The sequence below is a fragment of the Zootoca vivipara genome, chromosome 4, assembly GCF_965207765.1.
Source record: "Zootoca vivipara chromosome 4, rZooViv2.hap1.1, whole genome shotgun sequence".
NCBI lineage: Eukaryota > Metazoa > Chordata > Lepidosauria > Squamata > Lacertidae > Zootoca > Zootoca vivipara.
The window spans coordinates 51,739,207-51,965,622 of NC_142587.1; the positions used below are offsets into that span (position 1 = coordinate 51,739,207).

The 226,416-nt window shown below is 42.7% G+C and overlaps 7 protein-coding genes and 2 long non-coding RNA genes across 22 annotated transcripts; 6 read left to right on the top strand and 3 right to left on the bottom strand.

Annotated features, from left to right (window-relative positions):
• Positions 1 to 12,728: 12,728 nt before the first annotated feature.
• Positions 12,729 to 19,279, top strand: LOC148685947 (uncharacterized). Its single transcript, XM_088668985.1, has 5 exons — positions 12,729 to 12,855; positions 13,443 to 13,574; positions 15,986 to 16,020; positions 17,657 to 17,807; positions 19,055 to 19,279. Exons 1-5 carry the CDS (start codon positions 12,747 to 12,749, stop codon positions 19,087 to 19,089), a joined length of 462 nt encoding a protein of 153 aa, XP_088525111.1. The 5' UTR covers positions 12,729 to 12,746; the 3' UTR covers positions 19,090 to 19,279.
• Positions 19,280 to 20,615: 1,336 nt separating this feature from the next.
• Positions 20,616 to 146,625, bottom strand: CLIC6 (CLIC family member 6). Of its 3 annotated transcripts, none has more exons than XM_088668756.1 (7): positions 145,143 to 146,625; positions 132,482 to 132,569; positions 28,673 to 28,782; positions 27,532 to 27,657; positions 27,189 to 27,295; positions 23,957 to 24,138; positions 20,616 to 23,150 (listed from the first exon to the last, which is right to left on the bottom strand). In XM_088668756.1, exons 1-7 carry the CDS (start codon positions 145,274 to 145,276, stop codon positions 22,989 to 22,991), a joined length of 909 nt encoding a protein of 302 aa, XP_088524882.1. In that variant the 5' UTR covers positions 145,277 to 146,625; the 3' UTR covers positions 20,616 to 22,988. The 3 variants fall into 3 exon arrangements, with proteins under 3 accessions (XP_088524882.1, XP_088524883.1, XP_034972575.3); XM_088668757.1 differs by lacking the exon at positions 145,143 to 146,625 and adding an exon at positions 133,176 to 136,313; XM_035116684.3 differs by lacking the exons at positions 132,482 to 132,569; positions 145,143 to 146,625 and adding an exon at positions 41,231 to 43,950.
• Positions 53,756 to 86,623, top strand: RCAN1 (regulator of calcineurin 1). 2 transcript variants are annotated; one of them, XM_035115805.3, is made up of 4 exons: positions 53,756 to 54,783; positions 78,935 to 79,108; positions 80,897 to 81,056; positions 82,468 to 86,623. In XM_035115805.3, exons 1-4 carry the CDS (start codon positions 54,466 to 54,468, stop codon positions 82,644 to 82,646), a joined length of 831 nt encoding a protein of 276 aa, XP_034971696.1. In that variant the 5' UTR covers positions 53,756 to 54,465; the 3' UTR covers positions 82,647 to 86,623. The 2 variants fall into 2 exon arrangements, with proteins under 2 accessions (XP_034971696.1, XP_034971697.1); XM_035115806.3 differs by lacking the exon at positions 53,756 to 54,783 and adding an exon at positions 76,707 to 76,861.
• KCNE1 (potassium voltage-gated channel subfamily E regulatory subunit 1) lies at positions 103,222 to 118,274 on the top strand. 4 transcript variants are annotated; one of them, XM_088668760.1, is made up of 4 exons: positions 103,222 to 103,326; positions 104,355 to 104,460; positions 106,623 to 106,808; positions 115,506 to 118,274. In XM_088668760.1, the coding sequence occupies exons 3-4, from the start codon at positions 106,647 to 106,649 to the stop codon at positions 115,920 to 115,922; spliced, it is 579 nt and encodes a 192-aa protein (XP_088524886.1). In that variant the 5' UTR covers positions 103,222 to 103,326; positions 104,355 to 104,460; positions 106,623 to 106,646; the 3' UTR covers positions 115,923 to 118,274. The 4 variants fall into 4 exon arrangements, with proteins under 4 accessions (XP_088524886.1, XP_088524888.1, XP_088524887.1 ...); XM_088668762.1 differs by lacking the exons at positions 103,222 to 103,326; positions 104,355 to 104,460; positions 106,623 to 106,808 and adding an exon at positions 107,033 to 107,188; XM_088668761.1 differs by lacking the exons at positions 103,222 to 103,326; positions 104,355 to 104,460; positions 106,623 to 106,808 and adding an exon at positions 107,041 to 107,203.
• On the top strand, positions 143,050 to 147,484 carry LOC148685948 (uncharacterized). The gene is made up of 3 exons (XR_015949783.1): positions 143,050 to 143,205; positions 143,727 to 143,823; positions 146,624 to 147,484. It is a non-coding gene; the product is annotated as an uncharacterized LOC148685948 (long non-coding RNA).
• Positions 147,485 to 151,555: 4,071 nt separating this feature from the next.
• Positions 151,556 to 153,990, top strand: C4H21orf140 (chromosome 4 C21orf140 homolog). Its single transcript, XM_035115807.3, has one exon. It carries the CDS (start codon positions 151,863 to 151,865, stop codon positions 152,619 to 152,621), a length of 759 nt encoding a protein of 252 aa, XP_034971698.3. The 5' UTR covers positions 151,556 to 151,862; the 3' UTR covers positions 152,622 to 153,990.
• Positions 153,991 to 158,240: 4,250 nt separating this feature from the next.
• SMIM11 (small integral membrane protein 11) lies at positions 158,241 to 166,096 on the bottom strand. Of its 8 annotated transcripts, none has more exons than XM_035115811.3 (5): positions 166,070 to 166,096; positions 163,723 to 163,790; positions 160,941 to 161,047; positions 160,096 to 160,273; positions 158,241 to 158,451 (listed from the first exon to the last, which is right to left on the bottom strand). In XM_035115811.3, the coding sequence occupies exons 3-4, from the start codon at positions 160,959 to 160,961 to the stop codon at positions 160,109 to 160,111; spliced, it is 186 nt and encodes a 61-aa protein (XP_034971702.1). In that variant the 5' UTR covers positions 160,962 to 161,047; positions 163,723 to 163,790; positions 166,070 to 166,096; the 3' UTR covers positions 158,241 to 158,451; positions 160,096 to 160,108. The 8 variants fall into 8 exon arrangements, with proteins under 8 accessions (XP_034971702.1, XP_060129572.1, XP_088524893.1 ...); XM_060273589.2 differs by having other exon boundaries at positions 163,694 to 163,790; XM_088668767.1 differs by having other exon boundaries at positions 163,562 to 163,790.
• LOC148685949 (uncharacterized) lies at positions 161,369 to 174,249 on the top strand. Its single transcript, XR_015949784.1, has 3 exons — positions 161,369 to 161,545; positions 173,186 to 173,308; positions 173,941 to 174,249. It is a non-coding gene; the product is annotated as an uncharacterized LOC148685949 (long non-coding RNA).
• Positions 167,430 to 171,520, bottom strand: KCNE2 (potassium voltage-gated channel subfamily E regulatory subunit 2). Its single transcript, XM_035115740.3, has 2 exons — positions 171,362 to 171,520; positions 167,430 to 168,627 (listed from the first exon to the last, which is right to left on the bottom strand). The coding sequence occupies exon 2, from the start codon at positions 168,613 to 168,615 to the stop codon at positions 168,238 to 168,240; it is 378 nt and encodes a 125-aa protein (XP_034971631.3). The 5' UTR covers positions 168,616 to 168,627; positions 171,362 to 171,520; the 3' UTR covers positions 167,430 to 168,237.
• Positions 174,250 to 226,416: the final 52,167 nt, after the last annotated feature.

Consider the following 226,416-nt stretch of genomic DNA (forward strand, 5'->3'; position numbering starts at 1 on the left):
TCCCTCCATAAAGTGGGGTACATAGCCATTCTACTCTGCTGTACAGAGAATTCTGAGAAGGAATATCTCCTTGTATGCTAGACAATGTGCAGCAAGTGTTTCCTAGAAAGAAATCTGAAGCTGCCACTGGCCATTCAGCAATTCTCTGGACCGCTGTTCGCACAGTACCTTGTTGATGAAAACACACCAAGGATGCAAATGGGAAAAGACTATGCCCCCCACATTGGTGGTTTTTAAATGATAAAGCACTGATTTAAGCACCTGTGTATCCATCACAGCTGGCATTATATCTTGTATCTGCGGCCAAATACAAAGCAGCGTGAGAATTTGTCTAAATTTGCAGACAGACATTAGTAGACTGTGGCCCATGAAAGTTTATGCCGTAATAAACATGTTAAGTCTTTAAGGTGCCACAAGATGCATAACTGCAACTTAAACATGGAGGATACAGTCCAGCCCTATCTTTTTTTTAAGTTCCTTTTTATCCAATGTACTTTACTCTGACATGTTTCACTCTCTCATTGAATACAGTTGAAATAAAAGTGCTTAGCTGTAGCTGGATCTTGCCGTGAAACCCAAATCCATAGATCTTCACAGAGATAACAACTGACTTAAGATAGGGCTGCCATACAAAAAAAGCTCAACAATTTTGGGGTGTCCTGTTCCTTACATTTTGAAACATGGCACCACCACTTAAGTGTCAGGAAAAGGCCTACAGGTACTTACGAGTAGGACCCTGGCAGAGACACATGCCCGGCTGGCATGTTCTCCCCCTCCTGGGCGATCGGGAGCTTCATAAGCATTCTCCAGCCCAAACATCACAGCGACTGGTGTCAGATGAACACCAGCACACTTCACAGATACACAGAGGTTTGCGCAGTTGTGTAACAGACCACAGCTAGTTTATTTACACAAATGCACGGAGCACTGTAACATGGCTCCCCCCTCTCTAGCATCACACAGCAAAGAGAAAGAACAAAGGAACAACAGTCCCACTTAGGAACACAGTAAGACAAACATCCTGTCTACGTCACTTCCACTCTGTGGAATGAAAACACATACAGTCATGTGACAGACAGGAAACCTATGACTGTGCACGGGGAATGAATCTCCCAACATTAAGACCCATCTAGTCAGCTAAAGACCCATCTAGTCCAGCATCCCGTTTTCACAGTGGCCAATCAGGTGCCTATCACAAGCCCACAAGCTGGGCTTGAATGCGACCTCACAAGTTGTGAGTCTCAGCAACTGGTGTACAGAGGTATACTGCCTGGAGCAGTGAAGACAAACTTCAGGAGTTTGCTCTCTGGTTTGAAATTGCTGGGGCACCTGAAAGTTTCCCAGACTACTATTACTACGAGTCATTGTCTGGGAATTGTTTGGGTTTGGGATCAAATGATAAACTAAATTAAGAAGAAAATCTAATACACAGGCATTCATATGAAGCTTTCTGTCCTACATAGAATAAATAATGTTTGGCCTCAAACTTTTAAAAGCATGGAATCATATGTCTGATATGCAGTAAAGCCCATCTTTTTTCAACAGGCCTTGTCAACATTTTTTCCTTTTTTTTTTTTAAAGCTAGATTTCCTGTAGAGGTTTAATTTCAGTCTTGCAAAGAAGAGAATGTTAACTAATTTTTTTCCATATTGATAATGTTTTATATTGCTGCAAATTAATTACTGTTGTGTTTTAGCCTGAGTAATATGCAAGGGTTTGTAGCTAAAAGCACTTTGGAATTAAGATCAGTTAATACTGATTTAAGAATGGCTCAGATGCTTCCATGTGGTTAGAGGATCCACTACCATGCTCACAGTGTTACATGTGGCATTGATGCTTTGCATGGATGGTCTTATTTGTAGAGTGTCAAATCTTGCAATCTTTCACTGCTTTTGTGATGAGCAAGTATTTCACAGTGCAGGGTTCTGCATATACAAACACCCACCTAGAGAACTCCAGTCACAGCATAGAAATGGGATCCTCAGCCCAGAAGATTGTCTGTTTAGGTCTCTTGAATTTCAGTATTTGAAATTTGGCTGCCTAGATCCAGCTTTGGGGCAAATGTTCTTGGGTGAGTCAGTCTCAGCAGAGATTTAAAACCACAAACATGCTGCAAAGTAAAGTGTGGAAATATTGGCTGATAGACCTTTAAAATACCCCCTTCTAAGTTTCTTCCAAAGCTTTCCACTTCCTTTAGCATAGAAATAGACTACACCTTTAGTAAGCTAAAAATGGTTTACTTATAAACTCTTCAAATATTAGATTCATTTGCTTTTCCATACAACAGCAAGAAAAGACAGGCAGCAAAACTTAGGTTAGTTCCAAAGTGGTAAATTATTTTGTCTAAATTATTTGTATAGAAACACAAAGATGGCTTGCTAAAGCCATGCCACCGAAGCCTAGAACATCTAGTTTAGACCTCTGTAAAAGGTAAAGGACCCCTGGACAGTTAAGACCTCTGTACTGGTTGGTTCACATGCATAACAAGGAGTTTGGTAACCCTTCCCCCCCCAGAAGAGGGGGTGCAACCTAGCTAAGCCGGGCAGGACAGCTTACTCTATGGTCTTAACCCCTTCATGCAGTAATTAGTGTTAATCATGTTGGTTATGAGGCTGGCTATATCCCACAATAGGGAGTGGGTGGCGCTGAGCCTCTTGGGCTTGCCTATCAGCAATTCAAGTCACACAACAGGGTGAGTTCCCATTGCTCTGTTCCAGCTCCTCCCAACCTAGCAAGAGCATACCAGCACAAGTAGATAAATAGGTACCACTGCAGTGGGAAGGTAAACTGGCCATGGTGTCCCATTGTGCCAGAAGCAGTTTAGTCATGGTGGCCACATGACCCGGAAAGCTGTCTGCAGACAAACCACCCCCCTCAGCCTGAAGCAAGAGGAGTGCCACACCCCATAGTCAAGTTTGACTGGACTAAACCGTCCAGGCATCCTTTATCTATATCCCACAATGCGCAGGCACTTTGAATCAGCAACAGGGCAGCCGCCAGCCTGTCAGAATACACAAGCATATATTTTCTATCCACTGGTATACATCAATCAACAACTGAGCAGCCTTGTGTTATATTACATCACGGGTGTCAAACACAAGGCCCGGGGGCCAAATCCGGCCCGCCAGACCTCGTCATGTGGCTCGCCGAGCGCCCCAGCCAGTGGGACCCAGCAGTGGGACCTTGCTGCTGAAGCGCCGCGCCAACAAAGTGCCGACAAACAGCTGGGGCCGGGGAAATGCTTTTTGCCCCTGGGTCCCTTCGCGCTCTTTTCTGACGCTGAATCAAGGCGGCGACCCCCCCTTCCCTTTCTTTCTTCCTCTCTCTCGTTCTTATTCTTTCTTTCCCTCTCCTTCCTTCCTTCTTTATCTCTGTCTTCTCTCCCTCTTTCTTTTTCTTTCCTTCTTTATTCCTTCTTTCCTACTCTTCTTTCTCTCACCTCTTTCCTTCCTCTCTCCCTCCTGCTCCCTCTTTTCTTCCTTCCTTCCTTCCTTCCTTCCTTCCTTCCTTCCTTCCTTCCCAACGTTCTTCCTCTCCCTCATTCTTATTCTTTCTTTCCCTCTACTTCCTTCCTTCTTTCTCCCTTTCCGTCTTCTCTCCCTCTTTCTTTTTCTTTCCTTCTTTATTCTCTTCCTTATTTCCTACTCTTCTTTCTCTCCCCTCTTTCCTTCCTTCCTTCCTTCCTTCCTTCCTCTCTCCCTCCCACTCCCTCCCTCCTTCCTTCCTCTCTCCCTCCCCTCCCTCTCCCTCTCCCTCTCCCTCTCCTCAGAAACATAGGATTCTGCTTTATACTTCTGGCCCTTAAACCCTGGAACCAGGAGAGCAGCTCCAGTGAGTCAACCTCAGCCAGTCCCTTTGGTGAAGGGTGGTGGCTCACTGGCAGAACATCTGTCCTGCATGCAGAAGGACCCCAGCATCTCCAGGTACTAGTAGCTCTGCAAAGGTCCTGCATGAAACCCTAGCGAGCCTTCACCACCCAGTGCAGTTACCAAAAATCATTTTTCAATAAATTGTACAATAATTGTACATTTGAATATCTACTTGCCATTATTCTGACTATGTTTCTGCTTTCATAGCTAGTTATTACTTACATTATTACAAAAAAACAGTAATAATTGAATGCAGTGACAATAATTTATGATAATAAAGAGTGGACACATAGTCCTACAGATACAACCGGCCCTTTGAGGGTGACCAAACTGCTGATGCGGCCCCCGATGAATTTGAGTTTGACACCCCTGTATTACATGATTTGGAGAAGCAAAGCAGTTGGGGTTATGTGCCAAATCCTGTAGAACTCTACTAATCTCTACAGGACTCCAAACTGCTCACGTTTCTTTATGAGATTCGCAGAACTCAGCCTGCAGAAGCTAACACATGCCTCAGAGTTCACAAGCTCAGTGAGTGTGCATCATATAAGTGCTGGCAATTTATACCTTACTAGCTCTGTCATAAATCCAGAGTTGTCATAAATTCCCTCGTCAGCTGAAATATTAGTACACCGAGTGCAGCGTTCTGTGAGAGCTTCTAGCTCTTTGTTCTGTAGAATGCACCTTCCACACATCTGGGAGCACAGATGTGAGCACATTATGAGAGCACAAGATGCCACGGGACATATCTGCATGTTTGTAATCGAGTGAGCACGCCTGCGTGCACACATACACGCAGGCGCGCGCGCGCGCACACACACACACACACACACACACACACACACACACACCCCTACTGACAGGTTTAAAGACAATTAAGTGGGTCGGTTCAGTTAATTTTAATCATGCTGATTATCAGGGGCATATTGGGGGTTGGCAAGGCTGCCCCCCACCAAGCACTGGCGGAGGAAGAGGGGGGTGGGGCGAGCGCACCGCCCCTGGCACCATGATCCTGGTGGGGTGCTATCATGGCTGCCCTCCCCCTTCTGGGCACCATGCCCCCAGGACATGCGCCATGCCTCTGCGTGCTCCATGCCCCCAGTGCTGGAGCATGAAGCTCCTCCACTGCCACCAAGGGCGCACAAAAATTACTCTGTTGCTTGTCACTTTCCTTACTGCAAAAAGAATGAATAGTCACTGTGGCCCTTTTTTGTGATCCATCAGGGCCGCTCTCGTTTCCTTACAAATCCACTAAATCAAACCAAAAACTCTTAATCTGGGTGTGTCATAAAGAGCTATGGGTTAGCCCCTGACATCAAATTTAAACACATTTGTTTGAAAATTTCAGCCTTGTTGAATCACTACTACTTATTTTACAGCATTGAAATTGAAATGAGGTAAATGAAACGTGGAAGAATAAATGGAAGAATAGATCCAAAAAATGAAGAATTAGAAACGGCAGATGACTGGAAGGTTGCTGTCAAAGATTGGCTAGATCAGGCATCCCCAAACTTTGGCCCTCCAGATGTTTTAGACTACAATTCCCATCATCCCTGACCACTGGTCCTCTTAGCTAGGGATCATGGGAGTTGTAGGCCAAAACATCTGGAGGGCCGCAGTTTTTGAGGATGCCTGGGCTAGATAGTTGGCAAGCTTTTTGGCCTTGTAGCATCCCACCCAACCCTTCATGTATTCATTTAGGGCAAGAAAAAGCTCTTTGATGTCTGAAGAAACCAAGCAGAGCAGCAGAATATACAGAGAAGTGGCACCTGCTTAGGTGAACTGAAGAAGAGAGCTTCTTCCAAGTTGCTGTGAATTAAGAAGCATTAACTTTCCCCTTGGTAAGAGTTTCCACAAAAATTGTAAGGAACCATATCTATTTGTAGAGCAGTCTTTGTTTTTTGCATTTTCTAGGGATGTTATTTATCCCTCTCATTTTAATGATTTTAATGCGAATTTACACACATTTTACTTACCAAGCAAAACTTTGAATTCCCAAGCCATGTTGCAACTCTTAAGCACCCCTCAGTTTGGGAAGTTGAAAAATTCAACACACCCTACTAGTGGAGTAGTGTCTGTCTCCTCTGCTAAAGCGGACTGAGCCCCTTGAACTGAAGAGGCTCCTCTTGGGCAAGGCACTTCCTATTTGAGGCTCATCCTGGGGAGGACTGCTGTTGGGGGGGGGGAATAACATCTGAGAGTTGCTCTTATGAAGTCTCTAGCATGTGTCCTGCATGGAGACTGCTTTGCCTCCATACTGCTGAGACTGTCACTCAAAACAGAAGAGGATAGTCATCTCAGTCAAGGTTGTGAGCAGCCAGTCCTGGTGTCCAGGCATCGTTGTCTTTAGCTGCTAGCTCTTGCAAGTTGGCCTGTGCTTTCGAGTTGGCCTACTTCACTTTGCGGCAAACTCCATTGGACCAAAATTTGAAAACAGATCACAGACCTGTCATTTCCTCTGTACATCTTTTTTTAAAAAAAATATATAAATTTTATTAGTTTCTCTCTTTATAAACATAAACCAGGCATCCCCAAACTGCGGCCCTCCAGATGTTTTGGCCTACAACTCCCATGATCCCTAGCTAACAGGACCAGTGGTCGGGGAAGATGGGAATTGTAGTCCAAAACATCTGGGGGGGCGAAGTTTGGGGATGCCTGACATAAACACTCAACATATATGTACACTATTACAGACAAAAAAAACCACACTCTAAAGATCTATTCATACAACCAAAAAAGCAATCACAAAAAAGAACAAAAGTTAAGAATAAAAAACCATTCATTTATATCTTCTTTATACTGACTTCCAATTATTCTCTCTGTAATCTATGTATGTTAGCCTTATTGTATTGCACAATTCTTCTATTCCATTTACATATTATCTTCCCTTAAATTCAATTTAGGTTCAACCTTAATCTGCCGTTAGGATTTTTGATATACCATTATTCTTTATATACTCATCAAATATCCTCCATTCCTTTTTCATTTTTTGTTTCGTTTGTCCTCTGATCCTTCCAGTAAATTTTGCTAGCTGTGAATATTCTTTCATTAAAACTTGCCAATCTGTTGTACTGGGTAGGTTTTTGTTTTTCCAATTACTTGCAATCAGAACTCTTGCTGCTACAGTTCCATACATCAACAGTATTCTATTTGGGGTTTTAATGTCTTCTGGTATTTTATTTCATAAAAACATTTCTGGTCTTTTTTTATTGTACATTTTAACATTTTCTTAAGTTCTTCATAAATGTTATTCCAGAACCTCACTGGCCCTGCTGTGCACTCATTGTTTCTGATTGGCTGGAATGTGCCCTTGAAATCTGGCCATGCCTCTTGCAAGTGTGCAGGGAGGATAGAGAGGGGTGTGTCACTGTGTGTACAAATTAGCCTTCTGTGTAACAGTGACATTGCGTGGCTCCGCCCATTTTTGCCTCTTGCCTCACCCACCACTGGCATATGAACCTTGGAAGGTTGCCCAGAAATGAGTGGCCCCTGGCCTGAAAAAAGGTCCCCTCCTGAAAATTGTGAGGCCAAATGTTGTTATTTTTCTGGTGCCCTCTCCACACTGACTGGAAACAGGATGAAAGAGTCCAACTTCAAAAGTCTCTACAGTCTATTGGCACATGGAGTTAAGAATATAGACTAGATGTCACACACAGACGCAGTGAAGCCTCTTCGCTTACATAATGAAAGCCTTTTCAAAATGCCTGGCCTGCTTCATTTTCCTCTCAAGCAGTACTTTATTCTTTGTAGCCTATGATTTGTTTGTATGTAAAACAGCTATTAAGTTTACTAGCTGCTTTGAAAGGGAATCTAGAGTTTGGGTTGACATTATCCTCGTTTCTCCTGACACATCTGGGATTTCTTTTCCTTCCTGGTTCTTGCTAAGTGGTAGATTGCAGTTGTACCACTAGAGGACACCCTTGACCAACACTGCAACACAAACTAACCTAAAATGTTCCTGCGGTTTAAATGTGTTTAATGGATTCCTGCGCTCGAGTACTCACACACACACACAGTATTAATATATAGTTAAAAAGGTGTGCAAAATGTTTTGTGGGAAATGATGGCTGATGCAAAAGCAAATGGGGCATTTTGCCAAACAGAGAGTTATTGTCAACAGTCTAAGCCTATGATTGCATTTTAATTGGCAACGAACAAATCACGGTTTGTGCAGTGCCAACAAAAGCACCCCACCTTATTCAGCACATCCAACCTCTGCTATGCATAGCACTGGGGAAACTACATTTTTCTCCAACAAGACTCCATTGCCTTTTTTACACACATTAACAAGCTCAAATACGACAAGTGAAGCTTCTTACCGACATGAAGTAGTGAAAGAAATTTCACCTGATGAAATTAACTACTGTATGTACTTATTGTTTGAATTTGTACCCTGCCCATAAGATATAGTATGGGCCATAAGATATAGTAAAATGTTTTTAAAGTCAACACAACTTTTGAAATGTTGGTTATCAAAAAATGAAAAGCTGATAAAACCAATCAAGGACAGAAACAAACGTCATAGCAAAACATTAAGGTAAGCCATAGGTTTTTTAAAGTCAGTTTAGCAGGTGAAAGGCCTAAATATAATGTTTTTGCTGGATGCTAGGACGACATCAAAGATGGGGTTTAAACCTCTCTGGGGAGGGATTTTACCACCAAGAATTTCTGGGTGCCATGTAGCTGTTAGAATAAAAAAAAATGATGGCAATTCCACCAAGCACCTTCCAAGCACAGAAATTGCTGTTTTATGCAGCTTTGAGTTACCTTTTATATTAAAAAGCTAATACTGTAATAATAATATAAAATAAATAATGTGAGCATCCTCTGTTGCTTTCCTTAATTTTTTTAGTCTTGCTAAATGTACTGGCATACCTTTTTTAAAAAAATAAATAAGCAAAACAAAACACAATCCCACTTAAAACACTGATTTACATGTTGTAAATCAGCTTTATTTGTGATCTAACTTTGATGTCTCTCCTGGCTGACCAAGAAGCCAAGGAATTATTCCCCCTCCTGCTTCTTGTAATATCCTTGCAATAAGCCTCTCTGCTGCCTATTTTTATGGTCAGGTGCACATCTTCTGGTGTCTTTCCTATTCTGATTTTGTCATGAGAATACACCCTTTGCCATACTTTGCCACCCAATGCCATACCAATACTTTGTAAGCCATCAACCCACAACCACCTGACTCCATCATCTTGGCCACATTCACAAGAGACATTGAAAATACTAGTGTCCTGACCCCCTGGCCTACCTGGCAGCAGGTCAGGTTGCCAAGTCCAAGGTTCAAGGGTTAATCCACACAAGCAAAGTCCAAAGTTCAGGAAACAAGGTTCAGGGTCAATCCAAGTACAGTAGTGAAGTCTGAAGTCCAGCAATCAGGATACAATCCAGAGTCAAACCCAAAGCACATTTCCATGGTACTCCAGGAGCATCCAAGCCAAGGTCCTCAACATGGGGAGTTGAGCAGAAACAGCGCCACAGCTGTGTTTTTATACTTTGCATGCTGATTTGCAGCACCTGGGCTTGACGAGTCATGTGACCCTCACCTGTTCTGAGTCTACTCCAGCTGAGGAATCACACACCTCTTCCCAGAGCTAAGGAGCCCCACCTGGCCAGCTAGGGAGCTGTGGGTCCTTGGCTGCCTCAGCCTCCTGGAACACCACTCCTACTGCTCCCTACATCTCAGAGTCCACTGTGTTCATGGAGACAGGGGCCCCTCTGGCTCTGGTGATGGGTTCCCCCATCCCCTCCTCATCCTCCATCCCCCTGTGAGTACTTCCTGCACCGACCTCTCCTTCTCCATCCCCCAGCTTGCTCCCGGTGTGTCCCGGTCCCAGATATACCCTTTGCCAGGAACCTCTTCCTCCTTCCCATTGTCATGACAACTAGAATGTCGCTTGGAACAGCCATGTCTTCCTGCAAAAATATCTGGGAGCTATAGTTTGTTAAGGGTGCTGGTTGTTGTTAGGGCACTCCTATTCCCCACCCAGAGCTTCATTTTCCACAGTGGAGTACAAGCAACTCCTCTTCACAGGAAACACTGAGAACTGTAGTTCTCGGGGGGGGGGGGGATAAGGGTCTCCTAACAGCAGCAGAAGGGCTTTGTTTCAGGTGGGTGCTATGCCATTATAAGAGAACAAGGGAGGTGTTCATTGTGACTTCCGGCACTTCTTCTTCTAGAAAAATAGAACTGTTCAGCACCTTTAAGAACGTACAGCTCCCAGAATTCTTTGGGGGAACCCATGAATGTGTAAAGTGGCGTCAGAGTGCTTTAAATGTAAGGTGAAAAGACGTCCTTATCATGGAAGTTCATATGATTTGGGGGCAAGTACATCTCAAATTCTTAAATTCTTATGCTATTTTTTCCACATGTTTTTAGATTAATCACAGGTGACAGAAGATGCTGCTGACTTTACAAAAGCAACCATTACAAAATGAAAGTGATATAAATAGCTTTTGCTGCTCAGATGCTAAATCTGAAACTCAGGGTGGGGGGGGGGAGAGAGAGAGAAGCTCAGCAGCCAAAACAGACCTGAGCTATTTGCTGTTGGATCCTAATGCTGTTTGGCATGCTGGTAAATCAATATGGCTTTGAAAAAGAGTTTGAAAAGTCTGCTTAATCGTCTGTGAACTCGGCAGATATTTTCCGGGTTCACATGGAACTACTTTGCTCGGTTTAAGTTGAAGAGGTCATTGTATGTGCCAAGATGTGGGGACAGTAGAAAAGCAGAGCCTTGTGCTCCTAATTAACTTTCCAACCTTTTGCCATGAGGCAAGACTTGTCTTGTTGCGGTTCCGGAGCATATTCCCCATAAATTTTGTGAACTTTAGGGAAACCGGGAGTATAGTCTAGGTTCATTTTTAATCCTCGAATAATATCTGAAAGGGGCTAGAGATACGTATCCAAGGCCCCTATCTCTGCCACCTGCAGACAGTTCTACATCATACAATGGAAACACATTCCGTGTACATGAGTTCCCCCCAAATAATATTGGGAACTGTAGTTTCCCTCTCACATAGCTACAATTCCCAGCACCCTTAACAACCCACACCTCCCATGATTCTTTGGGGGAATTCACACCCTTTAAAGGTGTGTTGAATCATAGAATTGTAGCATTGGAAGGTGCACCCAGGGGTCATCTAGTCCAACCCCCTGCAATGCAGGAATCTCAACTAAAGCATCCATGACAGATGGCCATCCAACCTCTGCTTAAAAGCCTCCAAGGAAGGAGAGTCCACCGCCTCCCGAGGGAGTCCATTCCACTGTTGAGCCGTTCTTACTATCAGGAAGTTCTTCCTGATATTTAGACGGAATCTCCTTTCTTGTAACTTCAATCCACGTGCTTTAAATGTGTGGTGTGGATTATTATCTCCTGTAAACTGTTAAAGTTCTCATGCAGACAGCTGGGATACTGTATCTTCAGAACAGGATTTGAGGCATCTCTGTATAAAAATCAATGTTCCAGCAGCAGCTGACTGGGAAGGTTGCCATTAACTTCTTCTTCTTTGGCGATCACTTGTAGCCGAGTAAGATTGTCTTCCATAAACATGATATTAACAATGGGTCTGTAAGTAACTGTGGAGGCCAATTCTGGATCCACACGTCCTTCCACAGTGGGGACATTGGTTTCCAGGCGGGAGTTGATCATGGTGTGGATTTGCCAAGCGTGCCTTCCTCTTAGCATGTTTCTCCCTTGCGTCCTGAGTTTGAGTGTCTTCAAAGCCCATGACACCTTTGGTAAAGGCTGTTCTCCAACTGGAGCGCTCGCAGGCCAGTGTTTCCCAGTTGTCGGTGTTTATACTACATTTTTTAAGATTTGCCTTGAGAAAGTCTTTAAACCTCTTTTGTTGACCACCAGCATTACGCTTTCCATTTTTAAGTTCGGAATAGAGTAGTTGTTTTGGAAGACGATCATCAGGCATCCGCACAACATGACCAGTCCAACGAAGTTGATGTTGAAGAATCATTGCTTCAACACTGGTGATCTTTGCTTCTTCCAGTACACTGATTCGCCTGTCTTCCCAAGTGATGTGTAGAAATTTTCGGAGACACCGAAAAATTAACTACACCTCCAATGTCATATAACATTCAGGAAACGGGAGGACTTTTTGGTTTAAGAAACCTATTGTGACCTCCAAATGCCTCTGAAGCATGCTAAGGGAGATCTCTTAGCCATTAGAAAAGGTGAAGTGGTGTTGGGTTCGGATATTTATTGAGTTGGACACACTTCCGACAAGTCCTTCTCGGCTGACTTTATCATCCTACATTTATCTTCTCCTCGCTCCTTTTAGTACCAGTCTCCATGCAGCTCACTTTTGAGTCTTTGTCTCTCGGATGTTTGCTAGATTGACCGCTGGCGTCATCACCAGCATGTTTCGAATCGTACCTTTTAAATGAGCATCCTCATTAAAAATCAGAATGGAGACAATGTAAAGCATAAGGTTATTTTCCGTCTCCAATGGCTGACCTTCCACCGTCACTCCCCCCCCCCCCAGGTCCGGTTACTTTATCCCAAAGTTTGCGTACACATTTTGGAGGTTGTCCTGTTCAAGCAGTGATAACACAAAGTTAATGTGTTTGCTTAAGAAGAGAAAAGAGCTCTGACGTTGGAGACTATCACTAGAAGGGCACAAAGCAAACCTCAGGAAACAGAAAGACGGGTCGCCAAATGTCAAAATGCAGGTTAGCAAAGTGGAATTTGAGTGGGAATTTATTTTCTGGCTAACGAAAGGAAAGAAGGGTTTAAAAGTCCATAGCTAGTGCCATGTACTTGACCAGACAGAAAACTTGGACAAAGAGTCTTGACCGACCCTTGGCTAACAGAGTACAGACCTAGGAGCAGAACACAATCCCTCCCTTTTTTCTTTGCAATGGAAACCCGGATCTTGTTATTTAGTCTCTTGATCATTGTTGCCTTTTCTTCAACAGTTCAGACAATGTCTCCTCCAATGATGCTTGACAAACTTCAACATCAAGAAGGTAAGTTAAAATTCTGTTCCCATACTACTGGTTCTGTTAATGCCTTCGTTGCACAGTGTGGCCATTTTAAGCAGAGTTTTGAATGAAAAGTTTTGCTAAAAAAAAAAGGAGGGGGGGGGAGACTTGTGCTGCATTATTGCAGAAAGCAACATTTAACAGAGATGAGTTCTAAGGAACTCCACCAACTGTATTTCATACCACTAGACTTTGTACAAGACAGATTTGTTTCCAGGTACTGGGCATTTGCATGTGAATTACATCAAAAGCATGGGTTTGACTATATGAGTTGGCAGAACATGAGACTCTTAATCACAGGGTTGTGGGTTCAAGCCCCACCTTGGGCAAAAAACTTCCTGGATTGCAGGGGGTTGGACTAGATGACCCATGTGGTCCCTTCCAACTACACAATTATATGATATATGAAGCTGGCCCATAGCTGCCAAGTTATCCCTTATTTTAAGGGATTTTCCCTTATGCTGAATAGGCTTCCTCGCGAGAAAAGGGAAAACTTGGCAGCTATGAGCTGGCCATTTCCCTGATATCAACATGCTACAAGAAATGAGACCATAGGTCTTTTTTCTTTTCAGGTAAAAGCCAAAGAGCCATGGAAGAGTCTGCATCTAATCAGCAGAGGAAGATCTTGGGATTTTTATCAGCATATGATGACATACAGAAAAGTACCAAACCTAGATTAGATCCTAAGACCACAGGACTTCAAGGTAATTCATTCACCTTTGCCTACCATCAACTGTATGGATGCTTTAAGCCATAATGGATTGTTTGCAATAAATTTAATGGCATGTAACTAATTCATTATTTTAAATGGTTTATTTAATAAAATGTATACACCCCAAAGCAGTTTGCAAAACAATAAAACAATAAAATTGAGGGGGGAAATCACATCCATACTTAATACTTACAAAAGTTAAAATAATGAAACAGATTAAAATTGCCTCAACTTCCTAAGCATCTGAGTTGGCTCGTCTAAACAAGGATGCTTTTAGCAGGTGCTGGAATGAATACAGTGAAGGTGTCTGCTTGATCTCAATAGGCAGGGAGTTCCAAAGTGCAGGCACTGCCACACTAAACGACTGAGTTCTTACAAATGTGGAACCTGTAGCAGTACCTGTAGAACCTATTATGTGGCACCTGTAGCAGTGCCAGTTTTGCCACTCAAAGTGGTCAAGTGGGCACATGTGGGGTAAAGCAGTCTCATAGGAAAACGGGGGCCAAGTTGAAAAGGTTCGGTTCAGACACTTAATTTCACAATTACTGCATGAATGTGTTTAGAAATGAACTACACTACAATAGAAATAATTAAATTCATAATATTACTCTAAATAATAAACCATTTGAAAAGGGTTAGAGACAATGTCGAGTTTTGGACACATGTGCAGAGCAATCCTATGCAAGTTTACTTGGAAGTAAGCCCCGCTGCTAGACTGAAGTCTAGCAAAGCAATTGTGCTCAGAACTGTGCTCCATTTCATTCAGTGGGGCTTATACCCAGGTAAATAGCAATCTTATGCATGCAGACTTGGGATTACCGGTAAGTCCTCCTGAGTTAAATGAGCCTTACTTCTGGGTAAGTGTAACTATGGAGGATTGCAGCATAATGGAACTGATTCACCTGAGCAAAAAGCACTGGGACAAAGAGGATTGCATATTTTTTAAATGTATCAATTGCAAAAATATATGCATGAAACTAATAAGGTCAATGATTGCTGATCTGTCTCAGTGCCATATGAGAAACAAACTAATCCACCAGTTTGATCATTAGAGTGTAAGTGAGAAAAACTGGACATTAGGTTTTTGAGGGAAAGGCTCTTTTCTTCAAGTTCAGAGATGTTTACATTTTGAGTCTCCAGGGTCTATGCAGTATTTCTCAGAGCTGTATCATTCAGAGTTTGATACTCTGCTAGTGATCAAAATGGATCTGCCAAATGCCAGTGCCTCTCATTATATTTTCGTGTGATCTTTTTAAAATGAAGCATTGGTCTTAATTGTCTTCCATCTATGCCTCTGTTATTTATGGTCCTTGCAAAGCAAATTGGTTTGATATATTCTGTCTTCAATTCTTACAATGATATTGTGTGTTCCAAATAACTGCAATGCTTCATGCTTTGAAATATTTGGATACTGGCAACATTCAAAGAACACCTAACCTTTAAATAATGCTTTTCTGACCATTGATATGTGTGCTATATCTTTAAAAAGAAGAAGGAGAGTTAAAACATTGCAGAATTGCACTTCTTTTGTCCAGAACGTAGCGCACAGGTCCAAACGAAAAGGAACATTAAAATGGAAAATCTTTGAGGTTTTTGGGGGAGGGTTACTCCTACGGTATGTATGGATGTTTTACAGCAAATACAACAGGTTAATAATAGTGCTAATACTAAAAAAGTAGCCATAAAATATCGGGAACAAAAAATAATGAGCCTGAAATAGGCAACAAGCTACCCACTCCTTCCCTAGACTGCTTGGCGTACATAATTTGAGAAAACATGTATGCCATGTTTAAGACTACACAGAATAAAAGTATGCTTCTTCAATAAAACTACTCCATGCAGCATAAAACAAGAAATGCCCAAGCTCTCTTAATTGGGGGACAGAAAGTGTCCAAACAGAAAAGCCAGTGTGCAGATTTATTTGAAGAGGTGAACGTAACTCTATTGCTGAGATACTGGATGCCTTTAAAGGAAGAATGCAGCTCTGTGTGCACTGACCACTGTTCTAAATCACCCTGAATTTAGGGGCTGGCATGGGAAGCAGCTATAAATGCTACATATCTGCAGCGGGTATAAAGTCAAGGCAACGAAGCCATTCAGGGAAACATCAGGCTAAAGGAGGGTGGGGTTGGGAGAGAAATGGTTGGCATTGTTAGGCTGAACCTAGATGAGGTCAGAGGGCCAGAGCCTCATTAGTTTCAAGTGGCATGATCTGAAGGGCATCATGCGGGTGGTCTAAGGGATACAATTTCTGAAACTTCTCCCCAGTTCTTGGAAGGTAGTGCCTCCCCAAATTTCAGCACAAGCCCACAAGTGTCCCTCTGCATTATATGGTGGTGGTGGTGGCATGCTTTCACTCTGCTTAAAGTATCTGCTAAATAGTTTTCCCAATTTGCATTTCAGCTTATGCCAAAAAGTTTGGAAAGACAATCAGAAAGGTAAGAAATTGCCAGCTTTTTAAACACCTCCTACCAAAGTTTTCAGTATTCAGAATAATTGTTCTCTTTTGCCAGGGATATACTTAGATCAGGGGTGTCAAACTCAAATTCATCGGGGGCCGCATCAGCAGTTTGGTCACCCTCAAAGGGCCGGTTGTATCTGTAGGACTATGTGTCCACTCTTTATTATCATAAATTATTGTCACTGCATTCAATTATTACTGTTTTTTGTAATAATGTAAGTAATAACTAGCTCTGAAAGCAGAAACATAGTCAGAATAATGGCAAGTAGATATTCAAATGTACAATTATTGTACAATTTATTGAAAAATGATTTGTGGTAACTGCACTGGGTAGTGGAGGCTCGCTAGGGTTTCATGCAGGACCTTTGCAGAGCTACTAGTACCTGGAGATGCTGGGGTCCTTCTGCATGCAGGACAGATGTTCTGCCAGTGAGCCACCACTCTTCACCAAAGGGACTGGCTGAGGTTGACTCACTGAAGCTGCTCTCCTGGTTCCAGGGTTTAAGGGCCAGAAGTATAAAGCAGCATCCTATGTTTCTGAGGAGAGGGAGAGGGAGGGGAGGGGAGGGGAGGGGAGGGGAGGGGAGGGGAGGGGAGGGGAGGGGAGGAAGGAAGGAAGGAAGGAAGGAAGGAAGGAAGGAAGGAAGGAAGGAGGGAGTGGGAGGGAGAGAGGAAGGAAGGAAGGAAAGAGGGGAGAGAAAAAAGAGTAGGAAATAAGGAAGAGAATAAAGAAGGAAAGAAAAAGAAAGAGGGAGAGAAGACGGAAAGGGAGAAAGAAGGAAGGAAGTAGAGGGAAAGAAAGAATAAGAATGAGGGAGAGGAAGAAAGTTGGGAAGGACGGAAGGAAGGAAGGAAGGAAGGAAGGAAGGAAGGAAGGAAGGAAGGAAGGAAGGAAGGAAGGAAGGAAGGAAGGAAGGAAGGAAGAAAGAAAAGAGGGAGCAGGAGGGAGAGAGGAAGGAAAGAAAGAGGTGAGAGAAAGAAGAGTAGGAAAGAAGGAATAAAGAAGGAAAGAAAAAGAAAGAGGGAGAGAAGACAGAGATAAAGAAGGAAGGAGAGGGAAAGAAAGAATAAGAACGAGAGAGAGGAAGAAAGGAAGGGAAGGGGGGGTCGCCGCCTTGATTCAGCGCCAGAAAAGAGCGCAAAGGGACCCAGGGGCAAAAAGCATTTCCCCGGCCCCAGCTGTTTGTCGGCGCTTTGTTGGCGCAGCGCTTCAGCAGCAAGGTCCCACTGCTGAGTCCCGCTGGCTGGGGCGCTCGGCGGGCCACATGACGAGGTCTGGCGGGCCGGATTTGGCCCCCGGGCCTTGTGTTTGACACCCGTGACTTAGATATTGATTCCTGAAGCTTATCTCCCTGTGAGTTCCCCAGTGTGCCTGGAGTAGCTGCAAATAAGGGCTATTTAATTACAGGCTAACTAACCTTAAGTATGCAAATGGAACTGTCCCTTCCATTGAACTGAATGGATCAGACCTTGTAAGAGTGAAAATATCAATGCACACACTGAAAATGACTGAATCAAGAATTATTATTTTTATAATTCTCATTTCAGGTTTACATTTATGCTCTTAAACTGTAATTTTTAAAACCTTTTCTCTGGACTTTTTTTCTGGACAGGATATTTTAGATGAACCTCAGGCCAGTCGTTCTTTCTCGCAACAAGATGATGTTACTGAATCAAGGAAGGATCACCTGAGAAAATCTCCTTTAATTGGGAAAAACTTCAGGAAAGCCGCACCATCATCTTCTAAGAAAGCGAAGAAAAGAGGTGTGTTTTCCAGCAAGAAAATCAGGTTCCTTTCTGTTTGATTGCCCAAAACTCCGAAGAGTTGAATAAAAGTCAGTTGGGTCATGAAACAGCTCTCTGTTAAAAAGCTAAAGCTAGTTATGTAGGAGAAAGTACATATAAACTTTATTGTGGCGTGTAATTCTAGGGTTAGACACATACCTCTAGGGTTAATTTAGGGCTAACTTGCCTCACAAAATTGTGTGACGGTAAAATGGAATAGGGAGAACTATGTAAGCTGCCTTGAGCTCCTTGGAGGAAAGTCAAGATACCGGTAATTATAAACATAGTAAATATGTCATATCTCTCTAAGCATACTAGATAGTGGGCACCACTCCACATAACATACCACCCAACCTGGGTTTTGAGTTTGGCTGGGTGGGCGGGGGTTCTCATTATCCCACCATCAGCTAAACCAAGTGAGGCTAGCCAATGGAGCTCAAATCCTCAGGGAGTTAGCATGTGAAGACAGGCTCTGGTGGACTGAGTGATGAGACCAATAGTAGGTCCAATGTGGTTTCTGCACATGCTGTAGAGAGAAGTAAGGGGCAGATGGGGCTTGTCAAACTGGGAAGGTAGCTCTTCCAAGAGAAGGAAAACTCTGGTCCTAAACCTCTTCTGCCTTGTGGGGTATCTTCAGTAGAGGAAAAGGCTTAAGGAGTAAACTCTATACAAATCTGGAGTCCATAAGATGGTTGGATGCTGTCCTGTATGCCTCCTTCCAGCAACTCCTGCAGCCAAGCTGGTGTCAAATGTTTTGCTCTTCCTTCCTTTGGACCCCATCAGATCTTGTTGTACAGACAGCCTAGGGAGGTGCTAACACAGCAGTTTGACTTCACCTCTGGAGGCACACTCCATTGTCTCTTGAGACAGATGGATGCCAACAATGGTAACTGAAAGCTAAGCTATTCAAATCTTAGGATGTGTTGAGCCCCTGCTTTTATCTGTGATGGTATCGTAATAATTCAATGGTAACTTCAGTTCTTTGTTTTCTATGTATTATATTTTGGTTTTACAGTATTTTGGAAACCACTCTGTCGGCCTGTTGTACTGCTGAGCAGCTTAGAAGTTTGTTAATAATCAAACAGGCATATGGAAATGGGGGAGTAGAGGGGGGTTAGATAGCGGTGAACTGAACCTCAGGTATGCCCAGAATAAGCAAAGCTCCAGGTGGGAGACACACCCATATGAACCATGTTTTAACAAGAGGCTATTTTGTTCTTTTCCAGCTTGTTTTTGGAAATACTGTGTGCAAAGCAAGTAGGTTTTTTGAGCACATCAAATCAACGAACCTTTGTGGCGATTAAGGAATCCAGTTCTGACAATGAAATCTTCAAAATCTGAAAACATTCTTTTCAACAGAGAAGATTCAGCAGATATTAGTATAAATAACTGTTTGACCATATTTGCCTTGTGCGCATATGTATTTGAAAGACTCATGTCAGTATTTAAGATTCATGTCAAGTATTTTTATTTTCAATGATAATATAATAAAATAATTTTTATACAAGCAATGTGACATAAACGGACTCCACAGTAAGAAGCAGAGGAATGTTTGTGGCTGGTTTTATAACTCTCAAACTATATTTTGGGGGATTACTGTAAACATGAAGGGTTAATGGTAAACAAGCCTGTTTCTCTAATTCGGGGAGGGAGGCTGGATCAAGCCAGAGCAGGAAACTTTCGACAGGTGGGCAGAGCCCCACACCTGTCAATCACCTGATATCATATGACATCAGGTGATTCAAGGGAGAACTGTGAGTCCATAAAGTCATTTGATGTTCTTCCTTTGCAGCCCTGGTTTGAATTCAAGCCACAGCTGTAAATAATCCTACTGTATGCAGACTCATCTCTCTGTGGGCATGGCTGGGAGAAAATAGAACCCCTGTCAGGCTTAATTTGGCCCATGGGCTGGAAGTTCTGTATGCCTGCTCTAATTATACATAAATAGGTGTCCTTGATACTTTTTCAAATTTGGACTTGCCTATAGCTGATGCTGGGAAACTCTCTTTAGCATGTCCATTCACTCCTATGGAAAATATTAATGTATCAGATGCCTTATTATGTACATACAGTACTTGGAACATCACCGTTACTTGCTCTTCCTTTGATTCATGGACCACTTGTAGAGGATACTGCAAAGAAGAAATCTAAGAGTAAATAGTACCAACACTAGAGCAATAGATTTGGTGGCCTATGCAAGTATTTTAGAATGAACAAATGAGAGTGCAGAAGCTTATGCAAGTCATCTTCCAGCAAAACTCTTTAAAAGGTACCTCTTTGCATCAAATGCTAAAGAATGAGCTCCGGTGATCAAAACACAATATGCAGTGTTCTGTGGCATGCCAGTGACAAATGCATAAGTCTTTATAAGTGAATGAGTCTCTTTAAGCCATTCAAAAGACAGGCAAAAGCTACTTGCTCTTTGTGGGACTATACTACGCACAGTCTTAATGTTGTGTGCGTTTTCCTCACATATCAAATTCCATGGAAGTAACAGCCAAAGGTTTCCTTTCATTTCCTTGCCTCTCTGGTTTCACATCATGGAATAATTTAATATCCTCTCTATTTGCTTCACAGAAAAGGTGAATCCTTACTGGAAATCAAAGGTGCAAAGAGTTTCTAATATTTTAAAAGACTGAGCACAATGCAGCTACAGCAAAGCACTTTCCACTTAGGCAATTGGGCAGAGTTATGCTCCAGATTTTTCTATTCCATTCCATTCCTTTATCTCAAAATGCAAACTAGTGTCAGTATGTTCTTAAACGAAAATAAGCACAGTACAACATATTTAAGTCAGAATTAGTGTATTTTCTTTTCAGCTTTGTAAGGCATATTAAACAACTACAATGATTTTTTTGTGCGGTTTAAATTATATAGATGTCTGAAGATGAGGGGGGGAACAGTAATATTTCTTTCATGGATACGAAAAAAATCAAACCCAGCATTTAATCTTGGTATTGTAAAATAGTTTTAAACAGGTTCACTCTATAGATTGAAAAAAAATATATGCAGGATTTAACACTGTTTACATTAATCACAAAGAATGTGAAGCATGCTACACAAAGTACACTTTCATGATTATACAGTACAGAAGTAACATATCTTTAAAATAGAAAATCCACACTGTTGTAAAATTGGTAAGAAAAGTAGTCATCTTCTTGAGATGAAATATTTTCCTATTCTAAAAAAAGTTCAGCTTATCAAATATACATTTTAACCAATCTTATATGGGGATAACTATACAGAGGAACTGATAGCTGCTACATTTAGTGGAGAGAATTCCTAGTAGCCACAGTATAATCCAGTAGGTTTTGTCTGCTGTTGTGGCTCTTTTGTTCCTTTACACTTTGAACTTTCAGAAACACAACAGTAATAAAACATGTTTTCTGCTAATCAATGTATATTTTTCAAAGACATCCAAATGAATCCTGTTCCAAAAACAAGGAGAAAGGGACCACCTCTTCCTCAAAATTGAATAGCATTTGTGAATTTTATAAAATAATGGGGAGAGTAGGAAGAGGCCCCATTTCAATAGCCTGAGGAAATGTTTTTATTTAGGCCATGTTTACCCATGCCTGTTCATCACTTGATGATTGCAGCATGTACTAATGAGCCATCTCAGAGCAATACCATGATGGAGGTTCCACTTTGTCTGAAGACAAGAGATTTTTTTTAATGCATTCAGTTCACAAACTGGGTTTTAAATTTTCAAGTGTTGATTAGTCAAGCAATGTCCATCCACTTCTTACTAAGACCTTAACCACTGGTTTTCAGAGTGCCTTACTAAGGAAAGACATCATTAACTTCAAGTAAGCTTGAACACTTCAAGCCTTGGAGCAGCAGGGTGAAATAACAGCTATGAATTGCACAGTCCCTGTAGAAGCAAATCTGGTACAGCACACAGAATTTGCCCACAGCTTTGTAGCTGAGAGTTGGAACTTCAGGAAGATGGAATGTATTTTTTAACAACATTTGACCCAGCCCTTTTATTTGTATTCATATGATATAATCTGTTTCTTTCTATTATTTACACAGGTGAGTACAGTTTGTACACATGTTGTGTTGTATTTTTGTCACATGGATCTTGTGAGACAGAATCAACCTATTTCTGCTTAAAAAATACTTAAGTTGCTGAATATATTTGGCAATAGCTTAGAAATAAAATAAAAATTGTGACACTGACACCTGTGAGAAGCGGAAATCAGAGGTGGGAGATCAGCAACTTGTGTGGTAGGCATAGAAAAGGGGTTTAAGGCTCCTGAATCTGTACAGGGTATCACAGGGAACCTGTGATAAGCCCTTCTGAGTATCCAGTCTGACTTCCTTTCACTAATAAATGACCATCACCACACACAGCACCTGAAATTAGATGTAGGAGCTTTGAGGACAGTATTGGCTCATGGATAGCTTTGAGCTATGGCATAGCTGTTTTTAGATGTTGTAATGTTGCTACAATGGAATGTTTTCTGACATTGCAGTGCCATTGTTCATTTGTACATATGTCCCAGCCTAAGTAGTAAGAAGCTGATGCAACAAAGCTTAGGGCTGTAAGCAACACAACATGTAAACAAGTCATTTGCAGCATGCCAACCATAATGTTGAAGGGGGTCTAGAAGCGTATGATAACCACAAGCCCATGGTTTAAGGGCAGAGGTACAAGAAATGGCACATGGTAGACTAGATACACTGCAAATTCCCCTGAGGTGACTGCCCCTCAAAACAGTACAATCCACATTTCTTAAAATCCATAGGTGTTCTCCCATTGACCAACAAAAAAATGGACTTCATCTAATTCTCTCTGTCCTGATAGGGTGATCAATGCTTACAGAAATACCTTTAACTATTGTTTAGAAATTTTAAAGCTGCAATTACTATGTAATCTAGATTCTAATATTGCTGCAAATGTTTTGAGTTTGTTCTATTGCAAAAAAAATAATACATATATTTGTATGTGCGTTTGCGCATATCTGCAATGCAACAAATATACAATTATACTATACTTGAATTAGTAGATCAATAAAATAATTACTTCACAAGGATTGGCCAGTTTCATAACTTGAAACTTTGCAGTTAAGCAGGCTCTTCATTTTATTCTCGAGGTTTTCCTTCTTTTTAAAAATCAAGCTCACTGAAGATATATAGAAACATAAGATTCTTGATTTATTTCATTCTTTTTGCAACATCCAAATAGGCGAACTCTATTTCCCGATCTGCAGGACAAGTATTTGTGAACTCGTCTCTCACATATGCATTGTTCAAATATCTCCAGATTCCAGTCATTTCAGATGGAAATTCAAAATTTCTGTATTTCTTTGCCACAACCTAACAGAGAGAAAAGGAAATCATCATATACATAGTAGCAGTAGAAATTGGAGTTCTTGGGAAAGTCCCGAAATAAACGATAAATTGCAAGAACTCAGGCCAAAAGAAGATTATAGCCTACTCCAATGTATTGATAGTTTATAGCTTATAGCTTACTCCAATGTATTGATGTCAGATTAAAAGGCTCTAAATGGCTTGGGAACCAAGGACCTGTTTGAGCAAGCTTCCCATTATGTGTCAGCACAGCAACAAAGATTTGTAGAGGGGGCCCTCCTCACAAAGGTAAAGTAAAGGCAAAGGACCCCTGGACAGTTAAGTCAGTCAAAGTCAACTATGGGATGCGGTGCTCATCTCGCTTTTCAGGCTGAGGGAGCCTGAGCAGTGTTCAGGATAGCAACCCATGCAAGGGCCTTCTTCATTGTGAAACTCCCTTCCTCTGGGGATACATCAGACATCTTCTCGATATTAGTTATCTAGATTGTTTAAGATGGACCTTTTCACATAGATCAGGCATCCCCAAACTTCGGCCCTCCAGATGTTTTGGACTACAATTCCCATCTTCCCCGACCATTGGTCCTGTTAGCTAGGTTGTAGGCCAAAACATCTGGAGGGCCGCAGTTTGAAGGATGCCTGACATAGATCTTCAGATCCTTGTGAGAGTGTGAACAAATTAATTTACTGAACAGTCCATTCGAAATATTGTGTTGCTGTCATTGGTGCTAAGGACTTTGATACCTTATTCCATACATTTTATTGCCTTCTGGTTCAAGGGTAAACAAGCACAGTACAGAAAGGAAAATCCAGACCTTGATGATATGTAGTTTTGGCAAGAGATTGCAGTCTGCTAGTGTGAGTTCATCTCCATCTAGGAATTTCCTTGTGGAAACAGTGAGTTCTTCAGTGCTATAGGCATCAATTTCTTCAGGCAAGGGGGCATTTAAGTAGTTATTCAGTTTCCTCAAAGCCTTCAGCAATGATTTTTCCAAATCTAGAATCAAAGAAGAATAGAATAGAATAGAATTCCTATTTGGAAGAGGGTCTGTCTGGCTGTCTGGCTGTCTGGCTGGCTAGCTAGCTAGCTGGAACCATAAACAAAAGCACTCCATACTGTGACATTTTGTTGCAGGTCTAACTTTTACTATTTAAAAAAATGCCTTAACACAAAAAGTCATTTTGATACAACAAAGAGACACAAATAAACATCAAACATATCCAAACAGTGCAGTCCTTGAGTAAGCTTCTTTCATTCATCTTAGTTAGGATACATGCAATAATGTTTTACATGTACACATGGAGCAAACGTATTTGATATAGCTATCTGCAACAAGGAGATAGGTCAGTGGAAAAACTGTTTGCTATTATACAGTGAAGACATCGTTCACTTGTATCTGCATATGTGCAAACAGTTGTCATTTAAACAGGCAGTGAACTGCGACACTATTTTGGAAAGTTGGCATTCACAGGCAAATTCATTTGCAGAACAAATTATGTGTGTTCACTCATTGCACGCTCATAGAAATCGGCAGTTCATTTGGTTACAAAGCCACTTTTTTTGTTTTGTCTCAATCAGTTGTCTAACCATATCCCTCCTATAGTTTAAAAACTATAGAGTCCAATTCCCATCAGCCCTAGCCAGCATGGACAATGGTCAGAAATTATGGGAGCTTCAGTTCAACACCTAGAGGGCATTGGGTCAGCCATCTCTGGTCTAGAACACTAGAACAGTGGTTTTTACCATTCAGAATAAAGCTTGCAGTCGACAAGGCTCAATACTTACTCGATAAAGACATGTTAGAGTAAATGCCACAAACTTGCTATATATTATACTACCAACATTACCGTATTGGCCTGAATATAAGCTGCACTTCCCCCCCCCCTCCCCAATTCTGACTACGAACAGTTAAAGTGCAACTTATAATTGCGACCTTACAAAAAGCCTGATATCACTTCTGAAACAGACATACAGTGAAAACCCCCCTTAACTTTTTAACTTCTGCTGGAGCCCTGGCAAGCACACCAGGCAGTGGGATGGAGAGTGCCAGGGGGGCTGCTGCAGTGGTGGCACCAAGCAACCCCCCTCTGCTGTGTGCTCCACACAGAATGTCTCTTCTTGCCCAGCCAGCCCCCACTGCTGTTAGGGAGCAGGAGGGGCAGCCGGTGGTGGGTTGCAGGTGCCTGGGCAGGCTGCCACCTCTGCCACCGCCCTACGCAAACCTCCCCACAACTGCACTGTATAGGGCTGGTGCTTCGGCAGCCCCCCATCATTTCCCAGTGAGTCGTGTGGATCCTCTAGGACTGCAATTTTTTGCTCGGACCACATGGGTGCCACCAATTTTAAGGGAGCAGCTTATATTCGGGTATTGTCTTTTTTTCTCTTGAATTTTATATTTTTATATTTTATATTCGGGTGAGGCTTATATTTGGGCCAGTATAGTAGTATGTCTACTAAAATGATACTGGACAGCAAAATATAGCACAAAATGGCTTACGATATGATATAGATCACTTATGAAATACTAATTATTCCCTAACAGCTGGTGCTTCGGCAGCCCCCCATCATTTCGCAGTGAGTCGTGTGGGTCCTCTAGGACTGCAATTTTTTGCTCGGACCACATGGGTGCAACCAATTTTAAGGGAGCAGCTTATATTCGGGTACAGTGGAACCTCGGTTTATGAACACCTCGGTTTATGAATTTTCGGTTTATGAACGCTGCGGACCCATCTGGAACGGATTAATTCATTTTCCATTACTTTCAATGGGAAAGTTTGCTTCAGTTTATGAACGCTTACTCTGCGGACCGTCTGGAACGGATTAATTCACTTTCCATTACTTTCAATGGGAAAGTTCGCTTCAGTTTATGAACGCTTCAGTTTATGAACAGACTTCCGGAACCAATTGTGTTCATAAACCGAGGTACCACTGTATTGTCTTTTTTCTCTCTTGAATTTTATATTTTTATATTTTATATTCGGGTGAGGCTTATATTTGGGCCAGTACAGCTTTTGAATTATGGTGCTGGAGGAGACTCTTGAGAGTCCCATGGACTGCAAGAAGATCAAACCTATCCATTCTTAAGGAAATCAGCCCTGAGTGCTCATTGGAAGGACAGATCAGGCCCGGCTCTAGGTAGACCCCCGGTGGCGCAGGGCACCATGGCGCCGGCCCGCCAGAAAGGCGCCGCGAGCTGCGCCCGCTGGCCGGCCGATCCGCCGGTCCGCCGCGCAGCTGCGCCCACCGCGCTGGGAAACGGGGCGGGAGGGCGCCAGAGAGATCGCGCTGTGCCTGCCCACCCGCCCGCTGCTGCGCCCACCCGCCCACCGCGCTGGGAAACGGGGCGGGAGGGCGGCGGAGAGATCCGGCGCACCACAGCGGCAGGGGCGTTTAAGACGGCCCTGGGACAGATCGTGAAGCTGAGGTTCCAATACTTTGGCCACCTCATGAGAAGAGAAGAATCCTTGGAAAAGACCCTGATGTTGGGAAAGATTGAGGGCACTAGGAGAAGGGGACGGCAGAGGACGAGATGGTTGGACAGTGTTCTCAAAGCTACGAACATGAGTTTGACCAAACTGCGGGAGGCAGTGCAAGACAGGAGTGCCTGGCGTGCTATGGTCCATGGGGTCACGAAGAGTCGGACACGACTAAACGACTAAACAACAACAACAACAACAACAATTATTCTAATAAATTTCTATAATAATGCCAGTGAAAGCTGCCTGTTTTTTCCTCTGGAACTGCTTTGACAGTATTAGCAAAGTGCTGTACTATTGGAAAAAGGAGAGGGAAAAGAAGGTAACATCTATGAACTATAGGAGTATATAATGGATTCCCCCAATTTAGAGATCCACCAGTACCATTATGACTGCAACAGTCACAGCACCAATCACCACTGTCAGCTCAGACATGTTTACATGCTTAGCAACAAAAATAAGGCAAGAAACACCGACCTTTGACAAATGGCCGAAAATGAATGTAGGCATACAGAGATGAGAGCCAAAGGCGTTTGTTCACAGTAACAATACAAAGGTTTTAATACTTACTTTCATTGGCATCTTTCCTTGTATTTTTAATGAACGCAGAAAATTTAGCAAACACATCATTTCCTGCAGAGTAAGATTCCAGATGATTTGGTGCAAGTTTGGGATATCTGAAAAATTTAAGACATAATAATTTAATCCTAACTCGGCGCTTCTCAACAATTTACTTAGGAGGTTCCTGATTGGGCTCATATTTCAATAAGACTCAGGTGTGACAATCATATATCTTAATCATATGTTAACTACCTTAATTTTTGCATTCCATGGTCTATGAAACTTATTGATCTAAAACAACAGCCAACACATATTCTGCTTCCATTGAATCCAGCATACCCAAGTACAATACCTTGGAGGTGCTAATTTTTCTTCTAGGAATTCCTCGATTTTATTCACATCTATTTTCACATCTCCATCAAAAGTCATAAATGGAGGATTTGTTCCTGGAGCTAACTTCTGTAAGTCTGCAGGCTTCCTAAAATGAGACAAACATTCTTTTTTAGAAGAAAGCTGTCCTGCTAGATAAACCTTGCTTTTTAAAGTTAGCTATCTGATTTGGCATTAAAAATATTGATTTCTGAGGCTGCACTCCTATGCAGGAATAATTTCTATTGACCTAACCAGGGCTTACTTCTGAGAATATATGTATAGAAGTGCTCTGAACGTCATACTACTTAAAGATACGTTTTGCAGGATGGAATAATCAGATTTAGCAATCTGGAGACAATAGTGTGCTTAAATTCAGTTGAATTTAATATGCATATAATATTTACTGAGAACTTAAATTCCATTGCTTTAAATTGGCCTTTTCTGCTCCATTTTCTTTTACTGTATTCTGCATGAGAGTGGGGAATAAATTTTTGTCTCATGCTCTTGTTACTTTCGATCTGTAAAACAAGGATGTAGCCAATGTTATAAGATTTTCATCAACAAATGTTGCAAGAAGAACAGGTGCTTTAGTCAAACTGAGCTGTGAATGTGAGCTACACAATTCTGAGAATAAAAGTTGCTGGGATCCAAATAAAAGCTAACAGTGCATTTCATCCTCAGAACTGCTTACCCTACATTCCTAGCTTATTTCGAAGGGAAATCAAAAGAAAATGTCCAAGTCAACTCCCCAATATCCAGGATACCCCCAGGATTTGGTGTCAATTTTATACATCAGTTTAGTTTTCAGTACACCACTCTGATATTTTATAATGGTTCATATATCCAGTGCTTTTTTTCTTTAAAAAAATGTTTAGGGCTACTCTCATTTTCCTACTCATATTGAAATACTGCCCCTCAATGAGGCCAAACGTAGATTCACAAAATATTTAGGGGTATGCATACCCCTGCATCCTCCCCCAGAAAAAAGCACTGTGTATATCTAAATAATAAATATAAATAAATAAGTGTCTCTCAGAGTAATTAGAGATGAGTGCTCCTAATGTAAGGCTTTGAAAGACTTTTGGTTTTTATTTTAAAAATGAAAATAAAATATAACTTACCGTTTCAAATCCACAGTGGTAACATTAAATATGACACCCTTTAACCAGAGAATCATGAAGAGGCGCTGAGAAAATGGACAGTTTCCAATACTCTCGCCATCACTACCAGCCTAAAACAAATAACACTATTTTTAATTAAACAATGACATTGGTAATTGTTGAGAAAATGCAAAATTCAAGCCCTGCAATAAGCAATTACAATCTAACTGAAATAATTATTCTCAAGTATTTCAGGATGGTTTCTTTCCACCTTTCCTTCAGTCATGCAGTGATGAAACCGCAGTTGCAAACCCGTTCCAACACAAACTCCTGCATTCCTTTGCATCTAAATAGAAAGCAGAAATCCAAATATGTTTTATACTGTTTTGCATTTTTTGTACCTTAAAAGCTGTAATTGATTAACTTCAGTCCTACATGGATGTCCTTGCCAGGAAAACTTGGCAACCCCAGAAGATTTTCTTTAAAGAATTCCTCTTCCAGTTAATTGCCATTTCATATTTACTTATGTCAGAAACAAAAAACGTAAAACCCCATTGCTTAGGACTTCTTAGGTGTTAATGTCTTCTGAATTGCAACCTATTATCAATAAACACTTTTAATAATGAAGGGGCAGCCGATGTAGTATTCCTTAGGTAACAGAATAGTCTTCTCAAAAGAAAGACTACTGTATTCAGATTTTAAAGCTTTACAATGAAATTTAATAGATTAAAGAACTTCACAGTTAAGATCCTGTTTCCATTAAATATAAAGGTTTAAAGCTTGGCTTCCTCTAACAATTTGTTTCCCCCAAAAGTTAAATCATTATTGCCAAAGTGCTAGCTTGATTTTTCTCTAGTCACCTTGGAGACTGTAAATTTTAGAGAGTCGCAATCATCAATCTCTACTTTCCAGGCCAGATACACAGATGAAGAATGTGTTAGCATGAGAATTGCAGAAACAAAGCAGCCAATGGGTTCATGAATTCATTTCTAAATTAAAAAGACAAATAATGTACAGCCTAGTTACTGATACTCAGCATCACTTGGCAATAAGATATCTTGTCTTAAGAAAGAGATGCTTGGGTGCATTCTGCAGTGCTATAGCATGGACTTCAAAAATGTACTCAGACCTGCCTCACCCTTGCACAGCAAAGAATTTCAGACTTTTTTTAAGCATTGAATTTCCACAGCAAAGTTTCTCCATTTTGATTTCTTGATTTAATACAATACAACATGTAAGTGAATTATATTTGTGTCTCAGCAGAAAGGGATCTAAATGAAATAGGCAGGTTGGGTCAAACAAGTTTTGGACTTTGAAATGAACCCTTATGCTATTTCAACTTTCAAATGCATTTGTATGTACCTTACATACACTACAATTTATGAATTAAACTGTGATTAATCAAATCATGCATTTTTATTAATCAAACACTCAAAGTTTATTAAATGAGAAATGAAAATCCTCAAGGTTTCTTGAATCAAAAAAGAAAATATCAATATGTGCATAAACAGCTTCATTCACTTTCCTTTTTAGCACTCATGTCAGGAGTAGGGAACAATTTTCTTCCTGTCAAATCACTTGATACCACAATGACATCGGTGATATGCCAGAACTTTAAAAAGTCCTCCACAGTGCCTTGCAAAAACCCTCCTACACTGCTGATCACAGGCTAGAAGTCACCACCTGTCAGGTGATGAACAATGACTTCAAGCCAGGTTTGCTTAGTGATCAGCTGTGCAGTTGAGTTCTCCATAGGAACTCAGCCACACAGCCAATCCCTGCAAAAAGGAGGCTTGAAGTCTTTCCACAGGAAACTCTGCTGTGCAGCTGTTCCAGCCACATCTGACATCACATATGACATGGGTATGGTCTGGGGAAAACAGCCTTCTGGGACAAATTGGGCCTGCCCAAATATGCTCACAGACTGGAGGTTCCCCCACACACACATGCTGTATGCTCTTACCATGGTTCCATGACTGGCTATGCACATAATTGGTACATTGCCCCATAGAGGTGGAATTCAGTGCATGGAAATTGGTACAGGATGTACTGTGTGGGGGGGTAAACAAGAGAACCAGCGTAGATGGCTGCATGTGAAGTCAATTGTTTATCCTTCCTTTGAGCCACTAATTACTATCTGCTTCTGGATCCTACTGTGACTGTGCAGTCCCATCAAATTACCATGTGTGGAACTAGTCATATACAACCCCCTTTGGTATGTGGGTGTCTCATTCAAGACTGATCAATGCAGCATCTATGGGTATAATTATGGAATAGAGGTAGGCAAATGGTCCCAGGAAAACAACCATTATTAAACTGCAGCCTGCAACTATTTATTTCATTAGGGTGCCACGAGCAGCTACATTAATTCACTTCTGTAATGAGTTTAAGTGGATCATTGATAGGTCTTTTATAACAGTGTGTTATTAAAAAGCAATCCAGCCAAAGTTAAGCACATCCATCTGACCGGTTTCAATGGAAGAATTAAATGCAAAATCAATTCCCCCTCCCCACTGAAGTAAACTGGATTTAAATCTGCTAGCCTCATGTGTATTGTGCACAAAAGTTTTCTGTGTCGTAAAACAGAACTTTAGCCTTTGCCGTTCTTGAAAATAGTGTCTTCATTGAGTGATGCAAACCCGGATAACACCTGGATTTTACAAAAGTGTGCCACCTAGTGGTGCTGTAATATCTAGAATGTGCTGTGTAGTAATAACTTTTACAAGCACCTTTCACTGTGGAGAGAAACATATTGAGACATAATGCATCCTGTGTAAAAGTATCAGGGTTATGTCTGGAACTCATACCTTGGACCTAACATTGATGTTAGTTAATAATGTTTTAATTTTTTTGTTTTTGTTATTCATAATGTTCTTTTCTGTGGAGGATTTATTTGGTCATCAAGTTAACAACCTTGAGCACTTTTTAATGTAAAGGTGGTATACAAATGAAATAATTAACCTGCACTCTCTCTATCTATCTATCTATCTATCTATCATCTATCTATCTATCTATCTGCTAGACCACTCCACAGGTTTTTATTTAAATTTAAATGAACCAAAACTTTTTACCTTATTAATAGGCCCTTGAATGGCACAGTTTGAGAACTGTGGCAAAAGAGCAGCAGGGGAGAGAAACTCCTCTTCCTTTTCTTGACTTGCATAAGCCACATGCCCCTAATGTAACCTGTATCTGCCCCTTCCGCTTGTGAGGTAAAAATCCCCCTCAGCCCTCCATGGCTCAATTAGCCTTAATCACTAGCTAAATATACACACCCAATGGAAAACAGAGGTATATTTCTACTACAAACCTCGCAGCATTTTTTTCAGAATTAGTTTCATATGTATTTTTATAGTTTCAGCCGTGAAAAAAAGAAATTAGAAACAGTCAAAAGCCTGATACAGAATGGTGTGTTGTTTGATGTAGCTGGCTACTTTGCATATTCCTTTACAGGTCACTGGATTAAAGGGGTGATATTCTTAGCCTACACAGATCAAAACTGAATTGTTCTTCCTCGTAAATTCTGCTGAAAGATCCAGTTCCTTCTGCACTTTCCCCCTTAAACTGAGTAGAATGAGGTCAGAAGTACACAAGCAACGAATCAAATTCTATTTGCTATTTATCCTTTTGCAAGAATCATGGTTTCAAGGTGCCAATGCTATTTCTAATCCGCATTTAATAACATGGCAGGAGACCAGCTGAACACTGTACATCAATAAGTAGGGGGAGAACTTTATAGCCTTGTTAAATTCTTAAAGGGAATTATTTTAACAAAAGAGCATTATATTCTGGAACACATTATAGGGCTGGGAAAAACAGATTAACTGGTACTTTAATTACATATCCTGTTTTATAGTTTAACATATGATACTTCACATTTCGTATATTTCTTACTCCTCTAAATGGAGGACACATTTAAATAAAAAAATCTATAATGTACCATGAACAAATACTTTTTAAAACATGAGAGGGTGTTGGGAAAGCTTGGCAGGGATTAGATGGAGAAGGAAGCAATCTAGCAGTGATAATCCTAATTCCTGTTTGGGGGCCAAATGGTGAAGTTAAAACATGAAAAGGATTGTTCTCTCCTTTGTGGGCAGGATTTGTTTATTTTTAAGTTAAAGGTGGAAAATACCTTGGGTGCATGTTGTGAATAAAGGACTTGAATAAGTGGGGGTGACCACCTTTCGCCATGAGAAACTTAAAACCTTGGTAAAAGTTTGCAAAGTGGAACCAATGAGAACAGCAGTAGAGGAGTGCACAGAATAACATTGCACTGGCTTAACACCACTGCTTGTTAGTGGGGCTAAAAATGGGCAGTGGTGAAGGCATGTCAAGAGAGCAGCAGGACTTGTCTTATGTGAAATTCAAATCTTCCTCAGATTTTCTCCCAGACCCTGTTGCAAGCAGCACTCAATCTAATGGCAAACTAAGGTGGTGAGTATTGACAGAAATGGAACCAAAAATGGGGCAACTGAGAAACAAAAATGTTCTAGAATGCTCTGGGAAACTCCGGGGTTTGTAGAAGTACCCCCCAACAAACTCCCACAAAATATTAAAAGCTCTAAGGGGAAGGGGAACCCAAAAACAACTGTGGAATGTTGAGTATGCAGCTTGGGACCCTCGTACCTACGGGATCGTACCTCCTGGTATGCCCCGCGGAGGACCTGAAGGTCCACAAACAACAATATTCTGGAGATCCCGAGCCATAAGGTGGCTAGATTGGCCTCTACTAGGGCCAGGGCCTTTTCAGTATTGGCCCCAACTTGGTGGAACACTCTTTCACAGGAGACCAGGGCCCTGCGGGATTTGTCATCTTTCCGCAGGGCCTGCAAGACACAGCTGTTCCGACTGGCCTTTGGATCGGATTCAGTCTGACCCCTGTGTTTTCCTCTCTCATGGTTTGGATTTATGGACTACTTAAAATGAGGCTGCATTTTAAATTTTAAGATTGTATTTTAATCTGTATTTTAATTAATTGTTTTCTTTTCTTTCATGTCTTATTGTAATTTTATTGGTGTTAGCCGCCCTGAGCCCGGTTTTGACTGGGGAGGGCAGGGTATAAATATTATTATTATTATTATTATTATTATTATTATTATTATTATTAAAAGAAAAATGCATAGCCAGGCTGGGAATGGCCTGCTGGAGGGTATGGCTTGTTGGCTTGAACTCGGAACAGCAACAATTAAAGGAAATTAGAATGCCATGCAACATTTTTGCAATATTATACAAACAAAAGTGGTGGACTCAATGGAGAGCCAAACATACTGCCCTGCTTTCTCCACTCCATTCCGCCATGGCATCCAATTAACCCTGAACTCAACCACAGCACCTCTACATAAGCATATAAATTACAAAGCACTTGGCATGGGTTCTTCCTCTTCTTCTTCTTCTTCTTCTTCTGCCTCATGCACTTAGCACAGTGGTGTCAACTGTGCTCTTGAAAACCATGGTGAAATGGTCATGGTGAAAAGAGTGACCACTTTGCATAAAGAGCCAGGCCAAGCACAAATATAGCAGACTGCCAACACCTCTCTTCTCAGAACCATTACAGCAGGTAGCCCACCACACAGCGTTGGTGTCAGAACCCAGCATACTTTGTCTTTTCCTGGTCTTCATGAGCCCTAGCAGGGTCCACCAGGGTTGGAAGGTGGTGCACTCTCCTTCATTAGAAGTTTTAAGGCAGAGGTTGGGTGGCCATCTGTCATGGATGCTTCAGCTGAGGTTCCTGCGTTGCAGGGGGTTGGACTGAATGAACCCTTGGGTCGCTTCTAGCACTATAATTATATGATTCTATGGATGTCCCCAAAACAACCTAATGACACTTCACACAGTTTCTTTATCATTCCCTGATCATTCTCCTATGAAAAAAATGATGAGGTGTTGTTACAATCCTAATCCACTAACATTGGCCGGTATAGTAAATAAATAGTAAATATAGTTGGCAAAACTCAATGCATTTCTGGGGCATTTTATGCCACATGTGATTTTTTTTTTTGTTTGTTTCCAGAAGGAAAACAGTAACTACTAACTGGCTGAAATTTGCGGGCATGGTAGAAGCGACATTTATCAGATTATTACCCTCTGTCTGTATTTTCATAGGGGAAGGCTCTTCTTCATTGTTACTGAATATAGTCTAGAGGTGGGTCCTCACATTCATAAGAGTCTTCCTGCCTATACTGTATTCTTGGCTGTTTCTTGGATGTCAAGTCACAGCAGAAGACAGCTTCCTATATAGCAGCACTAATGTCTTGTGCAGCACCTGTCGTAGGGCGGGACCCAAGCTCTGTTGGAAAGATACAACTGTGACTTTGAATTGGAGCAATTATTATTCCCAGGACCACCGCATAAGAAAAACAAGCTTACTAGCAGCTGAAATGATCATTTGGCAATCTATTGGCACATAATCTCTTCACTCTTTCATCAGTCCAGAAACAAACATTAGCAAATGGAAATGTATACAGTACTTTATCGCATCATGGGATATTATTATCAGCACTAAAATCAGATAACCTTCACATGCTATAACACAACTCAAAATAACTTGGTTCTAAGAACAAGAGCTGTGTGATTCCCTCAGATAACCAGACATTAGTGGCTGGAATAGGGCTGCATGGTTCTATAGTGATGGCCTACTGCTCTCAACCTCTCCACCCCCACCCCATATCTCTCTGGCCACTCCCTACTGTGGAGCTGGTAGCCCCTCTCCCCTGGGATCAACAGTGGAAGTTCAGTTCAGTGGAAGGAATGCTGTGATGGAAGAAGTGATAGTGTGTGGCATCATGAAGGCAACCAAGGGAGCTGAAAGGACAGAGCAGATTTTGAAGATGTGCAGAAGGCTGCAAGGAGAAGGCGAGGAAGGAGGCAGTCATATTACATGAGCAGATGTCTTTCCACTCAAACAGTTGCAGCACTGGACACCAACCAACCAACCAACCAACCAACCAACCAAATAAAGCAAGCAAGCAAGCTATAGGAACCAGCTACAGGGGCTTAATAACACAATCACTTGAAGAGTTATGAAAGGAATTCATAATTCCAGCTTTTCCTAAGCTGCATTATAGAACCATATGTTTTCTGCCTTCTCTATTTAAAAAGCTGCTAAAAAGATAAGGTCAGTAATAAAGAAAGCTTTTTTATATGTTTTCCACACAAAAAAAATCATGAACTCCATTCCAAGTTCTAAATATAATACTTTTGAGTAATTTAAGAAATTATGGTGATCAACATAATTTTTCCAAGATCCAAAGTAAATTCATAGTAATCTGGATACATTGAATGTGTCTGTATACCAAGTGAGACCATTTGTCCCTCCATTTCGGTATCAGCGACACTGACTGGTTGTAGCTCTCCAGGATTTTGGACTCAGGACTTTCCCAGCTCTACCTGAAGATGCCATGGATTGAACCTACGTCATTTTTCCTGTCGGACAAGTGCTCCACTACTATGACCCTTCCACAAACAGACGAGTTTTCTTTACATTTTATTCATAGCTGCCAAGTGCTCCCTTTTTTTAAGGGAAATTCCATTATGCTGAATAGGCTTCCTCGCGAGAAAAGGGAAAACTTGGCAGCTATGATTTTATTCTACTTCCATTTAAAATAACAAGGGATGCAATCCCAGTTCTACTTATCTGGGAGTAAGCATCTGAGTAGATATCATTAGGGCTGCAGTGCAACCCTTCCTTAATAAATGACAAGCAAGGGTCATTAGTGTAGTGCCAGCAGAAGCAATGCTGCATATGAAGCCTCTGGCTGACCCCACCACTCACTGCCCCCTTTGTTCATGTGATGGTGAATGTGATTACCCTTTTCTTCTTCGAAAAGTACATAGAGCTGAAGCAGGAAGTTGAATCAGGGACACTCTTTCCCGCTTCATCATTCAGCTCTTTGTGCTTTTAAAAGCTCAGATTCATTCTACTAGATCTGTTAACCAGTTCACTTGGAAAAGGGATGTTTCTGTACACATGCTTTCTTTCTCTCAGGTTGGGGCTGATTCAGGGGAGGGGGATGCCCACAGCACTCACTCAAAAATTAAAAAGATGCCCAATGGCCTAGAAAGATTGGTGATTCCATCAATAAAGCAAGCAGGCAAAGAGTACTTGCAAATTAAATTCCATAGATATAAAGCACTAGAGAATAAACTGCCAATAGACTAAGCCACTTGAAACATTTTATTGTAGTTCAGTTCTGGTTAAAGGAGTTATTTATGAGTTTCTGCCATTTCCCTACAAACAGAGGCTGCAAGCAACCTTCTTCCCAAGCTGACAAAGTATATGTCTCAATCCCTATGGCTTAAAATCAACTGCAGTCTGTTGCCACAGTCTCACAGTGGAGAAGATGGGTTTCCCCTGCTCTCAGAGCATTAGCAAATGTTCTGCTGCTCCCATACTGGTGTCCTGGTTTTGCATTTTAAAAAAATCCATTTACCTTAAACAAACCTCAGAGGATCTGCTTTGCTATGGATAAGCATGCAAGCTTATCTGAACTTCCCTGAACTTCTTTAGTAGCAAAGGGACTTTCTCATTTCACTTAAGAAAACACTTGCATAATAAGACAGTGCATCGACTTTTTAAAAAACCTATATGAAATGTTAGTGCTGTAACAGATGAAAATGAAAAACAACAGTTTGATAGAGCTATTTTCCCCCAGAGAGGAGGAGAACCAGGGAAATTATATTTGTAGGCAGGGAGAGAGTAAAGTTCATCAGGTTTAAAAAGGCTGTGGGCACACTAGAAGATGACTTGGTGGTATAGCTCAGTTGGTAAAGCATGAGACTCTTAATCTCAGGGTTGTGGGTTCAAGCTCCATGTTGGGCAAAAAGATTCCTGTACTGCATGTAGTTGGACTAGATGCCCCTCATGAATGCTATGATTAATTAACTTAGGCTGAAAAATCAAAGAGTTTCTATTATTAGCATTGTAATACATTGAAATAATGGTTCAGTCCCAATAGGAAACTTTATTATATTTGCCCCTAATCTCCATATTTAGAATTGCTTACAATTTCTCATATTGATCTGTTAGAAACAGATCAAGTATTTGGAATACAATATATAATCCTGTTTAAAACATTCTCCTGAGAAGAGGAAAAGCCTCCCTCTGGCCTTGAGGGCCTAACCTTGCATTATCTTTTCACCTGAGCCATACTTTTATCTCATTTGGGTTTAACCATTCTTCTAAAGCAAAGTATTTGGTCATCTACATTTATAAGTTGTTCGCTAATAAAGTTGGAGGTCAATTTACATGAAAGTTTGGATTGGATATGAGTTTTAATAGATGATGAGCCCAGAACAATAATCTCACTAGAGCAATTTAAGAGGCAAAGGACTTCACCGGTTTTAAAACTGTTTTGGATAGCTGTATAAAGGATAGGATATTGGGTTATCTTCTTCTTTGGGAGATACCCATACCTAAAAAAATAAAATGAGGCAGAGTGAAATTGGCCCATTTTTTAAAATGTTGTGGCTGGATTTTTCTTACACTCTTATTCTTTTCTCAGAAATATTTCTGCTGATCACGGTTGCATAAAAAGAATTGCTACCCAAAAACCTGAACATCAAGTGCAAATAACCAAAGCCAAAATAAACCAAAGAATCCTAATGATCAGTAGCAATGCTTAGCAGGCACCCATGAGTTTAGGCAAGTTACTCCACTCATAAATCAACAAATCTTCGTACAAACTTCTTACATTTACCGTAGTGACTCTGTATACATTTTCCTATTACCTGCAGTCTCCTTTAATGGCATGAGTGTGCGAGTGTGCATATTTACAAGATTCCCTGCAGAAGCATATATCTGCCAGTTTATTTTAACCTTTCATAAGCAGTCTATTCATATTTTCAGGGATGCAGAATGTGGAACAGGGGTGGCGAACATCAGGCCCAGCGGCCAAATTGCAACTCTCCAAACCTGTCTTTCTGGACTTCAGTTCTCAGGCTGCATATGCCCTCTCCCTAGGCTACATCCTTCCCCAGCCTTTCTCCACACCTTCTGCAAGTGCTTTTGCCTGGCTGCAGCTGGAGGAATTCCTTGGACTGTGGCCTGGAGGGAAGTGTGTATAGAAACATCTGACTTGTGTGACCCTGGAATGCCACTTGCTATACAAAAGTAGATGCAGCTATTGTTCCACCCACTTTTGCCCCAGAGCCCCATCCACTTTTGCTTCTGGGCCTCACTCATCTTTGGCATCCAGCCCTCATAGGTTTTCCCACAAAGGAATGTGGCCTTTGAGCTGGAAAAGGTTCCCTTTGTAGTCCTGAACCTCCTTTTTTATGCCTATCTTTTTCCAGATCTGGGATGACAGTAAGCACCACCACAGGGCTGCCAAGATATTGTGCTGCCTGAAATGTGGAACAAATAGCACCCCAGCTGCTATTCTACATACAGTAGCCAAACAGACTGACAGTTGAATCTTATACCCACACTGATAATAGGACAGACCCATCCACTGCATCTGAGGCAGGATGCTACGGTACGGTACTATTCAACTTCCAGCAAATAAACAAATAATAAAATCTTGGAGCTGCTACCTCCCTGCATCTTATACCTGAGTTAGCCCTGCACCACCCATTTGAATTTTGCTGAAAACCTTAAAGGCCTAATGATAGGTTAATACATAAGGAAACCCTCTGTTGGGAAATTGGGAGGGGGGGAGTAATATTGAGCAGAGAAGCAGTGGGTGAGGAAAGAGTTAGGCACACTTATCCCCACAGTTTCACTGCTTTAATTTCTCTGCTCTAGCCATTTATTTGTTTTATTGCCCCTTGAATATGGGTTTAATGTATAGTGCTACCCCATGTCACATAGGAGGAAGAAAAAGAAACAGACAAATATTGCAAATTGTAAATTACAAATTATATTGTAAATCCCTATCCCTACCCCTCCTTATTGCTCTAAATTAATGTACAGTCCCTGGGTTTTATTTTCATGTTTATTTATGTTTTGGGTTTTGCTATATTCAATTTTGTTGTTTTAATTAGATATATTGTAAACAAGCCTGGGATCTTAATTGATGAAGGGTGGTTTTAAAATGAAATAAATAGTTTACACAATCATAACCAGAAATCTGCATGCTTTTTCAGTCACTTGAATGCTTTGTGTGGCTCTAAGATGTAACATGGCAAACTCTAAACTTGACTTGTTTTGTTTGCAACGTCTGTACTGTCCATACCAGGATAACTAAAATTTCAAGTTGTCATGCATGTACAGGCCCCAGAACTTTGGGGGGCATCATTTATTTGCAGGTAAATAGATGAATGCAATGAGTGATTTTTCAGTTGTCTGTAGTGGATCTTATTATTCGTGATCTGATTTCCCCATACATATGTCATACATACTGTACATACCGGTATATACCAGTATGTCTCAACAGCTTCTGAAAGTATACCCTATTGTACTTCAAAAAAGATGCACTTGTCCTAACTCTGGAAAATGCAAGGGACTTAGATACTACAACTGCAGTATCAGCAAAAGCCATAAAGTTCAGTACACAAATGGTATACCCCAAACCTGAATGCCTTTTCACTTTAAAAACCCCCAACACATTCAGAGTGAGGTGAGGAAAGTTCAAAGTACAGTCATACCTTGGGTTAATTACTCTTCAGGTTGAGTACTTTCAAGTTAAGTATTCCACAGACCCGTCTGGAACAGATTAATCCACTTTCCATTACTTTTAATGGGAAAGTTCGCTTCAGGTTAAGTATGCTTCAGGTTAAGTATGGACTTCCAGAACCAATTAAGTACTTAACCTGAGGTACCACTGTACCGGTATGTGTAATGTATCTTATTACTGTACTCTTCTACTTCTTGCTGGCAGTGTGATACATATCATTTGTCAATTCTACAGTTTGTAAGGAAAGCATTACTTTTTTGAGCATGATGCAGCTTCATAGCATGTCCCTATTTAATCATGAAGTCAAAAGTAGATTTATCTCCGACTTTAATACCCAAATCATCTTAGTAAAACTGGATTTTCATCTGGCTGATTTAAAAGGCACTAGCTTAGCCAATGTACTTTATAATAACAAGAGGATCTATGTAGCTTATATCTGCAATGAAATCTTGTATACAATATGTCGAGGCAATTTACCATATGTAGTGGCAACCTCTGGGAAACCCATAGGCTTTTAAAAGTCAATTCTGTTGGCGGGAAAGTTTGTGAGCGCTCTTAGGAAGATACAGAGCTCTGCCAAGCTCACCAAGAGAAATTGTTCCAAAATGTTTGCTTTCTCCTACTTTCCTCTTCTTGATCAGGAGCAGCGATGGAAGCAATACTCCGGGTTCACTTCAGAAATGATGATTTAACTTACTGTAAAACACCCTGTTGCACTTGCAAAAAATAAATTTTCCAGTGCATGTGTAGTGGGATTCTAAGCCATGCTCACCAACATGAGTAGGGAGCTAGGGAACAGCGGGTGCGAAGCCCAAAGCTTTAGATTTGTGCGCAAAGTCTTGAACTCCATTTCAAAGCAACTATTGGAAATCCTGCCTTAACTATCCCTATTCAGGAGGCGACCCTGCCGTTAAGCGCACTTCGCCTCACAACCAGCTCGCTTTCCAGGCGAATGTGCCCTTACCTTTACGAAGAGGGAAATGTCATGCTCTTGCGCCTCTTCCACCGGCGTGGCGAGTGGAATCTGCTCTTCTGCCGCCGCTTCCTCCTCGTCTTCCTCCTCGTCTTCCTTTCCTTGCATGCCATTCACCCCGAGCGCATCCCCGGCGTCCGCGGCCCCTTCGGCGGCTCCCTCCGCAGAATCGTCCTGCAGGTGGTTGACGCCTTCATCAGCATCCTCTCGCGGCGGCTCCATCGCTCCAGAGGCCGGGAGAACATCCTCCTCCTCCTCGGCGCCCGCCTCGAGGTTTCCCGGGGCTTCGCTTTCCTCTGCGCGGGCATCTTCTTCATCATCTACCGGGGTTTCCTCGCTCGCGTCTCCCCCTCCAGCAGCTAGTTCCCCCTCAGCGAGAATTTCTCCGCTTGGGGCTTCCCTCAGAGCGTATTCTTCTCCCGCGGGAGCCTCCGGAGGTTCCCGGTGCTCTCCCAACTCGGTCCCGCCGACCTCGGCCTCAGCATCTCCGTCGAGCTTTTCCTTTTCGCGCGCTTCTTCGCTCGCCTCTTCTCTTTCATCTCCGCCGCGCTTTTCCTCTTCCTGCTCGCTCTCTCCTGTCACAGACTCCCCTCCCTCTCCGACCACCGGCTGCTCCTCACTTGCGCCCCGACTCTCGCCCGGCTCCCCCTCTTGTTGTGGGGGCCCGTCTCCTTCAGAGCTCCCGTCGACCGGCCCTTCTTCACTCGGCCCCCTGGTGTAGACCGACTCCCCTTCTTGTTGTGGGGGCTCCTCTCCGTCACGGGTCTCTTCTCCGTCGACCAGCTTCTCTTCGCTCGCCCCCCGAGTCTCCCCCGGCTGCTCCCCCTCTTGTTCTGGCGACGCCTCTCCTTCAGGACTCCTTTCCTCATTCACTGGTGGCGCCCCCCGACTCTCGCCCTGCTCCGCCTCTTGTGGGGGCTCTTCTCCCTCAGGACTCCTTTCTCCGTCCACGGGCTCCTCTTCACTCGCCCCCGGCTCCCCATCTTCTTGCGGCGGCGACGCGGGAACTGCCGCCTCATCAGCGTCTCTGCCCCCCTCAGTCTTTTCCTCGCCGGCGGCGCCCTGGGTGCCCTCAGCCGCCCGCGTTTCGTCGCGCTCTGCAGGGCGTCCCGTCGGACTCGCCTCCCGCTCCTTCTCTCCCTCAGGACTGGGGCTTTGTTGGCTGCTGAGGCTGCTTTCTCCTGTCTCGTGGCTTTCGCCTTCCTCTTCGCGGGCTTTCTCCTCAGGCGTTACGCGTGGAGCTTCGTCCTCCGCGGAGGTGGAGGCCGGGGGCTCCTCCGTCTCCTCCTCTTCCCTCTCATCCTCCTCCACTGCTCCGTTCTCGTTCCCGCCTTTCTGCCGCGCTTCTTCGGCATCCGGGGCCAGAGCTGCCTCGAGCTGCCCCTGCGCCTCGGCCATGCCGACCTCCTCAGGGAAAGGGCGTTCTTGATTGCAGGTGACAGGTGCGCGTCCTTGCGGACCAAGGGCGCCTCGGCTCTCAGGCAGCTCCCGCTCCCGCTATGGCGACTGTGCCCTCCCTGCGCTCACACAGTCGGATTAAGTCTGGGACTTGGCCAGCGACAAGGGTCACATTCTCGACTCCCCATCAGGGAGCACGCCGGAGCGGTGCGCGCATGCTCGAGCGCAACAGTTGAAGCTGGCCGTGCCCTCACCTTTCTTGCCTCGCCTGCCAAGAGGGTTTTGCTCCCCGGACTAAGAGGAATTAGGAGGACGATAGGAGTAACAGGGTCGGCCTGGACATCTAAGGGGAAGCTACCAGCGGTGCAAAGTGTAGGGGAATTCAGAGTAGGACATCGGACAATACTGAGAGAAAAGAGGCCAAAAGGGAGAGACAGGAGAACAGGTGGCAAGAGGCTAAGAACAAAAGGAAGCAGATGGGCAAAACTGGGACAGGGGCTCAGGGATGCCGCCGCAGCTCCTCATCCTGGGCTTTGCTACAGAGAGCTCCATCTACACTCTTGCTACTTCTTTTGCTTTGTTGTTATTTCTCCGTGTCTAGTTGATTTTGTAAAGCCCCCCCCCAAACTGTTAAAGGTGGGGTTTTACCCTATTAAAAATAGATTAGAGATTACTTGGCATGTTCTGAAGGCTGTAGAAATTGGAGTTCTTGGTGAAGTCCAGAAATAAACAGTAAACTGAAAGAACTCGGGCCAGGAGTTCTTGCAATTTACTGTTTATGTTCTGAAGGCTGGCTGGACAGCGCTTGCATGGGTATATGAATTTCAGTGCATACTCAACACGCAATGCAGTGTGCACTTCACTGTGCCGCTGGCTAGCCCAACCCATGCTGGGCAGTTTTGTGACAGTGTTGCAAGTACACGCAACTCAACCCACTGTCACTGTTGGTCAGTTTCTGAAATGCCTTATGGTTCAAAGCGGACAGGAGTTTACAAAGCAGGACCAACACACACTAGCAGTAAAATGGAATAACATGTTCAGAATTTCCAGTTCTCTGTGCATGCAGTTTCTCACAGCAAACCAGTTGGGTCATTGCAAAGTGCCTTTTACAGTGGTACTTCAGGTTGAGTACTTAATTGGTTCCGGAAGTCCGTACTTAACCTGAAGCATACTTAACCTGAAGTGAACTTTCCCATTGAAAGTAATGGAAAGCGGATTAATCTGTTCCAGACGATAAACAACACCCCCTAAAACAACAATTTAACACAAATTTCACTGTCTAACGAGATCATTGATCCATAAAATGAAGGCAATAATCAATGTACTGTACTATAAAATAAATAAGACAGTATTGTAGATGAAAAAAATAACATTTACAGTGGTACCTCAGGTTAAGTACTTAATTGGTTCCGGGGTGCCATTTGCACCCCCAAAAGTACTTACCCCGAGCGGCGATAGCACACGTGCGCGACCCCGATAGAGTGCTTCTGCGCATGCACGAAGTGCACAGATCACTTCTGTGCATATGCACGCGGCGGAACCCGGAAGTAAACACTTCTGGGTCCGCAGAGTACTTAACCTGAAAGTACTTAACCTGAGGTATGACTACACTGTGATGGTGGTTCTGGCTGTGTTAGTGATGGCGACATCCAGATTGTGAATGAACTTGGGATCAACTAAGCAATGTTCATATGTACCCACTTTGGCACATCAGAAACTAATTTACTGCCTAGGATTCTTCACATTATTTACTGTGTCACTCAGGTGAACATGGGCCTAGTGGCAATCTTTTTTACCTTTTTTGGTGAAGCCCTTACAGTGCAGTTCTAGATACACATACTCAGACGGGAAAGGGACCAGGATAGATCACATAACTGGCATGCAGAAGGTCTATTTCAACCCCTGGCATCTCCAGGTTTGTTCTTTGTTCACCAATCAGATGGCAAGTGATGGGCAAGACCATGGGTAGGCAAACTAAGGCCCAGGGGCCGGATTCGGCCCAATCGCCTTCTAAATCTGGCCCGCGGATGGTCCGGGAATCAGCATGTTTTTACATGAGTAGAATGTGTCCTTTTATTTTAAAATGCATCTTTGGGTTATTTGTGGGGCATTGGAATTTGTTTGTTTGTTTTTTTTTTCAAAATATAGTCCGGCCCCCCACAAGGTCTGAGGGACAGTGGACGGGCCCCCTGCTGAAAAAGTTTTCTGACCCCTGGGCAAGACTTTTGCCTTAGGCTCCAGAGAGCTGGTGAATCAAAATAGAACAGACAATTCTGGGCTAGGTAGACTAATGATTTGATCTGGTATAAGGCAGCATTTTATGTTACATTGAGGATGTTCCATTTTTATGTTCCCTAAAAATGTGTTTAGGGACCCAGGTGGCGCTGTGGGTTAAACCACTGAGCCTAGGGCTTGCTGATCAGAAGGTCGTCGGTTCGAATCCCTGTGACGGGGTGAGCTCCCGTTGCTTGGTCCCAGCTCCTGCCAACCTAGCAGTTCGAAAGCACGTCAAAATGCAAGTAGATAAATAGGAACCGCTACAGCGGGAAGGTAAACGGCGTTTCCATGTGCTGCTCTGGTTTGCCAGAAGCGGCTTTGTCATGCTGGCCACATGACCTGGAAGCTATACGCCGGCTCCCTCGGCCAATAATGCGAGATGAGCGCGCAACCCCAGAGTCGGTCACGACTGGACCTAATGGTCAGGGGTCCCTTTACCCTTTAAAAATGTGTTTACACTCACCTTATACTCCTTATACTCACCAAGGAGTAAGCTCCACTGAATTCAATGGGATATACTTCTAAGTAAATATGTCTAGGATTATGCTGTCAGACTTCTGTTTTATTGCTATCGCCATAAGCAAAAGAACTCAAGTTCCGACATACAAAATACTCCTTTGCTTTAGCCCTTTAATCACTACAACTCTGATTTTGTGGGCATGGAACCTATCCAAATACTCAGGTGATATTTTGGCAGTAAAGACTGCACCTAACCTTTGATGTGTTGATTTACAGCAGTTTGGGGTTAAAGGGATTACTACTATTCCCAATACCAGGGATCTGAAATAGAGTCTCCCTTCCCCCCTCGGAATGTGAAGGTTTATAAGGTTTACAATGTGAGAAACAATGAGAAACATAAAACCTACTGTCAGGGTAAATAAATCATATGAAAGGAAACTTTGAATTGTCTGTGTGAAAGGAAACTTCATATTGTTTGAGGGCCACTTTCTCAGTGTATCACTGAGCAGGGTTTTTAGCCACTGAAATTCTGGGGTGCTGGACATGTTCTAGGGATGGGCACACTTATTTCTAGCTTGAATTTGACATACTTCATATTCCTTCCACCTTTCCCCCATCCAATTCCCTGCTCTCCTTGGCAATAAAAATGGAGTCTAGAGGCACCTTTTGTAAAGTATAGCTTTACATAGTGTAACATCTGGTGATGGTAGCAGTTGCAACCACAGTGCTGATGTTTCCCAGCTCTTCCTCCAAAGAGCCCTGTTGGATCAGGCCAACGGTCCATCTTGTACAGCACCCTGTTATCACAGTGGTCAACCAGATGCCTGGCAACATCCACACTGCCATGTGGGGAATCTCTTGCAGATGACCACAGTGCCTGAAGACAGGCCAGTCGTGTCATGTTTTCATAGCAGTGGCCAGAGGAGAAATGACTGCTGGGAGGAATGCAGAGAAAAGAACACCATGGTACATCTGCAGCAGCACAAATGGATGCCTTCATCTGCCCCAGTTGCAACAAAGTATGCCTCTCCCACAGCCACAGCAGGCGCTGTAAACTTCCTACAGCTTGACCTTACCCCCAAAGGCACACACCTCCATCGTTTCCCGAGACAGATGGGTGCCAACAGACCAGAATGGTACCATGGCATTGCTGAGCAACAAAATTAAAGTTGTGACATGCACACAACATAGTGATCATTACCTGCATGTTTATTAACAGTGTGATATGTAAAATCCTGTTTTTGACTATTCTGTTATCTGAGTACCGTACCTCACACTACTCTTGTCAATAATATCGACAGGGAACATGAAAAGCCACAAACTTGACCTCACTGCCTTATAAGTGATTCCCAGGATATTAATACAGCTACTTAAATGCAAGGAATTCATAACTGGTCCAAAATCAAACATAGCACATAAAACCCCAACTGTTCCATGCCTCTAGAAACATGAGACAGTTGTAACCAGCAGATAAGTAGGCATCAAATGAGAGGGGATTTCAAGGGCAAACTCACACAATCTTGCACTGATTAACAGTATTTGCTTATGAAGTTCAGTCCCCGTCCCCCCCATGAAACAATAGATTAGCTTTACAAATACTTGTTAAGAGTCAGCCAGAGTGATATTTGAAAGCAGTTTAAAAATTACCTTTGTACCAAGGAGAAGAATGTAGGACATTGATACTGACATCAGTTTCGTAGAGGTCAGTTAATGACTTCTCACAGGGGTGATTTGGGTTTCATAATCCAGTCAAAGTTAAGAATTTTAAAGTCCCACTTATTTGAGCAAGAAGTTAAGCATGTTTTTAACTATCTCCTGTGGAAACCAGTGGGGCTTTAAAGTGCTTCACTTTAAGGTGGAGAGAGAGCAGAGCAAGATACTATTGCAGGAGATACACACGACTTTCCTCTAGGCTGATCTGCTGCTGTTGGCAACCCGGTATTCTGACAGCAGGATAAAAGTAATGAAAGGAATGCAACTTGTATAGCTCCACTGTTGCTACTGAGGTTCTGTGTGTAAAAGATTGTAGCTTTGGCAGATCATGTGCATTGTATGCAGAAATGCCCTGTGTTCAATCCATGATACAGTACATCCACATAGAGCTGGGAAATCTTGAGAAGTGGACAATACTGAGCTACATGAAATCATGTTATGACTGAGGATCAGCCAGCCTTTAATTAATTAAATTTAAATTAATCGCATATTTATAACCTGCACTTTTATTTTTTTTTAAAAATCAAGTTGCTGTACAACATATGAGGGGGGAAACAAACAAGAGCATCCACGGGTGCATCATTAATATATCAATAAATCATAAATAAAAGGCTTAAAAAATAAAATTAGTATTACAAAGGCCTGTCTAAACAGTATTGTTTTCAAAAGACACCTGACAAAAGGGAGGGTCCCTAGTAAAGGCCAACCAAATCACAGGAGCATGAAGAACCACCAGAAGAGCACCATTAGAGGATCTTTGTGAATGAGGTGGAGCAACAGATGGTCTTTAAGGTACTTTGGTCCTAAGTTGTTTTGGGCTTGGTGAATTCATCCCAGTACCTTGAATCTGGCCTGGCAGCAAATTGGCAGCCAGTAATCTGTTCCTGTGAGCAGACTGGCTGCTGTGTTCCGCACTAGTTGAAGCTTCCAGACCAGAAACAAGGGCAGCTCCACATAAAGTACATTACAGTAATCAACCCTTGAGATTACAAATGTATTAGCATTGACACCTACAATGTGGAAGCATTTTAGTATTTCTGGATAAAAAGGAAAGCATATTCATTTTACCATTTGAGCCTTTCGGAGCATAACTGGATAAATGATATCAGGAAATGACTTTAATTAGGTTACAAAAGCAACAAACAGTTTTAAAGACTAGCAACACCTTAAAGACAGACATACTTATTGTGGTCTAAGTTAACAAGGATTGGAATAGACTTCATCAGATGCATCACATTGCATCCTCAGTCAACAGATGCACACATATACAGAAAGAAATGTAAACTTTGGGGGTCAAAAAGCCACGAAAGGCAAGTAGTGCAGTCGCAGCTATTTCTATGCAAAGCTAAAATGTGTACAAGATAAGCAGGGTTAACTGCTGATAATGCTATCTTCTAAGCTTTGGAATGCTAATTTAATGCATGTAATGGGACAAGGAAACAGCACTGGTTTTGGCTGAGTCCTAAACAAATGCAATCAAGCCTGCTGATAAATTCTAGTTGACCTGTTTCATATGGAAGTATCTCTTTGAACTTTCTTTTGTTGCAGAAGTCTGACTTTCCATAGCAGAGATACCTAAGAGACTGAGATGTCCCTTGCACCCCCCCCCCCGCTTCAGAATATTGCAATTTTTTTAAAATGCAGATTCAAGTTTGTCTGTTCTTGTGTAGGCAGCATGACTTACACAGGCATTAAATTGGCATAGTAAAGCTAGAAAGATTGTCCAGGGTGGGTGGGTGAGATGTAAGAATAAATACAAATAAAGATATGAAATTCTTTGGAGATTTTTACATGTATTTCCTTGGTCATAGGGCTGTTGGGTAGGATAAGGAACCACATATTTTTAACGGGCCATTCTTATTTAGTATTCTCTATAGGTCTGATCCATTGCACTGCCAGCACAGCACCCACACATGGAAAAATCTCGGTGGGCCATATTTTCCCCTGAAATAGGCATCCATAGGGTATGTATGCAGGTACCACATCCAGTCAGTATGGGGAATGGGGTGCCTGTGACCCCACTTCATATAATGGACTGGTCCAATGATTGTGTGTGTACAGTGAGAAAGGGGAGTGAAAACTGAGCTACTGCACCCTATGAGGATCCCCCTAGGCATTGCGTCCACAAAGGACTGGATCCTTAAAAATTCAGTCTGTTTGGTACTGTATTCCACCAGGCTGTGATTGGTTACTTACTATCTAGTTTGACTGAACTAAACCTAGAAATCTTAGGGGGGTGGGACTGGAGCAAGGCAAAAAAGAAAGCCACCTGGGTATAATGTTTTCAGCTCCCCCTCAGTAAGCTGATTAGGGACAATCAGCTCCCTTCACAGCTGCTTAAATTCATCCCACTGAGGAGGAACAAGCATCAGGAGAAGGAAGAAAGGCATTTGTATGAGCAGAAAGTGGAACTACCGTGTTTCTCATATTATAAGACACGTCTTATATTTATTTTTTCCTCAAAAAAACACACTATGGCTTATTTTCAAGGGATGTCTCATTTTTTTCCTCCTCCTCTTCCTGCCGCGGCCGGCATTGCTGCTGCGCCTATCACCATGTCTTATTTTCGGGGTATGGCTAATATTCCTTGAATGCTTAAAAATCCTGCTATGGCTTATTTTATGGGTATGTCTTAAAATATGAGAAACAGGGTAGCTGGAGGAGAAAGAGGGAAAAACAGGGAACGCCACAACATTTCAAGCACATTTGGTATAATTTGGTGTTAACATTATAATTATTTAAATGGCTTTTTACTTATCAGCACAAATCTAAACCGTTCAAGAGATTTTGCATTTGTATACCAAGGCAGAGAAAGCTGCCTTCTTCTGGTGAAAGGCTCTGAGAACACTCAACCATTATTTGTTACATTTTGTATGGAGCCTCCCCCCCCCCCCCAGTGATGCTCAAGATGGCTAACAGCAAAGTAAAATACAAAATAGCAATCAAAAACATAAAATCAGGGCTGGTAAAAGATGCTGACCAAAGTGTCACTCAAAAAGCCCATAGGCCATATTCCAACCAGGCAAAAGTACGAACTCAAGGAAGGGACAGAGCAGAGCCTGGGAAAGGTGTGGTGTAGCCTTGGGAGATTTGATCATCTATCTAAGATAGTGAGAAACAATGTTGAACAGAATGGATGCCTAGGATGGCAGATTCTGGGAAAAGGATAGTAGCTGCAAGGTGCTGGAGGACAGAACAGTGTGTGCCATGTCTCCAGGGCGCAAGCCTGGGCAGGTTACTCAGACAAAAATCCTCTTGGTCTCAATGATATGTTCCAAAGGAGTTTAGCACCAGCTTGGATGCAAGGGTTGCAGAAAGGAGGCATACAAGACACCATCCAACCATCTTAAGGACACCACTCAGGGTTTGTGTAGGCGGTTACATCCTTGCTTTTCATCGTACAGTATACAGTATGTAAATGCACAATGCCACTGGAAATCAAAGTCACTTTTCATGTAATTGCCCTAACTTGGTAAATGAATGGTTACAGGTAGGTAGCCGTGTTGGTCTGGGTCGAAGTAAAATAAAAAAATTCCTTCAGTAGCACCTTAAAGACCAACTAAGTTTTTATTTTGGTATGAGCTTTCATGTGCATGCACACTTCTTCAGATACAGTGAAATAGAAGTCCCCAGGCACTTATGTAGAGAAGGGGTGGGGATGGGGAGGGGAGGGGGGATCACTCAGAAGGGTGGTGGAAGTGGGTGATTGACTGACAGATAGCTGTTGATGACCGAAAACGACTGCAAATGGTTTTGCATGAAAAAGCAAGGGTTGAGATGGCTGAAGATCGCTTATCATGTATAATGAGATAAGAATCCGATATCTCTGTTCAAACCAGGTCCCTCCATGGTTTTGAGCTTGGTGATAAGTTGTAATTCAGCAACTTCTGAACTTGGTAAATGAAATGTGTATGCAGGAAACCTGGAACAAATTTTCTATTGTGGGCCCACTTAATCCAGGAGGGAGAAAAAGTGAGGAAGGGGAAAGTCGGGTATGTCACTTAAGCTCCTTGGAGGAAAAAGTGGGATATAAATGCAACAAATAAATTTTAAAACAAAACAGAATGCTGCTGTATTGTAAACTCTTTCTGTTTCTCCTTCACCAGCAACCACTAGATGGTAGTGTTTGGTCATCTCTTTGAGATACTGAGAAACAATAATGTTCACTGGTTACTATTTTGGACTAGCCAGTTTCCTTTTATTATAGGGCAGTTCAGTTGTCTGCCAATTTTTCTTTGTGCATGTGACCTTCAATAACTCCAGAATTATCTGAATTTTGTTTATCAGTCTTAAGCTGCAATCCTAAATATGAGCACTTGTAAGCATTCCTCTTGAAGTCAGTAGGACTTGCTTCCAACAGCGTGCTTAGGATCACATGATTGCACCTTGATTAAATGTGTATGCTTACCTAGGCCCTTCTAGACGGGAGTGGGCTGCTTTAAGGCACATAAATTTATGTTTTTGAGGTCAATGTTTACTTCAGGGCAAATCTTTCTGTATCTCAGACAGAATTCAATTTGTTGGTCCAGATCCTTCATATTTATGAAAGGCTGGGAGAATATTTTTATTATATAAATCCTTATAGAGGTCCAGAAGGGGAATCTCTGCACAACAATACCTAAGGATTTCGCCATACATGTTACTAAAAGTTGTAGCATGCTCTAAATGTGCCAACTCTCTCTGGGGCCCTGTTCAGTGGCGGAGCTAGCTGCTCCGGCACCCAGAGCAGCGTGCACCCAGGGGGTGGGGCTAGCATCCCAAGGGGCACAGCGCGTGTCCCAGGGGTGTGCCACCCGTACCGAGCATCTGGGGGGGGGGCGCTGCCCATAGTGAGCATCTCAGGGGCAGGGGGGATGTCTCACTCTCCCCAGGATGACACCTGGGGCAGGCTGCACCCACCACATCCACCTTCCTCTGCCTCTGGCCCTGGGTGCCCAACACCCACAAAACTGCCCATGAAGTGGCCAGGCACCCACAAATTTTGGTGCCAGGACCATGCATGACACCCATGGCCACAGGGCCAAACTGGCACTCCTGGCATGCTCAATCCACATTTTGTGGTTCCACACATTATAATTTTTCACATCAATGTTTTATACTTCTACAATCTTGGGATTGCTACAAGTCTACTAATGCCCCTCTCTTGTGCTCTGGCATTTTGGCTCCATAATTAGAAATAAGAAGGAATTGTTATTATTTCCCATAATACAGTACCTTCAGACTAGCACAATGTTGTTTCACAAACCTTTGATTTCTGTCATTATGTGATATTATGTTCACATTGCAGTGATGATATCCATTTGCTTTTTGGAAATATTGAAATGGATCTGGGCTTCTAGTTACTGAAAGCTATGTGGCTATTAAATATAATTATATTCAAGACACTATATGACATTAAATAAAGCCTGGAATGCAAACAGAGATGTATCTTTGAACTGCTGATCATTCACAATTTTCCCCCATTCCCCCCTCCCAATACCAAACTGATTTTGAAAGTCAAGGGAGCTTCAAAGCAAGATGAAGTTTCCTTTAGTTTCAAAACCAGTTTGGTATGAGGGGGAGGGGAAGGGAACCAAACCTGAAAACGTACGACACATATATGTCTGAGTAGGCCTGCTGAAATAATTTTTTAAAATTAAAGGTTTTGGCAGGCATCTAAAACAGTATAATGAGGGTTCCTGCTTAGTGATAACAGGCAGGGTGTTTCACAGCAAAATAGACTCAATCCCAGTCTCACAGATCCAGAACCTTGTAAAAGTGCTTGTTCCATAGACCTTGCAGTTGAGCAGGCATGTATGGGACATGACAATCTTCAAGGAAACTTTCATTGGCAGTAAAAGCCAAGGAGTAGTCCTGTGATTGTTGGCATAAACACTGCAAATATTTTAGTATAAATTATTAAGTTGGATATTACAGTAATTTAAGGTCAGGTGTTTTTCTCTCTGCAAAATTCATTTCCCTGCAGTCAGGTGTAGTTGTACTAATGCTGCAGGCTGAGAAAGGGGTACTCACAGAAACAAATAGCTGGCCTTTCTATGTTTTGAAAGTATAAATAATTTATTTAGGGAATCTGGGCTTTAGCTTTGATTTATACATTTTTGTTGTATTTTGCATTAATATACATCACATTTGTATTTATGCCTATATGATAAGGTTTCTGCTGTAGTTCTCAACTAGCAGCTTTCAGGATTGTTGAGAGAATCTCATGTACGCCACCGTGAACTCCTTGGAGAAAGGGTGAGATGCAAATTCAATCTACAAACTAATTATAACAAACAAGTGACCATCCAAAAAGCACTCCTTCTGATATACTGGAAGGAATAAGTCTAAACCAGTCTTCCCTAACCAGGTATCTTTCAGCTATTTTGGACTGCACCTCCCATTAGTCCCTGCCAGTGCAAGTATGCTGGCTGGGGCTGATGGGAGTTGTAGTCCAAAACACCTGGAGGCTGGAGGACATAAGTTTGGGGGAGGCTAGCCTAACCATGGGGGCTAATTTGTGACCCTCAGATGTTGGTGGACTACAACTCCTATCACCCCTGGCTATTAGCCATGCTGATTGAGGCTGATGGGAGTTGGAGTCCAACAAATATCTACCAGGTCACAGGTTAGCTATTCCAGCATAAACATTATATTGAAAGAAAACAACAAGCTGTTATGATCAGTTAAATATACAGCAGTGGAAGGTTTTATTTTATGGAGGGGAGGGCTCTCAGGCAGTGGTCCCTGCTGTGAGAATACAGCATTGCAAGTACCCAAATAAGTACTGTACCCATTTATCATCTGTGGGATATTTTGGAAGGACTGCCCTGGAATCAAATCAATGACCCATGTCAATCCCTGTGATTAAAAACGTGCCCTGTGAAGGCTGGAATCTCAGGTGTTGTTACGATTCCTTGAAAAGGTGATCCTTTGAGGATTAAAAGAGAATTATGCTGCTTTTCCCTTCCAAGGCGGTTCTTTAATTGCTTCTTTGCAAGCGCAGGCACCACGTCGAATAAATTATACCCGTGCTCCTCCTGCCAAGAGGCGAAGTAGGCACTTTGAGATTTACCGTAACGGGGGAGAAGGAACGCGAAGCAGGGGAGAGGTAATGTGGGCATTGCCCTAACCCAAGATGGCTGCCGCAGCGCCACGGCACTTCAAGACGGGTCACCTGTTGAAGTAGAAGCCCGGGTGTTTCATTGGCTCCGCTGGGCCGGGCCCTGAGCCGTTGACCGTCGCCAATCTATCCCCCTGGGGCTGAGGGGGGAAAGGGTTAACTGTAGGGCCGGAGTGGCGGCAAGCTGGTCGGCGTCGCTCCCTCGGACTCTCCGCCTCAGCCAGGCCCGAGCCCGGCGGGCTTCGTCCCCGCCCCCGGCTCCTCTCCTCAACTCGGCATGGAGGTCCGGGGGGGCGGCGGCCGCCGCAGGGAGAGACCGCGAGCCGGAGAAGCGGAAGAAGGCGAGCAGCCGGCAGAGACCGCGGCAGGAGAGGAGGAGGAGGAGAAGGCAGCGGCGGGAGTGACCGTGACGATTACGGAGCCAGAAGGCGGCGAGGACGACGACGACGACGAGGAGGACGAAGGCGAGGCTGAGGAGCGGGACACGGAGTGGAGCTTCGTCGACATGGAGACGGTGTCCCTGCGCGACCTGCCCACGGCGCTCATCGCCTGCAACCTGCCCCTGCCCGTCTTCTTTCCCGATGGCCCCAGCAAGGTGGGTGAGGCGGGGGCGAAGGGGGCTCCCGGAAGCCGGCCGGGGGGGGGGAGAGAGGAGAGGAGAGTTTGAAAGTGGGGAGGAAGGGCCCCTGAAAGTGCAGGCCCCGCCCGCTACCGGCCAGCGCCACCCGCGACCGGCAGGGGCTCTCGGTTGGGGATGGCAGGCGAACACGGCTAATAAACAAACCGAGCGCGCGTGAAATAAGGCACAGCGACGCCGGGGTCTCTCGTGGGGGGTGGGAATGTGAGACAGAGGGGTGTTCTGCAAGAAGGCGCCCCCAGCCCGCTCCAATGAGTTGTCGTTCATTAGGCAAACGTTTTATTTAGCAGGATGTCTTGCGGCCTGTGCTTGCGCTTCCTGGAAGGCAGAAGCTATGCCCTGCTGCCCCTGAGGCGAATCTAAAGGGCAGCTGCCCATGCAGGGATCCCTAGGATTCACATCCGTGCTTTTTTTCAGGGCCGGCCCTAGCATTGGGTAGAAGGAGGCAGTTGCCTCAGGTGGTGGATGCTGTGGGCCGTTGTGGTGTGGAGCGTGCTATCAGATTGCCCGTTTTGAAGTAAGATTCAGTTTCTGGGCTAGTCAGATTCCATATATAGAATGGAGATGGGACACCATCTTGTCCCCGGAGAGCAAAAGGTCTTGGGCTGGCCCTGTAGAAAAGGGAATGGCCAAGGGAGCAGAAAGGACTGTGATTCCCTCCCTGCTTGTATTGTAGGGTTGCAGTGATACACCTGCTACCCGTTAAGTACCGGTACTGGTAGGACCTGACCTTGTGCAGACATGTGTTTAGTTTTTGTCCTGAGTTGTACTGGCCCAAGGATTACTGAATATTGCCAGCAAGTATATCAGACAGCTCTGAGCCCTTGCTTTTATAAAGGCTTAACATGATTTGTACAAAACCACGACTGTAGGCCTTTGGGGATGTTAATGAGGAAATCTGCAACAAAATGTTGTAATGTACCCTTGGCCTGAGCCCCATAGCACACTCCATTTGAGGGCTACTTGGACCAGTCTGCTGCTGTGCTGTGATGCAATTGAACTATTGGTAGCAGAAGCTCCAAGCAGGAACAGTGTATTGGACTAGAACCACTGATCTGTTATTGGATGCCAAGGGTTATCATGACAGTTCTTGGTCTACCTATGAGGGATTCCTGTTCTTGGTCTACCTATGTTTTTTTTTGGGGGGGGGGAGTATTTTCCTGCCTACTTAACTATGCAGATACCCCCTTTTGATATCTGTTGGTTGGCATAGAAGCACTTGCTTGGTTATTTTATTTCTAAAATTGATCCTCTGCATTTTTAGTGCCAATTCCCACATCATTCTTTGAGGAAATTATTGTCTCCAGTTGTTGCCTTTGATTCATTGGTCCATATAGAGAGCTTTATTGCCATCTCCCACATGTGACTTAAATTTTGATATTTCGAGGTAGTTCAAAGAGCCAAGCAGGTGAATTGTAATGTATCAACCCACATTTGAAAGACGCAAATTGACCCTCACATTTTTAGTAATGAAAGGTTGTAACCATGGCTGGCCTTCGAAATGACATGTTGCTATTTTTAAATGCCATACTGCTGTATAAATATTGCGGGAGGAGAAGAATAGGAAACATAAGTGCCCCTGCCTGCTTCCTGTTTCCATATACCATCATATGCAAAGTGTAACTCTAGCATCTCTGCCTACAGTCAGATGTTTGGCAGGAACAAGCATAATGTTTGGCTTTATCTCTCTTCCCTACTTAGTCCCTTCCATCAGCTAAAGCTATACCTTTTCCTGAGATGCATGAGGGGAAAATCATATGGAATGTAATTCATTGGTTTTTGTTACATGGTGCTCAAAAGAATGAAGAACTAAAAGCAAAAAAAAATTTTTTAATGTTCAGGCTCTTGCTCTGACAACAATAACAAAAAGCTTACTAACTGATAATTTGTTTATTTATAAAACTGCTGTATTTTTCTTCTAGGACTAAGATGTGTTTTTGTAAGATCTAAATTTATAGTCCTTTTAAATAACCTTAATAGTTGCTATAGCTACTTACATACTCGACAGCTTCTTAGGTACACTTAAGAAATGCAAACTTGTATTTTCAAATATATATTCTGTGCTGTTCTACTTTTTAAATGTTACATTTCAAATGATTCCAATGTGAGTCCAAGCTTTAGGCAACTTCAAGACTTCAGAAAGACATGGAAATAGGTATATGTGCTAGGGTAGCCTTCTTGAGTATAGTGCATAAGAGTGTTAACCAACCAATCCTCGGTTCATATCTAAAAGGTAAAGGTACCCCGACCATTAGGTCCAGTCGTGGCGCTCATCTCGCTCTATAGGCCGAGGGAGCTGGCGTTTGTCCGCAGACAGCTTCCGGGTCATGTGGCCAGCATGACTAAGCCGCTTCTGGCGAAGCAGAGCAGCGCACGGAAACGCTGTTTACCTTCCCGCTAGAGCGGTACCTATTTATCTACTTGCACTTTGACGTGCTTTGACCCCCATATTATCATACACCTGCTTTTTAAACAGTCTGCCATATAGATTGGAGGCTTACTGTTTTGAGAATTGCTATAAAATTCCTGTGAGCTTACAGAACTAGTTTCATGGTTCTTTACATCCTGACTAATGCAACGCATTCGGAGCACTTGAGACGTATCATATGAATGCTATCCTTTATTCTTGTTAAGGTAAAGGTAAAGGGACCCCTGAACATTAAGTCTAGTCGTGACCAACTCTGGGGTTGCGGCACTCATCTCGCGTTATTGGCCGAGGGAGCCGGTGTACAGCTTCCAGGTCATGTGGCCAGCATGACAAAGCCGCTTCTGGCGAACCAAAGCAGCGCACGGAAACGCTGTTTACCTTCCCGCTTGGAGCAGTACCTATTTCTCTACTTGCACTTTGAGGTGCTTTCAAACTGCTAGGTTGGCAGGAGCAGGGACCGAACAATGGGAGCTCACCCCGTCGCAGGGATTCGAACCACCAACCTTCTGATCAGCAAGCCCTAGGCTCAGTGGTTTGTTAGCAGTTACTTAATTTCATTTCCAAATCCTGAAAATAATGCTTGGATCAGCCACAAGGGGGTGAAGCAACACCACTTATTTGCAAAGTTTGTCTGAAAGAGAGTGCTTGTGCTTTTAAAACTCTGTTTCTGCTGGTGTGTATAATTTGTCAGATATATTCCAGATAAATTATACATCTGACTAACCTCTCCTGCCAAATAGCCACAGCAGTTACTAGCCTTCAGACCTCTAGTAGGTTAACTTGCTATTCACACCTATATTAGCCATATGTATCCACGGCCTCTTTGCCTAGAGTGCTTTCAGACAAAGGGCTTAAATTTATTGCAAAACTGTTGCCACCCAATCCCCACCCTGCCCACAGTCTTCTTGCTGCTTAGTAGTAGTAGTAGTAGTAGTTTTTTGGATCGCTTGTTTGCCCTGCAATAAAGGCATGCATTCCTCTGATTTGTAACATTGAAATGAAACATGTGGATGGCAGGCAGTGGGGTTCTATCAATAATAGAGGCCTCTTGACTTTTGTCCCCAAAGTTCCGATACGATGAAACTACTTCTCACACCCTTAAAAAACTACAGTACCCTGCTTGGGCTTTGCCTGTGTGTTTTTGTCACATGTCATTGGAAGGTTCTCACCAGCAGAGGGCACTGCACATGCAGTAATCCAGGGCCTGCTCCAGAGGGAGATGTCTTGGCTGAGGGGTAGCAAGCACAGCTTACTTGTTCTTGGCCAATCCAAGGAACATCTGGGTGCCTATGTGGAGGCTGTCACTATATTCCAAGAGCTCTTAGAATGTTGAGCTTATTCCTTTTGAACCTCCACTGCCAGTGGGGAGAGTACAGTCACACTCAGGTCCTGCTTGTGAGTTTCCCATAGGCATCTAGTTGACCACTAAGAAGAGAATGATCGACTAGATCTAGCAGGACTCCTATGTTATATTATATATGTGCAGAGGAGTTGGGAATCGCCCTTGACAGCTTTGAAAATAACTTACTTCATTATAGTTATAGTGCTCTCCCACAAGAAGCTCAGAAAGAAATACTCCATAAAATGGACACTCTGCCTGACAAAAGTGATGAAGGAACAGCTGAGACTACCCAAACAAAACATGCCTGACTGTGTTTCAGATTCTGCTCCATTCTTATACCAACAAGAGCTGGACCTGTGGGTTGGGAAGGCACCCACCCCTTCCAGCCAACAGGTTGTTGCTGAGATGAACCCACTCTTCCATAATCTGGAGGTGAAAACCTCTCCACCAGACTCATGCACCTCATTTCTTATTTTAAAACACTGCTTTAAAAATATTTCAGTAATCATTTTAAAAGAGAAGTTATTTCATGAGGGTGCCAGTTTCTCCCAAACTTCATATGTTTCCATTTTAGGGAAGGTAGCATGGAAAGATTTCTCCTTAACTTTCCTGTCCCATCCTTCATGTTTCTGTTCATGTTTTAAGATTTATTATGTTTTCAGAGTGACCAAATAAACAGCCTATTCTACACTTTCACATTTAAATCTTATGTTACTAATGTGGTCTGGCAAATTCTGGAGCTTACTACTGTTTCCAAACCACATTAGTATGGAACAATGTGTTTTCAGCACCTCACAAGATGGATTTTTCCTCTAAATTTGTATATGCTCAACCAACTTCCCCAGTTGCAAGAAATGTAGGAGTGATTAACAGTTTGGGAAAGTTAAAAAATTGTATTTTTCTGCATTACTAGTTACTTCCACATGTCTTAGTCCTCTTGCATGGAGTTAGATGGATATAATGTAAGGGGAAAGGGGATGTAATAGGAAAGTTGAGGAAATTGACCCATGAATCATGAACATATCTTGGAATTTTTTTCTTTGTGTGAGGAAAACAATTATTTATAGCTTTGCAATTTGCATGATTCTAAGTTTCCATTTGATGCTTTAAGAAGATTATTCCACTTAATCCTTTGTTACTGTGTACTTAACCAGCTAGTTTGTAGCAGCCTAGCCTTAAGGTATCATATGACAACTTATGTTAAAGGTCAGTTGTGTATTGGGAGGCTCTGATCTCTGGGGAGAAACTCCTTTAATAGCATTTCTAGTAGATATTGCAAGTATGGTATACTGTTTATTGAAAGAGTAGATGCAATAACCAGTTTTTCTAGCCTGGATAGGCAAATAGAGCAGAAAATTCGCAGACCACCAAAAGGGGTCATAATGATCTGGCATAAAACCAATGAACAGAAAATTTTATTGTATGCACATAAACATAGCTTTCACTCTGCATTCCATTTGCTAATGAAATAGGTCCAATTATTTTCTAGCTTACATTGCCTGCTTGTAGTTTTGGAAGGGAATACCTGTATGATCCCACTGCTCACTTTCTTCAAATCCCTCCTCAAAACCTGCCTTTTCCATGAAGCCTTGGGTCCAACCCCTATTCACCTAAGCCTCAGTCTAGCCAAATCTAAGCATATGCAAGTGAAACAACTGCATATTCTTCCTTGTTTTCTTTTGCCCCTGTTTCCTTCCCCCTGCTTTCCCTGTGTCGAATTTTAGATCACAACTTCTTCAGAGCAGGAATTCTGCAAAGTGTATTCTGCAAAGTGCCAGGCACATCAATAGTGCTATTTACATATATGTTTTTTAAAGCCCACCACTTTAAGCCAATCATGCTCTTTCGCCCACTGTTCCAGGGTATGCAGATGATGTGAGAAAAATAATGGATTCGATTATAGGTTAAATCTGAACATAAGCAGCCAGAGAAATGAGCAGTTAGTATATATGAGTTAGCTAGGGAGATTGTGCAGTTTCCTTTTCTTGCTTGCTTGGATAATTAATTAATTAATTAATTAACTACCTTTATATTCTAAGGATCTTAAGGTTGTGTGCATAGTTCTCCCCCCATTTCCTCCTCACAACAACCCTGTGAGGTACGTTAGACTAAGAGATGGTGACTGGCCCAAGATCACCCAGTGAGCTTCATGGCTGAGTGGGGATTTGAACCCTTGATCTCCCAGATCCTAGTCCAGGCATAGACAACCTTCGGTCCTCCAGATGTTTTGGACTACAATTCCCATCATTCCCGACCACTGGTCCTGTTAGCTAGGGATCATGGGAGTTGTAGGCCAAAACATCTGGAGGGCCGAAGGTTGCCTATGCCTGTCCTAGTCCAACTCTCAAATCATTACATCACACTGGCTCCCCTGTCATAAAGTGGGTATTGTAGCTAATACATCTTTATCCAGAAGAATCCATCAATATTGCTTCATAAGTTACAGTAATAAAAATCTATTATCTATGTCAATGGTTCCCAGTTGGTGGTCTGTGGACCCCAGGGGGTCTACATAATGCACCCAGGTGGTCCGTGGCACCATTCACATAACAAAAACTACCATAGAGGTATCAAAAAAAATTAAAGTAGGGGTTCCATGGCTTGCTTTTTGAAAGCAGGGGTATGCTGTACTTAGCTAATTGGGAACCACTGATCTAGGCAGTATGCACAGTGGTGTTGAGGGAAAACTGTTTTGATGATAAGATCCTTGGGGCAGTAGTTGGGTGTTGATTCTAGTTGTTGTTGTTGTTTAGTCGTTCAGTCGTGTCCAACTCTCCGTGACCCCATAGACCAGAGCACGCCAGGCACTCCTGTCTTCCACTGCCTCCCGCAGTTTGGTCAGACTCATGTTGGAGGCTTCGAGAACACTATCCAACCATCTTGTCCTCTGTTGTCCCCTTCTCCTTGTGCCCTCCATCTTTCCCAACATCAGGGTCTTATCCAGGGAGTCTTCTCTTCTCATGAGGTGGCCAAAGTATTGGAGCCTCAGCTTCAGGATCTGTCCTTCCAGTGAGGACAAGTAGCATAAGTTTCAAATTTGGATGTTAATTCAGTACTTAAAAAACTCTCACTTATAGAAGAATTTGCTTGCCATTTTCTAAAATAGCTACTCATCCACAGGAAAAGATAAAGTACTGTTTCAAAGCTCATAAATTACAGCACAATCCTAACAATCTCTGCTCAGAAATAGGTCCTTCAATGGGGTTAGAATTGAGGTCTTAGATTCAGTCATTTGATAATGGTTTAGTCACTACTTGCGGAAGTGGGCAGTATCATAGTTATGTAGGTAGCTGATCCTGTGCTTCATAAAACCAAGCTATACACTGTCGTTTGGAACTAATTTAGTAATTCTGTGAATGTCCCTTGGGAGCTCAAAACCTTGGTCATTATTTTGTGACAATTAAGCTGGTTCTAGTAAAGGTATTGCCCAACTGTGGATTTTAGAGTTTTTCTTATAGAAAACTTTATTTTTTAATGTTGCTTTTGGTAGTTGCCTTTTCAAAGTTTGATTATAAGCTAGGAATTGTTTGGGGGAAAACATTTCAACATTTAATTTCACTTGTATCCATGTATTCTGTTGCTAGATAAATATGTGGAAATAATCAGCAGTTACAAAACACTGGTTTGTTTGTTTTTTAAAAAATAAACTTCCATGTAAATACACTTCCATGTAAAAAGGGATCTAAAGCAGCAATTACAATGTTTAACTATATTTTTCAGGAAACCACAATATCTGATACTATTCCTAGATCTTTCAAATGTACTTTCCATTAGGTTAGTGAAAGAAGGACAGGAAGAGCAGTTTCAACAAGAACTGTGGTTTTTTTTATATAGAACTGAATAAGAAAGAAAACCAGTTAATTTAAGTCACTCAGATTAATTAACCAACTACATCCATAAATGTACTTGGGGAAAAAAATAGGTGAAATTTACAGTTGAGATCCTGAAGTTCTTGTGAGTTGCTGCATGAAGTTAACTGTCAGTTGCTTTAAAGATTATTGCCTGATTGCCTTAGTAATATTGCATAGTGGCTGATCTGCACTACATGTCAGCACTGAACTGAATATACTTTTACGTTTCCAATAACTGAACTGAAGGCAGCTACAGTATACAGAAAAAAGTAATGAATATGTGTAGGTACCAATTGCAGTTTTTGTAGTTTTAAGATATGTCAGTTTGAAGAGGAGCTAATATTTAAGAACTGGGTAATTCTGGTACAGTATCCTAGTTTATTTTCATTCATTCTGCTTTGTGCAAAAGATGGTTCCATTCCAAAAAGCCCTGGTATGAGATGAAAAAAGAGTTACAATTTTTGTAAACTTGCCCAACTTTCAGTGATATTTCTTTGTCAGAAAATATATTTATATATTTTCAGAAAATGTCAGAAGGTGTGTGTGTGTTATTTTGTTCAATGGGTTTTTTTAACTGCCTTATTTTTACAATGAAAGGTGGTCTCTAAATTATTTTAAGTAAATTTAAATGCCAAGATTCCAAATTATTCTTGAAGCAGCTCCCATAAACAGAAAACAAATCAAGATATAATTGAACATTCGTGAGTTAGTCAGGCCTATGTATGATTAAACCCAGTTATAGCAGTAGCAATAAAGATGTCTTGTCAAAGCATTGTAGTTTTCTGTTTTAAACAGAAGAATCATTATTGTTGAACCGTATCTCATTTAATGCAACCAAGGAGTCAGAAGCAGTCCCTCTCATTTACTCAACTGTTGCATAATAGATAACTCATGGTGTTAGGCAGGAGAGGGGCAATGCTCAGGGACAGCTCTAAGGCAAGGCTGGGTGGCGCAGGGTGCCAGGGCGCCGCTGCGTGGCTGCGCCCACCAGACAGCCGTGGTGGGAAACGGGGCCGGGGGGGCGCGCCAGAGCGACCTTCGCACCACGGCGCCAGGGCACCCGATATGCTTAAAACGGCCCTGGCAATGCTCCTATAGACTTTTAAGTTATTGATGTTTCCAGACAACACAGGCATGGTATCCCATAAGTGCAACTGCACAATGGACAGTCGTAAGAATAGCCATTACAACTCAGTGCAGCACTGCTTTACATGGCTTGGGAAGCCTTCTGAATAGAATGGAATAGAAATAGTAATATCTTTTGAATATTACCCTCTAGTTTAGAATTAGTTTATTCCATTATAGCTTAATTGTGTTCTAGTTAGATTGATTCAGTGCTTGTCATGAATCTTGGGATCATTAAAGAACAATTTTTAAAAACACCTCTGACTTGATGACCTTTGCCTAGTGGATGGTGGAAAGAATTTTTAAGTTTCATTCATGACTTGTGGAGCACTTTGGGACACTTTTCAGCTGTGATGCTTACAGAAGGTCGAGTGCTATGCTTTTTCCATGGAAATTTTCCATTCTGAGAAACATTGCTCGTAAACATTTAATTCATAATGCTAAAGCATAGTCGAACCCTGGGACCTTGAGAACTCTCTCTTCTCCTTTTTCGGGCACAGCCTTAAATAGGAGATCAAAAGCTATTGCTGTGCATTTACTATGTTAACAGCTTTACTGCATTCACATTTAAAAAATAAAAACAATGAAAGTGAAGCAAGGGAGGAAGAGCTCCATTGGCTATGTCGCCTCGCAGGGCTGAGGCCGATGGAGCTCGTTCCTCCATGTGCCAGGCACTGGCGGTGGAAGGAGTCCCTCCGTAACCAGCGCGCCAAGGGAAAAACAAGCTGCATTGGCTTGCTCCACCCTTGGATGCATTGATACATCACCCAAACCTAATCAGATGACATTGGTATAATACTGCAAGGTTGCTCTTTTTTGCGTATCTTAAGTTGGAGGTTCTGAAATGCAGAAAAGTCAGGGTTGGCGCACCCATGAGGCAGGGTGAAGCAGCTGCCGCTAGTTGTTTTGGTGCCAGTTTCCCTCACCAAAATTTCACCAGAACCTGCTGTTATCACCTTTGCTTTATGCCACCGTACAACCTTGGCAAGGGATGCTTTGGAGGGGTGCTTCCTATTTTGCCTCAAGCAGTGAAATGGGATGCACCACTCCAGAGAAAAATCATTAGGTGGTCCACAAAGACCCTAAGCAATTTTCAAGTGGTCCATGGGATAAAAAGTTTGGGAACCATTGTCTGAAGAATGAAACTCACTTCCCTGAAGTCTCCAGAGGCAGTGATTGAATCTGTGAATAATTTTACCAAAAGACTAATTTAATTTTGTGAGGTACACTGATCTATACCTGGGGATAGCTTTATTTCTTTAAATGCTCATGACTTTTAAAAAAATCTGGTTTAAGTTCTATAGGAACTACTTCACCTATGAATTAGAAGAAAATTCAGTAAGCAGTCTTGGATCTGATTCTCCCTTGTGCTTGGTAAGCGTAGCAATTCTGAAAGGAGGCGATTATGCCTAGAATCGGTGGAAAGTCAGTAAATTGCTAGGTACTGTATACTGTGATGGCAGCAATAACTTAGTGAATAGGAGGATTTGACCTATGTTCCCATCTCAAGCTGCATTTATAGCAGATATAAACATGACTACATGTTCTTAAAGGTTTCCTGTGTTTTCCATCCAAAAGGGAGCAGTCTATGTGAAATGTTTTTCCAGCTTGTCTGGAAACTGGAATATAGCTGTGAATCACTTACGGAAAATGCTATGCATTTTTTATATTTTTTTGTTATCTGGAAACATTGTGACTTTCCATAGTTTTATAATGTAGTACATGTGGTTTAATAAGAAAGGGCTGCAGGAAGTTATTGGCCAGCTCTTCAAATTAGTTCATAATCTCCCACCCAAGCACTCTTGGTTGCAACTTCCCATGCTTAATTCTTTCCTCAAATGGGAAACTTTTTTGAACGTAAAGAAAAACACTTGAAGATTTTTTTTTAAAGCCTAGGAAAATAACGTGCAAACTATTTTTAAGAAGGTTGGGGGGAGACTTCTGAAGATAAGCATCTTATAAGCATTTTATAAGCATCTAAAGGTACGGTATCTTAATTGTCTAGTCCAGGAATCCCCAAACTTCGGCCCTCCAGATGTTCTGGACTACAATTCCCATCTTCCCCGACCACTGGTCCTGTTAGCTAGGGATCATGGGAGTTGTAGGCCAAAACATCTGGAGGGCCGCAGTTTGGGGATGCCTGGTCTAGTCCATTAACTGCTCTCAAACAAGCTCTCTTAAAAAAAACAAAAAACTTAAATATGCAGCTTTAAAAAAAATGTATCTTTCACCACCCTTCCTGCCCCAGATTTGCCACTAAAGCAGAAAAATACTCACCAAGATATCACCAGGTAGGGTGTGTGTGTATGCATACTTTATGGGTTTAGTGTTAGCTTTGGCAAACTTCAATCTGTGTTATATGTTTTGGACTGCTTAACATTTTAATGTTTTAAGGTCACATTTGAAAACTAAGTTTTTTGAATATGTACATCAAAAAACACAAGGCTTCCCCCAAAGAATCCAGCGAACTGTAGTTAAGGGTGCTAGGAATTATAGTTATTTGGGGCGTAAACTGCAGATCTCAGGATTCTTTGGGGTAATCCATGTGCTTTTATGATATTATGTGGGTGACTTAAGATGAAAACTGTAATTGTACTCCTCCTTGAATAACCTACAAATTTAAGTAGGTAAAAGGTGAAGGACCCCTGGATGGTAAAGTCCAGTCAAAGGCGACTATGGGGTTGCAGCGCTCTTTTCGCTTTCAGGCTGAGGGAGCCAGCGTTTGTCCACAGACAGCTTTCCGGGTCATGACTAAACCACTTCTGGTGCAACGGAACACCGTGACTGAAACCAGAGCGCACGGAAACAACCTATTTATCTACTTGCACTGGCATGCTTTTGAACTGCTGGGTTGGCAGGAGCTGGGACAGCAATGGGAGCTCACCCTATTGCGGGGATTTGAACCGCCGACCTTCTGATCGGCAAGCCCAAGAGGCTCAGTGGTTTAGACCACAGTGCCACCCATGTCCCTTTAGATTTAAATACCAGTGTTTAATTTGTTCATTGGTTACATTTGAAAAAGCACATCTAAGGGTTATGTAGAACAGGTATCTTCAACTTTTTCAGACCCAGGTTTTTTTTACCCAAACATGCATATGGAGGACCAATTTCTTAATCTTTTAAGTTTAACCTCATACAGTATTTGCATGATAGTAGTGCTTCTATTGTGACCCACCTTGGACCAGGCTGCGAACCACTAGTTGGTCCCAACCCACATGTTGAAGGCCAGTGGTGTAGGAGATAGTATATGTCTACATTCATGAAGTTTTTCCAAAGAAGGCATACTGAGTAAATGTTGTACAAGGCCTCTTCTGTATCCTTACTCTACTCCTTGGGTTGCATTCCTATTATTACCTTCCATTGGTATCTAGTGTCCACTCAACAGTAAATCCATGGCTCCTAATGGTCCTGAGCCCCAGTGAAGGAATCAAACCCATAAGTAACTGGCAGGTTTGCCGCTGTTCGTGGATGCGCAGGAGTGGCGATCACCGTCCGTGTACGCGCAGAAGCAGGCAATCACTGCCCGCGCCTGCGCACAACATCACCTCTCCCAGTGACCTGTTTCAACATAAGGACGGGCCTCTGGAACGGATTGTGGTCATGAGTAGAGGTTCCACTGTGTGTGTGTGTGTGTGTGTGTGTGCGCGCACACACACACACACACCCGTTTTCATACCTCTTCTCAAAGGAGTTGATATATAAAAATAAAATGCAGTTTAACTGGGTAGGTGAAACAGAGCTTGTTTAGTAGATAAAAGTGAGATGTGACAGCCTGGCTTACAGATGAAAAGAACGGATAAAGCTGTGTGTGTTGAATACTTCTGTTCTGTTAGCTACTTTAAGAATATAAGAAGAGCCCTGCAGGATCAGGTCAAAAGTCAACCAGATGCTTTCATTGTTTTGGAAAAATTAAGTTTTGCATTCTTTTTAAAATTGAAAATATGTAATTACTCATTTGCACATGCTTTGCTGTGAAAAGAGAAGATGTGGAAACTTAACAGTAACTTGACTGTCATTACTGTGACTTCATTAGATTAGTATGTACTTAAGCTATATAATTGTCTTTCAAAAATCTGCTTAAATCTACTGATAAGGTGTGAGGCATCCTTTTCTGACAAAGCCATGTATGATAGCAATTGTTAGAAGTCCTAGAACATCTGGCAGGAAAGCCCTCCAGTGGGTTTGTTTGCTTTTGTTCTTTTGCCATGACTTTCCTCTGGGAATTTGTTTGTGGTTCCACAGGGCTATGTATTGATCAGGAATGCTGTTTAATGTCTATATAAAGCTTTTGGTGCTCAGTAGACTATGTTTAACAAAGAAGCAACTATCTCTGTCCTGAACCAGTGTTTGGATGAGGTCAAGTGGCTGAGGGGGAAGTATGTTTAAATTTAATCCAGACAAGACGGGGTGATGCTGATAGGCAGTGCTTGTGATTTGAAGCAGGGTGGATTGCTGTAAATCAGGGGTGTCAAACTCAAATTCATCGGGGGCCGCATCAGCAGTTTGGTCACCCTCAAAGGGCCGGTTGTGTCTGACTATGTGTCCACTCTTTATTATCATAAATTATTGTCACTGCATTCAATTATTACTGTTTTTTTGTAATAATGTAAGCTCATTCCCACCCCCACGCGGATCACATTCCTGCGTCGTGGCACGTGTGTGGGAGGGCATGTAAACTAGGGAAATTTGAACAAAAGGTGGGGATCGATGGCTTCCGGGGGGGGGGGCTCAACTAAACCTTCGGCAGGAAGGAGAAAGCCACTGCTGGGATTAAAAACCTGCAGATGGAAAGAGGGCTTCCCTCTCCCGTCCTGCGCACACCCAAACCCCGCTAGGCAGGATGCCACACGCTGCAACCCACCCCATGCTTTGGAGAGGGGCAGGAACATGCGGTGCAGCGCCAACTCCCTGCTTTGCTTTTGCATCCTCCCTCCTCAGCGCCAGAGTCCCTTCCCCTCGCGCTGAGGGAGGGCAGCGGATTTCCCGAGGAGGAAGGCGGCGGCAGCCCCAGCGGACGTGCATCTTCGCCTCAGAGCTGCTCTTCCCCCCACCGGGACTGCAGGCAGAGGAGGCTTGAAAACCTCCCCCCCCCAAAAAAATTTCCCCTCCCACCTACTCAAACCGCGAGGCGACTCCATCTGGAGCCCTACATCACGAGGGGCTGAGAGGAGGCGGTGGCAGAGCGGGAAGAGCAGGAACCCGTGCCGTCGCCGCCGCCTCCCTCCCGGCCGCCCCCCGGGGAGCAGCTCCGCCAGAACTGAGAAGCCAAAGGGCAGCTCGGGGGTGGGGGGCAGAGCAAAAGCCAGGCACCCTCCTGAGTGTCTATGAGGAGAAAACGGGGAGAGGGAAGAGAAACCCGGCTCCATCAAGAGAGCGGCTGTTGCGCTTCGCCTACTTCCCCCTCAGGCTCACTCCGCGTCCCTTTCGCCCGCCCACCTCCCGGATGCAGCCGAGGAGAGGAAGGGAAGCGGCAGGCGGTGGCTCCCCAGTGCCGCCTCACTCGCTCTCGGAGACAACAGCAAAGCCCGCCAAAAAAAAATCCAGCGCTGCTCCGTCCCGGCACCAACTTTGCCGGCGGCGTCTGTAGGGCTTTCCTACCTCCTCGGCGGGCTTCCTCCTCCTCCTGCTGCATCTCACTTCCCCGTCTGGCCGCTGTGCCACCGCCTCCCTCAGCCTCATTCGAAATTGAAATTCCCTGGCCAAGGCCGTCAGCGCGGCTCCAGCGCCCCGGCCTCCGCCTGCAGCCCCGCCCCTGGTTTTGACCCTCGGCCAATCGCAGGCTCCAGAACTACTGTCAGCGGCTAATGGCGGCGGCTACGCGGGCCACATGACGAGGTCTGGCGGGCCGGATTAGGCCCCCGGGCCTTGTGTTTGACACCCATGCTGTAAATCAAGACTGTTTTAATTGTTTTTTTCTCTACCCACCCTAAATTTGAGCAGATTAGGGGGCCTGTGATCAATGCAGTTTCTGTAACCTTAAAAGCAGTCCTAGATCTGGATCTGCTTTTTAAAGAAGCAGACCAGATTTGTTGTTACGGGTCCCTATTTCCATTGTTGACTCATTTAGGAGACTTTTACTTTATTGGATATGTCATTTAGGAGGCTTCCATTTAGGACTTATTTAGGAGGCTTTTACTTTATTGGATATGTCAGACCGTCAGTTGTTTTAATCCAGGGGTAGGCAGCCTAAGGCCCATGGGCCACAAGTGGCCCATGGGGGTCATTTAACTGGCCCCCGAACCGCCCCCGAACCGAGCCACCTGCTTAGAGAGTCTCCGCACGCTGCACTAAACTAGCGGGGCATGGGGACTCGCTTCTGCAGTGCCAGAAATCGTATCTGTGCATGCTCAAGACACCAAAAATCGCATCGACGCAGATGCCGGAAATCGTGTCTGGGGTGACACAGACACTGGAAATAGTGGTCACATGCGCGTGCGCAATCTAGCCCACGGAGGGATCTCCGCTGGAGTGAACTGGCCCAGGCGAGGTAAACCTTGCCGACCCCTGTTTTAATCTCTCTCTTCCCCCTCCTCCCAGTCATTGAACCAGTATCTTCTATTGCCCATACCTAGTTTGCAGATTAGTTACTGTTTTCAGCCCAGATTTCCAATGGTTGGCTTGTATTTCAAGGCAAACCACTGCTAATCACGTTCCCCACAATTTTCCCTAGAATTGATATTTCAACAATACATAGTAAAACGTCAGACTGGTTTCACCCTAGTTGTATCAGTGGAGAGAATACCTCATGATCTTCTTTTTTAATACTCCAATCAATTAATCTAGAAGTTTTATAATATGTCTTTTGAATATCTTGGAGAAAGCTTACTTTTACTTTCTCACTCTCTTTCTCACTCTTGCAAGCGATTTTCAGTTCAAAATTTTACAGGTCTGTTCTCCGGATGGCTTAAAAAAATGTTTTGTTTTGTTGTTAAACTACTGGCTGTGAAAGAGTTAACTGTTTTTCTTTTTAAATGGTATTCAAAGTTCAGCCCTCACATCTGGAGGTCTGCCTCACCTCTATGAGTTCACCAACTTACAGCCTACACAGTTTCATTTTTTTGTGTCCAGCCTAAAGGTAAAGGTAAAGGAACCCCTGACCATTAGGTCCAGTCGTGACTGACTCTGGGGTTGCGGCACTCATCTCGCATTATTGGCCGAGGGAGCCGGTGTACAGCTTCCAGGTCATGTGGCCAGCATGACAAAGCCGCTTCTGGCGAACCAGAGCAGCACACGGAAACACCGTTTACCTTCCCCCTGCATAATGAGATAATAATCCAATGTCTTTGTTCATCCCAAAACATTGGATTCTTATCTCATTATGCATGATCTAGCTTTCTTTAGCGCCTCTGCCCTTGCTTTTCCCCCGCAGGATCAATTTCAGTCATCAGCAGTCGTTAACAGCCATCTACAGGTTTACCACTCCCATCAGCCCATCACCTATTCCCACCACCCCCCTCTGTATATACATAAGGGACTGACTTCTGTTTCAAGTGTATCTGAAGAAGTGTGCATGCACACGAAAGCTCATACCAAAATAAAAACTTAGTTGGTCTTTAAGGTGCTACTGAAGGATTTTTTAAATTTTTGCTTCGACTCAGACCAACACGGCTACCTACCTGTAACTAGGGTTCATTGTAACTTAATCAGAGAATGTTTCCCAATAGAGGATTGTGTTCCAGAATATGTGAACAAAGTGTCCCTAAGCATATGCATCATTTTTTCTTTCTGCCACTGAATCCTCCCAACACTCCTGTTCAGAGGATATAATAATGTGGCCTTCACACAGAGCTGAGCCCAGAACCTTTCCTTTAGAAGTTGAACACACACACACACACACACACACACACACACACACACACACATTTTACTAGCATACCATGCAATCAGAAATGCATTCATCTTTATAGAAATCCCCCCACTTTTACCATAGTGCCTCCCCCCCAGGCTCCTGCCACTTCTTCTTCCCCAGCAAGTTATCCATTCTCTGCCCTGATCCAGTCATACCACTTCTTTCCTTTCCAGCTACAGCTGCAGAGTTGTCCCCCACCCATTGAGAAGGCAAGAGCTGTTAAGTATGCACTTGGATCGCCACCCCTGTTGTCTCTGCCCAGAGACTGAAGGAGGAAGGCTAGCAGTGGTGGTTCTTTATCTTTGAGCCAAGGAGGATGATAACTCTGAAGTGGCCTCCTTTTAGAAATGATGCTGCCACACATCTTACTCTGCCTTGACCCAGTTAACTAGCCAAGAGCATTCATCTCCAAAATGCACACAATTTGTATGTTTTGGAGAATGCAAAATTTTGCCACCCTGGAGAGGATTTCAGATCTGAAAGAAATGCCTTTGCTTCGCTTAGGAAAATTGCATGCCCTCTAACCACTAGGTTGTAGTACTGACCTGTACTTCCAATGAATATTTACTTAGCATACCTCATAAAATTCATCTTCTTTAAGGGCTGCCACATTACTTCTATATTTTGAAAAAGGAAACGGTCTTGGTGTTTCATTTGTCCCAGTAGCTCTTGATGCAACCTGAAGTCTGTTTTGCACCCAGCGGAATCTAATGTACAGTCATACCTCGTGTTACGTCCGCTTCATGTTGCATCTTTTCGCGTTATGTCCCGCGGCAACCCGGAAGTACCGGAACAGGTTACTTGAGGGTTTTGCCGCCCACACATGCACAGAAGCATTAAATCGCGCCGTACGTGTGTGAAGACCTGGCACTTCTGGATGCAAACACTTCAAGTTGTGGACGTGCTTCCGGGACGGATTACGTCTGCAACTCGAGGTTCCACTACATGACACATACAGCACTCCATCTTAAAACTGTTGCAAATTTTAGTCTTGAGCTTCTCCATAGCCTCTTGCTTTGTCTGCCCCTTCTCCCCCACCCTCTGTTTTTCAGTTTTAAAAAAACCCAGCCTAGAGTTCTGGGGAATTCACAATCTTGCTCAATATTTGGATGCTTTAGTTGGGATCTCTGTCCCTAGCTTTAACTGTCTTGTGTCCTCTTCAAATACTGCTCTTTCTCTCTGCAGTGGAGCAGGAAACGGTAGAAAATTGCAATACCAGCTTCTGGTTTCTTAATGTCTTCAGTGACACATTGTTTCACCAGGAAACAAATGTTACTCCTTGCATACTGTTTCATCATTATTGCATATAAAACTACTTGCTGCTACAAATTCTATTGCTATTAAATTAACTTTTCATAGGTATTTTTCCTGAAAATTCGGAACAAACATAAACAAAGTATAAAATGTTTTTTTAAAAAATTTCCTTACTAAATAAACTTAGTAAGTAGCAGAATAATTTTATTAATTAAAATTGGTTGCTTTTCTCTTACACATAAAAAGCATGTAGCAGTGATGACCTATTAGAAAGAAATTCACAAGGGTATTAAGTTATATTATTACTGGGGCCAAATGATGTTCACAATTCAGTGAGTGAGATTTCAAGGTACCCCCAACTCTTGCTCAGGGTGAATATTGAAGGAAACAAGAAAGGGAAAGATATTTCGAGAACATAATGTAGTCTTTAAGTCATGTCCACTGTTTGTTTTAGTCTTTAAATGGTAATAGGAAGCCTATACAGACTCTGTACGGTTATCTCATTGATAGCAGTGAGAAATTCCCATTTTAGTATGACTTCTTGTTCTCCTGTTCAGTACACTTGATCAAGTGCATTTTGATTGTGATCGTCATTTAACAAAGTAAAAGTTGAAGTTACTTGAGGAAGAAGAACAGGAATGAGAAATGTTTTGTGAAAAGCATGGATTACCAGGTGATGAGAGTATATAGGTGTCAAGTGACAGCTTTGAGGCTGAATGACAGAAGTGAAGGGGGATAAAAGTAAATTATGAAAATCTGATTTTACCACTTTTAGGATAAAGGCTTGATTTCTCCTTCCTATACCATACCTTCATGTTAGTACCTTACCATTTTGCAATACTCCAAGCTTGCATAAGTTGGAAAGTTTATGATGGGGAGGATGGAAGGGAAGGAATTTCAAAGGGCACTCTTTTTTTTTATCTATTCAGGTTTCTGCTTTGTACTCATGAACTGTGATGTGTAGGCTTGCCTATCTAAAGTGGATCTATTTGCCTCCAGAGTCAACAAGAAACCTGTTTTTCAATAGGCACGAGGATCTATTGGCATTTGGAGTGGATGTTTTAGGAATTGCCCAGGAGCCTCATGTCTGTCCACTGCTCCTGGGCACACGTGATCAAGATAAGAAAGCTTTGGGTAATCTTAACCTTCCCATAGTGCCCTAGCAGGTTATGGTTTTCCAAGCTGATAGACATGAGAATTGTTTTCCCTTTAAGACCACAGTTCACTGTAGATACTCTGCAACAAGACCCAGTTCATATATATGACTTAGTGTAAGAGTATTGGGTACAGTGGTACCTTGGTAGTCGAGTAAATAGGCTCCCGAATGTCACAAACCCAGAAGTGAGTGTTTCGGTTTGCGAATGTTTTTTGGAAGCCAAACACCCAACGCAGCTTCTGCGGCTTCCAGTTGAGTGCAGGAAGTTCCTGCAGCCAATCGGAAGCCGCGTCTTCGTTTTTGAACCATTCCAGGAGTCGAATGGCCTCCCGGAACCGATTAAATTCGAGAACCAAGGTACCACTGTACTTGGCTCAGAAGCAGTTTTAGGGTAGTGTGACCAGTGCAGTTACACTGGGCACTGGGTTGTAGGACATGTCAAAACAATGCTGTAGAATGGAGTGCAAGAAGTTTGGGGGGGGGGGGTTAGCTTTGCACAGGATGCCACTGAAATTGTTAATGGCTCAGGATCCTATTTTCGATTCAGAGTAGAATACAGCATAGGTGCCAACTCCCAGATTGAAAAATCCGGGATCGGCAGCAGCTCGGCACCGGAAGTCGTGCTGCGGCCATTTTGGAACTGGGCAGAGCAGCACCAGAAGTTGCTTCTACACATGCTCTGCCCATTTCCAAAATGGCCGCAGCACCAGAAATCGCTTCTGCACATGTCCAGAGACTCCGGACATGCGCAGAAGGAGCCTCCCCAGGCCGGTAAGAATCCAGGGGATTTACGGGGGGGGTTAAATCCGGGCTGCCAGCGGGAAATAGCTGGAAAACCAGGGGTTTCCCAGGGAATACGGGAGACTTGGCAGCTATGGAATACAGATAACTCACAATTGCTTGAGAGCAGTACACGTGAAAAGGATCTAGGAGTCTTGGTAGACCACAAACTTGACATGAGTCAACAGTGTGATGCAGCCGCTAAAAAAGCCAATGCAATTCTGGGCTGCATCAATAGGAGAATAGCATCTAGATCAGGGTCCCCAAACTACGGCCCCCGGGCCGGATGCGGCCCAATTGGCCTCCCAATCCGGCCCGCGACGACCCCCGCTGCCGCCGCCCGCTCTTACGGCGCACGGCGACGATCTTAAAAATCGCCGAAAATCCTTTGTGCACATGCGTATGGGCCTCTCCTGACCCAGAAGAGGTCATTTCCGATGCACTTCCGGGTCGGGGGAGGCCCATACGCATGCGCACAAGCAATTTTCGGAGATTTTTTCCCGACCGTGTGCGTGTGCGCATGCGCACGGGCGCGCACTCCCCCGCCCTCCGGCCCGCTGCGCGCGCACTCCCCTGCCCTCCAGCCCGCTGCGCGGTAAGTCTGGGGACCCCTGATCTAGATCAAGGGAAGTAATAGTACCACTGTATTCTGCGCTGGTCAGACCTCACCTGGAGTACTGTGTCCAGTTCTGGGCACCATAGTTCAAGAAGGATATTGACAAGCTGGAACGTGTCCAGAAGAAGGCAACCAAAATGGTCAAAGGCCTGGAAATGATGCCTTATGAGGAACGGCTTAGGGAGCTGGGTATGTTTAGCCTGGAGAAGAGAAGGTTAAGGGGTGATATGATAGCCATGTTCAAATATATAAAAGGATGTCATATAGAGGAGGGAGAAAGGTTGTTTTCTGCTGCTCCAGAGAAGTGGACACGGAGCAATGGATTCAAACTACAAGAAAGAAGATTCCATCTAAACATTAGGAAGAACTTCCTGACAGTAAGAGCTGTTCGGCAGTGGAATTTGCTACCAAGGAGTGTGGTGGAGTCTCCTTCTTTGGAGGTCTTTAAGCAGAGGCTTGACAGGCATATGGCAAGAATGCTTTGATGGTGTTTCCTGCTTGGCAGGGGGTTGGACTGGATGGCCCTTGTGGTCTCTTCCAACTCTATGATTCTATGATACACACAATTATCTCATGCACATTCAGCTAGAGAGAGAGAAAGAGAATATCCACACTGGCAATCCCACCCACCATTGACCCCAATGTGTTTTGATTATACATAGATTTTGGCTTTTTGTGCTATCCCTGGAACATAACCCCTGTGTAAGCTGAGAGTCACCTGCATTTGCAAAATAAATTAGTAAACAGTGCTTAAAAATCACACTATTTTCCTTTGAGGGTTGTTTTTGGAAAGGAGAAGTGGAAGAACATAACAGACTTAAAAGGGAAATGGATTCTTCCAGCGTTTGAAACATTTTGTGTGAAACAGGGACACTTCAAAAGAGGCTTTATTCAGCCTTCATTAAAGAATTAAGTTAACTCTGGAAAGTACAAGCCTGAAGTCCTATACACACTTGGGAGTAAGTCCCATTAAGTCCAGTGGGACGTGGTTCTGGGTAAACATCGGGAGGATTGAGTTTCACCGTGACTAAGATTTAGTAAGCTTTCCAAAACTTTGCAATGTTTTCTGCCAGCTAATTGCTGTTTATTGCACTAAACCTTGGTCCTCAAACAGTAACTTTTTCCATCTTAAAGTGGGTTGTCCCATTCAAGTGAAGAGCATGTTGTCTGAGTGCTAAATGGAATTACTACCCATGGAAACTATGCTGCAAGAGGAGTTGATAAAGCAGCTGCCTATGCAAACCTCAGCTGTTTTTTCCATTCTCCAGAGCAAAGTTAATTAGCATAGGGAAACTGAATAATGTGCTTACGTCACCTCTTTCCAGTTGAAGCTTATATTTTGTCCCTGACTGCCTGAAAGCATGCGGCAGGACTTTGTTCAGGAATTTGCTGTCGCATACAGGATGCTCTGAAAACTTTTTTTTTTTTGAGGGGCTGGACTTGGTCCTTTTTATAAACTCTCACTCTACAGTACAAAACTGCTTTTTCAAAAAAGTACTTTTGGGTGATCTTGTACTGAGCTCTTAGCGTTCTTTAAGAGAGCAGAAGATGCATTTTAGAAACTTTGATTACATTTTTGGCTCCTTAATTGCTTGCGTTGCTGACAACAAGGTTTTCAATCAACCAGAAATTAGGGTAAGGCTTTGTGGATTTTTGTTTCTGGTGAGGAATATAGTTACTGAAATGTTCAAATGACTGACTAGGTTAGGTTTTGATATGGCAATGTTAAAATAATCCCAAACTGCAGAAGCTGGTGTCCATTTGTGTTTCTGTATGCTTTATAAATTCTTACAATAATGCCTTAATATTATGGTAGGGTTGTAGCTCAGTCTCAGAGTGCATGCTTGGCATTCAAATGCTCCCGGGCTCAATCACCAGCATCTCAAGGTAAAGACAGGAGAGACCTCTGTCTGAACCAGTGGAGAGCTGTTGCCAGCCAGTGCTGAAAATACTGGGCTAGCTGGACTAATGAGCTGATTTAGGCAACTTCCTATTTCTTGTGGGGTAATTTGTATGATCCTTTAAGTACTTTTGTGTTAACTGTCTGCAAATTCTGACTGTAAGTGTGAACTTTTGAATATTCTTCCAGTTTGAATAATTTAGCTTTTCTGTTTACAATTTCATCCAGCTTTTTATTTGTGAAAGCAAGGTGGAGTGGAAGCAGCAGGGGGTGGGATCTGGGTTCGAAACTTTGAACAGGGCTCACTGTAACTTGTTCAAAATTGCAGTGCCTGCCCCCCCTTTTAAGACTATACCAAAACTTCAAAATGCTAATAACAAAAGCCTAGTTATAGGTAGAATGAAAACACATTCTCTGTACACTTTAAGAGAAGTAGCTCAGTTTGGGGCTGACAACTTTCTGTACAAAGTTGTATAGTATTCCCATGTGATACATACTTGTTTGAAAGTGTAAAGAAATAATGTTTTGTTATCTCCTTCATGCAAAACCTGTTATAGAGTTGTGACTTAACTGAACCCAGCAAGTTCAGTATTCTGTGATTTCCATACAAGTTAGTCAAGTTATAATAGGCAAAAGAAACTGTAGTCAGTTCCTGTTAATAGCTTGTGAAACAGGAAATTATAACATACCGGTACATAAATGCTCAGCTAATGTGATTAAGAACTATTGTCTCCTCCTCAAACTCCACTCCTAGTTTCTTTATTCTCAATATTAAATGGCAGACGCCTCTGTGAATGATGCATAAATAAATTTGAGTTGGTTAGTTGCCTGAAAGTTTCAGTAACACATGTGCTAAGCATGCAGCACTACAGTATGGAGTTGTCAGCTGTTGGTGGATTTGCCACACCTGAAGTTCCACAGATTAACATTGATGTTATTTGGGGTCAGAAGCAATTGTCTTTTTTCAGACTTTCAGGGTTGTTGTTTTTTTTTAAAAAAATGCAAACTAGGTAACCACCACATATGTATCCCCACTATTTCTTCATCCAGCCACAGCCTTCCCCCTGGTTCTGTATGTTTCTTAAATTTTGAAACACTCTGGTTGGAACCGTGTGCTCTATAGCATCTATGCATTCACACTTGCTAAATAGGGTCACACATTGTTTTTTTTAGCAGCTGCATGGTAGATTCAGCTATTGTAGATTTTCCTAGCATCATGGTGAAAAAGAAGGCCAGCACATTCACTTCATGTACATTGTTAAACATACAGAACCAGTCAGGAGAAAGACTGTATTGAAAGGCATGATTCCTATTAATACATACCAATTGATACTGATTCTCATCAATCTAGCAAAGGGTTTGTGTTTGGTTTATTGCATGGTAAAGTGATGACTTGTTGCTTAAAGCCATTAGGGCTTACCTCTTGAATTCTACCTTTTGGTTATCATGCTGATTGCACATCTCCTTTAGTGAAATAGCTGGAATGGAAACATTTTAACCGACATAACTGAATTGCAGTTTGAGTATCAAGTTCCCTGTTAAATAGAGAGATGGCACTGGCAGAAGAGAAAAAGATATACAATACACGTACAGTATCTCCACCGGAGCCCAAAAGTTGCAAAAAAAAAGTTCCCTTGTGTTTTGTTTAGGTAAGGTGTGTCCAGGGACACACATTCCCTCCAAGGAGGGGAGGGATAATATTTACAAGTACTTGGTTGTAGTTTTGCAAGCAAGTCTGTAGGCCACTGAAATAATGGTTTATGCAATACAAGATAGCTTTTTAACAAAATATTCCATTTGTCTTTCAGGCAAGATTTGAAGCACTCTTTAGAACATACGACAAAGATGTCACATTTCAATATTTTAAAAGTTTTAAAAGAGTACGGATAAACTTCAGCGACCCTTTGTCAGCAGCCGACGTTAAAATTCAGTTACACAAGAAAGAATTTCTTGGAAAGGAATTGAAATTGTATTTTGCTCAGGTAAGACAAAGAAACCTACTTGGTTAACAATTAATACCCGTTTCATTTCACATCCTTCCTCCAGTGAACTCTTGAGTACAGCATTCTCACCACCCAACAACCCTGTGCAGTAGGGTGGGTTGAATGAAAGTGATCTACCTATTGAGCTTCAGAGCTCAGCAGGGCTGTGGACCTAGGTTTCAGTGATGCAAACTCAAAAATTACAATATGTTACAGAATCTTTTCATAAACCACCTGTCTTTCATAGAACTACTTTGCAGTGATTTGAGCAGCTGAATTGTGACGCCTGCTATTTTTGATGTGTTCTTAAAGTACCACTTCCGAGAAATGATGACGTCACACATTCCAGTACCATTTTCATTTTCACTAAGGCTCTAACGATACGGATTTGCTCAGGCAGTTTTCTGATCACCACTTTACAGCTAAGCTGTTTGGAGATCTGGCATTTGCTCTACTTCTTTAATGGTATTGAAGTGTTCTGTTATAAGACACAGTCCTTAAGGATTACTTCTTTTGATCATGTCACTAACAGACACTGTGGAACCTCAGGAAAGGAGATATGAGGAATAATACATAAAATATAATGTATGATTTCCCAAATACTTTGTATTGAAAGAAGACATGCTTTTATTTTCTATCTTGTGTTATTTGACAGTGCAACCAGATAAGCTTTCTCAGAGATTTCTAGAGAAAATCATGGAAGCTGAAGTGGGATTAATCTGAGTGTCCATTTCAGACACATTTTATTATTATTATTATGTATATATATTTTAAAAACCTCAACAAAAAGAGAGTGAGATCATTGAGCAGTTTAGTTAGTTATGGAATTTGTTATCTAGGTGGCATACAACAAATTTGTAATGACAATTTCTAAACAAAATAAAATATAAAAACTTTAGAAAGTGCATGAATACAATAAGATATCAGTAAGAGAAAAGTTGTGAATTGTGAAGGACACATACAATCTAGAAATTGTGACTTTTTCTTTTTAAAATATATGTAAGCTATAACTAGAAGAGGATTACTAGGTATCTGCAAGTATCTAGAAGTATCTAGAAAGAAGAGAATCTGATCTATACATGTGTATACTCACCATAATAGTACATCTGTCTTGTGATAGTCTGTTAAGTACAAAATGCTTCATGTAGTGTAGTGGCTCCTGCCCTGTGGAACACCCTCCCACAAGATGTCAAAGGAAAAAAACAATTACCAGACGTTTAGGAGACATCTGAAGGCAGCCCTGTTAGGGAAGCTTTTAATATCTGAAGGACTATTGTATTTTAATATTTTGTTGGAAGCCGCCCAGAGTGGCTGGGGAAACCCAGCCAGATGGGTGGGGTATAAATAATAAATAAATTATTATTATTATTATTATTATTATTATTATTATTATTATTAATATCATTAGAAGCAGCCTTTATTCTCCTCTTGACTTGTTCTTCTAGTTAAGACAGCCTTGTAAATGAGCTCACAAAAGTTTCTAGTCTCCCATTTGTTTTACTAGCCTACATTTCCACACTGGCTATAAGGGAAGATTTTTAAAGTTCCCTGCAGCCAGGATGGAAATGCAGCAGGCTGAGGGACAGAGTGATCCATCCTCCCAGGAATCATAAGATTATATCTTAAAAACTAAGATGTCTTGGTGTCAAACTTCAGTATCATTTAATTTTTTTATCTTATGGGTTGTTTAAAATGTTCTATCATTATCTCTATATAATGATCTCTATCTGTGCATGTGATTTAAAAAAACCAAAGTAACAAATAAAAATCTGTGTTTCATCTCTCCAGACTTTGCATATTGGAAGTTCACGCTTAGCACCACCAGATCCAGAAAAACAGTTTCTGATTTCACCTCCATCTTCTCCCCCTGTTGGCTGGACTCAGTCTGATGATGCTACACCTGCCATTAACTATGATCTTTTATATGCGATCTCCAAACTAGGACCAGGTAAGAGGCATATATGCCTAAAGTGTAATGGCTCAAGTTATTTTCTTTTTATTAAAATAAAAAAATTCCTTCAGTAGCACCTTAAAGACCAACTAAGTTTTTATTTTGGTATGAGCTTTCGTGTGCATGCACACTTCTTCAGATCTTTTTATTGTTGATTTACTGTAATGGGTGTGGCTGCATAATAACACCTGTGATCTGAATTGAGAAGACCTCTATTGTCTTCACAGAATTAGTTTTCAGAAATGTTTCACAATTAATTCCTCTTCACAGAAAGCTCTGGGATTGTAGCTCTGTGAGGGGAAAAGCTGTATTCTGACAACTCTCAGCACTCTTAACAAACTACAGCTCTCAAGATCCTTTGGCGGAAGGCATGACTGTTTAAAGTGGCATCATAGTCCTTTAAGTGTATGGTGTGAATGTGGCCTTCACTCCTTCAGCAGCCCACTTAGTTTCTGCAGTAGGTACAAACATAACACATGGAATGCTTCATCCCTCTTCCACCAGCCCCCACACTCACTTGCATAGAATTCCCTCTTGCCTATGGTTACCAGGCAAGTGTTTTAATGCAAGGCTGATCTTGCAGAGAGGCTTAGTAAGAACAGTTGCACAGCCTCTAGTATAGTCACCTTAAAGTACAATTAATGGACAAGTGTGGCCAGCAACAAAATGTTGCAGTGCAGATTGTCCCCATACAGAGTTCCAGCCAGCCATTCCCTCTCCCCACATTTTCTATTTCCCTTACCCATGAAACATGCAGTATTCTATGACTACTCTGCATGTCTCAGTCCTTATTGGATTATGTGGTGTTTTTTGAACCTTCAGGATTTTTTCTCTCTCTCTCAAGATCTTTGTAATTCTGCAAATGTCAGGGTTCCCCTGAGTCTGGCCACACACTTTCTGTGTGAGTGCTGCCATTTTGACCACATAGACATTGTCACTCATCTCTGAACATTGCAGATAGAGGGGATGATACTGGGGGAATCTAAACCAGCTGAAGTTTATAAATGTCCTGATAGTATATATGTTGATTCTGCATTACATTTGCTCGTTAATCATAACTTTCACCTGCTGAAGAAGCAAAATTTGAAAAGGAGAATAAAACTTCCCATAGCTCCCCAGGATGTGAGAAACTATTGCTGATTTCTGAGTTCATAACTGGAAGTTGAGGGGTAGCAATCAGGATTAAAAAAGGGTGATCCATGATCATGTTATCCCACTGTTTAAAAATAAACAATGAGCTGCTCCATGCAACTGCTTTGAAGATCTGGGAAGAGGAACAGGGAAAGGAGCTCTAATGCCTCCCTTTCCTCACCCCAACACAGAGCTATTAGTTCTACTGGGAAAAATGTACAAGTATTTTATATCTACAGTTGTCTTACCACTGTTGCTATTTTTAAAAACATTTTAGGGGACCAGTATGAACTTCATGCTGCAACAGAAACTACTCCCAGTGTTGTTGTCCACGTGTGTGACACGAATGAAGAACGTGAGGCAGACGCAGAGAAAAAAGAAGCCAAGAATGCAAAACCTAAACCAAAAATTATTCAGACCAGGAGGCCAGACTATACTCCTTCTTACCAAAGTTGAACTACGTAGAGCTTTGAAATGTTCCAAACTTGCATGCTCAAGGGAGACATTGAGGAAATGACGTCATAAATCTGATGACATTAGAGGTGGAAGCAGCAATTCTAACGTACAGATGTTTTAAGAAAGGGAATGTCTTCATTTGTTTGTTTTAATGCTGCACGTTGGCTGACAAGACCAATCCCAAAATGAACTTCTGAATGGTTGTCCTGGAGAATGATTAAATAGTGGCATTGGGGCAAAAAGCATGTACTGTTGTGCTTTAGGGCTATTTTCAGATACTCCAGACTTCTGTTACAAAGCAGCTGAGGATGCCTCCTCTATTTATGTATGCCCCTGATAAAGTCCTCCAATTCATAAGTTAGCATGGCTGCCATTCTAAAATACACTCACTGATAAATACACTCCATTGGAATCAGTAGGGCATACAAGTACGTATGTTAGAGATTGCAGCTTGTATATGACTTACGGTGGTAAAGAGATGGTTTTAATGCAAAAGGGTGATGTCCAGCATTAGTAATGAGTTGACCCATTGAAATCAGTGGACTCAATGTGTCTACTCTGAGTATGACTAACATTGAATATTAACCACAGTAAGATATATTTAATCATTTTTCCTATTAGATTTTGTGCATGCCTGTAAAACTTGAGAAGTTTAACTTCCTCTGCATTTTCCAGTTTTACATTATCCCAAATACTGATTTCTCGGTTTTCCTTCTGAATTATGTTTGTATTGGCATTCATTTTTCAGTGGGGACAAATTTTTAGTGAAGTTTGGTGCAATATCCCCTTTTAATGTTAACTGCCAATGCATGGTTTATCTAGGAAACCTATAAAAAAACTTGTGCACATTTAAAGTGGGTTGACAGTTTTTAATTATTCTAAATGAGATTATTTAATATTGATTTAAAGCACCTTGACTTCTTTACTGATCAGAAGTACAAAAAACCTGCAGATAAAGCTGATACTGTGTTGTTACAGTTCACAACTGAGAGAGAAATATAAGTTTGCCCTAGCCACAAACTTGTACATTTATAACTGTTGGTGTTTAAATGTTATTAATGGTGCTTGAGCACATCTAGTGTGAAAACAAATGTGAAATGTGGCATTTGCGAAGGTTGGAGTGCCTTTTTCTCATGAATTCCTGGGAGGATTGTTGCACTAGCTGTAAGATTATTTAATTTTTTAATTGGCATTAGATATTTGATATAACTATTTTCTGCTAAAGCATCATCAAGTAAGGTGTGTTATTATATTTCCCATTGTTTGATGCAGAGCCACAATGCTTCTTCTTCTTCTCTTTTTAGTGCTTTGTGTCTGAGCAGCAATTTATTAGCTACTGCTAAAAGTCTAGCGGTAAATGGTGTTCAAGCTTTTTTTGTACCATATTTACAAGCAAAATTTACTGCACAGTGACATCCCACTTCAAGTATTTCTAGGAGTTTTCTTTTAGAATGGATTATTGAAATGAATTTTAAAAGGCTTTTAAAAATAAACATTTCACAATTTGTGATGTCTAAGCAAAGGTGTTTTCTCTGTTTTTCCTCCCTAATATGAGGGATTCCATGCTGCTTGTACATTTCTAGAAACTATAAGAAGCTGGATATTTCCATACAGATGTCAGTGGGAGCTCTGTTTTAAGAGAACCTGTTCTGTCATAGAAATTTTAATGAGAGGTTTTTCACTATGAGGTGTACCATCCTTCTTGGAACAGATGTAGCCAGGATAGTATAAATAGCTCGATTAAGTCAGCAGTACAGAGTGTACTTTATTTGTAATATTCCAGCTTTGCCCAAGATGTGTGTTTTTAAAAACTATGAAGCCCATTCAATACAAGTACAAATGAAACAACAGTGTGTATTTGTTTTCTTTCAAAGGGCAACCAAAAAGCTCCAGGGTGTCATGCTGCAGATCTTGATTGTATTACCACCTTTTTCTTACACTGTATAAGCTGCTCCTATATTTGTAAATGTTTTAAATACCCACTCTACAGACTAGTTAAGATGGATGACTATTTAAGGTTATTTAAACTTACAAGTAAATGCTGTTGAGGTCATTAGGACTTACCGTACTTTTCTTTAAGTTGCAATCCTGCAAATAGGGCTCCTTCAGTGCCATTGATCTCAAAGATTTAAGCTGTCTAACTATGTAGGGAGAGCTGTAGTCCTTGGTCCCATTGAACCCAAATGGGACTAAATCAGGTATGTCAGCTGCACTGCTTTATGAAGTTTACCTACACCAGGCATGGCCAAACGTGGCCCTCCAGATGTTTTGGGACTACAGTTCCCATCATCCCTGACCACTGGTCCTGTTAGCTAGGGATGATGGGAGTTGTAGTCCCAAAACAGCTGGAGGGCCAAGTTTGGCCATGCCTGATCCTGCACTGGTGAGCTACTACCTAATTGTCATGTATTAAACACAGAATGTAAACAAGACAAACACAATATGCTATCTGCTTATAAAACCAGTCCTTATGACATGCAGCCCTTGGAAAATATTTCACTGTGGCAAGATGTGATTTTGTACATTGCAACCAGAGAGGAATGGCAGGAGGGGAGAATGCTCTTGTACTCAAGTTCTGCTTCTGGGTATCCCACAGGCGTCTGGTTGGCCACTGTGGGAACAGGATGCTAGACTAGAGGGGCCACTGGCCTGATCCAACAGGCTCATCTTATGTGTTAGTCAATGCCCCATTCATCCTGTCTCATGTCAGTTCATTCAGCTGGTGTACAGGGCTTGCTATTGAAAGAAGGCAAGGCTCTGTGGTTTGCTGTAGCCTTACTCACTTTAGATAACCCAGGATGGACCAGAGCAACAGCTGAGCTTACTGTAGTGCATTCTTTATAAGTATCCACCACAGGGATAGGGAATCTGTGGCCCTCCAGCTGTTGTTGGATGACAGCTCCCATCATTCCTCGCCACTGGCTAAGCTGGCTGATGGGAAGACCACCTCTTCCCCAGGCCTGACCTGTTACTACCATGCCTGCACATGGCAAAACTTTCTGATGGTCCTTCCTCTTTTCGCTGTACATGGATACAGCTTTTGATTGGAATTTTGTAATCGAATAATACTTCTGAACCTAGCAGGGCTCCTTTGCATCACACCTAATTTTCTTTAATGATAATGAGAAAACACATAGAGGTGTGATTTCTAGTGTTACGTCTAAGATGCTGCATGAAGCAAATGGACATTTGGAGGCTTGGTGAACTTAAGTAGGCTGAAATATTACACAAGCTTAGTTGGTGTGTAAATGAGCAGTATTGAACAGAAGTGCTCCTGGGTCATAGAGAGTGGGGACTAGGAGTTCCAGGAATTGCCCGTGCTTGCATCTTAACTTAATTACTACTTACTTATTATTATGAACACACCTTTTTAGCACAAATTTATTATTTGCAGTACTTTTTTATGACAGCATTTTTTAAAAATGTGCACAATTTTGTCCATATTTAAATAGACGTATTTTATATCAAATTTAATAAATTCAAAAGGAATGATGGTATGAATTGGTTGCAGCTCGTAGAAATAGGGCACATGTCCATAGTCATGTAAAATTTAAAATATCTGCACCCCAATTTTCTAGTTTACAAGTAAAATATTTGATATGTTAGCAGTGAAGTCCTTGCATTTGAGTGGAACAGTCCAGTCCTTGCCTTTTCATTTCAGATCCTTTCCTTGCTTGTTTCATTTGCATTGATAAAAAGGTTATAAAGGGAGTTCATGATTCTTGCAAAACAAATGCTCAGAGTATATATTATCTTTCCAGATTTTTTGGTTTGTTTGTGTTTAAACAGTGGAGCAGGAAACTCAGCACTCACAGAAATAACCATATAAAATGCCAGGTATGCATAGAAATCCAACCTAGCCTATTTATTATTATTGCTCCTGTGAGATAGCCAATGTTATATGTTTTGTTCAATTGTTATGGGCAAATGTGCATAGAGACTTTCATACTTTATAATATAAATTCTACAAAAAGGCATGTTTTTGTGTTGTGTTTATTAGTAAATCTCTTGAAGCAGAAACCGGAGAGAGAGAAAACACCTAGATGCTTAACTTGCAGATTCTTCTATTCAAAATGGCCAGTCTGAAAACTTGTTAGTAGAGATACTTCCCTTGTCCTGAAGGTGGAGCTAAATATCCAAGAATATAACACTGATTTTTATTTTTTGATGAAGATGGTGGTGCTGATGGTGATGATAAGCTAGAGGCTCTGTCCCGCCCAGAATATTTAATAAGAACCTGATCAAGAGCAGCTTGTTTTGTCAATACCCTTTAAAAATGTTACCTCTATAGCAACAACAACAAAGCTGAAAAACACTACAAATATTCAAGTTGTCCCAGAATATTGCTTCAGTTCCTCAGAAAGAAGGGGTGTGATGTGGGTTGTTGGCACTCAGGGTGCGGCCAGTGCTGAACTGGACAGTGGTCAGCCCCTTCACTGGCCAGCGTCTAATCAAGGGAGTCTCTTCTTGCAAACTAGCCCAAACCTGGGAGCAGAGATAAGGCAGAGAAATGTGAAGCCAGGAGCGCCTCTGTGTCACCTCTTTCTCCTGTCCTTGTGGCAAGGCATTCTGGGCAATGCATATGGCCACCACCCTCTCTCTCCTTCCCTCCGCATTGGGCGGCACAGCTGCTGCTCTCTTGCTTCCTCCCTCTCGGGTAACCCAGGGGCAGGGCACACGTGGACATCCCTTTGCCAGCCCCAAGGAGAAGGAGGCGGTGCCAGCCTTGAAGGCCCAACCTGGTCTCGGCCTGCCTCCCTGCAGCTCTGGCCTCAATGAGGGAGCCTGGTCACACCCACTCAGAAATTTGCACCCAGGGCCACAGCACCCCTAGCCCTCCTTTGCTACGCCACTGCTATTGACCTATCTAGCCCAGTCTTATTTTTATACTGACTGGCAGTAGCTCTCCAGGGTTTCAGACATTCCCAGACCTGCCAGGAAGTCAATCAGGAACCTTCTGCATGCAAAGCAGATGCTCTGTCACTGAGCTATGTAGGGCCCTTCCCCTGGTTGAAATATCGCCTCAGCCATGAGCTTTACCAGGTTACCAAGGGGCAAGTACCATTCAGTCAGATTTAGCCTGCCCTTCGTCCTTCCATCTTCGATATAGAGCTAATAAAGAACTGCAATAATGACTGAGAACGTATATTGAGGGTTGCCAATGTAGTGCCCCTTGGAACATGGTTGGCACAGAAGCTTTTTGTTCTCCCAGCTGAAATTAGGCTTAGAAAAGCATTCTATTATATCCAATAGACCAGGTTGCACTGCATGCCTGGCTAGTCTGGTGTACCTGACAGGTTTTCTGGTTTGCAAATGTACCAACAGAACCCAAAAAAGGTTGTTGACTACTTCTACGAAGCAAGAAGCAGTTGCCTGGGAATCAGGGGTGCCAACCTGAATAAAATAGGGGGGGAGGGCAGGTAAGATCCACCCTGCATAATCGATCACATTATACAGTGCATTCACGCCATTTGAATGGCAATGCCCGTCAACTGGGGGGACTCGACCCCCTCAAATATTTTATGGGAGGTGGGCTGAAGCCCCCTTGGCTCCTAGGAGTTGACTCCTATGCTGGGAATAGGAAGGAAACTGGCTGAGATCACCAAGTTTTAGTGGCCCTACTCCAAAACTTCAGCCCACAGGAAATTTACCCAGTGAAGCTTGTTCTGCCACTTCTCGCCAGAATTTTACCTGCTTACTTTCTGTGCATGTCACATAGCTGTTAAAAGCACAGAAACAGCACCAGTTGAAAAAACAGTTAGTAACCCCATGGAGGGAGAAGATTGAAAGGGTCAGTCACTAGGTGAATTTATGAGGTTTTGGGGAGAACTCACCTCTAATAGTCAGGGCCTTGCTAAACTTTTGCAATACATGACCTGGGCAAATCAGTTGGTAAACTCCATGACTCTGAAGTGGCACAATTAAGCCGTTTTAGACTCTGGGCTAAATGGACATATGGAAGCTCCCCTCTTTTGTTGATTCTGCAACCACGGCTTTTTTTAAAAGCAGGAACTCACCAGAACTCAGTTCCGGCACCTCTCAGGTGGACGCCATTGCCATTATAAGAGAACAAGGAAGGTGTTCGTGGTGAGTTCCAGCACCTCTTTTTCTAGAAAAATAGCACTGCATGCAGCTACAGTTACTTCAAAATGTGCTAAGCCTGCTTTTCTACATTTGGAGTCCTCCCTGCCCATTCTGCTAAGTGAAGCCCTGGATTTCTCCTCCAGTGTCCTGTTGTGATGACACCATGGGTGAATTTACTATATTGCACCCTGTGAAGATTCTTGAGAGGCATAATAAAAGGAGAATGGTGATAACAGCCATAGGGTCAGTATAAATAAAGCTGCAAGCTAAGCAAATTCCCCAAACATAAAGGGAAAGGGACCCAGGTGGCGCTGTGGTTAAACCACTGAGCCTAGGGCTTGCTGATCAGAAGGTCGGCGGTTCGAATCCCTGTGACGGGGTGAGCTCCCGTTGATTGGTCCCAGCTCCTGCCAACCTAGCAGTTCGAAAGCACGTCAAAATGCAAGTAGATAAATAGGAACCGCTACAGCTGGAAGGTAAACGGCGTTTCCATGTGCTGCTCTGGTTTGCCAGAAGCGGCTTTGTCATGCTGGCCACATGACCTGGAAGCTATACGCCAGCTCCCTTGGCCAATAATGTGAGATGAGCGCACAACCCCAGAGTCGGTCACGACTGGACCTAATGGTCAGGGGTCCCTTTACCTTTTTACCATTTTAGTCAAAACTGACAAAAATAAAAACGCATAACTACAAAGTGGGAAACATATTGGTTAAAAGGATTGGCAAAGCCCATGAACTGGCTGCACTCCAGCAAAATAAATTATTGTGGCTTATGCTTTTCCAGAGTCCCCCACCCAATGTTTTGTTCAAGTTGGCACTTATGTCTTAATGGTCTGTTGTCTCTCGGTCTATTTGTTGTCTTCAATGTCACAAAAGTCCATGATTTGTGAGGTGTGGCTGGAAATAGGCTGTACGTGTACACGAAACATGAGGATAAAAAGCTCCAAAACAAAAATTCACTTGTATGGTGCTAGAGAAGACTAACATATTTTATTCAGAGGCAGAAGTATCTCACATTTACTGCCATTTGTCCTATTTTCCTTTAATAGTTTTTATTAAACAAGGTATTTTACAGCATAACACAATGCCAGCCTAAAGTTAAACAACTCTGTCAGAAAATCAGATAAAAACACTCTTGCCAACAGATCTCAGCCACAATTAGCTGAGACCTCATTACTCTTCAAAGCCCATCCAAACAAACATAATTTTGCCTGCCTTCACAATCGTGCCAAAGGAGCAATGCACCCATGCTTGCTTGCCTAGACATGCAATTATCATAACAGCCAAATTCACCACTAATTTACTGAAATGCTGATGTAGTTACTTTGCAGCATTGCACCTCTATGGAATAATGACTTTATCTTGTTCTAAGCACATCTATTTGAATAAGAAAAGAAAGGTATAAACAACTTGTTCCATTTAATATGTGGAAACATCCATACAAACTCTTTTTCCCTTCCAAGGCTGAAGGAGAGTGGGGACTGGGCTCCCATTTCACTTGAGGCAAGGCAGGATGGGAACTAAAGGTGCTTCCAGATGACCTGTTTATGGAGCTTTCATCCTGATTTCTTTGCAGGGAAATGAGATGATGTTGACCATTGATTGAGCGTTCGTTCAGATTTGTTCATGGGGAGATTAGATGACATTGCATCAAAGTAAGTGTCAGCCCATGCTTTCCAGCACATTTTCTCATCACTTTCTTCATTGCAAAAAATAAAAAATCTGATTGTTGGAGGGAGCTGGCTGGTTGTGCAAGACCTCACAATCAACAATAAACGCACAACCTGAATTTACTGGTATGTGATTGAATCCCACCCTAAAATAGGAACAGTCTGAAAGTACCCTAAGTCCCTTCTCCTCCTCTGCCTCTTACTCCTAGAAAGAGAGTTCTTAGCTCAAAAGCTTCTGTATTCAAATACAGTTGAGCCCCAAACTCTCTCCCCCCCACCCCTGCCTTGCAATTTTATACAGTGTCCACTGGTATAACTGAGCCCTCAAACCCAGCCCTTTAGAGGTTCATCAACCACCATCAGCACCGGTACATAACAATCCTGCATTTCTCTAACAAAGTGTTGCACATGGAAACATTGATGCAACTTTTAATTATAGCCTTCCACTACTAGTACAGTTGCAGTATGTAGGTCAGTAAATCTCCCCTCATAATTCTTTGGTCTCGTGTTGCTGTGTACAGTAATCTGTGCAGAATGGCTGCTGTGTCTGCTTACTTTAATGAAGCACATATTATTTTACAAGCGAGCCTTTGTAGCTGATGTAATGCATCCCTTATCCACGTTGCAATACAGCTTCATCCATCAGTATGCAGACAAAAAGTTCAAAAGCAAGGAGTGCGGTGCAAGACAGCACAAACTTCTTATTATTCGGAAGAAGAAGTTATTCATCAAGGCACAAATAATAGTAGATTTGTTTTGAAGGGAAGTTCATTTTGAAATGTTTGTGTTTCTTTTCTTTCTTTTTTCAAAGACTCGTGTCCTCGACTCCCTCCAACTTGTCTCAATCCAGCACAACTTAATTTGCCTATCTATGGCCTGGGGTTGCGCCTCTGAGAATGCTAACTATGCTAATGAGGAAAAACAGATGTGCCTCTTTCAACAGCTTATTGGCTTGTTCCTCGCCCACATCAGCACCTTTCAGGATCTCAGCGGATGTGGGGGCTGTACGTAGGAGTGTTTAGCAGAGGAAGAGGAGTCACCTAAGTTAAAAGCTGTTCTCATTATGCAAAGACAGTCATCCCACATCAGGTGCACCAAACATGCCAGCTTTGTTCTCCTAGTGAAGGAAGGAAGCCAAGGGCATTGTCACAGACCACAAAATCAAAGCCCTGGATTATAAAGCAGGATGAGACGCCTCTGGCGCAACTGTTTGCTCTAAGGCAGTGTTTCCCAACCAGTGTGCCTCCAGATGTTTTGGGACTACAACTCCCATAATCCCTAGCTAGCAAGACCAGTGGTCAGGAATGATGGGAGTTGTAGTCCCAAAACACCTGGAGGCACACTGGTTGGGAAACACTGCTCTAAGGCAGGAGCCACGGTAGCTGTGGCCTGACTAACATGGATCCACTGTTGGTCACTTTATGATATATATTTACAGTTTACTCCTTGATAAACAGGAAGCAAGCTGCTTGATGAACTCCATTTAAGTTGCTCCAGAAAAATGCGGCTTAACTAGCCAGGAAAACTGCTTCATGTTTATCCAGGGGCAAATGATTTGGGGATGAACATGACTGCAAAGAACTAAAAACACTTCTAATTGTGAAGAGAAGTACTTTTTTAAAGGAAGCAATTCAGTAAAAGCTAAGATGTGGCAAACTACTTGTGAGTAGGTGCCATGCACAGGATCTCTCTGCATCATCCCCAGTGATTTAGAGCAGTGCTTTTCAAACTGAGCTGTGGGGATCTGTGGGTTTCATCAATGCTAAGCTCGGGAATGATGGCCAAATTTGACTGAAAGACAACCTGCCCAGATGGTTTGGTGTCAGTGGTGACCTATGAAGAAAGAGACGGGCCCAGTGTGGTGCCTCCTTTCAGGCTGATTAAACTTATTCCAGAAGGCAACATAGAACTTCCATATATACAGCTAAAAAGAACACAGAAGCAGCCCAATGGCCCGATGCGTGTGAATTCTAATGCACTTCCTAATGGAAAAGCTCAATGGTCGGGGGGAGAGACCGAATGATTGGGGCATTGCATTTCTCCCAGGGTGGCTTGCCTAGCCCCTTGCACCATCAACCACAGGCATGCAGACTCCTTTACACAGACATCCTGTGGCAGCTCCACAGAAATTCCTAATAAGTCACATCAATTTTATGAGTTGGTGGGTGCCAGACTCCTATAATTCCTGGATCCAGTAAGTGTTGGGATTTAATCAAGGTTTTGGGTGTTAAACTGGATGCCGGACATCTAATCCCTGTTAAAAGCTAACCAGGCCAGGCTAGCTTCCTAGGAGACCAAATGGGAGATGCAAATGGGAGCCCCTCCCTCAACTCACAGATAGTGGGAAGGAATAAAGCCAGAGTAGCAGATAAATGGTTGAATCCAAAGTTGTGGCTATGGGAGAAGCAAGAGTTTTGGGAGTGCTGACACTGTAAAACCCCTCTATTGTAGGCTCAGGTTGTATATATTTGTAAATAAACCATATATCAGAAAAACACATCTCTACTGTGCTTCATTCCCAAAAGGAAACATGGAAACATTGAGGTGGCATGCAACAGTATGTTCGTTTGATTTACAGATGTGGACAATTCAAATTATAGTGTTAGTCATTTCTGTAATGTTTCCACAGCATTGAATGCCTTCAGAAATTGGGTAATAACTCCCAACTACCAGTTTGGTTTTGGTGGCTAACTATTTTATTCTCTTCTAATAGTTCAGTCCTTTAACTAGTCCACTAAAACTTACTGAGTTCAGATGGATCTGAGTTAGGATATTGGCCATCTCTACACAACGTCTGAATTTCTTTGCAGTGGAAAGGGCAAAAAGTTGTGCACACCTCGCCCAACAACCATACTAAGTCAAAACGGCCGTGTGTCTAAGCTTATTTACTTGCATTACTTAATGCTCACTCAGCAATATGTTTTGGCCAGTGCCAGAATGACAGTGCATCTTGGTATAAATCACTGGCAGCTTGACATTATGGATGACATAAAAGCTTGGCTGACCTGGATTCCTCCAAATAACTGCTGATGTGTTTCAGCTTACAACAGCGTCATCCCTGTATATAAGATTACCCAAGATACAGAGCAGCAAAGATTGTGCCAAGCTTAAGCTTAGATCTTGGAACGTGAGATTGCAGAAAAACAAAATTAAAAAAAAAAACATTTCAAATTCTCTTAGACATAAATGCACTCATATTGCCCTCTTAATGTTGGTTTGGTGGTTCCAGAGAGCAATGAATTTGTCCCCACACTCCACCCACCCCCCTTTCAGTCTTCCTATTAGACCTACCTCCGTTTGTTTTCATCTTTGTTGAATAATATAATCAAGATTTTTCTGTATGTAGGTAGAGCCAGCATGCTGGACATGAAGGGTGGTATCCAGCTGAACAGTTCCACTAATGCAGGCGCTTTTGCCTACCAAAGAACACCCTCTCTTTCTCTTTCTTCTCCCTCCACACTGCCTGTTATGGCCTTCCCCTCACTCCTTAAAGAGCTAGCAAAACTGTTTAGAAACTGAGCTAGCAAAACTGTTTAGATGGACACTGCCCTCTACTCTCGCTTATTGTAGAGTACTCACATGCGTTCTTTAAAAAGATGGCACTGAATTCCAAAAATTAAGTGTTGTATGAAGAAATACATTAACTGTCTGCCAATTAAATTCATTAGCATTATGGGAGACAGAAAAAAAAAACTATCTACTTTGTCCATGCTATGAATAATTTTATAAACGTCTAATGTCCCTCCTAAGGCATCTTTTCCCCGATTGGCTTTTTAAACTGCTGTCATACCACGAGGAGTGTGAACTGATGCTCCTCACCCATGATCCCAAGAACTCACTGAACTATTTACCCACTAAACCAAGATATATCTTTGCCAGTTCAGCACCACCAGTTCAAACACCATCAGTTTAAATGTGTTTTGGATATTATTATTATATTTATTTTTCCCCAGTGCATATTACCTTCCACTTAATTCAGTGGTGGCAGCAGCCCACTGGGCAGAAGGTAGGTGGAGTCAGACTCAGTGACAGATAGGGTCACCCCCTGAATGGTTGCAAGTAAGGAGGCAGGCTGGCGGGGGCTGGTTAATGGCAAACTAAAGTTCATAGGGAAATGCACTATATTACATCGAACCTCATTTGCCATTTTCCTACCCAGTTTGGTGAGATCCATTCAGAGCTATTCACAGTACTCTGGGGATTTCACCATCCTGATACCTTCCACATTTACACTGCTTATATTTGGTGGAACTATGGTCCTTCTGTCCTTCAGGTCAGTAGTGATATGGAATGAAACCCCAGGGTCTTGATTTATCACTGATTCATGTTTTTGCCCTAAGCCACACTTCAGGATAGTCACCTGTCTTGAGGACAGGATCCTGGCAGTACAATACTGCAGAAAGCAAATGTATGGTAATCAAGTCAGTTTATTGGTTTCTCAAATGAATTGCTCTGTTTTTATGATACTGCCTCTAGCTTTGACTTTCATACCTGCTATATAAAGCAAATGGGTCATTTATGTCAACACACTTAATTGATTTACCCATAAGAATTATTAAATTTTATGAAGAATGAGATAAACCTACATGTGATGACAATCTAAGTTTCCAGATCTGTTACAAGCGCACAGAAGGCTGTACAGAAGGAACTGTTAAATATAACTATGGTAACTTATTGTGTATTTTGCTTCTAATATCTCCCCCCCCCAACACCTAATCTTTGATAAAGTTAACTGTCAAGGTTAATTGAACAATAGCTATAAAAGACTGTCATTTTATATAACAAAAATGAATGACACTTCTTGTGATAGGCAACTTGGATGAAGTAAATTACACTTAACATTATGCAATTCTTCTGTGGATATACAGTCCCCACCCCTAAGATTAAAAGAACATGATTGATCAAGAATAGCACTAGTTCCAAAGGCAAATTATTACAATTAAGAACTAAGTTATTATAATAATATACTTTGCTGCACCATGTAATTTCATTTCCCCCAGCCCCAGCTTTCATTCCTCAAACCGAATACAATCTAGAGCACCAATAGTTCCATTAGAGGGTTGGTCTATCTTTCAATGTTCTCTGGCATGAATCCCAGGAACAGAATGTACACCAGCGCCAATTTGTTTGTCTTACAGTTATGGTTTAGGCTGTTTGTATCTTCTGTTTTTGACCAAATGTTCTGATTCCTTACTGTATTTACTATTATGAAATAGCTGAATTCCCTGAGGTTTCTACTTGCCAAGGCAAAGGACAATTATGTTGGGACAAAATGGATACTGAGCTCAGGCTCAAGGCAGGCGGGGAAATCTGATTATCTTTGTATCCTCTAATAAGTAGTATTTCAGGACCAGCTATCAGTTTTTTTCCACATTATTTTATTTATATACTGCTCTTCCTCCAAGGAATGTAGAATATTGTACATACACATAAACACACTCCGCAACAGCCATGTGAGCTAGATTACACTGAGGGAAGGTGACTGACCCAAGGACACTCAGTTGTTGGAGTGTCATTTTGAACCTGAGTCTTCCCAGTCCTAGTTTGACACTCAATGGTCTAATCCCAGGGCAGTCAATTGTTTTTCAGTTACATTCTAGGGCTGGCATGAAAAATGGTCAGAGCTAGGGTTGAAAATGGGTTAGAGCCAAAGGTGGGGGCAACCCCTTTTTTTGCTGACACCTCCCTTTTTATCTCTCTTTCTCCCACCCCTTTTCTTTCCCTTGCAACCAGGAGTGCTAACTTGGCCTCACGACTGTGGGTGCCCAGGGCTGGTGATGCCATGAAGCGTACATGGCCCTGGCACTGAAATTTGTGGGTGCCCAGCCCCTTCATGGGGAATTTTGTGGGTGCAAGGCCCCAATGAGTTGGTGCCTATGCTTGCAACCCACATAAAATTAGGTCAATCATCACATGAAATTAGACCACAGATTGCCCACTCCTGCTCTCTCCACTAAACCACACTGTGTTTGTTTGTTTGTTTGTTTGTTTGTTTGTTTGTTTGTTTGTTTGTTTGCTTTTTTCTGATGTAACTAAATCTTATGTGGTAGCTAATGTAGAATAATGGCTAGGAGTGTTTGCTATGCACACAAAAAAAATCCTTGGTTTGAATTTCACTATGATCTGATGAATTGTCCTTAGGAAGTTGCAGTTCTTAACTCAAGATTATTTATGAACATGCTCATGAACAAGTTTAAGAGCAGGTCCTCACATCAATGTTTGGGGGACTTCAACTTCAACATCCCTCCAGTGGGATGACTGTTCATTTACTCCTCCTTCCTGCACCCCTTAAACTAGCCTGCTGCTTTGAGGTGTAGTGGAATCTTGAAGTAAGCAGTCTTGACGTAAGATTCAACTGTTGACTTCTGGTTTAAAGACGCTCTCAAGGCAAATCTTTAAAAAATCTAGCATGACCGCTGATAGCTAGGAAACACTGGCCTCTGAGCGCTCCAACTGGAGGACAGCCTTTACCAAAGGTGTCATGGACTTCAAAGAAGCACGAACTCAGAGCAAAAAGGAGAAACGAGCTAAGAGAAAGGCACGTTTGACAAACCCTCACCATGCTCAACTCCCACCTGGAAACCTATGTCCCCACTGTGGAAGGACATGTGGATCCAGAATTGGCCTCCACAGTCACTTACAGATTCACTGTTAAGACCGTATTCATGGAAGACAATCTTACTCGACTATGAGTGATCGCAGAAGAAGAAGAAGAAGAAGAAGAAGAAGAAGAAGAAGAAGAAGAAGAAGAAGAAGAAGAAGAAGAAGAAGAAGAGAAGAAGAAAGATACATGAAATGGGGGGGGACTTTCCTTCTGGCAGCAAAATGTATTGAACTGGCCCTTGCCCCAGATAAATTTATCTCTTCTCTTCCTGGTAGTATGTTAGTCCTTTTCCCCACATATACTCAGCTCCTTTGTTATAGACATTCTCCTCCCTCCCTGCATATACTGAGACTAACCCCAAGGATTAGGGCCCAGGTATCAATAAGCAGGGGAAGACAGAGGACGAGATGGTTGGACAGTGTTCTCGAAGCTACGAACATGAGTTTGACCAAACTGCGGGAGGCAGTGCAAGACAGGAGTGCCTGGCGTGCTATGGTCCATGGGGTCACGAAGAGTCGGACACGACTAAACGACTAAACAACAACAACATCAATAAGCACTTATGTTATTGTCATTTCAGTTTCTTCCTCCTCAGGCAAAGATAATATCTGGGGAGAATACCCCCCCTCCACTCAAGGTAAGTTCTGTGTCATAAGCTACCTCCTGTGGCTCAGTGGGCAGCACTGTAAACCACTTCTCCTCCGGAAAATGCTTTGGAAATGCACAGCGGCTGCATTCCTCAGAAGTCTTCCTTTCTCACCTCAGTCATCAGTGACCCCAGGCACATTCATAGTCTTTCATATCTAGATTGACAAGAGTGTGGGATTCCTTCCCTTTTCGATCTCTTCACCCTTCTGCTGCCTTTGAAAAAGGAAAAAAAGAAAAACCTCCACAGCACAACCCCCTTCCAGGTTGCAGCTCTCAGCCATGTAATAAATAGCACACAATCCTATGCTGGGCTACAGTAACACATCATTTGTGCTGCTTTGGAATCATATTATGCCATGTGCTTTGCAAACTGTGCAGAAAAGGAGAACATCATCAATCAGTTTAGTGGCAAGTGAAGTTTATCTGACAAGCATGTAATTGTGTTACATAAAAAAACAACTGGGCAGGAAGACTCTCCCACTGTTCGGTCCCAGCTCCTGCGCACCTAGCAGTTCAAAAGCATGTCAAAGTGCAAGAAGATAATTAGGTACCGCTCCGGCGGGAAGGTAAACAGCATTTCTGTGCGCTGCTCTGGTTCGCCAGAAGCAGCTTAGTCATGCTGGCCACATGATCAGGAAGCTGTACGCCGGCTCCCTCAGCCTATAAAGCGAGATGAGTGCCGCAACCCCAGAGTCATCCATGACTGGACCTAACGGTCAGAGGTACCTTTACCTTAAACCACTATTGAGTCACATTAAATTAAGAAGGTATGTTCACATGTTATTCAAGAGACATATAACTCGGATTGATGATGCTGGGCCTGATCCAGAAGTGTTTCAATGCAACAAAACAAATCAAAACCCTGCTGTTTCAGGGATCAATTGTGTGTTTAGAGGCTATCCCATAAACGCTGGATTCAGAATGATGCCGTTTGCCTTCAGAAGGCCAGTGGTAAGTCTGGGCTGATAGAATTCGCCTCTCTGACTTATCTGCATGCGGAGGATGTTGTGTGCCAAACATGTGCCATTTAATGAACACTTTGAAGGGTGATGTGGTAGATCTTATCTTAAAAGGCTTTTTTTCTAGAATGTGTGAGTTGAGTAAACACACGAGTGATGTCAGGTATAGTTTAGCCCCAAATCCTTTGAATAAAAATCCCTCAACGTATACTATACCTTTAAAGCACAGACATAGCACATCGCTTTCTCAAATAATTCTAGGCACTGTAGTTTAAGAATTGCTACAAACTGTAACTGTGTGAACTAGCCTGGGGTGCTTTTCCAATGTGACCATGAACACTGTCTCATCAAACCATATACAGCCTTTCTACACTTAAAAAAAAAAGGTTGGAAAATTCACTACCCTCTGCCTTGAATCCACATTCGGCATGAGGGTCAGAGGAAGATGAAATGTGCTCCAGTACCTTCTCTTATCCTTCTCTGCTCTTGAACCTGGCCCCTCTTTGTTTTCAGAGGGTGAATTGCTGGAAACAGACTGTCCTTTAACAACTTGAGAGCTTCCTTCAGGAGGGAAGAGGCATTGCACGGGCTACTATCCGTGATAGTCTGGCCACTCGGTGTCAGAGTTGGTGAGCAGATTATTTATCTAGTACATTGTTGCCCACAGGAATGAACGACATCCATTTAGCTGAAGGGGAGAAAGTCAAGATGCGTGTCAGGGACATCCTTGGGATGGGCAGAACACCCCCATGTAGTTCAGAACATCAAATTCCTTCTAGTTCAGTGACTATGTAAGAATAAAATGCGGAACTGTAAGCCCTGGCGTATTGTTGTATTGTTTGCAATGTGCAACAGTGTGAATGAGCATCTGAAAACTGTTCTTATTTTTTTGAGAAGTTTGCCCAAGGGGAAAAGGGCACATTGTCCTTTAAATAGGACAATATGCACAGTTTCTATGAAATAAAGGCATGATTGTACTTCAATGGCAGGGCAGCTCTTGCCCTGAAAAGAACATTAAGAGCTTAGAGGTTCACAGCTCAGGTCAGTGTGACCTAGGGCTGCCACGTCAGGAGCATCCAAGACCCTGTGATTTCAGGGCCCAAACCTGAGACCCAGGGCTTTTTTTCAGCTGGAACTCACCCGAATTGACATGCTGAGGTAGGCCAAAGTCTAGCATCATCCACTCCACCCCATTTTAGATTACGCGGCCATTTTGCTAAACGTAGGAAAGATTTTTGAGGCATTGCAATTTTAAGATATGCAAGTTTGAAGCAACAATTTCCAAGTGACACAAAGGACCTGCTTATTCTGGCTTAAATGCAGTCACTGCTTTTGTTCATTGTTCTTCAAGATATCAGATCGTGCATTGTATGTTGCCGGCGCTGGATCTATTCCCACTGTGAAATACCAGGTTGGAACTGCAGCCATAATTACAGATGAAGTTAGGTAGATTGTAGTTTCCATTCTTATTAGTTCATTGTTGTTGAATGAGCCATGACATCAAACTTTCCAGTTTCTACATGGGCTAAGGTCAAACTAGACATGATGTGGGAGATATGAGACTGGGCCTCCCAGGGCCTTTTGTCAAGACTTAAAAGTAGCTATGGGGTGGTCCAAATTGGACCAGGGTTGCAGTGCTACGGGAGGTCTTTAACACTTTCCCTTCATGCAGTTTCCCTAATAAATTGCTTCTAATCGATGGGACTAAAGACTGGTGCAATATAGATACCTGTTCTTTTTAGGCTTCCATGGGAAATAGGCTATAGTAGTTTTAGGGGCAGAATCACTGAAGATGGGGAAATGGCATGGAAAGAGTTAATCCCTTTCCCTCTGTCAAATATAGCCTCTGCCCTCAGCCAGTTTTAAATCTTAAAAAAAGAAGACATTGGGAGAACCAATTACAGATTCCCTATATCACACCTAGGCTGACTTTAAGTGTCACGTGTGTGTTGTATATTTGTGACAATTTCACCAACATGTGCCACACCATACTGAAATGCATAGGATGGAGATGGCAAACAAAGTCTTGGATAGTTCCAATTGATTGTCCCATTGATGTTGGTTGAAAACCACATACTCGGATTGTGTCCATTTGAGGGTTAGATCATTTGAATTCGAAGATTTTATATTGTGCAAATATTTGCGCTAGTTTAAGGAATGGTATTTTTAGGGTGTGGCTTCTAATTTTAAGCCTTTCTGGTAAATGTATCAGGTGTGGCTTTGTTGTGTTGACTCTGAAATAATCCATTGTTTTGGCAGTGATTTGGATTACTCCTTATTTTGGTAACTAGATAAAGATATTTGTATATGATATCATGTATACCAGGCATCCCCAAACTTCGGCCCCCCAGATGTTTTGGACTACAATTCCCATCTTCCCCGACCACTGGTCCTGTTAGCTAGGGATCATGGGAGACCAAAACATCTGGAGGGCCACAGTTTGGGGATGCCTGATGTACACTATATGCAGACATAGACTTGCACCAGCTGTGGAATGGTAGGACATTCACAGTTCCTCTTACAGCATAGAACACTTCCCTTTGACAATCCTGACATAGGACTGTTAGGCTCTGTCTATTCATGCATCTGCTCAAGAAAATTCTCAGTGCTGATTTTCAGATATGCAAATTCAATAGACATGGAATTTTGAATGGTTGGCGTCCTTGTCTTTTGAAAAGATTGAGAATAAGCTTGTGTTCCTCACTAACCACATTGGTTAGTGCCACTGTCAAAAGGCCTTCACTGGTTTTTGCATCAGTCACTAAGTGTGTCACATTTTAAAATATAGGTAGCTTTGCTGCAGCCTCAATGTAAGGAAAAATACCGTACCATTCATATATACACTCAGGACTGAGGTGAGATTTGAACCTGGGACTTCAACAGCACATTCTCTTAGCCATTACACAACACTATAGCATGTGGCTTGACAGTCAAACACACCTAACCAGGATACGTAACTTGAACTGAAAAACAAACGAAACCCACACACTTCCATCTGGAAGAGCCCTAAAAAAAAAGTCAAATCTGAATATTCAGGCTGCATACACACTATACTTTTCCCATTGAAAGTAATGGAAAGTGGATTAATCTGTTCCAGACAATGAAAAGCACCCCCTAAAACAGCAATTTAACATGAATTTTACTGTCTAACAAGACCATTGATCCATAAAATGAAGGCAATAATCAATGTACTATACTATAAAAGAAATAAGACAGTATTGTAGATGAGAAAAATTAAGATTTACACTGGTACCTCGGGTTAAGTACTTAATTGGTTCCGGGGTGCCATTCGCACCCTGAAAAGTACTTAACCAGAGTGGCGATAGCGCGTGCGCGCAAAGCGCCAATAGAGTACTTCTGCACATGCGTGAAGCGCACAGATTGCTTCTGCGCATGTGCGTGTGGCGGAGCCTGGAAGTAAACACTTCCGGGTCCGTGGAGTACTTAACCTGAAAGTACCCAACCTGAAGCGTATTTAACCCGAGGTATGACTGTAGTGCATATGCTGTCTCATATGGTTTTAAATTTTCTTCCTGGAACAGCTGGAGCCCAGGTCAAATGACTCAAGTTCTACTAACTCAGCATGAGTAAATCCAGGAAGCCATTTAGAGTGCTCACCTGGTTCCACTGCTTCTTGGCCAATTGTTATGAGTCTGTCATTGTCACATAAAAGTGTATAACGATGCACCCAGAGAAGCTCTATGTAAACAGTTTTCTAGTTTTTCCGAGAAGAGTATGCGCTCTTAGTCCAATAGTCTACAAATTTTCCTCTCGATCTCTCTGTGTTCAGAGAGAAATGTGTGTCTGTGGTTTCAGTAAGGATTTGGGGAAAATTCAGTTCAGTTCATGTTTACAGGTAAACCTACCTAACCTGCAGATTTTCTGAAAACATCTGTGAACCGAAATGCTGCCAAGCATCCAAATTTGCCCTTCTCTGAATTTTGCAATGCAGTTATCCAGCCGAGTAATGTGTACAAAAATGCATGTACCGGGATAAAGTCTGCATAAAAATGCATGCAGTCGTACCTTGGAAGCCGAATGCCTTGGCACTCATAAATTTTGGCTCCCGGGCTCCGCAAACCCGGAAGTGAGTGTTCCAGTTTGTGAACATTCTTTGGAAGCCGAACATCCGCTGTGGCTTCCACGGCTTCCGGTTGCGTGCAGGAAGCTCCTGCAGCTAATCAGAAGCCGTGCCTTGGTTGCTGAACATTTTGGAAGTCAAACGGACTTCTTGAATGGATTCCATTCGGCTTCCAAGGTAGGACTGTATATTGGTAAAAATCACATTGCATTAAATGCATTACATTCAGAAACGTTGTTTTGCAAAAAAGTGCACATTAGGCAACATTGCACACAAGCATGCATATATCAGGAGAAATCTGCTGATGAATTTTCATGAGGACTTTAAAAAAAAACACAGATGTGGAAATGTGAAGAACTGAACTGAAAATTGGAAAAATACTGGGAGAACTTAAAATGGACAGTTTGGCCCACATCTAGTTTTCAGTTGCCAACATAGTCACTTCTTCCAAGGCAGGCAGCTCAGAACTGAGAATTCTGGTCCATCCTACAGAGATATTTCCTCAGAGAAGATTTGTCACCATAGGTGAACCAAGTTGCTGGGGAAGAGGAAAGACTCCACAGGAAGAGCTGCTGTGGTTCCTAAACAGTTCATGCACTTCCATTCAAAAAGGAAGGCTATCAATTCTTTACCAAGTAAGACTTCTTTTCCACCATTGCTCTCAGACCCTCAGCGAGGCCGCTTTTAACAGTGTTGTAATTGTTGTCATTCTTATTCACCCCCTTCACCCCAAGGTCAGGTTACACAAATTAAAACACACTAGAAACAGTTTAAAACAACTTACATTCAGAGTGATTGCTGTTTGCTCTGCCTTTGCTGATCTCAACTGGGATACTTTAAATCTTAAATTCAATGTATTTTACATGTGCTTTATATAAATTGCTCTTATGAGAATTGTTTTTAAATGTATTAAGCTAGTATGGTTACATTTTATGCTAGTTTGGTTCCATGCACCATCACATTCCAGGCTATTCCCCTGGAAAAGTGCAGTAGAAATATAAAATAAATAAACAGATGAGGCAGGAAAATGTAGAGCAAATGAAGAAGACTAGTGAATCTTATTTTATTTTCATTTATTTATTGGTGAGATTACTTCACCAGTAACTGTCCAGTTCCTCACCATCACCACCAGTCTTCCCGCTTGTTCAGTTGTGTGGGTTTTATCAGACTCATCAGTACTTTTCTGCCACAACTGTGCCTAATTTGGGCAACTGCTCTGGGACTCGGGGACAGCACAAATAGGAAATGTGATTGTCAGGGAGACACCATTTACACAATTCAATACAGGAATTATCTGAGGGAGAGAGTTTTTGTTTGGAGGTCATACTCATTGAACTTGTCTGAAATGTTTTTTCAGCCATAAACACATTAATCATCACTGGATATTTTAATGTCAGGCTGCAAATTAGGCTCCACCTCCAGTTCCCAATAACCGTGAGCAGGCTAGTCGCATGTGGTTATCTAGTCACATGCACAAACAAACACCTGAATTTAATGCATACGCTTGAGGCAGATACAGAACTTTGCCTTTGCATGCCCAATTTGGAAGAACTGGTTCTCTTTGTATGTGTCCCCCACCTCACATATGCCCTAAGCCACATAGTGTTGAATCACTCAACAGTGAACTAGTATATAGATATATTTATACTTTGTGTGATTTCAGTGCTCATGAAAACTGCACCAGTGCATTTCCTGTGCCATGAATCACCAGCCTGCCGTTTTCCTACACTACAGATCTCCAGTCAAAATAATCCCTTTACTCATCCCAAGTAAGTGGACGCAGCCCAGTCACGGGTGGCAAACATTATTTTTTCTTGTAATGAAAGGAAGTGAGTAGTTCTACCTGCATTCACCTGCTTGAATGTAGAAGCAGTTTCTGGAAACTGTTTTCTCTTTAATAAAAGTCACCAAATATGAGCACATGCTTTAACATGATATCAAAGGAGTCGCTTTATTTACTGTGCTTAGACTCATTTGAGGGCAACCTTTCTGTTACATGCAAATGCATATATTTAAAAGCCAACAGCTAGTCCTTGTGGTAAAAAGCAAGGTTTTTTTGCTAAATGTTTTAAATTAATTTCCAATTACTAAAATCCAGTAACAGCCACATTATCAGTATCAAATTACCATTCATATCCAAATATGTATCAGTTATAAAGCCAATTATACAATTTGTGTGACTTCCCGTGTGCTGGGTTCCGGGGTCCAAAGTTCTTCTTTCTTCCTGCTTCCAAAATCTTGATTAATCCAATTACTTTCAGTCCTGATCTTAGTCCTTTATCAACAGCTACAGAGTTCTTGACTTCCATTCATATTTTTGTTGGTAAAAAGCAGTTGAGGAATGAACAGTGAATCAGCTTGTAGAAAATGGGGTTCTTTAACCATTATCCCTCATTGTTTCTCATTTTCTGCCGCAAACCTTTCCCCCATTTATTTCCCCACCCTTGTTGGGCTCCTGAGGAGCATTCACCCTAAATAGACACAATCTCTTTCCTTGTTCCTTGTAAGAAGGCAAGTGTGATTACAGGAAAGGAGAAATGATTAAGAGTCAGTGTGCAAGTTCATTGTGGGTGCTTATAACAATGCCCCAAGCGTACGAGAAAAGCAGCTTTGGAGAGGACAATATTCAGCTGAAGAACAGCAGTTGAGAGGGGATGCTTAATTTTTCCCATACAGTCTTTTCCCAACTCCAGGGGATAAATTGATGAGGTACAATGTGGAACTGCTGAGTAAATGTGGATGAGCCCCAAATCACCTCTGAAGCTGTCCTCCCTGCTGGAGGTCCATATATTTGTTTACCCTTTTATGTTTACTTTATTCTCTGCTCAAAATCCATACAGACACACATCACACACACAGTTGCTTGTTCTTTAAAAAAAAAGGCTTGTAGTTTTCCAGTTAGAACAGAGGCAGGAAACCTTTGGCCCTTTGGAGCCTGAATAGCTCAGTTGGTTAGACTGTGGTGCTGATAATGCCAGGGTCACAGGTTCAATCCCCCTTTGGATGTTTTTGGACTGCAGCTCCCATCAGCCTTCACTTAAGGCCATGTGCAACTACAGTGGTACCTCGGTTTATGAACACAATTGGTTCCGGAAGTCTGTTCATAAACTGAAACGTTCATAAACTGAAGCGAACTTTCCCATTGAAAGTAATGGAAAGTGAATTAATCCGTTCCAGACGGTCCGTGGAGTAAGCGTTCATAAACTGAAGCAAACTTTCCCATTGAAAGTAATGGAAAGTGGATTAATCCGTTCCAGACGGGTCCGCGGAGTACTTAAACTGAAGCGTTCATAAACTGAAGCATGGGTGTAATTGGTTCCGGAAGTCTGTTCATAAACTGAAGCGTTCATAAACTGAAGCAAACTTTCCCATTGAAAGTAATGGAAAATGAATTAATCCATTCCAGATGGGTCCGTGGCATTCATAAACCGAAAATTCATAAACCGAGGTGTTCATAAACCGAGGTTCCACTGTACCAGACTTTTAGAAGACATCTGAAGGCAGCCCTGTTTAGGGAAGCTTTAAATGTTTAATAGATTATTGTATTTTAATATTCTGTTGGAAGCAGCCCAGAGTGGCTGGGGAAACCCAGCCAGATGGATGGGGTATAAATAATATATTATTATTATTATTATTATTATTATTATTCTGCCATGTGCAAGGGGGCAAAGCACTTCAATAGCACCTGGAGGGCCAAGGCCTTAGAAGATTAATACAAAAGCTATTAAAATATAAAGGGGAGCTGAGAAAGGAGGGGGGAAAGATGGAGGCATTGTTTTATAAAGTGAGAAAGAAAGGGCTTATCTTGGTCCAAGGTGAATGTGTACTCGGTAGAACAGTATGCTGGGGGCAAAGAGCTTTCCCATGGTATTGCATCAAAATTTCAAGCACTCAAAGGTCTTTGCAATCCTTGTTTCATTCTCTGTTTTAGATCCTTAATGTTGCCAGTTTACAGATGGACAACTGTAGGCTGGGCGATAAGGACATGTCCAAACTTCGCAGGCTTCAGCTCTGGCACATTTGCCCATTTACATTTGTTCCCATTACTCTCTGCAGTGAAAGAAAGCAGCTTCACTTTGTAAGTACAACAGAGTCGGTGGTCTGGGCAAAGGAAAAGGTGAGCTGTTTTAATCTGTCCTGCCTTTGTATAATTTCATCGAAGTGGGGAGAAGAGTTCTTTGTACAGAATTGCTTTGTGTTGCATGTGCAGCAGACTCACCCTAGCACATGGCACACTTCCTTTCTTGTTTTGTTTGCTTGGAATCCTTTCTCCACCTGGAAATCTGTGTCTCTGTGTCACCTTCCTCTTCATGGAACTGCATTGCCACCTGGATATAAGCTCCTCCCCTGTGCACTCATAGTATGAGTTTGGCCACTTGTACCCAGACGACAGGTCCCTCCCAGCAAACACGGTGTGATGGTGTGGATTCCCAACACCCAGACCTCAGGCTTCTTCCCAGCCATGCTCACAGAGAGAGCCTGATTCACAGCATCCAGGTAGCACACAGCTTGGTGAGTTTGCATGTTTTCCTGTTTGCTTGTCAGCCTTTTTGTTCCTCCAGATAAGCTGCCGCCCTTGCTTAAAATCATCTTCTTGTTCAGACACATACATCTTTGCCTTCTGTGCTTCTGCATCTGGGGAAAAGGCTGGCACCTGCTCTGCTGTGTCCTTTTTTCCCTTAGGCAGTTTTATATTGTGAAACAAAATTCCCATCCGAAGCGGGAAGAGTGGGAAGAATCCTTGTTTCAAAGAACCTTACTACAGGTACCTGAAACAAGAAGTGGGTTACAAATAAATACATATCATTTCCATAGACTGCTTGGCATTTTACAATTTGAGTACTGAATGTCAGCTCAGTGTACCTCTAGACATAAAGGTAACATTGCCAGGAATTTTTGTTTTGTTTTGTTTTGTTTTGTTTTGTTTTGTTTCTAACTGGGATGCTCTGTGTGGGAACTGGAAAGATGACAAGCAAATATATTTTAAGACCAGTTTTGAACAGTACAGTAACTCACCTCTCAAAATTCCTATATACCCATTTGAAAACAAGTGTGTTTAAAAAATGGAATTATTTGGTATGAAAATATTAAAGTTTAACTTTTTCCTTTGTCTCCCGCCCCCCCCCCCCAAAAATCCAGCTTTAGAAATAGGTGTGGTACTTCTGTGTTATCATTGTGTTACTTGGAACACAGATCCAAATGCACCCATGGTTGGGGGGGGTAGGGAGTTGGAGACACAAGAGAGTTTGTTTGTGCCCTCAGGTTGTTGGGAAGCTGTTCAGCACCCCCTAAAAGTTCAATGTAGTTAATTTCCAGGAAACCAGACCATCTTCACAAAAGCAGATAAAATAACAACGGAGTTCATAATGTTACAATTAACAAGCTTTACAAGGGAGTGGTTGCAATGGCAACATGCAATGGATACTGTTAGATGTGGTAGTAGCACATATTTTTAATGAGATGCTGGTGGAAATTAAGTTGATGTAGCTAGCAGTTCCATGGGCTCCCTTGGGACTGAGCAAATCCCATTCACTCTCTATGGCAGGCTTCCTCAACCTTGGCCCTCCAGATGTTTTGAGACTACAATTCCCATCATTCCTAACCACTGGCCCTGCTAGCTAGGGATCATGGGAGTTGTAGGCCAAAAACATCTGGAGGGCCGAGGTTGAGGAAGCCTGCTCTACGGTCTTCTTGTTACAGAAGTCTGTTACATTCTCTCCTTGTCCTGTAAAGAGCAGATGCACACAGTTGAGAACATTCACAATTTACGTGTGGCTTAAACAAAGTAGCAAGTAACAAGCAGTATTTATGATCAATTTTATGTAAAAAATGCACACACTGATACCAAGAGTATGATGTGATCCTGGGGCTTGAACACAAAGGTACTCAGGTGAGCATATGGCACCTGCAATGTTGTTGAACTCAGTCAAAAACAAAAACCCATTTTCGACACTATGCACCCAGTCCAACCCTAGCATGACAAACACACATCCCAAGGAATGTGGGGTGCCTAATATTTAGAATAGCAGAAGTTGGGAATGGAAGCTGACAGATTAGAATGTGTAATAGCATGGCCGTTTCAAAGGAACTGCTGCCACAAACCTTCACCACCCTTCCCAACAGGGGCATGGCTAGCTGCTCCGGCACCCAGAGCGGCGGGGTCGGGGCAATCAGCGCACAGGGGTGGCATGGCAAGCTGCCCACGGAGTCCCCCGTTTCAGGCAGCGCGAGGCCCCGAGCCACCGCATCACTTCCAGGAGAGAGGCGTGGCTTGGGCACACTGCAGGCCAGGCCCCACGGTAAGTGCCACCCCCTGCGGTGTGACATTTTGTTACCCCCTCAGGGATGACACCTGGGGCGGCCTGCAGCTCCCACACACCCCTTCCTACACCTCTGCTTCCCAAATTCTCTACCCCCCTCCCAATTTACAGGAGTCTTTTTACTACTACAAAACACTGTATGCAGTAAAATGAAATAAAATACTCAGCTGCATTTGGTGAAGACAGCCCTACTCAAAACTTTCCCTAATGATATTTTCCATGCCACATTTTACACTAGTATAGTAAAAGCAGTCAACTGACTTGCCTTTGTTTCAGGATTTACTGATGAAACATTCAGCCTTTTCACATTCTGTATCGGCTTCTTGGTGCTCAATCATTGGTTACTTCCATCCCAGTTTTGATGGGTTTTTAAATATGCCCCCAAATTTAGATTTACATTTGCAGGTACTGTATTTTGTATTTATTATTCCCCTACAATATCATTTATTCCTATGTTTTTCATGCATTGCCCCTAAAATATGCATTTGGTATGGGGTTTTTTTTGCAAAAAGATGCTATTTTATGTGCATTTCTTTGAAATGAAAATATATTACATTATTTGGAAAAGTCATCATCTGATTGATAGCTGCATTCTGACACACATTTTTTTTTGTTATTTGAGGATTTATAAATCGCCTCCCAACAAATATTTCCAAAGGAGTATACAACACTAATATGAACCCCTTCAACATATATAGTAAAAATAAAATACAAATAAGAATTTAACAAAACCAGATAATCACAAAATGTCATATGGTACGTAGTATAAAAGGGCCAAGAAGCTGAGAGCCAGTGTGGTGTAGTGGTTAAGAGCGGTAGACTCATAATCTGGGGAACCGGGTTCGTGTCTCCGCTCCTCCACATGCAGCTGCTGGGTGACCTTGGGCTAGTCACACTTCTTTGAAGTCTCTCAGCCCCACCCACCTCACAGGGTGGTCTGTTGTGGGGGAGGAGGGGAAAGGAGATTGTTAGCCACTTTGAGACTCCTTCGGGTAGTGATAAAGCGGGATATCAAATCCAAACTCTTCTTCTTCTTCTCTTCAATGAAAGTACAGTCGTATCTTGGAAGTCGAACAGCCTCTGTTCCGGAAGTCCATTTGACTTCCAAAGTGTTCGAAAACCAAAGCACGGCTTCTGATTGGCTGCAGGAAGCTCCTGCAAGAAGCCCCGTCGGACATTCAGCTTCCCAAAGAACATTCGAATACTGGAACAGTCACTTCCGGGTTTTGATCGTTCTTTTGGGAGCCAAAACATTCGAGAACTAGGCTATTCGAAAACCAAGGCATGACTGTATTCTTAACAAGATAAGTTTTCAATTGTTTCCTAAAAGCAAAAATGCTAGGTCCTTGTCTGAGTTCAACTAGAAGCTGATTTCATAGAGCTGGAGCCTCAATACTAAAGATCCAGTTTCTTTTTGATATCAGCCATATCTTCAGGCTATACAGAATGTAACAGCCGGATGTGGCTGCATTATTCCCACAACAGAACACTTAGCAACTCCCCATAAAAGGGATGAAATTGTGAGTCAGACCAGAGGTCTATGGGGCAAGGTTCCAATGGGCTAATTAAATCAGTTCTCTTTAAAATGTGGACCAAATACCTGTACATTCCTCCTCCCATGAACTGGCTATCACTGGCCAAGACTAGTGTATTGAGAATGTCCTTAGCCTGCAGCCATACATCTGGAATAAGCCCCACCCTCTCTAATCTGGGAATGCTGCTAACAAGAGTGCCTAGACATGCCTACTTACTGGAGTCAATTTGTGTGTGTTTTCTGCTTGGAGTGGACTCAGATGCCATCTAACTTTCCAAATGATGAATATATTCCAAACTCAGTGCTGATTTCCTCTTTCCCCTTTACAATAGAGCTATGGAAACACATTCCATGTCCATCCCTTAACATTTAAATCAGGAAATTGTATGTGACAGAGTTACTCTGTGTTTCCATAATTATAAGCACATTAAGACCTGTCGGCTAGCTCATAGATTTCCCCACAATAAAGCCACATCAAACTTCAGGACATCTTTTGTTGCTGACAATAATAATAATAATAATAATAATAATAATAATAATAATAATAATAATAAATTATTTATACCCCGCCCATCTGGCCGGGTCTCCCCCGCCACTCTGGGCAGCTTCCAACACATCAAAATACATTAAGATATCACAGACTAAAAACTTCCCTAAACAAGGCTGCCTTTAGGTATTTTCTAAATGTCAGGTAGTTGTTTATCTCTCTGATAGGAGGGCATTCCACAGGGTGGGTGCCACTACCGAGAAGCCCTCTGCATGGTTCCCTGTAGCTTTGCTTCTCGCAGTGAGGGAACTGCCAGAAGGTCCTTGGCGCTGGATCTCAGTGTCCGGGCTGAACGATGGGGGTGGAGATGCTCCTTCAGGTATTCTGAAACTACTGTATACTAAAGCATGCCACTGTCAGTTGTTTGACACCCCAGCATTTTATAAATGAATGATTGGACTCATTAGTTGAAAAAGATTAATTACATAACTTGTAAAAAAAAAAGGTAAAGGACCCCTGGACAGCTAAGTCCAGTCAAAGGCGACTATGAGGTTGTGGCGCTCATCTGCTTTCAGGCCGAGGGAGCTGGCGTTTGTCCACAGACAGCTTTCCGGGTCATGTGGCCAGCATGACTAAACTGCTTCTGGCACAACTTGTATTATATCCCTGTTAACCTAAATCAGAGCAACATGGGAAATTGGTTTATACCAAGCCATTTTTAATAAACAGCTTAGAGGCAGAGCCGGCCCTACCATTAGGCAGAGTGCAACAGCTGCCTCAGGCAGCAGTTGCCAGACTATTCCCCCTCTGAAGAGGCTGGTCCTTTAGAGGAAATCTGGCATTGCTGCAGCAACCCCAGCCTGCCCATGACCAGCCCTCTTTTCCTAGCTTCTTACAAGCAGTCAGAGGGTGGCCATGCCTGTGGTGGGCTCTGGCTTCATCTTCTACTGTAGGGCTCCCTGTCTTCTACCCTACCAGTCCCAATGGGCACCAGTCTCCATGGTTCTTCCTGAGTCCCCTAAGCTATACTGCTGTGCACTTCAGAACCTAGCCTATGGTGAAGGATGCTGCCCCTTTGCTAGTGTTGAAGTAAAGTTCAATTGGCTGTCCTGTCAGAATCTGGGGGCGCCATCTTGGCTTTTGCCTCAGACATCAAAACAGCTTGGGCCAGCCCTCCTTAGAGATTTTATTAGAAATAAATAGAAATAAGTCACACCACTGGGCCACCTAGCTCAGTACTGGCACCAACCAGCAGCAGCTCTCCAAAGTTTTAGGCAAGAGTCTTTTTCATTCATACCTACAGATGCAGAAGCTGAGACTTTCTGCACACAAATCTTGTGCTTTACCACTTAGCAATGGATCCACTCAGACATGCCTCCCCTCCAAAAACCAACCTGTCAGAACAATTTCTTTTTAAAAAAAAAAACTTATTTCTTAATGGTCGTGTGATAAAGAGACATTGTGAAAGGGATTTCACAATTGCAACAGGGTGAGATTTCATTCTTCAAGCTACAATAACTTGAATCAGCACTCTTTCCACGTGATGAAGATTTCCCAGTGTAAAGGTCACTATATGGAACATTCTGCTATATGCAGTCCCATTATTGCCATTTTACAGTTTCAAATATGCATCCATGCAGGCTGCAGTTTGAATCAGAAGTGTAGCATGAAGGGAGAAGCACTTCTTAACCCTTTGCCCTGGAAATTCCTGCCAAAGATTACCCCAAACTGCTCCCCCCCCTTCAATAAGGGGAAATGGGCCAGTTTTCAGCAGGAAAACAGCAAGGTCGCTGAGAAGGGCCTCTCTCTGTGCCAATTTTTGTCTTAAAACTGCAGCCACAGCAGCGCTTGCCTTGTTTAAGAAGAAATAAAAGCATAGCCCTGTGTGGAATATTTTTTCTAGTATCTGTCAAGATAAGGGGGCTAGAAGCTGGACCCTCTCTCAAGAAAACCCTCACCAAAAGTAGAAAACATACAAAACTTGGTTTGGGCTAATTACACAGAAACTAAAATAAAACATCAACTAGGGTTTGGGCTTTGGAGCAAGATACACACAGAGACAAACTTTAAAGAAAACCTGCTACTTAGCTGACCCCCACCCCACCCCATGGAGGGGGGGCCGGAAGGTTTTATCATAGATCACCCTGTGACTTCTTGTCCGGTGTTGATCTCCTGACCTACAGGTGAAACTCAAGAGCCCAGCTACGTGCCAAAAGCCTGAGCAGAGAGCTAAGGAGAGTTGCTCTCAAGATAAGACCAAGGCCGCAACCATCTCCAGCTTCCTTAACCAGTTAAGCACCAAACTTTGACAATATCCATAGTAAGAAAATGGCAATGCCCTCTGCAGACGAAAGAAGTGTACTGTACATACAATTTAATCAAGGTTATCTGTCCCATAGGGGGTCTCTCTGTTGTGTTCCTTGGAAGTTTAATCTATTGATTTGTTCAACAAGCAATGCCTTATATGTCCTACTTCTCATTATTAACAACAGCACCCAAATCCCATCCTCTTTCTTCTGTAAACATACAGACAGTGGCGGAGCTGCATGCTCCGCTACCGGGGGTGGAGAGCAGGCGGGGGTGTGGCTGGCGCTCCCCGGGGGGCATGGCACACATCCGGGGGTGTGGTACGCCGCCCGCGAGGGCGTGGCACGCATTCTGGGGGAGTGATGTGCCGCAATGGCACCCTACCAGAATAGTGGTGCCGGGGGCGGTCCGCTCCCTCCACACTACCGTTCCTCCACCAGTGCATACAGAGGGTGTCAAAAGCTTGAGACCACACAATACTGTACATGGCATAGTGCTATAGATTATGGGGCTTGACTAAGTGCTCAGGGACTCAGAATTGACATTCTAAGGTTCCAGTGATTGTATAAGTGCTCGACTCCCTGGGCCAAAGTTAGCTAGCTCCTTGTGACATCAGAGCACCTACGCCAGTGACCTTCAGAAAGGCCTCCAATACCAAAGAGGTAATTGTGGCATCAAGAAATTGCATCATGTGGCAAGCAGAAATGACAGAGGTAGAGGAAGAAAATACAAAAGGAGGGATGGGGACAAGTTAATGCCAGTCAGGAGGGAGATCTTGGGTGTTTCCAGACAGGAGCTCTCTATTGCAAATTGGTCATACAGATTGTTATGTACTGAGCTGAATCATAGAACAATAGGATCCAGAATCAGCAGTCTGATTGGTCCACAGGAGCTACCCAATCCAACTCCAGGTGGAAGTGAATCCGCAACCTGATTGGCCTGCAGGAGCAGCCAATCAGGCTGCTAGCAGAAGCCAATCCACAAACTGATTGGCCCACAGTTGTAGCCCTGAAGTAGCCAATCACGCAAAGCCCATTGTGTAAATAATGTATATAAGCAGATGGTTTTGGGGAAAGGGCATTCTTCTTCTCTTCTTCTCCTTGATGACTGCGAGCTGAATAAAGAGCATGAAATTCACTCTCGACTCCGAGTATATTTCACAGATCCAGTTTTTCTCTGTGTGCAACTGGCACATTAATTTCCTCAGATTCAAACCCCCCCCCTCAAGCCATGGATTTTCATTACTATTCCATCGCTTGCCATACACGCCAGTGGGCAGAGCTCTGTGGAATGTATTTAAGCTTTGTTGTTTAGCTCCTCCCCTAAGTCACACCTCTCCTGCCCCGCACAAAGTTCTTTTTCCCCACTCTGGGCATGCCTTAGTAATTCCACATCTGTGCATGTGTGCCTTTTAACAAATCACTGGAAGTGCACAAGACTTAGCTGTCACGTTTCATAGTAGGCAAAATGGATGCTCGTGTTTTATTGGGGGTGCAGCAATATCCATGTCAATATGCTTTTAATTTTAATTTAATATTGAGGTCAAAAAACTCAAGAGAGAGAAGTCTGATATATGTATTGCAATTACAGCCTCTGGGATAATTCCCCACATTTACTGTGCAGAGATCTTGAGAGAATACTGTAGCTGCTCTGAACTGGGTTGTTAGAATTCAGATGTGCCTTCATCATGCAGCATCAATGGAAAGCTTCAAGTTATTATTAATTTATTAATTTATTATTCATACCCCGCCCATCTGGCTGTGTTTCCCCAGTTGTCACAAAGTAGAAGAGGCAGAGTTTTAGGCTGGTTGGAGAGCATCCGTGGATCTGTTATGTTCAGCAGAATACATATTGAGAAAGAAAAAAAGTGTATATGTTGAGGTTGTATTTGTCTTCCACTAAAAAGGGAATACTGGAAGCAATGCTTTTTAGTGCATTTTAGTGCAAATGGTATTTCATTCAGTAAAGGTAAGTATTTCATCTGTTCTTTGGTTCATGGAATTTCATTACGAAAAAGCCTCTGAGAATCAGCTCCTGATTTCTCATTCAAAATACAGCATAATGACATCTCTTTTTTACCACTAGAAAGTCAGTTTATATACTATTTATATATAATTTACATATTTTGTTTTTAACATGTTTCCCCTCCCAATTTTCTTCTTCTAGAAATCGGAATTTAAGGAAGGAGTTCTTCGCAGGACAATGGCACTGGTGTCCAACAACACAGCATTAAACTACCTCCTTTCAAAACTGTTAGAAGACTATGAAAGCAAACCCAGCCTCCCTACAGCTGCACCAGTCATTGCAACAAATGACCACCTGGAAGTCATCTACATACTCCTATTGCTTGGCTTCTTTGGCTTCTTCACGTTCGGAATAATGATGAGCTACATCCGTTCCAAAAAGCTTGAACATTCAAATGACCCATACAATGTGTACATTGCCACAGACATTTGGCGGAAGGAGGACAAGGCCAGCTTGAAAGCCAAGGTGATGGAAAATTATAAATCAAGCTTTGTCTTGGAAAACCGGCATGCTGTAGAACAGCCCACCAGTCACATTCCTGAAGTGAACTCTTCCTAGCAAATGGGCAGCTAATCTTACAGGCATCATACTGAATTTTCCAAAACTGTGAAAGTAAGCAGTTTGTGGCCTATATTTACCCTTTTTAAAAAGAAAAGTACATCCCCTGCCTCTTCAGAGCCAGTGTGGTGTAGTGGTTAGGAGCGGTAGACTCGTAATCTGGGGAACCGGGTTCGTGTCTCCGCTCCTCCACATGCAGCTGCTGGGTGACCTTGGGCTAGTCACACTTCTTTGAAGTCTCTCAGCCCCACCCACCTCACAGGGTGGTCTGTTGTGGGGGAGGAGGGGAAAGGAGATTGTTAGCCGCTTTGAGACTCCTTCGGGTAGTGATAAAGTGGGATATCAAATCCAAACTCTTCTTCTTCTTCTTCTTCTTCTTCTTCTTCTTCTTCTTCTTCTTCTTCTTCTTCTTCTTCTTCTTCTTCTTCGCCGGATTTAGGTTTGATGAGGCCCTAAGCTACTGAAGATAATGGGGCCTTTATATGTCCAGCTGTCCTTTGTCAACAACAAATTGTCACTGTTTTTTGTGTTGAATATATGCTATAGTGTATGGTTATTTATGGACCTAATAGGTATCAAAAGCCATTTACATAACAAACATCATAGGAGCCTACACGAGACAAAACACTGTTGCTGTATGTAGGTTTTATTTTATTTTTATCTTATATTTTGGAAATGTACATTCAGATTTCTTTCCTTAAAAAAATTTTTTGGGGCCCCCAAGAGAGTGGGGCCCTAAGCTATAGCTTGTTTAGCTTATATGTAAATCCAGCACTGCCTCTGTTCAACCCCCTTAGCATAATGAGAAAAGTGCATCAGCAGCATTTAGTAATCCAGTGCATTTTGGAAGACTATTCTGTACTGGCAGGTGGTGCTACCAGCTTGGGAATCAAGCTGCCGAAGGAGATATATGCTGACTATAATCTACTTACACCATAAGGAAGGAATCCGGCAAGGAATTTGGGCAAAGAAGAAGAAAGAAAGAATTAAGCCTCATTCCACAAACATATCCTTAACACCAACAGGAAAATTTAACTACAGACCAGAAATGTTGTTTTGATTTCACATGGGGTTAGGTATTTCCTTCCGACCTACTGTAAACAAGTTACTGGTCCTTATGGGATGGAAGATGACAAGTCAGGTCAATGTAATGCTAGGCACATTATTTCCTTGTGTGCAACAAGGCACCCCAAACTGGCTGGCTTTTAGCCACTGATGACTTGGGGAAGGTGTTTACTTTGGTGTAGCAATTAGAAATAGCTGCGAGTGACTGTGCCACTTCAAAGCAGGCAGCCGGGTGTGGAGGGGACACAAAGATACATTGCTAATGCTATGGTGTAGGTGGCCCCCTAGAGCAAATGAACCTATGTACAGGTATTCTGGAAGCCAGTGGCTCTACAAAGCATTTCTTTTCCATTCTCGAAGCTCTACTTTTTCCTTGCTTCTGTTTTTGAAAGCTTTTTACCATAAAGCCTCGTCTCTCTACATTTAATCGTTGCTTCTTGAAACTGAATTCTCCCCTGCTAACTTCTTTAGTATTGGTACTCCCCTCTGTTAAATTCTATCTGCATATGTGTGACATATGTTTAATTTCGATACTTTCTTTTCATTCCTTCAAAGAAACCATTCTGCATCCTAGTTCTAAAGTTGTGTCTCTCAAAATGCAATGTATTTAAGTTTAGAACCTAGACATTGTTGTGTTAAATCAGCTAGATAAATTACATAGTTCACATCCATTCAAATCAGTGAGAAACTTGCTGTGAAAATCCATAGAATGCAAATAGCAGAAAAAAGACCTACTACAAATCAGTGGGTTTTTCCCCAAATACATGACACTGATTCCCATTATTAATTTACACAGCTGCTTTTCTCAAATAATGTGTTTTCTCTTCAGTATTAATTATTTCCATTGAATGTGCCTGTAATTTCTGGTTATTATATAACTTTTGTATTATTTTAAACCAACGATTTCTTTTATTTTTTAAAAAGGAAGATTATACCTACAATTCCTCTATAGAGGAACACCTCATTGTAAGGAGGGGCAGTTAATGTTGTGGTATGGAGCTATATTATTAGTGTTGCAGGTGACCTGAAAAAATGGCCCAGACTGTTGTGCTTTTTGCCAGAGTATGATTTACAGAAAACAACAGGTAAACCTTACCTGATACAGAGGTAAATATGATCACCTTCCAATGACTAGAGATTAAAAATGCTATAAAAGGCACGACTGCTAAAAAATGGCACCTCTATGTGCCATAAGTTTAGAGTGTTTTCCATGCAATTGTAATTCTTCTTTATTAATGTGTAAATTTTCTTTATAAAATTTAATAAAGTGTTAATAACAAATATGTATCACAATTGTATCTTGATAATATTCCACATCATGGCAAAGCCATTCTGATTATCTAAAACTAAAGATTTTAGTGAACAAAATGCCTAGTTTTTGTTTTGTTATAAATCTATGGTTCAGACATCTGATTTTAATGCTTCTCCATTCAAAACATATTGTTTGTGCAATTAGTTTGCCAAAGAAATAGTATGCTTTTAGGTATTTGCTCCTTACTTGTACATGGCACGTAATGCAGCAAGTGTGGGGAAGGCGAGGATAAGAGGCCTTTTCTTTTACAAAAATTCAGTTTAAAATTATCAACATTGATCATACTTTGAGTTTGTTCAGGCCAAATATACATTATACAGGTAATGGAATAAAGAGATAAAGAGAGATAGGGGCAAGCCAAACCAAGCAGGGTGCTGTTGGTTGCCCATAATTACCTTTGCAATAATCTTACAATTTTTTCGAAGGCATCCAATCTGATTTTGGCATGTTTTGCTATTCATTATAGAATTGCTCACTAATCTTGTGTAGCAGAAGCCGTCCATTCTGTTTGTTTAACTATAGTAAAAAAAAACCTCACCAAGCAATGGTTCATCATTGATTTCCAGTAGAAGCTTTTTTGGGAGGACGGGGGGTTAAATTTGAATTTTACTGGCACTTTTACAGGAAATAAAATTTATATCTAGGTACCAAGAGAGTAATTTACAATCAAACTCACAGTGTGGTGTAACAGCTAGATGAATGGGTTTCAGGTAATTCAGATCCTGCTCAATTTTGAGGCTTAGCCTTATGGAAGTTATTGAACATGGGATACAAGCCTGAAGTGTATTGTAATGCAATGAGCCTTATGCTTTTGATGTGGAGTGTTTCCTGGCCACAAAACTCACCCTGCAAACATTTGCAGCTCAAAGTATTAGCAATGACATTAGCATTACTAACCTCAAAATTTCATTTCTTACACATAAACTTGGTTTTGAAAACATGAGTCATTATCATATCCGTGCTATTTTGTTCATTGCAATGCTATGCTAAGAGCTCTGTTTATCTCTCCAACCAGCCAGCCACACACAGTGAATGACAGCAGGGAAAAAGTAAACATAGAAAGAGTGTAAAGTGTTGGTTGACACTGAATGTATTTATAGTAGTGTTGACATGCCCAAAGTGTAGGGAAAATGACATTTGAGTCTAGCAATGTAGAATTCTCCGCAGGCAAACACATCTCTTCAGGTTTGTAATGTAAGGATTGGGCTTTAGTTTTGCAGGAGCACCACCTGGTGGTTACATGATGGACTAAGGGCTTCATATGACATCATCATAATCAACAAAATGTCCTAAGCCATTACTGTTGTAACAGGATGTGAGGCATAGGATGTGGACCACACTGCTTCTTGGTACTGTATTGGAGTCATAATGAATACATGCTAACCCCTTCCTATATTCATAGCTGCCAAGTTTTCCCTTTTCTCGCGAGGAAGCCTATTCAGCATAATGGAATTTCCCTTAAAAAAAGGGAGAACTTGGCAGCTATGCCTATATTACACCTGTGTTTTTATTATAGGCTGGGTGCACACTGTGCCTTGGTAAATGATGCAGAACGTTTTTAAAGATAAATATGACCAAATACTGTATGTTTCAGTAGTACTGCATTATCCAAAATGCTTTTTGAGAGAAAATGCAAGGCATAGCTAAATCAAGCTTGTAGTAGCATGACCGCAGATGGTATTTAACAATAAGAAAATGCTAATGGGAAAAGGTTGTTTCCATTTCACTTCATCAACATCTCCCAATGCAGCGTACATGAACACATGGACGGACACACAAGCGATCTTTGTTTTACAAGATGTCTTATATCAAAATTAGTTGCAGGGGACCTTCAAACATTTCAGAGGTTTGCTGTCAGATTCTAGGAGAGAAGCATGTGGAGGATGGACATAAACTTTAACACCGTCCTCTAATATTGGTGGACACAGGGAGAAAGCTAGAAAGAGAATTTGCAGTTTAATGAGTGAAACTAATCCTATACACACTTTCTTGGAAGTAGGAGTCTTTTACCCCAAGGGCTGGTATTCAACTGCAATATACACTAAAGCAGTATCATGCCATTTTAAATAGCAATGGCTTCCCCCAAAGCATCCTAGGGACCACAGTTTGAAGTGGTATGATGTTTTAAATGCACAGAGCAGATGCAGCTTAAGTTTTACTCAAAGTAGACCTATTGAAATTAATGGAACTAAGTTATGTTTCATAATTTCAATGTGCCTTCTCTGAATAAAACTTAGGTGAATGCTGGATGTGAGGGACAGGGGATATCGCGAAGTCCCTCCCCTCCTGAGTTCCAGCCCATCCCCGAGTGCAGGGGAAAGCAGGGAGAGCTCCGTCTCAAGTGGGGAAGCAGGAAGTGGGGTCCGAGGCTCAGACAGGGTAGCGGAGCCAGCGCCCCAGGTGAGACAGGAAGGGGAAAGCAAGGGGGGCAGACCTGTTCCCCCAACTCCGGAATTGCGCAGAAAACATAGGGGGAAGAGGATGGGTCTCCCCAAGTTGTTATGTTGGAGGAAAACGCGCCAAACGCCATTCGGAGGTTCTGATTCTAGCGGATAAGATGTGTCTCTGTAAATAGCACTGCCTTCAGCACTGTAAATACGCAGCACCAATAAAAAGATAAAATGCAGAGCGGTGTAGAGTCGTTACTCTGAAGTAGCCCACTCCGGCCACTGTGACACTACCCAATGGGACTTACCCCCAAGTAGAAATGCATAGGATTGCACTTCAAATTTTGGCTGTAAATATTCCCATCAGCCTCAACCAGCATGGCTAAAGGTCAGGGATGACGGGAGTTATAGTCTAGTGACATCTGGAGGGTCAACATTTCCCCACCTCTAAAATAAAACATCGGTGGAGGTATTCCTAGTACTACTGTGACACATTTCCAGAGAAAGATACTTTGTTCTCCAAGATGCGACTATCCTTAGCTCCAGTAGCAACCGGTGAGGTGGTGTGGGTGGGGCTTACCAAGAGGGAGGTGGCAGAGGCGAAACATGGGGAGCTCAGCCTGGTGTGGCGCATCTTGGCAGCAGCCTCCCATTGGCTCCGCTGCCATGTGTCACACCTTGCTGAGCTCCCTGCACCTCCCCTCTTGGTAAGCCCCAAGTTCATAGCTCTTTCTGTCCCTCTTCTCACCCAAAACTACAGTGTCTTCCCCACCACCATTCCATTTATTTATTTGGTGCCGTACTTGTGCATTGTGTTCTACAGAGGCCAGGAGTACAGGTCCTGCCACCAGCAGCTTACAATCTAAAATTTGGGAGAGAAGTAAAACAGGGGAGAGAAGTTGGGTGGCCGGATGCAAAGGAAGAGGGTGCTTTCTGCAGAAGATACTATGGTATCTTCCTGGGGATTTCAAAGTACATTTCTCCTTCTGCACAGCTATGAAATGTGCAGGAGCCCTGTCTTCTTTTGCATCTGGCCAACCTAGAGGAAGTGGAGTACGGGGGAAATGGGGGAACTAAATGTTACTGGTTTCAGTTGCATGAAGGGCTTTTTTCCCCAGCCAGAACTCGCTGGAACTTAGTTCTGGCACCTCTCAGGTGGGCGCCTTTGCGCCTCTTTGTAAGAGAACAAGGGAAGTGTTCATGGCGAGTTCTGGCACCTCTTAAGGTTTAGTTACAGGCTGAGTTACAGCCGTGTATAGGAGCATTCATACTTGTTTATTACTACTACTACTACTACTACTATTATTATTAGTACCCCGCCCATCTGGCTGAGTCTCCCCAGCCACTCTGGGTGGCTCCCAATCGAGTGTTAAAACAATACAGCATTAAATATTAAAAACTTCCCTAAACTACTACTAGTATTTATTGGCTCTCTTATCCACCCTTCACCATAAGGTCTCAGGATGGATTACAACAATGTAAGATTAAAATCAGTTAGAACAATTTGCAATTCAAACAATGGGGTGGGTCCTGAAATTATATGTCTCAGGTGCCAACGGTCAGGACAAAGAGGAGGTGTGCCTCCACATGATGAAAGCTACACAATGAAGGTGCCAGACACACTTCTGTGGGGAGGGAATTCCACAGCTCACATTAGTCCCTGCTTCTTAGAAGGGTGGGAGGGGAAAGGGTGTCTCCTTCAAGGTTATCTCCCATTAAAACAGTCTTTCCTAACTGGAAGCTTCCATTGCAAGTCATTCTGATGTCCAATTTGCAGCATGGTTAGCCAGAGCTGAAATGACCATTATCCATCACCGAGAGAAGTCAGCAGAGAAGGGTGAAGCATTTCTGAACCTCTCTCTCCGGTGAACTACAAAAACATGTCAACCTCCACCACACACACACACACACACACACACACACACACATGTGACATTTCTAGAGACTTTATAAGGGTTGACACTATTCTCTGGTATGACTTCTGTTTGTGTTTGTATGAAGAGCACAAAACAGCAAGTGACATTTCTCTGGCGTGGTACAAGAATATTTCTGACTTAACTGCATGTAGCTGTTCATCATGGGACTGTGCCCTTTGTATAAGAAACTTAATAGACTTCATTTTTAAAAATTTACATTTATATTGCTATTCCCAACATGACTGACTAGAAGAAAGCACATTAACAATAAAATGGTAAAACGACTGCCATTAAAGCAATGACATAAAAACAGTACAGAGAAGGGCATCCAGGTTCACATGAGAGAAAACATTCCTTCAAGTATCTAGGTCCCAGTCTCTGTAAAGGTAAAAGGACCCCTGGACGGTTAAGTCCTGTCAAAGGCAACTATAGGGTGCGGTGCTCATCTCGCTTTTCAGGCTGAGGGAGATGGCGTTTGTCCACAGACAGCTTTCCGGGTCATGTGGTCAATGGAACTTCTGGCGCAATGGAACACCATGACGGAAGCCAGAGCGCATGGAAATGCCATTTACCTTCCCGCCACAGCGGGAGCTATTTATCTATTTGCACTCCTGTGATTTCGAACTGCCGGGTTGGCAGGAGCTAGGACAGAGCAATGGGAGCTCACCCCATTGTGGGGATTCGAACCACCAACCTTATGATTGGCAAGCCCAAGAGGCTCAGTGGTTTAGACCACAGCGCCACCCACATCCCTCCAGTCTCTAGTACTGGCCGACTCCAGCCCTTGGAAATGGAGCAGCAACTAAAGAAGATGTTTCAAAATAGTAAGGGATGTTCCCATCAGCTGATGCTAGTGAGCAACCTAGCAGTTTTATTCTGAACTAACGGAAGTTTCCATCAGTCTTCAAAACATCCCCCTAAATAACACATTACTAAATTTTGATGTTATCAGAGTATGGAAGACTGTGGCCAGGCTATCCAGACGAGATTGCCATTGGTCACACTACATCTTTGGAGGCCTCTTAAGCCTTCAGTTAATAATGCAGACTCTATCAGCCACCACCAGAATGCACACCTGGTGTTTTGTTAGCAACCCCATCCAGAAAAGGTAGATGACAACCACCTCAGATAAACGGCCCCACCTATATTGTTTACATGCCAAAATGACATCTAAAGAGCTTGCAAATACAGAATCAATTATAAAATCCATACATCATGAAAATACACAATAGAACAAGTCCATCAAAGCATTAAGAATATACAACAAAGCATAACATTTAATGGACAATTAAAAACTATTAAAACAATTAGATCAGGAAGCTGAAGTTTAGGGGAATGCTTGTTTAAACAGGTGAGTCTTCAAGAGCTGCCAGAATGCCAATATTCATGTGGCCTTTCGTATTTCAGCCAGGAGGGAATTCCAGCATGTGGCCAAGATGGAACTCTGTGACACCCCATAGCGTAAGTGCTATGGGTATAAACGAAACAGTAAAACAGGAGCAGACAATAAATGGAGTCTCATCATCTGCTCTTCTCCCCAGTTCTGTCAGTGCCATATTAGTTTCCTACACACCCTAAAGAGGCAGCTAGTTAATACTAGATCCTAATTATTAAAACTTTTTAATCCAGGTTGAAAATGCCATCAGGTTTACAGCACGAGACATGACTAGATGATGCAGCCCGTCCTTTCCTAATAGAACTTTTCCCCAGCTGGATACTTAGTACCACTCCAGCATGGCTGAATCACAGTGGTTCCTCACTGTTTTCAGCTGTCATAGATGACCTATATTTAGTATATTTACCTACTGTTGGGGAATAGGGGACAGACTGGAGACTCTGCTGGAGTACTACTACCACTGCTGACTTAAGAGATCTGCTGGTATAGGGTGGTACAAATGTAATTAATGAATAACTATTAGTGTCCTTCGCGGGTGGCACTGTGGTCTAAACCACTGAGCCTCTTGGGCTTGCCGATCAGAAGGTCGGCAGTTAAAATCCCCGCGATGGGGTTAGCTCCCGATGCTTGGTCCCAGCTCCTGCCAACCTAGCAGTTCGAAAGCACTTCAAAGTGCAAGTAGATAAATAGGGACCGCTACAGAGGGAAGGTAAATGGCGTTTCCGTGTGCTGCTCTGGTTCTGGAGTTCTGTTGCACCAGAAGCAGTTTAGTCATGCTGGCCACATGACCGGAAAAACTGTCTGCGGACAAACGCCGGCTCCCTCCGCCTGTAAAGCAAAAGAAGCGCCGCAACCCCAGAGTCATCTGCGACTGGACTTAACTGTCAGGGGTCTTTTACCTTTACCTTTTAGTGTCCTTAAATGCAAGAGGGTTGTTCTTTGTTTCTACACAAATTTGCACAAAGATCTGTATGTGCTGCACTGTATGGCAGTCTGTATGTGCTGCACTGGGCCCCAACATTCCTGCACATGCCAGGTGTGCTTGTTCTAACCCTACCTTTCCTTCATTAAGCAGGAAGGGCAGGAACATTCTTCTAACAAAGTTTGGCTGAGCATGCTTAGATGCCTCCTTGTGATCAGGAACTCTGGCAACATATTCAGTGGGAAGGTCTGAGGCTGAGCTGATGGGCGCAGGGATATTAAAGGTGATGCCAACAGATGGATGCCCATTCAGTGTACAAACTTCATTCCAACACATGTTTATTTAAGTGTGTGAGAAGGACTTGTTTAAAGGCTTATTCTGTGGCAACGTTTGTGGTGAAGAAATACTTACCTGCCAGCATTACATCTGCAGAATGCTAACCATTTTGAGAGTCCATGTATCCTGCAGCAATTTGTCTCCTGGTGCAATTCGTTTGCAGAATGTTTTGCATATAGGATCACCCACAACCTCACTTGAGTTCCTATTACTAACAGAATCTGTGGCCTCCTTAGCCTCTTCTGGCTGCAGTTGCTTGAATGAGTTTTAGGGCACTGTCAGGAATGTGCCGCCCCCAGAGTAAGGGGATGAGTTAGACTCAGAGATTGAACTAGGGACCGACTCTGCAGATTAGCACCGCCTGCCAGAATTGAGAAAGGGCAGTTCCACCCCACTTTTTGGAGAAGACTCTATTAGCTCTCAAGGAGAGGAAGAGTTGGAAGGCAGCCAAGGCATTGCTAGGCAATCAGCAGATAAGCAGTGGTCTGAATCTGGGTTGAGTGAGAGTGAGGAGGAGGGGGGAAGTCAGCCTCTCAGTCTCCGATCCAGGCGTTTGGATAAAATCAGAAGGCAACAGAAGGGCAAGAGGGGAAAGGCAGGAGTCTGGCGTCCTTCCTGTTGTGGGAGGAGTGAAACTTCAGACTGATAAACAAACATAAATGAGAACAGCTGAGAAGCCGGGCTCTGGATGTGTCTTTTTGTAAATAAACCTACATAAAATCTGCTGGAGAGTCAATTACTTCTTATCAGAGCTTGCTTGCCTGCCAGAGATCATTACAGGCACATTGTAGATTTGCACCTGCCTGTTTCCCTGTTAAGGTAGGGGGCATCCGCATGATGCCCTCCTCATCTCAGTATTGTCCCAGACACCCCCACATCCTTTAAATGTAGAGTTTTTCAATCTTGGCAGTTTCACACTTCACAAGGATCAGAAATCCCCACTCAGGGGCCAAACTGAGATTGGTCTGCGGGCTATAAAGTTTATATCCAGAGATAACTGTGTCCCATTGGTTCTCTCCATTCCAGCAGGTCTCAGTTACACCCATTACATCAATGCTATTTACTAAAACCAAGCACTCAAAATTGCCCATTTTGCCTTGGAGGCCTCTGGCATTAGCCTATAAATACTTGTACAGTTTCTCTCTCCAAGTATCTCTGACACTCATGTTTTGACCTGCAATATTTTGTCCTCTCTGAATTGCTATCCCACGCCACGCCCTTGCTCTCACAATGCCTGTCTCTAATCATCTCCCTTTTAAATTATCATGATTTTCTTTTCACCTACATCTTCATTCCAGAGGCGAGTTGGTTCCAAACCGGCCCTATTCAGCACCTGTCAGCTTTCCCCCAAAATCAGTTTAAAAGCGGCTCTGCAGCCTTTTTTAGTTGAAGCATCAACATTCTGGTTCCATCCCAGTTCCAGTGGAGCCTAGCTTGTCCCAAAATATTCCCCATATTTTCGTGTCCCTCCTGACACGATCGTTTCAGTCATATATTCAGACTACACAGATACAGTATGCCTGTCTAGTTGGCCCTGCACATGGAAATTTGTTCACTGGCCATAAAATGCATGAAGACTGAAACACAACTGTAAATTTACCTGCCTTCACAGCCAACAGATGATTGGAAATCATGTGCACATGAATATGCACAAAGCCAGCAGGAATGTAGTTTAAAAGCATGTGTGAATTTGGTGCAACATTCTTATATTATACCACTGGTTGTGACCCAGTTAAAGTCTTAATTCGGCTAATTTAAACATTTATACTCCAGCTCTCCTTCAGAACCTTTAACAGGTTTATTGCAACAAAAATTTAAGTCAGAAAGCTTAAGGTAAAGCTTACAGGTAGAAAATAAGAAACTGCTTTCCTGGAATTATTGGGAGGAGGCAGCCACCAATTATGATAATTATTCGAATAAGCCGTTTTGAATGGTGAAGGAGCATGCCTGATGCCTCCAAGGTTTGGACTAGGTAAAGAGGCTAGGAAATTCCCACCTGGTGAAAGAGAGCTGAAAAATATTGATCTAATAAGAAGTCAAATCAACCAGGCATGGTTCTTCCGTGACCTATTTCTCTTCTGAAATTCAAAGTTCTAGTCATTCAGTACATGAATATATGTTTTCTTTCCCTTGTTTGCTTCCTTCTCTATTCCCAGCATCTCACCAGCCTTCAATGTTCAAGCAGCTTTCCTCACATTACTTTTCTTACATGAGGGCAGTGCTGTGTGTCTGAACTTACTCAATTTTGGTTGAGTAAGCCACACCAGTGACTATGATAACACAGAGAGTATGTTCTTAACAGGGACAGTTGGAATGGTGCCCTTTAGATAAAATCATATGAATTTCAGAACTTCCTTTTTGCTGGTCACTGGGTACTTCCAGCTGGCGTGTTGTTATTGAGCATATTATCCTGATTTGTTTGTGGGAAGGCTAGATGATGTTGCCTCAAAGGAAGTATTATCCCACACTTTCCAGTGCATTTTCCTATCAATTTCCTCACTGTGAAAAGCCTGGTCCTTTTGGGAAGTTGGTTTGTTATGCAAGACCTCCAAATCCACTATACTGTAATTGTGAAACCTGAATTTGCCAGTATGTGACTGAATCCTACCCCAAAACAGAGACAGTCTGGAAGCATCCAGAGCCCACAGTCAGTCTCCATCTTCAGGTGTTTAAAGGTAAAGGTAAAGGGACCCCTGACCTTTAGGTCCAGTCGCAGATGACTCTGGCGTTGCAGTGCTCATCTTGCTTTACTGGCCGAGGGAGCCAGCGTACATGTGGTCATGTGGCCAGCATGACTAAGCTGCTTCTGACAAACCAGAGCATCACACGGAAACGCCGTTTACCTTCCCGCCAGAGCGGTAACTATTTATCTACTTGCACTTTGTGCTTTCGAACTGCTAGGTTGGCAGGAGCAGGGACCGAGCAACGGGAGCTCACCCTGTCATGGGGATTCAAACCGCCAACCTTCCGATCCAAATTTAATTATGCCTGATTCATGCCAGTCTACACTACAGTCGGCCTTTGTAATATTTTCCCTTCTAAGATTTCACACCAATGGCAGTTATAGAGGTGTGCTGGTGTGGATTTAGTGTCAGGAGGCAAACGTACATACCCAGAAATAAATAATAATGGGACTTACTTCAATGCAATTATGGTTAAGTTTCATTTTCAGTTAGGCCAAGCTTGCACAACTTGTTAAGCCAACATGAGTGCAGCTCACCAGACTTGTATTATGACCTGCCAGGTATCTGAACTCCCAAGCAAGCGACAAAAATAGGAGGTTTATTAAATCTTTTGCAGGCCACCATACATGGACTGTGTACAATTTATGCCAGCTTGAATCAGGCTATCAAGGTGGAAACTCCAACCAGGTTGCTTGGAAGCCATTTTTGTTTATAAGATGACCCAAATTGATGTGAATGTGTCTATTCCCATCTTTCTATCTATTAACCTGTATTTCCTTGTGAATACTGGAATGGAACCCGGAAGCAAAAAATGAGGTCAGACAGCAAGAACAATGCAATGGATTCTTGCCATTTTAATTGCTAATCCTTTCCTTGGAAGGTGCTGTTTCCATGTCATTGTTCTATTATCCTGTTGTGACCCTCACATTACTGCCAAATTTGCCTTTGTCCTTTCATTCCTGTGCAAAGAGAATGGCAGCTGAGGTAATTTGACACAGAATCTATTAGGCAAGCACACACAGGTACACATTAATACGATTTCTTTTGAGGAACTATTTTCCCACTGTCTATAATTATCACCAACATAACAATCTTGGGCACTCTAGAAATAGACTAATGCTGTGGTTCCCAATGTAGGGCACACACCCCACAGAGGAGCAATTTGATTTTTAAGGGGGGAAATTCGAGAATGAGTTATTAACAGTTAATGGCCTTTTAGGCTTCCTCCACGTGAATAGGAGTTCACTTTTTGAATAATAAGACTTATAATGCCACCATTGCCATATACAGCCCTTTCTTTTAAAAGTGTGTGCTTCTATGCCTTGTCGGTTTTTGTCTCCCTTAAAGGGCTTCTTGCAAACCTCTAGTTCACTGGCTCTCAACTTTTTTTAAAAAAAATATTTAATCATCCTCCTTATTATCCAAATGGTCTTTGGATATTGAAATATAATTCAGATTCACGATTTTGATCATTCTTTCTTGTCAGTAACACAGCTCTGCTGCTATTTATAATATCAACACAAGTGCCATCCATTTTGATTGGTGTTCTGCGCCACAAATAGCCTCACTCAACATTCTTACTGGTCCCTCAGATGGTGCGATGGGTTAGTGCACCTGACTTTAACCAGAAAGTTGGTGGTTCAAGCCCACCCAGGGATTGCTGTGGGCAGGATTCCTGCTTTGCAGGGGGTTGGACTAGATGAACCTCGGGGTCCCTTCTAACTCTACCATTATGAAAAGCTGGAGGATTTTTTTACATAAACTAAGAACCATTATCTGGACTGCATTTCTATTTGAACAGAAAAGACCTAGCCTGCAATGTTGTTCGTGTCCCATTTTAAGTCAGGTGGCAGTTTCAAACATGGAGGTGTGATTCAGTTGAGTTAACTAGCTTTACTTCACTTCAACCACAGATTCACAAGAATGCCCTTGGGTTAGGTATTTAAAGTGGGGGGGGGCATTGTCCAGTGCCAGAGAAATAAGACACGCGTTCTGACAGTAAGTATGACAGAGCTAATTCTTATCGATTACTGTTGATTGATGGGCCTCATTATCACGTACACAAGAACCTAATCATTACTCAGGAACCAGTGATCATATACTGTAAATAAAAACTTACAAGAGGTGCTTAAAGCATGATTGCAATTAGAAAAGTTGCTCAGCAAGACAATGCTTACTGACTCAGCAGATCTACCGCCTGTGAAAATCCAATCCCATATGCTGAGGGGAAATATATGTTGCTTTTCTTCCAGTAACTTTACAATCAGCTTCCTGAGAGAGACCAAGACATTTCTAAGGAGGGAAGCAGACTACACCTTAACCTTTTGCATCATATCCTGACAATACAGAGGTGAAGAGTACCAGACCCCACCTTCCAAATTAGTGCAATACAAGAGGTGTGCACCCAATGCCAATCCCAGGTTGATTGTGGCAGCTAATTAGTCAGAAAACAAAACTGCCAATCTTTGCCATGGATCACAGGGTAAATTCATATCCTGTCATGTCTCCAAATGGAAAGCAGCTATTTAGCAGTGCTTTAAAAGATGGGTAGAGATGGGATTCTGAGGAGCCTAGTAGTGTATTTGCACCAGAAGCACTGCCAGGTTTGAGAGGACTTCTGATGAGGCGCCTTTGAAGCAGGGTTGGGGATGGGGGCCTATTGAGTGGCAGGACACTCAACCAATTGACACGCTTCTTTCTCCTGCTCGCCCACCTACTGTTGACACTCTTCTCCCACACAGACCCAATGGCCACCGCCATGGGAGGAACATGTAGGTAAAGGAGCAAACCTGCTTACCACAAACTAGGAAACAAAGCAATGTCCTGATAGCGACTGAGGCTTTGTAGTCATCCACCACAACTTTTAACTAACAATATTTCCCCTAAACAACAAGAGCGGCATTGAACTTAGCCAATCCGACACAACCTTTGGGGTTGTGAGGCCACAGAAAGTACTGGGGCAATAAGAGGTTGATCTAAGGTTGCTTGACCTGCTTCCTGCATGCTCCAATGCCCTCATTGGCCTAAAACTGGCTTCTGATTGGCTCCTCTCATTGCCACTCTCATTGCCTTGGGGGTATGTACCGTATTTTTCTGTGTATAAGACTAGGTTTTTTTAACAAAAAAAAAGGTTTAAAATTGGGGCTCGTCTCAGGTGGTGCTGTGGGTTAAACCACTGAGTCCAGGGCTTGCTGATCAGAAGGTCAGCGGTTCGAATCCCTGTGACGGGGTGAGCTCCCGTTGCTCGGTCCCAGCTCCTGCCCACCTAGCAGTTCGAAAGCACGTCAAAATGCAAGTAGCTAAATAGGAACCGCTACAGTGGGAAGGTAAATGGTGTTCCCATGTGCTGCTCTGGTTTGCCAGTAGCGGCTTTGTCATGCTGGCCACATGACCTGGAAGCTATACGCCGGCTTCCTCGGCCAATAATGTGAGATGAGCGCGCAACCCCAGAGTCGATCACGACTCGACCTAATGGTCAGGGGTCCCTTTACTTTTACCTTTACCTTATACATGGGTAGTGCTGAGGGGTGTTTTCTTAATTTGGAGTCCCCCCAGATAGGGGATGTCTTATACATGGGGGCGTCTTATTATGGAAAAATACGGTATATTAAATTGGTAGTGTGCACACTTTGCTTTCTAGCATGCTGTGGCTTGCCATCTTACGCACCACTGCCACCCTGGATTCATTGAGGGAGGCCTTCAGCCTAGGCCCCAAAGACCAATCCTAGTGGTGCCACTGAGAAGCACGAAGTAACTTTTAAGAATCCGTCTAGTCTAGTATTGCATCCTTTGATTACCTGTGGCTCCTTATGACTCTTGAAGATACCAAAGATTGAGCATGTGATCTTATACATGCAAAGCTGTACCAATGAGCTGTGGTCCATTTTCATACCGTGTTTCTCCGAAAATAAGCCATACCCCGAAAATAAGCCATACCCCGAAAATATGCCATACCCCGAAAATAACCCATAGTGATAGGCAGTTTAACCTTGTAGGTTAAACTGTACCATACTTAATATATATATATAAATAAGACATCCCCTGAAAATAAGCCACCGTGTGTTTTTTTTTGAGGAAAAATAAATATAAGACGGTGTCTTATTTTTGGAGAAACACGGTATATAGCAATTAAAATATTGTGGTTTACAAAGTCATCAAGGCAGATTACAAAATATAGGAAACAGCTTTGTACTACTTATAATCCTTGGAACCGAACTCCCACATAAGATGAAAGATTCATGTGCATCATTAAACTAGGCCATCTCATTTGGAAAATTAACAACAGGGTATTTTAAAGGATATCTATAGTTTATATTAACTCATTAAAGTCTTACAAAAAAAGCCAATACCTGTAAGCAGAAGATTCATATCAGTGTTCATTCTGCAGACATCATCCTGCTCTATGGGAATAAACTGAACTGACTTCTAAAGGCAATATGGTTAACAACATAAAAAAGGCCAGCAGGATATTTTAAGTTACAATTTTCTTACCATGAGCCACAGAAGAAGTAGAAGTACAGTGTACTAATGAATCATTTTACCTGGAAAGTCCTGGCTGATGGTGTGATGGCTTGGCTGATGGTAATTTTGAGAAGTTCGGGTCCCTGTAACAATTCATTATCGCTGTTTCTGAAAATAGCCAAGAGGAACATTTAAATAAACATATTATAGACTAACTGTACAATTGAGGAAATTTATTGGGGGAAACTGCAGGTGTTAATGCATTCAGCTTCATATAGAAAACAAATCAACATATTTTCAGAGAATCATACAAGTTTATTTTACCTGTGGAATTCCATCCCAACAGACTTACATTTAGCTCCATCTCTATCTATACCAGGAAGGAAGAGACACTAATATAAAAAAGGTAAAAAGAACCAAGTCTTTGTATCAGTAGGTCATTTTCTGATTTAAAAAATATCCAGAGGAAGAAATGAGAGCTGTCTATAGAAACTAGTCCACCAAATTCAGTCTGTGTCAACTTTTCCATGAGGCACAGTTGATGCTTTCTGATAGCACAGTCCAAATCATAGAAATGTCATAATTAATTTAGAGCATCAGATTATTGTGAAAATAAAGCATATGCAAGTGAGTCTGCACAATCTGTGACCCACTGGGCAAACAGCCTATCAGCCATGCATACAAGCTCATGAGAACCCTGTTAAACTGGCCTGTGTAGTTCTTACAAAATTTAGGATGGGGAGAGTCAAGCACCAGAATGGCCACAATACTTGCCTTGCAGATTTCATTCATTTGTTGATGAGTCACTAGACCTACAGACCTAATGTAAGGCTTTCAGGATATGGAGAGGGAAAATTTTCCACTCTGGAATTTTCTCAGTTTCTCCCAACAGATCCAAGGTACTTCTATCATGTGTTTCCTCAGTCTCTATGCCAAATGTTTGAAATTCTGCAGAAACGTGTGCAGATTTAGTAACTGAAATACGATCACCTTGGCACCAGTTCATGTGCATCAACAGGCATCAACAGGCATCGACGGGCATTTCAAAGACTGCATTGCCAGATGAACATTATTTCAGTTACTATTAAGAGACTATAGTACTCGCTTTGTTTATAGAGATTATGATGTTAGGAATCTTATTCTAAATAATACATTGTGGTTTTGCACCATGCTTTGTTGTTATGCTTTATGAATTTATGAATTTATGCCTTTATCATTCAATGGTCTACGTGTTGCCTCTTTTGTCACAAGTTTCGGAGTTTGCAACACAGGGTTTATTTGATTATTTGCTTATTATATTATTTGGCAAAAAAAACCCAGAAGTTCCACCTACAATCCATCTATAATATTTATAACAAGTGAAAATGTAAAGTTTGGTATTCGTTGATATAATATGGCTTTAAAAGTATAAACTGTGTGGAAATGAAAATATAATATAATTAAGACTTTGGATCTGTGATTTGCTTGGAAGAGGTTTAAAGATTCCCTTTTGTCAACATCAGACAGAAGCAGGTCTCACTAGCTGCTGGATTTTTGATAAAAAGTTTGGACGGCTTCCTGGAACCTTTATCAGTAGTGTCGCAGTTGAAAATTGGAAATCCGCCATGTTGGAAACAAACCGGGTTGCGGAATTATAAATAGTCATGGGGGAGGCGAGCCATTAATATATTGTTATATTTGTACCTCCAGTCTGATTCGGTAAATCTCCCCTGGAAAGACTAGGTTTGATGCAACTGGTTTGGGGAAATTATTGAGCAGACGCTTAGATTGGAATTCATCGGAACTGTGTGAAGATGGCTTCTGCTCGTAGTGGAAAGACCTTGACTGACTTGGCAGAAATACCAGCGTGAGGAGATACTGCGAACTTATCGAAGGGAATCATGGACATAAAATCCACACAGAAACATATTATTGCTTGTTTTAACTCGCTTGTGGGAACAATTCAGAGGCTGTGATGAAGGAAGGATAACAACAGAAAGAGAAATAAGAATTACCGGAAGATTATGAAATGCAGTAGGACTATGATGTTGATCAGAGCCCTCCGAAGTCTTGAAGCATGGGAAGTCCTTTATATATATATATGTAATTTGGCAGAATATTTGGATTATTTGATATGTACCTGTATAATGTGGAATATTTGATGTGATTTGATAGGAGTGTTAAAATGGAAAATTTAATAAAAATGATTTATTAAAAAAAGGCCTCATCTACCAACCAGCTACATGAATGTAGATCAACATGCAAACAGTTCTGAGAACTGCATAGAAGCGAAGTATTATGAAATATGTAGATAAGATATAGAGATGGATACCTTATTTCTACCTTATCCTAGTGTGTTATGGAGACCTTAATAAGCCAGCAGTTCCTGACATTTCAAGGAACTACATTGAGGCAGAAAATGTATGTACGGTAGCAATGGTTTAACACAGAGAATGGGGATATATTATAATGAGTGAACCCAGAAGAATATTGAGTAGGTATTTCATTGTACTAGCAGTGCAGCAGTTGCTACTTATCAAAGCCCACATTTTAGACTTGTTCACACATTGGTTTGTGGTAGGGATAACTGTTATCTCCAGAGAAATAATCCCTTCCAAGGCAGGTAACACATCTAATTCCAGACCACAGGAACCATGCATCCATACCACTTCTGCCTTATCAGGATTCAGCATCAGTTTATTGGTTCCCATCCAGTCCATCGCTGCTTGCAGACTTTGGTCCAACACCTTCACAGCCTCTCTGGATTCCCGTGAAACGGAGAAACAGAGCTGCAGATCATCAGCATACTGGCGACAGCATGCTACAAATCCCCAGACAGTAGCTCCCAACAGTTTCCTATAGATGTTAAACAGCATAAGAGACAGAATGGACCCAACAGTCCAAAAGCCATGGACCTGGTCAGCTACCGCCTGGTAACTCCTGGTAGTTTCAGAGCTAGCCCAATACATTTTGGCACTTGGACAAACCACAAAATGGTGCACCACCACCACCAGGGAAGAAGAGGTGAGTGAAGATCTACCTCGTGAACAAGGGTGGGAGGAGACCAGCAGCATATATACTCAGCCTTAGTATTTTTGCTAAGAGAGAGACAGAGAAATTGTGGTCACAGTGTGAGTCTTGGTCCTTTCTTAATAAGATATTTTATTATTTATTTATTTATTTATTTATTTATTTATTTATTTGCATTTCTTTTTTGTGAATGGGGGAGAGAACTGGGAGGAGAAATAACAAAATACCTCGGTATATGTTGTTGGATTTTTTGAATAGTCAAGTTATTTTAGAGCTGGTCTAATGTAAATACTGTCTGTTTAAGAGAAACAGGTGTCTGTGTTTCTGTTAATTGCTCACAGGCGTGGGCTCTGCTTCTTGTATATAAGGCTCTGCCAGAAAGCCTTCTGCATCTCTTAGTTAGATCTTTCAGTTTGATTCATCTCTAAGTAGATCACTCTCTCAGTTGTTCTCAGTTTAAGAGATTCCTCAGTTGAATCTTAGTATGAGAGTTGCTTAGTTATAATGCTAGTTTGCTGTTAATTCTTGGGAGGTTTGTGGGAGGTTTGGAATGTGGGAGAAAGCATTTATCTTTAGTTAAAAGTCTATTTAGAGTCAGTTTGTTTTTCAGTTAAAGAAACCCAACCGTTTGTATTTTCATCTGCATACTTTTACAAGTGTGAAGCTAGTAAGGGGTTTCACATAAGGGAGATAATTCCCTACGCTCTTGGTGGTGTTTTCTTAGCCAGCTCAACTTCTGACTGCATATACTCTGCGTGAAGCGTACTTTAAAGGGCCGCTGGAAACTGGGATATATGATTTAGGTTAAGCAAGTTTCAATACCCAGTTTTCTCCAATATTCTTATCATATATATATTATATTCCAGTGTGTGTGTGTGTGTGTGTGTGTGTGTGTTGCCTTGCACCACGGGAGGGAAAGAGTCCATGGCCTGGGGTTTCTTCCAGCTTTATCTCCCATGCACACCTTGAGTCCTAGGTCTCCATCCGTATGTGTCAGTCAACCACCCTTGACAGCCTGGGGATTTCTTCTCTCTCTCTCTCTCTCTCACACACACACACACACACACACACACACACACCAGTCCTCATCGTACCACTGTCTCCCACACAGGAAGGTCAAATCTGCTAGTCCAGCATCCACTGTGATCCTATGTAATGCATACTTAGCCTGTGAGTAAGTCCTATGCAAGTCAGTGGGCCTTCTGAGTAGAAGGATTGCACCATTCACACCACAAGCATTCCTACATGTGTTTTACTCAGATGTAAGTCTAAATGTAATGAGGGTTACTCCATAGTAAATGTGCTTAGGAGACAGCAGGAAGTTTGGGGTTGTGCGGGTGCACTGACAGAGCCAATCCAGTGCACCCACACAGTCCTGACCTCACCACTGCCCAGGACCAGCCCATAATGTTTTGCAGCTTGAGGCAAAAGAGAAAATGTTGCCACCCTGTACCTCATCCTCTGCTTAATAAAGGTAAAGGGACCCCTGACCATTAGGTCCAGTCGTGACAGACTCTGGGGTTGTGGTGCTCATCTCGCTTTATTGGCCGAGGGAGCCAGTGTATAGCTTCCAGGTCATGTGGCCAGCATGTCAAAGCCGCTTCTGGTGAACCAGAGCAGCACACAAAAACGCCTTTTACCTTTCCACTTTAGTGGTACCTATTTATCTAGTGAGAGAAGTGAGAGCTGGACCATAAAGAAGGCTGATCGCCGAAGAATTGATGCTTTTGAATTATGGTGCTGGAGGAGACTCTTGAGAGTCCCATGGACTGCTAGAAGATCAAACCTATCCATTCTTAAGGAAATCAGCCCTGAGTGCTCCCTGGAAGGACAGATCGTGAAGCTGAGGCTCCAATACTTTGGCCACCTCATGAGAAGAGAAGAATCCTTGGAAAAGACCCTGATGTTAGGAAAGATTGAGGGCACTAGGAGAAGGGGACGTCAGAGGACAAGATGGTTGGACAGTGTTCTCGAAGCTACGAACATGAGTTTGACCAAACTGCGGGAGGCAGTGCAAGACAGGAGTGCCTGGCGTGCTATGGTCCATGGGGTCACGAAGAGTCGGACACGACTAAACGACTAAACAACAACAACAACAATTTATCTACTTGCACTTTGACGTGCTTTCAAACTGCTAGGTTGGCAGAAGCTGGGACTGAGCAACGGGAGCTCACCCCGTCGCAGGGATTCGAACCACCAACCTTCTAATCAGCAAGCCCTAGGTTCTGTGGTTTAGCATTTTGAACAAATGTGCTTGGAACAACCCACATCTCTTTCTTTGGGAAACAGTAACGTTTCATGGGGGGGGCTGCAAATAGCACCTTCAGAGAGCATAGCTCCAAGGGGATTTTTTTTTGTGGGAAAATGGTGCAAAGAGAGTAGGGAAGAGGTAAAAGGGAAAAGGTAAAGGACCCCTGGATGGTTAAGTCCAGTCAAAGGTGACTATGGGGTTGCGGCACTCATCTCGCTTTCAGGCCGAGGGAGCCAGCATTTGTCCACAGACAGCTTTCTGAATCATGTGGCCAGCATGACTAAACCGCTCCTGGCACAACGGAACACTGTGACAGAAACCAGAGCACACGGAAACACCATTTACCTTCCCACCACAGTGGTACCTATTTATCTACTTGCGCTGGCGTGCTTTTGAACCGCTAGGTTTCCAGGAGCTGGGACAGAGCAATGGGAGCGCACCCCATCGCGGGGATTCGAATCGCCGATCATAGATCAGCAAGCACAAGAAGCTCAAAGGTTTTAGACCACAGCATCACCCGCATCCCTCTCATGCACTCCAGGATCACTAATCACAACTGTGTATGCGTACACACAGCTGCTTTTTCTAAGCACGTCAGTTAAAAGCTCTTTTAATATAACTTGCAGTTTGGCCCTTTGTAAACATAGAAAGCTTTGCAGCTCAGGGAGCAGAAATCTGTTCAGGGTCTGTGGGAAATAGGTCTAGTTTCAATAAATGTTGTAAACTGTGCTGTGAGTTAGTAATGAAATGGGTGTATAAACAAAGTGGTGTAATGTGCACTAATATGACACTTGAGGGATGTGGAAATTAAATCCATGCCCAGTGTGAGAAGCAGGAAAAGCTAACAACAGGAAGCAGTATCATGGAGTTACTTAATCTTAAAGAAGTATAACAATGCCCCTTTCTTCCTTTTCGGTGACTCTTTTGCCCTGAGGTAAAAGTAAGAATCATGAAAGTACTTGTTTACATGAGGGAGATAGAAACATCTACCACAAAAAGCTATGGCTCAATCATCTAATATTTTCCTTGTGATGAATTCCCATGTTAAGCAATGATCTACAGCTACAGTTCTGCATTGGGATGAAACATTTCCCATATGGAGGAAATGAAGTTGGATATTATGCCACTGATGAACGTATTTGTCTGATACCTATGGCAAGACCAAATAATTCAGTTTTATTATGGCTTCTGGTTTTGCAGCCCTAAAAACCAACAACAATCTTATGACATCTTGGTGGGGGGGAATTGTTTAAAATCTTGACAATGATTCCACCTCACAGATATTCACTGGACCTTCTTATGAGTAAGTGTGCTTGGGATTTCGACTTCCCTCACGTGGGCCACTTCCTTGAACATTTGCTCGTCATAAGGAAAAAGAGGCCACTCCTCTTCTTATATTCTCTACTCAGAGCCATCCTGGGCCTTGCATTAAATTTACCTCAGGGATGACAATGCTTCACATCTGATAGATAGGCATGACACGTAAGTACATTAATCAAATCTATATACTACAGTACTTTATATGCCTTGTTTTAAGTGGACTTTGCACTTGCCTCAGCTTTTAAAAAATACATGAGGGTACAATGTATTTATTTATTTATTATCTTTTTCTCCCCCCCCCCCCTCAAATCTCAGAGATCTTAAATTTTATGAAATTAGGTTGTACTTGTTTAGTCGTGTCCGACTCTTCGTGACCCCATGGACCATAGCACGCCAGGCACTCCTGTCTTCCACTGCCTCCCGCATTTTGGACAGACTCATGTTGGTGGCTTTGAGAACACTGTCCAACCATCTCATCCTCTGTTGTCCCCTTATCCTTGTGCCCTCAATTTTTCCCAACATCAGGGTCTTTTCCAGGGAGTCTTCTCTTCTCATGAGGTGGCCAAAGTATTGGAGCCTCAGCTTCACGGTCTGTCCTTCCAGTGAGCACTCAGGGCTGATTTCCTTCAGAATGGATAAGTTTGATCTTCTTGCAGTCCATGGGACTCTCAAGAGTCTCCTCCAGCACCATAATTCAAAAGCATCAATTCTTCAGCGATCAGCCTTCTTTATGGTCCAGCTCTCACTTCCATACATCACTACTGGGAAAACTGTAGCTTTAAATTATAGGGGACAGTTATATATGCATTTATATGCACCATTAATATGCGCCTACTCGCTTTCTCATATTTCTGGTTTATCAGAGCTAAATTCCTGACAGGTATTGGCTCTCTGTTGGAATTTGTGACAAAACCTAACAAGTGAGAGGAGGTAAAACTGTTTTCTCACCGAAACAAATTGAGTTACATGTGATGTTTCTCTTGCAGAAAAGACTTGAGATGCACCAAGCGCATTGCAGGTTCTCACACAAGATGCCGCACTGTGATTTTATGCTTCTTTTTAATCCAAGTGTGTTCAAACAAAATGCTCTTCTTGGTATGAAAAACTGCTCAGGTGGATATATGCATGTACCTTGAGGACTTCCAGTAGGGGAATGCATGAACTTCCATTGTAGAACATTTTGTGCTTGAAGCGATAAGAGAAACAGTACGTGCACTTTTGGGAATGAAATGCTATGAGTGTGCCAACAGCATGCAACTCTACCTCTCAATTACATAAACTGGTGAGGTGCTGAAGTCTGAACAGGTGTCTGGAACCAGTTGCTGAGGGCAAATTAGCTGACACTTAATCCAGACGAACCAAACCTGCTTTTGGTTGGGCTCTGTAGACCTTGGAGACAGTGTACAATCAGGTCCTAATGCTGAGTTTCACTTCCCCTTGAAGAATCAAGTGGTTTGAGGGTGCCTCTTGGACTCAGTATTGCCCCTTGCTATTAAGTGGCCAGGAGCACGTTTTATCAGCTTGGCCAACTGTCACCATACCTGGAGATACCTCCCTCCTCCTGGCAGTTAGTTGTGCAGCAATTACTTCCAGTCTGATTTACTGCAATGCTCTTCACACACGGTAGGCATTAAAGACAGTTTGGAAAACATAATTGGTACAAAATGCAGTTGCAAGAATGTTGTTGGATGGCAGCTAGGTTTTCCATAAGAACAGCAGCATCATAGCTGCCAAGTTTTCGCTTTTCTCGCGAGGAAGCCTATTCAGCATAAGGGAAAATCCCTGTAAAAAAGGGATAACTTGGCAGCTATGAGCAGCATATAAATACTCTTTTACTCTTAACAGTGCAATCTGCATTTATTCAGAAGTGCCAATGCCTTCAGTGGAGCTTTTTCCCTAGCAAGGGCATTTAGGATTGCATATTCAAATTTTGTATTAATCGCACATTAATGTTTATGAAGTGTGAAAGGAAACAGGAGATGAGTAAAATAAACATTGGCAGGCATATGGGGCAGGGAATTTTAAAAATCTCCATTATTTTTTTTGAACCCCAGGATAAGAAAATGCCGGATAAGAATCTACCCTATTCCCAGCTCCAAACTGCCAATTGCTTTTATTCCTCCCCCCTGTTTCTTTGATATTCACTTTTTCCTGCCCTCTTTTTCCAGGACATGTCCTCTTTTTCATGGGTAGGTAAAATGAGAGTCGTCATAGTGATCCATAGTTAAAAATAGAAGCCGGCAAATGTGTCCTGTTTTTTGCTCTTCAAAATATGGCAACCCTATCCAGACAGCTTCCTTCCCCAGGGTCCTTCCTCTCTATTCCGAATTGACCGCTAGTATCAGCTGATAAAAATTTCTCCACTTTCTAATTTCCATCAAAATTCTCTCTTGCCTTCCCACCCCACCAAGCTCCTGAAGTGATAAGAAAGTTGGACGCAAGTGAGCACAGTGGTGGCTGGTGCCCATTAGGACTCGTAGGGCGGGAGGCAGGGAAATTGACAGGAGGCGGAACCAAAGCCAATAACAGGCTGAGCCAACTGGTTCTAGTTTTATTGCCCTGCTTCCCCCTGCTGAGTTCTACAAGGACAACGCTAAGGCTAAGGAGGAGGATGTTGACAGGCAGAGGAGCCCCCTGACTGGTCATAAGTAAGAAGATCAGCAGGTGGGAGATGGCTAAGGGTTGTCAGGCTGGTGGGGCAGTGCCCCATTCATTCTAATGGATCAGCATCCACTCTGTGTGTGAGGGGGGGGGGTCAGGAGGCCCAGGAGGCCCAGCACAGTGGGATTCTCCAATTCTTTCCTTCAGCCCATTCATCCCTTTTACCTCCCTCCCTCCCTCCATTCAATTCTTTTTATTTTAAATTAATTTATTAAATTTGTAAATTGCTTTATCTTGCCCAAGGCAACCCAAAGCAACTTACAAGCAAACAAACAAAAACCCACATAGATACCTTATTTATTTCTCTTCCTTCCCTCACACATGGCTGGCGTATTCTCTCTTTCCTTCTATTCCCTCAAACTTTATTTTCCTCCCCTGCAGTTTTGCACGCTAGAGCCTCACTCTTGACTTTCTCCCACTCCTTTGCATGCCTGTTTAGGGAAGTTTTAATGTTTGATATTTTCTCATGTTTTAAATATGATTGTGAGCCACTCAAAGTGGCTGGGGAAACCCAGCCAAATGGATGGGGTATAAATTTATTATTATTATTATTATTATTATTACATCACCACCATCATCATCATTATTATTATGCACTGCATATTTGGGGAGCTGCTAAGCTGTTTGAGTGTGCAGTCCAATGAGCTGCTGTGCAAACAAAGCAGTAAACAATACCAGGGTGGAGTCTTCTAAACGGAATGCAAGGCTGGGCACATTCAAAACACATTTTCTCCTTTCAAAGAATTGTGGGCATTGTAGTTTGTTAGGGGTTCCTGGCAATGGAAGGTCTGTGAAGATTAACCTACAATGCATTGTATGCTTTAAAGGTGAACACAACTTAAAAGGAGCTGACAAGCCCAGACTAGGTGCTGGTCCACTCGTAATTAACATGACTGATTCTCTGAAATTACCCCTTGCTCAACATTATTATGCTGGATTTATGTTGGTCTCTTGGCTGGTTGTTCTATATAGCGTGAGGCACTTTGAGAAGAATTTTTTAATGTTTAAAAGCAGTGTACATATTTTAAAATAAACAAATGGCTCTCCAGTTTTTTTAACAGATTGTATCGCCTCACCATCACCTGCTATAATTTTACTGAGCAGGTTAAAAACAAAAACAAAGAGTGAATTGTAGAAGAGGACCCTGTAGCTCAGTGGCAGAGCACATGTCTTGCTTGCAGAAGGTCCCAGGTTCAATCCTCGGCACCTGCAGTTAGGGCTGGGAAAGACTCTGTCAGAAAAACTGGAGAGCCATTGTCCACCAGTCTACTGAGCTAGATGGACCAATGGTCTGGCTTGCTCTAAGGCAGTTCCTGTGTTCCTAGAGAAGGGCTAAAATGCCTCACATCCAAATTCATCCCCTTGCCTCCCACGGTCACGAGCTATGAAACATTTCAGTAATTTTGAGTTGGAATCCAAAGGACCAAGTTTCCACCTCAGGGGCACCAAGTGTTCCCATATCCCACAGCAGGTGGTGCTGCTGTTCCTTCCTATATGGATGAACTTAGAGTGAGGGAAGGAAGCATTTCTCAAGATAAAGCTTCAGAGTCAGGGCAGAAGAAGGTAAGTTGGAGGGTAGTGGTGGGGAAACAACACTTCTTGCTCAGCTCTAGGTACCGGTAATTGAAATATAATTACGCCTGTCTGGCTGTAAGCAATTGCTTGCAACTAAAACATGCTCTTACAAGCTCTATGCAGAAAATTAAGTCCCATTCCCCCCCCTCTTTCCACCAGCACAACAGACTTCCTGGGTACTGTATTGTAATGATGGTGAATTCAGTTTTGATTTCTCACCAGAGAATCTAGATTTAGTTAGCAGAGAGTCTGTGTAGCCTAGCAATCTGTCTTAAATGCTCAGGAATATTGTGAGAAGCATGTGGGATTGGCACCACTCTTGTTATGATGGTGTAATATTCAAGATCTCCACATGATAGCACAGCTTGGAGAAGGAATTGTGGCTCCTCCGTCTTAATATTGCTGAATGGGATTGGGATCGTTCGACAGAACAAGAATTAAAATCCTGTGGCTGTTTGTTGCACCTTGAGAGCATTCCTGATTTTCACAAACTGTATTCTACTTTTCAGCAAAAGAAAGCATTGAGAGGATTTGCACCACAATACATAATTGATTCCTGACAAAAGACCATTATCTCCATCCTTACAACAGTTCATCTAAGTCTAGGTGAGTGTTACTAAAATAGTAAGACGTGGATACTATTTTTTAGTATCTCATTTGAGATGCTATGCTTTTCAATGTTCTTTTATTTATTCTGCAACTAAATGCCTGAACCCGGCCTTTTGGCTGGCAAACGAATTTGTGCAGTATCTTTGTGCCTAACAACATACACAAATCAATGGATTGTGTAAGAAATGCCTTCTGCACATATTCACTCTGTTCTCTCTTTCTCTCTCACTTCCTTACATAATCCTGGCTCCAACCCCACCCCGTCCCCTTTCTAACCCCAAACCCCACTTCTCCTTCCATAGTCCTAACCCCCAGCCCCATTCTACCCTCCTTTCTAACCACCAACTCGACACTGATGAACTCGCTCTGTCCTGCCCTCCAAATCTTCCATCTCTCTCTTCTATATCTATATATCTTCCATATCTATATCTCTCTTCCACCTTCCCCGGCAAGTGTACACCGTTGTGGCAAGTCTTCACTTCCACTAGTGCAATGCCATGGATGAGTAGAAGATTATGGCAGGAGCAAGGTCTGGAGTGAGGCAGCTTCTAGTTTTATATTCTCTTGACAGGACGAGGGGTTTATTCTTGCTGCAGCTTATTGCAGCTACAGGGGAAATGTATACAGTACTGTATTGCCCATATTGGGTATGCCCAGCCTACCCAGACATAGAGTTGGAAGGGACTCAAAGGATCATCTAGTCCACCCCCCTGCAGTGCAGGACGACTCTGCAGCTGCCCATTATGGGAATCGAACCTGCAACCTTGGCATTCTCAGCACCATGCTCCAACCAGCCTAGCTATCCATGTAGAATGTTGCTGTGCCTTTAAATTTGTTTTTAGTTTATCACGGTTATTATTGTTTTTGAATGTTTTAAAGAGTTGTTTCTAAATTTTTAAACAAGTCATGTTATTTTGTTCTCTCTGTAAACCACTTTGAGAACTTTATTTTTTTTTACAATCAAGCGGTGTATAAATTTTAAGAAATAAATAAGTAAAATATCTGACATTCCATGGTAGTTGGCCCTTTAGGGCAAATGAGGTACTGCCCAACCAAACTCTGCCTGCCTCCACTACTTGCCTCTCTTCATACTTAGGGTTGCCAGACTCAATAGGCAGGACTTCTGTGCCTTTAATTGCCCTGCTCTCTTTTGAGTCTGGAAACCTTAAAGAGAAACCAGCAGACCTTTTGTTTAATTTCCAAGCAAAGGGTCTGCTGGTTTCTCTTTAAGATTTCCAGACTCAAAAGAGAGCAGGGCAATTAAAGGCACAGAAGTCCTGTCCTCTATTGAGTCTGGAAACCCTATTCATACTTACAGCCAGTCCAGGGCAGCAGCTTCCTCTTCCTTAGCAGGGACAGGGATGGATGCAAAACTAGAATTACTTCCACCTGAGACTGGCTCTGACTCCTCCTCCTGTCGGCCTCCTTGCCTGCCACTCCCCATGTGCATGATGTACCAGCCACCGCTGCTGCTGTTGCAATTCTATGACTGTTACTGTGAAATATCCCTAAAATGGAAATCTCACTCCTTCGACACATGGCTCACAGGGACCATTTGAATATTAATGGGTGCTGGGATTCCAGGTGGACCGGTCACAAGCCTTGTGGTAGAGTAAACAGTGCCATTAAAGCATAGTAATGCAAAAGGAGGAGGAGGAGGAAGGTGACTTGCCAGGAATAGAAGGCCTGAATCATCCAGGATGTTCCTGTACCGTAGCTTCACATGGCCAATGATCACTCACCTTAGGACTTCACACAAAAAAGAATTTAAAAAGGTGCATGGAAGGAAATGCCTTGCTGTCCACAGTCAAAAGCCAGCTCCAAAAGGGATTGAGGAGAACAGATGGTATAAAGCAGCTGCTACAGACCAGAGGGGAAGGCATTGTATATGGAATAGGTTAATATGGTTGAATGGAAGAGGAAGAAGCCTAGCTGGAGCTGCAATTTGCCTTGAGTTTGACAGCTCTTGCTGTCATCCAAAGGGAACTCATGGCTGATATTACTGTAAGTCCAATTTAATAATAATAATAATATCTTTTATGGGAACTGTACATTGTTTCCATGCTAAACCTGTGTATTATATAATGTTATTTAAATGATAGGTTTCACGTAGTTTGAAAACCGGCATGTTGGTTCTGAGTTATCAGTATGTATGGATCCACACTTAGTACAAACGGGGATATGACATAATTAATTTTGATGGTGTTAGATAAAAGGATGAGTAGAGGATTGGGATAACCTTTGTGCCTGAAAAGCAGGTGGTGATGAGAAATAAATATACCTTGGGTTGTTAGGAAAATTTCTTTATTAAAAAAAATAGCGAGAGGAGGTTAAGTATGGTGCTAAGGGACAAAGAAGGAAGCAGCTCATTCAACCACATTTCAATATGGAAAACTGGCATTGTAGAAAATAGCGGAATTTCTGCTTATGAATCAAAGATACTGCATCTGATTGATTTTCTGCTTTATTTTATTTCTGATGTCATATGTCACAGACAAATAATTATCATAAATCTATTATTGTGTTAGATACTGGACACAAAGGACAGAGGCAAACTGAAATAATCTAATGGTTTTCAACTGGCAGCAGCAGTTTGACAAGTGAATGGGATCCATGTTATTTTCATTATAGTTGCCACAGAAATAAAGCTGTATCTGCAGTTCAGCTCATTGAGGAAGGCTTTGAGAAAGAATGGTCTGCGAATAGTTGCTGCGCTTGTTTGATGCAATCGAGAAGCGTTCTAATGTCAGCCATGAGACTGAATGTTGTTGTGTTTTTTCCCCCTCTCCTTTTGCAGCCTGAGCTGGATAATAAAATGAATATCGACCCAACTGAAGTAAGGTATGTGATGAAGAAGTTGGTTTATACCTATATCACAGAAAGGAACAAAAGAGGGTGCTGTAACTTCACAAACCCATATGTTCAAGAACAGGAGGAGATTGCTGCTTCTCTCTTCATCCTGATTGTTGTTGGGTTTTTTGGCTTCCTCCTGTTTTCTATGATGCTCAGCAATATTGTACACAGGCCGCGGGAAAATTACATGGACTATATGTACCGCGACAACTTTCGGGGAAATGCAAAAAGACCTTCCTGCAAAACCACACTGCCAGCGGCGGTTGCTCACAAGGTCAAACCTGAGCCCAGGCCTCCTGGGCAGTGCCAAAAGACTGACAGCTGTACAATAGCAACTGAGCTCCCAAGTGCAAAATCGGTGGTGAGGATCGTATGAAAATGGACCTCATATGCAGCACAATAGCTTATTTTTAACCACTGGTGGTTCTGTTACTCACTGAAGCGTGGGACTAATTGAGCCTCTTCTTATACAAGCTTCTTGCTCACAGCGGATCTGTCTATTCCTGAGTGACACAACAGCTTTCCTACTCAGGCCCTGAACTTCAGATGAGGCACGGGAAATCAAGCTCAGACTTGTACGGCTCCTTTTATATTCCTTTTTGGCATGTCTCTCACAGAAGGAGAAAACCATATCCTTCCTCACGCTATTCATCGTGCCATTGTGAAGGCTTTTGTTCTTCTAGCTGTGGCCTGTGGGCACCCTTCGTTTTATGCTGTTGGCATTAAGATCCGTGGATTATTTATTTTTTAATGTATAGTGTGGATAATGTATAAAAAATTAAAAATTTAAAAAAGCTTGCCCTAGCATGAGGTCTCCCGTCTCACAGAATGAAGCAATGCCTAGAATCAGATTAAACTAGGACCCATGTTAATTTGAGAGCAGAACCACTTCCGCTTGTCCTGGTGAATTCCATCGGGGAAAACCCGCTCTTTACTGCTGAATTGGACCAGACAGCAATTGGGCTTTCCACAGACTGATGTTTGCTTTAGTTCAGCAGTGGAGAGCTGGTTTTCCTGGGGAAAATGGCAAAGTAAATGGAAAACCGCTCAGAAACACAGCACAAGTGGAAGTGTGGAAAAGCCCTAAACACTACCCGGAACACGGACTAGTCTCCTGTTCCCAGTTCCCAGTTATTGACTGCTGGAGGGAAGGCAGAGGAGGGAATTAACATCTGTGATATCAAGTCAGGAAGTGAGTAAAGTGGATCAGGGGTCGCCAAACTTTTCAGGCCCATGGGCACATTTGGATTTTTGAGCAAGTGCTGTGAGCTCTGCCACTCTGCTCACTTCTGTCACCCTTCCTCTGGATGAAACCCCTCGCCCCACGAGACAAAAAGAGTGAAAGTGTGCATGCACGCCCTTTTCTTTTTCCGAGGGATCAGGTAAAAAGAGCCTGTAGACTTAACGTAGGCCTTGAAAAACACATGGAGCTGAAAAGGGAAGTGGGAAAGAGCCTCACACTTCCAACTTTGTCTTTCAGCTCTATATGCTTTTCAAGGGAAGAAAGGGTAATAACACCTTCACCTTCTCATGATCAAAGCAGTGGAAAATAGCATGAAGTGCTTGCTATGTCAAATGAATGACAATGATTTCCCTTAGTACTTCTGGGAAAAGCCTTTATAATACCGGTAATTTCGACATGACCACCATCTCCTTCATATTATTTCATTCAAGAGCACAGCCTTTTGAGGCTGTTTTCTAGTAGTCAAAGGCAGGCTACACATAAAATATCTACTTTGACCTAAACGCTATGGTATGTAGTTGTGGGTTATACTTATTTGTGGGAGTCGCGTGGGATCTAAGAGCACATCATCCACCTAGTTGTTTTGAAGAGGACCAGGTGTACATACAGTTCACCTAATCCCTGAAATACATATGACTTGCCACCACTCCCAGCGCCTGCCTTCTACAGTCTGCACAACTAGAGTATTTGGAGTATAATGGTGGGGATAACTCAGCAGCAGAGCATCTGCTTTGCATACAGAAGTTCTCTAGTTAATTTGCTAGCATCTCCAGGTAGGGCCAGAACTCAGTGGGACTTACTGTTGAGTAGACATGTACAGTCCAATCTGCCTTAAAACGCTGCGATGATTTATACTTACTCTAAAGCATTGCATTTAAGTAGGTGTGGGAACTAAGTTCCCTATCTAAGACAGAGATCTCTGGAGCAATCAAATGCCTAGAAGACAAATTACTAAATCAATTCCTCCTCCTTTGGAACATAGTGTTTTTATGCCACCCCAATCTCTTGAGCAGCACAGGTTCTAGGGGCTTATCCAAGGGTTCATGTTTCCTTTTGGCACATCAGAGACTGTGGTACAGGGGTCGGCAAACTTTTTCAGCAGGGGGCCAGTCCACTGTCCCTCAGACCTTGTGGGAAGCCGGACTATATTTTGGAGGGGGGGAATGATGCAAGAGCACCACAAGCTGCTTACCTGTGTCTTGCGAGCGGCAGGGGCTGGCGGCAGCGGCGGAGGGACGATGAGCAGCGCGCAAAAGGGCTCCGGAGAGGGGCTGCTTAAAATGGCGGCCGCTCAAGCACTGCTGCTGCTGGCACCAACAAAGCCCAGCCCCCTTCCTCCTCTAGGCAGGGCGGGGAGAAGCCAGGAGGGAGGGAGGGAGGGAGGAGGAGATGCCACTGAGGGAGACGGAAAGAACGTGTACCCTGGCGATCCACACGGTGATTCCCAGACCACCTGTGGGCCGAATCCAGAAGGTAATTGGGCTTGATCCAGCCCGTGGGCCTTAGCTTTCCGACCCATGCTGTGGTATATTTAGGATATATGGTTTATTTACATATACACTTTATTTACATACACTCTGAGCCTACGATGGAGGGCTACACAGCATCAACAGCAAAAAAGGGTCTTGCATGTCCCATAGCCGCAGCCTTGGATTCAAACTGAACATTGGTCTCAAATGTTGCTCTGAGTCTCCTACTTCCCACTTTACTTCTAGGTCACATTACTCCTAACTCAACCTATCCATTGAGGGAGAGAGGCTCCTCCCAGTTATCATCTTACACCATGTTCTTTGATCCTTTATTGTCTTAATCACTCAGGCTATCACTTCAGGGAAAACTAGTCTGTCTTAATTATCTTTTAAGTCCTCCAGGGAATAGAAGTATGAGGCACACAATTTAGCACCCCAAGCCTTAATTAAATTGTAACATTTGTTGGGTCCAGAGATTATAGTGATCTGGCACCCAAAAACTCATAACCCTAGTATCTTCCAGTTTCCACCTCTTCAATAATAATCTTCAATTAATCCATATCCTTTGCAAGAAATAAACAAACAAAACATTGCAAATCCTTTCTGCCAACCAAGAATCTTCTTTGGCCTTATTAAGATCAGTACCTGTGGACACATTAATGAGATCGCTAAATGTCACAGGTAGCATCATCTGTGACAATAGCCATTTACACACATTCGGTGTTTGTGGGATATGTGAGTAGGCTGACTGTGGGGAGGGGAGCAGGCTCTGTGGACAAATATAGTCTTTGTACAGGCAACTGGCAGGGAACACAGGCGGTGCTGTGGGTTAAACCACAGAGCCTAGAGCTTGCCGATCAGAAGGTTGGCGGTTCGAATCCCCGCGACAGGGTGAGCTCCCGTTGCTCGGTCCCAGCTCCTGCCAACCTAGCAGTTCGAAAGCACGTCAAAGTGCAAGTAGGAAAGGTAAACAGCGTTTCCGTGTGTTGCTCTGATTCGCCAGAAGCGGCTTTGTCATGCTGGCCACATGACCTGGAAGCTGTACGCCGGCTCCCTCGGCCAGTAACGTGAGATGAGCGCCGCAACCCCAGAGTCGGTCATGACTGGACCTAATGGTCAGGGGTCCCTTTACCTTTACCTTACAGGCAACTGGCAGCAGGTGGCATCTGTACAGAGAAAGCCTAAACACATACAACCCATGCACATTTTTAATATGTGCAAAGGTCTGTTTTGTGATCCAATTAGTGTCTCCACATATACCAGTCTCAGTGAGGCCATGGGAAGCAAATTTCAGCACCTGTGCCACCTGAATCTTACAATCACATCACATTAATAAAATAATCCCATAATGTTGGAATAATCTACCCATGTCAATGGACACAGCTGAGAAGAAAATGATTAAAGGGGCTGATTTCTCACATTACCTGTTTTAGCTTTAATTGTTCATATTACTGTACTCTGATCCCAGAACTTTTCCAATAGGGATCAGTGAACAGCGAATGCACAACTCACACTTAGGCTTAGTTGCCTATAGCAGGCTGCATTTTTTAATTTCCAGGCTTATGGAAAACTCAATATTTTGATAAACATTTTCTACTGTGGGAAGGTATACAGTCACTTCAGTAATAAGACTCACATAGCTTGGCTAGTAATGAGCCAGCCAACTAGCCAGACAAATGGGGCAGAGGTAAGTAAATCAAATCAGGACCTTCAGTTTTTGAAGATCCAAGCAGAGATGAAAGATTCTTGAACTATCCGACACAGTGGACTGACAATTGTTTTTCCCAGTGTGCCAGAGACTGTGGTGGAGTCACCACGGACCAGCAACTGATGGCTCATGTGGACTGGCACAGGTCCATGGACCACAACTTTTAGTAGCACTGATCTATGCAATTTGTAATGCTTTCGTTACTGTTCATTTCATTGCTGTTGTTTCCAAGAATTCATGTGACATTTTTGTTTTTAGGTCGTTATTCATATTCATTTCCATCATTACCTTTCCCCCCTTTTCCCTACTGTAGAAAAACCAGAAGTGTTGAGCGAAACTGCCCCAATGTGGATGCTTTTGTGTGTGTGTGTGCAGAATTCCTCATTTAGTGGTGTGGTGGTGGGTGGGTGATTGATGACGTTTTCTTAGTGCCTTTTCCCCTTGACCATCTTTTTTTGACAAGAGACCTGAAATGGCAGATATTGCAGGAAACAGCAGTGGCTGGTCAAACCCGTAGTGGTTAATTTTGAAAATGAAAGAAGCAGCTAAACATTGTGTTCACTGTTAATAAAAACAATCAGGTTTTCATTTTGTTTTTCTCCATGATTTACCCAGGTAAAACATGTGAATGCATCATTCAGGCTGTGGGTTTTTTTTAGGATGCTATTGAATAACACATGCAATGAAATCCATTGTGAGATCATCATTGTCCTGGACACCATCAGAACTTTGTGTGTACTTCAATTTCACCTGAAGGTACAAGATGTTTCGCATTGTAAACCCACTTTTAAAGCACATCATCCACCGGACTTCTCTCGATGCTAGTACAAGGAAACAGTGCCTGCAATATTTAAAAACCCTAAGAGCATTGCAACTTACAGGCTACAACACCATCTTCTTAGGAGAAACTGATCTTTCAGAAAGTCTAATAACAGGGGAAAAGGTTCCTCACGAAGATGACTTCAACTGGCCTGTATGGACAGTCGTGCATGCCAGCAACAATCAAGGGTGGGTACCATGGAGATACAGAGTGTTTCTAAGGGATGACTTGCCCCTAGACAAGCCAGAAGATGTCTTTCAGGAACTCTGTGACTTCCTGTCGATAACCTATGGGAAGTGTGCCATTGTGGTCAAAGAAAAAAGACAGCCGAGAGTGAAAATTGATGAGTCCACTCAGGAGGTGGAGATAAGCGAACCCCAGTTTACACCTCTCCCTTTTTTCTCAAGCATCAAGTGTTGTCCTGAGGTCGCCAAGGCCACAGGCCACGAACTTCTCCCAGTGCCTTTCCCCTACAACCACCTCCACCCTATGGACGCGGCCTGGTCCTCTTTGAAATGGTTTATCATCAATAACAGAAAGGAGTTCTCCCTGATGACTTTGGAGAAGACCTATTCATACCAGTGCATCCTCTTCAGTGATCTGCTCGGGAAAGGAATTGAGAAGATGAGCCCAAACAAGTGGAAGATAGCAGTAAACAAAGTGCGCAGATGGGAAAACTACTACTTGGATAAGTTTTCTTAAACTTTTCTCCATCCATTTCTTCAAATGACTGAAAATTGGCTAGCTGATTTACTAAATGTGTACATCGATTCTCCTTCCGAGTTATAATTCTAAATTGACGGTAGCAATGGTGAATAAAAGCGAGAGTTTTAAGGCACCTTTAAGGAATACGGTGCTGGGTTTATGTCATTCGAATAAAGAGATTTCATTCAATCTAGGTATGAGGAGGGCATATCTGCAGAAACTCGAGAGAGAGAAAAGGTAGTGAATAAGATTAGCTGAACTGCAGAGGGAGGAGAGAGTGAAACTGGCCTTCACCCACAGAGTGAGACCAGAATCATACTTCCAACATGGAGTCCCCTGTTCCATCTGCCAAACATGCAGGTGGGCAGAAGTGGCACTAGAAGAATTCCCACTGGCTTTAGCCCAAAGAAATCCCCAAGGTGGGGCACTCCAGGGGTGGTGAGGGGCTGAAACAGCCTAGGATCCACTGGATCCTGAGACAGCCCCAATAATATGATGATAATAGTAATTTTATTATTTGTACCCTATCCATCTGGCTGGGTTTCCCCAGCCACTCTGGGCGGCTTACAGAATATATAAAACATAACAAATCACCAAACATTATTAACTTCCCGATACAGGGTCTGATTGCTACAGCACCTTTAAGGTGGTTTGTTAGGGTTCGGGACCACTCTGTTTACCAATCTCTCAATCTCAGACTGTAAGTATAATGTTGGGAGACATTGCAGGACCAATCTACAAGGTGCTGGAATGATTGCTAAAATAATGCACATGAGATACTTTCCAAGATTTTGGGAAACGCTTCATAATTTTGTATTTCTAATAACAGAATCATGCCAAGTAATATCTTTGATGTTCTGCCAGCAGAGCATATTGCACTTGAACAAGCTGGTGAAATTGCCATTCTTGTTGAATTAGCGGTGGTTTCATCTGAAAATCACCTACTGCCAATTGTCACAGTTTCCTCCAATCCTAGACACCCGTTTCTCAGGTTCCTTTCTAAAATACTCATCCCCAAATAGTTCACATGATTCTGAATGAAAATAGCAATCTAGATGAGATAGAAATGGATTATAATGAGCTGTCAAAAAAAATTAATCCAGGAACCATATCAATATTTTGAATGTGCAGCCTGTGTATCATCAGCTAGGAGCTGGATAAGTAAAGATGCTATCCCATTCAATGGCCAGCCCCTTTGGAGAGACCATCAAGTTTATGGCATATATTGGGGACTTAAGAGATTGGATTATTGAAATGCATTTGGAGTTTCCATTGTTCTTGATGTCGAATCTCTGAGTGTTTGGTTCCTAACAGTCAAGCAGTATATAAATTGTATGAAACAAATAAATACGTACCAGAAATAGAAGGCATGTTCACTGATGCTAGTTCTATATGTGTGAATGCACGTGTGTTTATTTTGCACCCCTCAAAATAAAAAAAAATCTGTGGTTGGTCATGGCTGCAGCACGGCTGACTGGCTACAATGCTGCGGATAGACTCTATCATGTGCTTCTTAATCCAAGGAGAAAAGCAATACAAACATAGTCATGTAGACATTGCTCCCATCTTTATTTGCACTTCTGATAGGCTTTGGCAGGCCTTAGATGGTTGGACTAGAAAAAAATATTTGGAATTCTCTTGGGGGCAGGAGCAGATAGGCAGATAGACTGGAAGGAGCACAAGAGGCCCACAGGTCTTCTGTAATCAGGGCTAACTTAGAAGTGCACCTGCCTGAGCTCAATGAGGTTTGCTGCCAGGCATTTATAGGGCTGCATTTGTAACTAATCATACTAATCATACTTGTCTCTGTTTAGCATGAATCATGCTATCCAGTCTTGCTGGTTATAGCAGTTCACCATATGTCCACAGGATGGCAGCATAGATAGATAGATTAGATCAGGGGTTCCCAACAAAATTTTCTCGAGGACCCCTCATCGAGCCGCTATTGTGACAAGGACCCCCATTAATTCCTAATCCTAAAATTAAAAAGTGAGAGCCAAATTAAGAGTCTTTTTATATTTTATATTTATACGTTTTTTACAGTTACAACAGAGTACTCCATCCAGGTTTCAAGCATTGCAGTGGGTTGGACTAGATGACCCTTGGGTACCTTCCAACTTTACAATTCTGAGATTTAATAAAAGGTCCTTACAACATAATGCTATTTAGTCCCATGTTATGCAATTATAAATAAATGAGTCCCCCCACCCTGAGAATAATGCACTCAGGTAAACTGGTTTGTGCAGATCTTTTTGGGTAAGATACTTTGGTCATAATAACAGGCTACATCCAACTAAATCCTACTTAGGGCAGATCCTTTTAAATTAATGTTTGGATTTTTAATTCATTTCAGTGAGTCTACTCTGAGTAGGACTAGCATCCAAGGCAACTGTGTTTGTGTGTTGTTGTTTTGTGTGTGAGGGAGGGAGAGATATGTAAAGTTACATAGTAGGAAGAGGGCAAATGAAGGCTGACAGCAAATGTAAAGAGGTGATCTCCAACAGGGTCCCATCCAACTCTACAATACTGGTATAATTATAGGGCAGTGATCTACCCAGTTGGAAGTGATTGCCCAGAGTTGTTGAGCCTTTTGGGGGGAGGATTGGCCAGTTTTTGAACATTTTTTTTAAGGGTGGAGTGCCAGCAGCTGACCTATTTATGGCAGGAATCAGCAAGAGTTTTTAAGCTTCTCTTAGGGGGAAAGAGCACAAAGTTGTTGGGTGGTGGGGAAATTGATTAAAAATGCTCACCCAACAGTACACAGCCCTCCCCACACAGCCGCAGACGCAGGGAATTGAGGCTTTCACAGCTGCAGAAATGGGACAAAGCACAGGGGCAGATCGAAATCAGGAGCAAACAGGGGGTCACTTTTTTTAACCCTGTAGGTTCCAGGGTTTGGGTCCTGAGTTGAGGGAGCTGTTGCTTCTCTACTTCCCTCCCCCCTCCTGGAGGCGTATGTGTTTGTGTATCTGAGGATTCAGGAGGTGAAAGTGCCCGTGCTGCTGGCCGGATTAAAAGCAAGCAGGAATCATCCTGAGAGCGTCTAGGAAGGGACAGGAGGCGAGTGGGGGGGGGGAGAGAACAGCTCACATGCTTTGTAACATCTCGGAGGAGAGAGGCAGGGAAAGGAAGCTTCACAACTACACGCCCGGCGAAGCTTCTCTTGCTTGTGTCCTCTGTCCTCAATCTCGTTGAGATTAATTATAAATAAATGAGTCCCCCCCACCCTGAGAGTTGCCATTTTGGGATCAAGAGGGAACAGAAGCATGTAAAAGTAAAAGAAAGCAGCTTTGGGAGGAGAAACCTTTGAATTTTTTTTTAAAAAAAAAAGGTTTGTGTTTGTTTTCTTTAAAGAAAGCCGGACGGGGGGTGGGGGTGGGCAACAGAAGCAGCTCCATTCAGAGAGAAAAGGCAGGAAATGTTACCGAACAAAAGATCCTCTTCCCCGACTCCCTCACCTCTCGCTCGCTTTTGCATAGCTGAGTGCCTGGGAGGCATGTCTCATCCCCCCCTTTCCTCGTGGTGCTTTTTTGTCCCTCTTCTCTCCCACCCACTCCCCGCTAGACACTTTTTTCTTCTTGCAAAGTTGAAGAGTTTTTGCAAACACCGATCGGATCGGACAGTCTCCGTGCAAACGGACACACACACACACACAAAAACCACCCGGTTCTCCACGAGGGCGCTCCGTTCTCTGTTCGCCCACGAAAACTGTCCTCCACCACCACCGCCCCCTTGTCCTGCCTGCGGTTTGCCTTTGAGTCTTCAGACTTTTCGCTTTTGCAAAAGAAAAAGGAGAACTCCAAAGTTTTGCTGAGAAAAAAGAAAGGGGGGGGAGGGCATATGCACCCCGAGCAACTTCCCAGAATTACTGTACTTTTCCTGGTCGGGTTCATTTTCTTCCTTGTAGCGTCTCCCACCCGTCCCTTTCAAGCTCCTGGCTCCGCTCCTGGAGGTGTTTCAATCCACGCCTTGGCGAGAAGGGAGCGTTTAGGCCCAAGCGGCTGAGGACTCCCCGCGCCCCCAGTGGCAGCTTCGGGCACTGCAGGGCTCTTTCCGAGCTCTGTTCAGCTCTCGGCTCTTTCCTGGAGTCCCGGACGGCTCCAGCTCAGCCCGGACTCCCAACCAGGCGCCCTCCCTAGAGCCGGCCCTGCATCTTGCGGACCCCTCTGGCATAGCTCGCGGACCCCTGGGGGTCCGCGGACCACCTGTTGGGAACCACTGGATTAGATAGATAGATAGATAGATAGATAGATGATAGATAGATAGATGATAGATAGATAGATAGATAGATAGATAGATAGATAGATAGATAGATAGATAGATAGATAGATAGATAGATAGATAGATAGATAGAGGCATCACACTACAGGTATTTGTGTACTAAAAATGATACTTCCTGTGTAGCTTCTATTGCCATTTCTTAAGGGTTTTGACTTTTTGTTTGTTTGTTTTTGTTTTTCAAAAAGAGTGAGGCCTCTCCAACCTGTTACCAAAACAAAATAAATTGTGTAGCAGGGATCCCTTTTCCCGCTTATAGTGACTGGGAGACAGTGCCTTCTGGCCAGTTGAAGACAGGCACAGCAATGGCAGAGCTGGTAAAACACAGATTTTTCCCTATCAGTTGCTCACACTTCTCACAGTTTTTACATCTGTCCTGCAGTTTACTAAGCAGAATTATAAATAGGCTCATCAAAGTTTTCCCATTTTCATGAAAGTAACTTTTTGCTACAGCATGGAACTTTCTCTAGACTTTGACACTGGGTTTGACTTTGACAAACCTGGCTCTGAACAGTGATGATAATAATAATAATAAACCAGTGGGTTTCTTACTAAAAAAAAATGGAATAAAACCCATTCCTAATACATCCAGGTTAAATCCACTATCTAGTACAGACATCCATTTAATTGTAATTACTCAAGCAACCTAATTTTTTTTTACTCTTTTAGCAAACCTTACAATTTATAAAGAAAACCTTAAGAACAGCTTCAGTTAAACACTTTAAAGTCCCACAGATGGCAACAGCAGTTCCACAAATGCTCAACTCTCCTGCAGAAATCAGGCATACAAACACACGCCTGTGCAAGTTTGTTCAGAAGTAAGTTTCACTGTGTCCAATGGGGCTTATTCCAAGCATGAGTGCACAGGACTGCAGCCTTACAGACCTACTCAGAAACCCAATAATTTAAATGGACTTTAGTCTCAGGTAAGGTATATGGGATTGCAGCCATAGCAAAAATCCAAGTAGCGCAGTGCAAAAGAAAGTTGTGAAAAGCAGATAGGTGGCAGCTGGATTTTCATACTTGAGTTTTCCAACCTGAGTTTGAAACACAATGTTGTGGGGGAGGGAAGTGATGCCTTTTAAACCAAATGTAAAATTCTAGTTTCCTGATTATTCTACTCCAAACAAAATTCCTTTTAGAACCAGTGCATCAGACATTCCTGATTGTTCTCAATGGGTTTCATACCCAAATTTAGCTAGAGCAGAACCTGTGGGAGGAAAATGCGGAAGGTTAGCAATTTAACTCATAAGTAAGTCTTGCTTTCAGGGAAAAGATTTCATTAGATAATCCCTTCTATCATAGCAACCGTACATGTTTCCTATGCACAACACTAAATCAGTTTTACAAACAGAGCTTTTATTATATAAATAGCTGACAGGATATTCTTCTTACTTATACCAGAAAAATAATAATATAAAAATCCAACACACTTGTTGTATGTTGCTCTTGGGGAATTAAGTTTCTCTGGCACAGAGCATTCGGTTTCAGTGAAGTCTTCAACTCTCCTAGGAAAGGAATCCAAGCAAGCTGCCAAACAGCTACAGATCTGCACAAACAAAACGGAGAGTTATATTTGCAGTAGTTGATTTTTTTAAAACAGCAGCAGTCTTCCCATGTGGATGCCTCGGGACATCTGTGGGAAGGGCCACAGCTCAGGGGCAGATCATCTGATTAGCACTCGGGTCACTCCAGGAAATTCTGGGAACACCTGGAGAGTCACTGTCAGCCAATGTAGACAATACAGAGACAGGTGTACTAATGGTCTGGCTCAATGCAAAGCAGCTTCCTATATTCCTGTTAGGACTGTGTGATTCACCAGGTCATAACACACCTTAGGATGGAACTCCATGTTCCACTGCCACTTCATATATTGGGATCCGCAAAGTGGTGCCAAGAGGATATGATCTGCAGATGAGAATCAGCCGGGGGAGGGAGGGGAGATGTTTGGGTCATACTTTAATTGGTATTCCCACCGGTACAGCTGCTTCTCAGCCAACTTGTCCCCTGCTAGGATTAATGATCCATTTTTTGAGATGGGCAGCCACAAAACGGAACTGCATATACCATGCACCGCTCTATCTTAGAATTGGTGGGTGGCCCCTAAGCTACAATCTTGCGCAAAAGAGTTTGTGAGAGGGCAGGCAAAAGGTGTATGCCCTTGAAAAAACTTTACATTTTAAGGAAAGCCTTATTCCCTTTTCACTGTAATTTTGCAAAGTTTTATATTTATTACATTTTTATTCCACCCTTCACCCGAGGATCACAGGGCAGTTCACAACATAAAAATACAAAATGAGTACACAAAATACATAATAAAACTAAAACAAACCAGTAACCCCCCTACAAACACATTTAAAAGGCCATAGAACAGGGTCCCCAGACTACGGCCCGCGGGCCGGATGCGGCCCAATTGGCCTCCCAATCCGGCCCGCGGCGCCCCCCGCCGCCTGCTGCCGCCGCCCGCTCTTGCGGCACGCTGCGTGGCGGCGCACTTCCAGATCTGAAAAAAAATCGCCGAAAATCGTTTCTGCGCATGTGTATGGGCCTCTCCCGACCCAGAAGAGGTCATTTCCGGTGCACTTCCGGGTCGGGGGAGGCCCATACGCATGCGCACAAACAATTTTCGGCGATTTTTCCGGCCTGGAAGCGCGCCACCGCGCCAGTAAATGGGTTTGCGCATGCGCACTGGCACGCACTCCCCCACCCTCCGGCCCACTGCGCGCGCACTCCCCCGCCCTCCGGCACCGGCCCGAAGGCGGGTAAGTCTGGGGACCCCTGCCATAGAATGTTCAATCAGCGAAAGGCCTGGTTATAGAGAAATGTTTTGCCTGGCATGTAATGAGCCTCCTTAGAGGAGCATTCCACAAATGGAGATGCAGCACAGAAAAAGCCCATTCTCTGCCCTCGGGGCCTCATGGAGGGACCACCTGAGGAAGGGCCTCAGATTATTACTGTATGTTCCAGGTTGGTTCAGAGTGTATGGCTCTCATAGTACTTCTTTGTTTTGTAGATGTACAGTTCCCAATTCTTACAACGCCATCAGTCCCAGCCAGCATTGGCTAGAGCTGATGGGAGTTGCAGTCTGAAATTTCTGGAGGGCACCAGGTTGGTGAAGGCTGCTTTACGCACATAGTGGTGGATGGAGTCAGACAAGAAATGACTTCAAGCATTCTTTCCAGTCAGACCATACCTCTTAAGACTTTTCAGTTTTCTTTTTTCTCTCCCCTTTTCAGCTTCTCCTCCTCTTCTTTTTTCATTTTTTCCTCAAGCCTTTTCCTCTGGTATATTTTTGCCCCAGCAAATGCTAAGCAAAGGATTAATGTTTTAGCTGCTAAAATGTACATTAGCAGCGGGAAATTTTCCAGTGCCTAAAATGGAAACAACAACAATAACACATACACACATTTTTTTAACTGTCATCTGCTATAGTTCAAGACATGTGAAATTCTTTTCTGGTAAGTGGCAAGGAGAGGCTCGCGTGCATCAAGCCCACAGGCATGCAGATATTATCTGTCTAATGGCAGGACTAGGAAAGGGCACAGACATAGAGCATAAGACCAGAGAGCCTAAAGCATCCATTCATCCGCTGAGACAAATTGTAGTCTATCAGCAGTTGAAAAAACAACATCAGTATCAAAACCTTTATTGGCATCAATAACAAAGCAAATAGGCCAGTACGATCTCATCACCATAGAAAGAACAAGATAATAGTAAGGGAACTTGGGTGCAAAACAAAAACAAAAAACCCAACAACATTGCATGCAGCAAATAATTGTATTTTTATTTTTACTGTTGATGAAAATAGTAAATTATAAGACTGTTAACTTGTTTCTCAACTGCTGACTGACTACACTTGCACAGCAATGAATTCACATAATAGAAAAATGCAGGTCTTTGTAAGTATATGTTCCTGTTAAACAGAGGATTTTTCTTTGACAGAGTCATCCATCCACACAAAACATACAGAACTATTTCTTCCTTAGCTCTTTGGTTTAGAAAGTAGCATGCAAGGTTTTACAAATTAAGGGTCCTCACCTTCCAGTTCATTAGCCACATTTTGATTCAGCAACAATGTCAAGGCTTGCAGAAGCGAACGGTGCTGGTCAGATTTATGAGAAACGAGTGGAGTTTTAAAAAGCCACCTGAAAAATAAGATATTCAGATAGTTTATTTGCGCCTCTGATATATATGAGAAACTACTGGAGGAAGGATCACTTGACAAAAATATCCAGCCAATCTGTCCTAAGATATAATAAAAAGTGTTGACCATATACAGTAAGTTGTGTAAGAAGTTCACGGCTCCTGCTTCTTAGACAGATACAGAACTTTCAAGAAAGCTCTCACAGTGTCTGAATGGGAGGTGTTTATCTGCTGAGTGACAGGAACAGCAACCAGTTGGAGTGTAATGAAAGCAGAGAATTGACTGGTTGGAGACAGGTGCCATAGCTGTACAGGGCAATCCCTTTCCACCTGTTGAAAATTCCAGAAACTATTCAGCTAAAAAAGCCACACTGGCTGCATTGTGAGCTTGTTAATTGTGACAAAGTCCTAATAAAAGCAATGGGAGTTAATAACAGCACAATCCTATACAAGTCTACTTAGAAGTAAATCCCACGATGTTTAACGGAGCTTTCTCCCAGGTAAGTGGGTCTATGAACGAACTTCAGGGGAAGGGCAACTGGTACCAACAGGAGGAAGTCATGACTAACTTTCGGGATCCAGGTCATGGTTTGGTAGTTTTCTGCGGAATGAATACATTAAAGTTCTAACAGTAGAAATTCAAGGTCTAAGAGTCAGCAAGGGGAAAACAACAAGTGTGGGTGATTGTGTGGTGGTGTATCTCATTCCCCTAGTGCAACAAACAGGAGAAAATGGACTGTCTATTGTTGGCATCTGTCTGAGAGGCAATTACGAGTGTGGAGAATTAGGTGTGGGAATGTTGTTGTTGTTGTTGTTGTTGTTGTTGTTGTTTAGTCGTTTAGTCATGTCCGACTCTTCATGACCCCATGGACCATAGCGCGCCAGGCACTACTGTCTTCCACTGCCTCCCGCAGTTTGGTCAAACTCATGTTCGTAGCTTCGAGAACACTGTCCAACCATCTCGTCCTCTGTTGTCCCCTTCTCCTTGTGCCCTCCATCTTTCCCAACACCAGGATCTTTTCCAGGGAGTCTTCTCTTCTCATGAGGTGGCCAAAGTACTGGAGCCTCAGCTTCACGATCTGTCCTTCCAGTGAGCACTCAGGGCTGATTTCCTTCAGAATGGAGAGGTTTGATCTTCTTGTGGGAATGAGGAACCCCTAAAAACCCAGCGCAAGGCTCTCAGAACTTGAACATTCATTACCAGAATTGATCCCTTTTTAATACTAAATGAATGAAAGTATTCCTTCCACATGAAACTATAACCCCAGATAAAACATAAGGAAACCAAGCCAGTTAAGATTCCACGGAAAGTTGACTGTATTTTATTTATTGCTACTGAAGGCAGAGTCAGTCTATACCGTATATTCAGCGTAAAGTATTCCAGTCAGCCTAGGAGTGTATTCATTCATTCAGATTGCAGCCAGGGTATTGTATATTTGAATGTCCTTCCTCTATGTATGAAGTGGGCATATTAAGAAAATCCTTGTGCAACCTTTGGGAGGTACAGTTCCCATGTATAGGAGGTATCTAATGTGGGGAAACATTCAAACATGTGGGTGCCCATATGTGCCCACTCAACTGCATAGATCCACAGAACTGGCACTTCTACAAGTGCTGCATAATGTTAGCTTTGCACTTGCAATAAATTGATCTTTTAGTGTGGAAGCATATACTATTTGGAACTCCCTGGCCTGGCCATTGATAAATAGGCAGACACCTTCACTGTGTTGTTTTTGGCACCTGCCAAAAACCTTTCTGTTCCAGCAAGTCTACCCAGGCATATGATTTAAGTGGGTATAATTTAAAATGACTGATTTGGCCCCAGTCCACTAGCTTGGCTAGATGGTGTACTAGAGGGTCTCCAGATTTGGCATATTAACCACCAAGATGCCCACAAGATGCCTGGGGGGCCAAAAACTGGGCTTCCCCATCGGTTTTAGTGGCTTGGCTGAATTTGTTTGGCTCCAACAGTGGAGGAGAGAAATGAAAGAGCAGCAGAAGAAGAAGTTAAAGGCTAGGGAATCCAAAACCACTCTGTGTGTATGGAACAAAATAGGAAAAATAAATAATGGAAGTTCGGGGAAAACAGAAAATAAGGCCCCAGAAGCAACATCCAGGCTATTAAACTTGAAAAGTGTTTCTGTCAGTGTTCCAGAGTCTTCATTTTTTAATGAGACCAGAAACACTTTCCTCTCATTGTTTACTTTTGTTTTGTTTTGTTCTGTTGTACAATGTACATTGTTTTGTGTTGATATCTTGATATGGGCCTATGGCCGTAATAAAGTACTGATTACTTTCCTCTCACACTTCCCCCAGCATGCATGATTTTTTCAAACCAGAGCAAAAAAATCAGCAGTGCTTTTATTAAAATAAAATGCCAGTAACAGGAGGGAAAAAATAATTTTCTCTTGACTTTTCTGATTTTTTTCAACAGTGAAGTCTTTTTATTTGACTCAGAACCTTTTCATGGACCTTACTCCCCCAAATTTCTATCCAATTTACAATTTGATGCTTACCACCTATTTGGAAGTACGTAACTCCTAGATTTCAATGGAATCTACTTCCAAGTTGTGTGCTTAGGACTACAGTTGCAGTATGAACATTTATTCTGAAATCACTTGTCTTGTATGTCTGTTTCAAGTACCCACTATGCAAGATGACTTTCAGTTTCCAGTACCTTCTCTCCCCAGCTTACACTGCTTCTTATACTGTTTTCACCATTGTTTGTATGTGTCAGCAAAAGCCCTAGGCAGAAAACAGAGGTGAAAAAATTGTATGTCCGATAAGCAAGATCCTCCACTTGATACGTTAACAGAAGTATGAATTCTTTACACTGATATCAGCAGCTTAAAGAGAAACCTTACATGTTCTGTGTTCAAGGTTAAGTACTATCTTGAAAGCCCTGGTATCGTGTTTGTTTCCCCACTAAAAAGTCAGATAAAGTGTAGACACAAGTAATCTGTACCCCATTATGGTTCATCGTTCCCAAGCTATACATACAGTCTCTCTCAGCAAAAGGAGACCAGGCTTAGTGTCTGGGCTTACTATAAAATCTGAGATTAAAATGCTGAATAATATAATAAATTATAACACTGCTGCTATATGTCTGCTTATCTGAAGCATATTGCAAGTGTTCTCTTCACATTGCATGCAGATGCATGTAGTTAACTTGAAATAAATAAAGGTGGGGAGGGGAGAGAGAACAGTTTTGGGAATAACAATTTAGGGTGTGTTCATATTATCACCTTGGGGAACAATGAAGTTGTTAGTTGTTTCTCCCAGTGCCATCTCAGAGCTCTTTCTCTCCTAGCTGTTCACATCAGCACAGCTTCATTAGTGTCAAATTTATTTGTTTGTGCACACACCAGCGATTGTCGACAGGGCAGGCCAAATCCTTATTTCCACAAGTCTACCTGTCAATCGCCTGGTGTCATTATGAGTTGACACACTTCAAAAAGAAGGCCATGACTTTAACTGCCTCCCACCTGATGTCAGGAGTGGGGTAGATCAGTGCGGTTTGGGGGGAAATAGCCTCACGGACCAAAGGTTCTCCACTGCTGCTATATGTCTGCTTATCTGAAGCATATTGCAAGTGTTCTCTTCACATTGACACCAACGCTAAAGTTGCAAATTGCTAACGTGGCACTGGGATGTGCCAGTGAGGTCCTCATGTCTGCTCAAGTATACCTTTACAATAACCAGTGGCAGAGTCTTCTTGGTTGTGGCATTGCATCTGTGGAATCACTTTCCCTCTGCTAGAAGATAGGCACTAACAGTGATATTACTGTAATTTTAATGAAATGTATTACGATGAAATACTATTATTGTTATGTATTACTATAAAATTACAGGGGACGACATAGGACGAGATGGTTGGACAGTGTTCTCGAAGCTACGAACATGAGTTTGACCAAACTGCGGGAGGCAGTGGAAGCATAGCTGCCAAGTTTTCCCTTTTCTTGCGAGGAAGCCTATTCAGCATAAGGGAATTTCCCTTAAAAAAAGGGAGAACTTGGCAACTATGAGTGGAAGACAGGAGTGCCTGGCGTGCTCTGGTCCATGGGGTCACGAAGAGTCGGACACGACTAAACGACTAAACAACAACAACAACAACAACAACTATAAAATTGCCTTCTGGTTTTTTTTAACGAGAGGCAGTATGAAAATATTTTAAATAAATAAAATACATAAGCATACAATACTTAAATAGATTGGGAAACCAATCAATTAACTGGTCATGTTCACAACTAGCCAACTAAATGCCCTTATGCAGATAGAAACTTTTTCAATAGCATCAGAGCACCATAGGATACCAAAGGCAGGAGTGAAGGTTTCTTCTCCCTAGCTCTGTAAATTCTGAGTGCAAAAAGATGCACTTCCTCGCCTGCATTATAGATAAGCATAGCTACATTTTAAAATGGGCCTTTGCATCTAATACAGAGCTAGTCTGCAGACCAAACCATGGCTTAGCATGAACACATGGACTCCCATAGAAGAGATTGTGGGTGCTTTGCTCTACTTAGACAAACCTCAAGCTGTAACTAAGGTTATGGCTTATCTGGAGGAGATAAACCTTAAATCTGAGTTAGGATGACACACTAGCAGCAGACCAACCGAGAAGCAAGGAAGCTGCAGTGTCCTGTCCCGGAACTCTCACGCTTGTGCAAATTATGCAACCAGAAAAAAGAGAATTTCAGTCACCTCGCTTTTAATGTGCGTTGTGCAATCTGACCCTATGCATGCTCGCCGAAGTAACGTGTCTCAGATTTCACCGGAGCTTACTTGCAAGTACCGTAAAAGTTCCGAGAATTAAAGGCTTCGCTGCTCAAAGGTGCAGAACGACTGTAAGCGTAATAGCCATCTGACGATCATGATTCTTTTAAGGTCAAAATATTGAAAGCAAGGCCCACAACGCCATCAACTTCCATGAGTTATTAAAGTTAACATTTAAAAGAAAATTATTACAAACAATCCTAGCAACGCCACGCATTTTGTGATTTAAAAGTCACACTACTGTACTGTACCTTACAATCAGCCATTTAAAACAGGAAAAGGCTACAAACTACAAGTCCCAGAAGCCTTTGCTGTCTGTAAATACGTCATACAGTGCGTCAATAATTTAAAACGAAATGTTAACCCTTTCATCCCTAGTCCTGCGGGGAGAAAGCAAGAAGTGCTCACAAGCGATGTAACTAGGAAAATTTCTCGCTATGAGAGGGAAGTATGTTAATGAATAAGTAATATATGAAAATACCCGTTTTACTGTTTTATTGGGAGTGACTATACAACTGTTAGATATGCAAGACAGCTTATTCGGAATCGGAGAGGAATTAGTACAATACTACCCTACATTACCCCCCCCCCGGTCCTTTTATATTATCTTAATTTATACATGTCTATAATTTCCTGGGGGACCCAGGTGGCGCTGTGGGTTAAACTACTGAGCCTAGGACTTGCTGATCAGCTGCTCGGTCCCAGCTCCTGCCAACCTAGCAGTTCAAAAGCACGTCAAAGTGCAAGTAGATAAATAGGTACCGCTCCGGCGGGAAGGTAAATGACGTTTCCGTGTGCTACTCTGGTTCACCAGAGTGGGTCACGACTGGACCTAATGGTCAGGGTCCCTTTACCTTTACCTTTAATTTCCTTATCTTTGATTATCTCCAAATTTAAAGGGAAGTCAAGGGATCTGAGTAATCCCAAAATGTGGATTTAATATTGCAGGAAAATGCTTTTTTCTTTCTTTCTTTTCTTTCTCTCTCTCTCTCTCTCTGTGTGTGTGTGGTTTATTCTTTTATAGGGTACTTATGTGATGATAATGCTTAATTGTGAAAATTAATTTTAAAAATATTTTTAAAACAGGAATTAGTACTTTCATTAATTCAAAATGTTGGGATACGCATTCTGATATAATAAAGCCAGTTCAAATATAAAATGAAAATGCTAAATGGCAAAGACCCTAGCAGGAGTAGGGCTGAAATCCAATTTACAGCATTTTGAACAAAGCTTAAGGGTAGCATGCAGAAAAGTGCATTTGTGCATTTTGCAGTTGGCCTAAGGCATCTATGGTCACCAGGAAAGTGACTGCAGCTAATTAGAATTTTTGGGATACTACAATCTTCAACATGAGTCTGACCAAACTGCGGGAGGCAGTGGAAGACAGGAGTGTCTGGCGTGCTCTGGTCCGTGGGGTCACGAAGAGTTGGGGTCACGACTAAACAACAACAATCTTCAGAATTATCCATGACAAATAGATGAGTCCACTGACCTGGACGTATGGGACAGAATCAGCATTGGTCACCCTAAAGGTTTAGAAATGCTAATAATAATGTTCATAATAATTGTTAGGAAAAGTAGGGAGCCCAAAACACTACTAAGAGGCAAGAATGAATAAATATCATTTGTTTATTTATGCAATTATTTCTGCCCTGCCTTTTGGCTTCTTAGCAGCTGACATAATCAATTTAAAACATAACATATAAACAAAACAATCAAATATGCAGAGTGCTGAAATAAACATGCACAGATTCATTAAAGAAGGCTAATATTGAGACAGAATCTTGCAGGTTTTGCTTCTGATGTTCATGATATAATGATGAGTGAAAGCGGCTACAATTCGTTTGCAAGCAAGTTTGTAGGATATCCTGGTCTTGTTATTATGATTGGGAAATACCAGACTCTGAATATGAAATACACAGTTCCATTTACAGTCCATTGTGCTAAGGTTGATGAGGGCTGTGCCACTTGGTTCAGCTTTTTATAAAAGTTGGGTAGGTGGTTGAAATAGATGAAAACGGGGAAGCTGGCTGAAAATATTATTGTACTGGTTGGATGTGCTCTCCCATCTTGTTTAGTAAAGCAGCAGCAACATTTTTGTAGTTTTTACTGAGTCATTCGGTCACTTAAAGAGTCTCAAATTTGCTGCTGCCTGCAACCTTAAAAACAAACAAGGTTCTTCCTCCATTAGTCATATAGACTTCAAAATACATAACACATTTGCCTGGAAGTATTTGCTGATGATGGAATTGCACTCTGCAATATCTAGAGAGCACCCTGTTTGGGAAGACTGGTTTCTGTACAATATGATATTGTTTAGCATTTATATTTTTTTAAAGGTAAAATGACTTAAGATAACAGAGAGAGAGAGAATTCTCCAGTACTACTTCATTCAGGTAGTGGCCATTTCTCCCGCAGATCAAGCAGTCTGGGTGCTTGCTTGAGCCTTTGCACCAGTATTTTCATGGATGGTGCATTTAAGGTCATGGTGGAGCAGCGTCTGATTTTTGAACTTGTTGCCCCAGTCATCCACAATGTATTGATGATAAGGGTCATCAGAATGCTCTCGTCTCTTTGATTTGACGGTGCTCACTAAGATCGTCACAACAATGAAGGAGAAAATCCCAATCATCACCATGAGATACATAATGACATAATTTAAGTTTTCATCATCAAGTTTTGCTTGCAACGCATTTTCTTCAACTGTGGTGTTTCTTCGCCAATTATTCATGTAATCAACGAATGTCTTCCTGAAAGTATCTTCCAGAGCCTTTGTGAAGTTCTGTAAAGTGGCCATATTTTCAGTGAACTGTCATTAAACACAAAAGCATGCATCAGTCATCTTCCTACAGGAGAATCATACATTTGCTACTCTCTTGGGAGAAGGGCACATGGGCGTACCCAGTGAGGGGCAGGGGGCAGCTGCCCCCCCAGAAGCAAAAAAAAATTACCGTATTTTACGGACCATAACCCGCACTTTTTCCCTCCGAAAACTGAAGGGGAAAAGTCACTGCGGGTTATGGAAATCAGACTGTTTTCGCCCCCTCCGCGGCTGCAGCCAGCGACAGGAATGTGGGAGGGGGGAGGAGCAGCCTGAGCTGGGGTAAGGGGCGGACGGGAGCTCCATCCTTCCTTCCTCCCATCCTTCCGTCCCCCCTCTTTCTTCCTTTTTTTTCTCTCTCTCCCTCCCTCCCTTCTCTCTCTCACCTCTTCCTTCCTTCCTTCCTTCCTTCCTTCCTTCCTTCTCTCTCTCTCTCTCTCTCTCTCTCTCTCATCCACCCCTTCCTTCCTTCTCTCTCTTCCCTCCCTCCCTCCCTCCCTCTTCCCCTCTCTTGCCCCCCCATAGTTTTGATCCTGGGTACGTCCCTGAGGGCATACTGGGGCATTGTTAAGGGGTGCCCCAAGTCCCTGGTCTTTTGTGGTGCAGCTCGTTGCTCTTGTCGCTTTCCCTTTCTTACACTTATTTTTTTTAATAAAAAAAACCTTTGCTGATAAGGTGGCTGCTGGGTATAGTGCTGCTGAAATGCCAGCTATACACCATCTTAATCTTCCAGAGGCATCTATATATAAAAATTAACATACGCAATTGTGTGTCATGGGTGTGTGGCCCAAGTCCTTTAAGCATCTAGCAACACCCCAGGGGCATATGAAATTCTCTTCAGCAGGCATAGGCAAACTCCGGCCCTCCAGATGTTTGGGACTACAATTCCCATCATCCCTAGCTAACAGAACCAGTGGTCAGGGATGATGGGAGTTGTAGTCCCAAACTTCTGGAGGGGCAGAGTTTGCCTATGCCTGCTCTTCAGTATGAGGAATCACAAAAGTGAAAATCTGTGTAGCTATGCTGATACTACGTATGGAACAGAAATTATGTAGTGAGGGGCAGACTAGAATCACTGGGATTCTGCTTTGTAAACTCAAACGCATTGGGCCACAGAATTAACAAGTTATGTTACATTAGGCATAAAGAGGCAGTTGTCTTTTAAAACTTTTAAAACTAATTAATTAGTTCCTTTTCATTCTTCTTGTACTTTGAACTTGAAATGCGCTTGTGATTTTAAAAAGTAAGAGTTAAAAAATTGTTGAATGCATAGGAAGAAAGACTTAGATAATCTTATTGCAAGCATTAGAGAGGATCAGTATTAAGTAGGAAGTTGGGGATTTGATTCATGCTGGGTTTGGTTATCAGTACATCAAATGTCTCAATACAAATATAGAAGATCAATTTACATAATAAAGTATATAATTATAGGGACAAAATAGGATTGATAAGATAGGCATGTATTAATGAATGATCCTGATGAACAAGACTCTGCTGAAATATTATGATTAAAAGATGACACAACTTTAGTTACGGGGATTTAGTTACAGGCTACATACACACTATGTATACCTTTAAAGCACATTTGAAGCGCTTTCTTTCCCACAAAGAATTCTGAGCACTGAAGTTTACCCCTCACAGATGGAACATTTCCCTGCAACCCTTAAGAAACTACAGTGCCCAGAATTCTTTGAGGGAATGTGGGGAATGTGCTTTTAAGGTATAGTGTGCCTGCTACCCTAGGCTATAAGGTAGCATCTCTGCTTCAAATTTCAACTCAGCCACTGGGTGGCCTTAAGCAACACGCTGCTGACAGATGTGCCAGTTTTTAAGGAGGCGGCCAAGTATCATTACTGCCATAATATACCGTAGACTTGGCTTCATTCTATCTTATGACCTTGTGTATATTAATCAGATTATATATGCATTTTAAGCTCTTGAAGAAAGTGTTTGATCCCAACACAAATCCCTTCCAGGCTTCTCAATCACCCCACATGACAAGAGATCTGCATGCCCCACTGGCACAGAGGGCCTGATGACCTGCATGCTTAGAAGTAACTCAACCTGTCCATTGAACAGTGGCACAGGGATGCCTTCTGGTGCCTGAACTACTTTATGCACACCCTATATCAGCACTGGGCATAGTGTCGGAATGTGGTGTTAATCATTGCCACCTATAGAAAATTGGCTTTAAAAATAGGTGTAAGCCAGGCAGATGGATTTTAAACTATAACATGTGTGAGTAGGGTGCTGCAATTTGTTCTGCCTGTCTTAACATGCAGAAGTTGTAGAATGTCAATCTTTCTTGCAGTAAAAGGGTTCTGCTATCTAGGAGGCTTTTTTTATAAAAAAAAAAAAGCCGTAAGCAACATAACATTGCATATTGCATTTTTCAAAATGTCCTTTGATCTAATTGTAGCTTAAAGATTTCTAGCGATTGTTGGTCAGAATTAGGGTACTGTTTCTGATTTAATCATTCTGTCCCCAGCCTATAACAATTTACTTTCCAGATATTTGATCTTATTATGCCTTCATTGGTACATATACTTTGCCTACATATACCAAAGTACTTCTACGTTTATTTTTAAGTTCTGTGCTTTTTCATCTTATGTATTCTGGCTTCACATCTCAAATCCATCAATTCCTTTCTATCTACTATTATTCCTGTTTAATTTTAAATCAAAGCTTTAAAGGAAATCGGTCATTGTTACCAGAAACTTACCTCCTCTGTGCTTCTGTATAAAGAAATTCACAGCAACAAAGATTATACGTGAATTGAATAGAACAGAGAAACCATCAGCTAGAAGAAAATGCCATCTTGTGCTGCTGAATAATTGCCTGGTACTGATCTAACTTTAAAGTAAATGTATTCTTACACCTAATCTCACTGGGAAGTTAAATATTGGCTGACACCCAACAGGTAACCTTCATGCTTGGTAGGGTACATAACAACCTTTTTCAACCTGTAAATCATTGTAATATAAAACTTTAAAGGAACAGTCATGGGTTTTGTGGGGGGGGGGTTTACAGGGGAGTTATTTTGTACTGAACATTATTCTCAGTAAAGGCTATAATGATGGTATGGTTTAAAAATTAATTTGTTGCTTCGTATAGCTTTAGTGGGAGTGAAGTAAAACTAGAAGTACTGTATCAAAAATAAAAATGGGAGGAATTGGAAATCACCACACAATTTCCTCCAAAATGCCCAAAGTCATGTCGTAAGGGGGGGGGCTTTATTTTCCCTTCCTAAATTCAATTATTTCTCATCAGAGTTTCCCCCCACTGGCATCTCCTGAACTTCACAAACCATGGTCATTTTGTCTCACATTACACAGAACAGCCACATCTCCTTTTGCGCAAACAAAGTACAGAATAGTTCCTGTCTGCTAAAAAGATTGAGAAATGAAATATACTCGGAGTTTAGTGTTGATTTCATTCTCTTTATTTCAGCTAATGGTAAACAGTGAGTGAATGCTTCCCCCCCCCCCCAAAAAAACCTCTGGCTATATATACATTATTTACACAATGGGTCCCATATGATTGGCTGGTTCAACTCCCCTCCTGGAGCCTGATTGCACTGTTCTTGCAGGCTAATCAGGTTGCTGATTCACTTCCTCCTGGGCGGCTCCTGAAGACCAATCAGGTTGCTGCCTTCTAGGATCCTACCTGCCTATTGCTCTAGGATCCAAGCTCAGTACATAACAAGAAATCTGTCTGTTGTTAACACCATGGCAGCCAAACTTCCCAAAGGTGTTAAACTGTCCCCTGGATGAACATGACTGACTTGTGACTGGCTTTCAGTCAGGACCCACAAGGCTTTCTCAGACATACACCCCACTGTGTTTAATTGTATCCCTGGTCGATCCTGTCTCCCTAAAAAAAAGCTCAACAACTTTGGTCAATCCAATTGGTAGATCACTGCCAGATTTTTTTTTAATAGTGGGAGTAGATCGCAGTCTCTTGGGAGCTGGACATACCTGCTGTAGACAATTGAAGCATGAGCAATGGCTGCTGAAATCTCAGAAGAGTAAACCTCTCACACCCTGTGGCTCAGATTCAGATTCAGGACCTCTACACTTGGGTTTTACTTTTTGAAAACCTTGATGTCAGTTCAAGTGATACATTAGTAGTTTAGATTTCTGTTACAGTAAATGAAGAAATAGTCTGAAACCATGAATACATTGTGAAAAACCCTCAAGTGGTTTGAAGGTGGAGCTTATAACCTGGCTATATATATAAGACCTTGGCAACAGGAAGTCCAGGGTCACATGTGTCTCTCTGAAGAGTAATGACTTGTCACCAGTTGCCAACCCCAAAACAAGAGACTATTGTAGCAAGAGGATTACGGTAACTAGCAGGCCTCTCTGGGATCATGGAGGGAAGCTTCATCCCCTCTCCAAAGTGGCCCTTCCATAAAACCAACTGTTGAACAGGCCTCTATTTCTGTTCACCCCATAGCTTCCAGTCACTTTCACCTAACAATACATGTCTATTTCTCACCATTTTTCTGTACCCTGTTACTCTTCCGGTGTATGACTTTTTGCAGGAAAAAGGGATTGTCCACAGAAGTTGAAATTCCAGACAGTTCAATGACAACAAGATTTTCACTCCCCGTGGTTTTTATTTATTCTTGGGACACATGAATTTGGAGTTAAGAAACAAGGAAGAGGTTTGTGATACGGCTTCTCTAGTAAAATTTATGTTGTATGTGATCTTCATTTTAATAGCCTTCTTGCCTTAGTACAATATTACAAAACCCATTGTTTGCATTTCCTTTTAACTTTGACTCATTTTAGGTGACTACATCATATAGTGAACATCAATTTTAGATATTTACTTTAGGTACAATATTTTTGTACATAACTGTGGGTTTAGAGGTGTAAAAAGTCTGGAACCCAATTTGTGGGTGAGATGGGAACACTGGCAAAATAATACTTTGCCAAGCTCTGGTTTTGGTTTTTGAAAGTCAGTTTCATTAAAAATCATTTGAATGTTTCAAATCAATTTGTTCAGTTTAGGAAATAAGGTACTTAATAATAATAATAATAATAATAATAATAATAATAATAATAATTTATTATTTATACCCCGCCCAGCTGGCTGGGTTTCCCCAGCCACTCTGGGTGGCTTCCAAAAGAAAAATAAAATAATAATCTATTAAACATTAAAAGCCTCCCTAAACAGGGCTGCCTACAGTTCCTATGGGCTCCTTCACTTTATTCTATTACAGTTTTATTTTTCCCACCTGCAAAGTGAAGAGCACTTACCTTCACATTTTCTTCCTCTTTTACTTTCCCTTAGATAAGCCCACCAAGAGACTACAGTTTTCAAGCCACTTCTGCTGCAGTTTATTCATTGGGACAATTCCAAAATAAATGCTGTGAGACTCTCAGGCCCTCTACATCCAGTAAACACTTCATCTGCATGTATTTATCACTACCTTCAACATCATTCTGTACATACCAGGATTTTCCCTGACTTGAATAGCTTATTAAATAAACTATTAATACATTTGGAACATTAAGTTCTCTTTATCCACAGTACAGATGATATAGGGTTCACAAGTAGGACCTAGTCTAGAAAACCATAGTGGGTTCTTCCACTTTAGACCTTCAGGTACAGAATGAAATTGGGGTGTAGGAACCTTTGTCAAACGGAAATATCTTCTACACCACGGGTGTCAAACACAAGGCCCGGGGGCCTAATCCGGCCCGCCAGACCTTGTCATGTGGCCCGCGTAGCCGCCGCCGACATTAGCCACTGACAGTAGTTCTGGAGCCTGCGATTGGCCAAGGGTCAAAACCGGGGGCGGGGCTGCAGGCAGAGGCCGGGGCTCTGGAGCCGCGCTGACGGCCTTGGCCAGGGAATTTCAATTTTGAATGAGGCTGAGGGAGGCGGTGGCACAGCGGCCAGACGGGGAAGTGAGATGCAGGAGGAGGAGGAGGAAGCCCGCCGAGGAGGTAGGAAAGCCCTACAGGCGCCGCCGGCAAAGTTGGTGCCGGGACGGAGCAGCGCTGGATTTTTTTTTTTTGGCGGGCTTTGCTGTTGTCTCCGAGAGCGAGTGAGGCGACACTGGGGAGCCGCCGCCCGCCGCTTCCCTTCCTCTCCTCGGCTGCATCCGGGAGGTGGGCGAGCGAGCGGGCGAAAGGGACGCGGAGTGAGCCTGAGGGGGAAGTAGGCGAAGCGCAACAGCCGCTCTCTTGATGGAGCCGGGTTTCTCTTCCCTCTTCCCCCGTTTTCTCCTCATAGACACTCGGGAGGGTGCCTGGCTTTTGCTCTGCCCCCCTACCCCGAGCCGCCCTTTGGCTTCTCAGTTCCGGCAGAGCTGCTCCCCGGGGGGCGGCCGGGAGGGAGGCGGTGGCGACGGCACGGGTTCCTGCTCTTCCCGCTCTGCCGCTGCCTCCTCTCAGCCCCTCGTGATGTAGGGCTCCAGATGGAGTCGCCTCACAGTTTGAGTAGGTGGGAGGTGATTTTTTTGGGGGGGGGGAGGTTTTCAAGCTTCCTCTGCCTGCAGTCCCGGTAGGGAGAGGCGGCGGCGAAGACGACAACAGCGCGGGTGGGGGGAAGGGCAGCTCTGAGGCTCTGTCCGCTGGGGCTGCCGCCGCCTTCCTCCTCGGGAAATCCGCTGCCCTCCCTCAGCATGAGGGGAAGGGACTCTGGCGCTGAGGAGGGAGGATGCAAAAGCAAAGCAGGGAGTTGGCGCTGCACCCCATGTTCCTACCCCTCTCCAAAGCATGGGGTGGGTTGCAGCGTGTGGCATCCTGCCTAGTGGGGTTTGGGTGTGCGCAGGGCGGGAGAGGGAAGCCCTCTTTCCATCTGCAGGTTTTTAATCCCAGCAGTGGCTTTCTCCTTCCTGCCGAAGGTTTAGTTGAGCACCCCCCCCCCCGGAAGCCGTCGATCCCCACCTTTTGTTCAAATTTCCCTCGTTTACATCCCCTCCCACACACGCGCCACGACGCAGGAATGTGATCCGCCTGGGGGCGGGAATGAGCTTACATTATTACAAAAAACAGTAATAATTGAATGCAGTGACAATAATTTATGATAATGAAGAGTGGACACATAGTCCTACAGACACAACCGGCCCTTTGAGGGTGACCAAACTGCTGATGCGGCCCCCAATGAATTTGAGTTTGACACCCCTGTTCTACACGCTGACCTTTTGGCTAGGGCTTCTAAGGGACCATGACCATAAGAGAAGACACCTTTCAGTACAAGATGTGAGAATTGCTTTCCATAGCCTAAGGGCATCCCAAACAAGAGGAAGGAAAAGAAGATCTTCTTAGTCTCATGAGACAGGCCGGTTGTGGGGTGGAGCTAATGTATAGTGCTCTGAGACATACTCCAAAGCAGAAAAGAGTCGTTCTACTACTTCCCTTGATCTGGTCACTGTGTTTCTCTTGATGCAGCCTAGAATAGCATTAGTAGCAGCAACTATGTAATTACTTGAAATTGATACACGAGAGCTCCCGGCTGCTTCTGTAATGACCTTCCCAGAGCAGGCAAAGTCCTTTGGCCCACAAACTGACTTGTAAATATGTTGAAATTGGATTTAAATGGTTGATTTTATTAATGCTTTACTTAGCTCGGGAAGACCTAGCTGTAACACAGTGAGTTTTATTCCAGTCTAAAGACTGCCAGCAATGCAGGATCAACCCAAGGCCTGAAGTGATAACGCCAAGGTCATAGGTTCGATTCCCCATATGGGCCACCTGCATATTCCTGCATTGCAGGGGGTTGGACTAGAGGACCCTTGGGATCCCTTCCAACTCTGCAGTTATATGATTCAAAGAATATTTCTTTTAAGCTAAGCAGTCACAGCTCTTGAAACAGTTGCCATTTGCTTAGATCTGTTTTTGTTCTTCCCTAAAGTCAGGAAACCCAAAATGGCTGTATTCTATATATACTCACAGAAAGTGGATATACTGGTTTTTAATATTGATACTGTCATTTTTGTCTTTGTAATGATTACCAGAGTGACACAGTTTCCCGGAACTACATAACTACATTCTGTAAAAAAAACAACCCACAGCATTTACGCATAGTGTTCCAGTCCAGTAAATTCTGAGACTATCACAGTTCACTCATTGTTTTTTTCTCTTGGAAACTTTAAAAGTGAACGTACCTAATTCACACTTTCCAAGAATTGAAACGCAGCCTTGCTTTGAAATCTGCACTTCTCCAAATTGTTCAATCAAATTCTCCAATCCATTAATTGTAGATACAAAAATGTATGCATTTGTACATACAAAAAACTAGTACTCTTTTTCTGGGGGTACTCGGGGGTATGTGATACGGGCACCTTTTATTCTAGAAGAAAAGCACTGCAAAAGTGAAAATAACACACAACAGTCATTGTTTTAGGGAGAATTGCTTTGCAAACATGTACATCTCTCAGTGTGGCTGCAACCACTTTGTTCCTCTCCAGTTCTTTTAGCTCAGCACAGCGTGGCAGCTAAGCTTAGCGCGTTGTCTATGGATCATGTTTAAGGAGAAGAGAGCTTAACCAAGATGCCAGGTTCAATGACATGGTAAGACTTGGCTTAGCTGCTGCTCTATCTATACTAAAGTAAAAGGATTGGAGCAGAGCAAAACAGCTGTCAGTTCCATTTGGGGACAACATGTTTGCATGGTCCTAGCAAGCTATAGTTTGGTCTACCTTGATGTGTTAAGTAAAGGTAAAGGGACCCCTGACCGTTAAGTCCAGTCGCGGATGACTCTGAGGTTGTGACGCTCATCTCACTTTACTGGTCGAGGGAACTGGCGTACAGCTTCCAGGTCATGTGGCCAGCATGACAAAGCCACTTCTGGCGAACCAGAGCAGCGCACGGAAACACCGTTTACCTTCCCGCCAGAGCGGTACCTATTATCTACTTGCACTTTGATGTGCTTTCGAACTGCTAGGTGGGCAGCAGCTGGGACTGAGCAACGGGAGCTCACCCCGTCACGGGGATTCGAACCGCCGACCTTCTGATCGGCAAGCCCTAGGCTCTGTGGTTTAGACCACAGCGCCACCCGCGCCCCTTGATGTGTGAAGTAGGTTCATTTTATTGCCCCCTTCAATTCTACCATCGCCTGACCGTACGTTGAAGTTCTGAACCAATGTTAAGTTTTGACATAGCTAGCTCTGGCAATAATACAAGCCCTGAGAATAATTCCACGGTGCTTATGCAACTTCATCGTGCTGTAAAAGATGTTATTAATTTGCATTTCAAATAAACTGCAGTGTCCCTGGTTGAAAGATACTATATAGATGTGATTCATCTTTTTTTATTAGTTCCTGACTCAGGCAAAAGATTCCTTAGACAGATTACACATTTCACAGAAACACATGTAACAAAGCCTCAACAAGGTTTTCATTTTGTTTTTTAAATGAGAAACAGCCTTATGAGGCTGCAATGTTGAGTGGAGGAGTGTCTTGCTTAACCCTTTTCCTGACACTTGTTTTTCCGCTCAAATTACTCCAAGCAGTTTTTCCACCCTGGAGCAATCTAGACAGGGGTTTATCTGGAAGCAGTGAGGGCGGAAGCCAGGTGTTTCTGCTTTTAGCCGAGTAATGGAGAGCTTGAAAGATTAACCACAGAAAACAAGCAACAACAACAAAGCATCTGTGGTGTGTTTGAGAAACTTATTTATCAAGGGGGGGGAATTCAGTGTTTTCACATTTCCTTCCCTTTTGTGTAGCGTTTTCATAACAGACAGATTGTGAAGCTGAGGCTCCAATACTTTGGCCACCTCATGAGAAGAGAAGACTCCCTGGAAAAGACCCTGATGTTGGGAAAGATGGAGGGCCCTAGGAGAAGGGGACGACAGAGGACGAGATGGTTGGACAGTGCTCTCGAAGCTACGAACATGAGTTTGACCAAACTGCGGGAGGCAGTGGAAGACAGGAGTGCCTGGCGTGCTCTGGCCCATGGGGTCACGAAGAGTCGGACACGACTAAACGACTAAACAACAACAACAACAATGAAGTGTGTGGAGATTGAGAGACAGAATGAGGAAAGGGGGCAAAATGTATGACTGAGGAAAGTGTGAAATAAGAATGAGGGCCATAATAGCAGAAAAACAGCTTCTTCTTGGCAGGTGGATCAGCTCAGGGAAAGCTCCATGTAGATTTTCTCCATGCTGATCACTTATTTTGATCCCAACTTATATGTATTGGTTTTAATGTTCCACACACACGATTGGCCAGATCTGTTGTTTTACAGTATTTTCAGAGCAGATTCCCTTTTAAAATACTTTACTGGGGAGAGGTTATGGACGATGAAGGAGAAATCATATTAATTTTCTCTACAAACGTAGAATGGATATCTCTTCTGGGACTAACAATCGTTTTCTCAAAGCAGCTTGGGAAACAATTTTCAGGTCCAAAACTTCTATAGAGAAGAGCCACCTGCTGGTAGAATAAGGACAACTGAGTTTTAGATTCTACCCTTATTATTATAATGCTCAGCCATCCCTTGACTTAAACACCTTGCCTTCAAAGAAAGATAATTTGATCATTTTGCATGACACCTTGATCAAAGAGTTAATTTCAGGACGCAATCCCCCTTAAAATTAGTATTAGAATCTTCTACTATTTATTTTGCAAAGTGGCTTGTTTGTCTGCTTTCTCTGCATTTGATATTGTAACCAAATTTTGTATGGTGGCTCCTGACATCAATAGGAAGGTTTTCATCTATGTTTGGATACAGCTGAATGCCATTTTGAATCAAGTTGGTGGACGGGACCTTTCAAAATAGCACTGATTCTTTTGTGTGTTTGTTTCTTAAAATTGCTGAGGAATGCTGAGTGCTGCTGGCAAACTTCCTGATTTAGAAAACATCATTAAATACTACTTTCCTACCAATAAAAGTCCAGAATGGCCGATAATGAAGCGCCAGTCTTCAAGAGGTTCAACTGGGAGCCAGTTCCTCCAAGCAGAATATTCCACTGCATCTTTCTTTATATGAGATAAAGCAAACTCCATCTTGTTCCAATATGACTGAGAATCAGACCAAAGCTCCACATTTTCAAAATGGGTTTTGTGGACAGAGAGCAAAGCCAGAATCCAAGATTCAGATATACAATTTCCATTCGTGTACCTTAGGGGAAAAGAAGAAGCAGCAAAATTATTTGGCACCATTTCAAAAGAGGATTATTGGAAATAAAGATCCCTGTCTTGGTCACATATCTCTAAACTCCACACAAGTATCACTTGAAGGAAGGTCTGTGTACATCTCGGAACCATCTGGGGATTTTATCTAGCCACTTAGGACAGGATGTGCTGACACACTGGGTAACATTCAAGAGATGATACTAACTTTGCTGGAGAAAACAACTGCTTTGTTTCTGAAGGACACTGAGACATTCCATCTTGGTTGCAAAAGGCTAACGTTCTAAATGCATTTAAAATCAGGCCTACTTCTTAGTGAGGTGGAAAGTAGTGTCTGGGTTGTAGCACATGACTGAATACTGTATGTCAGCGTTTCTCAACCGGTGTTCCACGGCACAGTAGTGTGCTGCGAGACACCGGCTGGTGTGCCGCGACGTACGGCGAGGAAAAGGGCGCTTTGCATTGCTGACAGACTTCCGGCGAGGCAAGATGGCGCGCGGCACGGCAGCGCGAAGCTCCTGAGAGCGACCAGCATGCCCGTGCCGCCAACCTAGCCTCCGGACCGCCGGAACCGCCGCCGCCGGTACGCGGGCGCCAAGTGAGCCCGGCGGATCGACCGGGGAGCCGCTGGAGGCCCCCCCGCGACACCGAAAGCGCCCGGCTGGAGGATCGGCGGACCCCTGGGCTCCGCGTGGGGGTCGGAATCGCCCGGCGGATCAAGCGGGGAGCCGCTAAAGCCCCCCAGCGAGCCCGCCTGCGGCCGGGAAGAGCTCCGAAGCCTGGGACCTCCCACCACGCGACGGTCCTGCCTCGTCGCCGCAGCCGTCGCCACCCCAGCCGCCCCAGGAGAAGAGGAAAAGGAGGGAGGCCCCCGCCAGGTGAGGGGAAAAGGGAAAGATAGGGAGGAGAGGGCCCCTCACCACCCCCCAACCCAGGTGAGAGCGCCTGGTGGGTCCGCCTGGCTACCGCGCAGCAGTTCTTCAGTGGCATGCTTTACGTCTCCCCTCCAAACTAAACTAAATATAGGGCGGCACAGAGTTGGTGTGCCGCGGGATTTTTTTTCATAGCAGGGGCGTAGCCAGGATCAAAACTAGGGGGGGGGCAAGCCATGGTCATTCAGGGGCGGGGCCACAAAGTGGGAACGTGGGCGGGGCTACAGGGCCAGCTGGCCTGACGACATCGTGGCGGCGGCTACCCTGCTTGGCTGGAGAGGACGGGAGGGTCGGGCAGGCGAGAGGGGGTGACAGGGTGGGCAAGGGCGAGGCAAGGCACGGCCGCAGTCACGACGGCTCCGAGGCGTTGCTGCATATCAGCATAATATTTCAACCATGTTGTGGGTTCAAGCCCCACCTTAGGAAAAAATTCCTGCATTGCAGGGGGTTGGACTAGATGACCCTTGTGGTCCCTTCCGACTACAATTCTATGATTCTATTGATATATTGCCATAGCATATGCATCATTCTGCTTTCTTGAATTGTCCCACTCCTAGGCATAGCAGCCAACTCCTAGAGGCCTAGGTGCCTCCCCCCCCCCAATTACTAGTAAATACCGTATTTGAAAGAGTCATCCCCCCATGTTGATGGGCTTTCTATGTGGGGCTTATCTCCCCCCCCCGTATTTTATTAAGAATGGAAGAGGGAGGGAAGGAAGGAAGAAATAGAGAGAGGGATAACTCATATTTGTGGGTGCCTCTGGATGACGCTGTGATGCTGGAACTCTGCAGCAAGAGGACGGGAGGGTCGGGCAGGCGAGAGGGGGTGGCAGGGCGGGTGAGGGCGAGGGAAGGCACGGCCGCAGTCACGACAGCTCCGAGGCGTTGCTGCATATCAGCATAATATTTCAACCATGTTGTGGGTTCAAGCCCCACCTTGGGGGGGGGGAATCCTGCATTGCAGGGGGTTGGACTAGATGACCCTTGTGGTACCTTCCGACTACAATTCCATGATTCTATTGATATATTACCATAGCATATGCATCATTCTGCTTACTGTATTTTAAAGAGTCATTTCCCCCCCCCATGTTGATGGGCTTTCTATGTGGGGCTTATCTGCCCCCCCCCAGTATTTTATTGAGGATGGAAGAGGGAGGAAAGGAAGGAAGAAATAGAGAGAGGGATAACTCACATTTGTGGGTACCTCTGGGTGACGCTGTGATGCTAGAACTCTGCAGCAAGAGGAAGATACCGGTACACCTGTACAGGAGCCTTGTAAGCAGCTTTCTCTCTGCTTAATTTACAGCAGGCACGTCCAACAGGTAGATTGTGATCTACCAGTAGATCACTGGATGTCTGTGGTAGATCACTGCTAGATCACTGGCACCCCTAAAAAAAGCTCACCCAAAATTTTCCTCCTCCCTAAAAAAAGCTGAACTATGACCTGAAGCCCTAAACAAAAATGGGCCTCCCTCCCTCCTAAAAGAAGCTCAACAAGTTTTACCTAAACCCCCCAAAACAGGGCTTCCCTTCCTTAAAAAAACTCAACAGCTTTGACCTGAACCCCCCAAAAGGGGGTAGATCACTCCCAGTTTTTAACTCTGTGAGTAGATCAGAGTCTCTTGGGAGGTGGCCACCCCTGATTTACAGTATACAGATGCAGGAGGAGGGGCAGACTGGAATACCACTGCTTTTTATAAACATCACTGTGTCTATGAAAGCTACAGCCCCCCCTTCTTATTCACTTCCTTTTAGCCTTGCAGGGCCACCTTAGTCAAATTGAATCCTCTGCACCCTCATTAAATCGCCAATAGAACTGTTAATGCGATCCCTGAATGCTCATTAACAACTCCCACTGAATAACAATAGGGTGAATAGGGTGAACCTTGCCTGAAGGGATATTCTGCTCCATTGTCTTAACTGCTTAAGTACCGGTAGCCACTTTGCTTTATTTATTTGATGTGTTTTTGTTACAGCTGTGTTCCCGCCCCCCCCTGCCCCCAGCAAGTGGAGAGCTGCTCTTGCTAAAGCAAAGCCCTTTCCACTTCAGTTTTTGGAGGGGCAAAGTGCTGGTTATGGTCTGTAAAATACAATAATTGTTTGCTTCTAGGGGGGGGCAGCTGCCCCCTCCTGCCCCCCCTGTCTACACCCATGTTTCATAGAGCAAGTGTGCCGTGGCCCAAAAAAGGTCGAGAAACACTGCTGTACGTCACCATTAAGGGATAGGAAATACACTGGATATAGAAAACTAGCATGTCAGGGAGAAGGCTAGGCTATAACCTTTACCTTGGTTCTCTATATGCAGGGATTTGTATGGAGGAGCATTCAGTCAACAACTGCAGTCTGAAGTGGTAGAGCTCAGACTCAAGTTGGCTACCACGGCGAGAACTAGGTCTAATTTTTTAAAATTGCTTTTATTGAAGATTTTCTTGGGTAACAAAAGTACAGAAAAGCCTCGTTGATTGCAGTGGAATTTGCTTTCAGGTGAAGACAGAACTGGACACTGTCAAGAAACATGGATCTTCCAACATGAGCAGTGCTATCATCTGCGGGGAATAAATGATTGCCCTGCTATTTTCTCCTGTGTCTGTTCATTGCTGTAGATTGTATTCTTTTGAACTGCCTGGATATTATTGATGAAGAGGGTTAAAGGAATGTTTTAAATAATAAAAGATAAAAGAAATTTAATACCTGCAAGGTATTAAACAAATATGACCTTAGATGTATCTTGGAAGCTAAGTTTTTTTTTCCTGGTGCAGTGTGCCACAGTTAATTCCTGAATGAAAGACTTTAGGAAATGAATGGGATATGCATGGGGACAGCAAAGGTGGAATCTTTCTCCAATGCACCTAGTTTTCTTTGTGGAGTGGAGGAACAGCCAGTAAGTTAAAGTTTCATGTTGCTACTTCCTTGCATTCATTTTCCCATTAAATATCCCATTGCTCTTTTACAGGAGAAGACCTGTACATATCCCAAAAGAAAGAGGAAATGCATCACTCAGAAAGAAGAAGGGGACTTCCATAAAATGTGCACCTGCTAATTTATATGTATAAATGCAAATTTATAAGTATTTTGTATAATTATGCAACACATCTCACCGGTGTGCAGAGCACTGTAGCTAGGTAACCTGTCTCAATAGAGAAAGGCAGTGAGTTTCCAGGGTTTCAGACGGTCTCTCCCAGACCTAACAGGAGATGCCAGAGGGTTGCATTTCAGTCCCTGTGCATGCAAAACACATGCTCTGCCACTGAGTTATGGCCCTTCTTTAACTTTAAACCCGACAACTGTTCAAACAGCAAATTCATTCAGAGGACTGCTCTCTACAGAGTTGGGCATGTGGTCACCCGAGAAGAACCTGGTAGGTAAGTTTGCGAAAGCTGCTTGCAATTTTCAAAATGGCCACACTGTGTCCTCATCATGCTACCCTGAACTGTTAAATTCACCACTGAAATTGTTTCTAACCAATGCGTAGAGATGGATGTGCGTAGATGGCAAATCTTGTTGTGTGTTATTATCAACAAGTAATGGCTGCCATGAATTCTAATTATTAATCCGTTTATTGGTGTTGTGCTTTATTTATCATCCCAACAAATCCTAGACTGTGATATCATTTTTACAGATGTGAAAATGAAAGATCAGAAAGTAAAAGCCCACCCAGGACAGAGATTATGGGTCTTAAAAGCCCCCCCCCCCATTTAGTACATTCTTTAAAGAGAAACTGTTATTGGAAATGGTGGAATGTTTTGTTCAGATGAAGCCTTTGGATAAAATTTATGGCATCTCCAGTTAAGCCATCACAGGGAAAAAGATCTCAGCAAGATAAATAATGAGCAATTCAATAGAAAGTAGTGCTTTAATGAGAACTTGAGGGAAGGCAATGGGAGACCTGGAGGCACAGATCCCAAGTCCACAAACTTTCAGGTACCTCAGCCACTTTTGACCAAACCAAAACTAAGGCAATGAGTTTTTTGAACATCACCTCACAGGATGGACAGCAACAGAGGTCTTTGCAGACGCTTCCCCTTATGAACCTCAACTGTTCAGTTCCCAGTTGACTGCATCTTTTGCCTCACACACTGAGTTTCATCACGGGATGCTTCTACCAAAGTCTCTATTATGTTGTGAAAATAGCAGAACACTCTGAGATGCTCCGGAGCTTAACTAATGGAGATGTTGCACCATTAGCAACTATCTGAAATATTCATGGCAAAAGTTAAAACCCTGTACAACACCAATTTCTTGCTGCAGCCTGTCTTTGGTGCCTGGCTTCACCAGTGTCCTTGATATGAAAGGAACAACTGAAAACATGACTAAATCATGGAGCTCCCAAACTGTTGTAGCACTGCTTAAACTCTGTAGTGCTAGAGCAGGCATCCCCAAACTCGGCCCTCCAGATGTTTTGGGACTACAACTCCCATCATCCCTAGCTAACAGGACCAGTGGTCAGGGATGGTGGAAAATTTAGTCCCAAAACATCTGGAGGGCCGAGTTTGGGGATGCCTGTGCTAGAGGGGCCATGCTGCAGTAAAGCACAACAATTGCTTTAAAATGCAATGATAGCAGCCTCTGTCTGCGCTGTCTTTAAGAAGGATAGCCAGATGCAAAAGAGGAAAGGGCTATTGCAGATTTAATAGTGTGTTAAAGAGGGAAGTTTAGCAGGCAGCTTGCTACAAAAGATGCAGGAGCCTTCTCTGCATGTGGCCACTCTACTGCTATATTTGTAAGTCAGCGTCCATGTTTAGGGTCCCATACACAGCAATCATTTAAAGCACATTGCTTCCCCACCAAGAGTCCTTGTAACTGTGCACCCTTAGCAAACTAGGATTTCAAGGATTGTTATGGGGGGGAGAGTCATGTGTTCTAAATGTATGGTGTGAATGCCTGTTTCCTCAATGAGACTCGGGTGGGACCTCTTTCTCAGAAGCCAGGCAGTGTGCTTCTACTCCGAGTGTACAATGTTCTTCCTGAGTTAGTCTTCCTTATGTCTGGAAGTAGCAGAGAAGCCTGTCGTAACCAGATTATCTTGTGTGCTACCTGGGACTCAGCTATACAGCTGCAAATAAAAAGTATGTTTTAAGTGCAATATAGAATGTGGCACTAGGTGGCGATGGTGACCCTTATGGAAAATTCAATTTATTTTTAAAAACGCTTTTAAATAATAATAATAATAATATTAATAATAATTTATATGTGTATAGATTCTACCCTAGAGAGTAAGGTGGCTTCTTATGTATTGTCAAAAAAGAAAGAAAGAAAATGCATCACCAAGCAAAAGGAGGCAAATTAGATTACTGTAAATTAAATAGAAGTGTAACACATCTCCCCATGGTGAGAAAGGCTGCCCAGATGCTATCTGCTGCTGATGGGCAACTTGAAGACCCCTTTGCACAAGGACTGTGATTTCACCTGGTGGAGGTGTTTGCATCCTGAGCTTTGAGTTAGGCTTTCCCCCTTTTCTACTTACACATGAGCACAAATTGCGGCCCATGTTTCTTCCTTCCCTTTGCCTCTGTGGCCTAATCCCTCCCTCCCTTGGTTCTCTAGCTAGAAAATTCAGGGGGAGGGTAGTACCACGTGTAAAAAGAATGCACGCAGCCAAGAGACATCGAATCTTGTCAGTGTACAATCCTATAACAAGCGCCTAATCTTTAGGAAACTACTTTTTTTAAAAAAGCAATTAGGTGCTTTTCTATTTAAAAAATGGATTTGGGATCCTTTTCGTCTTTCTAAAAAAAAGAAAGAAAGAATTGATTTGTTCCCATTTTTGAAATGCTATTGTATTGCTTCTCGGGAACAAATGATGCACTTTGTGGCCTGGTCATCTCATCCAGAGCAATGGGGACCAGATGAGTGTGGTGCTGTCAGGCTGCTCATCTGCAGAGCTGACAGGACTATTCCCATCCTTAGGTAAAGAGAGGCGGCTGCCCCAGGCAGCATGTGCTGAGGACCAGGAAACAGTGGGCAGTGTTGAGTAAGATTCAACTGTCAGTTTGTTCAGCTTCTGCAGATGGAAGAGAAGGGGGTGCCACATTTGTCTGTGCCTCGGGCATCAAAATGTCCAGCCCTGCGTTTGGGTGTGTGTGGAAAGGAAATGTGACTTCTGTATAACTGCACCGAAATTGGTGTACGCAGTGAACATTGGAGCTTAGCCACATATGCCCTGCGGAGCTTGCAAAGCTCATTTTTAAAAGGAACTAGTTCCAGCTCAAGATGCCACCAAAGGAACTAATCCCTGCCCACGCTTGTGCCTTTACGGAATGAAATACTTCCATTCGCTATTTAGTTCACAATAAGTGGCAGTTTTCCTGTCAACTTTGATGGGGAAGCGATTGCACCCCACATTCACATCTAAGGTTTCTATGGAGCCCACACCCTGTTAGGTCACTTCACCTTCTGTAGGCTTGGTTCCCTAGTATAGGATGGCAGTGCATGCGTTCTTTGGGGCAATCAGTGTTGACAAGTATCTCTGCACAGAATTACAACAGTCAGTTTTGCTGGTGTGTTTAAGCATACCAGTCCTTTAGGGACTTCAGTCAGAGACATCCCCAAGCTCTTTGGCAGACCTGTGCCCTAAATCATTAAGGTGCCACAGGTCTCATAGGTACATAAGAACCTGTCATATACAGAATCTGGCCCATTTGTTTTCTAGCTCACTATTGTCTACATTGACTAACAGCATCCATCCAGGTTTCGAGACAGGAGATGCTCCTAGCCCTACCTGGAGACGCCAGGGATTGAAGAAAGATGATGACCTACCTCATTGGTTCTAGTCCAACTAAAGATGTTAAGTCAACAGGTAAAGCAGTTGCTATTAACTCAAGCCTGACTGGCCCCAGCAGCATTTAAGGATGATTAACTTTATTTATTTCTTTAATGAGTTTATATGGTGCTCTTTGGGCAGCAGAAACTTCTCAGAGTGGCTACCAACAATAGGTTGGCTACCTGATCAATAGGTTGGCTATCAATTCTCCATTTGTGTTTTCTTTTTTTCTTTTTTTGAAAACACCATAATTTTAGATTTGCTGTAATTTATTGATAATTGTTCAGTTTTACAATAGTTAGCAAGGGATCTCAGGAGTTTCCTTAGACCAACACAGGAAAAATGTGTCGTCCGCATATAAGAGTACCGGGAGGGGCATACCTACCAATTTGGGGGTGGGTGGGCATTTTCTCTCACCATATTTTCTGCTAGAGAGTTAATATAAAAGTTAAATAATGTTGGTGCGAGGATGCACCCTTGTTTAACCCCATGATGAGTTTGAATTTCTTTGGTTAGGTGGCCCAAACGATCACATCTTACCGACCCTGGTGTTTTCATATAAACCACGAATAAGGCACAATAAGCGTTTATCTATGTTTGTGGCGCCAAGCTTTTCCCAAAGTCTGTCCCTTGGTATTAGATCAAAAGCAGATTTAAAATCTATAAAAGCTGCATATAGGGACCCCCCTTTTCTAGGGTATTTGTCCGCCAGGTGTTGGAGGATCAGGGCCTGGTCTATAGTTGAACGCTTTGCTCTGGAACCAGCTTGAACATGCGTGACTGACAGCCATACAAACCCAAGTAAAAATTGTCTTCAACAGCAGGCTCGATTCAGAGCCCCCTAAAACAAAGGACAGTATTTGCATAATACTGTATAAGAATCAAGGTGCCATCTAGTGAAATCCATAGTAAGAAAAAGATTTATTTGTCAAATGTGTTGTCATCCTGCGGAGCTCTTTAGCATAGATAATAGCAATGGTTATCATGTAAACTCATCCTGAGTGGCAGTTTATAAAGCTGGTTTATACTGAGCCATACTATTGGTCCATGTATCACCACTGATTGACAGTGGCTCTCCAAGAGGAGTCTTTACTAAACCTACCTGGTGATTCCAGGGAATGAACCTGAGACTTTCTGTGCATACAAACACCTGCTTTGCACACAGAGTAGTCGTTATTCCCTTCAACTATTAAGGGCAAAGTGAGGTTAATCTCTTGCGTGTGATAACGGTACTCTACCACCTTGTCTAATCCAAATGCACACAAGAAATGTAACTTTGCAGAAGACAATGAAGTTGTCTTAGTGAAGCCCAGGCTAAGCATATATCTAGTTCTAGTATACTGGATAAATCTGTGCCATCATCCCACACAGAATCTTAGCAGACAGAGTTTGAGCAGAAGAACATTTCCCCACTGAAAACCCCTAAACCGGTTCTCCCAAAGGAAAACAATATGAATACATAGTCAGTTGCCATTCCACGTGGAAAGGATTGCAAAAGCTTTTTATTCAGACCAGCAGGCTTCAGTTGCAATCCCAGAAACCACACATACCAGATCCACATGTGCACCCCAATTTTCTTTTTCTTACACTTCAATAATGCTTCTTACTGAATCACCTTAAAAAGAGAGAGAGAAAATATTCTGACTTATCTGGAGTGTAGATCAGGCTGTCTGCTTTTGAATCCCTGGATCAGGGTTGTATTTATTTATTTGGCTCACAGCGAGTTATATCTGTAAGCAATACATGACATTTTTATAGTCTGTTTGGCCTCTTCAATTGTTATGGCCTTGTTGTTCGATATTTGTACTGCAGAAGTGCCCAGAGGAATACGATTAGTTCCATTAAGCTGCCTTGCACTGATTCCCATACAGTGTACTTGTTTCCTTGAGAATTATCAATGGCTCAGTAATGCCTCATGCAATCCCCATGCCTCAGGAGTTCAACTCATGGTCTCGTCATTCAAGCAAATAATGTCTTTCAGAATCAAACTGACCGCACCTGTGTCAGCACTGTGCCACTTGCCGGCCCTGAACTCTCTCTGCCTTGCTTCTGCCTTCCCTACTCTGTTCTGTTATTTTTAAAAGAAAAATAAATGTAGAGTCTGACTTCTCTTTGGTTGTTTTTTTTAAAGCAATGCCTCATGCAAAGAACAAATACCTTCACCGGGAGGTTCCAAAGCCCGGATGTTACTGCACCCACTCCTCAGATCTCTTTGCTCTGTCTATTTTAAAAATCAAGAATGTTTTATCCATGAGTTCCTTATGAAGAGACATAATGAAGCACCACTTGCAGCCTTTTGAAATGCAGATTGGATTTCATACTCACAGAATTCTCAGTAGGAAAAATCCAAAGCAGTACTTGTGACCAAGCACATGAAAGTCCATAATGAGGTGACTCTGCTTATCTGGTGATCTTTAGGTTGCATCTGGGAGGGAAAGAGGGTCCTGAGGCAAAGATCTGGTCTAACAGCCATGGGATGCCATTGAATCATTCTATACATTGAGTGCAAAGTTTCCATTTCATGTCCCACATCCTAGTTATGCTAGAAAATTTACTTTTAAGATGATTTATCACCCAGCAACACCCCAAAGACCTGTGTGAGATTAGTTTATTCCAATGTGGATAATGTGACCTATTGATCCTGTTACCTGCTTATCATTATAAATACCATTCATTTTTTGGCACTTCCAGACTGTTTTGGATGAAAAGGAATGAAAAATAATGGGGTCACCATATTTTGAGATCAAAATTACAGTGAAAATCAGGTTCTTTATGCAAAGACATAGCAGTAAAAAAGAAACACAGCAGCCATATTGTATACAAAACCCACTTCTGTACTCCAGTTTGAGCTCAAGTGCTAAGGGCCCTCCAAAACAGTGTTCCATTGATGCTATTGACACAATAATAGCACATTAGAGGTGGATTCATTCTGCTTTAGCTTGTTCTGTGATGCTTCCCCAATGACATTTCAGTACTACTGTTGGGGGGGGGTGTCTATAGCACAAAAAGACAAAAGTAAACCTGAACTTTGGTGGTATGAAAAGTTACAGAATTCCAGCAGGGAGTTTTGGGATATGCACTGATGAGAAATGAAGCAGTGTGACCAGCTCAAAATATCTGCGGGCACAAACAGTATTGAAAGTAGGATTGCATGTGACTGCCCTGTTATCATCATGAGCACAAATCATCTTGAATGTGCAATAAAAAAAGATGTCTGAAGGAGCCATAAGTACTGCTTACAGAACAAGGGATTTCTATGGCCAGTGCTTTTTTTCTAAAAAAAAGTTTAGGGGTACTCTCATTTTCCTGTTGTTATTTAGTCGTTTAGTCATGTCCGACTTTGTGACCCCATGGACCAGAGCATGCCAGGCACTCCTGTCTTCCACTGCCTCCCACAGTTTCCACTGCCTCCCACAGCTTCGAGAACACTGTCCAACTATCTCGTCCTCTGTCGTCCCCTTCTCCTTGTGCCCTCTATCTTTCCCAACATCAGGGTCTTTTCCAGGGAGTCTTCTCTTCTCATGAGGTAGCCAAAGTATTGGAGCCTCAGCTTCAGGATCTGTCCTTCCAGTGAGCACTCAGGGCTGATTTCCTTCAGAACGGATAGGTTTGATCGTCTTGCAGTCCATGGGACTCTCAAGAGTCTCCTCCAGCACCATAATTCAATTCTTCAGCGATCAGCCTTCTTTATGGTCCAGCTCTCACTTCCATACATCACTACTGGAAAAACCATAGCTTTAACTATACGGAACTTTGTCGGCAAAGGTGATGTCTCTGCTTATTAAGATGCTGTCTAGGTTTGTCATTGGTTTTCTTCCAAGAAGCAAGCGTCTTTTAATTTCGTGATTGCTGTCACTATCTGCAGTGATCATGGAACCCAAGAAAGTGATTCATTTTCCTACTCATATTGAAATACTGCCCCTCAATGAGGCCAAACATAGATTCACAAAATGTTTAGGGGTATATGTACCCCTGCGTCCCCCCCCCCCAGAAAAAAGCACTGTCTATAGCCTTCTTGCTTCATAGATTCTTGGCTTCCCCTGGGTTAAATTAAGAGACAGATGATACTGATTTTTATACAGGACAGTGATGAAATTCCTATGGATCTGCAGTATAAGATTTAAACCTGGTGCCAGACCCTCCTAGACTATTCTCATCTCAATTTCATTTTACGATCTGTTGCTTTCTGGCTAGAATACAACCTTGCTCTTGTTACCAGAGAAGCTGAACTTCTGGGAATTTGTTTTTAACAGAAATGAACAACTGATGCAAAGTGCTGGGATGAGTGCTGTGGGTGATGAACTCTTCCTCCAAAACAGATGCATACACTTGATAGGAAGCCAAACCTCTCTGTGCTAATTAATATGCCAGTGTAACTCAGTCACGAACTGCAGCAGCATCCTTCTGTCTAAATTGGAAAATAAATCTTCTGAATCTGAAACTTCACGGAAGCTGAGATTGGTAGGATTATTGCAGCTGGCACCTGAAAACACCCTGAGTATCATATACATGGCAAAAACCCTTTTAACGGTTTGTCACTTACATGGCAATACAGCCTCCAATTATTATTAGCCTTAAAAAAAATGAAGTGATGTCTAAAAGTTAATATAAATAACCATTCTTTTTACAATCTGTGTAATTTAAGTCTGTTCTACCCCTGCATGAAAAGTTGTTTTGAAATCATTCTTCCCACGGGGAACAGGCAAAGTTTTCTTAAAACATTTTTAACATTTTTGAAGAGATGTAAAAGGTTTAACTTTCACACAGGCCCTTGTTTAAGCATATCCTGCTGTGTGGGGCATGCTTTGGCCTACAATGGTCTGTTTGGCTGGGATGTACGAAATATGTTGCTCATTTCTCAATGCCGGTCTATCATTTAGGACAACATACTTATGCAATATGAAAGCCTAAACTCAGATAACAATGAACTCCCTCAGTTGAAATTACTTACATATTTGTGTCCAGCAAATAATTCCTAAGAATTTTCACAAATCCCAAATGAGATAGGTAGAAAAATATGAAGCAGTGGGTTTTGTATAAGAACTCAAATGCTGAAATATCATTAGCTGTGTCTGTCAAATAGTTGCTCATTAGGTGTTACAATGAACAGAAGTTGCTAGAAAACTGAACATTAATTGAGCATTTCATCTTTTGTTTGAGTCATTTCTAAAATTATTCTGGGTTATTGTTATGTACTAAGCTTGGATCCTAGAACAATAGGCAAGTAGGATTCTAGAATGTAACAACTGATTGGCTTGCAGGAAAAGACCAATCAGGCTCCAGGAAGGAAGCAGAATCAGCCAATCAGACAGGACTCATTGTGTAAATAATATATATAAAAGCCTAAGGTTTGGGGGGCAATTCAATCACTGTTTTACAAGCTGCAATAAAGAGCATGAAGTCACTACAGGATTCTGAGTATATTTCAGTTATATTCTGGGTGGGAAACTGTTGGTTGTTGACTGTTTTGGACATTGCAACAAGTATTGATTTTCTGTGGACGACAGTTTCAGGAAACCATTATTTGTTTGCCTGTTCAAGGTTGCTTTTGCTCCTGGTCTCCAGGAAACAGAGGCAGAAATAAAGGCAACTTAAAAGATATTTGCTTGCTAGTTGAAGCTGTTGAGGTCAGAACCCTGATAGAGAAAAGGTGTTTACAAGTCTTTCTCATGCCAATTTTAGAGTAATTGAGCTTCCAGATGCAAAACACAACTGAATTAGAGATGGTGCATTGCTCATTATTAATTTTCTTCCTTTGTACGTGGACCACTTAGGGCCTGATTACATGGGTGAGCTTGAGCTTCATCTGTGCAAACCATCACTTGTACTAATGCAGCTACAGTAGTTGCAATTCTATTTCTGGAAACGGTGGATAAACCAACTAGTTTTGCCCTGTTTGCCAGAAATTCTTTGCAGGATGTCTGCAAAGGTTCAGCAAAGGTTGCTGCACAAACCCTGATTCTTGATCCCAAATGAGCAGCATAGCTGCTCTCATATAACACAGATATGCTGCAGCAAGAGCCAGACGACTGCTGAAATTGCTTCAGTTCTGGAGCCTGCTTTTGTGTGGGTCATATGGCTGAGTTGGAGCATAGGATGCTGACCATTGGTCCATCTAACTTAGTACTGTCTTCACTGACTGGCAGCAGCTCTCCAGGGTGTCAGGCAGGGCGTCTTTCCTAGCTCTATCTGAAAATGCCAGGCATGCAAAGCTGATTCTCGACCCCTGAGCTATAACCCTTCCCCAAAGGCTCCCAGCATAGGCTGGATGGGTACCAATTGTACATAGGGACTTGCAATAAAAATCTCTCTTGGATAGCTGCAAAGCCTTCCCTCTCCGTGTGTTCCCAAACCGAGGCAGCAGTTTAATTACACCTATGGTGATAGTTTTGCTTTAACATATGCAATATATTGTTTATAGGTCGCTCCAATCTCTCTCAAGTGGTAGCAAAATTACAGGGGTCCTGGCAGTTAACCAGTTTGTGTCTCCTTGGGAAATACGAGGCACGGCGGAAACGAGTGTCTTTATGAAATAAGCTTTATTTGCACTTATTTACACCTGGGTTTTATGGAGAGAGAGTTTTCACAGCATTGAAATCTATGGGGTGGGGCTTGTCCTTCCCAGCAGTGCAACACTGGATTCAGAGGCATCAAAACAACATCCCTGCTCTGCCAGGCAGCATGCGCCATGCTACTCCTTCCTAGCAGCACTTGCAGAAAATAACTCCTCCCCTTTTGCTTCTTGCATTGCCCTCCCATCACCCTGGCAACCTCTGTTTACAAGTGGGACAGCTCAGTCAGTAGAGCATGAGACTCTTAATCTTGGGTTGTGTGTTTGAGCCCCTCATGGGGCAAAAGATTCCTGCATTGCAGGGGGTTGGATTAGATGACCCTCGTGGTTCCCTTCCAACTCTACAATTCTATGATTCTGTGATTCTCAAGCCCGTTGCAAAAGGCATTTCCCCCCTATTGCTTACATCAGGCCAATGGTAATTCTATTCCAAAAAGCTACTGAGCAGAGAGTCTGATGTTTTGCCATGATTTACCATTATCAAAAGGGACCCAGGTGGCGCTGTGGGTTAAACCACTGAGCCTAGGGCTTGCTGATCAGAAGGTCAGCAGTTCGAATCCCTGTGACGGGGTGAGCCCTATTGGATTCTAATGGATTTTTGAATATTGCTTTATTTGATATAACTTGTTTATTTTAAAGTCATTGTGAATTTTTATATTGATCAGATTGTTACTATTCATGTTTGATGTTGTATTATTTTTATGTGTGTTGGAAGCCGCCCAGAGTGGCTTGGGTATAAATTTTAAAAAACAAAAAAACTTTTTGTGTGTGCATGCTTTTAAATTGTTTAAAGTATTTTCAGTGCTGTTTTCAATAGAGTTACTTCTTTAATTGGTTTTTAAAATATTTTATGTGTATTGTGTGTGTTTTAGTTGTATCTGAATTAATTTATGGTGTAAGCTGCTTTGGGTCCTGCAGTGGGAGAAAAACAGAACATAAAGCAAATGAATAAATGAATGAATGAATGTTTTATTTCTATTAATATCTTGAAAAATAGCAGTGCCTCTAATAGCAGTGCAGATGATGACAATTTGGGCATGTCTCCCACCACTAGTTACTCCGTAGTTTGTGAAGGGTTACTGGGAATTGGAACTGTGCCGGGTAAACTACAGTGCCCAGGATTCTTTGAGGGAAAGAGTGTGTTTCAAATGTGCTTTAAAGACATAGTGATATACACAGCCATTGTGTCTGTTAATTTCTAGCCTACCTTTCTCCATGACATGATATTTTCTATGTGCAGGGACTATTACGGTATGTATGGAGGAGTAGCCGATCATGTGAGTCCCCATCTGCGGCCTGAAAATGGCACAGACCACCAGGGGCAGGCCTGCCTTCTCTTCTGTTTTTGAGAACTAGGTCAGTTTGAACTGCACCATCTGCTTATTCTGCATGAACTTTTCACTGGCACACTGCGATCAAACAATAAAAAGCTGGGAAAAGAGACAGGGGCTGCAAGCCCACTTACGTATTAACTTCCCTGAGATCATTTACATTAAGCAAAAAAGCTTTGGCGTAGATGCCAGTCCCATATAAAATGTTTTTATTCCTGCATGTGGTTTTTTCCCCTCCCCCTTAGATGGCCATAATGAAAAATTAAACAGAAACCAATACAATAATTGCAACACATGGCACAGTTTTAATAAGACCGTCTTTTGCTAATAAATAATACAAGCTGTTATTCATGAGGCTCAGATATCAATCACTTCTTTTAAAAAGAAAAGAAAAAGACAATCCACAGAGCCAGCAATGTTTCTTACTTGCATTTAATTTCATTTTGTTTGACAAACAAGTCCAGCTGTTTAATGTCTTACGAAGAAAAAGAGAGAGATGAAATAAATTATTTGAAGCAAAACATCTAATTCAATTTGCTCTCATATGTGAAATATGAATAAGGACATGATGGGATTTTGTAGCTCATGATCTCTCAAACTGTTGACTTCCACTGTCATATCGTAGACTGAGTGTGGAAGTTGCCCATCTTCCTTGAGGCCAAGGCCATTCTGCAACAACTCAACTTACCGGTAATCTGCCACCACCACCCAGTTTACCTATCTCTCAAAGGAGAGTTGCAGGCTACGTTTCTATCCAGGAGGGGACAACTAGCAACTAGTACCTTCCACTATGGCTTGACATGATATAGCACAGGAGTACGAAACCTGTAGCAATCCCAGTGTTTTTTGGATTCCACTTCTAATCAGCCCCAGATAATGGCTGGATATGATTGGAGTTGGAGGCCAACAATATCTTGAGAAATTCCTTCCAGCAGCACCTTAAGGACCAACTAAGTTTTTATTTCGGTATGAGCTTTCGTGTGCATGCACACTTCTTCAGATACTTCTTCTTTGGTATCTGAAGAAGTGTGCATGCACACAAAAGCTCATACCAAAATAAAAACTTAGTTGGTCTTTAAGGTGCTGCTGGAAGGAATTTTTTTATTTTGTTTCGACTACATCAGATCAACACGCCTACCTACCTGTAACTAGAATATCTGGAGAACTTCAGGTTTCCAATCCCTGTGATACCAGATAGAATTTGCCTTAGACCAGGTCTGCAAAACCTGAAGTTCTCCCACCATTCCTGAATATTGGCAATACTGGTTGGGGACTATGGGAATTGGAGTCCTAGTAAGACATCTGGCTAGATAGGAGAGGGGGAGCACACACAGTCTTTGAATCACTGAGGAAGACTCACATGGCCCTCAGAAAAACTCAGATGATCTGTCTCCTCATGTGCAAAGGATAAAGGATGGGAATTAACAGCAGGATTACTGAAGGAGAAGGTTTATGCCCCCTCACCGTTTTATGTATCATATAAAGCTATGCTGTCGCTCAATGCTTTGTGCTTGCCTGTGAAATATTATTTCATGTTATATATCACTTAAACATTAATAATGATTAGTGTCAGTGCAGAGTGACAAAGAGAGAAGTTAGCACACTGGAAAAGAAAAGAAAGAAGCAGTGCCACCCATCGCATGGCCATACAAGTGCGTTTGATAAGATATTTCCAGAGGAAGAACAGTAAAGGTTAACTTCAAACCTTCAGGAGTCACTTTAGTTTCATCTTCAATGACTAGTTAATTTGCCCGTGTTGTGTGTCGTAGCTTTGGTTCAGTAGCAGGTGAAAGTCTAAACAACAAATTGCATGTGTTATTAAAACTAAGGGGTGGAGTACTTAGTCTAACCTTCCTACCCAGAATCTTCTCTTTGCTGTGTCCTAAAAGGTCTTCAGATTCATGCAAACCATGTATGGCTTCCTATCCAAAAGCTCCAAGAAAAAATGGATGTCAGAATCTACGATAAGTGAGAGAGCTAGTAACACTATCATCAAGCTGGGTCGTAAGTGATGCTAAGCCAAACGATGGCTTAGTATGAACATGTGAGTGTGAAGGCTCCCATAGAAGATGTTGTAGCTCTTCTGGTTTTGCTGCTGCAAAGCTGCTGTGAGCAACACCATGGTTTGGTACTAGTGTGTCATCCAAACCCAGACTTGTGGTTTCTCTCACTTAAGACAAACCATGAGCTGCAACCAAGGTTTGCCTGTGGCTTTTCTTGAGGCTTCAGCAAGGAATCATAGAATGATAGAAGAGTTGGAAGAGACCAAGAGGGTCATCTAGTCCAAACTCCTGCAATTCAGGAATCTTTCACCCAACATGGGTCTTGAACCCATGACCCTGAGATTAAGAGTCTCATGCTTTACCGACTGAGCTATCCCTAAGGGAGCAGCACTGTCCCATTTTGCCTCAAACCATGAAACATGATGAGCCATCCTTGTTCACCATGGTTTGCTGTCTCACTCAAACCAACAAACTGTGGTTAGTGTTAACTATGGTATCTTTGAGACTGGCCTCATCAGCAATGCTGTGAATACAAGTTTGTTGGTTTCTAATATTTAAAATTCCAGTGTTGCAGAACCCGAACACATTAGTAAGTTTAAATACAACCCCTAAAGCATGTTATGAATTATTTTCTTTTTACAGCGATCAGTGGTACATTATTCCTCTGCCAAACATATCTTTTCAATGGTACCGACTCAAATAGCTGGACATCTAAGTGACTAACTAAAGCATAGGGAAGTGTTTGTTGTAGTGAAAGAACTGTCTGGGAAGGCACACCACATGCACATAAACCTGAGAGCTGCAGGCTGTGTCATATGGTCTAGCAATGAATAGACATGGCATGAAGATATGTTATAAAAGTCTGTAACAAGACTTTTGTTGTGTATTGATAGCTTTGAAGTGTGAGGTGCATTTTGCAGAAAGCCAGGCAACATCATCAGAGAGAAGGAATGTCTTTGCATTAAATATATACCGGTATATATCCCAAAAGCCTATTACAGGATCCGAAGAACAAATTCACTTTTTCTTTTTCTTTTTTGCATTCTTGTTTTTCCCCCACTGTAAAATATCAGAAGATAAGAATAGCCCTGCTGAATCAGACCAAAGGTCCATCTAGTCCAGGGATAGGCAACCTAAGGCCCGGGGGCCGGATGCAGCCCAATCGCCTTCTCAATCCGGCCCGCAGGCGGTCCAGGAATCAGTGTGGTGAGATCCATCCAGGTGTTTTAAGTTGATCAGGAGTTTTGGGAAAGGTGCACTTTTGGCAAAGTGTGATGTGGAAGCTGCCTTCTGCTCACGTCCACATGTCTCACCACTCACTTTCTGTAATCAATAAAGTTGTGGTCTAAATTCTGCCAAAAACCAAAACTAAAATTTGAGTCAAGTGTGAAGTTATTTAGGGGGGAGATCTCTGGTTCTGAACACGCCTACTGCCTCTGACAGTGGTTACAGATACAGATATATTGAACTCCATCTCTTGGGGATGCAAGATCTGCAGAGCAAAAATAGAGCTCCCTCAACTCCCAAGGACACACTATTGACTGCAGTGTACCTAAGGAGCTCAGCTTCGGAAACTCATATGCACACTCTTAGGGAGTTATAGGGATGGAAGTCCCCCCAAAGGTGATGAAGCTGTTTATGTGTGTAGCAACTGCAGCTAGGATTCTCCATGCACAAAAATGGAAGGAAGAAGTTCCCAATAAAGAAGAATGGAAAATTAAGGGGGTGGTCTACGCAGAATTGGGAACGTTAACAGCCAAAATAAGAGAACCTAATGATTGATGTTTTGTGGAAGAATGGAAGTCTTTTTCAGATTAAAGAAATATTATAATATGATGAACTCATGAGCAGGATTTGAACAATGAGTAACAGAAGAAATTAGAAATTATAGTTGGCCCTCCGGATGTTTTGAGACTACAATTCCCATCATCCCTGACCACTGGTCCTGCTAGCTAGGGACAATGGGAGTTGTAAGCCAAAAACATCTGGAGGGCCGAGGTTGAGGAAGCCTAGTATAAGAGATAGAAGACAGGATGCAGCAGAGGGAGAGAAAAACACCATGGAAAATGGGGTGGGAAGTTGGCAAAACAAAAGAAAAAATTACTATGCATTGAAGTTTATATGGTAAACTTTGGTAAACTTATAAAATATATTATAAAAAAGAAAGCTCCTATGCACAAAAGCTCTTCGTGCAGTTCACATACCAGGCTATGGTCAAAAAGTCCTCATAAATCAGTCATCTTGGTTAAGAGCACAATGTGAAGTATTTAAAGTCAGTGGAACACTGAAGATGAAATGCTGACTCTGGGGGGGGAAATGACAACTTTTTTATTTTTTTTATTTATTATTCCTGTAAAGTTGAAACTATGGCTGTATTGTAGGCCAAAATTCTCAATGCTTCATCCAACAACTGAAAAGAATGCTGTAACTGATAAGTATCAAAACAAAGGTTCCAGTCAGTATTTATGTGCAGTCTGTGGTGCCCCCCTCTTTTTAGCCTCAAAGCCGCTAATAAAACATGATCTTTAAAACAAATAAAGAAAACCATTTTCACAACCAGATTATATAGTAGGAATTAAGATGCTATCCAAAACACCAAACAGCAACTACACTATTTGCTTCTATTAAAGAGGCATTTACAACCAACCATGTGCTGTTTGCATATGTTCCACAGTTATGTAAATTATTTTAAATTGTTACCGTGGTAGAGCAAATACTTTCAGTGCTGAAGGCTAAAGGATCTTGGTTTAAAATATATTAGAAAGATCCTTGCCTGAAATCTTGATGAGCCTACCTGAGCTGCCACCAGTTCTCTGAAGAGACCGTCCTGGGCAAGATGGGGCCATGAGACAATTCAGTATGTCACGGGTTGCAAAGGTGGGGTCCACAGGCACATATGTGCCCATGGGAGTCCCCTCCCTTCACTGAGATCAGGCCTGGAAGAAAGATTCCATCCTAGAATGGGTTGCAATGTGTTCTTGGTTGCAGGGGTGTGTATGCTGTCTACAACATTTTCCCAGGTTTGCAACTTGTGCTCTGTGGTTGGGTGGGTGTACACACAGAAAGAGTAAATTTTGAATAACAATTTTGTGATAACAATGGCAACATCTGTCCCCCCCCCCAATTTTGTCATTTTGTGACTCTCCCGCCCTAGCAACATGCTTCTGCTTTCCAGCCCTGAAACAGGTATATTTCTATTCCACTTTTCAGCAGCACAGCACATAGGGGCGAGGGGCGCTGCAGGGCCTCCAGAGTCTGCCTGCCTCCTCTCACTCAGCTGCCCTACAGCTGGGGAGGGGAGGCAGCGGGCGGACCATTTGGGCAGCAGGGAACCTTGTGCTTGCCCAAGCCACTGCGTCTCTCCCAGGAGGGATGTGTGGCTTGAGCGCGCTGCAGGCCCCGCAGTGAGTGCCGTCCGGCATTTTGTCACCCCCCTCAGTGGTGACACCCAGGGTAGCCCACACCCACTGCACCCCCCCCCCTTGTCCGCCCCTGGCTGGTGGCAGTTAGACACGACATTGTGCGTCACAATCATTTCTCCGTTGGGTGAAAGCCCTCCACAGAGTCAGAATCAGCAGAAAGGGCCACATGACGCAGTCCAGGGACTCTGATAATCAAATAATGCTTGATTACACCCTTCTCTGAAACTCCTGGTTTTCTTCTCCTTCTTAAAGAAAACTCTATCACTGATTCTTCCCAGTTATAATGATAAACATGAAAACAAACATTTCGTTCTGTCATGAGAGAGAGGGAGAGAGAGAGAGAGAGAGAGAGAGAGAAGAGAGAAGAGAGAGGGGTTGCTGGATTACTAAAGTTGCTGGAGCCTTCTGTTTGTCATTAGAATGTGGCATTTGAAAGCAGGCCCATTACTTTTGGCATGGGAGAAGTCTATCACAGAGTTACTCTCTGTTTAGTACTGAAAACCCAGGAATTTAATCCAGCCTTGGCACCAATGAGGAACTTTCTTTCTTTCTTTCTTTCTTTCTTTCTTTCTTTCTTTCTTTCGTTCTTTCTTTCCTTCTTTCTTTCCTTCTTTCTTTCGTTCTTTCTTTTGTCTTGTAGCTGCATGGCAAGCCATTATTCGGGGGGGGGGGAGCACCATGGCTCGGAGAGCAAAGTAGTAAACTTCCCCTCCCCATGTACTACAATCCCAGTAATAATTGCCCCCTGAAGCTGTAATTAAATTAAGAGGAGCAAGGTGGCTCCATCCTATGTGCTAAGCATAAGGTTTAGTTTGACCCCGAGTAGCAACAACTGTGAAGATGATGAACAGCAGCTGCTATTGCCTGCTTCTCTCATCAGCTTTCTCCCTAGCAAGCAAGGAGCCAGCTGTAGTGGTAATGATGGAGAATGAGGGAGGAGGGTCCAGGGGCCCCTGTGTGACACTGGTGCAAGGGGTATGCCTCCATCCATCTATCCATCCATCCATCCATGCAATTTATTTGCAGGACTGCAAAGTCTATTTCATGATGCCCCAGTAGAGATGTGTTCAAGCAGCAGTGGGAATGGATGGTGCTGATCAGCCCAGTGCTGAGGAGCAAAGCACTTGGGGAAGTGGTTGCAGCCACCATCTTTATTATCCTGCCTTTCTTCCATCCCCACCCAAGATGGTGTCCATGCGTTTCTCAGTCACTCATCCAGGTACTGGCCAAACCTACTTAATTTCAGCAGAGTTGTGGCCTCGTGTGCCTTCAAGCCATAGACTGGACCAGTGATTCTTAAAGGGTATGTTGTGCTACACTGGTGCAGCAGGAGAGGATCGCAAATGTGGCAAGAGGATTCGAGATCAATCAAAGAAACATTTAAACATATCAGTGTAGTATAGTATCAAAACAATTCTTTTAATTGCAGAATATGGGTAGATATCTTTTCAAAATGAGAGCAAGAGCAACAAGGGATGCTGAGTGCAATTCTAGTTGTGATCCAAAATCACCATTCAAACAGAGTGCTGGAGAAGACTCGTTTATCATTATATTTTGGGAAGGATTCATGGTCTTATGTAGCTGCATGGTCTTATGCTTTCTGGATGTGCCATGATTATATAATAAAGTAGTTGTGCTCTGTTATAACTCATACATTTCTAGGAGTTGTTTTCCAATGTATTTCTTATCAATAAAAAAAATTGGTGTGGCATGAACAAATTTTTATTCTGAAAGTGTGGCCCAAGAAAAAAGTATGAGAACCACTGGCCTAGACCATGCCCAAACATGTGTTTTTTAAAAAGGGAGACAGTGGTTTCAGTCATGGTGAAATCTCCTGAGTTTATGGGCCCCAGTATCTGCCCAATTATATCAAGTGAAGATGCTGGACGTGGGGCAACACACTGAAAGTATCTTCCCTGGAAGCCCTCCAAAACTTGGAGTCAGCACTGAATTTAGAATTAGCTGGAAAACGCAGCATACTTTAAGACCCAACATGCCCCTAGATAAAAAATTTTTTTCATGTTACTAGATCCTGAAAGTCCTCTTTATTTTCTGCTACCTGTCTTCCTCGATATGCATACCACTTTGCTTCCTTTTCTCTCTAGGACAGGCATCCCCAAACTTTGGCCCTCCAGATGTTTTGGACTACAATCCCCATCATCCCTGACCACTGGTCCTGTTAGCTAGGGGTCATGGGAGTTGTAGGTAGGGTTGCCAGACTCAATAGAGGACAGGACTTCTGTGCCTTTAATTGCCCTGCTCTCTTTTGAGTCTGGAAACCTGAAAGAGGAACCAGCAGACCCTTTGTTTAATTTCCAAGCAAAGGGTCTGCTGGTTTCTCTTTAAGGTTTCCAGACTCAAAAGAGAGCAGGGCACAGAAGTCCTGTCTATTGAGTCTGGCAACCCTAGTTGTAGGCCAAAACATCTGGAAGGCCACACTTTGGGGGTGCCTGCTCTAGGAGCTCATATTAGAGCTGGAACATGACTGGTCAAAGACAGAGATCTGAGGTAGTTTACTTTTCCCCTTAAAAAAAAAACACCCATCTGTTTTATACTCAACAATCCCAGATTTCTCTTTAAAAGTCCTTTTGGAGCAAGGCAACTGAAAAGCCATCTGCAGTGTGCTTGAAACCTTATGCCACAAGCCACTGATTCACTTCAGCTTGTGCACAATGTTTGACAGCTGGGAGAAAGGGATCACATGGCTTTCTCTTAGTGGCCCCCCAGTTCCCTACTAAAGAGACACATCCAAAGACTTCTTTAACTCTTGGGCATTGTTGTCTGATGAGCTTACTGATAGATTGCCAACTTTTAAACTGACCCCTGTAGCTTTCCAATTGGTCTAAAGCAAGTAGTGCATGTTATAGTAGATGTTGCACCAAATGTCCATGCAATGTACACATTTTTGTTCACCTTTGCATAAAGTGAGTGGTTCTCACTGTTCAGTGTGTATATGGAGACATTTTATTTATTTGTGCATTGGATCCCACTAATTATGTGTGCTGATGTAATCAATTTCCGGATGGTATCCCAGTTGGCATCGCAGCAGGAATGAATTGGAAGTAAGCATTCACAAAACCACAGAATATTACGATGAACATGTGTTGGAAAGGCAAATCCACATTGCTATCACTGTGGTTTCAGAGACAAAGATTCCCATCTATGCAAAAGTTCACACAGCCATAGGCACGTACAATGGAAAAGTGTTCAAATGTACAGTATTCAAGTTCACTTTGAATATGAATGTATGTGTGTACACTCACCATGTCCACTTGTACATGAATACAAGCAACATGATTGCATGTACAATGTTACGCTTGCACAGGACTAATGTGACTCAATGCCATTGACTAATTTTATGCTCCATTAATTTTCTAACCATTTTTAAAAGCCATGTAAGCTAGGGGTCATCATCGCATCTTGTGGTTTCTATTCCTGGATAATTCCCATAGTCCTTGTAAGAAAGGGACATGTCTTCTTTTGGACACAAAAGTCAGTAAATGCCCTACAGTGCAGTGGTCTAAATGTATGGGTATTTCTGAGCTAAATTTAATTTTCTGTTATTCCAGGAGGATGGGGAAATGATGGGAAAGGGCTTATTCCTTTGGGCTAGTCCTTAGAGACCAAATCTCAGCATCCTCACAAAATGTTGTATGTGCCTCTCCCATATGTAATCAAGCTTACGTTGGTTTCTAAAAATACTGCAAGTTATACAGCATATGACTAGCCAATGCCCCTTGGCTTTCCTACTCATGTGGAAACTTCAAAGTTTTTCTTTAACAATGGTGTTTGAATATGGAATTCATATGACTGTGTGTAATAAACAAGGCATTTTCATTTTCAAGTTGACTTGAACTGTGAGCTGTCCATCCGTACATTAGCTAATTGAGTGAAATTACAGATGGAACATGATAAAACGCTAGGAAAGATATTTTCCATGCGTAACTATGAAACAGTATTGTTATTTGTTATAGTCATAAGCCATTTTGTGTTGCTCACAGAAGACTGTCAAAAGAAGTATAACGAACAGCGTGAACCAGGCACAGCAAGTTATTTATGCTTGTCATAATATTAATTCTTTATTGTGCAAATATCAGGATCATCAACATGTTTAGATGCAACATTCTCTTCTCATCTGATCCAAATCTATTCTGGGGATGTAAAAATTAATGTCAGGGGTATAAGCAAGGGGTTTGTTGTCTGTCTGTCTTTTGGTTGGTTTCCAAGTTGCTTTGGGTTGCCCTGGACAAGATAAAAGGTAAAGGGACCCCTGACTGTTAGGTCCAGTCGTGAACGACTCTGGGATTGCGGCGCTCATCTCGCTTTACTGGCCGAGGGAGCCGGCGTACAGCTTCCGGGTCATGTGGCCAGCATGACTAAGCCACTTCTGGCGAAACCAGAGCAGCGCACGGAAACGCTGTTTACCTTCCCACCAGAGTGGTACCTATTTATCTACTTGCACTTGACATGCTTTCGAACTGCTAGGTTGGCAGGAGCAGGGACCGAGCAACGAGAGCTCACCCCGTCGCAGAGATTCGAACCGCCGACCTTCTGATCAGCAAATTCTAGGCTCTGTGGTTTAGACCACAGTGCCACCTGCGTCCTTTGGACAAGATAAAGCAACTAACAAGTTTTAAGAAATAAAGAAGCAAGCAAGGGAAAATGGACTGTTTTGGCCACCAGCTGTTTTGGGATCTAAATTTATAAAAGCTTGGGAGGGGTCATTGGGGTTAGTGCAAGGATTGTCAACATGGTGCCTGTGAGTGTGCATGTGTCTGCAGAGGCCTTTCCTGTGGTGCCCACAGGGTCCTCTCCTCACTGAAATTGTAGCAAAAGAACAACATACAGTGTACAGAGGGGGGGGTGATGTTTCTAAAAATCATGCCAAATAAAACAAAATGTCAACACATAATTTTTGAAATCATATCAAACTAACGTGGGCAAATGAATGATGTATTTGATGTGAGTTTGAGCATAGACGGTTTATACAGGGGAAAATTTGCTAAAGGGTTATCCGGAAAACATGCTGCTGTTACTGTACTGCAAGTCTGTTTAGAAGTAAGGTTTTTCAGCCGGAACTCACTGGAACTCAGTTCCAGCCCTTATCAGGTGGGTACGACCACATTTGGAATACTGCGTACAGTTCTAGTCCCCTCACCTCAAAAATGATATTGTAGTGTTGGTAAAGGGTTCAGAAAAAAGGATCAAGAAGATTAAGGAACTCCCTTATGATGCACAGTTATAGCATTTTGGGGTTTTTTAATAGTTTTCACCTGGGATGGGGAAACATTTTGGCTCCATGGGGTTATGCTTATCAGGAACAGCCTCATGGGCCAAATTTTTCAGGGGGGTGAAACCATGCATATTGCAGACTGCACTCCCCATAAGACTGTCTCTGTGCAGATAAAACTCTTTTGAAAGGCAACAAGGACAGACAGGATCCATAGTTGAATGGGTAAAACAGCTACATCTAATAGCAAGAGACTGTGCATTTCATGGTGCCATACCTGGAAAAGCAGGACACTAGATCAGGCATCCCCAAACTCAGCCCTCCAGATGTTTTGGGACTACAACTCCCATCATCCCTAGCTAACAGACCAGTGGTCAGGGATGATGGGAACTGTAGTCCCAAAACATCTGGAGGGCCAAGTTTGGGGATGTGTGCACTAGATTGTGGCAGCCGTTTTGGGTGCTGTGATCTTAAGCCACGATCTCCCTTTTCTCAGGGCAAGAGTGCAGCACTGGTCACGTGATTCGCCCAGGTGCATATTCCAGAAGATGCACATCCCAGTTTTCGGTGTGAAAATGCTGGAAGGTATGTGATACAGATGATCTGTTAAAAGACAGGTTCTTGATGGGGTCCAGCTCCAAAGATATGCAATAGAAATTGTTTGCAGGACAACCACTTAACTTTAGAGGATGCAAAGAAGTTTGCACAAACTAATTAAATGGCAAAAGCACATGTGCAGGTCTTGCAAAATAGACTTGGGGAAGAACACAGACTTTGCAAAAAGAGTGCACGTAGCAACAAATGACTGTGCAAAATGCAAAAGTCCAGCAGCACAGATATAATACACAGAGGAGCAAAGTAGAACAATGTCAGAAGGGTGGGAATAGTCAGCCCACAGCAAAAGAGTGTGCTGCATAGAGAAAAACATGCAATGACTGCAAACAGAAGAGACATTTTGCCAAAATGAGCAAAGTACGGTAAAATATATCAAACAGAAGAAAGTAAACATGATACAGGTGAGTGAGGGTTATACAAAAACGCCAATTTAGAGCAACTCTTCTTAGCAACAGTCACATTGTTGGACAAGGAACCCTATGAAGCATACAGTACATAAGCATAAAAGTGGCAACCTGAGAAGGAGCTTGTAATTTAAGACAGACCCAGATGCACAAGTCAAGTGTATGCCATCACAAATATTCTGGGACATGCATGCAAAAGAGACAGAGCTGGAAACAAAAGAATTGCCAGCACTAACTGGATACAGAGGACAGCCATTCAAAGTAGTTAGGAGATACATATTAGATTGTAAACACCACGGCAATGTGCATATATTGGGGTTTTATGCAGCAGATACCCCAGCACAGCCAGGCATGCCAGAAATTAAAAAATAACCAGGATTGCGACATTAAATGAATACAGTGGAACCTTGGTTTATGAACACCTCAGTTTACGAATTTTCAGTTTATGAATGCCGCAGACCCATCTGGAACGGATTAATTCACTTTCCATTACTTTCAATGGGAAAGTTTGCTTCAGTTTATGAATGCTTCAGTTTATGAACAGACTTCCGGAACCAATTACACCCATGCTTCGGGTTAAGTACGCTTCAGGTTGAGTACTCCGCGGACCCGTCTGGAACAGATTAATCCACTTTCCATTGCTTTCAATGGGAAAGTTTGCTTCAGTTTATGAATGCTTCAGTTTATGAACAGACTTCCGGAACCAATTACACCCATGCTTCGGGTTAAGTACGCTTCAGGTTGAGTACTCCGCGGACCCGTCTGGAACAGATTAATCCACTTTCCATTACTTTCAATGGGAAAGTTCGCTTCAGTTTATGAACAGACTTCCGGAACCAATTGTGTTCATAAACCGAGGTACCACTCTACTTAAACAAGCAAAAAGTAACACATTTTTTTTCCTCAGCTGCCTTTATGGGTCTAGGCTGTTTACCAGGCTTGCGCCAGTTTAATTTACAGCCAGGTGCCAAAGCAGTTGTATATGTACCTAGAAAATGCCAATAGCACTCAGGAGTAGGAGAGAAACAGAGCTCAAGCGCATGGGACAGACTGAAGTCATCAAGAAAGTGAAAAGACCTACACCATGGCTGGATCTAGACACATCAAAGAAGCATTTCAGGAAAATGTGTTGTGTGCTTTGAAGGAGAAATTGCGTTGGCAAAAATGGAACTCTATCTGGCGTCACAGTGTTATAATGCATATGCAACACATAGAAAATGCTTTTTCTTTACCAATTTAGCTGAGTCCCATGGGTAAGCTACTGAAAATACGGTTCCAACTGACAAGAAAAAAATCTTTGTCAAAAGCCTTACTGAAATGATGTGGTGCATAAAGAGAGTAAAAGATGTACAGTATTGCATTGGCCAGGCATGAGTTCACAAATAGAGGACATGGTTGCAAAGTGATCCATATGTTTAAGGAACCAGAGATCCACTCTCAGAGAACCAATGGTTATAGGTAAGCATCCAGAGAGACCGTGGCAAAAGTTGGGAACAATATATTGATTTTGTAGGTATGAAGCAAGTGTAAATACAGTTAATATCACTGGTGCTAATGATAACAAAGCTACATAAGATGTACCAAGCCAAATAGAGTGATATTTGTTACTCAACATGTGTCTGAGCCTTCCTGCACAGCACCCAAATCTGAACAGAAAAACTGCCACGGGATCCTCTTTGGATAGTGATCATTATGCATTTCAACCACTCTACCTCAATGCCTTCTGAAAGCTGATAGACTGGTGGGAAATATAGAAGGCAATCCAGTGAGCTTGCAGCTTCAGGTTTTCCACACATAAAAAGTGTCATGGCTTACAAATCTCACACACCCCTTTACACCATTAACATACACCTGACTATTAAGCACAGTATTTTCCTATAAGCCTGAACTTCAAACCAAGGCAAGGACCCTGCCTCTTCATTCTCAAATGCTGAGGCTTTTTTAAAGTCAAGTGTTAATTTTTTTGTAATGATCTGTGAATGTATATTCAGCAGAGATGAAGTGAGGTTACAGATTAGGTTACATTGGTAAATGAGACTTCAGTCACATTTCGTTGGTGGAAAATGACATGTGCACAATGCTCATTTTTCCCCCAGAAAGATATAATCGCGGGGCATAATAATGCAACTTACAGCTACAGGAGGAGGGAGTAGAAAACAATGTCAAGGAGAAGGGAAATGAAATCAGTTTCCACTGTGTGTTCAATTAAGGGGACTAAACAAATCAAAACAACCTTGAGGAGTGCGAGCCTCCCTGATCTTTCTCAGAGCCTCTGATTTCCATATTTCACTTGGCAAGCAAAACAGAAGAGTCACCATCTCTCAAAAAGATACACCACAGACCTATCTCAAGGCATTTTGACAGAAGCAGCTCCACTCTCCTCTGTTTATTATGGGCAAGCAAGAGTTGCACTCTAGAAGCTAATATGAAAGCTGTATCAAGTATTTATTCAACCCCCCTTAGAACTTCTGCCTTAACATGGCCTGCTGAAGCCACAAACTTGATTGCCAAGCTGGTTGTTTTGTCCGGATAGGAAGGTTTCTGTAACTCCCAAGAATGAACCACTTCTTTCTGAAATATGAGAATCTGGAGGGTAAAGAAAATAAATATCTGGACATTATATATCTTTATCTCTATATCCTAATGTCCTCCCCCCCCCACACACACTTTTTATAACTTCATTTCACATTTTACTTTTGAATTACTTTGGAACCTGGTGGGGAAAAAGAAGAAGTTTAAAATGACTGACAGAGCATTTGTGAGGGAAAACTCCTACCTCTGAATTCTTCCCTACAAACCCCTTCTGATTACCATTACTGTACAAAGGAAATTGCTATGCCCTATGTTTTTCTGGTTTGAACCTTATAAGAGAGGAAGAAGGGAAGAAAGACAGCTCCACAAAACTAGATGGGATTTTAAAGACAAGATTGTGGTATTCACTCTTCGTTTATCGCTATAAGTAGAAACAAAATGTTTCTCTTTCAGCCATGGTCATTACTTCAGAGGAAAGGATACAGATTATTCATTACTGGTTGCCATTGGCAGTACTGCAGATTCCTTCCAAAGAAAGGTCAGGCCGCTTTCCTTTTTGTCTTCTTTGGTTGCAGTTCATATAGCAGCTGATGATAAAATACGTCTAACTTTCATGGAGGAGGTCAGAGAAAACTTGTCACCCAACAAATAGCAAGGGTAGCTCAGGCAGTAGAGTATGAGACTCTTAATCTCAGGGTTGTGGGTTCGAGCCCCACATTGGGCAAAAGATTCCTGCATTGCAGGGGGTTGGGCTAGATGACCCTCATGGGGCTACAATTCTATGATTCTGTGATCCCCGGGATAGTCTGATGGGTCTGCACCTAGTTCACCTGGGTTTGCATTGCTGCATACTTACTGACTGCACTTAGAATAATAGAATCATCGTTGGAAGAGACCACAAGGGCCATCCAGTCCAACCCCCTGCCAAGCAGGAAACACCATCAAATATGGCTTGACATATGCTGTCAAGCCTCTGCTTAAAGACCTCCAAAGAAGGAGACTCCACCACACTCCTTGGCAGCAAATTCCACTGTCAAACAGCTCTTACTGTTAGGAAGTTCTTCCTAATGTTTAGGTGGAATCTTCTTTCTTGTAGTTTGAATCCATTGCTCCATGTGTGCTTCTCTGGAGCAGCAGAAAACAACCTTTCTCCCTCCTCTATATGACATCCTTTGGCTATCATATCACCCCTTAACCTTCTCTTCTCGAGGCTAAACATACCCAGCTCCCTAAGCCGTTCCTCATAAGGCATCATTTCCAGGCCTTTGACCATTTTGGTTGCCCTCTTCTGGACACGTTCCAGCTTGTCAGTATCCTTCTTGAACTGTGGTGCCCAGAACTGGACACAGTACTCCAGGTGAGGTCTGACCAGAGCAGAATACAGTGGTACTATTACTTCCCTTGATCTAGATGCTATACTCCTATTGATGCAGCCCAGAATTGCATTGGCTTTTTTAGCTGCTGCATCACACTGTTGACTCATGTCAGGTTTGTGGTCTACCAGGACTCTTAGATCCTTTTCACATGTACTGCTCTCAAGCCAGGTGTCACCCATCCTGTATTTGTACCTTTCATTTTGTTTGCCCAAGTGTAGTACTTTACATTTCTCCCTGTTAAAATTCATCTTGTTTGCTTTGTCCCAGTTGTCTAATCTGTTAAGGTCATTTGGGAAAGTCGCTATTAATATTCCCTTTTATGTAAAACAGAACAGCCGGGATGCTGTGTGAATGAATCAGCCGAAGGCAGGAGATAGCAGTGCCTAATTATTAGTCATTGTGTTTAAGTCCCTGCAGTGATGCATTCAGAGAATTTTCAGCTGATTCATTCACAGAACAACTCAAGGCTAGAGATCTTTGCAGCGCTCTCATTATGAAACCTTTTCTGAGGCTTTTACTTTAATTGCATGTTGCTTGACTCCTAAGAGTAGGCTCCCAGATGGTGGGGGGCCTGTGATTGTCTGCTTGGGGACCACAGGTTAGCCATCTCAGGAATGTCCCCTCTTCCAAATGGTGTCCGAATGCACACTTTAAATTCGAAGCACGTTCCCTCCCCCCAAAGAACTGAACTGTTGCATCTCTTATTGAATTTCTTGTAGCAAAACGGAGAGAGACTCCTAAAAAACACAGTGTATCTGCGTGATAAATGCATGCTTTTAGCTGCAGTGTATCTTACAGTCACACATCCCAGGGAGCTGGGATTTAGCTACAGCTCTCTGCTGACAAGCATATGTTTGTTGTCACATCATGTGTGAACTAGCCCTCAGAGAAGACAGCAGGGCGCAAGGCAGAACAATGGCATGTCTCAGTATGGTGCAGTTCCTTTTAGCAGAAACTATACTTTTTGCACATATGGGTATGGGGTTTTCCTACACCACACAGTACTTTCTTTCGGGTGGCAGGGCTCCCTCCAAGTCTCTGCCTTGATGCTCTTTAAGCGAGAGGGAATGGAGTTTCTTGGAGAGATGCCATGCCTTTTTGTTTTAGTGCTCCACGCTTAATTATCACTTTCAACATGGGCTTGTAGTTTTCCAAATTATCAGCTCTGTGTGGTGCAGCCAGTAAACCCAGCAAAATTTGATTCTTCTTCCAAATCTCAGTAGGGATCTAAATACTTAGAAAGCAATGAAGTTTCCCTGTTCGTAGAAAACAGTGGTGCTACTTTCCCCAAACACATATATACTGTCTCATGGGCATATCATCCCAGAGGTCCACTTGTGCTACTCTGGAAATCCCTGTTAGGAACACAGGAAGCTGGCAAATACTGAGCCAGACCACTGGTCCATGGAGCTCAGTATTGTCAACAATGATTGGCAGAAACTTCCCAGGATTTGGGGCAGGTGAGATTCCCAGCCCTATCTAGTGATGCAGGGGATCGAACCTGAGACCTTGCACAATGCAAAGCAGATGCATATACGGGGCATATTTCTATCTTTGTTTCCCTCCTCTTTATTTTGCTGTGCATCCTATCGCAGTTGCAGTATGTCTAATGCTTCAGCTGCCAATAAAACTTGCCAGAATGGGCAGCAGGGTTATGGGGGCTGTTTTGCTTTTCCACATGGAATTAGTCAGAAAGAAAAGAGGCATCTAAAAATAATGCCCTCCACATTCTACGTGCAGATGACTTTCTCCGATTTTCCACTGACCTGCTGTTGTTCTCCGTTCTTAGCATTAACAGCAAAGCAAAGCACTGGGAGGGCTCAGTACTTTTCCATGAAAGGATGAGCTCTCTGAGAGCAACACTATATATCAGAGGAGGAGGAGGAGGAGGAGGGCGTATCTAACCTGGCTCTATTTCAGAAAACAGCAACTGAAATCCTCGCCTGCCTTTTCTGTGGACATTGCCTTCTCTTTATCTTACCAGTGATCTTCATGCTTCATTAGCAGCTGGGAACAGGGGAAGGGATAGGGGAAAATGCTTAGGTGTCTTCCAAACTGCAGTCAAGCTGCTGCCAGATATATTGCTCTGATTTCCTTTGGACCACATCAGCGAGGTTGAGGGGGGTCTTGTCATCTGGGCAGCCCAGGACCTCAATACACACTGCCCAGGTTTACACCTAGGGAGGTCACTGGTACTGCTAACTCAATGGTTTGATTTCACCCCTGGAGGCACACTCCATTGTCTCTTGAGGCGGATAGAGGCCAACAACTTTCAAACTTCAGAGGCCGAAGGGAGAATAATAATGAACCAGACACACAAAAAAGAAAGAGAATATGCCACTGGCTACAGAGGTGCCCCAAGTCTTTATATGGCATGATCCTGCACTGTAGGGAAAACCCTGGGGCTCTATAGCATTGGGATTTTAACCCACCTTTCATTTTAAGGATTAATAGGCCATTATGAGGGGATGAGGGTGGCGCTGTGGTCTAAACCACTGAGCCTAGGGCTTGCTGATCAGAAGGTCAGCGGTTTGAATCCCCGCAATGGGGTGAGCTCCCGTTGCTCGGTCCCAGCTCCTGCCAACCTAGCAGTTTGAATGCAGGCCCAAAAGTGCAAGTAGATAAATAGGTACTGCTCCGGCGGGAAGGTAAATGGCATTTCCGTGCGCTGCTCTGGTTTCAGTGCTGTGTTGCGCCAGAAGTGGCTTAATCATGCTGGCCACATGGCCCCCAAAAAACTGTCTGCGGACAAATGCCAGCTCCCTTGGCCTGTAAAGCAAGATGAGCACAGCAACCTTTACCTTTAGGCCATTATGAGAAACACTCCTTTGCAGGAATGTTGTTAGAGGGTGGTCAGAGTCTTTTGCACTGCATCCTGGATCTCCTGTCTCTTCCCCCTTTAAAAACTTTGCTTACAGTTCAGGGTGGCTGAGCACTACTTATCGTCTTAATTTGACCAAAGGCAAATTTGTGTCATGGGCCTGTTCCCCCATGTCTTTTAGTACCTCACAATGTCCCAGCAATGAGAAGGCTCATTCAAATTACAAATGTTCCTTTGGGCATCATTCTGCATTAGTGCCTTATAGGCAACAGCCGGTGTTACATCTGTATGACAAAAGTGTCTAGGCCAGGAATCCCCAAACTCAGCCCTCCAGATGTTTTGGGACTACAACTCCCATCATCCCTAGCTAACAGGACCGGTGGTCAGGGATGATGGGAATTGTAGTCCCAAAACATCTGGAGGGCCAAGTTTGGGGGTGCCTGGTCTAGGCTGATCAAGCAAATATTTTAACCACTTGTGTGGGTAACATAAAGACACAGTTAGGGTACTTGCCCAATGAAAACATTCCACTTACATAATTTCTGCAACCCGATTCAACAACTCTTTGAATCATTTGAAACAACCAACTATAACCTAAAAACAGATTGAAACATGCATTCACATTTTACATGTTAGGGTAGGCTCTAAACAAAAATATTTTTGGCAGGCACCAAAAAGTAGGTGCCTGCTTGATGTCAATAGACAGGGAGTTCTGCACAAAAAGACTGATGTTTTCCAAATGCAGAACAAATATTACGTAGCAGCTGTAACGGCGTCAATTCTGCTGATCAAAGTATTTGAGAAGGCAAATATGGGGTAAGGCAATCTTGTAGGTAAACTGTTCCCAAGGTGTCACAGGCTTTATAGCAACAGCTTGAAATCGGCAACCATGCAGATCTCTGAGCACAGGTGTTGTATGCTGACAAGGCCTCACTCCTGTCAGCAATTGTGCTGCAGCATTCTGCGCTAACTGCAGGTAAGCCCCACGTAAGAATGCATTGTGGTAATCCAGCCTTGAAGTTGCCACGTTCTCCCTGTCCAGGAATGGTCATCGCTGGTGTACCATTTGCAGGACATCATTTGCAGTGGCATTTCTAGGCTACCTGGGCCTCCAGTGGATCCAGAAACAATGGGAGAAAAACAAATGGAACTAATTCGCACTGGTGTAAATTTCTCCCAGGTTTGGGAGCATGTTAGAGAGGGAGATTCAATGTATCCTGTGGCCCCTGGGGTATGATTGAAGCTTCCAGACTGTTGTTATTTTGGGGTGGGATTTTGTCACATACAGTACCAGCAAATTCTGGTTGCTCAGTTGAAGTTGAATTGGAGCTCTTGCACAACAATCTAATTCCCCTACAAAAATCAGACTTTTTGCAATGAGGAAAGCATCTGGAAAATGCATTGGAAAGTATAAGACAGCATTTGCTGGGTGCAATGTTGCATAGCCTCCTCACAAACATGCTCAATAAATAGCTGATATAATCTAATCTCCCCGTGAACAAATCAGGATAAATGCTCAATAAACAGGTTGTCTGGAAGCAGCGTAAGATGGTCGTTGAGGTTCAGTCAAAGCCAACAGAATTTGACCAATGATTCCTTGATATTTGAACCAGGCCAATTTGCTTGCCCTTTATGTGATTTTGACAGATCTTAGGAATAGGGATGTGAATCAAATCATAAGTTTTGCCAGATTTGCCCTATCTTCAGGGTTATTTGAAATATGTGTTGCTTTTACCACATGTTCATTCCAGCTCTTGGATTCTTCCATTTACAGTAGCGCAAAATTAAAGGAAGCCAAATTTAACACCCAAAAAGTTGAGCTTGTTATTCCAAATCCTGTCACACAAAATCCCTTTCGTAACAAAAATATGAAGGCATTTTTTTATTTTTAGTGTGTTTGTTTCGCAGCTCACTTTCTTTTCTTTTTTTTACAATATCACACAATACTAAAGATTGACTTTGAAGTTCTATAGCCTAAAGCCAGGGCCTTTCATGAGACAACACATAATACAAAGAGATTGACCTTCAGGGTATCAGATGAAGATGTTATAAAAAATCCTGGGTTTATTCACAATAAAACTCTTGTTTATGAACCAAGGGCTATTCTTGGGGGGGGGGAGAAGTACCACTGGAAAACTCCTCCCATGATTTCTTATGTCAATGTAAGCTGGGTAGCCACAAGACACTTTATTATCAAGATTGAGAAAACAGAAGTGGTTTTGTGAACCACCCTGTGGTCTTAAGGAGAAGGGTGGTATACAAATTTAATAATAATCATAATAATCATAATAATAATAATTAATAGCAGCATATCATGTAGTATATTATTCTGAAAATATGCATGTGATGTGCTTCCATCAAAAGGAATCAGCAAAATGAACTAGTTATGAAGGAGCATCAATATTTTCATTCCAAGCCAGAGACTTAAAATTAAGAAGATTCTGTTGTCTGGAGGAACAACAAGTCTAAGCAGAAAATAACTGTCCAAAATAACGTACTTAATATCATCATATTTTTGTCCCACACTTAAAGATTTGGATGCTTTGCTTGTTTGTTTGGTAAGTCTTCTCTCTTCTAATCAGATCCTGGTCCACTGCCACCTCCCCCTTGAGACAGCGCTGCGGGTTAAATCACAGAGCTTGCTGGTCAGAAGGTGGTGGTGAGCTCCCGTTGCTTGGTCCCAGCTCCTGCCAACCTAGCAGTTCGAAAGCACGCAGTGCAAGTAGATGAATAGGTACCACTCCGGCAGGAAGGTAAACAGAGTTTCCATGCGCTGCTCTGGTTTTGGAGTTCCATTGCACCAGAAGCTGCTTAGTCATGCTAGCCACATGACCCGTAAGCTGTACGCTGGCTCCCTCAGCCAGTAAAGTGAGATGAGCGCCACAACCCCAGAGTCGTCCGCAGCTGGACCTAATGGTCAGGGGTCCCTTTACCCTTTACCTAGATTCACTGGCATTTCTTAACGAAACCTTTGGCACAACAGCGTTTGCTCAGCTTGTGTTGGGTCTGTTTGTGTCACACTCAAGAATTCCATGAGTGCCAAACATTTCATTGATTATGTTTTCGGTATTGCCTAGGTGGCTTGCTTTTCACCAGTGACGATGCAAATTTCCATGACAAGAGCTTCCAAGTGGTTTTCTTAAACAGTACAAGCACTCCTTTTAGCAACCTCACTCAACATTTTATATTCAAGTGCTACTTTAAAGTGGTCTGTTTCCTGGAACCCTTGGGCAGCGGCTAATACTCCAGCAGTACCGTACTTTACTTTATTTCTAGAATGGTATTCTACAGGAGGAAGGAAAAGCAGAAGGAAGCAGGTTCTTGAGCTGTGAGCCAAAGCAGCACTTAAGCCTGTAAACAAGATTGTGGTTGTCCTCTTTTCTACAGCTTCCACTGTGGCTACTGAAGTTTGCTTGGGTTTCCAAAGTAATATTTTGAGCAATATGTAGAGAATGCATTCCAAGGGGATGCATTTAACCAGCATCCAGTGCTAGCCCAGGGTCACTCTTTGAAACACACATGGGTGTTGGGAGCCTCAGGCATCTGGAAGCACCGCTACATACCGGTACTTTGAAATTGAAGTAGGCGAATACTATAGCTTTTTGCTTTTTGAAAAGGTGATGTCTTTTAAAAAGCAGAGATATCGCCTTGCTGACAAAGGTCCATATAGTTAAAGCTCTGGTTTTCCCAGTAGTGATGTATGGAAGTGAGAGCTGGACCATAAAGAAGGCTGATCGCTGAAGAATTGATGCTTTTGAATTATGGTGCTGGAGGAGACTCTTGAGAGTCCCATGGACTGCAAGAAGATCAAACCTATCCGTTCTGAAGGAAATCAGCCCTGAGTGCTCACTGGAAGGAGAGATCCTGAAGCTGAGGCTCCAATACTTTGGCCACCTCATGAGAAGAGAAGACTCCCTGGAAAAGACCCTGATGTTGGGAAAGATTGAAGGGCAAAAGGAGAAGGGGACGACAGAGGACGAGCTGGACAGTGTTCTCGAAGCTACTAACATGAGTTTGACCAAACTGTGGGAGGCAGTGGAAGACAGGAGTGCCTGGCGTGCTCTGGTCCATGGGGTAACGAAGAGTCAGACACGACTAAAAAACTAAACAACTAAAATAAAAAAATTCCTTCAGTAGCACCTTAAAGACCAACTAAGTTTTTATTTTGGTATGAGCTTTCGTGTGCATGCACACTTCTTCAGATACAGTGAAATGGAAGTTTCCAGGCACTTATGTAGAGAAGGGGTGGGGAGGGGTGGGGATGGGGAGGGGGGATCACTCAGAAGGGTGGTGGAAATGGGTGATTGACTGACTGATAGCTGTTGATGACCGCAAACGACTGCAAATGGTTTTGCATGAAAAAGCAAGGGTTGAGATGGCTGAAGATCGCTTATCATGTATAATGAGATAAGAACCCGATATCTCTGTTCAAACCAGGTCCCTCCATGGTTTTGAGCTTGGTGATAAGTTGCAATTCAGCAACTTCTCTTTCCAGTCTATTTCTGAAATTCTTTTGTAGTAAGACAGCTACTTTGAGATCTTGTATAGAATGTCCTGGGAGATTGAAGTGTTCTCCTACTGGTTTTTCTGTCTTCTGGTTCCTGATGTCAGATTTATGTCCATTTATCCTTTGGCGTAGGGTTTGGCCTGTTTGTCCAATATAGAGAGCTGAAGGGCACTGTTGGCATTTGATGGCATACACAATGTTAGAGGATGAGCAATTAAATAGTCCTGAGATGGTATGTTGGATGTTGTTGGGGTCAGTAATGGTGTTGTCTGGGTGTATGTGGCAGCAAAGTTGGCATCTGGGTTTATTGCAGGCTCTGGTACCAGTGTCCATGTTAAGTCTGGTGGTTGTGTTATTGTGGGTGAGGAGTTGTTTAAGATTGGGTGGCTGTCTGTAGGCAATGAAAGGTCTTCCTCCCAGAGCTTGAGAAAGGGAGCGGTCATTGTCCAGGAGAGGCTGTAGATCTCTGATGATGCGTTGTACTGTTTTAGCTTGGGAGCTGTATGTGATGACTAGTGGTGTTCTGTTATTTTCTTTTTTGGGTCTGTCTTGCAGCAGGTTCTCTCTAGGTATCTGTCTGGCTCTGTTGATCTGTTGTTTAACTTCATCAGGTGGATATTTTAGTTCTAAAAAGGTTTGCTGTAGATCTCTTAGGTGAGATTCTCTGTCTGTAGAGTTGGAACAGATGCGGTTGTAACGTAAGGCCTGGCTGTATACGATGGATTGTTTGGTATGTTTGGGATGGTAGCTAGAAGCATGTAGATATGTTTGTCGGTCAGTTGGTTTTCTGTATAAGGTGGTGTCTATACGTCCATCCTGTATTTTTATAGTAGTGTCCAAAAAATGTATTTCTTGCATAGATTGGTTCATTGTTAGGTTGATGGTGGGGTGAAAGTCATTGAATGTCTGGTGGAAGGTTTCCAGGGTCTGTTGTCCATGTGTCCAGATAATAAAAATATCGTCAATGTATCGCAGGTACAGGAGAGGTTTGAGTGGGTAGGAGTTAAGGAAACGTTGTTCTAAATCTGCCATGAAGATGTTGGCATACTGTGGGGCCATGCGGGTGCAAGAACCTGCTGCAAGACAGACCCAAAAAAGAAAATAACAGAACACCACTAGTCATCACATACAGCTCCCAAGCTAAAACAGTACAACGCATCATCAGAGATCTACAGCCTCTCCTGGACAATGACCGCTCCCTTTCTCAAGCTCTGGGAGGAAGACCTTTCATTGCCTACAGACAGCCACCCAATCTTAAACAACTCCTCACCCACAATAACACAACCACCAGACTTAACATGGACACTGGTACCAGAGCCTGCAATAAACCCAGATGCCAACTTTGCTGCCACATACACCCAGACAACACCATTACTGGCCCCAACAACATCCAACATACCATCTCAGGACTATTTAATTGCTCATCCTCTAACATTGTGTATGCCATCAAATGCCAACAGTGCCCTTCAGCTCTCTATATTGGACAAACAGGCCAAACCCTACGCCAAAGGATAAATGGACATAAATCTGACATCAGGAACCAGAAGACAGAAAAACCAGTAGGAGAACACTTCAATCTCCCAGGACATTCTATACAAGATCTCAAAGTAGCTGTCTTACTACAAAAGAATTTCAGAAATAGACTGGAAAGAGAAGTTGCTGAATTGCAACTTATCACCAAGCTCAAAACCATGGAGGGACCTGGTTTGAACAGAGATATCGGGTTCTTATCTCATTATACATGATAAGCGATCTTCAGCCATCTCAACCCTTGCTTTTTCATGCAAAACCATTTGCAGTCGTTTGCGGTCATCAACAGCTATCAGTCAGTCAATCACCCATTTCCACCACCCTTCTGAGTGATCCCCCCTCCCCATCCCCACCCCTCCCCACCCCTTCTCTACATAAGTGCCTGGAAACTTCCATTTCACTGTATCTGAAGAAGTGTGCATGCACACGAAAGCTCATACCAAAATAAAAACTTAGTTGGTCTTTAAGGTGCTACTGAAGGAATTTTTTTATTTTACTTCGATCCAGACCAACACGGCTACCTACCTGTAAACAACTAAACAACAACATTAACACTATAGCAGAGTAAATTAAACAACAAACACGACCTAGCCTTCAACAGCAATTTGGTAACCATAATTAGAGAGAAAATAGAAATCTAAGCCGAAATCAACTCACACCTTGGGCGTACCTCTGACCACACTATCGTCATTCATCTATATGTGTGTGTGACTTACTTGGAATGAACATCAATGAAGTCTGGGGTGTCTTCACAATGCATTATTTTATTTGCACATATATACAACCTGAGTGCCTGTTGAAGCCAGTATTATTATATCTCTCCCTGACTATATGAAGGCAGCTTTTAAGGGTCAGAAAGGTTATTGTGATTGTGCCATGGGAACAAATTATCTTGGGCTGAGGGAAAGTTCTCTTTCAACGCATAACTTGAGCAGCACTGGGTCACTGTGGTTCCATTAGCTGGCTGGAATAAGGAGGATAAAATCATCTGAGAGATGTTAGTTCATTCCCTGCAGAAGCTTGTGTCCTGTCACAGAACTATAACTTGTTTTCTGTGACTGAATCATTCACAGACTACAGGGGGACAAAATGTTTTAGAAGGAGATCTTTTAGGCACTACCAAGGTAATCAGGTGCAGTCTTGTCAGCCTGGGAGCATTCTCAAGAAATTCAGAATATGGTGTGACTCATGAGCTCGATGCAGTTACAATTTTAAGAGGAGAGTTTCAAGCAGAGAAAATATTTGAAACACAATTAGAATATAGCCTGGGAAAGGTGGCGTTTTCATTGTTAATCAAATATAGTACTTTATTCATGTGGTTCAGTTATTTCCCCCTTCTATGTAATTGGATCATTTTGTACTTTACTCCAAGGACAGGGGGTTGGCAGGGGGTTGGACTGGATGGCCCTTGTGGTCTCTTCCAACTCTATGATTCTATGATTCTATGACATGGTTTATTTCATCTTATAGCGAGATTTATTTCATTAGAAACTTTAAAATAGAGCATTTCTCTCAGTAGTTTTATTTTAGCTGTGTATCTTAGTGCTGCCCTGCTGTGGGGGAAGGATGGGGACAAAAGTAGGATTAATTGGCTCTGCCTGTCATTGGCTCTGGCTCCCCCTATTGCTGGTCTCCGTGCTTCTTTCCCTAACAGCCCCAATGGGAACCAGCTGCCACTGGTCAAGACTGAGGAGGACAAGAGATGGAAAGAAGACAAAGTCCCTACCAGAGAAGAATGGCAAACCAAGCTAATGGACTATGCCGAGATGGCAAAACTGACTGGAAAACTCAGAAACCAAGGGGACAAAAACTTTATAAAAGAGTGGGGAAAATTTATAAGTTACTTAGGAGACCACTGTAAGCAGATGGAAACAAAAGCAGGATTTTTATTTCACTTGTAGTGTAAAAATTACCACAGATAATATGATTTGATATAAAAATTGGAGTATGGATGAATATGCAGTAGTAGATGGGCTGACTTAAGGCACTACCTAGATAGAGTCTGAGATTTTGCAAATGAGTATTCATAGTCCAGGATGATGTGTCTCTATGGGAGCTAATTGTGAGACAATGGCTTCTTGAGACAGGACCACTTTGAGATGTTATCAGTAGGGGGAAATGACCAGAGAAAGGTATAAGAAGATACCTTTCTCCCCATCCCCACCCACAGAGGCTACAACACAGAGAGGTGAGTTTTGGGGGGGGGTGGCCCGCTGCTTCTCTGTGGAGATCTGATGCTGGACACTGCATCTGTTGGAGAGTTTAAGCTGCACTTCCACCTATGCTGAATCTGTACAATTGCCAGTAAATGGAAATATCACAACAAGAGCAAGAAACCTCTGACCTTCCAAAGTTGGGACATGGTGACCTTGGGTGATTGATAGGTTAGCTATCCTGCCTACTTATCAGAGTGGCCTATTGAGGGAGGGAGGGAGCTCAGGATTCAGCCTACCAGCCAGTTTCTGTTCCCCAGCTGTGTAGCAACAGTCAGACAGCTGCACAATCTGATGGTATCTCTGCCTGCCTCTCTGCTCAGAGATATTTTCTTTCTCACAAGAAGGAGGAGAGGAGAAGGAAGGATTTCTAACTTTACAAAACATTCTTTCCATTTCTCTCCCTTTTTCTTAACTTGTGCTCTGGTCCTGGACACATGGTCTGTCTGCAGAAATCAAAACAATTTTACTGAGTTGGACCAACAATACAGTATGTTGTCTGGCTGTTAGAAGGAGTCTAAGAGTAAAAAGTCTGACCCAAAACAAGGGCAGGCGGAAAATACAAAGCTTTGCCAAAGGTTGTATCAATCTTGAAAAAGCTTCTAAAGAGATTTGCTCTTGATAAGAACAAAAGTAAACTCCATTTTAATTCTTCTTGCACAGCTAATACATTTCAAAAGGAAGTCCACTTTAGTGGGTACACCATAAAACACATGGTTTGTTCTTTCTTGGGGAGGGATGCAGAATATCCATCATTATTCTGAAAACATTGTATGGAAAAATCATAAAAATAAGCCCCTGCCTTTAGAAATGAACCAAAAGATTATTTAGTTCTTCTCTTTGCAGAAAAAAAAACATAAACAGTGCCCTCTACCCTGTATGCAAAAGGGCAGGACTGTTCCCATAGGTAGAACTGAATACCACAATGTTATGAGCTTAGAAACTTGACATTTAACCCTTGCTATTTCCTATCCTCTCCCTGCCTTTTTGCTCTGTGTCTTTCTTTAGTTAGACAGTAATTTCTTCAGCAGATTTGCTGTGCATAACTTCTCACATAAGGGAATTTGAGAGGAGTCACAACTAATGAAGTGTTGCGGCCTAATAACAAAGTACCAAGGTAAACAGTAAACAACATTAAGCATACAAAGGTTACAACATTTGGGGCGTTTTCAGTTTAGAAAATAGGTACAGACTCTCAGTTTTATGCTACGGTTGTGCATTCACATTGAATGTTTTTGCTTTGGGCATTAACAAGTGCAAGGTTTTGCTCTGTGGGATTCAAAATGTGTTAACAGGAAGGAATCTGACAGCTTTATCTAAGGTTGTAGAGCTTTACAGAATTCCCACTACCTGCAAGCTACATGGAAGCAGTGGCAACATTCCATGCTCATCTGTGATCAGCTCATGCTGTGTCCTCTAGCTCTTCCCAGCTGTTCATACTGCAGACAGTTGAAGGGCTAGTATTGGATAGATTGTCTGACACTTACTAGGTACTTGATTTTTCAAGACCCTTCCAGTTTAGCATACAGATGATCAATAGGAAGCTTTAATCAATGGCTGTGTGCACAAGTTAGTGTGCTGAGGGCAGAGCAATATAATGCCAACACCACTGCTTAGAAACACAAAGGACCAAGGGTGCAACTTCAAACTCTTGAAGTATCAAACTCATGTTTCGACTGCTATAAATAAGGTCAATGTACTATGGGCACTCACAATCAGGATATTAAAGAAAAGAAGCAAAGCCAATGTTCAAAATGGAGAGATTTATTGGAAAATATAGTATGGCCAGCACCTTTTGGCAGCTTACCTTCTTGAGGGCAAAAGGTGTTCTACTTCTTATGGAAGTTCACTCAAAGCATGTTGTTTCTAACATGCCATCTGTAATAGCTCAGAAAAGAATCCCACAGTAGATATATTTAGAGCATTAAAAAGATAAAACTGGAATTTGCAGCTGTGAGACTCAGACTGAGCAGGGAGAGGGAGGACAGATGGATTCAAACCCAAAAATTTGATAGATGGATGTTCTTATTTAGAAAACTGCAAAATAACTAAATATCCAAACATCTGCAGATGAAGTCCATCTGCCCATTCATCTCCTTGAAGTTTACAAGGTACCCGGATACCACAGGGCCCCCCTCAAACTCTTGTCTTCTACACTTTTTCTGCACTCATGGGATGGAGGCACTTTTCACTGATATTCACAAAACTTTGTCTCTGTGCGGAATGTTCCTAATGAATGTGCCATTGCTGCATCTGAGACTTCTTTTAATCTCCACTTCTTTTGACACCAACATTGCACTATGGGGACATCTGTTCTAGTGGAGACATTTATTATCTTTTGCACATTACAATTTTGCATGCAATCTGTTTCTCTCTCACACTCTTATCTATACATGCATCCACTCCCTGGAAAAGACCCTGATGTTGGGAAAGATTGAGGGCACAAGGAGAAGGGGACGACAGAGATGGTTGGACAGTGTTCTCGAAGCTACGAACATGAGTCTGACCAAACTGTGGGAGGCAGTGCAAGACAGGAGTCCATGGGGTCACGAAGAGTCCGACACGACTAAATGACTAAACAACAACACCAAATATAAATAGGATTTGCACTTTCTGCTTTCATTTTTCAGTTCATCTCAACACTACCACAATTGTCCACTTTCCTATATGCCACCTATCAGAGTTGTATTTATGGCTTTCCTGTATCTTCCTTAAGCTACTGTCCAAACTATCTGATGATCCTTCAACCATATGGCCTTTACCTGTCCTGTTGTTATGTACATGGGCCAAGTGATATGAGAGCACTGTGCAGGCTGTGTTGCTTTGTGCGAGATGAAGACATCTTAAGTCTAGTGGGCTTTGTCCTGTACTAATGAGGCTGGGGCTGAACTGACTTATATTGTTGCCAGTTTGTCGTTTTATCTATTTCTATTGCTAAAGATACTTAATGTGTTATTGTAAACTGCTCTGAAAAGCTTGTTGGATTGAAAACATGGAATACTGCTTGCCCAGAGCTGGAAAGACGATAAGGTACCTATCAGGGTGGCTTGGCAAATGAAACTACTGGACTATGCAGAGATTGCAATATTAACCTGTAAAATCAGAAATCAGGAGGATCAAAACTTCAGTAAAGATTGGGACAAATTGATATTATATTCGAAAGAGCCACTGTAAACACTTGAACTCTTCAGCAAGTTTTAAATAACTCTTGCAATGATACATAGATTTTGGATACAATGGAAGGCAGTAAACTAGATGGACTTATAATATGCAGTTAAAAAGTTACTCAAAGAACCCACGGAGGGGAGGAGGGAAGACTTGAGATTCGGAAGAATCTTGTGAATTATTATTATTTTACTATGGATGAATATGAATGTGAACAAATTTGTAAAACCATATAAAATTTATTTTTTAAAAAACAGAAAACATGGGATACGGTATGCTGAAATAAACAAAATATGTTTTTATTCACAGATTATTCAGCAAGAATGTCGTTCTTGCGTGCCTGTTTATTTCTATGATGCAATGTAACATGACATTTTAGACAGGGTTTGTTGCCACACACAATGTGTGAAATTCAACAAATAAAAATGACAATACCCTCATGACCTATTCTGTATATTTTTGGACCATCCCTTTTAAAGTTCTAGTCTAGCCTACAAATGGTACCCATGAACATTCCTGCTAAGTTTCTACAAAATACTAGCATTAGATCTTGACTGTATGTTTCTTACAGCACAAGCTCAAGTCTGACACCATGCAGACACCTGACAGAATTGATTTTAGCCTGTCCTGCATCTCCTGTTTGTGTACCTTTGTGATATCTTTCTCAAAGTGCATGGTTGTCCCTCTGACACATGCTGTTTGCGAGGTGTACATTAAAAATGTTCTTTCAAACACCTGGTCTTGTTAGAACAGAGACCTCTGACCCCCAAATGAAAACCTCTGATTCATAAATTCTGCTGTGTTCATTCAGCCTCTTCCCTACAAACAAACAAGCAGAGCCCTTCTGCTCTAACCTTTGCTCTGAAGTGTTTTGGGAACGAAAGCTTTCCCATCCAGAGTCTCGGCAGTAGCAGTGCCTTGGCAGGAGGCCTGTCTTCCAAACATGGCCAAGAGAAGCCCGTCTAACCAGGATCAAAATTTAATGAGTTGATTTATTCTCCTCCACCCACCCGCCCTTGATTTAGTTTCCCTTAGGCCCAGCAAGCCATGATGTAACTTTTAATCAATGGAGGGGGACAAATAATATTCACAGCGCATTGCTCTTACCCAATGGCTGTTGCAATTTGGGAAGAAGAAGAAAAGTGTTAATAGTTAACAAGCCATACGATCAAGCAGTTTGGATTTGATTTACATTGAGAAGGTTGGCACCCCCAAAATTCGGCCCTCCAGATGTTTTGGACTACAATTCCCATCATCCCTGACCACTGGTC

What these genes read in the sequence shown, in the direction of transcription:
- LOC148685947 (XM_088668985.1), top strand. Translation starts at nt 12,747, where the DNA reads ATGGAAACCCGGATCTTGTTATTTAGTCTCTTGATCATTGTTGCCTTT. An exon ending in TAAGACCACAGGACTTCAAG is followed by an intron (nt 13,575 to 15,985) that starts GTAATTCATTCA and finishes TTTGCATTTCAG; the next exon opens with CTTATGCCAAAAAGTTTGGA. An exon ending in TTGGAAAGACAATCAGAAAG is followed by an intron (nt 16,021 to 17,656) that starts GTAAGAAATTGC and finishes TTTTCTGGACAG; the next exon opens with GATATTTTAGATGAACCTCA.
- CLIC6 (XM_035116684.3), bottom strand. Translation starts at nt 42,637, where the DNA reads ATGGCCGAGGCGCAGGGGCAGCTCGAGGCAGCTCTGGCCCCGGATGCC. An exon ending in ACATTTCCCTCTTCGTAAAG is followed by an intron (nt 28,783 to 41,230) that starts GTAAGGGCACAT and finishes TATTTGTTTTAG; the next exon opens with GCTGGTAGTGATGGCGAGAG. An exon ending in GAAAAATTAGCACCTCCAAG is followed by an intron (nt 27,296 to 27,531) that starts GTATTGTACTTG and finishes TAAATTTTTCAG; the next exon opens with ATATCCCAAACTTGCACCAA.
- RCAN1 (XM_035115805.3), top strand. Translation starts at nt 54,466, where the DNA reads ATGGAGGTCCGGGGGGGCGGCGGCCGCCGCAGGGAGAGACCGCGAGCC. An exon ending in TTCCCGATGGCCCCAGCAAG is followed by an intron (nt 54,784 to 78,934) that starts GTGGGTGAGGCG and finishes TTTGTCTTTCAG; the next exon opens with GCAAGATTTGAAGCACTCTT. An exon ending in GATCTCCAAACTAGGACCAG is followed by an intron (nt 81,057 to 82,467) that starts GTAAGAGGCATA and finishes AAAACATTTTAG; the next exon opens with GGGACCAGTATGAACTTCAT.
- KCNE1 (XM_088668760.1), top strand. Translation starts at nt 106,647, where the DNA reads ATGGACAACTGTAGGCTGGGCGATAAGGACATGTCCAAACTTCGCAGG. An exon ending in TGGTCTGGGCAAAGGAAAAG is followed by an intron (nt 106,809 to 115,505) that starts GTGAGCTGTTTT and finishes TTCTTCTTCTAG; the next exon opens with AAATCGGAATTTAAGGAAGG.
- C4H21orf140 (XM_035115807.3), top strand. Translation starts at nt 151,863, where the DNA reads ATGTTTCGCATTGTAAACCCACTTTTAAAGCACATCATCCACCGGACT.
- SMIM11 (XM_035115814.3), bottom strand. Translation starts at nt 160,961, where the DNA reads ATGTGGCTAATGAACTGGAAG. An exon ending in TGTGGCTAATGAACTGGAAG is followed by an intron (nt 160,274 to 160,940) that starts GTGAGGACCCTT and finishes TTTCCATTTTAG; the next exon opens with GCACTGGAAAATTTCCCGCT.
- KCNE2 (XM_035115740.3), bottom strand. Translation starts at nt 168,615, where the DNA reads ATGGCCACTTTACAGAACTTCACAAAGGCTCTGGAAGATACTTTCAGG.